This window comes from Melanaphis sacchari, unplaced genomic scaffold (genome assembly GCF_002803265.2).
Source record: "Melanaphis sacchari strain LSU unplaced genomic scaffold, SCAv2.0 Contig44_pilon_pilon, whole genome shotgun sequence".
NCBI lineage: Eukaryota > Metazoa > Arthropoda > Insecta > Hemiptera > Aphididae > Melanaphis > Melanaphis sacchari.
In genome coordinates, this window is record NW_020271295.1 from 2835902 (window position 1) to 3067440 (window position 231539).

At 23.9% G+C, this 231539-nt stretch overlaps 2 protein-coding genes across 2 annotated transcripts; both read right to left on the reverse strand.

Annotated features, from left to right (window-relative positions):
• Positions 1-12557: 12557 nt before the first annotated feature.
• LOC112597981 (tetraspanin-2A) lies at positions 12558-172399 on the reverse strand. The gene is made up of 5 exons (XM_025344264.1): positions 172292-172399; positions 88695-88892; positions 38241-38417; positions 22180-22365; positions 12558-12850 (listed from the first exon to the last, which is right to left on the reverse strand). The coding sequence occupies exons 1-5, from the start codon at positions 172397-172399 to the stop codon at positions 12776-12778; spliced, it is 744 nt and encodes a 247-aa protein (XP_025200049.1). The 3' UTR covers positions 12558-12775.
• A 32694-nt stretch (positions 172400-205093) lies between these two features.
• LOC112598053 lies at positions 205094-206784 on the reverse strand. Its single transcript, XM_025344379.1, has 6 exons — positions 206646-206784; positions 205976-206438; positions 205849-205905; positions 205609-205749; positions 205248-205399; positions 205094-205158 (listed from the first exon to the last, which is right to left on the reverse strand). The coding sequence occupies exons 1-6, from the start codon at positions 206782-206784 to the stop codon at positions 205094-205096; spliced, it is 1017 nt and encodes a 338-aa protein (XP_025200164.1).
• Between the last annotated feature and the right edge of the window lie 24755 nt (positions 206785-231539).

Sequence of the window (231539 nt, forward strand, 5' to 3'; positions counted from 1 at the left end):
CTGGGGGGTTAGAACACGGTATGTGGGATCTTATCAATAAATAAAACACGTTTGGTTTATAAATCTCTGTTCAAAATATATTTTTTGTTTGTACTTAACAAAATGTAGATGGTGGTAAACAATCCCGGTGTTGGTGAGTTCATGTTTTTTGGTGAGTTCGTGTTTATTGCTGGTCAGTCTCGAACTGCCCTTTCGATAAACGGTGCGTATTGGCCACAGGCCTCACAATCATTAACAATGTTTATCTCAGCATAAATATCCCACTATTGCCTACTACGGAATTGACACATACATAGGTGTCATGTAACAATAATATATATTATTGTTACAATACGTCATAATATATATTATTATTTATTATGTATATATTATTATTACGTCGTACGTATGCTTAATAATGATAAGATGTTTATCATAAAAAATACGAATTTCTACCTAGGCTATGAGTCATAGCCTTATAAATGTGGGTAGTGTCATGACATCCTGTTGCAGTTACTAAATGTTTGATAAATAGTACCATGTTCAAATTTATAAAATAACGATACAAATAAATGTTTGACAATTATTCTTTCTATACTCGTCTTCTCTTATTTTTCTTGTTCTTATATACGCACATACAGACATGACGCACGTATATACGCACGACTTGCGATTTCGCCTTTAGATTAACTCTTCTCGGCCTGACAACGTCCCGAAATTGCCCTGGCCCCGAACCATTAGTCTTCGTCCCTTGGACAAATCCAGTCACCGTCCAATTAAAAACTGATGGCAGGACAAGCGGGCACAGGATTTTGTGTGTGCGTCCATTCAACGAACAAACTACGAGCACTCAATTAAATGCACTGTCATGGGAAAAATAATGAACAAGGGATGTGATCGCGCCAAGGGGCTGCGATAACGGTGGCGGTGGGAAGGTAGGTGACAAACGAGATCGAGCCTTGTGACATGTACACTAATAACGATCCCTATTGTCAACAATTCTAATAGATCAATCGGTTATAGGTGTCTATAATATATTTTATAGAAATAGAGTTATAATAATATATTTGAACATTACTGTATAATATAGTAAGCACTGAACGTTTTAAACAAATTCAAAATATACATTAAAAAGAATATAATATATATATACATGCATATTATTATTTGATTATATTTACCAAATTGTACCAATTTGTTTGATGGATCAATATTTTCATTATTAATTTATCTCTATAGAAATAGTGCTCAAACCATAAAACATAAATATAAATTAAATAACTAATAGTATAATTTTATTCTCTTCACAAATCACGTACAATTTAAATTTATAATACATTTGATTGGTAAAATATAAAATAATACATAAGTTAAGAAAAGCAGGTACAGTTTTATAAAAATTAAATAGTTTCATTTTTCAAAAAATTTAATATTTTTTTTAGTTATTAGTGCTTAAATCTTTTTATTGTTTTATAAGAAATATGTATAAATATATTTTATTTTGTATAAAGTAACAATAAACTAAAAATTATCTATTATTGATTATAAGTAATAATATAATAATTAGTTATAATATACGATTCATTTTAGATTTAATGTAAAAAAAACTTTGTTTAATACATTTTCAATGTTAATTTATCGAATATTATTAATAATTCATTGATAGAAAATAATGAAAGGGATTTTATTTACTATATTATTATTACAATATATATGAACAATAGAGGATAAATAATTTATCACTTCAAAGTTTAAACTAACGAAACTAATTTAAACAATTAATTTTATACAACAAGAAAACTGAAATAAATACATTTCAAAGCACTATATGTTTATTGATAAATGGTTATTTACAATTTTATCCAACAACAATTATAGGTACAATTTATTTTAAACCTCTAAAATAGTTAAATATGATTATTAATAATTTATAAATTATTATATTGTAGTTATGTAATTACAATTTTAAATAATAAGAACTAGATATTCATTATAATTAAACAATATATTGAAGAATTATTTTTTTTTTATCTAAAATAATATCATATAATTTATACTTTCAATTGTACGTACACAAATTTCATTGTAAAATAATTTATACCTTTATAAATCTAGCATCTTTACTTATCAGATACGCGTTTAGCTTAGTTGATAACCGTGTTAGCTCGTATTACTACAATTTACTCAAGTGCATGTATTATTGACTTATTTTAAAATAAATATATAAATGTTCTATGATAAAAGACAATTAGATACCTGTAATTTTTTAAGTGGTAGTAATGCTTAAATATTAACTCTTAAAGAATTATATACACGTTTTAATTTATCTGATGATAGTAAAGAAAGGTCCTTTTGGCACGATGGATATCATTCTACGTTAAGGATAAATATTTGGAAGAGTGCCACATATTCCCAATGGTCTTTTTCATGTGATTTAATCTCTTTGTAAAGAACTGAATGAAAAGAAACAAATAACTTTTAATTTTAAACCACCAGTGACTGTAATTCTATAGTTAATTTTTAAATGTACGCTTTATCTATTGACCTATTCTACTTTTTATTCAGTTATCGAAACACAATGATTGTTGAATAGATAATAAACTAATTATGAAACAACTTAAGTTATAAACCTAGGTAGTATAAATAATAAATACCTTTGTTGAACATTTTTATGTTCAAAAACGAATATAAACACAATTATGTACCTATATATTATTTATACGTATTAAAAAATAAAACAAATACATATTATGCAACACTCTCTAAAAGCATAATTTGTACTAGGAGAGTTGAGTTGGGTTTATAAATTAGTTATAGATATTATTATGTCAAATTAATGTCAGAAAGAATTTAACATAAATAGAATAATTAATATGTTAATAAAATAAAAATAATTCAAACGAATATAAATATTTGTTCAAGTATTGCGAAAGTCTAGATTATACAGAAAACATTTAAAATCCTTAAGAGAAATAAAAATAATATTATACAGTTTTGATGATTATTTACTTATATAAGTTAAAAAAATAAACAAATAAATAAATACTTAATCAAAATATTTGTTATGTTACTCGTTTATAATTTTATATAACAGAAAATCAGTAAACATATTATTATAAATGATAACGTGTTAATGCTTTTTCTAAATTATAATAATCATCAACGTTGGAACATATTATTTTTATATAAAAGCATAATGAGTCTATCCTTATAAATGAATATTACTATAATTTTAGTTTATGCAATAAAATATATGATTAAATTGACATTTTATTTTGTAAGATAAAAAATAATTTTTAGACTTTTTGATTTAACTTAAAATTTTTTTCTTTAAGTTGGTTTATGTACTTAGTTAAAAAATAAAATAAATAATCTAATGGTATAATTAATTTAGTTTAGATTTAATTGTTTATTGTAATTCAAATTTAAATATATGATAATAATTATTTTTAAATATCAGTAATTTTAGTTGAATAACTGCATATTTAATAATAATATGACCTAGGTACTTAATAATTTCTTGAAATCTATAAAAAATAGTGAATCATTTAGATTCAATATTTTTTTCCAAGTTTTTTCCCTCATTTTATGAATTTTTCAAAATAATTTTTTAATTACTTTTAAGGCACTTACCTTGACTCTGTAAGAAATATTAAACAAAATATTAAATTAAACTTTTACAACTTATGTTATATACTCATTAATTATTTTTATCTACCTATTGATAATCAGCATATAAGCTTCACATTATACGTAGATATAGATAATTTATATTACAAATCTAAATATAAAAATATGGATTTAAGTTTTAGATTCTGAGTAGATCGATGAATTTTACAATGATGTGTATTATTTTCTGTTTTTCATTGCCTTTTAGAGCAGTAAAAATGCTTCGGTTTTTAATTTTGTAGGTAATTTCTTATAGAATATTGAATCTAGTTGGTTGTTTGGGGAAATATTCCAGTAATTTTAATAATAATAGTAAGGAGAAAAAAAACAAAATTGGTAATTTATACGCTAAATTAGTTTTTGACAAAATTGATTTCTTTATTTTGCTATATTTCTATATTTCAAGAAATGAATAACTGTAGAAATTCAAAATATTTAAAAATTTAATGTAAGATTCTTTAAAAGTTGTTTGTTAATAAAAATTAAAATAAATTATTATAAATAAAAAAAAATTGAATGTAAATGCATACAATTTTTTTAGAATTGTTTTAAGTTAGATTTTTAAAAAAATTTGTCAAAATCTTTATAATTAATTTATTATTTGATGGTTAAAAATTCATTAATATACAATCGCGGCGTTTGCACGCTGCGTTTACCTTGTATTTTCTATAGCGTCAGACGCTGTAGATTTTATTATTTTATCCAAATCTTTTAGTTTAATTTTGCAAAATTAAATCATAAACACTATGATCGTTGTATTTTCTGCACGTAGTTTTCACCTAAAAGTTCTAATTTTTGAAATTTTTAATATGAATAAAATTTTAATTTTAAACAATATTATTAATCATAATAATATTATTTGTGAATTGCTGCTTCGTAATGAAGAAGTTAAAAATGAGCTACTTATGAAATTAATTTCAAAAATTGATTATTTTCCATAAATGAAAACGAAAATTTGCTTTTTGACATATTGACGTTGGATATCTGGGCGCAACACTGATCTGGACAACGGACAAGGGACAATGGACGTTACATTAAACGCGACTTGGGAAACCAGTCACACACAAAAATAAATACATAATATTGGGTCTCGGCGTTAGACGTCGTTGTCTAGATGCTACTGGGAAACCGTACTTTAAATAAAATACCTTGTATTTCAAAGCGATAAAAAGTGTTTTGATGATTCTTTACTATGCACTACTTCAAATATTTATATTCTAGAACACTATTTTTTATCTAACTTTTTTAATGTTGGTTTTATGCTTAAACTATAATATTATATCTACTATAGTATATTTGTTTGTATTAATATATTTAACATGTGAAATGTGTAAATGTTAATATTTAATTATATTTAATTAAGTTTCTTTAAAGTATGATGGTTTCGTTAAATTTTTATGTGATTTTGACTCTAAGAATTCTATTTTATTATTAATAAATTATGAATCTCAATTGATGTGTTATAATTTATAATCGAACGTTGATAATTGTTTTTTGAATCTAATTAAAATATTGAGTATTATACTACAGAAATACTAGATACTAATCTTATAAATTATTTAAATGAAATTGACTAGTACCTTACAAATTGAATATTTTAATATTGTGTTAGTTTATCAAATTTTTACTGGGATTTACTTTGGCAATTTGTCTAATGTAATTCATAACTTACGGTTTCCTGTGTTTTTTCAACTTTATATTATTCAGGCATTTTGGTTATATTGTAAAAAATATCTCTAGAGATATATTATAACTAAAATATCTCTAGAGATATATTTTAACTATAATATATGTTTTTATATGTATTATGTGTTTATATATATGTTAAATTGTTAAAAGTTAAATTTTGGATAAATATTAACGTTGTTTAATCGGAATATCTGAATTTCTTGTCGTTTTTGCAGCATCATGTTTCTTTGATTTATCACTACTTATATGCTAATTTAGAACATTGAAATGCAATCATGTAAATTTTAAAACTAACTGAACGAAAAAATCAAAAAAAAAAAAAATAATAAATTTAAATTATACAAATAGGTACACAATAATATTTAAGCGTAGACGTATACCTGATTATTTTTACACGTATAATATAACTATCATTTTAAAATGGTGTTGGGTTTTTTTTTTATGTTATTTTGTATGACACGTCTTAGATTTAATAAATGAAATATAATTTTGAAAATGATCATTAATCTGAAAAAGGTGGATTTTAAAACGAAACGTGAGATTTGTAGATCACGTGCCCGGAAATCGCTGAATGGATCAGAGGTTGGTTCATTTCCGGTCATAAATCTTGATCTTGGTCAGTAATGTTTTATTCAGTTTTCGGGGTAAGTATCGCGCACAGTAAATGTATTGGAAACGCCATTTTATGTCTTTGTCGTCTGAAGATTTGATAACTATATGGTGTTATTTCCGGAAGTGATGCAACCAGCCATCGGTGTAGTCGGCTATGAAATTTAGTTACACAGTGTATGTAATAATTATTACTAGCATAAATAGTTCAAAGATCTATAAACTTTGTTTTGTATGAAAAATTAAACCTTAAAAATGCATAAATAAGCCCAGATTACAAAAGTCCAAGAGTAATTTTATGATAACAATTACCTATAATTATATTTTATGTAGTTTTTTCAATCTGTCCCTAAAAAAGTTGTATGGACAATTATTGTTTTTAATTTTACTGTGTTCTACTATAAAACATAACTATACGAGAAATAAATGTCGATAATATCAAAAGCAGTAATTATTTAAAAGTGAAAACTTACATATAAATTTCAAAACGTAAGTTATTTTTATCGTTTGTAAATAAAATAAGTTAAATAAGTTCAGTAATATATGGATTGTGAGTAAAACTTATCAGGGTGAAAAATAATATGAGCAGACTTCAGTTTTATCTTCGCAGATACGGCATAAAATACCTAAAATGTAAATACTTATTCGGCTTTGAGTAATATAAAATATTCTGTATGAAACACTGAGACTCAAATCAATAATAATTTTACATTTTTTATGTATTTTAAATTTTTTAAACAAAATATGTTATATTCAAATGCCTTATCTTTTTATAATATTTTTAATATTTTAAATATATATTTTTTTTTGTATCATACATATTATATGTGAATGTATGAAAATTTCTTTTTGCAGCAATTGAACTGAACTAAAAAAAAAAAAAATCAATCATTATTATAACTATTTACCTGGATATTAATAAACATTTATAAACTTCTTTGGTTCCATTTTTTCAAAAATATTTTATTTTATTATACAACTTTAATGTTTGGTAATTAGGGTTAAAAATATATAATTTTTAATTCCGGTAGTAGACTATTGTAATAATTGTTTTATAATGTAAATCATTAAACATCGTTGTTTGTGCAAATATTTGTAGTGCAGGTTGAATGAACAAAAATAATTGGCCTTGAAATTATTTACCCTTTACATGTCCATTGTATACATATATGTCTACGAGATTCTTAGCTTAATGTTTTTTTTAACGGTAGGGTAGGAAGTGGGCACAGAAGATCTTGTAACATTTCGAGTGGGTTTTGATGACGTAATTAATAACAAGATTTCGGGTATTTTTATCTGAAACGACACTAATTCCGAGGTCATTAAGCTTCGCAGTTTGGGGCTCCCTGGAGAGAGGTGGAGAGAGGAAACGTCTGCGTGTGGTCTCAAATCCCTAGCTTGGGATCAAAACGTGATTTTTCACCCTTGGCTGTGGAGAAAAGCGAGAAATGGCTGCTGCTGTACCCGTCACTGTTACAGCATAAGTTGCGGTAGAGGCGGCCTAGTCAACGGTGGGTAAAACGGTGATGGAATGGTGGTGGTGTGGGGTTTTCATTCCGTGGAAAGTCGGCGACTCGTGTAAATCATCCCTGTTGCCAGATTAACAAGAATTCGGGCGTCAATCTTTTTCGGTCACACAGCTGCTACAATTTCTCACGCAACTCTTACGGAAAATATATAAAATGTCCGGTTTTCAGGTTGACAATACTTCAATTAGATGTATGCGTACTAGTACTGCTATAGTGATTAATTTCGATACGAAAACCCCTATCTATAGCTTATCGGGGATAAGAAAATTTACTGATATATATTTAGGGAACATAAATACTCGCAACAACTGGTAGTTTATTATATTATACTTGTGTATTTTTGGTACCATTTGTTAATGGATTGACATTGAAATATAACATTTAATGTTCTATTAATGATATAAAAATTAATAAAACATTTTTTCAAGATTCATCGACACAAGACCTGTTTGATTAAAATAGCATATATTTTAAATATCAATGCAAAAATAATTTTAGACATGACTTATGATATCAATAAATTATAAACTTATGATATTAATAATACAATTAAATATTTCAAATACTATGTAGATACAAAAAAAAAAAAAATAAAAAGTTACAACATAGTAAATTTTAAATATATTTCATTAACATTAGTAGACACTGTTTTTTAAATTACTTCAAAATAAATAAAATCGTTTTTTTTTTTTTTGTTTAAATAAGTATCCAATTTCATTCAATTTTGGACTTATATGTCTAAGAAAAAATAACTGCAAATGTAATTTTAATATTTTTTTTAGATTTCTGTTAATTTAATTTAATAAACTAACCTCCAAAATAATTTATAAATTTTCATTGTTTAGAAAAATGTTGTCAAAGGTTAAACTTCAAACGCTTATAAAAAAATGTACGTTGTATATTTTTGAATTTATGTAAATTCAACTTTTAAGAAATTGTGTTTTCAATTTCAAAATATTTTTAGCAAACATACATTATTTTTTTAAACAATATTTAATATAAATAGTAAAAAAATCTATTAAATTATGCGAATTACAATGCTAATACCTACCCACGTATAAAATTATTTCATATTACAGTTGTCTATTATAGTATCATTAAATTCAAAAACCATTAGATGGCATGATAGAAAACAATTAATAAAATCAAATAAATATTTTGGTTTAGTATGATTTGAAAGAGTAAGTTATTTTGATACATTTTAAAGATTATATCAGTTTGTTTATAACATAAGATTGATACTATTCCATTATAATTAACATTTAATATAGTAACAAATAGTTATATAAAATGTATAGTATATGTTTATGTATTTCTACTTATACACTTTAAAATCATATTTTTTCTATGCCAAAAAAATATATTTTGTATTATATTATTTAAAAATAAATAGTAAAGGAAAGTAATAATGTTAATTTTAAAGCATTATTATGAAAAAATTTAAATAAAAGTGATAATTTTTTCAATTTATAAGTTTTTTTTCTCCAAACAGTATCTACCAACATTAATTCTATTACCTCCTAATTAGAGGTAATCTGATTTTAAAAGTTGAATATCACAATTTAAAAAAAAGTCAAGTTATTTTAAAAATAAATAATAATAAAATATATTATCATTATCCATATATTCAAGTTATATTGGAAAATATAATTTCGCTGATTATGGATTAAATTATATATCATGTAATTTTAACTAATAAATTTAACGGAACAATGTACAATATAAATCGCATTATTATTTCTGAACAAATTATAATAATACAGCATAGTTGAAATATGGTATATTTTAAATTAATAATAAATATAATATCATATATATATATATGTATATTTGTTTTTAATCAATAAATATTTGAAATGAAATAATAAAATAAAAAGTTGATGCAGTACCTAAGTATTGCAATAACTGGTGTCTGGTAGTATCATAAAAAAATAAGGAAAAATGAAAATCTATATAACATTATATGCAATATTTATTAGCAACATCATAATATTTTAACGAATTTATTAAATCTCATCAAATATATTATATTATTTTGTTTAAAAGGAAATGTAATATAAAAATATTTTATAAGAGCTAATATTTTCGTAAACAAAAATAAAGAATACATGAATATTTCTAAAATTGTTAATAAAATATATCAATTTAATAGTCATTTTTTTTTTTGCTAGTGAAATTCTATTACTATTTTTACTTCAATACTAAATAACATTTTAATTAATTGGATAAGAACTAACATGCATAATGTGTATTATAAACTTTTATAATACACGTTACTGGCTTAATTAAAAAATGTAGTAAAATTCACTGTTTGCATATTCAATGCATAATATCTTAGTTTCGTCTGAAAATATTTGAAAATAGTTTTTCAAAAATGGTAAACTTTTTTGGTCCATGCTTTGGGAAATTCGTAAAAATATACTCGTATTGCTGATATTGATATTTTTCTGTTGTAAAAATTTATAAAAACTTCTATTGTTATAAGTCATTCATGAGTTCATGACTCATGAGTTTGGTAGGTTGAATTATAATGAATATAAATGTAAAAAAGAGTTCCATATTTAAAATCAGAAAAAAATATACATATAATAAATTTAAAAAATATTCTTTATATTATTAAAAACAGGATTGATGTCTTAAGTATTTTCAAGGTCATATAAAGGTTTAAAAAGAATGATAATTTAAAATAAGAATAATTTTCAAATTTAAAGATATGTGTTTCAGTTTTAAAACTTAAACATATATTTGATTTTATACTTATAAATTATATCTAACATATATATATATATATATTTAAGACAGTGGTTCTCAATCTTTTTAGCACCACGACTCAAATTTTCCCCAAAAAATCTTTTACGACCCACATGGGCCACATGGTTTCACTTTTCAAAAAGCAATTAAATAAAATAAAAAAAAATTGTAAAGTTTTAAATTAAAAAAAAAAAAAAAATTAATAATTTAAAAAATATATAATAATAATGATATAAAATCATTTAAATTTTTTTAACAAAATTTGTTTATTATGTATTTTTATTAGGTTTAAATTATTATTTTTATTATTGTATAGGTTTATAATCAATATATTTTTACAAATGTACTTTTAATAATAACAATATTATACTATAATAATATATTTAATATTAATTTAACATACATTTCTTGGAATCTGTATAATTCAAAAAATTGTTTTTGACCCACCGAAAATTGACTGATGACCCATCAGTGAGTGACGATCCACAGTTTGAGAAACGCTAATTTAAAGTATTACTCAAGTATCATAATGACTTAATAAACACCTCATAGACTCACTTTGATTTATGTAGAAACTATAGTTTTTGAATTTACTATACAACAATAAGCAATAATATAAATGGAACAACAATCGTATAGATAATTTATTTAAATTATTAAATAATGGGTTATGAAAATACATTTTATTTACCATAACAAATTTTTATTAATATTAATTTGTCTAATTTTACAAAAAATGTGCTTAACAAATGTTGGATATAGTGTGATTAAGTTTTTATAAAGTAATTTATATTTTAAATTCCTATTTTTAATGAAATGTATATTATGTAGTTAGATATATGTAAAGCTTAATACATGAGTTTTTAGTTTATTTAATAATATTAAGAGATTTTTAGAAAAATATACGTTTATCAAAAATTATATCATCATATAATTGCGGTAATGTTTATGACGATTGAATAGATGATATTTCCTAATTGACAAATATGTCGATAATGTATATTGATATTCTAATGTATATATTATATGGACATCGAGCATAGGGGGAATATTTTTTATAGCGCAGTTGTTGATGCGAAGTGGCAGAAAATGTTTGAAAATGTTTTTTATGCAAATCAGAGTCGAAATGTAAGTAATTGCACATCGACAAGGGCCAGTAATCCCATGTTTTCCTTTTTAAGGATTAACTTAGAAATTTCGGTGCGTATTTTGGTAGCTTTTGGTTCTTGTAATAATATTTGTTTAAGTGCATTTAATAGTTTGTTCAGTTGACGCACACATAGCGCGTACGCGCACATACTCACCCTTTAACATATTAAAAAATTATTTGATATAATTAAAAAAACAATGAGGTATGTTAATCCACGTTGAAAATAATATCGTCGATCACAACTGAATAACATACTCACATAATGTGCATTGGTTGTCATATAATATATATGTATAATGTATTATCGTTGCTTTCCGTAAGGGTGTTGTAGGAATTCTCAACTGACAAAAAACACACCAATCACTAGCACACACACAAAATGGCATAGACGACAATATTGGACCGGAAATTAGTATTGTTTTTTCGTCTGAGATATTGGCTTTTCCAGAGGTGATCATGCGGAAATTTCGTTTTTGTAGGATTGCTTTTCGTGTGTTCGATTGGTCGATACTAGGCGGGCATCGGAATCCAGATGGTGACAATAATAGGGCCTTAAATACTCAGATGTTCGTGAAACAAAAGTGTGTACTACCACGATTTCATTTCGCAGAAACAAGTTCCAGCGTTTATCTGAGAGGGGTAAAAAAAGTAAACGTACGCGCATCGCGTCAAAGGTATCTGATGAACTTACAATTGTGTCACCGCCAGCCATGTGCCGATGCAATATACAGAGAGCACTTACAATAAAAAGGTGTGAGCCGTACCAAATCTGACAAATAAAAACATGTCTTTCTATGAATTATAAAAGTGCTTTATTTATAACACACGACTGTAGTAAGCCTGTATCCATAAATAGTTTCAGAGACTTATCGATGTAATAATACAATAAATCGCAAAATATATAGTATGCATAGTGTATACTAATTAAATACTCATACATTTTATTTAATGTAAGAATAATAAATACTAGCCTAATTATTTCGTCACAATGTAGTGATAGTATTACTTTTTTGCCAAATTTGCATATGGGTTATTTTTGTAAAATGTTAGAAATAAAATATTCGTATAAATTGACAAATATGCAGACGAACATTATGCTTAAAATATATTAGTTTAAAATTATATACTGCAATTTAAAAAAATATTGAACAAAAAATAAAAATATATCTAAAATACGAAAATAGAAAATAATTCAATTTATTTTTGCAATGTGTAAAGAAGTATTACATTCATTTTACAAAAAAGGTAGTAAAAATATTGATAATTAGTAGAAAATTGTGTTTGTTTTGAACATCTTATGAGATAGTTTTTTTTTTTACTGTAATCGCATAATTTCTATACGTGAAAAAAACAACTAATTATTGTTATTGTGCAAAAAGAAAAAAAAATAATTTTTTTATCATCGGTTGTAGTTGAATTTTTCTTCCTTTTCCAAAGCCTTGACTAAAATCAGACTCAGAACGGATATAAGCATCTGAAAAAAAATACAGGTGTTAACATTAGTAACACTAATTTATTTCTAAAAGTAAACAAAAACGAATATTAGGTACATATTATAAAATATTGAGTTTAGCGATATTAAAAATTGAGTACCATTAAAGGTTTTGATAATAATATTTTTAAAAAGATTTTAAAAATAAATTATTTATTTACAGTCTTATAACAACTGCTTGAAGTCAGCCATCCCGTATAACCTAACCTTGCATTTAAAAAAGTTGAATTTTATTCTATTTAATTTTTTCTTTTAACTTTGTAGATTACTTACACTGAACATTGTAACTTTAAATTGCTGCTTGGTCTATTGCAGTTAAGAATATTTAGACTTATATTCAAAAATATTATATTAGATTCTATGTTTTTTAATCCTTGAAGTAGAAATCGATATATTTTTTATTCTTACTATTGAATTTTGAATACATATTTTCTATATAACACTATTTTAGAGATTTTTATTCATTAGTTTAGTTTTTAGTTAAAATTAAATCTCATCACCTGGTTAAATTATGTGGCTAAATTATAATATAAAAATTTAATTTAATCAAATTTATGTTAACAAGTTAAATTTGTATTTTATTTAGTATAGAGGATGGTCCGATGGTGTATTTGATTGGTTATTTTAATATTATCCGTCAGACATTAAATAATCACGATAAATCACAAGGTAAGATTGTTTGATGAAAACATTTCGTAATCAAATAAACCGAATTGTCTTTGTTAATAGTTTCCAAGCTCGAATCTGCTAACTAATGAGATTTTTTTTTCATTAAAGAAAAAAAATATTTTTGTACAGAAATATTGGAATGGCGAGTCAGTGGCAGAAGAGGTGTATACAAGAAAAATAATTTTAATTATTTAAATTAGCATTGGAGAGAAAAATGGCAGATTTAACTTTTTACCTTCATCTCGTCTCTTGCGTTTTTGTTTCTTCTTATTTCTCATATACTCGTATATAGTTTTTTTTTTTTTTTTAGTTAATAGAAATAATATAATTTAAAAAATAACGAACGTTATAAATAGCTTTATCTTTAGTTTTTTATAAATTATGCAAATTTAAGCGAAACGAAATATTTATTTTATGAATTTAGTAATCTTTTTAACTTTTACACCTCCTTTCCCTCATTGTAAGTTTATTATTTTTAATTTATATTCTGTTTATTGTATTTATTTCGTATTAATTTTAATTTTTTTTTGTTATAGTGGAATTTGTTTGTTGTATACGAGAAGAAATAATTTTACAAACTATTTAACAGTTTTTTTTTTTTTTTAACGAATATACATTTATTTTATTATTTTATTTTTATATATGCATAATTTCTTAAATTAACACAAAATATTTCAAGAGTATTTAACGATATTATTTATTTATAGTTGCATCATTGAAATATTGTTTAATATTTATTGTTATCAACATTTTAATAATAAATATTTTTAATATTTAATTGAATTAAAAAATATATTTAAATTATTTATTGTTATTAGTTTTATTCTATTTTATTTTTTTTTATCAGATTTTAATTTTAATTTTAAGATTTTAGTATACAACATAGTTATCATAATACTACAATAAATAAAATTATATCAAAAATACCAATATAAAAATCAACAGTTTGAAATAAGGTAAATCGAAATTTTTGTCATCAAGAATTTTGTTTATGTACGTATAATTGTATAATAACATATTGTAATATAATATACATTTAAAATTCTATTATTATTATCATAGACATTACAGTGTTGAAATAATTTGCAGTTTATAATAATTAATCAGGAATATTTTATAAATATTTAAATAATGATAAAACAATATTATACTCGTATATAACTGTTTCATCGGGATTATAATTCAATAATTGTATATTTTTTTTTTGTATTGTCGTAATTATAAAGATTAAAATAATGTATACCTACTATAAAATTATATTGTTTTGCGTGGTCTATTATTAATTTATGATTTAAAAATAAATTAAAAAAAATATTTATGACAACTTAAAACACTTTAAATTTTGGTTATCTATTTAATAGATTTCTTTTGTACTTATTGACAATTGATATAATAAAATATAAATTATTAATTTTTATATTTAATGAGAACTTAAGGAATTATCAGCTAAATACAAATATTCCTACTCAAAGTAAAACAGAATTAACAAGTATTAAGAATGAAATATAATAAATAGTTATGTATTTCAAAATACTTATATTCATATCCAGAATCCTTATCACATAATAATACAATTATATTTCAAATAAATATAATATAATTAAATTTCTTTATCACTACTTAACCTAGTCATATAAACTACACCATTGTCAAATCTTCTGACCTTTTCTCCTATCACACCATTAATTCTTACTTTAAATGAAATTTTAATTGTTATAAAAAATTACTCAATTTTTAATCTAGGTATCGCAGACTAGGAAAAATTTAGTTTAATCATTAAAAATAACATCACACTTAACATCTCCCTAAAAACCTTACTTGATTTGGATAATGCGGTTCGATCTATCTTAACTATCATAAAAAATGCAGCACTCAATGCATCCCAAATAAGCCCTTCCACCACTTACTAACCAATATTTTTTTCCTCACACATACCCATCATAGATAAGCGTTGAGTTGCAGTAAATGGCAAAGAATACATTTGTCAAGTGATAGTAGAAACTTCAATAACCTCGTTAACTTTCAAGCGAATAATTCGGCTTTAGTAACAACTAAAAAACCTTATTCTATCAGCTAACTACACAGATTAGTTTAAAATATTACATCATTCTTGGAACAAAAAAATACGGTGTTTTTTTGTATTTTGCCCAAGCGTTTGATTGGGTATGGCATGAAGGGCTTATGTTCAAACTTTTTTTCTCATCCATTCCATTATTTCTCATCCTCAAATCATTACTATCAAATCAAAAATTTGCAGTAAGATGTGAAAAGACATTTCCAATTCATATTCTATAAAATTTAGCGTCCCTCAAGGCAGTATCCTTTCTTCGACTCTCTACAATATAAATACAGTAGACCTACCACAGTCAAACAACACTACCCTAGCTACTTTTTCCGATGATACAACCATAAATTCATCTAATTCCTCTAAGATTACCTAACTTAACTACAAAAATGGTTCATTTTATGGAAAATTAAAATCAACGAAGCAAATATCCACCCACATTACTTTTATCCTCAGTTTTAAAAATATTCTTTCTATTTACCTAAATGACCAAATAATCTTTATAGATAATTTTATTAAAAGCTTAAATCTTTTTTTCAACAAAATAGTAACCTGGAAAAACCATATTATATCCCTTAATCTCAGATTCCACAAATCAAGACCACTTCTCAAATCCAAAATCCCTCTTTTGAATAAAACACTAAATGTATAAACAAATATTACGCCTTGTAATGATGTATAACATCTAATGAAATCTAGGGAATTTTAAAAATTCAAACATAAATAAACTTCAAGCGTTTCAATTAATAACTTTTCGTGTCATCTCTAATTCTCCCTGGTACGTTAGCAATCGTACTTTATGTTATGACTTCTACACACCACCAATATCCATACTTGCTTCCTATCACTAAAATAAATTTTGTAAAAACTCTTTTAACCACACAAACTCCTTCATGTCTATATTTTCTTTTCGTACATTATCTGACGATCTTCTCCGTCATCGCATAATCTTTTAAATAATTAATAACAACTTACTTCTTCTAAGTTCATAAATTAGAATTAGTATCGATGGATTCTCTCTTTTCTAATGGTTTTCAAATCTTGTACAAACGTCAACTTATATAATTATTGTATTAATACAGTTTGTAAATATGTTTTACATTTAATGAAAATAAATATGAATATATAATTTAAATTTGAAAAGTAAATTGATTCAACGTCTAAATATAGAAAGAAAAATTTATTTTGAAATTTGTGTTGGTTTTATTATATTATATTAAAAAACTTTTAACTTATAATTTTCTGTTATATTTTTCAAAAAATAAAAAAAGTTTCTTATTTTTATAAATAATATAAAATTCTTATAAAAAAAAAATACCTAAAATAAGTATAATCAATAACTATATAATTTATATTATATATATATAGAAAATTTAAATCTATGTCTTTGTATAAAAAATTTATTTTTACATTTTTTTAATACACTATAATTTAATTATTTTTTAATCAATCAATTGATATACAAATAATTTAATAAGTTTAAAATTTCACTATAAACTGTAAATAAACAAAAGTATGTTTATAATTATTGCAATATTTTATGATATATCTGAGGTTTTTATTTTCCGTGATTGAAAATCCCATTTTTTTTTTTATTTAATAACAAAAGGTAAATAATAATTATATTTCATACAAATTTTTCAATTTGATATATTTTCAATTAATAAATAAATATTACTAATTCAAAATTATTATTTATAATTAATCAGTGATGTATTAAATAAATAAGCTAGTTAATATACTTTGTATATAGCTTTGACATTTTAATTCAAACTCACTAAACTGAGAGAATAAAATTAAAAATTATCTCTTGGATAAAAAAAAATAGATTATGTAAAATTTAATTAAAGTCAAAATGAAATTAAACGCTTTTATTAATGTATTTTCTAAATAAAAAATAATAAGTTTATATAGTTTATAATATATATTGTGTATAAAATTATTACTAATTTACAAAGGAATCACGTAGTTAAAGATGAAACGATAACTTGTTAGATTACTGGTAAAAGAGTTGAAAAGTCGGAGTGATCACAGGAAAAGAGTGCAGTATTTTATAGGTTCCTCGAAAAATTCCCATTTAAAAAAAAAAACAACGTAAACATTCTATGTGAAAATATCTCAATAATATTACAGATGGCGTGCCCCGTGCGGAGTATAAAATTTATTCTTCAGCTGCCGTCTTGTCATTTCTTTAATAACATTAATTTCCTTTCCGACTTTTTAAACATAAATCGTATAAAATGGAGACCAACTACGGTTATCGTAATCATAAGGATTCGATAAGCTGTGGAGTGATGGTCGGCAGTGGGAGAAAAAAACATTTACAGTTGTCGTAATGAAATATTATACACTACCCTGTACCTTGGCTACTACTACATACTATCCTTTCCAATACTTTTATATATAAAATGGATATAAATTATTTAGTTTGCTGGGTTGATGGGTACATACAGTGTAGTAGTAACAGTGGCAGTAGTATAGTGGTGATGGTGATAGTATAGTAGTTGTAGTATAGTAGAAGTGTCGGGTAAAAAGAAACATACCTATATACATATTATATATAAGTGAGACTTTTTTGCGCACCGTACAGACGTTTTTATTTAAAGCTATAAATTTTGGTACCTACGCAATGCGCAGTCGATTTTTTAAAAATACTTGAAACATTCAACGGACCGCAAATTATGGACTTAAATAATGATGGGCGGGTGCGTATATAGGGCATTGAATTCTGTGACCATTTGGAAGATATTTTTATATAGGAACTTGAAACAGGCGAGATGTGAATTTTTTCATGTTGATGGTAAATTTGCATAGAATAAACTATCTTCAGGAATAAAAGGTGGTTCTCGGGACAAGCATAGAAATACACAAGAGTCCATAAATAACTTACCATCCCCATATAGTTTGTCCCAATACAATATATCTTAAGTATAAAACAAAATATATATATATATATGTTTGAAATGTATGGTATAAAGATAAAAATAAAAATAATATTTAGTTAATGATTAACTATAAACATTTTTTAAAAATGATTAATAGGATTAATATATTTTTTAAATTTTAAATAATTACCAATCTTTATATGTAGTAATGTGACAAAGTTGACTTTGTTTTAAATTATTTTCTACCCTATAAGTATAGATCTTTGTAGTATTTACCTGAATTTACTATAGTAAAACTATGCCAAATAAATATGAAATAAAATAGGTTTAAAATGTTTCAATTGAAGTAAAGACATATAATATCAAGTCAAATGTTTTCAAAATGAGACGGTATTAAGATATTACAGCATATAAGCTAACATACAGCAAATTGCTAAGGCTAACCAGTTTTTGAAAGATAAAATAATAAGATGTAAAGATAAACGTATATTTTATATATACAGAAAAGTTTATTTTAGTTTAAATTTATCGTTTATCAGAACATTTTAAGTCTCTGGAATTTATTTCTAAATTTAGTTTACACAATTGTTGAGATAAAATTTTGTCAAATTAAGGTTCCTTGTAATTTTATTTTTATTTGAATTCAGTTTCTAATAGATTGAGATGCTTTTATATTAGCCAATACTATCCATCTGAAAGTTCTATCATAATACGCTTTACAAAAAATTAAATACATTGTTATAAAACTAATATATTTTAATTATGTGCTTGAATCATAAAATTTAGACTATAGTATATTTTACTGTGTTTTATAAGAACAAAATAACAGTAATCATTTCAAACTTAAGTTGTAGCAAAGGATACTAACATTTTTATTAAATTTTAATTGAATTAATAATAAGAAGGTTAACAATGGTAGTTAATTTTAGGTTTTGTAAAATGCACACAATTTAGTAGGTATAAAGTATACATTAGTTTTTATTATTATTCGGTCAAAAAATGTATATATAAATATTATATATAGTGTTTAAATGTACATGTTAGCTTTGTATAATATGTAACAGACTTTGTTTGTAAAATAAATATTTAAAATAATACTATACGATGTATATGATATTTGTGTACTTTCGAACTTTACCAATAGTTTGTTGTTTGAAAATATATATTTTATAAATGTAATCAAAATAATATATAAAAATGATAGTTTGAATTAAATAGAACAGAAATAGAAAAGTTTGTATAATATTAGTTTTTTCTGCTATTGAATTTCTAAAAAAAAAAAAATTCATATACATTAAAAGTGTTAAATTATATGAGAGATTGTATCGAATTTAATGGAATGTACATTTTTATTGGCGAATTTCGAATTCCTTTTTAGCATGTTTATCATACATTTATTATAGGTTGTTATTAATACGATATTCTTAATTAAATTTAAAATTTAAATTAATAAATAAACATGCCAAAATGTTTGGTAAATAATTTATGAAAAATGTGTATGATTATGTGTATATTGATTAATAAATTATTATTTATTTTTGATTACTTAGTTATTTTTATGATGAATAATTTATATTACGTGATTACTTGACTAATTAAAATTTAATGATCGATATTATTATACTTTTTAATCATCATAATATACTGTAAAATACTTTTAAACAAAATAAATAGGTACCTTTGTTGAATTGGTATTTTATATGATAATTTGACATTCATTTTGTTTGAAATATAATATTGGTACATACTTTATATTGAATTTCCATCTATATTAAAATTCTATATTATAAATCAAACCATGTTTTAAGTATTTCGGAAATTATATTGAAAGTGTATTATTTATTCGAACAAATAATTAGAAATTCGTATAAAAGAAAACAAATTAATATATATTTAACTTTTAAGTGTTAATAATATATACGCGCGTAGGTACGTTCGAGTGCGAATCAAATATTCCCGAGTTGACTGTTAAAATAATGAAAATCAATTTTTTGGTTTTACAATATTGTATTATCTCACTCAGTTAGGTTCTCTATTTTTTTCACCTTTTTTTTCTCACTCATATACCACTTCTGCTATACATATAATATATATTTTTGTTGGCACCTCGAACATCGTCTATTACTCGTATTTCGATTAAGAATTCGTCGAAAATACAAAGAACAACAGTATGGTACGTGTCATAAACAAAAATACAAATTTCGTCATGTACTTTGGTGATTATTGCTTTAACAAACACACACGGCCGTACCTCACGTATATGCATACGTCGAGATCGATTGACGGCGGTGAACCATATATTTTAACGTGGACCTGGGCATTTGAAGTTTTCATAAAAGGTTTGAGATGCTTTTGTGTATTATGGTATGTATATATAACGCATAGAAGTTCGGCGACGTTGCAAGCAAGTGTCCGTTGAATACATGAGCAATGGTGGTGTAAGGGGAGGTTGAATGACTTTTTTTGTTATTTTTTTCGATCTAAAAAGGTCATACTAGGGAAATGTCTTCAGAGAAGGTCTTAGAAGGTCAATTCGATGATGTTATACAAATTATGAGCAACTCATTTAACGCAAAATATGGTCATTATTATATGAAAAAATAACAAAAGCATAAACATTTATAGATGTTATCAAAGACCGGGTGAATCAAACTATGTAGACGCTAAAGGTAAATAATGTAAAATGCATGAATAAAATAATTTAATCAGCTGAGATAAATTTAAACTTCTAAAATTAAAACAGATAAACATTTTAAAATAATAATATAAAATAATTAACTTATTGGAGCGTGATCACAGAGCAATCTAAAATAATACTTTACGGGTCTATATAGTCTTAACAACAAATAAATGCTTTTTTTACTTAATAATAAGTAGGTAAGGAGTATAAACACATAAATCAGGTTTTTAATTATAGTTAGTATAGTTTTTCAATTTTTGTAGTTTTGAAAACTAATAATATTATCCAAATGAATATGATAAATTTTAAAATTAATAATTTTATCAGAAGAATATTATTTATGTATATAATAAATACTAAACTGGCTAATAATTTTCTATTTGGTAGCAAAGATAATGAACAAAAAGCAAATCATTAATATTCAGGAATGTTATTTAATGGCATTCCTCACTATAATATTATCTTATAGAAATAATAATGATAGAATTCCAAAATGTCTAGTCGTTCGTCATTGATCGTGATGTTTGATGTATCGATCTTAATGAGCATTTACAAACTATTTTATATCGTTTAAAGTTTTCATATAAGAGAACTATTTATAATATATTTGTATTAAATTGAACTAAAAAATATAAACGTTAGTACATACAAACCTATACTATTATATACTCATAATGATAAAGTTATAAACGTATAACCTTTAAATATCATAACATTAAATACCAAAATCAGAAATTAAAAAAAATAAATAAACTATATTATTTAAGAACCATTCTTCTGTTTTATATAATTTATCTTTATGAGTTCTTAGATCGAAAATACTGTGTATTGGAAATAGAAAAATTTATGTATTGTTGTGTTGTATGATCCATTCTCCTTGTATTTTGGCTTTTTAAATTTAAACAATTTAATAATATATTATACTTATTTGAGAAATGTTTATTTTTTCTTTTTCTTAAACATATATATTTAAATAGGTGGATTTTACATTATGTTTGAAATCGATAATTACCTCCAAAGCGGCTATCGATATTGCTATGTTGGTCGTCCACCGGGATTTGTCCTCCAAGAACCAAGTCACTTCATCAGCACAGCCATAAAAGAATGCATTCCCGGTTACCGTGTCTCTACATTCCGTAGGCAACGCTTTCCTCAGCGCCAAATAGTCATTGGGTCCGTCTGCTCCGCAACAACCAATCTAAAAACATATACATAATATTAATTATAATGGGTGTATGCTTACCATTTTTAAACGTATTACATAATATATATTTTTATTGTATATATCAAGTCGATAGATTTAGCAGAATCAACACTGTGGCGTTTAAAATTGGTAGGAAAGTAAATTCCAGAAAGTCGAGGAAAACTATTCGATGTATCAAAAATCCTTCGCTTTAGAGCTCATCATCTATCGAAAAAACGAGTTGATTGTACGTTTTCACATGGTGTTTATGGAAAATCAATGAATACACATATGGAAAAGACGCGGCCCCGGCAATAACCAGATATCATGCACTACGCGTGTAATACACACGACGGAGTGTTGACAACTCGAGCGTTACGAGTTTAAACACCCGTGTATTTCGATTCAAAATGACTCAATAATAGTAATTATGTGTATGTATGAGTAACTATGTGTTCTTTGTTCAATGGTTGTCTAATGCAAAAAAAACGTTACACAGATCACATGGCCCCGAAACTTTCTTTGCGCTTGTCCAATTCGCAAAACGTTTGATGTATATTTTAAATCGTCAAGTGCGAATAATGTGTTTTATTCTGAGTCTTTATCAACAATCGCAATGTTATCGCACGACTATGACACGTTTTGATGATGATGGACGGTTATTCAGATGCACCCACGTGAGTATGAAACACATTTCATTTTTACAATTTTATATTTTATAAAAATTAAACAGCTATAAAGAAATGGTGCTCCGGCTATCAATGACACTCAATTTATATTTTATCAATTAAATGATTACTTTATAGTGAAAAATGTAGAATAAATACTGTCGATACGGTATTCAATTAATATATATTAAACAGCCAACACTAAGTTATGTATTTATAAATAAAATGAATTATTTAGTATACTTAAGAAAACTCAAAACGATAAATCAGCATATTATTAAGTAAGTGTATTTTTAGAAAAAACATTTATAAAATAGCTGATGATACTTATGTAAAATTATAAGCACATAATTGTATTATTTAATCAAATATATTATTTTAAGTCATTTATACAATATTTATGTAAACATTTAAATACTTTAGGAAGTTAATAGTTATCACAATGTTGAATATATATAATATAACAGTAATTATAATTATTTTTATAAGCTTATGTCGTATATATAATGTATAAAATATAATATAATATATTATATTTTTAAAATTATTTTTTTTTATCCATTAATTTTGTATTTTACAAGATTTAAAATTAAATTAAGTAGTGTTACTTTAGTTGAGAATAAAAAAGTATAAAACAATGTTTACTTTTAATAAATAAGTTATAACATAAATAAATATTAGTATTAGTAAATGCAACTGAATTATTTACTTGAAATAATGTTTGAATAAGAAATGTTTTTACTTTTTTCCGTCGAGTATGTTTTCAAGAAATTTGAATTAGAGTATTTTCATGGGAAAAAAACTAAGTTATTTCGAATAAACGAAAACACATTAAATCATGTCAAGATGTACAACATTTCTGATGGATTAATTTACATTTAAATAAATCTCGTATAGTACTATTGCTTTAAATTGTTTAACTTTTTCGTAACCAAATAAATTGAAAATATGACACAAAAAAAAAAAAAAAAATTGAATTCTCTAGGGAAACAACCACTCAACTTCTTTGTACAGTTTTTTGTGTGTGTACAAGAACATATATCGTCGGTTACAGAGTAAGTGTATAAGAGCAAACATTGAAAGTCTTAAAAGATCAGATACTTCAAAAATGTATTTTCTGTAACGAGAAAGAAAAAAATCTTTTGAAATGTTCAGTTTTGCTTTGTATAATATTTTCATATTTCCAGTTTATACGATTAAAAGCGGTTGATTGTACTGAATGACAAAGAATAACTTACTGTTTTTATTAAAATTTTTTCATGATGAAAGTAAGTGTTTGATACGCTGAATTTCGTATACATCTATCGTAGTAACACGAAATATTACCGTCGATAATTATTAACAATTGTTTGCCTTTACTTTGTTTGATCAGAAATCTTAAAGTCTTAAACACATAAAATGTATCGATTAAGTCGCATGTCATTAGAATAAATTATAAATAATTGTGTTTCGTTGTGTTTATCTTCCTGGTGAGTTTACTCAACATAAATTCATTAAATGAATATTCTAAAGAACACAAATAAAGTGTTCATTTTTGTTGTTTACTTTAACTACAAATTGTGCACGTATTATGTTTAAGATTTTAAAGTTGATATAAAATCATAACATTTATTTATTGTCATATATCCAAATTTAGGTCAAAAAAATTAAGGCATTATTGTTGGTACGGAAAGACTCCCTTAAAATGTATGAACATTATTTATTATAGTATATAGAATTAACAGAAAAATAAATACTGCGTCATCAATTCTTTGTACATGAAATACTGTCATTTTAAAAACATCTAATATTAAATTAATGAGTATTAAAAGTTTCCTATTTTATTTGCATTTTAATTTAGTATTCAAACTCTCTTTGAAAAAAAAAAAGTCAATTCAGTAATAAATACTATATTTATTAGTGTATATTATGAGTTTAAATTAACTATAAAGCTATATTTTAAATAAAATAGATCAAGAACAAAACCGATTTATCTTGATTTATACATATGTCGAATTTCATTCACATTTTATCGTCGGTCCTTGGGGTGACATACATTTGAACTTTGCACACATTTCTTAACATGTTTTAAAAATATCGCACAAAACTTTAAGTTTGAGTACTATCATGGGTCCTTATTTTATCTATAACATTATGTATTTAAGATAAAAGTTTCTTTTCTTCAGAAGCAAATGGTAATTTTTTAATTCCCTTTGAAAGTTATTATTATTTCACTGTGGAAATGAATCAAAATAAATTCAGATAAATGTAGGTATTGACAATCATAAAACAATAGGAATCTGCCAAATAAAAACGAATGAGATTTATTTTCGTAATGGAATAAATTATAAAAATATATATCAAGTCAACAAACACGAAGTTCCCATATAATAATAGATTTACAATGTATAAAATAACAAAACAGTTGGGGGAATTCATTCTAATGTACATAGTAAATAGAATATCATCATTGAGTAAGTTAATGTAATGGATGTGATAAATTTGAATAAAATAAAAGTTTAAAAATTTTTGATTTGATAGTGGTCTGATCAAATATATTTGATAATAATTTTGAGGTATTTAATGTTTCATAAGTTCTTACTATTATATACTTACTTTTATATCAAATTACTTATTAACTTTAAAATAATGATTGTAATTTATTAACATAATTATTTTTATTTATCTGCATTGAATGTTATACTTTTGATCTACGTGTCACATAGGGGTATGATCTATCAGTTAACTATGAAACAGCGAAATCGGCTTCATCAATAAAAACAACCTACAATTGAATATTGAATAAAACTGATAAGGAGTAGGTATCTAATAATTTCTTATAGTAGTAATTCAGCAATTCTAAATGATTGTACATGTCTCCTTCACCCGTAATTGTGCACAATTTGGTAATCTTATATAAAGCCATACATTTTTATACCGTCAAATCGGTTTTCTACGTTATCAAAAATCGAAAATATGTATATTATATTGATCACGGTTACACAACCAAAAAGTGAATAAATTACAACGAATTACTCCAAACATCAAAAATGCAAATAAAATACAATAAGATAATTTTTATATCATATAATATTTTGTAGGTATTCTCATTAAGCTCAACAATGAAATATCTTATTTAAATTAAAAAGTGGTCTAAAAATCTGAAAATCAATGTCCAAAGACAATATTATGTATAATAAACCGTTCAATGAACAGCAAATTTTACATTTGTTTAGTAATTTACGAAGAATAAAACAGCTAAATAAACAGTATAAATACTCACAATAAGATTTACTATATTGTTATGTGTGTAAAATTACTGCAAGATTTATTTATATTTTTTTATTTGATATTTAACTTCCAATCATATGAACAAAAAAGAAAGTTTTTTTTTTACCATCTTGCCAACAATTTTCAATCACATTATATCAGCGTTTGACTGCTAGTAACAAATAATTAAACAATTTTTCAACTCTCCTTTGTCCATGTTTATTATTATAACAGCTCGTGCACAGTAAATACAATAAAACGAAAAAAGGCCACGTCATATATGTAATATATAATATATGCGTACACACATTTGTATAGTTATTGTATATGCAGTTTCAAAGTAATAAACTTTTGATATTAAAATGAAAATATAGTTTGTTGAAACTTTTATTAACACCATCGCTATGTATAATATAGATGAGAGGAAATAAAGAGTTCCTATTGTCAGCAATTAAATTTAAAGACAGAAAAGAGGTAAACCACTCGTTATGAACGAGCTGTATGTGTAATTAACATTCATACATGCATCTAGGTTACAAGTCTTGAAATTTACTCTAATATTCTAATTTCAAGCACACAAACTTTCAAAGAAGAATTTTTGTTGTTTAATTTCTTGGGTAAATACTGGCATGCAGTAGGTATGTACACATATCTTCACTTGGCCTTCACGGCAGAAGTGTCTTTAATAATAGGTACATATCTGATTATAATATATTATACAAATTTTTTATTAACAATATAGTGTCTATATCATTTTCATAATATAAGATAGGAAATTAAACTAAAAAAATATTTTAGGAGCGATGTATCATGGATATAAAAAAAAAAAAAAACTAACACGTTAAAATGATCATATTTCCAAACGGGACTGTTAAAATCATTATTTTTGTATAGTTCCAAGTATATAATTTAGTAGATTAAATGCGTTCGTCAATTTCAAATTTAATTTTATGTATTAGACACTTTATTCAATGTCAGTTTGGTTTAGTGCTCTCGATGTAAGTACGTATTATATTATATTATATTGTTATAGTACATAATAGTCCATTGGCCGAGCATGAACAGCGTTCGACCATTGTACACCGTTTCTGATGGTTAGCTATATATATATGCAAATTCACGCCAACTAGTAAATAATTTCTAGGTCGTTAAGCGACGATAGATAGTATAGCGTGGTTCAAAGTTTTCTATATATTTGTGTAAAGACTCCCGGGACGATTGGTTTTCGACTGTTCACTAAGGTAATTTAATCAACAAGCGTGGTTGGTGTTACGTCAAGCTTTCAAGTCGGTACAATGTCAATATAAATGTGTGTTATAGTTAATATCAGCCTTTTCCATTATTAATACTAATTATTAATAGTGTTTTTAATAATTTTAAAACAATAATATGGTATATGGGGGTAGATCCATCACCAGAACCTTTTTTTACGTTTAATGCATTATTGACTTATACTCAATATAATTTTATAAAATTACTCATATATTATTATATTGTAATAATCATGGACATAATATGTAAAATAGGACTATGAGGGCATAATTATAAGTTCCCTACTATATGTTTATCAAATAAATTATTTATCCCCCCCCCCCCCCCCCCCGAACAAAATTATAACTACGCTACTGATATAGGTTAACATGACCATAAAATAGGTCTCGTTTGACTTATCATTGTTTTTTATTACGTTTTTGGAACGAATTATTGCATGCACTTTAATCATACAATATTATCACAGTAAACGTTCAAAACATTATGTAATTTATAAGTATTTATTATTATTATATATATAATGTAAAATTGAATAGTAATAACTGAATATTTAAATTTGCAATTGTAAAGATAATTTTAGAACGTGAAAAATACAATATGAAAATACGGCTTACGAATTTAGATTCCTACTTTTTGTCTTAAAATTAATTATAATATAGCTGCAAAGACCGTTGTTTTTTCTAATCATTTATACTTAAGCTATTTCAAAATTATTAAAGTAATGGTATTGATAGTTAACTCCACAGAGTATCAAGGATATGTGATAAAACAGATTCTTTGTAAAAAAATAAAAAAAACAGTATAAAGGATCAAATTGATATTTGTATAGGTTTGTTTGAAAACTTTAAAAGTAGTTGTAAACAAACAATAAAATTCGAATCGTTGAAAGTCGACCACCGGTCATGTTAACTATGGCTGCCGTTAAAGCGGTCATAGCATATCGTATTAAATATTTTTTACAATATGCATGTATTTTTCGATCATTTTATATATTTTGTTTAATTTTAACATTTGTAATAAACTTAAAAGAGTCCAATAATATAAGAGATGATCATTTTGATGTATGTTTAACATTCATTATTACAAATCAACATCAACGTTTTTGAAAATATTTCTTTTAAATAGTTTTAAATTGTAAAACCAACATTTTATTGCTGTCTATTATTTTTTAGGTTCATTTTATTTTTTTGAAGAATAACATATTTTCAATTTCTCACTCCAAAGTCCAAAGTAGAATAATATTCTAAATATTTTAATTTTCTATCTATAAAAATTAAATTTTGACAAGTAGTTTATTAGTTACAACTGTTAAGAATATTTGAAGTTTAAATGAATTGAGTAGTGGACCAACACATAATAAACATATTGCGGGAAACCTTCTACCATCCCATTCAAATCATAAAAACTTAAAATACGTATATTTAATAAACAAACAGCTCTTGATTTTTAAAAATCAAAGTACTTCAAACACATTCTACTTAAAAATCCATGTTGTCATTAAAAAAAGTTAAAAAGTTAAAAAAATATTGATTAAAAATATCAGAAATAATTTATTTTATTTTTAGAAAAATGCAGTATTTTAATGAATTTAAATTAATTAAAAATAAATATTTGTTACTATTTGTTTATTTAATATTTTAATAATAAATTAGTTTAGTGATAGAAGTCGTCACGTGCACACGTGCCTCGCCGTTTTGTTATCTTTTTTTATTGTGTTACTATACTCAATGCTTTATGTAAAGTTAATTGTATACTAAAATAACCAAATATGTATCATCGATCTATTTTTACTATTTTCTCCTTCTAGGAAACCTGATTCTCCGTGTAAAATTTATGTTCACAAAATGTTAATTAATCCGGTAAGAAACATCAGTCACAGATTGTGCGGGGGCATGGCTTGCTGTCTTATCTGGTGGTTAACAGCGACCGTAAATAAAACATCATTATTATTAATAGATAACAACTTATTTGTTTTCTATGATAAATCTTTTGTCGGTAAAAGTAAATCAAAATTACTAACAATATATAAATTAAAAAAAAAAAATGATAATGTACTAGGTATAAAAAAATAAGCACTTATGTATTTATTTTACAAAAATATCATATATGTTATTTTATCTGACTCTAGTGTATCATTGAATAACATGAGATGTGCCTCAGGTTAGCTACTTCTGGTATAAGCCATAGGGTATATTATGTTTTTACATTGTTTGACTACGCTGTGAAAAAATTTTGGTTAAATGTACGCAGTATGTGTAGCAAGTAAAAATACATAACTGACTAACTATTATAATATTATATTGTGGAGTTGCAATTCAGTATACACTATACATTATCCTGCTGTAAAATAATAACAAATCAATGGTGTGAATATCAAATAGTTTTTATTGATTGAAAGATCTAACGACTTATGCTAATCTGTAAAATAGAATTTTAATACGTTTGTATAGATTTTTTTGCTGCAGATAATATTGTTGTAAACAAAAATTAAATAATGAAAAGTTAAATATATAAATATGATTTCCTGAGTTGTGCCTCTAATTTGGGTTAACATAATATTGTTTAATCGGTAAATTAGGGTTTGATGTGATTTTATTGAATCATTTGGAACTAGAATGAATGGTATAATAATATTGAATTTTTGTCAAATATTGAGAAGAGCTGTATTTCTCGGCTGCCTGTCACAAAATGATTGATTATAATATTTTTTATAACTCAGTCGAGTTCGTAATAGTTTGAGCTGTCGCCGAATGTGTACCTTATCGAGTTCGTATTGAGAATATTGTTCACCTATTTTTATCTACGATCAAATGTCTGTATGTGAACTTATATAAAATTAAATTTCACATTGATTTATCTATCATTATTATTTTACTTTGACAAAAAATGTAGACGCATATGCACACACATACACACACATGATGCGTTATATTTCTGAAGAGTTTTCATCTGCCGTCAAAATTAAAACGTTCGTGTGTACATGCGCGTTACTGACTACAGTGCACTAACATAGTGGTATAATCCACAGGGTAAAAGGGTGTATGCCGTTGACACAAGCCTGGCAAATGGTTATTTGCAGAAAGATTTCAAAGCGGCTTTTCACTAGGTGTATGTATACTTTTGTTTGTTTTCGATACTTTACATTTTTATTTATTTATTTCGTTTGATCATACTAGGAGAACGATGATCTTTGGCTGGAAGAGGTGGCCACGCAAAGTATTTAATGTGAAAAATGTCTGCACAGATGTATTGAGTATCATGTGGTCAGATGATATACGTATAATAAAAATATTTTTGATGAAACTTAAGCATATCTGTTCAAGTAGCACAATTCATGCGTGGTATAATTAAAAATAAAATAATGTACACCATCGAATTTAAGACATTATTATTTATTAATGCCAAGAATTTCAATAAATGAATACTTAAATAAAATTGATGCTTTATATGAATTTAAATTTCCTAACCTACCTTTATCAGTTCCTATTTTTTTTAAAGCAGTCGATATATTTATTTCTTCTTCATTTAAAATTATGTGATTATAGTTATTCATGTGTAGCTCAAATTATGAATCTAGTGTAAATTGCACGCCGTGCATGGAGTAAGTATTCTCTTTCTGTGAACATCCATTATCTGATAAAGTATCGATTCTTTGGAAATACTTGTTTTACATCAATTTAAGTTATTATAACTTGTAAAAATAAATTTTCGAAAAAATAAATATTATTTACCATATTTTCTATTGTTAAATTTTTTTAATTATTTGAATAGCAACATAATAACATTTTTAATTCTCTCCAAATATTTAAATATACAGAAATCATTAACACTTGAAATATAAAAAATAAATGATGTACACTTTTTTTAAAACAGATTTTCATTTTTTTTTTTTACAATAAATTTGAACATAATAATGTATATTAATGTATCTCTATTGAATTGAGTTGCAAAACGTTCAGTTGTCTATGGTAGCTATGTGTATTTTGTAGTATACACAATTTTATTTTTATTATATATTACTATATATTTTATTATCATATTGTGTATTCATTTTTCCTGAATTTTCTGGATACTCGATAACTGTAATTTACAAAGACCTTTTTTAAAGTGTTTTTCTTCTTTCTTTTCATTTTTTTTATTCTCCTGAATGGTTGAATCCGTTCTTTATTGTTCGTTTCTAACATATTATTTTACTAGAATTGTTTTTTTTTGGCATTCACTTTGAAACTGGTAGTAAACAGATATTAATATGTTACGGTTATAAATAACAATTCTAGGTGAAGTATTATAGTTCACTAGTATTATCCAATTTAATAAGATTTCTCTGATAACAATATTACGTTAATATAATATAAACATTGATTTTGTTATTTGTACATTAAGAAGAATATACGGTTATTTAAAAATTATAACTTTAAGAATGATTATCAATATTTTATGATATTATTTTTAATTTAGATGTAAAATATGTATAATATGATTGTTAGGCATAATCTTTATTTTTGGCAAATATCGTAATTATCATTAACAAAGTTGACAAATTGTTTTAAAGAATATTCTAATTAGTTTTTATGTAGATTCTCATGTATAATAAAAAAATATGGAAATCTTTTAAACATCTAATTATTTAAGTAAATTAATCCTTTTTGTATATGTCTTTCGATTTTAAATATCTTATGTTTATTGAACTTACAGTTCCAAAATGCCTAATATAGATATAAAAAAATAAAATAATTTTTCAGGAATGTTATATCTGATGAAATATTTAGTTTCATATATTTATATAGTATATAACAGGTTAAAACTGAGTTTAATTATATATAATCAAATTCTATGAATAACAATTTAAAATAATTTAAATTAATGTTCTATTAAATTTATTAAAATATCATACACAATTTATGCGACTTGTGAATAATATATGCGTTTGTTTAATTAAAAATAGGAAACAAATAAATGGGTTTAATATCAGTGTATGTAACATAGGTATATGTTATTGTTATTAAATACAATGAAATAATGTATAGTACCATTCTTGCGGTGTTTATGTCATACCATATTGTAGGTATCATAAATAGAACTGTTTCCGTGAAAAAAAGATTTAGATAAACGAGTAGGTAATTTTAAACTTTAAAACCAATTGGTGCATGAAAATATTTAAAATAAAATATAATCATACTTAATAATGCTTACTTGAACATGTTATAGACATCCGGATAGTTCATCAATATATTAGATGATAAACTTCAATAGATCTATGTCAACATCATCTACCACATTAACGACTAACAAATTCCAGATGACTATAATATGTATTTGGTATGCATAATTATTTGTTGCATATAATAAATCTATGTTTATGGTATTAATTTTAATGGTAAATTCTTCGAAACCATTTTATATATTAGTCACCTCAAGTTTATTTATAAATAAATTTATCAATAAATGTATATTATTTTTTGAACTGTATTTCTTGAAGTTCCTAGGTTACAGTTAATATTATAACTCAAATGACACAGAAATTATAACTATATTAGTTAAACAATTTTTTTAACATAACACGTATCCTAAATTGCTAAATTTCAGTATAGAACGTTGTTTATATCACAATTTTTCAAGGTATTTATATAATAAGATTATAAGTTGTATGAAGCATAATGGGATATTATATTAAATTTATGTCATTAATTGTGGTAAAATAAAATAAAATATCTATCTATTTTATTATATTTTATTTTTTTTAAATTGTTTTATTAAACATTAAATTCAAATATTTAAAATAAAAATGCATTAAAATTAATTTATCCCTTGAAGCTAAGCTTATGATAGTATAAAAAAGTTTTAAATGTCCTAAAATTAAAATTAACAATTTAAATTTTTGAATTATTTACATTTATAAAATTTTATAAAACTTATATTAAAAACTTAAAATAAAAGTCAACCTAACAACCAGTTCATAATAGAATCTTTGTTTATTTCACAATTAGACTTTTTATTAATATTAAGAATATGTATAATGTATATATTTTTAATCAAAGCCGTTAAAATTCAATGGATCTAAATAATTCAGAAACTTTTTTCCAAAAGTATTTTTTATATCTAGCTTGAACATCATAAATTCTATTTTCATGCATATTGGAATGTTTAAAACTATTATTTGTTTTTAGATTTATTTTGCATAAAAAATGTTTATATGGTAACCTAACCGGTATTATACTTTTAGATTTTCATAGTTAAAGACTGTGAAACCTTTTAGATCTTTTTTGCTTAGCAAACTTTTATTATTTAGTTTTGTTGTATATCAAGAAGTCATATTGCATTATTTTTACAACCTTCACATGTTATTAAGCTATAATTAATAAGTGGCCTATAGAATGCTTTGTATACACTGCACACAATTTCTCTAGATAAGTCATCTATACCTAAGTAAGTAGTTTTTTCATCAGCATTGTTAACATTGTCAGTGAACAGGAAACAAATTTTACTTTACTGGACATTTAAGATATTTTCGATTATACGGGAATATTCTCAAGTATATATTCGTATACAATATACATTTTCAAAGATACATTGCGATTGTACGTCATTGGTATAATAAGATGACACTTGATACCGTTTCCGGTTGAACAATTCGGCGTTGTAACAGCTGTATTTTAGGATTATGTATCATCGAAACGATCTGAACGTATCGAATACACAACGGAAATTGGTTTGTTTGACTTTGTTCTGTTTATGATGTCCGTAAAAGCTATGCTTTATCTTTAACGACTCTAACGCGTTTCTGAATGGTGGAAAAAATAAATTGACAAATCCGTTATGGTATATTTAGTAACTGGGTCTAATAGTAATAGTAATTACTAATTTATAATATTAATTAATATTGTCGTTAAAAATAATAAACACTTTACTACTGGTTTTAATATTTTTAAATTATTTTTGAGTATGGTTTATAGATAGTCATAAATACATTGATATTTTTGTTTGAATCGTTGATTAAATATTATTATTATTTGAAAAAATAAAGAAATTGCTCAATCAAAGCTTTGTCGTGTACGTTAATCAGTGTTGTTTTTAATTTATAACTGGCCGTAGAAGTGCTCCATGAAGGTTTTTGTATTTGATTGCGACTTGTCTATCAGCACATGCCGAAAGTGGAAGGGTATACTAACACTGTAGTTACGGTTTCAAAATCTATGTATAAATATTATACATTATCAACTCGCGTAAATAACTTCATTTCTAAACGTATCGAAACAATTTATCGCTTACACAAATATATAGTGATATATGGCACCAACTCAAACCATTTGACCACTCTGCTAATTGGAAAGTGCGTAAATGCCTTTGTAATTATACCTCAGATCCAATGATCAAAACTTTGGGTCGTCTTAATTCAACGACGAATAGCCCGATATTGGTTACACTAAAATAGCAAAGATTTAGTTTAATTTGAAAATAAATGATTTCATTCAAACAAGCAGATAAAAGAGGTAGCCTTTCCCTAACAGTTATGATAAATACATATTTAAAATATTTTTGCTCTTTATCATAAATATGATTAGTTAATGTTCAATATGAAATACGTGTATGTACATAATTATATTATGTAGGTACGCCATAACAGATACGTGTATGATGTTAACATTATTTTTTGTAAAATTGAATTATTTTGCTGCTAGTTGGTTTATTGTCTATGAAAAATATTGTTTGGCGTATGTTTATTGGATTAAGTTTTGATTTTGTTGACATTAAATACCTTGGTATAGTGTGCGATTTCACTCTATTTACGTCATATTTAATTGTTTTCAATACACACACAAACACACATTTTTTAAATGTTATCACCGTATGAAACAGGCGATCAGTAGCTTTCATTGATATTTCGCTGTTGTGTATTTTTGTTGGAGGGTGGGCTATGGATTCTTCGTTCTCTTAGGTTAGGTTACCCACTGTGTAGGGCGTGGTTTCATCCAGGCCACGTGCTTTTGTTTGTTTGGTGGATTAAAATTTAATGTTTTCAGTGGAAATTTGAAAATTAATAACATCTAGTCATATTACCCGTTATCGAAAATAATTAATAAAATAATTACGTCCTCGTTGTATTTCAACAAACGTGGTGTCGTATATATAACTATACACATACTCATATCATTAATATAACATATACAATATATATATACAGCAGATATTCGAGTTTATATGCGTTGTAACAATAGCGATAAATAGTGTATATTATAATTCTGCATGTATACGCTATGCCAATGATGACGAAATTAATTTTAATATTTTATTACATTCACGCTTGTGTAAAATACGTTTTATTTTCGAAAATTAGAATATTAGTGTTGGGTCGTGCATTTTCAACAATCAGACATTAATTCCACACTCCTAATTATGGCTAAAACTGTGTTTTTAAATTTTATATTTAAACTATAAATAGGTACATTTTATTTAAAAAAAAAAAAACTACTTTTCAATTGCAAGTAAAAACTGGTGTACGTACCATGTGTGATGCGTGTGATTATGAATTATTAGTTTAATCATTTGATTTTTCTATTAGATTTTAGCCAAAGGTTGATAATTTTTCAGAATTTGACTTATCGTAAGATCAACTTTTATATAATATTTATTTTATACATAACTGATAAAAGATCCATTAGCTAACTTGTCATATCGAGCTTATATCAGTTTATTCAAACTAATTAGTCTTTGTTATGTAACTATTATTTTTTACGTGTTCAACTTAATACGTCACGGAAATTAAATTTATTATAATAGAATAATTTGTAAATAGAGCTGAATCTATGTCAATAATATTCATTCTTAAAATACTTCATAATAAGCTTATGTGTATAAGGGGTTCGTTTATTATTTTTCCGGGTTTGCTTTAGTAAAGAATTAAAATAAATAATAATTTTTGGTATTTTCAAGATAATAATTAATAAAAACTATAATTTTAAATCCTAAACTTTTTATATCAAAAATATCCTGTTGTGGTGTAATTTTTTTTTTTTTTTTTTTTTGAAAAGTGAATTAACGTTTTAAAACATTTATCTGCCTATAGATGTAAAGAAAAAATGGTGGTTGTCAGTTAAAAAAAAAAAAAAAAAACAAAAAAAAAAACAAAAAACAAATTAGTATTACTATATTATGATATTTCTCAAATGGCATCATACACATCAAAGTATTTGAAAATTTGATTTTTAAATATATATTTTAAAAATTGAATGGATGATAAACATGTAAATATAATTTTTTCTTGAAATATCAATGATCTTAAAACTTCAATTTCTTTAATTTTTTTTTAATTTTTTTTTTTGATTGAAAATTGCTACTATATTGTATATGTAACAATTGAATAAAAATTATAATATAATAATAAGTTAACTTAACGGTTTTATTTTTTATTTTTTGTCAAAGTTTTAGCATAAAATTAAATTTATCGTTAACTTTAGAAAGGACTCGACTATAAAAAAAGTGTTAACAATATTTTATGATTAGCGATTATATAATAAGATTTTTTTCATTTATATTTTAAAACTGTTTTAAATATCAATATATTATTACAAATGTAGAAAAAAAATTGAGATAAAATACTTTCATACAAATTCCTTTGTCCTTTGTGTTAGAAAACATATAAATATAATATTCAACGAAAATAATTATTTTTCGTATGAGACAGGTATATTAATATCTGAATATTGTTCATTGTTTAGGGGTTTGAAGATACACTATATTTTATTATATATTTTTCTTTCATCGAATATAAAAAAGTTAAAATATATATTTTATTATTACAGTTACAAAAAGTATTGCATTGGATAATATATGGTAAGAAATAATGAACTTCTGACGTCATATTTTGACAATAGTACCGACTATAATATTAATCAATATTTAAAATTGTTGTATAAGACTCCGCCCGTCAATAAAGATAAATACATAAATATTCAAAAATAAATCATCACATAGCCAAAAACCATTCATAATGGAGTCCACTAGCAATAATATTATAAATGTATAAAAATAATAATACTAAAACCAATTATGATACTTGATAATTAATTATATACGTATGTAATATAAAATGTGTACTATATTGTGTCTATTTATAAATATGTCGCATACATATCGTATAATTGTACCTACGTTTCGCGTAATGGTCAAAGTTTATATCCATTTCGTGAAATGGAAAAATAATCTTATAGATATTGTAGCTTAGATAAAATGCGAATTTTTTAAATTGTGATAAAATGAATACAATATTTTGGACAAATACTGGATGGTTCTTTTAAATAAACAAGAATTATTATTTTAAAACTTATTAATTAAAAAAAAAAAAAATTGTTTTATTTTGACTGGAAAGTATGTAAAAAAATATTTTTTTAAACATAAATTCATTTTGATAAAATGAGATATGTTTAATAAAAGAATCGCTCTGTATATAATGTTACACATTTTTTACTAACGCTTATTAAATGGATTAAGAGAATATATAAAAATGCTACCCTAAGAAGTTCCAATAAAATCTAGATGTTTAACAATTTTTAGAACATTATATTATTATTATTATTGCAAATAGAATTTATAATTCTAATAAGAATAATAGAAATTATATTGATGTGTCATAGGTATATGTATTTAAATATCAATAACTTTAATATTTTAATCAAAATAAGAATGTATTATTCTTTTACTTACAGATTCTTGGATCATGTTGAGTGTAATGGTAGCGGATTCACTTTGCGATTGCATTATCAAGTTCATCATACTTTCTCTGATTGCTGATACTATTGCAGATCCTGTTGTGGTGTTTTCAAGTAATACAGCAGATCCCAATAACAGGACAAAGAACGAAAACAGATGTACGCCAGCGTTCTGAAAGAAAAATAAAAGCAAATTTCGTAGTTAATTATTGTATATAATATTTTGTATTATCCTACTATTATTCTTATAGACACATCAAAATTAACGAAAATATATCTGTCTATACTCTATATTATATTATGTAATATGCTCATAGTCATAAAAAATCTTTATCAGTACCTACATTTAAACATTGAACCCATACCAAACTTTGACACAGTCAAAAATGTAGGCCTAACCTTTGAAAAATGTTTGACATGGGAAATATACATCCATTTAACTAAATTAAAATTAAATAAACGATTTTACTTGTTCAAACCCATTCTAGATAAATTCTTCAAAATTTAAAAAATCAAAATACGCATTTGTAATTTTTTATTTAAACGTTAAATTCATGTATGGTATTAAACTCTGGATAAATTTAATTAAATTAAATGCAAAACCTAATTTGCTTATTATCTCACGCCAAAATGCCTTACTAGATTTTTTTTCAAGTCAACAAACTATTGCTTATAAATAAAACATACCTCATTGAATTAGACATGTATAGATTTTATAAAATTATTTTAATGAATAATATGTATTATCAATAATTCATGCGTACTTTAATTTTAATAATGTCTAATTGAATAAGAAACGATTTATCGTTTGTATAAGGCAAAATGTATTAAAATCACATTTTAGTTTATTATTTAAAAATAACATTGAAAATAATATTTTTTATTTGTTCTGTTTTTCGTTTGGGTGTGTAGCACGGCTTAACATATAGGTACGCAAACATGGTATAAGATATTCAAAGTAGCGTAATTATGTTATATTGACCATATAGTTTCAATTTGTTCAATTCGTGATAGAAATATTAAATAATAGGTATATACGTTAGTGTAATAATAATCTAATCGTCAATCAATATTTTAATTGGTTTTTCATTGTATTTATTGGCTCAATCGGGTCTATATAGATCTTTCAGGCTACTAAAAATCACTTAAATTATGATTATTTTCAATCGAATACTAGAATAGTATATCACAAAACACGCAAATAGATTAAAATAGTATAATATAGAGTGGGGACTATCATTTCCCCCTACCCATACTATTTGTATATTTTTCAATAATAAAATAACATTACTATTCATTTGAATAAAAAATATTGTTAGATTAATATGTTATATCTATTACAAATAAATCTATTATTTTTCCTCATATAAATAAAATTCCAAAAGATTTATCATTCATAATCAAATAATAAAATAAAACAAAGATATAATCAATTCATTTTTTTTACAATACATTTCAATAATTAAAATATTATTTTTTCCAACTATTTTAGTATATTATTGGCAGAGCATTTTACCGATAATAAAAAACAGGTAAGCGCTCCCGGGTCCCCACTCTATTTCAGTAATGTGTTTCGACCTATATTATGTATAATTTAAACAACGGAAATTCGTCGTCAGATGGTTGCACTTGGTGTCATCTCGCTATGGAGGTCGTGATCGATCGACACGGTTTTCGATACATTCAGATATCTTTGCACACGTCAGAACATATTAAGTTAATAACAGTTCAGGGTCGGTTTTAAGGAGAGAAGGCAACAGAAATTACAAGGAGTGTCATACTAGATAAAACTATTAAAAAAATAAATACATTTTTTACGCAAAGAGAAACATAATCATAAATACTATCGTAGAATTAATTTATTTTTACATTAATTAAACATCAATTTTCCATATTATATTTTATAATTTTTAATTAGTAAATATAAGTGCTATGAATAGTTGATTATTAAATAATGGTTTGATTGTTGTTGATATTAAAGGCTATTCAATCTATATGAACAATTATTATAACATTGTCAAGTTAGCACAGTATTTATTAGAAAATCAAACATACTATACTTGTACTTAAAGAGCCAATAATAAAAAAAATAATCCTAGAGCTATAAATGATAAAAATTGAATAAAGGTGAAAACATTTATCAATATAAAGAGAAGGGAGTTGGCGTGGTAAAATGAAAAGACAGACAGGAAGTGATCGAAATATCTTCAAAACATTCACACGATTTAGTAAATATAACTAATAGAAGAGGAGAAATTAAATCGAAACCTGTTTCCATGATAAAGTATAATGAATATATGTCTGATATTGGCAGACAGGATCAAATGCTTTCCTATTATCCTTTCGAAAGGAAAACGCTGTAGTGGTTCAAGAAACTAGGAATACATTTTATACAAATCTTACTACTTAATTCGTACTTATTGTATAGCAAAAATGTAAAAAAATATCATTTTATGATTATCTACTAAATATTATTTCGACTTTATTAAGTTCTGGGGAAAGTAATACTACTGAGGGAAAACTCACAAATTATAAAGCATCACTTTATTTAAAAAAGTACCTAAAAATAAAAACAATAAAATCATGTATAAGAGATGTAAACTATGCAGTTAAATAGGTTATTTTATTGTGCAATGTGTGAAGATGATCCAGGACTTTGTCTAAACTGTTTTGAAGAATTTCACAGAAATAAATAATTAACAATTTTATTATGTTTATTATTTTAATTTATATTTATACTTATTTGTAAATTAACAACTATAGTCTAATTTAATGAGTAATATTATTTTTATTTTTATTTAGTTTTATGAAAAATAAATGTTTACAAAAAAAAAAAGTTGAATTTTCATTTAAAATTGTTGTGTAACCACTGTATTGCAGTATAAATTGAAAACAACCAAAGTACTGATAATAATATTATTAAAAAACGTACGTATGATATATGAATAATGATATTTATTTATATAAAATTGTAGATTTTTTTTATTATTAACATGAATCGGGCGCGCAACACATAATTAACAGTATTAAGCGAGACTGGTTTTATGTTATGGTTACGCTCGTGCTAATGCAAAACACGATCGGCAGTGTACGTGTTAATTATCAATGTAACATGGGCATTAGACAAATAAATAATTTATATAAATAAGTCTACTTTTAACAACACTAAGATATGACTGTCAAGACTTCACAAAACTATATAGGTATATTATGTTGTTTGTTGAGTAATGATATTGACTAAGTTATAAATTGTAATATTATTCTAGTTGAATTTTTGCCATCTATAAGCAATATTTTTTAAATTTTTTTTTTACCAAGTTTTCGCGTTTTAAAATTGAATATAATCACAATAATTTGAGTTCCTAGTAAACCGATAATTGGAAAAATAATGTACAGTTTGTGAATCATGTTCAATAATCTAATATTATAAGATATAAATTACAATTAGGTTTATACATAATATTGAAACGTAAATATTAAATTCAATTTTATTATTTTATTATTTTTAATCCGAATACATGCTTATAACAATTATTAGAGATATTAAAATATTTAATAATAAATTAATGCAAATTATAACTAATAAATTTGTTTGTGTGAGTATAATTATGTGTTATAATTAATTTTTTTTAGGTAAATTAAACTTGTGCAGCACTTTAAAGAGTTTAAATAAAGTTTAAATTGAATTAATGGATGGAGAGCTATTATTTTTGTAAATTTAATTTCATTTTAATCATGATATTAAATTGTACATTAATAAGAATAAAAAATGAAGTACATTCATATTGTTTTAATTTTGGATAGTTTGATAAGTGTTTAAGCTCTTAAGGTTTATTTTTAGTTTTAATGGATTTTTCTGATCATTATTACAAACGACAAATTACGATATAAATTAAAGCGTTGAAGATGGTGTGCTTTATGAATTTGATACCCAGAAAGCAAGGACGTGAAATCTTAAATTACATCTTTATGACGAATAAAAATATTATATGAAATTACACTACAATTAGTTTTATATAATATATATGATTGGTTTTTAGTAAAAAATTATTAAAACTACTTAATTATTATTAATTGAGAAATAAATTACTAATTAAAATATAAATATTATATCATAAAAGACCTTTAAAATTAATATGGGCTAACAGACCATTTGCACGCAAAATCGTTTTTTAACGTTTATAATGCCACTAATTATCATTGAAAGCAAATTTGTAAAATCTATTATACAGTGACCTACTCATGATTAGGAGCACTCGACGTAACTATTATACAACTTTGTAATTTTTTTGTTTTGAAGTCATGATGGTCCTATAAAACATTTAAGGACATGATATAATAATTTTGGTTCAACATAATATTTAATTTAATTTAAGTTTATTTTTGTTTTCCATAGAATATGATAATAATAATAATAATAATAATAATAATTAACTTTGTAATGCGCGCATACATTTTCTGTTTGTTTTTTAATTATTGATACGTTATGTATATCGGAAATGAATAATATAGAGCGCCAAATGCTGACAGACTATTATTTCTTTATATTGTTATGTTTTAAATATTATTTATAATATTCATAAAACTTTATATTTTAAAAATTACGTAACGTGTTCTTGACCGACTGTTGTCAACGCAGTAGTCTTCTAATAGTTACAAAACATTTTTTTGTGTATCAGCCTATTTTTTTCCTTTTTGGTTTTTACATAATTTTATGACTGATCGAGTTTATTTTAAAATATATTTTTTTTTTTATGTACAATGAAGTATCTTTACTAAGAAGTCTCTTTATTTTGTACTATTTGTCATTATTTTATCTTATATTATTATCCATTATTTAAATGTATGGTTCCACGTAAATAATACATAGCTTAAATAAAAATTAAGTTTAAAAAAAAAATGGTCTTTAATTATCTTTTTTTTAGTAGTATCGACGCATTCAGCAGTTTTTATTTTTTTTCTCTTAGAAATCGTTTGGTTTATTCTACGAATTGTTATATTGGTTTAAGTGGTATATATTACTACTAAATAATTTACGTAAATCTGACATTTTTTTTTGATATATGTTTTAGCAGTCATAATTGGTTTTGCTATGTCTATCACAAAGCTAATAATCATATCAGTTGTCATCATAACATTTCAACTGTTAGTTTTATATTATTAGAAACGTATTTATAATTTGATACATAATAGATCGATGGAGTAATATTGACTTACAACTATTATTATATATATAAGATAAACTTAAATTTTAAGTTATAATATATTTTATAACCGTTACTTAATAATTGTGTTTATTAATGAAAAATAAATATAAAAGTATGAATATTCTGATTTATTATAATTTAATTTAATTAGTTGGTTTTGATAGGTTACCCTTCGAATTAATTTAAAAAATATTTTTTTATCGTGACTAGATTGTCGTGTATTTTAATATACCTAATATTAAAATATAAATTTTTCTATTAACATGCTAAAAGATATGTTTTGCTGAATATTAATTATATCAATTGTTCTGAGTTCTTTAAAATTTCTTATTATTTATTGTAAAGGTTGTGTGGTTGACGATGGTTCACAATCATTTTTGCATTTGTCGAACCGACTTGAACGGCTGACTGGGTGTCTTAAGATTGTTTCACACAAACGCACGCTGCAGTTCTTTGTAAAGTCAAGTTTTCTCAAACAACTTTTCATTCGTTTTTCTTTTTTCATCTCTTATTTGACGGCCTTTATATGAATACTGATGTTGGGGAGATTTATATGCTTGTCGGGCTTTACTTATACTTAATGCAAAGGCCTAATGCGCCGGCACCATTAAAAAAACGCGAGAGCGAGAAACAGAAATCTAAGGCTTGTCTTAAAAAAGTGTGGAAAAATCTAACAGTTGTGTGCACATTTGAAGACGAGTTTTATTTCAATCTCAGTAAATATCAGTGTGCAATGCCAATAGAAAAATCCAAGAAATCATGCTGCAATATAATTGAATGGAGATAGACTGCTGCTACCAGTCGTATGTACACATTGTGTTTTTGAAAAACTCTTATGAGATATGTTTTCTTATGGCCCCGAGCCCCATTTTTTTAGCTAAACAAACGAAAATAAATTAGCAACATCACAGCGTGTATGGTTTATACGTCAAATGCATACGACGTAATATTATATATAGTTTATATAGTGTATACAATATAAATAAAATATATTACACACATGTACATTATATATATATTATAAACAGTGACAAGTTGATTTCGATTTTCGTAATTTTTCAATGAAATTAAAAGTGGTAATACTCAGTGAACCTTTTCGATACGCTGCATAATTTTTCTACTTTGTATGATGTACATTTTTAAAACACTGTTTTAATTATTTTATATTTTTATTCAATGTCTAAAGATATCTAATATAAATTATATATACTTATAAATATATAATTAGTACGTTGACAACGTTATTTTATGTAGTCTGTTCGTATATTCACGAGATACGTATAAATTATAATGTCTTAGATGTTTTTAAACTTTGAAGATTTTTATTATTTACCTATATTACTGATTTAGTACAGTGAGATTATTTTGATTTAAAACTTAATTTAATACATAAATTAAGTATTATTTTATAATTTGTTTAAAATGTTTAAAATATAAATGGTATTTTACTATGTACTATAACGATTCGAAACAAACGAAGCACATTTTGAACGTATACTTGAATTGAAATACAACGAATGAAAAAATTTAATGTTTTTATTGAATTATTAGTTATAAGTAAAACAGTTAAAAGCAATAATAATTGTGTTAACAAATAAAAATTGTTGGAACGTTTATTTGCATTAAAAATTATTCCAGAATACGATTATGAACGTTTTCTTTTAAAATTAAGTAAGGGTCAAAACGGTTGCGTATTTTTAAAAAGGTAGGTTTTTTATATAAGTACCTATACCTATTGTTGATCATGACTGTTTGTGATCGTTCATGAGCGTAAAAATGTGTAACGTTTGATCGTTAAGTCCATTTCGTTATAAAAGTATGCTATAATGTAATGTATAATGGTTGAATTTTCAATTATTATATTTAAATACGATATTTAAAAAAAAATAAAAAAAAAATATCGTACAATATATTATGATAATTAGGTCAAAATAAATAAGGAGAAAACATATGTTGAATTTAATATTGTTAAGTTCTTGAAGTTTATTTCAATTGATTCATATGCATACATTTTTCAGTAGTTTTCGTACCACTAATATAAGGGTAAGTTATATTTTATATTGATTACAGCGATATTGACAAAGTTTTGTGTTAAATTCGACACTTTTTCTTTGTCGAATAATAGTAATTATAATATCATATAGTATTACTTGTAAACCTATTATATAAATATTACGTTGGTTGGTATACATATTATACAATATTTACATATTATATGTACAAATGTTTTAGATTTATGAGTCGTTGGACATCCGAAAGTTCACAAGTGTAATGTACTCGTAAAGAGAACGTTATTCGTATAATATTCTAAGTTATTATGTATTATTGTAATTACAATAATTTATTTATCGATTAAAAGTTTGCATATATTCATATTATTGTTATAGTATACAAATATAATAACAGTATATTATATTGTGTTATTATTTACGTGTAATTTTGAAGGTCTTACTCTTAATTGATATTATTAACCTTTACTGGCGTTATTGATTTAAGTTAAATTATCTAATAAAAATTGGTTAGTTTGGTGCACTGTTTATTATAAATTTATTTTTTATGACAAAATTTTTGTGTGAGCTATTACTAAAATTACGTTTATCAGTGGTGGAACATAGAAACTTTAAAATAAAGCATCATCATTTAATCATTGTTCATAGGTTTTCTGCTATATTCTTGGGAAAACACTATTTTTTTTTATATCAAAAATTGTATTTATAATTAACAAATATGATTGAAATAGACTTTCCCAAACACCACTTACTATCAATTTTGTTAGTTAAATAATATGTGAAATTTCTCATCAAGACGATGACTTAATTTATAGTTGGACTTGCAGACAATTTCATAAAATATGTAATATATGCCTAATAATACATTTATAAATTGTAAGCAAGCATATTGGCATTTGATAAATTCCTAGCATTTTAATATTTTGTTTTATTTTCTGTCTTATGCCAGTATTAATTTTCTATAGAAAATACAAATAATAAATATATCATAATAATAAACTATAATAATTTTTACGTTTCAAGATTATCAATCACACTACAAAGATTGATGTTTTAACTACACGATTATTATTACACTAATATATTAAGATAGGTTTTCCTCTTATTTCGATTATTCTATAGACATAGTGAATTTATAAAGATATTTTATGAATAATAAAACTGTAATAGCTCATAAATATCCTTGAAATTACAAACATGTTTGAATGAGTAAATATGGTAAGGTAGGTAAATAAATATTTTTATCGGTACAGTAAATTAACCATCTTTAGTTTAAATGTATGTAAATATTAATAATAGTAATACAAAATAATATACATTTTATCAATTTAGCTATATTTTTATTTTAGTATGACTGAAACTGAATAAATTTTATTTACACAAAATAGAAATTGGTAACGTATTCAAGAACACAATCATACAAGTCGATGCTTAATGTTTTCAGAAACAAAGGGGTATGAAAACGTATTAGACGATAATATTTTGATATTTGTAGTAAACTAACTTTGAAATCGGTGACGGGGTTGAGTTAGGGTCATTCAACAAAATCCGGCAAAAATAATGTTATGTTTTGAAAGAAAAAAACGAATAATACATGACGTCAAGGACGATTTTACTCGTAACCCTTTTTGCCTGCTTGAAGCACCCACTTGATACTTGAATGTTATCAGCATAGATACTTCACGAGTTCTTCACACACTGGCAAACTATATATATATATATTATGGAGAATGAATTATTTTTCGTGACATTATTCTAATCGACCAATTCGTTGAAAATGGTTTTTTCATGAAATTTCCTCTTTTAAAATAATTAATATTATTTTCACTTAAAGGTTTGATGTTAGAAATTATGCATTTTCTCAAAAATATTTACGTTTTATATTATTTTATAATGGGCCTTAACGAATTGTGATTTTTAACAATCTTGTTTATGTATACATTTTATATCGGAGTCTTCATTGGTAGTCATTATTTTAAAACGGTTAGTATAATTATCAGTAGTAGTGTGATTCAAAAAACGTGTTCAACTCCATTTTTTTTTTTTCAATAAAGAAGTAGTTACTAAAATTCTGATAATTGAATTTTTTTAAAATATATTGAAGACCATAATATTTTAAAATTCTTTAGATTTTTTGTATCCTATGGCGATACAGGCTCTGTTTTTAAATGAGAATTCTCATTTTTTACTGTAAATTATTTAGTGGATATATGTTTTTAAATATTTCAATGTACTTAATTTAAAATGTAAATGACTAGTTTCTAAATTACTGAAACGCTTAAACTAAGGGTAATTATAATCCTTAAAAATGATTGTACAAAATTTAAAATATATGTAATATTGGATTTAGTATTTAGTAGTGCTGTATTTTTGATACATAATATATCATAAAATTAAATAAAAATATTAAATCAAAATTTTTTTTGAATATACACACTTATATATATATATATATATATATATATATATTATTATTAAACAACAATTAATTTGGTCAAATTGTATAAATATCAGTTTGTTGTTCACTTTGCCTAATAGTAAACTTGTATTGTTTAATCGTGATTATTAAAGATGTCGGCTATATTTTATAAAATATGAAGCTTTTAAAAAGTTAAAGTAGTTGTAGCGTGGTTTTTATAGTAATTCTAAGTATAATTTTGAGTAAACTAACAAAAAATACAACTTAAACTATTTTACGTAAAAATCATACTTTTATTCCAGCAAGGTTACATAGGACAATGAATATCATAAGTAAAATATTAGTCATTAAAAAGTAAGCACTAGTAAAGTAAACAAATATCTTTAAAAGATCTCAATATAAAATTAATTAGATTAAATAAAAATTTTTTCAAATTTCTTACTAAATTGCATTATTTAACTAATTTTGAAACAATAATTCCTAAAATGTTAAATGTGAATTCGTCAGTGAAAAGAATATAATTATTTTTAGGTAAATAGAAGAAACTACTTTATGATATTTGGTTAAAAAGTGGATGTGGGTACGAAATGAAAAGTCATTTTGTAACGAAATAAGTTGCACCCTCGAAAGCGGTAGCAACTTAATACCGTAATAACAACTCAAACATTTTCTATTGCACTGATTATTCTTTGAGAGAAAAAACAATATTATTAATATTGTTTATTAAGTCACATACGCTGTGCATTTAAATCGATCGACGAAAAACACTCCAATCATGGTTATGAACAAGCATCGTGGTTTAGACCACGATGAACGCGTAAAATACATAATATGCACGACGGGACGTATTTTATCTTTCTAACTGTTTGACGCTCTCCTTTCGCTCTGTTTAATCGCAATAACTGCAGTGACGCGATCTTTGTAAGTACCATATCACGTGGGTGGCTAATGGAAATGCACCTTAATGAAATTGCTAAACAAAATTCTGATTTAACGTTCGGTCTATTATTGCTAACCCTTTTAGTTATATTTCACCTTTTTCCTGATTTATACAATATGATGAGTATAATATAGAGTAATGTGAGTTAATAATTTTTTAAAAAATGTTTAGTTAATCAACAAAAAATTTGTTTTTATTGACATAAGTGTATTATATTTTTGTTTAGTGAATTTGTCATGAACTCAATAATATTTTTACTATTATTACTATATTAATTAATTACCAGTTAATATAAATATTTTACTGTGCGTATGAAAACAATTATATTTAGTCGTTTCTTAATTTAATGTACGGCTACAAAATGTATACGAAATTTATGTAAAATTTGTTGAGCTTCTACTTCTAATCTTACCTATCAGTGTTTGGATCATATTATATTATTAAATACCATACAGGTAATTTGGGTAAATTGAAATTTAACTGTAACACTCTGATGCGTGTATGGGCGTTTAAAGTGGGTGTGGATACCAATAACATATAATACATTATAATATACTAAAAAAAAATACTAAATTAATTTGGGAGTGCTAATATGTGACTTGAAGGTGCTTAGCATTCCTTAAAATCCCCGGTTTTTCATTTCATATTCCCGCAGCAGATAATATCACTTCGTAGATCAACGTATTTACAGTTTTTTACTGTTAATGTTATAATTTCGTTTTAGAATAAAGTTGAATGAAATTTACTCAATTAAATCTGAGTATATATTAAAGTACAAAAAATAAAAAATACACATAAGAACCTGGCAATGTCATATTATCACATTTTACCAAAATAATTATCTTTGTAAAAGATTTTTTTAACGTGGCCATTGGGTTAAAAAAAATGCAAGTACATATAAACACACAACATATGAATATAAATAATAATATTTTTATTGTATTGTTTCACCGTTTACACAATTATTTATACATAATTGAAAAGTTGCTTAACTTTTTTTTGTTTTATTTTGTGTTAAATTAACACGATTTATATTGTTCATAAACACCAAGAACATATATTTTAATTTTGTAACGAACATTTTTTTTTTTTTTATATTTATATTAAATAGAATGAATAATAATATAATTTATTGTTACAATAGTGATAATAGGTTTTATATCATATTAGTATTATAAGCATTATAATAATAAACAAAATTAATGGATATACGAATATAGATAAATATAATATAGGTAATTTAATAGTTGCTTTAAAGGTTACTTTAAAGGTCGTATATTATTACATTAATATAGTATATTTAAAAAATATTGTCAGTAATATAAAGGCAAAATCAAAATCACCATTAAACTCTAAAAAAAAGTTGGTCGTGCAGTTACTCATTCATATTGTTTAATATGAAATGTATATAATATAACTTAAATTATTTTATTAAATAATTAGTATTTTATAAAAAATTACATTTGGTCAATTGACAAGTTACAATGACTTTTTTTTCAGAATATATGAAACAAAACTCTACATTATTTATATTCAATTGGGATTTATTTATGAACCTGTTAATGTATAAAATAAACTATCTCTACGTACATGCTTTTACAGTTTTTTATAAATAATTTAAAAATATCATGGATTATCATATCATGTATAATTGTCCAAAGTTTAACGTAGATGTTTTGTTATTTGTATAATTGAAGTAACATTCAAATGCGTTTTGGTCGATTTATATTTCCGTAGTTTGTTGTAACTGAACATTATATAAATGCGATTATTCACTGGTTTTCTATTATTTAGTCACTAAAATCAAAAACTTGGTTTGTTATTATTGTCATTATTACTGGATGCTTGTGGTATAAATATAATTAACTTGTTGTCAAACTACATTAAACGAAAGATCAAGCGTATTAGAAAACATACTTAAGCATTTTCATATTTTAAGATTACATGATGAAACGCTTATTTTATTTGAAAATAATTATGCTAATAAAATTTAATTCTCGTACGAACTCAATGTATTTAATTTATTCTACTTTTAGTTAATGCATTCCATAATACTAATAAAATAATATTGTGACTGATATGAAAAAGTAAACCTTATCTCCCAACAATCATACACGTATGACGTTATAACATACTCCATGTTTATAAGCATTATGCCGTTTGATTTACTGATTGGAAAATGAATGTGAAGAATATGATCGGAAAATAGAGAGATCTATGATAATATTAGATGCCGATAAGGTAAGATAGAATTATGTGTACTTAATTTAAAGTTCATAGAATTAAAATATTATTAATGCGACTTACGAATAATGAATCTGGAAAGTTACAACGATGATCACGTTCACAAATCAAGCAAAGTGCTATAAATTCTTGTTTACTCTCTTTCTCTATCTCTATCTCGCAGTCTCATACACTCTTCCTTGACCTAACCTGGTCTATGTTAAAAATAACGGGTGACCAGTCAAGCAACAAGTGACTATTGGTAGGTTTACGCGGAACATGTAACGTTAGTCGTTAATAACAAAAGTGTAGGTACTGATCGGATGTCATGAGTTTTAACGAAATGAAAATGCGATCGTGAATTCTTTATTATATTTAATCATATTGGTATACGAAAAATTATTTTGTAGTAAAAATAATTTTTTACATCATATAAACATTGTGGTTAGTTAATAATTTGATATATAATAACCAATTTTGCTAAATAATCATTAGCTCCATGACCTGAAGTAAAATACTTTCTATTAATATAAATTTACAGATGTCAACTATAACTCATTTTTTTTTATGTTTTAAAAATAATGCATCATGATTTTTGAAGTTTTACGAAGTTAACTTCTTTTTTAAGTTTAACTGATTAGTATTTATTAATTATAATAATATATAGCTATATCATGTTATATCAACATACATAACTCAACACATTTAATGGCATCTTTCTGTAAATTCCATAAACAGTAAAAATAGATTTATATTATATAAATATATGATATCTTAATATAAATCAAAAATATAATTTAATATATTAAAATTCATAATGATTTAATATACGTAATAGTTTTAAGTTCCATGAATAGTGTTTTTAAATTATAATAAATAATTAACACCGTAATTTACCGTTTAAATAAGTAATTTCGTCCTAATTTAAACTCAAAATTTTTATAATTATTTTTAGATACTTTTCAAATTTTATGGTTTCAGTAATAAATACTTGAGGAATCTTGTATTAAATTTTCAAAACTTAGATATTATAAAAAAAGAAAGTTTTTATGAATCTCTAACTTAAATAGTTTGTAGTTATCAAAGTTCTAACTTCAAATTCTTTTAAAAATAAATTATGCATTATACATTATAATATTTTTATACAAATATAAAAATAACTTATACGATTTTATACTATGTTGTCAAGAATTTTAACTCAGCAAATATTTTTGTTATTGGAATTCACGAAAAAAAAAAACTAAAAAAAATTGAAAATTGATCATACCTATTACCTATAAATAGCTTAAAAAGAGTTAAATATTTAATTTTATCAAATAATAAAAATAAAAATTTTAAAATTAGATAAAAATTTTATGTACTTACCGTTATTATTATTTTTTTAATTATTACAAAATATCAAAAATTATTTGAAAAGAAATAATTATTTTACGGATGAATATCGAATGTTGTAAAATATTAAGCTTGGAATACTCATAAAAAATTAATTTGGGTATCCGGTAGAATTTTTTTTTATGTCTACATTGAAAAACTTATGAAGAACTTAAAATGAAAATTTAAAATTTAATGTATAAAAAAAGTTTTTATGAATTTTTAACAAGAAAATTACGAAATACTTTGCTTAATTTTTATAATCTTCACGAATTTCATCAAAATTCTAATCTAAAATGGAGTATTGTGGCTTTATATTGTTGGTATTTTTTAATTGAAAATTTAAAAATGTAATAACTTAAGAGAGAATTTGTTGTAAATTTTCAAGTATTTCTTCTTAGAGAATTTAATTAATGTTTGTAGATTAAAAAAAAAAATAATAAAAAAAAAAATGAAAATGAAAATTCATTATAAAAATAGAAAATAAATGAAAAAATTTGATATGATTATTTTATCAAAATTTTGAGTTTATACCGTTATTTTTTTTAAGTTACACAAAAATACAAAATTAATTTTGTAGAAACTTGTATTCTTGCGTAAAAACTACAGTTTTTCCTTAATTTTTTTTTTTTAGTTTTTACGATTATATACAATTCTGTAATTTTTTTGATATCTCAACGTACTAACTAGAGCCCTTTTATACCAGAAACAACCCCCATTTTTAGTAATCAAAGTATTTTTATTATCCCAAGAGGTAACGATAAACAGGAAAAAAAATACAAACATCATTGAAAAATCAATAAATTCATCGCTCTGTATTGAATCTAAAAAGTATTTTGATTACAATATATTTTGTTTTTGAATAATGGTTAATGATGTATAATATCGTCTATGATAAACATTTACATTTTTGAGGTTGCTAATTGAAAACTTTACGTTGTGGTTGGATCTGACATGACTTGATTAAAAATAAAAAAAACTCAATAAGTTATAATTCGTATTTAAATTTATATTAACTGACGCGAATTAATGTAGAAATTCGATTAAGAGATGGAGCTTTGAAATAATAAATTAAGTTAGTTTTGGATAAAACAGTACTGAGTACAGCCTTAATGTTTCGCAAAAATAAATAATAATTAAATTAAATTGTTATTTCTATTAAATGCACGATTTTGTAATAAACAATTTCTAGTGTATTTAAATCACAATCAATTTATAAAATTCATGTAAATCAAACGTTTATTAAGTCAAATAAAATAATGTTATTAACATATCCTTAAATAAATATAAATTATTGGAAATCTTATTTAGTTGCATAGGTCGTATTGAGTTACATTATATTTAATATTTTTAGAAAAATGATCATTTAACAAAATATTTTGAATATAAAAAATAATGCATTGTAATTTAAAATGTGTTAACTACCTTGCTAAATTGCTTAGTCTATCAATTCAAAGCTATTTTAGTTGAACGTGTACATTTGTGTACAAATAAAAATATAAATATTCATCTTATATTTAATGGCTTATAAGTTATATATATAAATGTATACAGATCATCGATAGAAAATTGTTTTTTGATTAGGATTAATTATCATTCAACGGCTGGATGTACTTTTTGTGTGCCATGAACTTACCTTACCATAAATCAGTCTGAAAATTGGCTAACTGCCATGTAAATAAACATCAATATCAATTAGGCTGTAAACAGTGAAATCAAAAACTGCAGTGTTATATATAGTTAAATTTAAGTGATTGTTAACGATTAAGCAAATAATAATAATAATAATAATAATAAATTTGTGGTGAATCGGTGAGGTGGTTGTTTTCAAATTTGAAAGTAATGGTAATTAATTATCTTTTAGGAAGTATGCAATTATATTGTGTTTATAGGATTTATCCGAAAACGATGAAATTTTGGTGAAAAAATGGTGTTTGTACGTATTTCTTTAGATCGATATTATTTATTTTGCAGTTAAAACGTGTTAAATTTATAATCATTAACCATAAAGTATGTAGAAATATCCAAAAATTGTAGCATGACAAAGAAAGAAAAAAAACGAATAATTATAAAACAGAGATAACTTTACTATCTTAATTCTTAATTTTCATTATAGTTGAAGTCGAAATTGTTTCATTTTGATACAAATACGTTAAATTTGAAAACTTTCAAATAAAACCGTTTTAACTAGTCATAACTTTTCTAACATTCGCTCGGAATTCGATTTAATATTATTTATTAATATGATCAAGTTCTGTTGCTGTTTTTATCATACCTTGATCGATGAAATGGAAACTATTTTCTTTGATGTGACATTAATTTTTCATTTTATATTATTTTTTTTATTAATAATCCCAGATCACATTACATAAAATATTCGTACCTCTGTTCAGAATTTTTTTCCACTCAAACATAGCTAAAAAATCAAATATTTATAATATTCGTTGTTTGTTTAGTTTAATTAATCAATTTAAAACTAAATTGACTTATGCTGTATTTGTGATATTCAAATTTATATTTGAGATTTAATTTTTGACGGAAATTTACAATACAACAACTGTATAATAAATTAAGTATAAAATTGTATGTTATAATTCATATAAGTTATAACGATTCATTCAGTTACATATATTATACACTTATTGTTAATTTTATTCGGAAAATAAAAGTTATTGAATAGGATTTTGACTTTATGGACTCTACTTGAAATATTATCATTTTTATTAAAAAAGATTATTAAAATTACGTTTTTAAAATTTAGAATAGGAACGGTAAGCTTTTATATTAATGGATTTGTGAAAAACTTAGTCAATGTTACTGAAGATTTCATAATCAATATTTTATCCCTGTTAGCAATTCTATTTCATTACACCTCATGATAAAAATAAGTTTTCTAACCGTAATACGTAGATGCACGTATACACCAACTGTCACTGCAGTTGATTATTTCCTGAAAAGTCTTAGAGTTATATATGGAAATTTGAATTGTTAAATAACCAATTATATTTGCATTTATCTTTTAATTTCCGAGATAGTCTCTACCACTCACCCGACATACACCACAATCTGTTCGGGGACTGGAATTCTCTTTTTACATTTTAGGTGATGCTTTCACCAGCAGTGAAATTGTGTGGTGTTTTATTATGATGTTTATGTAAATCATGATTCGAATTTATTCAGGATACATTTGCTCGACCAGTGTTATCATAAATATATGTATACGTATATACAAAATAAAAGAATAATGGGAAATTAAAGTCGGTCGAGTGCCTGTACGAAGCCTCGCCTGAGGGTTGTACCGTACGTTATAACTACGTGTACAGCCGAACACAGAGACATAGCGAGACAACGATGACTAAGATATCTTGTCGTTTTCCTATTTATCATATTGTGCGTTGTTGACAAATACCGTCTAAAAGATAATAAATGCGCGAAATCTGATGTGCATATTTCCACCATCCACCGTGCGTTTATATTATAATATAACGTAATATCTACCCAATGTTTTTGTACTAACCGTAAATCACGTAACGGGTTTTGGTATAGGACTCGCGTTATTATAATAATAACGATAATAATAATGTAATATCAAATTTTCGACCAGTTTTAATTATGACAACGATGACGACGGCGGGACCTTCTTGGGGATCGCGGGATTTGCTAGCAACCGACCGACCGGAGCACATTCCACCGAATAAATAATCGTTTTGTGTATAATACGGCTCACGACACTATACCCTATACACACAAAGACAACGACGGCGATGACTATACATGGAGCGACAACGACCGTTATTAATTGTCAAAACAACAAATTATTATATTTATCGTTTTGGAATTTATTATAATAAATAGGTACTAGCCAGTAGTCATTAACGACATTAACCATACACGCGCATTTTATGGTTCATGAATTTCGGACCTATGAATATCTCGATGGTTACGATTGAATAGGGTATGTTCTCGAATAATTTATTAATCTTTTTATGTGTGATAACATTTTTTTTTTTTTTTATATAAATTTACATTAAAAGGATGTACATCAAATCAGGGATAGATTTAAAGAAAAAAACTTAGGGACTTGTGTCCAAAAAATTTCCGATTCAATGATTAAGGGTCGGGACAAACATTAGCTGTATGTCAGCTATGTATAATTTATGTTAAAATCTAAAAATTAAATCTACAAAATAGTTTTTTTTTTTTTTTTTAGGGTTTACTGAATAATCTAAATTCAGGATATAGTTAGGTCTAAAAGCTGTAAACAATTTATTACATTATATATTTAAAATAAATCTCGTATATTTAAAATTTAAATCGACTGTTTTATCTTAATAGTGTTTTTATTTTCAACTTATTTTATATCAAAAAACGCAGTTGTACTGTTTACTATTAACTATTATAGCGCACATTAAAAAAAATAAAAAATAAAAATACTTACACTTTTATAATATAGTTTAATGTTGGTTGAAGTTATAAACTAAACATCGATTAAAATAGATACATAATATAAAGTATTAATATTGTAGGTTAAAATAATTTATTAAGTAGTTATTGGTGGGTCAATACATATATAAACAATGCGTTTATTACAAAAAATAAAAACTAATTGTATGTTTTTTCATAATTTTTCAAAAAAATTACCATACATGTTTATGGTTGTGTGAAGGAATTACTGAGTTACGGAAAAATTAACGGTAGACAATAATATACAGTGGCGTATTTATTTTTATTTTTTTTTTTTTTTGGGGGGGTGTCTACGGTGTCTGGATACCCCCCCAACCAAAAAAAAAAATTCAATAAGTGCTTAATTTTGATACATTTTGTAAGGAATTTGTCAAACAATAATATATGATTCGTTATGAACTAATTTAATATTATATCAAGTCATAAACTAATTCGGAAAGAAAATAAATTTAGTTTCAAATAATGTACTTATTATCCTATTATATTTTTAATCATTGATGAAACTATTATTCTTATAGCACTACTGGTATCGAATATAACAAACAAAATATGTATATAGTAATAATTAGTAAATTATTGTGACCGATTATGGTAACAAATGTGTAATAATAATGTATAATAATTTTATATGATTATTATTCTATTACAGTAAACATACAATTTATATTTTTATCTAGCGGCTCCGTGTCTTCATGTGCCTGTGTTACTTGTTTTTCAGCGGAAATTTGTGTATATTTAGATATTAATTACAATGATGTTTTTTTTTTTTTAAATATATAAATACATTGGATCTTAAATATCTATATATATATATTTATTTTAAAACATATTATTATTTGTTTTTATATTTTAATTAAAATTATGTTTACAGTAGGTATTTTATACCTGTATGATTTAAATTACATAAAAATTTCTACTTTTAATTAAATAAATCAAAAATATTTTATTACAATATTTGATGAGTATATTATGAGCTTAGTGGTAGTAGATTTAAAACAGAGATATATTGCAACCAATTAACAAAAAGTTTATACTTATACCCCCCCCAAAAAAAAAAAAAAAAAAAAATTCAAAATACGCCACTGATAATATAGATACTGCAATTACGGACCATGTAATATTTATAGTATATTTTAGAACATAAAACATATAACATAGTTTACGAAGTGGTGACACATGTTCTGATTGGTTAATAATATAAGACAATGTGAAGTCAGTATAGATAGTGTGAAAATTGTATTATTTAATTAAATAATTTAGGTATGATCACTCGTTGCTCACTTCTTAGAAAAGTCGAAACTCCGAGATTGTACGAGTCTAACGCGAGAGTCCTCGTCTCATCGGAAGCTACCACCACCACAGTCGCTTCTCTTTGTCATTACTCATTAGGGATATCCGAGATGCTCAGAGGTAGGTCGTAACATCACTCACGGTCTCGTTTATCAGTATTTTAGAGTCTGGTCGTAACATCGTTCATCCAACATCTCGTATTTACACCAGGGCTTGCATTTAAAAAAAAAAAAAAAATGTTTATACCTTATTTACAATTAAAACGCTTTACAAATTTTGAGTTTATCGTTATTCAGAATTAAAATTTTTAATTTATTTTATAACTAATAACTATTAAATAATTGGAAATTAATTTTTGCTTTTAATGATATACCATATTATAATATAACATTTTGCTTTGTGTTTTGTATCGTGTTATTTAACTATCGTTTATCGTTTTTCATTATAATTACGTTTACAAATTTCAACCGTTTTTTGTCAAATATAACGTTAATATAACGTTTGCAAGCTCCGATTTCCACTTATTGTATTTTTGTATTCTAAGTTATAAAAATTTTCCTATACTCAATACATCAAGTATTTCATTCCTACGTCGATGTATAAATTGACGTTGTAAACGGGACGCAAGAATACTTATTATCGTTTCTATTTCTATTATGAACGTAAACCAAATATAGTATAATACTTCAAGCTTACACAAATAATAAATGTATAAATAAATGTACTTTTTACATAATTTATATTCATTTATGAAAATAATTTACATAAAAATAATTAAAATTATAATTTACATAATATTAATTTCATGTCAAATACAATTTAAGTTTATTTGTCGTTGCAATAGCGGCTGTGGTTTTTTATGATATATGTATAAATATAAACAATATTAATGTATTGATGATCGTATTATATTATAATATTATACAAAAACGCGTATAAAATATGTGAAGCTAGGATTGTATGTTTTGCGTAAAGCGCGATATGGCCACGTTTCAATACGTGCAAGGGATATTCGGCGAGTGCAGTCATTTTTATACGATAATAAAAATAGCGTGGGAATACAAGATGTTTTGGTGAGACTATATAATACGATGGCATATCCGTATGACGACGTTCTTTACAGAGAATAACTACACTACAGGGCCCAGGTTGATATGGACGGTTTTGATGTGGATCTACAAATCTAAAAACTATTCCTTACTTGTTGTTACAATTTATACAACAATTTGGACTCGCCATATATTTTTTTTGTTTTAAATGGTAAATATAATTACTCAAATTGCTATCATTCAACGAATCATACTGACTAAGGTTCGTTAAACTGATCATAGTAATTAAATTTTGGCAAATCAACCTGTTGAAAGAGAGTAGGGGTTAAACACTTCTTAAAACCACCACTACATAAAATATAATATTACAGGGCCACATCGATCCACGCCAAGTTGTAGAAATAAATTTCAAAACGCTTAAGTCATATAACATATAAGTCGCATGTAAATAATTGGTTAGATATGGTATGAAACATACTTAGACGCACGTTTAGATGATATGTATTCGTTTCGATTTATAACTTTTACTTGAACTTAATGCTCTAATACTTTCGAAATTATTTAATGCTTTACAAAACTACTATTACATAGCTATATAGCTCGCACCGGAATCGTTACCGTAAATCTTTATTACTGTGTTTAAACATTTAAATGCTTAAGTGCAACACTCAAAAAATTAATTTTAAATATAAACCGTTGGTAATAATAAGAGATTATTGTAATAATTCAGCCGTACACTACAACAAGTGGGATTTAAATGTTAGTTATTATTTTATTTTTCATTTTTGTTATAGATTAATATTAAATGCAGCTTCCGCTATTTCGTAAAACTATTTACCCATTTTACCTACATATAATTTACGCATGTCTCGTCTGGAGATAGTTTGCATGGGAAATGCAACGTCTATATATTTTCACGCAGGCAACGGGTGTAACGTGATTAAGCGAGAATAAATTATTATTATATCACTATTATAGTTATCTCGATCGTCAGCTGCATGGCATTGCACCTGGACCTTCATAATAATATGCTCGTGTGGTATTATTCCTTGTAAACCACTAGTTTAAACGACGCACTTTGTTTTGGACGAAATAAATCGTATTATTCAGGTGCTGCCTGAATAATGTAATACTCTGCACTTTCGTTGGCCGTGTTCGGAGCTTCCTCGTTGTTTTTTTCGTTGTAGTGTTCTCTGTCGACAAATTGAATTCGTCCATCCAAATAGCAGACGAGTTTGTCGATTTTTTTGTTTTTTTTTTTTTTTTTGTGGGTTTAACGGCCCCGCCACCATTACCACAAGGATATTTTCCACTTTGTTAACTGACAAAAATTCGGCGACCTGGAAACGCGCGGTTGATAGGAGAGGAAGATCTCGTTCAAGAGAAATCCAATGCACACGTATCGTTAAGCTTGCACAACAGATACCTAAAATGTTTCAATTGGTACGAGTAGCATACTATACTTGTTTACATATCACTATTTTAATATTCGTGGACATGTAGTTGTCGGTTAAGACAAAATAGATTATATCCCTCCACTGTGAATACTGGCCAAATTTTATAAACTCTCAAAAAGTATACGACGATTATGGACCTTGATAAATGATAGGATATATCATTGTATGTCATGTTGATGATGTTAAACAACCATGTCATACGTAATTAATATTAAAAATAAGTCTATATTCACGTTTATAGTATTATCATAGCTATAATTAATTTTTAACAAAATTTACCCAAAATATAAAAATAAATGTGTAATTTGCAGCGGAAATTTGAGTTTTTTTGTCAATTTTCAATCAAATTCAAATCAATATTTTTTTTCGATAATATGTTTACGTTTGAATAGTAAAATATGAGATATTGAGGTTTGAGAAGCTATAGTAGATATTATTACATTTTAGATTCTTATTTATTTCAATAATCCATTTAAACCGTTTTACAATACTTCAGTATTGACTTAAAAGTTACTTAAAAACAATAATATATAAAAAGATATATTATAGGTACATCAGTACATGTATTACAATAATTAATAATATAATAATAATTTTTTCTTGTATTCCAGATAAAATGACTGGTATTTAAAAATCTAGAAAATTTATAATTGTTGTTCGTGTCCACCGAGTCTCAATATCAACAAGGGTACTGACAAAATTATCAGGTACACAGATATTCATTTTAGTGTAGATTACACACTATTTTTAGTTACTTACGGTATCTGTGATGGTAAAAAATATATGTTTTTATTTTGGTGTAAATTACAAAATCTCATAATTATACCTATGTGTTTACGTCATATTATACGATTGTATATTGGATTTATGTAACTATCGATGTGTGAGCGGCAATTATTATAATTTTCGTTATTACGTTTAACAATGTCGACGATAATAATAGTAATATTAATAAAAAACAAAAACCAATAAATCCCGTGACCGTTCTATGCACATTCAATTTATTTTGCGCAGGGTGCAAATGTATTCCAGAGCTTTTCAATTTTTCAGTGTTCATTTAAATTAACATTTAATTCGTAGATTAATCGGTCGCATAGTATGGAATTGGTTCGTAGGGCTTACGAGATTGAAAAAAATCGATATGTTTATTGTTTAGTATACAGTATATAGTCTGCTTAACTTGAGTAATGACATTGTCTGTGTGTGATTCAATTTCAATAAAACGCGAAAAGAATTACAATACACAGATTACAGTAATGAAAGTAATCTTTTTAATTCAGATAACAGTTGTTCGCAAGTTTCGATCGTCTGGTCTTGAATTTCATATTATAAATATAGAGATGTATAAAAGAGAAAAATTGACTTGCACGCGGATTAATGTTGCTAGTTGTGCAATGAAAGAAAGAAAAAAAAAACAAACTTTATACGGTGTAAGAGAAGAAGAATAAAGAATTTCTATGTCACCGTTAAACTTTCTTGGGTATTATTCGCAAGGAAACCGCTACGCCGCCGCTGCCACCGCATTGTTTGTAGACAGGACGTCGTAAACATTATAACGGATTCGGCTTGAAAGCATTTGAGAAAATTAGATTTTTAGCAGACTTTATGGTATCGTGAGTGTATGTTTTGGAATAAATCGTACACGCTAGGCTTATGCATTTATGTGACTGAAGCCCTATTTTAGGGTACTATACGTACTGGGCTCTTATTATTGCGTGTATAGATTTTGAAACGACAGAGAATAATTAATTTACTTTTTGAAAACTGTTTCTATTATAATTTTGAGAGACTTTTACATCTGGGGTACGCGTGTATTTGTTTTTTTTTTCACTTATTTTATACATTTATATTTTTATATCCTTTTATATTATATTACATTTTATTATACGACTTATTAATTAATACTCATTACGTATACTAATATATATATAGTAGAATGTTGTATATTTTTATTTATTTATTAACCATGATAAGTATTCAATGTTAGACTTAAAAACAAATTCAAACAATCATTATTTTTAATTAACATTGTAAATAATATCTATTATAACAATTAATATCTATTACAACTAAAATTACTGGACAATTAAACACTAAGAAATATAACTACGTAAGTTACTTCTAATCATTAATATAGATCAGGTATCTTATTGTATGTTTTATCAATGCAAAAGTTTTAAATTGGGAGTGATCAGTAGATTTACGAGAATATAAAATATATTTATATACAATATTGGTAACAAAAAATTGTTGAAGTAAAAATTGTGTTAAAAAGATTGTATTTTAATCAAAATTATGTTATACGATATTAAATAATTTATTAAATATTTAAAATTGACAAAATAATATTTATGAAATTAAATGATAAAAATATTATGTTTAATTATAATGTAAGTTAAATTAATCCTGGGTTCCTATTATTTTTGAAAAATAATATTTTATCCTCTTTAATTCTTTTGCTAACTATACAATATAATTTTTATAAGCTATTTTGTATCTTTAAAAACACTGATGAGTAAATTAAATATACTATATAGTATGTTATAAATTTTTTGTTTAATGTCATTATAATTTTCAAGTGTAAATCTAAAAACTTATAAATTAATAGTTTTTTGTAATATAATTATTTTGTAATTGCTAATTAAAAATATGAGAATTTTGATACTTTATATCTTTTTATTGTCATAATTATAGCACATCACAGTATAAAAAATAAAATGATAATTTTTTTATCATATTATTATTATGTTAAAATATTAATAGTTTCATACCTATTTTCGTTTTTTTTTTTTTTTAAATAATAAGTAAAAATATAGTAAAAATTGACTCGTGCATACATATTAAGTATACAAAATTAATATCAACAATAATTTATTAATGATCTAGTTATAATGTTGATATATTTTAAGAAATAATATTTATTTACAAACGTTTAAATAATTTGATGAAAAAAGTGTATTATGTTCAGATTAGTTCAGTGAACTAGAACATATAGTGTAATATAATATATTAAGTCTGTAGACTGTATTATTTATAAAAACTAAGCAGTTCAAATGTTTCGTATTTAATTAAAGCTTTTGAATTAAATGTCCTTTATTTTTGTAGCCCTAAACTTCACAAAGTTTACATACATCGAAAATCGATATTGATATGAGTTCACAAGACCTACTGAATGTATTCGTTTCCTAGAAAGAAAGACGTGTTTATTTTGCCAAACTAAAGATTTATTGCATTCAAAAACTATCACAGGATTAGCTACCCTCGGACGGTTTGTTTATTTTTTTATCTTTTAACTTTATATAGGAATACTATCATAATAAACTGCTGTCCATTATTCAAGAACAACAAGTCCACGAGCTCCGTGGATAGAAATAATATTTTGACGCAGATATTATGCAAAAACGGTCAATGGCTTGAGTGAAAAAAAATTTCTTTGGGTTATTTTTCGACCCTCTTTATTACTATCGAAACCAGGTTTATTTTTTTCCTTTTACCACTTTTCCAATGATCTTCTGTAGCTGGCAGGCGTGATTTATTGGTTGCAAATCCAGGTGCAATAATACCCTTTCCGAGTTTTTATGGCTTCTTCATTATTGTTTTTTCACCCTACCATGAAATCTCCAGTGGCTTAAGTCTACGTTATTCGTCGACATCCTGTCGAACCACGAACGAAGACGTAAAGTTTAACTGGCAAGAAAATAATAAATAAATAATGTGAAAGTACTTTATATTACACGCGTAAACATTTTCAAAGGACCCTTTAAAAATTTATATTGGTTATTATATATCGTCTCATAGCTAAACTGTTATTGTTAATATTTGATGAATCATTTTGGAATTTTTTAATATTTTTAGAATACTAAACTTTTAATAACTCGTAATAAGATAAAACTATATTATAGGTGTTGATTTATTGGCATTCATTAATCAAATAAATGGTTTGTATAAAATTAATTGTAATATTTATAGGTGATATCAGAAAAGATTCCATTCATACATTTTATTTGCAATGAAATGAGAATGAAAGAACACTGAGAACTACAAATACTCGTAAATTACACGCACTATCATTGAATTAATGTGTTAACAAATGATTTTACTTCATTTTGGAATTTTCTACTGGAAGAATTATTGTGTTTTTAAATAATTAACGGAAAACCATGCAGTGAAGTGTAGTTTACTTTTCACGCGTAACCTTCCCAGGTCTAATGATGTAATATTTCGGGCTTGCAATTTGTCCAAAGACCTTAAATTTTGATGATCACCCCCGATTATATAAGATTTAATTAATGTTTTTGGCTACCCGCTATACGATCAGCTGTTCTACGTAGCTTACGATGTTCAGTTCAGAGAATTCTGTATATTGTGCGTATAGCCTTTACTCTAGTGAAGTGTGTAAAAACTAAAATCCATATCATTACTGTTATAATTTATATTGTTATTTGTAAAGAACCAACGAAGAATATAATTTTTAATAGACGGTTCCTATTAGAAATTCATGTTTTACGACGAGTTATTAAAAATTGGAAATGTAATGGTCAGTGGTATCTTAATTGTATTTAATTATAAATATAAGCCTAATTGATGGTTTTAAACTCGTCGTATTGAGTAAAATATTTGTTTTATGATTAGCTTACCAAAATTTGGTTGTAAAAATTTAATTATATCTACGAACACGATAACGCGACGAATAAATTATTAAACTAAAACAAACTTTTAGCTGTGTGGTTACATTCTGGTTACTGGTTATATATAGTGTTCTCTGTTGTTGACTTTATAATTTTATACCATCTATACGTAAGATAATTGATATTTGTATAGAATTTTTTTAATATCTTTATCTTACTTGATACTTAAAAAAAATTGAATGCAGTATATCAAGTTCTAATAGACAAATATTTTTAGCACTATTATTTAACGAGATCACTATAATATGTTATTATAATATAAAAAATATAAAACAAAATCATAATGTTAATTATCAATCAAAATATAATATAGGCTTTTTAACAAAAAAAAAAAAAAAAAATTGGAATAAAGAATGTAGATAAAATATTATTAATTTTACTTTAAAAAAAGTATAAAAAAATATAAACATATCTTACTTAATAAATTTAATTTAAAACTTTTTTGTTAATAATAAAGATATTTTTAAATGTTACTAGGGATCACGCCATATTTACAATACGTTGTATTTATTTTAAACTTGTTTATTTAAAATTACTTAAACACCTTAAATTGTTTATATATTATTATTTTTCTAAAAATAAACGTGAAAGAAAATAGTATTAATAATAACATTTTTGGTTATACGTATCAAATAATAAATTCTACACTAATTTATACACAAGTTAAAATTCAAAGTTTTTGATTCAAATAATAAAATTATCCCTAAATTATGGATAATATTGATTGGCATTAATAAAATATATTTTAATGCATTTATGTGAAACAAATTAAATTTTTTACAAATTAAGTGATTGTATATATAATTGTATTATGATTAAATTGAAACAGAAAATGTTTCGTGAAAAATAGAATATTACTACAATGATTTTATCATATTAATAACTGTATGGAATTTAAATCACATTATGATAATTATATTAACAGATTCCAGTATTAAAAACAAGTTATGACTCATGATATACATGTTTGTTTCATTATTATCAATGGGTGGTTGTTTAGATTATTTTTATTTTTATATTATACAGTAATATATGATCGAAAATAAACATAACTATTGAAAGTAAGAGTGGATGCGTTTGATATCGTCATATCGATTACCATTTGTGACAATTTTATGATTTCACAAAATGCTCATAGTAATATCGAAATAAAATTGTATTAAAGGATAAAATTAAGAAGCCATTTTGAATAAGATAACGAAATACCAATGATAGCGAGTTTATTATTATTATTTTTTTTTTTGTGTTATGATTATTATTGACATCTAATGACCATTGGCATTATGCTATTTTACGTCATACGATATTTCCATTTCCATAATTTCCTCCTCTTTTATACGATTGAAAATTACAAAACGATTATTACGACTAAGAATTGTGATGTTCTAATGGATTATTGATTTTCTTAGATAAAAAAAAATACATTTTGATTTTATAGTCAATTTTAGACGGAAATAGAAAATACCATTTTCATATTGTATTATGTTATTTATAACAACGTATTTTTTTTTTTTTTTTTAATGATCAAAATTTTATTTAAAAAAAAACCCTAACAATTTAATATTTTTAAAAATAATCAGTATTATTTTATTTTTAAGAATTAATTTGTACATATTATAAAGTATAATAAACTAGAGTATACAGGTATGTGTAAAATATAATCTACTAAACTATGATAAAATAATGCTTTATGCAGTCAAAATGTATTTACAGTAATAAAAATAAACAGTTTGTTATTCTTGGTTTATACATTAATATTTTACTTTTAATAATTTATATTTTGATATATTATTAAATTATTGATCTTATACCATTGATGTAAATAATTAAATTTTTACAGATAAAATTTGTGTAAATATGGAATAAATTTAATCATTTTATTTACATTTACTTTTTATAATTAAATTAGCTTTGAAAATATAAGTATTTAGTTTGCAATTATTAAATTGGATAGTAAATAACCTTTTTAAGGTTATTATCAAATGTAAAGTAAACTTATAAACATTGGTATAAATTGAATCGTCTCCAAATAGGCCATACAACGTTAACTCATAAGTTTCTAATGGCCAAAAGAATAACCTCCCTAATAGGGTTATATTAACAGTTAAACGTATAAAAACATAGTGATATAAATACATCTATTGCTTCAAAAATATAATGTCTTATCCAAAATTGATGAAATATTAGAACCGAACGCCGAAACGAATATGATAGACTTCATAAAAAAACTGACTTATCTATATTATAATATCGTTTAATAAATGTAGCAGCTGTATGTATTGCATGTATTTATTTAACTTAACTATGATTTCTATATAACTGTGGTTATTAACTTTATATATTTAACCAACTCTTTATTGTGTATTATAATTTAAAATCAAAATATGATAACCTTGTTGTTGTTATTTTTATCAGTTCAGTTCAATAATAGAAAAAAAAAATATTGGTATCAGTCGTTTGTATTTTTTTATGTTTTGATGAAATAATAATCATTATTTTTTTTTTAATTAGAATAGTTATAATAAATATAATTTAGGAATTAATTGAAATATTATATTATATAATTGATTTATGATAAGCTAATTGATTTTATTTAAATAAATCAATTCATATGTTCAATAAGTAAATAAATTATAAAGTTGAAAATACAATCAAAACAAATAATAAATTAACTGTTATAAATCATACTATTATGTATAGTTATGTAATATGATTATATATATAATTATTATGAATTAAATTACAATAATATATATTTTTGGCGAAAAATAGATCTAAATATGTAATGTTTTGTCTCATAAAATTTTAAAGTAGTATTTAAGTTAATTTATAGTCTAGATTTATTTAATTCAAATAAATTAATTTCTAATTTACTAAAATTAAATTTGATTTTTTATTTACATATAATTATGAACGTATTAAAATGTATTGTAAACTTTTTTTTATTTAAACATGTGATATAGTGTTTATTTTTTTTTTCTTGATTACTTGTATGGAACATGATTTTTTATCATATTATAACATTTTCATGTTCTTAGTAAGTAGTAATACTTGATATTTTTTTTATGTTAGTACTATTAAATAAAAATTTATTTTATATTAAAATTATATTTATTGTTTAATATATTTTTGTACCAATTTTTTAATAGAATATTAATAATATAATATGTTTATTAAATTCACAGTTTTTAATAAATAAATATATTGAAAAATTATTAAGTTTTTAAAACATTATGCCAATAAAAACATAAACATTTTATGTTGAGAATAACTAACTTAAAAATACTTATACTTCTATATAAAAAATTTTCTTTATTGATTTCAACATCTAAACATTTAACTAATTTATTATTTTGTGGATAAAATATTACGTAATACCTAGTATATGGTTATAATTTTTATTGTTTTATAGATAATTGTAATCTAAAATTTAATCATTTTTCCTATTATTGTTATTACTGTTCTAAATTCTCGTTAAATAATATTTTCAAAAATTAACTTATACTAATATTAATATATAGCACGCCTAATTTTAATACAAATTGTATCCATGTATAAAATATATACTCGTTAGGATAAAATTTAATAAAATATTAAAATTTAAAAGCTAACTATATTTTATAAAAAAAAAAAAAAAATATTTAAGTTACATATATACATTTTATACATTTTGATTAGTTGTTTTTTTTTATAAATAGTATTATAGGACTGAATAATTTCGTTTTAATTATTGATAATGATTTATGCGCTTTTTTTAAATGTAAAATATTTGTGAAGTTTTTTCATTGATTACATTTAACATGAGTACTGTTGAATTTTTATAGAGCTGAAAATAAATAGATGATTCTGAATTTGCTTTTTTTTTTTTTTTTGACAATCGAGCGCTAACTGTATAATAGCTATATAAATATATAAATATACTATATAAAGTATATATAATGTTTATATAGTGTATAAATATACTATCTAAATAACTAAAAGTATAACAAATAATATAATGTAGATACATTTAAGAACTGGGCACTCAAAATATGAAACAAATATAGTTTATATATTTATAATAATATACATTGGCTGTATACAAAATAACTTTAAAACTAAAACGAAGACGAAAAAATTGAAAAAAAAAAGTATGCAATTGACAGAATTTTATTAAATAATATTGAAAACCGATAATTGCACATCTAAAATATTAAGTTATATTTCGATATCGTTTGAAATATTATTATATACATCACTATGAAACAAAGTTTTTTCAAAACTTCACTACTCAACATGAGAATCATACAAATAGCAAATTTACAGTTTAAAGTAAAAAATATTACCTTAATGCTTTAGTTTTTTAAACTTTTTCAAATAAAATATTAGACACATGATATCTATACGTAACAGGATTATGTGATCGTGTAAAATTCACGGATTTGCAAATGCAAAAACATTGAATAATGTTTAATGACATACTGTTTTGAACGCATTCTTATGAATTAATAAATCAAGATAAAAATGTAGTAATTTTATATCCCTTGAAGATTGGACAGAAATAAAAAGTTTTAAATCATCGGCTAAGAAAAGTACTTTTAAAAGTTTATTGAAATATCGTTTATAAAAAACAAGAAAAGAATTGGAGACAAGTAAACAAATTGATGAACTCTTAAAGGAATAAAATTAATAAAATCTTTTATTTTTCTTTTAAACTATTATTTAATTATTTGAATATGAATCAATTATTAAGATACTATCATATTTTAGTTCCCACATAAAATAATAATATTCAGAATATAACCTTTCCACTAGTGTTTCTGTAGAAATTTATTAAATTATAGTCTGGATTTCGGTCGTTTATTTTTAGACAAGTAAAAATTTGGGTAATATTGTAACATTTTTTGGCAATTAATAACAATTATGTTATACTTATTGATGAATTAAAAAATCTAGAACGGCTTTGTTATTATTGTCTGAAATTTTTCTGAATTGATGTAAAATTTTTAAAATTTATTTCAATATTTTTCACGTAATAAATAGCTATCCTCAAAAATCTTGATAAGGTATATAAAAAAAACCATAACCCTTAAGCAACAATTATTTGTACAGATTTTCTTAATGCAATGTTAAAAAATGTCTTAACCCTTAAGATATTAGCCTCTATGTTTTAAATTATACTTAAAGTTTCCAAAATAATAACTTCAAAATAGAAATCACTTTGGATCTTCGACTATTTCAATGTTATCGAAAACCATTGTGTCAATCAGATCACCAAAAATGTGACCTCATTCGCACAATCATATTTTTTTTAAATTATCTCAATATACTAGTTTTAATTAAAAACAAATACATACTTATATGATATATAATAATGGTCATCTAAATCCATCAAACTATAACAAAATAAAATTAAATAAATAAACTAGCCTTTCCTCTCAAATTATCTAAAAAGTTCAAAGTTATTATCTTTAGACTATTTCCAATAGTTTTTTAATGGCCAAAGAAAACATCCACCGTTTGAAAGGTCTGTATTTCTAACAAAAGAATTTTTGCCAGTTTAAGTTTAAATGCCCTGGGCAGAGAAGAAGCTATGTTTCCGGAATCACTCGTTGCATTACTCAATTAGGACCTTAGCTCTATTTCCGACTTAATAAAATTCATTATTATTACCAACCTACTTAACAAGATAGAATTATTACCAACGTGTTATCTAGTAGTGTTTTTATTTTCGTTCATGTATCGTTTTAATTCTTAGCTATCAATAAATAATTTAATCTTATAATTAATATCACCTAATAGCCATCGTTTCTGTGAATTTATTTAAATACAAAAAAATGTATACAACTTTATAAGTTTTTATAGTATTTTTACTTTGTATTGCAGATTTTCAGTTAATCTCTTTTTAGTAATATATAGTGATCGTGTGAACTATTCTTAATTATCAATTATTTATTAGGTCGTTGACGTATATTTTATTAAAATATATAAATATATACCTATATGCATAAATATACTGTTTGCATAATAAGTAAATGATTTATGACTAATAAACATAAATCCAAATTACTACAAAATAAGTTTCATTGCCATATTTAGACTATAACGAACTTAAAAATATTATATTATGCACCATGTATAATTTCAAGATTTAGTTAATACAATAATTAATAGGTGTTTTCTAGTAAATTTGTTAGAGAATAATCTTAGTTGCTAAAGTTACTTTAAATTATATATTGAATTGTTTTAACTAATACATTTTAAGTACAGAATTGAAACTGTGAATATAACAGTATTTAAATTTTATTAAGGAATATGAATAAACTAGTATTTCACATATTATTAAACTAAAAACGTAAAATCTAAATTGTAGTAATAATCAATTTTTAAAAATTAAAAGAATATAAAAAACTATAATGCTAGAAAACAACATTATTTTACTGTATTCAGACTTCGGTAAAGTAGCTATATAATCTATCGCTTTTTTTAAATAACGAACTACGTCTTTTAAACAATAAATGATTATATAAATAAAAGTATTTTTAAATTTTTACTCATTTATTAATTAATTTTTTGGAATAAAATTATACATTTAAAAGACGAAAATACAAAAAGAAAGACAAAGTTTGAGCAACGTGAAAATTTTGAGATATACAATGAAATATTTATAAAAATATATCTGGAAATGAATGTGGTAGAATAGGTAAGTTTAAATATAATTCAATTTAAAAATGTTTAATAATTAATATTAAAAAGGTTGGAATATTACCATACAATATTTTAATAAAATTAAATATCATTTAAAAAATGAATAAAAAAAATATTTAAGACTAATCTGTGGCTGAGGCCAAGTTTTCATTGTGTGACGGAAAATTTTTTTTTCATTTCATTTTAGTTTTGTTTTTTTTCTTATAATTTTACATTTTTTTACTAATTGTCTATAGATAGTTAGTGCATTATTACTGAAATTTCAAATATAAACTTTAGTTTGTCTACTACATTTATGGTATACAATTATTTCAATTGATAAAAGTGCATAGTATTAAATACATTTTAGTTCTAGTGGTGAAGATTAAATAATATAATTATACAATTAACATTTTTAAATTTACTATCGATTTACTTATATTCATTACACACAGTAGTCTACTGTTGTCTACATCAATCGGATGATGGTTCTGATTAAATTATATAGATAGTATGATAGTATAAAAGTAATTCAATTTATGTAGTAAAATAATTTTATTCGATAAATTAAACTACAAAATGGGCAATAATCGAAATGAAGGAATAAAATATAAAGTAATAAGTAAACTTTTATTGAATTTACAAGTACACATGTCTAAAATATTATATTAATTAATAATATAATTGAAATATTTTAAATTAAAAAGTAATTTACCTATTCAAATAAAAAATAAAAATATTTATGTTTAGATTTTTATGACACTTTTTGTACATTAATTTTCTCAAAAAGTTACATACAGTTTATGGTCTTAAGGAAATGAAACGTTCACAAGGTAACGATATTTTAAACGGGTAATTTTTTTTTTTAGAATATTTTTATATCGTATAAAACGAAGGAACTTGTTAAAACTGAAAGTATATATAACCAGTGTCAAGGTTGGACCAATTATTATTGTTCACATGTTTTATAATAATTGTCTGAAAAGTCAGTTTTAATGATTATTATTATTCAATATTATTTTAAACGCTATTTAGATACCACACAATGACGTACACAATAGTTCCTTATAATGGTGGGGTGATGATGAAATTATATTAAAGCTATACACATATTATGTTTTATAAGAACATTTTCTTCCCACCTCCCAAACCCTTATGTGTAGTACTGCGTGTGCTGTTGGTAAAAAAAATTGAATAAACGAAATAATTGTGATATTATTTGTAAACTTCGCTTTATACTTTCAACATACTTACGCATTTATATATAATATATTTTGCTCCTCCACCCATAACATGCTAGTTATAATCAAATATTTAAGCTGATAAAAAGCTACCGATGTATTATTCAGAAGCCGTCTGCTCAAAGAAATAAAACATACGATCACGTACACCGTTGGCGATTTATATAAAGTGCATTCTCATATTTATACACCAATAACATTTTTCTCGGGGCTGTCTTGCACGTCCTAGACTGAAGATTTTGATTCACCTAGCTAAATGTAGAATGACTCATAAATGTATTGAAGAAGCAATATTTTTTGAAGAAAAAAAAAGATGATTAGATTTTAAAAATATTTTTAAAAACTAAGAGGTATGTATTATAGTACAATTACAAAAATATCATCAATGTTATAAACTAGTTCTAAAAGGAAGTGACAATATAGACATACTCGATGCTAAACGCTGTAAAATATTTTGAGATTCTGTCGCATTAAAAACTTTCATAGAATAATATAAAAAATTGAAAGTCAAAATTATGGATTTTATAACAGATTATGTTAATTATAAATATACAAATTATAAAATTAACAATACTCCAGTTCAATAGTAGATTTTTATTGAATTATCGACATTTTATCAGTGTATAATGATATATATTTTGTTGTCTAGGCATTCAACTAGGTGTAGAAAGAAAGATTTCTACATGAAATCTGCGTTCTCCCAGCCTCTTTATTTCTCACACTTAATTCCTTTTTAACCATTCACATATTTGCGGTCTGTTGTACAAACGATATTTCACATACACACTTTATTATAATAGATACTTCCCATGGTAGAATACTAGCTCCTACTTTCTAGAATATTTCACCCCGGATATATCTCACTCAAATGACACTTACATTGTTACTATTGCCGATGATACCATCTATAATCTCTCCATATCCAGACCCTAAAAAAATCCACAAAACTACTTCAGGACCATCTATTAAAGTTCTAAAGCCAGCTGCGCCTTTGGAGAATAAAAATAAATGAAACCAAATCTAGCGATTTAACCTTCATTTTACGCTCAATTAATAGCATTCCCTATCAATTAACAACAATGTAATCCCAAAACAAGACAATTTTAAATATATAAGATAAAAAATTCAATTGGATACACCACTTAAAAAATAAACTTAAGTACATCATACGTATTTTATTAGTATTATCAATAAAAACTAAAGTTCTGATATCTAAACAATTAATAAGACCAGATTTGACATACAGTATTCGAATTTGGAATCAGTTTTCATATCCATATCATTAATTTTTTTAATTTACTTATTGTTTAAACCAGGGGTCTCCAACCTTTTTTACGGAGAGTCAAACCTGAGATACGCTTTGGCATCGTGAGCTAAATTTTTTTTAAAGGAATAAAGAGGTAATGAAATTGAGAATAAAATGATATTTTTTGATTTTAGAAAAATTAATATTTTATTCGATTAACGATCGCCGCCTTAAACATGATAACGCAGATAACGTAATTAACGGGATAATCGACAACGATTAACAAAAAACCGTTTATTTTATTTTAAGGTTTTATTATTACTTAGAAATACTATTGATAAATAAATAGTATTTTCAAAACATCTGTTAACTTAACGGGCCAGTTTGAAAAGCTTGACGAACCGTAACCAACCCGTGGATCGAGGATAAGAGATCCCTGGTATAAACAATTATTGTATACACAGATTATAAATCTTCTTTACTAATTAAAAAAAAAAAAAAAGATGTATTAGGTAAATTTTTAATAAAAAATAATTGAACGTTAACACTAGGCCATATGATTGATTTTATAGTTTGGTTAAAAAAGTATTTGTATTTACACCTCGATTAAATATAATGTATATTTATTTTATTTTAAAATTGCATACATCGTGTAATTAATTATTGAGCTATAGATGATTTGAGAAAAGTAAAAATACACATATGGAATTGTTAAAAGATTTGGTCGATATTATAAATTTAAAACTACTAAAAAGTGTATTTTTATAGTCATATTTTAAGAAAATAAATGAAACAATATAATAATAAATTAATATTATTTTATAACATTGATAATAATATACTTTCTTTTTTTTTAAATATATTATATTATATTAGGTATTTAATAAGTTTATGTTTTGCTTACAGTCATAGTCACAAATTTCATATCAGTAATATCTGCAGGGTTATATTGTACATTATTATGGTATAACGTATTTATATTTACTTACTCGAGAAACCTCTCAAGACTTCCTAATTATATCCAGATGGTTCCCCACGAGATAGGTACAGTAATGCACAAAAAATTATGACACCCGTCAGAGCGAAAACCATACTTGTTTTTAAGACCATACTTTGATATTTAGATGCCTTTAACCCGTCAAAAATGTTATGGGTTGAGAGAAAAACATGGGCGTGCATAAAACCGTTGGCAGGGGTTGTTGTTTTTGTTCTGCTAAAACGTTTTAGCCCAACCGTGTAGATTACAGCGGATTTGCATATTTGTTAAGATGGTGTTTTAATGAATGAAAAGCGATGTGCGGTTGGGCAATCATCAGTCATTGCGGACAATTTTTATATGTTGATTTTAGAACAAAAATGCTAATGAAAGAAACATTTTTTATTTATTTATTTTATTCTACAAAATGTTAGTTGCTTTTATTTTGTTTTTTTAAGTCCCTTTTTCAGAAAATACGCCATTTAGATTGGTAATGAGGATAAAACCGACCTTTTGTTTGTATTAATAATATAATCCCTTAAACTGCCATGCATTATAATATAAACGAAAGCACGTGGTCAAAGAGATCTCCATTAAGATTTGGAGTAAGGGCAAGTGTGAAAATATAACATAGGGAACTTAAGCATGGCAAATGAGTATAAGGCTTTTGATCTAGGTATTTACAATACCTTGTTAAAACAAAGTCATTTCGAACCCAAAATCTCACCTCACTAACGTATTTTGAATTTAGGTGTTAAATTCGGTTTGATATAAATCCCCTTGATTTAAACTGAGATAAAAAAAATTAACGATACATTTTATTATATATTTATATGATATAATATTGCAGTTTTAACAAAGCATCGAAATATAAGTACATTTACTAAATTGAATTTTTTTTTTAATTCTTATAAGCAATGGGATGAGAAATGTTATATTACAATATTTTAAAAATATTAATATGTAATATTTAGTAGCTGGACAGGTAATTAAAAAAAACAGTTAAATATAAATTTAGTATTAAATTATAGTTAAAAAAATATTTTATTTGTATCTTTGACTTTTAAAATATTGCATTCATTTAGAAAATGAAACTATAAAATAAAATTCAAATACAAAGATTGTATTAAAATAAAAAAAACATATGAAAATATTAAATAGTATTTTTATATTTAAATTTATTTAATACCTATCTAGAAGTTTATACTATAATTTGTAGATTTATTATTATGTTATGTATGAATTGTATGAGCTGTATTATTATTTAGCTTAACAAATAAGATGCATAATTTTTTATTATTTTTTATAAATATACAAGTTTAATATAATTTAAATATATTGTAAAGGACTAAAATCCCCTTTTTGTCTGTTTAAATAGTAAATTATTGTAGTCGTTTCATTGCATCGTAAACTACAATTATTATCTGCATATACATTATGTTAACAACAAACCAATTACAAAACATTTTGAATTTAAAATTTTCTAAGTATATTTTTTATTATATCTAACAATTAAAATACATTATATAATATTATATACATTCTTTATTTATTGATGTGTCTTAATGGACGTTTTAAACCTTGTGATGTAGATTTATCAATTGACAAAAATAAACTTTATGAAACTTGTATTTAATTTTCAACATATTTCAGCTACATAGGTATGTTTTTGAACAATTTATTATATTTTAATGATAAACCTATAAATATAATAATAATATATAGTTGGTGCATGTTTTAAGGTCTATAAATGTCATATAAAGGAAATTTTCAACGATTCATACAATACAGTAATTCTTTTTAGATATGAACTACTTAGATTTTTATTTTTATAGAGATGTTAAATTTATTAAATATGAGTTGTGTTTGTATAGAATATGAGTAGTATATGAATGTATTCAAAAATTAAATATAAATGTTGACAAATTATTTTCATAACACTATAATAGATGGACATAAACATAACTTCGTGCCAAAATAATTGTTATTGAACAAAATACTAAAATTTCAAGTGAAAAATGGATTTGCATATTATAATTATAATATTTTCATAACCTATTGTTGTACGTTATATAAGTTACATAGTTTTGTTAAATGAGAAATTTGGTTTGTTTAATCAATGTTCCTTTAAATACTTTTTATGAGTTAAAATAATTAAGAATACTATTTTTTGTAAACAAAATTATGATTGGAAATTTTATTGTATTCAGTAGATCTAATAATAATTACTATTTAAATGATAATTATACTGATTTATAGTCAAATTATATTGAAAGAGTAAAAAAATAATTAAATGTAATATTTCCATTTTTGTCTTTTTATACTACCTATATATTCTTATGATTTAATTTGACTTTAATATGCATAAAAAAATCTATCATAAACTGTCTATTTTTATTTTTCTTATACTCAGTGGTAATGATAACAAAATTGTTTTTACTTTTTTATTTCTTTACATTAGACCATGCGTGATTGTCACCGATATTATTTATATTGTGTAAGTTGTTTCGTGAGACACTTATAATTTATAATTCCTTGGAAAAACACCGTTAACATTGATCTCAGCTGTTTGTTCTTAATTAGAGACCTTATTTAGAGCGGCCCAGCGAAGACGGTGGTGAGGTAGTACGCGTCCGTATTTCGAGCGGGGTTAAAACCTTAATTAATTTTCTCGCGGTAACCCTCGTTAAAATTAGTATGTAGGTACAGTTAACGAGTAAATACCACACTCGCGCGTCGAGTGTTTCCGAAAACACGAGACCAAGTGATGCGATGATGATGCACTGCAAACTGGAAAAAGTATTCTTAAACCGTGATGCGAACGTTTCGTCTACGTGCTAACACAGATGAAGTTCGTGGTTCATTTTTTACCTTGTAGGCATCGAATAACTAGTGAAACAACGAGGATATAATGGAACGGTGATGCGGTAGTGATCGTGACGGTGTAGATACCTTATTCTTGGCGTCAACGACTCGCGAAAAACTGGAAATTGGTTATATTATATTTCGCAGTACGGCGAGGACAGAGCTTGGTGCATTGAAAAAAAATAAAATATAATACATAAATAAACCGCGTAACATTGGCGTGAGGTACCCTCGGGCTAAAAGTCCATTAAAATAATTAAGAGACCGGCTTGAAAGAGCGAAGGAAAAAAATTAAATAAACGTTCAGGAGCATTATTTTATATACCTTCGCGTCATATAATAATAATGGGAGCCCTTTATAATAGTTTCCCGAATTTGGAGCGCGCGGGCTGGAGTCCAAGCAAACAAGAACACGCGGGACGTTTTAAGCGAAAACTTTTAAACTCTTTATTATTATTATTTTTTCTCGTGATGTAGAGCGTAGTAGTGCTCTCACTAGTCAGTATAATTTTAGATCAATACTTAAGATACCGACTTCTTAATGTAGTTCCTTGTAGGTTTCTATTATTTTTCCCGTTTATCGGAGCAGATTTTTAACTGTTGTGTGCATATATCAGACAAAATTATGTCAAAAACCACTTACGCAATATTTCATAACTAATATAGTTGCTACGTGAAAAGTGTAAGATAAAAATTAAAAAAAATAACAAAGACAAACACGCGGACATCGGTCAGTAATTCGTACTATACGGCTCAATACCTCGTCGGTACGGGCTCAGAATTTAAAATCGTAATTCAATAACTAAAAATAAACTATCATCAATGTTATTAAAACTCGACACCCTAAAGATTTAGCGAAGAAGATCGCTAGCTATCCGTCACCACTTCCGCCCTAGAACCCTCGTGCGTGTGCTCTCGTACGCACGTTCGAGCAAAGGCCGTCGGCGAATTACTATAGAATGTAATACGTACACACACATACACACACATACACACAAAAGTGTATAATATTATATATGAGCGGTGTTATAAATAAGATCACATGTTCACAAATGACGTGAATCATTGAGGTCTGAGTTATGTGCCGGGTGAGAAATTGAACTTCTGGCAATACGTTACTTCTGCCGCCGCTGCCATCATCGCGTGCACGGAGTGTTTCTAGCCTACGCGTTTATATTAAACTCCTACATTTTAACCCGTTCGTATGAGGTGTTGGTAGTGAGTGTAAATTGGCACGGCGGGGTACCAATAGGGGACCACAATATATCATAGGTGGAATTAGCTTCTCGGCGAACTAACACACAATATATCCACACACACACACACACACACACACACACACACACACACACGCACACGCGCAGCATAGCGACGACGGTTCTTCCGGTCTGTAGATGAAAACAATAGAATGCTTGTCGAATAAAAGTCGGTGGTATCGTGCAAAAAAAAAAAAAAATATTTCACAAAAAATAAATTTAAAATAATTTGTTTAAAAAAAAATTCTTCTCGGCCGTACCTATATGATACATTCAAAACTTTTTGTGAAGGCGATTGCGCTTGATATATTATATTACTTTATTAAAATGAACATGATTGTTCGATTAAGTAATTTTGTTTTCTAAACCTTTACGCGTTCTCTTTCTCTTGTTCATAATCCATTTATTAGTATTAATGATGCCATTGACTTCATTTTTTATGTTTTATTATCTATTTTTTTTTAATTTCATTTTTATTAACAATATATTTCTAACAAATTATTATATAATTATAAATTTAACTATTTTTATTGGCTATAATATTTGTCAACAACATTTATTAAAATTATTTTATAAGATCATTCATAAATTAGAAAATTGCCAATCTTATTTTATTTTGTAATACATGCGTAATACAATTGATTATTTTTTATAATTTACCATGAAAGAAAACACTTAAATTATTAACAATGCATATTTATTTGTTATGTGGATTACACAATAAGTAAAAGTACAAATAATGAAATTAATTACTAAAATCCACATCAGTATTTGCGCAAGTTCATATTTTTAACTTTTTTTAGCAAATTTAATTTGAATTTGTGCACCTACCTGTACAGTATATTCAAAATAATAGCATTATTATATTTAAATAATTTTCTGCTAAAAAGTGTAAATATTTCAGAGCTATTGTTTTATTAAATTTAAAAATATATTTATTCTATAAATTTTTAAAATTAATATTGGTTCTATCGTATGTATTACAAATCATTTTTAGTAATCATTGTTTTTGAATCTGAATTAATTATTGATGATATCAAAATTTAAAATAGTATATACTTCATATAGAACTTTGAACATTTACATAATACTTAATATAAATTATATAGCTATTTTATGCATAAATTAAAAATATGAACTAACAATTAAAAAATATAAGATCAAGAAAATTCTTAAATAATTAAGCAGAGAAATTGAATTAGTATTTAAATAAATATCACATACACTTAAATTCATTTTTATTATAATATTATTTTATCGAGAAAAATTTGTTGTACTTACAATAGCTACATTAAAATATAGTGTGCAACCTTAAATTTAGTACTTTCAATTAAAAATTACTAGTAAAATAATTTATTAAACCATAGTAATTAAATTCATTCATTAAAAATTGTTTTTGCCAGTTAATACAAATTCTATACTATTTATGCAAACAATAAAATAATGCACAAAAAGCGATAATTATATAAAACTATAAAAAAATAATATTAAATAAATTATATAGAATAGGTAATGGGTTTAATAATTTTGTATCCTTGGTTGAAATTTATATTAATTTTATTTTTTTATTTTTTGATTTTGAGCAGTGCAATAAATGTATTGATTTTACAATATGTTTTTTTTTTTTTTTTTTTAGCTGTTAGTTATCCCTGTTTGAAACAGTAAAAATGTTACAATTTTTAACTTTGCTGGTATTTTGTGGTAGGAAATTGGATGTAGTTCGTACTTAGGGGAGTAAAAGTAAAAAAAAAATCCCAGTAGTTTTTTCAATAATCAAGAAAAATGAAAATTAATTCATAAAATAGTTGAATTTTTACGTTAAATCAGTTTTCTTCAAAATGTATTTCTTTATTATGTTGTAGTGTTTAAACAAATAACTATAAAACTTAAAAATGTTACCAAGTATATATATTATTAATCCTTATAGATAATATTGTTTTAAAAGTATTTTGTCTATTTTGAGTTAATAGCAGTTAGAATTAATTATTAATTTATTATAGTGGTGTATTAACGTGGGGTTTACAAATAGACAACTGTCGTATTGCAGTTCATAGCCAATCTATATATATTTACAAATTTATATTTTGATTTTTTTTGCTGTTAAGCTAAACTCATATGTATCCATAATATACTAAACTACGATATATACGATTTAATTTTGTCTCAATTGCATATGTCTTACACATTTAACCATTAATTCATTAACCTTGACAATTTAGTACTCGGTTTCACATAAATAGTTTTTAATATAAATTATAAACAATATTTAAGTCCACGCATAATAAATTGTATATTGACCAGAATTTAAAATGTTCACAAATTTTGTCAAGATTGTAAAAATTACTAAACTATTTTTTGGTTGAAAATTTATAAATGTTTTTATATTCATACATTAGATTTAAAAATGTAATATAAGCTTGTTTATATTAAAAAATAAGTTTACCAAATTTTTAAATTAATTCTTTATGAGCGTTTAATTTAAATTTTTCCAAAATGCATATTTACCTGTTTTCCCTATTTTACTTCAAACGACTTTTGTAATTTGTTTATAATTCAAAAACAAATAACCTTAGGATACTTGAAATTTTTATCAAATGTTTATGTTGGCATATTTGCATTTTTTACACATAGTAAAGTTTTCTAAATATTTTGACTCTTAAGGTATTTTAATTTTTTTTTTTTTTTATTGTTTTTCTTTACACAACGATAAAAAGTTATTCGCGTGATCAAAATTTTTAAAAGTGTAATAGATCTCACATAAATAATAATTCTTATATATTATATATAGAAATATTAAAATCACATTAGCCAAACTTTTTTATGTGCATTTGCGGTTCAAATTTTTATAAAATTCATCAAACAACTTGAACATTTAGTACGAGGTTCTTTATGAATTATTTTTAATAGAAAAAAAAAAATGAAGCGTTATTTCACAAAAAAAAAAAAAAAAAAAATGTAGTAAACTTGAAGTTAAAGTATTAAAAATTTGTTAAAATTACAAAAATCGCCAAAATATTTTTTAGTAAAAGATTTATAAAATTTTAATTCATTATTGCTAATCTTCAAAAATGGAATACAATATTCATTATAAATATGAGTAATTTACACTGTAATTATCAAGAAATCTAAACAACATATTATAAACATAATTATTTTGTTTTAATTGAATTTTAAGTTTGAATTCGGACGAAATTATATATTTAAACGATGAATAACAATGTTTATTATTTCGTTACATATCGTTTAAAAACATTATTCATAGGAACTTCAAGTTAACTGAATACGAGTATATTATGAATTTTACTTAATGCAATGAAATTTTAAAAGGATGTAGATTAATATTAAAATAAAATATATTTCTAGTTTTTACCATGAACCTATATAGTATTGTTATATAATAAGGTAGAATAACTCAAAAGTTAATAGAAATAATATAATATGGTATAAATATTATGATCAAAATAATATTATCAGTAAAAAAATAATTCCTATCTTACCAATTGTAAAATATATTACTGTAGTAGCAATATTAGTATTTCATAAAATACATTTAGTAATATAGCAGCTGAAAGACGGTATTCGCTCAAAATCATTTACAATAATTTATCATTGCAAGAACTCGACATTAAATATACAGCAGAATGGACCCACTTACTAACTTTTTTTTAGTTAAATGACATATAATTAATTTTTTAAACATTATTAGATTTATTGGTGGCTAAAGTTTAAATAATATGATAATTTTAAAATATATAATTAATAATTAATAATAATAGTAATGAACACTTAAAACATATATTAATGGTATCATAATTTATATGAATAGGAAAAAACTGTGTCTCAATACCTATTGGGTTGTATGTTTCAAAAAAAAAATATATATAAATTAGATAATAAAATATTGTAATGTTAGATGTTCATCAAATATAATATTATTTTTATTTTTATGTAAAATGAATACATGCTATTTATTTGTTCCTGGAAAGAATACTTATGATCAGTTTGTGAATCATACTTAACTATTGGTTTGTACTTTAGAATATAACTCTTTTCGACAAGACTACGCTTTCAAGTATTTCGTGATAGTACTTCTGGATTGGAATAGCTCCCTTGAGTTGCTTTTCGATGTAGTATTACAAGTTACAAGGTTTTGATTTTATATAACACTCAGACATATACAATATTTCCCTGAGGTCTTGGATGTTTATATTAAAAGTAAATTTAACATAAATTCTGTTGATATTTGACATTTTATTTAAAGTTAAATAATATATTTTGAGTACATCACAATAGACCATGTAAGTTACAATGTCGTTCGTGGTTATAATGCAAAGCGGAACATTGAATTGCATATTAGAAAAAGAAAAAACTATTGTGATAGTCATAATAAATAATGCTAATGGAATTCACACTAAGTTTTAATTTAAAAATGGAAAAAACGTTATTATAATATGACTTAGGTATTTTAAATGTTGAAAATGATAATAAAGATTCGAAAATATCTTAGTATTTTATACAGATTTAAAATCATAAATATATATTTACATATAATTAATAAATAATGATTTATTTATTCGTATAGCAAGTAAATGGTATAACGTGGATAGTACCTATATACACATATTTTATTATAAAAACAGCTAATAAAAAGTTAAACTTAAACAACAAATATTATTAAAAATTAAAACTAAACTTAAGTTAATAAATTATGATTTATGAATAATAAACTTGGTACAGAATAAAAGTAATGACATATTATACCGTCATAACTCATAAGTTATAAAAATATATAAGGTGATTTACAAAGCATGCTTATCTACTTTTTTCGTCAACAATAATAATACAGTAATTGAAATTCTGATTTTTAGATTTTTTAAATTTATTTAAAGATTATATTATCAAATTATTAAGATTTTTTAACATATTTAAAAAATGTCTTGATGAAATAAACACTACAGTTTTCCACATAAAAATCCCCTTCCCATTTACTACTGAAAATAATTTAGTGGATAATTGCTTTGAAAATGTAATCGAAATTCAAACTAGTATTTTTTTTTGATTTGATAACTTTGGTTTGTTAACTATTTATATTAATGATAATAGATCTGTAATGAAATATTCGGAGAATTTAGAGATTTAAAAATTATTATGACATGTAACGATATACAAATTGCAGATTACGGCATTTCTATAAATCGTTACAAATATTAATCTATACAATTTTATAACTTTTTAAAAACTAATTAATAAATACTTGATTCAATATTATAAGTAGTTTATATTTTTGAAAAATTATTAAAATCGAGCACTATTATTATTATTACAAACATTTAAATAATTGAAAAATTTGTTCAAATTTTAAATTAGTTACTTATATGAAAACTCTTAAAAAATGATCACTCAAATGATTTATATAAAAACAGAAGTTATTATCTCTACAACATAATTTTCAAATAGAATAAATAAAAATCAATAATTTTTATTAACGGAATACGTAGAGGTAAGTATATTTACTACACTGTATAATTTTAGTTGTGAATTATTTGATAATAATTTTAATGAAATTGGTGTAAATCTACACTATACACTTGATAGAATATTGCACTGTATTATTTTCAAAAATATTACTTTGAATTTTAAGATGCAATTTACATTTAAAAATTATTTAAGGTATTATTTACTTTTCATAATGGATAATGTCAATCAGGAAAGGATCATGACGTAAATATTTTATACTTGGACTACAATGTCAATTAAAGTTATAATATAAACTACACTTTATTGTGTGTCATAGAGTTATAACTAAAATTTTACTTTTTAATTGATTAGTTAAATAATTATAAACAATAAGGCTATTAATAAATAATGGTTATAATCATAGGTAAGTATAGTAAATACATTTAAAAAGTGTATCAAAACAATACAAGTATGAATTAAGAAAAATGATTTGCTTTTGTACCTTAAAAATTGCATTTTTAAGACAACCATATCAAATAATTGATTCAATATTAACTAAAAATTAAACTGATTTTTGGTAGAATTACTTTTTCATTTACTAGTAGATAATAAAATTAGCCTATGGAATTACAAACTTTAAAATATTTTATTATTATTATTTAATTTACCTAATTACTTAAAATTTATGCTTATTATAAATTAGACTGTTTTACTAGCTATTATTTATTACTAAGTAAAAATCTTATTTCTTTTGATGTTGTTGTTTCTAAAATCATAACTAATACATTATTACAATATTATATGGTATAAAATTATTGATTTCCGTATAAAAATTAAAGTTAACTTAGCTTTATTATATATAATATTATGTTATTTTAAGTTAATAGTATAATGAATTTGTATTTACGTGAAATTAAAATTTTTAGATTTAAGTTTTAAGTCTATGTAATTTATAAATTTAAATAGATTTAAGGAAGTGGGGTTAAGATAATTTTACATTACATTAAGCGTAATAATGGTAATACATTTTGAAGATGAGATAAATTCTTTGTTTATTGCATTTTATTTTCGATGATAAAATATGATGTAAAAGAGTATGGAGAATAAGAAGATACACGAATGAAAAATGAAGTTTGATTTAATTCAATGACACTTAAAAATATATCATCAGCATTTGTTATCTTTATATTTTCGATGCATAATATGATAACATTTTATAACAGTAAACCTTAAATTAATATTAGTTATACGTATTTTATAAAAAAACGTGGATTTTCTTATTTAATTTTTTCAGTAAATAAAACGCAAACATTTTTGTAAAAAAAAAAGAAAAGAAAAACTAGTGTTGAAATAAAAATGAAAAATGAAAAATATACTTAAAATATCGTATGAAGTGTCCATTGCTTCAAATTAATTTTTACTAATTATGTTGTCAAATTATAAACGAAACTTAGACAATTATTTAAAAAGTTATCTAGTGTAGTTTGTTACATATCTGTACTGTGTTATATATTAATAAATGTGTAGAATTTTTAGCTCAAACAAAATAAAAATAATTATGAGCTTATTTATTGTTTTATTTGATACCTAAATTAGCCAAAAAGTGATTCAATAATTTATGAATGAGATTCGCTTTAATATTTAAGCGTTATATTTTTCAACAATTTTACATTTTTATGGAAATATAAATAATTTATTATACAAAAAAACTAATTTAATTTAATTGTAAAAGCTTGTAAAAATTGCGTTTTATTAATATTATATATTCACTATTACACATTTTCCAGAATTTAAATAAAAATGTTTTATTAAGTAGTTATGAAGTACTTATTTTTTTTGAGAAAAATCGTAATAATGTTCGTTTCTAACAATTTTTGTTCTCGAAATTTAAGTTTTATCAATATTGAGTCACATCCATCAAGAAAATTATATCATATTGTTATATTATTCGTTTAATTATTCAAATCACAATATGAACAGAAAAAATATGCACACGGATAATATATGTAGTGTTATTTAATTTCGTTTAAAACGGTATATTCTAAATTTCAATTTTCGAATTGATGAAATTGAATTTAATACAATTTTTTGAGAAAAAATGAAGTTTTTGACCGATTGGTTCTATTGAAAATCGTTTTAAGTATGTTTAATACCGGATATTTACGTACATACAGGCAGTATTATATATGAAACTGCTTCTTCTCATTACTCAGTCAGCCATCGTTACTATGATATTTTTATTTATTTTTTGTTTTTTAACAAAACGTTGTCCGATTTTTGTTTGGGAAAATTTATTGGTTGATGAAAGTTTTTGTTTAGTTGTGGTTTTTTTTTATTTTTCTCGGTCTAACCCTATTGACCAAGAAATATTCAACAAAAACCTTTAGACGGAAAATCAAAACCCACAGGCCTTCTGCACCGCAGCCCGCATTACTGGCAGAAAACCGTAATTCTTTATAATACCCGAGATTTCGGCGTCTCGTCCAACAAACCAGTCGTAAATCACCAAAGTTTAATCAAAATGAATAGGCCACCGGAAGTCGGAGAGCAAACAAAAGTGATCGCGTGTAGCGTTCGCGGGCTTTGGACGCGTCGTTGGAGGTACGCGCACTACGCTTTTTCTGCTACCACCGCCAACCTTTGATGGATTTCTACAGAAAACAGCATAACTCATGATTATCGCATCTGTGGATTTCGCCGTTTTTTCATCTTTTGTTTGCTCTCAATCTGATTTTATTTTAGCACGAACACTTGACCAGCTATAACATATATTTAGGTATGTAACGCCGTATCTAGAGACTAGGTTTAGGTATACATAAGTTATGTATTCAAGTATTATGCGTAAAATATATTTAGAAACGATTAATTTTATGTTGGAAAATTAAAAAAAATAAATATCTCTCGATTTATATGTGATGTGATGTTTTCATACTTCGTCTAAGTCATACCACCACTTCTGAGTTCAGTGGATAGTGTCTTATAAAATATTGTCTTACTAAGTTTACCTCTTGAAATACATTTCTGGATAGATATTTAATAATTCCTTGAATTTAATACTTTGTAAGTGAGTATATTGTATTTTATTTGAAAAGAAGTAACCATATTATTATTACCGACCTTATCAAAACCTTATTTGATCGATCGATTCCCTCTGCATATCCTTGATGGCTAAACTTGCAATGTTTGTTAAAGTTTGCACCAATATCATATTGTGGTCAAAGAGCAAAACTATATTTAAGTTACTAATATTTCTGGGCTTCTAGTTGCTTTAAATCTAACGTGATAACCGGTGATATATTTGGAAGGCACGGTAATATTTTTGTGGAGTGAACTATAAATATATTTAATCTATGAAAAATACCTTATATAGTTAAATGGTAAAATTAATACACTATATAATATTAATTTCACGATGTTCATAAATTTAATAATAATAGCAATCACATGTTTTTTGTAATAATATAGTTTAATATTTGTTGTTTTTTCTGATATTAAGTTAATTTCAACGCAATATAAACCTATTCAACTGATGATAATTTAACGTTACATTACTAATGATACACATCGATTGAATATCGCTAATAGACAATTAAGCTTTGTAAAGTACTACATATTATATACTTACTGCCATAAGTAGTTGGCTGAGTTCTTGATAGACGGCAAAACAAGATAAAAACGGAGCTATGATTACTACAATGGACGCAAATATCAACACGTACATTCCAAAATAAACTTGCCAAATTTCAAGAGCATCGATCCATTCTTGGAGTGTCGTGTCGAGCCTTGAGTACACCACATAGCCCCATAAAAATATTCCCATTATCTAAAAAAAATAAAAGTAAAAACAATGTAGGTACAATAAAAAAATTTTAACAAGTTAAATTTATAATAAATGTAATTATTGCTTGCCTTTATATTAAAACTTATTTTAACAAAAGCAACAGATACTTTAAATTTTTACGTTAATTAAAAAATAAAGTTATTTTATTAAATATTATTGTTTTTATACACTGGTGCATAATATTCTATAATTATAAGTAACAGCTATAACTTATAAGTTAGATATAATAACCGTTGATAATTGGTTTTAATGATATAACCAATCAATAAAGACCAATGGTTTCGAAAATGAATTTTATAGTATGTATATTGTATATACAGTGTGTATCATTTATGAATTACAAGATTAAATAAAATTAAATAAATGTTAATACTAATTGTTTTTTTATAATTTCTATGATATGTAAATATGTAATCGTGTTTTCAAATATTTAAATTATTAATTACGAAACAACAAAACTTTAGGATACATACAATTATCGTAACATTAAAAAATAAGGGAAGTAGATTACCACTCTGTTACACAATGTAAGTCAAGTAAATTTGTTATTGAATAGGTACTGTAATGAATGTGTTTTAAAAATGATAGTATTTTTTGTTTTTTTCTCTCAGACCCACACGCAACATAAAAAAAAAAAAAAAATATTCACGTACAATTTGATTAATTTTACAGAAAAGTTATTTATTAAAAAATTATATAATAAATAATTACTATGAGAATTTAACATATCAGTTTTATATTTTATTATTATTTAATCATGTATTTCATTTAAAAAAACAAAAAATAACTTTTTAAGACAATATTTAGAAAAATTGATATTTTATACACTTAAAAATATTATTCTCTATAATTTTTGTAATGAGTAATATTTTTCAAGGATTATTTGCAAACATAAAATAACCATTTTGTACAGATATGTTTTTCTAGATTAAGAAATAGAAAGAAAAAAAACAATAAGTTAATCTTCTTTATTTATAATTTTGGACTTCAAGATCACGTCGTTAAACAGATTTGTGTCCAAATTTCCTAATTTGAAACTACGTTTTGCTAACTCTTTCAAATCCGCCCCTAGTCACACTTTCTCTATGTTATCTTTGACTCTATCTTCCCAGCGTAGTCTTAGTTTTCCAAGTGGTCGTTTTTCTTGTAGTGTGTTCTTCTGTACTGTTTTAATGATCCTGTCTTTTGCTAAGAATGATCTGCCTACTTTAGCCTTTATTTGGTGATATCTTCTCTGATGTTTGGCTTTTAATATAGTTCTTGAATTTCCTTGTTTTTTACGTATTCTTCATTTACCTGTGGATTCGTTTTTACATGGTCTATAGATTTTTCTCAGTACTTTTCTTTCAAACACTAATAAAGCATTTTCATTTATTTTTCTAAGGTCCAAATTTTAGACATATATGTCACAACAGGTTTGATAAGTGTCTAATATATTTGAGACTTCAAGCTCCTAAAAATTAATCTGGATCTTAGTAACTTTGTCAGGACAAAATAATTTTTTTTTGCAAATAAACAATACGTAGTTAACATCTTATATTTTAATGTAATGAGAAATCATTGTAACGATGAAAAAAACGATTCAAAATTTAGACAGTTAAACTTAATAATTTTAAAGTGTTAACAAATGTTAATTTTTATTTTTTTAAAGTGCTGATAAATTTCTTGTATTTTAACTTCCTAAAAGTTCTTACTCTATTTAATTTGCTACAAGATAATTTTCTGTTGATATTAATGATCATAGCATTATTATTACTAACTATTTTGTATGTTTTCATACATAAAAAAAAAAATAAAAACAAAATAAATAAAACACGCTTCATTGTAAAATCAATATTTTTATTTCTACACTCAGAATCGATCTCTCAACAAATTAATAAGACAAATAAACAATTAATTGTTATTAAAGAGTTAATTAAAATATCTGTATTAATTGTTATGTTAATATTTATTTATGGTGAATCATATTATGATGTAGAATAAAAATTGTCATATTTATCGATAACGTTTTGTTAATAATGCATCACTGTAAGTATCTATTCTTTTCTGTGTTGTGAATTTCCCAAGCATCACAATATACGAGTATGTCGTTTTAACTGACTCCTCTACAGTATAATAACAGCATAGGTATATTATCATACACGGTAACAAAGACACCGTGCTCGTTTCATCACTATAGCAATGCAAACTTTAGACTTTTGTTTATTTATCGGGGTAGAAACGTCAGTAAAACAAGTCACACCGTACATCAAAAATAATAATATTCATGCGCACGAATTGTCATCACAAGTGTATTATTATATTGTTGGCGTTGTATGTACTATTTTGTATCCGAGTATGTTTCTTCGTTGGATCTGTCCAACGTAGACTCGTGTATAGATAACACGATATTGGTTTGTGACGCGGGTAATATTATATTCGTTATACAGATGTACTTTTTTTCGACAATTTAGTAAAAAATGTTTATGAAATCATTAAAAATAAAATTATTAACCTATCATTTCACAAAAAAGAGCAAATTTAATTTTTTTATTCCATCTTAGGGTAATACAATTTCCAAAATATTAATGAAAAGGAATATTGAATAAGTCAATTACCATTTATTTATCGTTGTTTTGATAAACTACGTCATATTTCATTAAGATATTCAAGTTTAAATACAATATATAGTGAATTATTATAAGTGAAACACTAAACAAAACAAACTTATTTAAATTATATATATATATATATGCCTGAATTATGCGTTTACGTTCAAAACAAAAAGAATTCCTATTGGAATGTTATAATGTACAACTATTTATGATAAAGAATTTAAATCATTAAATGAAAGTTGGAATGTTGTAATGTACAATTATTTATAATAAAGAATTTAAATCATTAAATTAAAATTAAATAGTTTTAAACTAATAAATTATAATAATTATTATGATGGATGTAAAATTGCACACATTGCACTTACAATGTATACACATATTAGTATTATTTATTTTATTATTTGATATATTATATATATATATATATAAATATATATACTTGAATTCAGTGTGTGGATAAAATACAAACAAAAAATTAAAGCTGAACTTTTAAAATAAAAATTCTTGTTGGTAGTAGTATTTTATAAAAATAATTACATATGTAATATTTAGATGTTGATATAAAATAATAAATTATGAATTGTTAATAAATTGAAGTTCATTGAAAACGTATAAAGTTAACAACTGCGTGGAGATTTTACCTAATCGGAGCTTATGCTTTAAAATAGTTGTAATTTTGTGATTATACCGCTATAATTACAGTTTTATACTTATATTCTATTCTATATCTATAATCATAAAATTAATAATAGTACAATGTATAACATAATATTTTAATGTTTCAAATTTGCTTCCTTGTCTTTCTAATATTTATTTTATTATGGATACAGTTGATTTATTAAAAAAAAAAAAATAATAATAATATAACTCATTATAATAAGAAAAAAATTATACAAAAATTACAATTTAATTTTCATATTCTTCGTACAATTCCGTAATTGGAAATTTCTACAGAAGTATCAATCAAGTCAACTTTAAATAATTACATCATTATACTCTATGATTCAATATAAAAAATTAAAAAAGTTTTTTTTTCTTAATTAAGTATCTTTATTTTGTCAATAATATATTTAAAACTTGTATATCTGTTAGTTTTTGTAAGAATCTAAGTAGTTTTAAATCGATTCATGCATGTCATTATTTTGATATTAAATTGTAAGAGTAACGTAACTATTTATTATCAATATGGTAATCGTAACTGGAAAATACATTTTATAAATACCAAACTAAAAATAATTCAAGTAGGTACCATTTTTAATTGTATCCAGATTTAGGTATATTCTGGTAGTTCATATTCTCAGAGAAGTTCAGATCTTATGTCTCCGGTCTTAATGTCCGTAAGAGAATAAGGAAAATACATATTAAATGGTCGTCAATAATGTGAAACAATGTTTGACATAAAACATAATAATATGTCTCTGTGAAAACCAACGTCTTACAGAGTTCATGCTTCATAATATAATATATAAGGGTTGGATTTTATCTGACAATTATGTTTATAAAAATATTGATTTAGGTTCAAATATACTTAAAAATGTGTCATATACAACGCCGCAATGATGACAAAACGGTCTTAAGGATTTTTGTCCATTGACATATAGCAATATTTATCGACAAGGGTATTTTTTTTCTTTTATGTCAATCGTATTTACTTCGTTGTGCACTTTTTGTATTAGGGTTTTGCTCACCGAAGCATTTTTAACGTCTCGCGCCGCCAGGCCAATTTTAGACTTGGGTTTAAAGAAAAAAAGTAAATGGTAAAGGTTTATATTATTATGTATTACATGAAAAAAAAAAAACTAACCATTATTATTGTTGTAAAAACTAGACAAATGCACGTCATAAATATCGCTATATTTTAGATGAAGAAATAATACAAAAACAAAAATACTACTCATAAACATAACTCCTAATAATTAAGTATATAAAAATAAATATTATATAGACTTAAAATAATAAACTGCTTTACTTTTTAAATTCTAAATTTTTGTTATAAAACAAATAATGTATATTAGATATTGCCATGTATATTTTTAAGATTTATATTTTAATTTTTTCACCTAGTAATGCCTAGTTTTTACCTGATACGTTTGGTATACAATAAATATTTTAAATGAATCGGTACATCAATAACTAATGATGATAATTTGTGAATTATCTTTAAAAATGTATAAAGCAGTTGTGTATAATAATTTAAGATACATTTAAAATATTAACAGCTCAAAAATGCATCCGTTATACGATTATACAAATTATTATATTACGTAATTTACACGAGATAGTATAGTTAAAATTTTAAAATTTAGTTTTCATATTAGTTCTTAATATCTAATGAATTATTTTTATCTACCCATTTTTATTTAAAGTTTAAGCTTTACTAAATATTAACCTTAATTATAACATTTTAAGAAGACATTACAGTATATATTGTATTATGTATGGTCCATTAAACATTAAAAATTTCCATTATCTTCTTCTCTTTCATATTAAATAAAAAATGTTTAATCAAATCTGTATAACCGAATATGCCATTTTGAAACAATTGAATTGAAAATCACATTCCATTTACCATGCGGAATTTAAATAAAAGCACAGAATTTGGACATGTTCAAATAAAATTAATTGGTTATACGATACTTATTAAAAATAAAATATTTCCGATTTCGTTTAAGAGTGCGTAATATTAACTACAATATTTATTTTCCCTATTTAGTGTACGGTTTTGTCACTTATAAAATACATAACTTTAATTAGCAGCTTCTTCCGTATGATAATTGTATATAAAATACATTAAAAAATTGTGATTGATGATCAGATATAAAACTTCTGTTATAAACTGTATTATAATTGACATAAACAGATCTTAAAATGAATGTAAATCCGTCGATATTATTTATAATATGTGATTGAAACTAAACTGATAGATTTTTTTTGGTCACCAAGCCCTCTAGATTTCTATAGTTAGGCCAATCAAAATAAGACTACAGTTCATCAATAATATAAATGCTAATTATTACCTGGTTACTGATTTGGTAAAAATAAAACAAAATGTATGATGCATCAACATGTATTAACACAGATAAACAATGTATATGTATACAACTGTAAAATACCATTATATTCTTAGGCCTTAGTAGATCAATCTTAATTACTCTTCGCGAATCACAAGTAAAGTAATCGCATGAAATACCTAGCTGGGGACGCGCTGAAAATTTGTTAAGCAGGTTTAACAACATAGAAACATTTGCGTGTTCAACTAAGTTCCAACAAAAACTCATTCATAGAGAAATTTTGTCAGACAGGAAAGGCAGTCTTTCAGTATGGTTGCGACAGTTTTCTGATGTGCTTTAAATCGCATGTTTGCACGCAGTGACTTTTTCATAACAATGTTATGAGACGTTTTAGATATCATCCTTCATCGTAATTTTCAATGGCTTAACATGATTAAAACCGCGTATTTGAAATTATTTTTTTTTTTTTTTTATGTAAGAATGTTTAAAACGTATACTTAACTGATGGAATGTATATGAAAAATAGCGTAAACTGATAAGTGAATTTATTTGAGGATAAATGTACTAAGTGTTTTAGCTCGAGCGAGATATTAAAAAATACTTCAGACGTATATTATTATTCATCAAGAGTAAGAGTAGTAGGACTATATCACATTACACGAAACCTGAGATTAAAAGTTATCAAAAACTATGGCCACTCAGTATCAATTATAATATAGTAATAGTTTTTTTTTTTTTTTTAGCTTGACGAAATAAATTCATTAAAACTTTTGAATTTTAATCATTTCAGATCTGAGTAAAGTTTTTTTTTTTTAGAGTTAACATTTTAAAGGGTGAAAAAAGAGAATTAAAGTTTTTTCGTTTCTCAACTAATTTGGTTAGACATCAAGCATTTATACGAGACTCGTGTTATTTAAAAAAAATAATCTTTTCACAAATATTAAGGTTTAGAAAATTAACCAATGTTAATTTGATTTTAGATTTTACAAATATTTAGTAAGTATTATATGATATAATACAAGTATAACCTCCCAAATCGTTGATCCATATATTAATGCAAAAATGAAAATGTGATGTATTAAATGTAGAAAAGTATTTATTCAACGTTAACTAAGATTGCAAAAGTACAATATGTTAGAATATGATGAGTGGTGTAATGGCTTAACTTCGAAATACTGATAAACAAGACCGTTAGTAGTATTATGATCTGTGTATCTGAATGAAAAAAACATCCTTAACTGTTTTCCGAGTTCTTGCATTGGTAACCTTTATATTATATAATCAGATCATAAAAAGTGGTGGTCGTGGGTGGCGACTTCTCTTACAAGAAGTCTTGTAAAATGATTTAATATGCTTGTCGACTAAATAAGTCCATAGAGTTTAGTATAGATGTTTATACTTAAATTGTTAAATTAAAATAATACAATGTTTAAGCTTTTGGTTCTAACCTCAATATGGCTATGTTATTAATTACTTGATAAAAATGTGTCTCCTAACCGTATAGTTTGTGTGTAATATCATTTGGTTAATGTATATATCATAATTTAAAAGGCTTGTAATAGATATCGAATTGTAATTGAAAACATTAAAAATAACTGTAATTCAGATTTATTATTATTGGTTTGAATATGTTTCCAAATAAAAATTGTTAAAATTTTACTTTCTTATTATCTTTTAAAATAAAATATTATAATAATTTATTAATTTTAAACTATTCCTACTTCATTTTAATTTTTGTACTATAGTACATTCATAATACAGCTAAATAATCCCATCTATTTAGCAGCCCTGAATAACCTAACAATTATAACTACTGTTAAAAGCTTCTTGTTGTTAATAAAAGTTTTACTTTAAAAGCTTTTTTAAAATTTTTTTTTTATAAACCACTATAAAACATTTCAATTTAATGGACTAATGTTTCTACAAACAATACATAAATGATACACTATTTCTTTTAAAATCTACACCAATCATAATGATTATTTTATATTATGATAATAATTCAAAATAAACAAATATTTTTCGATTCAAAAAGCATTAAAGTAAAAAAGAAATATAATGAATTTCACTAAAAAAATCTAGAATAAATAGTCATTATATTAATTTGTACTTTGTTAACTCAAAAAAGGATTCAATTTTATTATTAATGTACTTTTTTTTTCATAATGGTTATTTAAAATAAATCAACACAATATTTCAAATGCCTATATCAATAATATTGATTATAATAATTAAAAACTATATAAAAAATATTCTTAAAGCAAATAAATTTTGTTTAATTTTAAGAGGTCAAATCTTTATTGAAAAAAAAAGCTGTACATTAATAATGATAACATGAAAAAACATTAAATATTCGATTACTAATTATTATTATTTGATAAATGTTTGTGTATATTGGAATTTATTAGGGTGCATATTTTCATAGTGCTTAAAGTATAGAAAATATTTTTTTACAATGATTAATTATGTGGTAACAAAATTAAATAATAAATACTCCACAGATTATATAATAATTTATATTTATTTTATATTGTACATTTTTACTTTCGTTCCAAAAAAAAAAAGAAGATATTTTATATGAATATAAAACGACCAATGCAGTTTAAATTGATATCAAATTCTGAATTTTTTTTTCGTATAGATTCAGTTTAATAAACTTAATTTAAAAAATAACACACATATCTTTTTATTCCATCAAACTGAGATCATTATTGTTTTTAACAATTATCTATGACGGAAATTTCTCATAGTACATAAATCGTGACAACATTGTTTAGTTGTTTAAAAAAGGTTTAAAAACGCTACTCATCGTTGTTTTTATAATGCTGTATCAAAGTATAAAATAATACGTTCTGTGTGAAATTCGTATCTATTTTTTTTTTTAACTTCAGAGCAAATTGGATTAAGAAAAAAATAGGTAGTGATGAAACGTTGTTAAGTATAAAATCAAACTTGAAATAAAAAACTTATTTAAAAAGCGTACAAGTATTAGTGATCATCGAATTTTGGTAAAAAAAAAAAAAAAAAAACAAAACAAATAAATAAGAAATTATAGATGAGATATAATAGATCGACTTTAGGGTTCTAATATTTATTATTTTTTATTATTCAGATAGAAATTTTTACTTTTTTCTCAAATCTATACACCCGATGATTAAAAGCATAATATTCGATGTGCATATTCATTGTTCAGAGGAAATATGATCATCGTATAGATAATCGTTATGATGATTGATTATTTTATTAATATATTTGTTTATTATTATGTGCATCATTGTAAAGACGCACGTACAATGTCGATATAATGGTGTACCGGTGTACTGGAGTTATTTCGGTATGGATACTAACTAAGACGTTTGCTCGTACATTACGGGTTGATGCTAGCGCAATAAAGTTTGGTGTTCGTGTGGAGTGCGGGTTGCTGGTAAGGGAATTGGTCGGTGTGATAAGGTAAGGTAGGTGGGGATGAAATAAGATAAAATGCTATAATATTATGACCCTTTGCCACGGATATGACGGCGGAAGACGCGCTAGGCAACAGTCCCTCCGGCACTCACCTTTGATTGGAACTCAGCTAATTAACGGATTACGCCTTGGAGACGCGAAGGCCAAAGGCCGCGTTCAACCTTTAGAACAACAATAATAATAATAGTAATAATAACAACGAATAAATGGAAATGCACATACCTCTTATGATTTAATATACGCGTTTCCGTTATATTATTTTTGTTACAATTTACTGTACATGAAACGTTCCGTTTTTGATTGGATGATTAAAAACCATTGTTGTTTGATTTTATTGTGTTACTTATAATTTTGTACAATATGTTATCTGTGTTATCGTAAGTTATTATCAAAGAACGCACATTTTTTATTCCTTTTTTTTATCGATATTCAAAACCTCAGACAATATTGTAAACTAATAGAATATATTTTAATCATTTTCTGAAAAAAGAAAAATGTTTTTCTCATAGTTCGAAGAAACTGTCATTTGTTAATAAAAATGTATTCTAATAAAACCAAAAGATTTTTTTTAAATCATCATCATTTTTACCGTCATTTACGCATACGATTATAAAATTTTAAAATATTTCCTTGAAATCAATAATCATTAATATACTCGTATTTATAGTTCTAATGATAATAGCTGGAAAATTTTAATCCAATATTTTCAGTCACACTTTCAGAATTTTTATCGTTAACAAGAAATTACTTATACATTTTTTAAATATAATATATATATATTCATGTACATACCCATGTATATACTCATTTAGTCAATTAGTAAAATTATTCAAGTAAAAAATGATTTTTATGTATATGCACATTGACCGAAATCAATAATGTGTTTAGTTAAAATTGTATAATGTATTATGTTAAATATATGTTATGACATATTATGATATTTCTAATTTTGAGAAAATTAATTTTAAAAATATTTAAGACTTTTCAAACTCCGAATTATCGTAAATACATTTCAAGACTTGTAATTATTAATTAACTGTTTTTAACTAATTAGTTATCATAAATTAACTTGTATAATATGTATATTAAAATAAGCTTGGATTTGTTTTTATAACATAATAATTAATTAAAACGTTTGTTAACATTACAGATACCTAATTGTATTCTATAAACAAAATTATGTCTTTATTTAGTGGTCATGCACCTTATAATAACTTTATTAATTCTAAAATTATTTGTTTTAAAAATAACATAATTCAGTTTAACTTATTAAGGTATAAAAATATTTATATTAGTGTTTAATGCTATACATCAGTTGAATTTTGTCTATCAATATATTTCATTAATTTTAAAAGATTCAGCACCTACCCAAAGGTCAAATACCTTTAGAACTAAACTGGAAACTTAATACTCAAGTTTAAATAAAGATCGGAAATTTCAATTTGACACTTTATTATTGAAATTATTTCATATAGTACAAAAGGTTTTAGCAGATTTAAATTATTACGATGTTAATATTGTTTATATTTTGTTTATTATTAGGTAATATTAATTAAACTATGCTATTGTACCGTAGCATAAAACAGTTTTAAAAATTGATTTTATACCAATTCAAATATTTTTTTTTAAAACATAATATACTTTAGTGACTATATAAAATACAATAATAATATAGTATAAAAAATTTAATTATTGTGTTCGTTAATCAATAAATAAATTAAAGAATCGTACTTAAAAAAAAAAAAAAAACGCTTATTTATTAATAAAAAAATATTAGTTTTAGGTACCTATTTTTAGTAAACATCAGTCAAATTTGTCTAGTAATATTATTATATTATTAGATAAATACAAACATAGAATTTTTCAATTCTATTGTTCAGCTATGCGCTTAATGTAATAATCAAAAAAAAAGCATTCATATTTAACAACAAAAATAAAAACTATTTTTCTATTTGAATTGATACGCTTACAGTTTCATTCGATCAATACAAACTTAACATGCTTTAATCGTTCAATAAATTATTATTTTCATTGTATACGTTTTGTATCGAAGAATAGTGTTTAATATACGAAAAAAACTATATTCTCCATTAATCATCGCTCAAGTCTACCGTTTTGTTACATAGAAACGATGAACAGACGTTCATATTCAAAACTTCTAAGAAATTATGTTTTTTCTATCATGTAGTTTTAGACAATACATTTCAGTATTTTCCATTGAAAATCTAATGAGATAATTCAATAACATGCTTAAAAATGTTCGAGTCTCGCGGTTTATCATTCGGCCATAATAATTTTAAATTTTTTTATTCAGTATACTTATTTTTACTCCTCAGTAAACAGATACTTGAATAATATATATATAGGAATAGGAGTACTGAGTAGATACTATGTCTTATTGTGGTAATCAATTTTGAAAATGGTTAAAAAATGTATACATGTATATAATATATAGATATATCTGCGATTTTACATGAAATTCCTAATCATTAATATTTTATCAAATCAAAAACTGTTTTGTCTGTTTTTATTTGAATAATTTTTATCTGGATTTTATTTCTTACAACATTTTCACTTAAATAATAAAGAGAAAAAAACCCACAGACAATATAGCTCGATTTTATGTACTGTGTAGACCATAGAACGTTAAACTTTTGTGTACTACTATTTTATGTATATATTTTTTTTTATAAACTTCAAAAAGTATGGTAAAACGATGTATGGAAATGAGAAGTCAGCTTTTAAAAGTTTGGAAAGAAACTTTATACCGTATTGTCATCTATAGACCGTTCGTTGAGAACAAGAATTTTATTGTTTTTTTGATTTGAAGAGTTTATTCGAAATTATACGTGGGTATGATAGAATGATTATGTTAGTATTGTTATCAAAAAGTTTAAAATATATAAATACACTTAAATAAAAAAAAAGAAGAGTAAATTGAATAATTATGTGCTAATAAAATAATGATGTAAATGGACGTTTTAATTTATAGATGGTTAACATTTTATGACAACACACAATTAGTTTATTGACAGTTTACCTAATCATTAAAGCAATTGCGAAAAAATAGTCAGTTTGTATAAAGTAGGTTTTGTTAAAATATAATATTTATTTTATAATTTTTCGTTAAATAAATTATATTCGTTAATATCCTGTATTATGAAATAAATAAATGAGAAAATAACAAATAATAATAAATTAAATCCTGTATTTGAAAATCATATAATTTGTTATTAAATAATTAAATTTTTTAAAAATTAATTAATTATTTTCATACTAGTGATTTTTACGAATAAAATATTTATATAACTGATTCAACTTGGTATTGTCTGTTTGATAACAATATTTTTATATAACATAATGTTTTTGTTTATATAGTATGTATATTGGAATCGCCATTCCGTCATCACCGTTTAACTATTCAAAACATATTGAATTGTGTCTTGTTGTTGTTGACGACAGATTTACTATAGCATAAATGAGAAACATCGTGAGGTATTACTAAAATTATATAAATTAGAATAAATATTATCAATAAATTGATTATTAGTAATAAAGTTGCATTTTGATGTCCACGAATTAGGATTCATTTTATTCCTATTTTTTTTTTTTTTTAAGGACGTATTAAATATTAGAACTTAAATAAAGCTTTGGATTTTGTTTTTTTCTTATCTTAATGATGCTTTTTTTATAAACATCCACTCCTTAGTTTTATTTTCATGGATAGGTATTTTCAATTTTTGATTTTTTACAATGAATATATGATAAAATGTATATTAATGTTTTTACGTAAACATATTTTTAATTTAATACAAAATTTTTCATGTTCGTTCATATATTATTTAAACAATATTAATGTATATCAAGTTACATTTTTTTTTTTTTTTATAAACGTTAAAAAAAAGTTTTAGATAAAAATGCATACAGTTTTTAATTTTTATATCTAAAATTTAAAAACTCAATAAGATATTCGCTATAAATTTTATAGCTAAATAAAAAAAAAAAATAAATAAATAGCTTTCAACTAAATTTTTTTTTTTTTTTTGATTGATTGAAGTACAAACTTTCACGAATCTACACATTTAAATTTTTACTATACACAGATTTATTATTTAACGATCTTAAGTATGCATGATTATTAAGACATATTTATTTAATTATTTTAAAATATTTCACTATAACATAAACAATTAAGTATATCTATACTTTCTGCAATTTTTAAAATATCTAAACTAATATTAATTTGTTTATAGACATTTTTGATTTTAAAATTGTTTAAAAGTAATTTGCAAAATAAATATTTACTATGAAAATATTTAATAACTAACAAAGAAGTGCAATTTTTTTGTCAAAAATAATTAAATACACTGTATAGCTTATAGTATTAAAATTAATTACTGTAATGGAACTATAAGTTTATATAATGTATATTAAATTTATTTTAAAGTAAAACGTTACTTACTTAACAATTAATTTTTAAGTTTGTTTTGTTTTTTTTTTTCAATATTTTATTAATAAAAATAAATACAAATTTAATTTATATCTAATCTGTATTATTTAATTATGTATTGTATTTATTACGTTTATTAATATAATAATTAATAAACAGTTATAATAAATAATATAGAAAATATTATTAATACCAATATAAAATAATCATATCAATATAAGTAATAAAGGTAGACTGAGTTCTCTGTTTATGTTTTTAACAATTTTTCTAGTTTTAATTTTACACGTTTTATCCTATATTTGTAAACATACTTGTTCTAAGACACAAATATATATTTATAATAATATTATAATTTTATTCGTATACAATTATTCAAACATCAAATAAAAAAATCATTTTAAGTACAGAATTTTTATGTCATATCAAAGGTATGTTAAATAAAAATTTTTATAAATATTTTTTAATTAAAAAATATATATATTTTTTATTTGCAATTTAATGATGATAAATGAAATATTAACAAACTTAAAATATTTCTAAATATTTTTTTATTTAAATATAAAATAAAACAATTTTATTATAATAAGTAATAAGATATTATATCGCTATATTTGTTTTTATAAAAAAAAAGTTTTTGAAACAACATTTCAATTTTTAATGTTCAATTATTAAGGTTTACATAATTGCTATAAATGTATATATTATGTTATGAATAACAATTTTGTTATTTCAATTATGACTATAATTAATATGTGTCATTATGTATTATAAAAAAAATCTCAATGTAATTTTAACTGTAAAGTAATAAATAAACAAATTTGATTTTTTAGTATTTTGTATAGTTGTACGATTTGTTGAATAGTTATAATTATAAATAATAAGCGAAATTTTTTAATAATAAATAGTAAAAGTTACGTTTTGGTATTGCATTTATTAAATAAATAAAAACATAATTAATTGTAATTTTTATAATTATATATAAAATATTACTAATTATTAATTATAACTTTTTTTTTGCTTTAAATTTATCTATTTAATGACCATATAAATACACGTAAATATATCATTTATAAATGGTATACATTGAATTAATTGCATCTTAATTATTATACCTAGTTGCTTAATGCTTACTTAAATATTTAAAGTTTAAACCTGAATCATAAAATACGATGTCTAAAAAATGAACAAATAATATCAGTATATATGGATAGCGTATTATAATTAATAAAACCATGTGATCATGATTGTATTATTGTTATAATTCTTATTATTTTAATATGCTTGTTAGGTATCCTAATTTCAGTTTATATTATTAATTAAATATTCTAAATTTATGTATTTTTTTTTTTTTTTAATGTTTAAAAAAAGATGAAGTCACGATTTGAATTATAACTACTGTATCTGTATGAAATTTAATTCAAATGTTATTTATTCCTAAAATGAGAACCGTTTTTTAGGAAACATAGTCCAAAATATACATTTATAGAATTTTTCTAAAGATATAAACTTAAATTTAAATATTTTTAATTATTTTAAAATGTTTACACATATATTGTTAAATTTACTTAATATTTCAAAATAATTTTCAAGCACGCAAGTAGCTTTATTTTAATTTTTAGACATTACTTAAAATTTCTACTTTTACTTTTTCAAGCTTAATAATTTAACTTTTAGTCTATAATTTATACAAAAAAATCTCTCTTCTAGCACAGCTATAGAATTTTGAAGCGAATTATCTTGTAAGCATTTATTATATTTGTATTAAAATATTAAAATTTTAAATTTTAAATGATGGAATAATAAATTAAATATAATAATATTATATAACTATTTTTTAAGAACAGTGTAGCTAAAACGCCTATCCATTACGCCGTGTTACCTGAACTGTCGGGAACGTAGTTTTAATCATAATAATACATAGTGTTATATTGAAATACGTCAATGCAACAATTGTATAAATCGTAATTTTAATACATTACTCTAAAGATTAAAAAAATCTAAGAAAGGAAAGAATACAAAACGAACAATGTTATTATTTTCATGCATATTCATGCACGTACAGTAAAAACACCAAGAAAAATTTTCAACAAATTAATTTAACATAAAATAAGTTTAACTTAAAATAAATATTAAAAACATAAAATACAAATGACTATCAGAGTTTATTGGGTATTAGATAAAATTTTTTATCAATATCAAATACAAAAATTTCAGTTCATAATTTTTCATAATCTAAAAACTGATGATGTATTCTATTTACACTTTTATTATATAATATATAAATTATATACCTAATTAAACTATTCTTCAAAATATCTTTTTGAGGTCAATTACCTTATCAACTCAACAAAATTATTTTTTTGTTTCCCAGGGGTGTCATTCGGTGTTGGTATTATTGTGCAAAGAGTACTCACTATAAACTTCATTCAAGTTTGGTTAAGCTAATGTATACATCAATCCTATGTGAAGAAGATTGAATTTTCAAACTTAAATGTGTATTTATCCAAGATGTTTGTTTAATGAAACAATGTAAAGTCGAGCATATCATCATACCATGTGCAAATAACGAATTGGTGTGTTGTCACCTAATATTGAATGGACGATTTGTTGAGCCAGCTTTTTTTACCATTGGGCAATCAAATATGTAAATGTAAAGGAAAAATCATACCATGGTACTCATACAACCACGAAAGGGTGAACAAAATATTAATAAATATTCAAAGTAAATGCATTGAAGAAGAAACATACAAATAGAATTAACCGGTTGATAAAATACAGGAAAAGATTTTTTTTATATTATGATATTATATAATTTTCCGATTATAATTTATGACCATTAAAACATGAAAAAGTAGATTTAAATCCCTTTACGAAATAGGTAGACAGTTAATTTTTTTTTCTATAACTAATTTTTCAGAACGTATTTATAAAATAAAACTCATAATGCGTTTTTATTATTTATTTATTTATTCACTTTTTTTTTTTTTTGTTCAATAAGACTAGAATTACCTCTTTGTTGTAAAAATTCTAATATCCGTCATCAGATATTAAAACGTTTGGCTTTGAAAAAAAAAATAAAACAAACTATGAAAAGTAGAGCAATATTATATAGAATTTAAACAAAACATGTATTTTAAGTGAAAAATCATATAAAAAAATAATTTGAGGAATGCAAATGACTTTTTAATTGTTTTATTTAACACCAGAATTAGTTCGATTCTATCAACATAAAGTATATATTATGGTAGATTCGTTAGTATCATATTTATTTTTATGTAACTATAAAAGTATACTTTAATTAGATTTGTTAAAAAAAAAAAAAAGAAATCACGTGAGTCTGCTGAATTAGAAATTCTGGAAAAATTATGTTCACATTTAAATTTTACTATTTACTCTAACGATAATCAGCGGTAATTTTGAAGGCAGGTAAACGATAATTATTTTTATAAAAATTTAAAAAAAAACCTGATCAGAATTTAATTGTATAGTGGGAGACGTAATTTAAATTAAGTATAAACGCTAAAAATATAAAAATGTAAAAGTTTAAACTTTCATCAATTTATACTTATCAAGTGATATAGATTATAATGTAATAATTATTAAACTAGTAAAATTATTATATACAAATTGATTGGTATCTATAAAAAACATTATAAAGCAAACTATTCGCTTAAATTTAACTTATATATATATATTTTTTAAATAAATACAAACAAATGTAGTATATACTGCTATTGGTTATCAATATAACATTAAATTTTAAAAATTTGATATTTAAAACAAATCACGTTAAATTAGGGGATTTTCACGAAATATAATATAATAAAAAAATTATTTTTCTATATTTCTAAACATAATTGATTGTGTTATAAAAATAAATTAGTTATTATTTCTTATTTGTTACATTAGTTAGTTAATATTTTTATATCATAACTTATGAAATGTATTTAAAATTTTTATTTATTAGACACAAAAATTAATTTTATATCTACATAACATACAACACCATCTTTAATTAAATAATTTATATTTTAGTCATACTTCTAAATGAATTACTTCATAATTTTAATTGATGCTAATTAGAACTGTTGTGAAATTTATTGTGTAAACATTTTTTTATTTTCTCAAAAACCAAATAATATTTTAATTTCTATTGGTCTTCAGTTTGCAGAAATTTATTATTTATTTTTATATTTTATTTTATTGTATATGCTTCTGTTATAATATGTCATTTATTTCTTATTAATTTTAGTTGGCACAATTATCTATATAACACAATAGTGTAAATATGTATTAAACCAGCGGTTCCCAACCTTTTTAGTTTCGCGGACCATTAATTTTGTAAAAAAATATTCGAGGCCCATCCATAGCATACCTATACGTTTTCATAAAATTATAATATATAACATAACATGTTATATATTATATATATATATAGTTATTAGGAATAAAAAATTAAAAAAAATAAAAAAAAAAAAACTTAATTCAACTTTATCACTAGATAAACAATTTAATGTGATTTTTGACATTGCTTATTCTTCACGAGAAAGTCAATATCCGGATTAAGACTTGTTACTTGTACACTTATTGTACACTATAGTTAAAATTGATTAAATGTTATTATGATCAGAAATATAATAATATTATTTTAAATATATATAATGTTTAATAATATTATACTTATGGCTCGCGGCCCATGGGTTGGAAACCGCTGTATTAAACAAAATAATGTCAATTTACTATTTGTTTTAAAATTAGAAAGTAAAAAATAACAATAAAATTAAAAATATTGATAAATTATTCAGTAAATGTACAGAGTGGACCGTTATTTTTCCGTTTTCTTGTATTTTATTTATTTATAATATATTTTAATCTGTTTAATTCATAGATATAAACAAAATATAATTTATAAATCAAGCTGTTATCTATTGAGAAGATTATTTATTTTATTTTATTACATAAATTGAGAAGAACAAAATTATTTATTTAATTAATATTTTAATTTTACATAATAAAGAAATTTTAAATTCTAAATGTAGAAATAAATGTAAGTATTGATTTTATAGTATTATGTGTATTATTATTTTTTCGTATCTATAAATATGACGAACAGTTCAACAAAAGATTCAATTTTTAACACTTTGGAAATAGTTTGAATATGGAATTAGATCTAGTTTGTACTTTAGACAAGTAAAAATTCCCAGTATTTGGTATAATAATCGGAAAAATTAATCAGCAAATCAAAAAAGCAGAATTTTTTTTTTTGGATCCATTTTTGACAAAATGTGTTTCTTTTTTTATTATTTAAAGCGAATGACTGTAGGTATTTGACATGGTAACCAAATGTTTATATTTTAGTTTACCACTTTAATTTAAGAAATATTTTATATATTTTTTTTGAGTTAATTATAGGAGTGAGAATTTTCAATTTTTCTACAGATGTCGTTGATAAAAAATAATTTGATTAGTCTTTTTAAAGCTTAATAGAAAACCAGACATGGGTTTTTTTTTTATATTTACTTAAAATTATTAAAAACATGAAGGCTCAGTATTTTTTTATTTGAATATAAAATTTAAATTTTTAAAAAAGTCATAAAAATCACGAAAACTTTAAATTAAACTTATTTTGTAATTTGTAATGCGTATAGATAAGGTTTTAAAATGTAAAATTATGTTTTGCATATGTATTCACACTAGAATTAATAAATTGTAAAAATATGGTATTACAGTTGTTTTACTTTTTTTTTTTTTTATATAGATATTTGGACATTAATGATGACATACATTAAAATTGAATATTCACTACTTTATTATAATTCTAAAAAATATATCCATGAACAGTTTAAAGTTATACGTATATTCGTACTATACAATTTAATATACACTATCATATGTTATTATTTCATTATAATAAGGTCCATTTACACTATTTTATCGTATTTACAGTATGACTTTATTAACTCAAAAGTAAACAAAAATATATAATATTATATAAATATAAATTATTATAATAATTAAGTACTAGTAGTACAAGGAATACAATATTTTAGAAAAAGTATGAATATAAATTTATCGTGATATTATTAGAAAAATAAATTAATTTATAGCTAATATATTAAAATATACTTAGCGATATAGGCTGATAGGCTATCTCTTAATTTTTCGTATACAATGCTATATCATTGGGTTCCAATTGAACACTACAGCCATATTGACCCACTTAACAAGACGACACCTTGTGTACAGTAAAGCGATACCCACTTGCTCATATTTTTGAGAAATTGTGTTTTTGAAAGATAAAGTAAAATTATTTTTAAAATTACTTAAAATCTTATAATTTGAAGGTTAAAATTTATGTTGAACATATTAATTTAGTAAAAATAGCTATAGTTATCTTATTTGTTGTGAAAATGTTGAGCCAAAAACATTTTATTAAACAGAGTTTTTTCATACACAAATAAAAACATTAAACCTATTTTTATATTTAAAAAAATTAAAAAGTTTAACTTTTAAATTATTAATGTGTCCATCAGAGTATAAACTTTTTTAATACTCACAACGAAATGTGAAAGTTAATAAAAATCAGTCTTTAAGCTTTATGTTTTTTTTTATCTACTTATTATATTGTTGAAACTTTTATTTTAAATAATTACTACTCAATGATTTTATCGTAGCAGCAAATATTCGTATAATAACATAATGTTATCAACATAGTTTTGCATTTGATGAACAAGAAATGTACGTTAATGTTTTATTCCTTTAAGCAAGTTTTGACACTCTGTGAAGGTTTATCATATTGGGTTGCTCTTTGAATAGGAATCGATTATCATGCAATTTTGCGTAAAATTTATATTGTTCAGTATAACGAAAACGTTAAGATTGAATTAACATTTATTACATTTATGTGTTTCAGCGATTAATATTCGTGGAAAAAATGTTCATCAAAAAAACAAGTTTGATGAATTAAAATCAAATAGTCTGAATATGATAGGACAATATAATTTTTGATGAACAATTCATTTATTTAAAAATAAATATAACTTGATAACCGATAGTAATATTATAAAACGCTGCCATTGATTTAAATATAGTAAGTCTGATCGTTTTTGTTTTACATGTGTTTTATTTTTATATTCTTAGGCAGTTTAAGTTAAAAACATAATAATACAAATTGAGATCGATAACATAACTTTTAATTTTGAAATCATTTTAAATGTATTGTGCTATTTATCAAAGGTAGTTTTTGTTACCTAGTTTAATTAATTAATTTAAAAAATATTTTGTTAATACTCTTGCAATAATGTATTTATTTTATTTTCTAAATGTATCTCGACAAGCCAGTCAACAAAACGATTTTTTATAAATAACTGTTATTGTCTCATGTCACAACAATTTTTGTCTAGATAAAGAAAAATTTTCAAAATTATTAACACGATATAATATCAATCAATATTAGATCTCACCGAGACAGAGGATGTGCATCGTCACACATTGCAGATTACAAATAAAATTAATTTATGAGTTACTAGTAAGAAACTCAATACACGCTGTACACTGCAATAAGCGGGTACGTTGAATTTAATCTCAAATATATATATATCCGTTGTCAGGGGTGTGTACAACCAAATAATGTATCCTTGGTAAATGGTAATAATATTTAGACATGACAGTTTCGAGTAGTATATAGAGTATATTATATGATTTCGTTACCTAACATCGTTGTGTAGGTCATGTAATATATTCGGTCAATTTTGCGTGATGTTCCTCTGTCGCTTTCACCGAATAAAACATAACTCGTTCAACTAAAGTTTCGTTACCAGATATAATAATAATATTCGTGAGTGAGCGGACTACGTGTGTTTGAAATAAACTGGCTTAAAAATTAATACTTGAAAATAAAACTAGAGTATAACTTGGAAACCATACTTGTTAAGTGTTTTTTTTTTTGTATTTTGAATATATTTTAAAATAAGTTTAGGAAAACAATTGAAATGGGTTTTTATTTTGTGGTTTTAAATTATAAATTACTTTAATAAAGAGTCTTGTGTAGTTGTATAAAAAAATGTGTCTTTTGACTTCTTTGTTCAATAATAAAACAGAAAATAAAAATAAAAATAAAATTTAATTAACATATAAAAGTATTTATATATCTATAACAAAAAAATGTTTTATTGAAGAATGTTCATCCTGTAGCTTTTATAGGCAGATATATGTATGTATTTAGAAGTAGTTGAAAATATTTAAATTTTTAAATATCTATTTTAAATATGTTTCAAAAGCATTTTTAACAAGTATGAAAGTGGCTACACAAAAACGGTTGTTATTGTTTAAAAATTTCCCCTCCCCTGTCAAAAAATGAATCACTTTAGAGTCGTTTTAAACTTACTGATTAAAAATAATAGAATATGCATTTTTAAATTCTTATATTTTTGTTGTTAAGTTCATTTTAATTTCACCAATTTCACTATTATTATAAACATAATATAATAAATACCATAAATACCTATAATCACAAACTAGTGGCAGATATATAATATTTCAAAACGATAGAGACTGTTGTACGGTTTTATATTTTTTTGAAAAATTATAGAACGTTTGACTGGCATCAGCTATTTTAAGATCATATCTTCATTAAAGTATACAGAATGTTTTACTAGGCATGTTATTTTTTATTTAATAAATTAATTCTTTTAAATTTTAAGTTTTAAAATTTGTAAACAAATTCATAGAAAAAATATTTAAATAGTTAAATGAAAACCATTTTATTTTACTATAAATCGTTAAGTAAGTGATTATTTTATTTGAAATCGAAATACGAATAAAAATATTTTTCTAAATTATTAAACTTTATGTATTAATAAATATAATTAAAATTGTATGTGTATAGGTACATCAAAAGTTCAAAAATGTAAATAACAATTATTCTCCGTTAATGTTTTATTTTATTTTTTTTAAAACTCTATCATCACTTAATTGTACTTATAGTTTGTATAATAACTTAAATTATTATCAGATTAATAACACCATGGTATACACTAGGCCTAAGATTTTAGACCAGGAATTATAAAGTTCATTATTTTAAGTTAACAGTGATTAAATATTTCAAATAAACCTTTAGCGACGATGACTTTTAGACCTCAAATAGATAACTCTCATTGTACCATTGATTTTCCTAGTGCTTTTTAAGTTTGTTTTTTTAATAAGTATATTAATTATCGTGAATACAAAAGGAAAAAATATCGTAACTGAACTGTCATATTGGCATCCTAAACAAAATTCCAATTGGAGATTCGTAGTTCCAACAAGATGGTCAAGATTTTACTTCGAGAATAATAATGCTTAAATATTATAACATTTTTTTCTATATTTCGTGATCCGAGTAAAAGTTTACATTAGGAAATTTACAATATAATATAATATGTGTGAGTAGTGTAGTGTACTGTCCCCTCTAACATTAATCTATTAAAAATAACGCTTTCGTAAAGCTACGAGTTATTTGGAACCATTTACAAAACCTAACACCTTAGACAAAAGGAATTATCATATCAAAATCGTTGACAAGGCGACAACTAACTATTTAATTGAACTTGTTCACAAATCAAGAACCACGTAGTATTTTAGACGTCTTCCAATAATCATAATACGTTATAATCAAAATAATTGTCACGTAACCATTGGGAGAGCGTACCCGCATGTATGTGTATGTTATTCTAATTTTGGATAAAAGGTAGGAACTTAAATACGCTTTTACTTGTTTTAATACAAAAAAAAAAAAAAAATACTCAGTCTATTTTCATGTAACTATGATCGATTAAATTCATATGTTATATGTATTTAATAGAAGTTCAGCATGTGAAGAATGTTAAATTTAACGTTATGTAACCATATGTGGTAATATTATTATTTTGTATATTATTTTATTTTTCGTTTGTAGTTATTTTTTTTCTCTATTAAAAAATACCAATTAATCATCATGATAAACGTCCCAAGTGTAACAAATTGAAAGTATCTTAATATAGTCTAATACATGTATTATGTATATAAAATAATATATAAATAAGCAATTGACAATAGATTATTTTAAACTTAACATTATTTCTGCACTTTTGTGGAAGGCTTGTATTATTATTTAGAAATATTATTATACTAAATGTAATTTGATTTTAATTATACACATATATTTATTGGTGGTTTAACAAATAAAAACAAACTAATTCATAAATCTTTATTGTTATGATTAAAAGAATAAGATTACATTATAAACATAATATTTATATTTAATTAAATTATTATTAATTTATTCTGAATTTAAAATCAGTTGTTAAGAATCTATACTTATTCAACTATTAATTTTGAATAGAAGACTAGGTACTCAATTTGCACCACTTTGTGCCAACTATGTAAAAAATTATAAATATATTATTATTGTATTGAATGTTAATAATTATAACATAGATATGTTAAGATAAATAATTACTTGAAGTGCATAAATATCTGTTAAAATTGTTAAATATTTATGCATAATATTAAATGTGCATTGTGTATATCAACAAAAGTTTAATCACGTATTTACCTAAATTATCGTTGAACATCATTACAGATTATTATTTCCAACAATTACTCATCTAAAAACATTTTTTTTTTTTTTTAAATAATATTAATTTTATAATTGTGATTATTACACATTATTAAAAAAGGCCTTATACGTACTATATTTTTTATAAACACATATTTAGCGTTATAAAAAATAAAACGTAATCATTTTTTTGTTTACATGTATTAGTCTAAACTTGATCATTAGTTTACTATCCATGCTCTCACTCACTCATCTCGTTTTGATAGTCATAATATTATTGTTAACAAATAACTTTTTTACTATATAACTCATAATGCGGTATTCAATTTTGGAAAATATGAGTTATTTTACAAAATAATATACAAAAACAGAATTTGAAATTGTGTAAATCGTTTTAATTAATACTCCTCAAATATGCTTAAATAATATTTATTGAATAATCTGTGTTAACGTTTTAATCGTTAGTTTGATATTTTAAAATGAGACCTGGCAGTTATTTAGCTTATATTATGTAACTTTTTTACTGTAAAATTTTTAAATAATTTAGTAGACATAATAAAAAAAATTGTTATCAATTAAATTTTAATATATATGATTTTCTATAGTTTATACATTTTTTTTGATGATATCTCAGGATTTTATACTTGAATTAAATATAACTTATAACACTTAAACTCCTTAAAAAAGCAATACTCATTTTTTTTTTTTTTTATTACCCAAATAAATAGTAATTCATTTCGGTTCAGATAGGTTTTATGAATTTGCCTTAATAATATTATAGTAATAGTATAACTCAATTTTGCATTTATTTTTTGGTGGTAAGTTAGAATTTGTTATTACTTGTATTTATGGAGTTATAATTATTGATAAGAATAACTTTATAATAATTTAGAACTTTTCAATATTAATATATTTTAACACGTAGGTATAAACTATGTTTCGATTCATTTTTTTCTTAATTTACATATCAGTAATATTTTATGAAATAAAACACAAATATTTAAGAAATATACTTTACTCTGTATAGATATAAAATTAAGTTTTCTCAAACTACATCTTATCTTCATATTAACGTGTATTTTCTCAGTTATACCCTTACATCTGTTCTTGTTTTGAACATCCAAATATACAAAAGAACAGAAACTCAAAACTCAAAACCTGAATATATGATTCAAGTGCAAAGCTCTGCTTTTGCCATTTATTATGGACATTTTTTACTTAATAACGCTGGAATACATTTTCTGACAATTTTAGTTATGTGATAAACGTATATTAAATAGTATACAAAAATAAAATAAAACTAGTTCAAATACTAAAACTATAACCAATTACCTATAGTGATTTTAAAAGCGATCGTACTTTAGAATAATCAGACTTTGATCATTTATTTTTATTTTTTATTATTCAAAAGAAGAAAACTTTGTTTAGATCGCATTGGAATTCAATGTTTAAATTAACTTTGAATAGTTCCAGATATATAAGCGATTTTTGCATCTTATAGACTAATACAATCTACATAGTCTTTCAAATAAAAAAAAAGTTTGTGGAATCTGACTATTTCACGTAGAAGCGTGATAGTTTTCGGTGATACAAGTTTTTTTACTAAAAACGTATAAACTCCTACACCTTTAATGGTTTTAGTCTCTTTTGACCGATATTTGTTTTGTGCCAATTACATTAACAGAGTTAATTGAGAAAAAGGTCTGGTACAAAAAATAGTGCTTGTTATTAATGAAACGTGTTTACCCAATACAATATTTGGAAACACATTCAATTGATTATCACTGCTGTGAGTGGAATAGACATAAATGGTGATTTTACAAAAATAAGAAAAAATAATAATACAGACAGAAGTACATAGGTATAGAATCCCGTTATTTCAGACCTTTTTCAATCAACCCCTGAAATCAATTTAGTTATACACTACGTATGATGTAGTACACATGTCTCGTAGTTGCCTTTGATCGTCAATATTTTACCTTACCCGTAGTGCATACATGATTGCCGAAAGCATAGAGAAAGTATTATGGAAATAAGAGCTAATAGACTGCAAGATTGTGCACCTCAAGGGACTAAGAATCGATTTCACATACAATTAATTAGTACCGTATTATCGAACATATAATACTTATGCTTTCTGTTCTCATCTACATTATAGTGTATAATAATTATAATATAAGTCTATCATAATATTATGTATTTTATAATATAAGCTTCTCGGTAATGACTAAGGCTACGTATTGAGTTGAAATGCTTTTGAAGTGACATGATATGTATTTCTGCAAGTCAATAGTCACGGGTAAGAGTGACCATTGACCAACGATTCGGTTCATCACTGTTATAATACGAAATACCTCAACCGTATATTTATTTTCGTCTCTGCAAAGGATATTATATAGTAGTACAAGTTTACACACCACTCGGTAAACAACTTTTGTATAATGATATCATATAAGTCACTGTATAAAGGTCGTTTTATATTATGGAAATACTAATAAAATTCGTTTTTTATACTTTAATGATTGTAGTTCAATATTTTAATAAATATTGTAAGTCTTTATAATTTTAGGTTTTTTCCCAAAATAAATATGTTATAAGTATACTATCTATCCTGTCAATAATTTTAGAGTTTATTGCATAATATAAGTTTCTGTAACAATAAAACAAGTTTCAATTTTAAAGTGAATTTAATTATACTATAAAAAAAAAAAAAATAAAAATATTTTTTCAGTTGAGATATTATTATTTCTATTTAAATATATTTTTTATGTTTAAGAATTAATAATTATAATATAATATTATGATATTATATAATATATAGACATTTTAATATATAATATTGGTATATTAGTGTATAAACAAGTGGATTTTGTACCAACTGAGATGAAATGTTTAGTGTTATACATAAATTATATTTTTTAATAGATATTTTAACAAAATCTTAAGTTAAATATATATTTTTGTAAGTTTATATCCAAGAAAATAAAATATACTAAACATACATGTCACAAAAGACACTCAACAACTTCATTCACTCCACTTATTTTTTCTCAAATCAGACTTATCTCTGTATTATGAACATTTTGTACCACGATTTTCACATAAAAGTAATTTTCTCGAAAAGGATATCTTACAAATAACAAATAAACATAATATATTATATTTTATAATCAGCCGTCGATGTGATACATTCATAAGTTATTTAGTTATCTCCGTAAGCAATTCTACTTGGAGTTATTTATTATTACATTCACTTTTCAACAAATTAATAATAAAATATTATACTGATCTTGTGTTGCTAACTAAAAAATTAGTTACTTATAAAGTAAATTTATTTAGATTATTAACTTTTTAGGTTCAGTATTTTTCAACAATGTAAGTTCCATTTTTATCAGTTTATGACTTTGTTTACATTTTCCAATAAACTTGAACCAAAAACTAAATTTTTTTTTTTTATTTGCATTTTTAAATTAAAACGAATGACATTTAAACAAATATTTAAGTAAAATAATATAATTGATATGTAGTTTTCATTTTGATATGATATTATCGAAATATTTGTATGCAAAATTGACAAAAATTTCACACACATATGCTATGAAGAATATGCATAATGATTTTATAAATTACCAATTTTACATAACAATAATACTAGCGCATGTATAAAATGTAGTCTTAAATTTAATATAAAATACAAATTATAAATAATACCATTATTTATAATGATACAATACAAATTTAAAATAAAATGTATAGCTACATCACAAAACATAATTTTGAATTATTTTAAAAATAAATAAATTTAAATATCAGTAATTTATATTTATGTATATAGATAATAACAAATCGACACACATACCTAATTATATTGAATATAATTTTTGAATAATTAACTTGGCTCTTGACTCAGACTATGAATTTAGAATTAAATAATTTTTTTCCGAAATATTATGAATATTAGAAATAAATAATTCATTGACAAGATATAAAGATGAAATGTGAACATTTTCATTATCTAATAGCTTCAATAATTTAAAGTAACAGATTCATATGTAGTTTTTATATGAAAATTTAAGCGTATAATAGTTGATAAATTGATTAGTTAAAATTGTATTTAATTAAAATCGTATTGAATGAAAAAAAAAACTAAAAAAATAATGTGATGTACATAAAAAAAAAAATTCATATTTTTCCTGTGATATCCTATACAATTCTGATGAGATGGTTTAATCCTATAGAATACATCTCTACTTATCGGTATGAAATGTCATTTATTTATTGATGTTTATGACGCATCCAACCATTTTTTTTCTTCTAATATGTAAATTGAATCCTGTTGTTTATTTTCTGTTTTCACAATTCAAACATATCTATTTACATTTTACATATGTTACTATTCATTCTGGTTTGTAATATTTTTAAAAGCTTTCTTTTTTTATTACAATTATTTTATTTTCTATTTACTTATTATGATGGGTATAGTTTTTGTTCACGATTATCTAAAATCTATTTAGCAATATGTTTCAAATCACTTAAGTAATTTAGAATACCACTTAATTATTTTTAATGAACTCATCGTTAATATTTTATTTTATTACTTAATACCTAGTTTAGTCTGTTTTTTGTCAGATAATTTTTAGTTTTATACTATTTTTATATCATGTATAATATCTTTTTTGAAATATATAGATTTAAATTGATGTATTGAAATTCATATTTAAAAATGTATCAATAGCATACTATTACATTTTTCATCTTTGCAATATTCCCTTAAAATTAAACAATAATTTTATATTTGATTCTCTACATGTAAAAAATTGTTTGTTTATTATATGGTAAAATCTACACCATATTAAATTATAAATTATTGAAATTTTGTCATTATAAAGTACATTAGATTTATTGAAATATATACGTAATTCATAACATGTAGGTGTTATATGAGTAAGAAAAGACAAAATATGTTATACGTTTATCATTATTTATTTTCAATAAATTTTTAATTCATAAAATTGAAACTCAATTGTATCTAAATAATTATAAAATTTAATAATGTTTAAGTAATTAGTGAAATTAATCAGTTTTTAACAATATTATTGATTTTTTTTTTTTTTTACATTTTATAATTTACAAAATTAAATTTTAAGTTTATAAAACACACTTTGGATCATTTAAGCTTAGAAACGTAACGTTAAAAACCAAAAAGTGCTGAGATTTCTTTAAAATTATTGTTAAAACGATTTTATTCTTTTAGTATTTTTTCTCTAAGCTTAAATGAACTATCAAAAACAAAAAAAAAATAACTTATTTAAATTAGATATCACCAGTTTTAAAAATAATCTAGATACAGAATCCAGTATAAAACGTATTTATCTTTAATTTTATCTAGATAAATATTTATCCGTACAGACCTTCTATTTAATATGATTAATTATTTTATTCATATAAATTAATTTATGTATTATTTTTAAAAAAATGTAAATTTTGTATTTATTTTATTATAATTAAATGCACAAGCCACAAAGTACGATAATATAACTGATATTTGAAAACAAATAAGCATTTTTGTAAGTTATTTTTAATTTTCAAATATTAGTATGAGATAAAATATTAAGTGACTTTCACCGACCCTTAGTAATAATATAAAATATGTAATAAGTTCATAGGTAGCTAAATTAATGATAAATGAAAAAATGTTTTATCATGGTAAATTATTATTCGGTACAATGCAGGTGGTATCATTTACCATCAATAAGGTTTTCAAACTATCAAAGTGCTCTATTTTGAAATTAATATTTTTAATTCTCAAAACCTTGTTAATAGAAATTAAATTACTTTATTTTGAAACTTGAATAATATTTTCTTTTCAGTTATTAAAACCTAAAATATATTAATTTTGAATAAATATTACAAGTACAGTATAGATTGTATAATGTATATTATGTCCACTTTAGAATGTAATATGACATAATGAAGTATGAATGTGATTAAAACTAATAACTTTTCTGCAAGATTTTACGAGTTATATATGATGGCTATATTTGATAAAACTACAGTGACAAAATTCTGTCATAAAATTAATGGTTCTCTAGGCAATGTCCTTTTTGATTTAACTTATCACATCTCACTTAAGCAATACGATTACAATGTCAAGATTTTAAACAATTTTAATACACACGTATTATATGAAATAGTAATCACAACTAGAATTACATTTCTGGTTTGTTTGTCACTGCTGTTAATCATATTCTCATTTCTCTCCTTTAATGTAATTATAACTACAGCAAGTTCACCAAATTTACGGTTTAATTTGTACACTAAATTACGTAAGAAAGATTTAACGTCATGTGAAATACTGTTACCTAGATAATCTCAAACAAATTAAATTTTTAAATTTTAATTATTTAAGTTCGTAAAATTGAGAAACTATTGCTCAGCAAAAAATATAAATAAAAATACATTTATCTATAGCAAAAAAAAATTAAATTGTATTACAATTTTAAACTTATTATTAAAAGCAACCATTATTTGAACGATTCTATACAATTTTTCATGCAAAAGTTTGTGTTAATATTTACTACACGTAATGCTAAACATTTCAAAATATTTTGACTCCTAAAATTTAAATTTAATATTTTTTTTTCTTTATTATAGTAACTAATGGTGCAAAATAAGCATAATATAATATCAAGGGAATACATATATATATAATATATATTATATATATATATATATTATTTATTAAATATGCTACCAAGTTAATACTAAATGCATTATGTATATTTACATAGAAACGTGAATGTAAAAAATCATCCATTAATAACAATCGTTAGTTATTTTATTATTTTTATTTTTTTTTTTTTTAAAGGAGGGTTTATATGATCATGACACAATTTACGTATGAGTCTTCTTTTTATAAATGACGATAAAAAATTATTGACTCGTTAAAATATTCAATTAAGTAAGGTTTCTCAAAATTTTATCAATTATTACTTAAAAATAACATTTTTTTTTTTTTTTTTAAATCATTTTACATTAAAACTCTAACAATATTCTCAACAATTATTGTAATATGAAATTTATGAAAACTTCAAAAATATCTCTTTTTGAGTTATTTATTAATACAAAGAATATTTTGATTTTCTAAAAAATTTTTAAAATTATTTTCGATAAAAAAAAGTGTTGGAAATGTCAAAAACATAGAAAATTTAACACACGATTTCTTATCATTTTTCAAAGTTGTGAAGATTTTCAAAATATGCTAATTGATTTAAAGCTATTGTATATTTATGTTGTTCTTTTTATCTTGTTTATGGTAAGGTGGTATTAACTCAAAAGTTAATAATAATAAAATAATAAAGTATAAAAAAAATATTATTATAAGAATTAAATTCTAATAAGATAGCAAATACACTGTTTTTGTCAACAGTTAATAAGAAATCTTCTGCACTAATGATATTTAAATAAATTATTTTAATAAAAATATCAAAAAATATTTCAATGAAATATACTTTGTCGTATAGGGTGACAACGTCAATAGTCACAATCGTTTTTTTGTATGCAATGTTATATCATAAGTTTAACATCTGTCATTCATTGTAATAAATTTGTAGTGAACCATTCAACACATATTGTTCTATTTCTTTTTAATTTATTTAAAATGTTGTCATTATTATTCTTTTCCTAAAAACTGTTATTAATTTGTAATTGTAACGTTAATAAAGTATTTTATTATTATATTGAATGTTGTATATTTTGTAAGAAATTGTAATTTCATGAATTATGTTGTATAATTTATCGAACTAAATAAATAAATAAAAACTTTTTATGCTTGAATTGCTATATATTATTGATTTTTTATTTAGTTAAGATTTTGATCTTTTTAAACTGTGAAAACCATTTAAACAGAAAAAAAGAACTATGGTTTTTTTTTTTTTTTTTTTTATCATTAAATTTCAACTATAAAGGTACTTCGCAGTAGATAGTCATGTGTAATTTTCAGAATAAATTACTTTAAATACTTTTTAAATAACTTTTTTTAAAGTACTTCGAATACTATTTAGAGTATTTGTTTTAAGTAATGAAAACTATTTTTTATTAATAAAATCTTTTCCCCCTCATGTTTTTCTTGGAAATCATTACAATGATTTAAACATATTAAACTAACTTACGGTTATTGTAACTTTACTATAATATATTATTTATTTTTTTTTTTTTTTGGTTTGAGTTGTACCTATTTATTATTTTTTCTCACAAGTACTTAGGAGGAAATATTTTAAACTTACAATTACAATCAGATTGTGTATGTTTGATACGTGTAGCTGATGTTTGATATTTGTGTTTAAAATATTTTTTTACGTAATAATAAACCTATTTACTATTCAATGGAATAACTAGGTTTTAGCATTTTCATTAATTGTTCTACTGTAATCATATTATACAATATTGTAATTGATATTTAAATATGAAAAAACAAAAATTGAATATCAAATATTTTTGTTCTTCAGTATTAGTTATGTTTTTGAAATTTTAATACACATAGTTATCAGGTAATTAAGATACTACTCCTTAAAAGTATTTACCTATGTCTGTTTATAGGTCGATTTAATTATATACTTATTGTTATACATTAATTGTGTTTCAAAGTTTTCAAGAATAATGAAATGTTAAAAAAGTGGTTCAAGACTATTTAGATTATCGTCATCATCTATGCTACAGCTTTAAGAATATTATATGCTAGAATGGTTAACTAACGGTTAACAATGGAAATACAACGATGCGTTATGGTGTAAAACCGTTATTGTTTTTGAATTGTCAAAAAAATCCAGGAACTATATTATGAACATTGCACATACATATGTCTCTGTTTATTTTCGTCGTTGCTAGACAACGGTCAAAAATGATTTGGCCGAATGGCGTCTGATCGAATCAACGACCATTACGAAGATCGGTTACTGAAAACTGTCAATTAACCGGATTTTACTACAAAATTAACGCCATTCTTTGATGATAACTTGTTTGTGATAAAATCTCTAATGCATCATCTATTTTCTCACGCTAACCTGCACATATACATACAAGTACAAATATGTTTTACTTGAGATGGTGGTAGGTTTTTTTTCCCATCGTTTTTGCATTCTTGTTCTTCTGCATTCGCATTAAATCTCACGTATAAATCAGTGTCAGTACCCATTTTACAAATTTCAAAGGACCCAAAGTTAGAGTTAAAGTTTCTCGTATCGCGCTGTGGGGGCCCGAAATAAAGCGGACAACCGCCCGTATATATAGCTAGCTAGGTCGTGTTCGCCTGACAGATTCTTTTTCTTTTTTTTTCTCCTCAGTCGGATTTCTCTCCATATGTGGAAGTGTTTGTGTGTGTGTGTCACGTGACTCCCCGGGGCTGTAACCATTACAGTTTGTGTTCACCTCCATCTCCACCGGGCATGTCGTGCAGGAAATCGGCATCATTAATCGCGCAATGCCTTCAATTGATTCCGAGAGTCGAACAATAACAACGGGGTTTCGGTATAGTGGCAAAAAAAATATGTGTATATAGTGCATAAGTTCGGTATATAAGCGCGTATACGGCGTACATAAATATTGTGTCCCTTGTGCAGTAAACAACGCATTCTGATTTGAAAAATGGTTTTCATTTATTATTTTTATTTTTATTATTATTTGCTTGTTGTGTTTTGATTCTATGTAACAATCGTATTAGCTCATTTTTTTAAATCACGAAAAAAAAGAAATGTATTTGCAGGATAAACCCTAGCAACTTATTTTTGAAAAATTAAATATAATTAAAATACGCGAAACATAAACAAAAACAATATATTTTACGTGATTTATCATTTTACTTATAGTGAATTTTATTTAAAATATTTAAAGGTCTATGAGGTTTGATTGATAATCATTTTAAACAAAATATTTTACTATGATAATGTTTGAGTACTATTTTTTTAATTCTTTTTGACATAACAGACCATTTAAAAACTTTGCTTTTAACACCAAATTATTCTATATATCCCTATTATTGTACATAAGTTATAAGTCCCTATGATATTTTGATTCCATACCTTGTTTATCTTAACCCACACCTAGTCAACATTGTTTTTGGTGACTGTATGATCTTTTCCATACAATATTGTTTCAACTACTCATTTTACTTTCTCGTCCATACTTTAGTGTTAGAGTTATAGACTAGATAAGACATTTACTTCATACTTTTGTCTCAAAAATGTTTTGTTTGATATGTTTATTTATGTGTATACACCAGGTACAACACATAATATGATACCACCTTAGTTACGATGTACATGATACCATTTGTTTATTTTTTATTTTTCTAGTGAATAATTTTTATAAAATAAAGGTTGTGACATGGAAAAGTAACATAAACTACCAGTGTCTTATGATATATTGTAATTAATAGTATATATTTTAAGAGCAGTGTATAATATATTAATAACAGTTTAATATCAGACAGGAGAATACGAAAGAAATTATATTTTAATAAAATTAACAATAGACACATATTATAATACCTATAGAAATAAAATGTTAATAATCATATAATATATTTTATTTAACCGATAACCTGATAGTTGTCAGAAATAAGTGGAGCAAACGACGAGACTAATTTGGAATATACAAATTTAACAGGACAAATCATAGTTACCTACTATACATTTTGTTGAGTAATCAAAAATAATTATACATTTAAATTGAGACTTCGTGATGATACATAATGTATTTAGATTTATATTTATTTATAACACTATTTACAAATTTTAAACGAATTATTTTTAAGTATCAGATGATCTTAATTTACATAATATATTGTCATAACTATGTTCAAACAAAATATTACTATAAAATACTATTAAATTATTTATATGTTGTTTTACAAGTTATGTTTTGAATTTTTCTTTACAACATGTTTTTAATTTTAAAACCTAGTGAATTTTAATTTTTAATTGTGACATCAAGTAACAAGCGTTAATGCCAAATCCAATAAACTTAAAAAGTAAATTCCACTTGACCTGTACAAGAAAAAATACTATTCATACTTTAGTTTTAGAGTATTTACTTAAGAGTACTTGATATTTTTGAAGTCGCTTTCTTTTTCTTTTACCCTAAAAAAAACACGGCTTGTACATTCATTTTTAAGGTCTTATCTATATAAAAGAGATAAATAATTATATTAAAGTCAATGTACAATAACTATATATTTTTATCAGTGGTAATTATGATTCTTAAAGTTAGATATGAATTTCCTGAGACTTATTGCAAACACCCTTTAAATGAAAATAGAATCTTCTCGTATTTCCTGCTTATTGTCAGTGTTTAAATGAACTGTTATACTTTTTTTTTTTTTTTTAGATGGAAATCACTTAAGTATAAACGGTATGTAATTCATTTAATAAACATATTTATAAAATAAACTTGAACGATTTTGTTCCTTATAAATGAGTATAAAACATGTTTAAAATTAATTATTTCACCACCAATAAAAATATGCCTTCATATTCATATTAAACATGTTTTTAAAATTATTCATTATTTCATAAATAATAATGATTGCATAATATATAAATTTAAAATATATTTGTAAATTATAGTTTTATTTGTCATTATATTATAATCCTACTTAGTTGTATCTCATAAGAATCTAGGCTAACTAATTTAAACACAATAATTGAAAGTGAATTTTTCAGAATAATAATCTACAATAATTGTTTAAATTATATTAACAGTTAATAACTATTTATATATCAATTAACTAAAATCAAGTTTTTACAGTAAGTATATATTGAAACATCGAACTATCTTGAAAAAATGTATTTAAGACTGAGTATTAGGTACTAATGTAATTACTTAACATTTTAAAGACTAGAATGACAAGTCTAAAGTATTATGTGTATATATATATATATATACATATATATTAATTATACTTTTATATCTCGTTATCAACATCGTATTACTTACAAATAAAGAAAATCAACTTGTATTTATTAATATTATTATTTTGTAGTAGAAATACAATTTTTTTTTTAAATAAATGTTGGAGTCGAGTAACGAAAAGAATCTCTCGTCGTTTAGATGTTTTTTTTTTTTTTTTTATGACATTTACTTAACTGAATTTTCAATCAATTAACATTAAGTTACACTTAAACCAACTCAAAATTATATTAATTTTTTTTTTTTTTTTGATTATAAAACCATTCATTAAAGTCTACAAACTTGTAATTTCTTCTTGAGTTGTGTTGGTTTATCCTTCAAATACCGTTTTTACTTGTCGACTTTACCACAAAAATTGTTTGGCGTTCCCGGTAAGCTGTGGATTTTTCTGTTGAAATTATTAATAATTTTGCTTTTCACATTTAAAGTTTGTCAAAGTTTTCCTGAGTATTTAATAATAATATTAAAATATTTATAATTTATTAAAAAAAAAAAGTTTAAAATTTAAAATTTAACTACATTTTATATTTCTATAGTGTTTAATTTTTAAAATATTATAAACGTCATATAGATAGTTTTATCTTTACTAATTAAACAATTTATAGTTTCAATACTTTACATTTTAAGATGAAAATTTGTGACCAACATTTTAAATTGTGTTTTTAATCCTAGAATATTTTTCCCAGTGCTTTAAAAAGAATGGATAAGAACGATTTTCTCCAATAACACTTCTCCCATAAAATATTATTTCAAATATTAAAATTGTTCGATGTCATATCCATGTTTAATTAATTTGAACTTTTTTGCATCACAATAATAAATAAATAACATATAACAAAGATATCAAAACTTTTATTTATAATAGTATGTCGAAATTATGAAACTAAATGAATCAGATAAGTTGTGATATTGATACACATGAGTACTATAATAATATCCTTAAAACACCTATCTTTTGACTCTTAGACATCAGTAAGCAACAAGTGATTGTATTTACTGAAAAATGTGTATTGCATTGTGTTGTGTTCCTATTAAGGTAGCATTTTTTATTATTACTATTTTATATATTTATTACTAATAGTTAGAACTTTACTGTGAAATATTATAATATTTTAAATTGTGAAGTTATGTTTTTTAATAAACAAAAAAACATTAAGGAGACACAGTTTAAAATTGTCCTTAAAATCTTCAATTTAGTATTATATTAATTTGGAAAATTATTTACCATGTATGTAAAATTGACCATGATATAATCATACAGATTAAATAGATGTTATAAATATAATTTTAATATTGTAACCCTAAAAAAAAATTAGTAGTGACAACTTAACGTAACTTTCCTCTAATGGCTTTATTTCAGGTTGATAATGTAAGTGTTAACATAAATAATTTAGGTACCGAATTTTTGATATTGTATACTGTGTATTACCTATACTTGTTATAATTATACACAATTTCTTATAATAAAATTTTAGTTTTAATACAACTAGTTGTATTGGTTGTGTTATATGAGTATAACAAGCAAACATTTTTTTTTTTTTTGTGACCTGTTAAAAATATTTTTCTGTAATAAGTAAACTACAAATCTGTTCTTAGGAGTTACCTAAGGTTTATGTAACTCTATAAAAAACATACATGTAGTTTAATGATATATTTTTCTTTAATTTTAAATTAAATGAATAGATATAATGAAAACGTAAAAATATAGAATAAAATTATTTTATAGATTCTTCACATATTTGAATTTAGTATTTTAAAATTTTAGTTACAAACTGTTAAATTATTTTTAAATTTTAAGTTTTAAATTGTTGAAATTTAATTACAAATTCATAAACACTTAGTTGCATATGACTTAAGGCTTATTTTGATAACATTAAAAATTATAAATATTCCCTGAATTTTACTCAGTTTCACTTTAAAATGAGAACCACCTTGTGTTGTTTCGATTTGTTCGTCACTATTAGTAATATTTTTTCTTCAAACCAGCTGTTTGTTTATTTTGTTATTTACGTATTGGATCGACCTATAACGTTAACTGTATGAATTATTTATACCTATATACATTAATACACACGTATAATGTTATCAATACATTTATAATATAATGAATTTTACTATAGTAGTTTTCTAAATGATGATGATATGAAATTGCATAATTTATATATTATTATTGTGTCATGTAATATGTCGTTGATTTACAATTTGTATTTTCATGTAATCCGAACACAATAGGCTATTGCGGTTGGTTACTTTGTATATTTTAAACAACACTTCCAAATAATGTATTTAATCTAACCAAAAAATTAATTAATTATAATAACTTTAGACATAAAACCAATACACACATTGATATACTTTGTTTGTATATGCATTATTTTTAAGTATACAAACATGGGTTTTTAAATAAAAAATTACAGAAGCGCATTAACATGAATGGAAATAGAATCTCGTGGAGTAAAAAGAATTTAGTGACTGCAAATCATTCAGTGGAAATAGTCTAGTGGAAATTCTTCAAAGGGCCATCTCCTCCAGGCTTTTATACAAACAGTTAGGAAATTTATCTGATAATCAATGATGGTTTTCAATTGATGTAACGATAATTAGATTTTCATTTATTGTCGTCACTGATCATATATAAAATGTATTATTCTAACGTGGCCAGCAAAATTAAAATTGCAAAGCTTATAAGTCAGACTACTTCCAAATCTTTTTTTTTTTTTTTTATTGAAATAAAATGTATATATTTACAATCTGTATTTACATGTTATACAATAATTAAATTGGATAAGGTTTGATTGTTAGGAGGGGGAAAGTAACCCAATGATGGTACTTCGTGAGCCTCCAGATTTCATATAATATAAATTGTTATTATAGGATACAGTTAACAGTATTCATCTGATAATTAATGACTGACGTCAAAGGACTTATCACAATATGATTTATAGGAATGAATATGGTTACAAATCGTAATTTATTTAAGTAAATATAATCCATATATTTTTTTTTACTTTAACAAAAATATTACAGACGCTGAATTACTTTAATTCAAAATATGAAAATCACCTAAATTGAGTATTGTAATCATGTACCAACACTAATACACTATATTATATAATATGTATTGTTATAATTCATAAAAAAACGCTAGTTATTTATTTATCATAATTATTATTATAATATTATATTAATTGCATGTTCATAATTATTATTTGTAAAAAAAGTTCCATTCGAATTATTAGTATGGTATTATTCTAATACGAAAAATTAAAAAAAAATGATCATTACTGTTTTAGGAAATTTTATTATTTCAATAACGAAATTGATACAAATATAATTTACATAAAACTGTGCCGGGGAAATTCGCTGGGAATTTGCCAAATGACATAGCGTTGTACGAGAATTGTGTTTCTTTCTTTCCTTGTGGTACATAATATGCCATGTCCTATACCGCTGTCATCACAATTTGTCTCTTTTTCTTTTTTTCCCCGTGCGGTCTTTTGATTATTTTTCAAACTACAGATTAATGGCCTTCACGATTCTCTCGTTTTAAACCATTTTTCTATTGGCAACGTCTAGATATTACTTTGTTAGGACGTTTTATATATTATTGTATTATTTTTTCTTTACACATACAGTCGTAAATTATTCATTTGTATTTCTGAATTTTTATTTTGTGGTAAATCAAAAACATGATGTACATAATGTTTTTATATATTTTAACATACACTGCATAAAATATAAATAATAAAATTATGTAATTAATTTATATATATTTATATATATATATATATTCATAATATTAAATAGTACATAGTATGTTAAATAAATAAAAAATAAAAATAATTATAAATATAATTTAATGGAAAAATAACTGAAAAAAATTAACATTTATCATGCCTATAACTAGCCCAAAAGAGCCAAAATATTTTGAAAAAAGTATTTGAAAAAAAAACAATAGATTAAAATGTTCACTAATTTTTTATATTATTATTATTTATGATCAAATTTTAATCTACTGTTTTTTTTTTCAAATACAAAGAAATATCAAAAACTGTTAAATGAAAAATAATTAGCTGGTTTCAATTCACTACCAGAAACCACCCTTAAATTGATTATCAAAACATTTTATTTCTATTGTCCTAAAGGCTGAAAGGTAATGAGTAATGACTGTCAGAAAAAAAAAAACACATACATAATCATAAAATCGATCACCTCACTTAGAATCTAAAATAATTAATAGTAACTAATGGATGACGTCTAATAATAAACAGCACTTCCATATTTATCTAGTTTAGCACTATAACAAGAAAACTTAATATTGCATTATAATGTTAGGTACAAGGTTTATTCCTACGATAAACGACGATAAAACTTCGAACACTATAACTGTTTTAATTAAATGAAATTTTCACATAGTTGAACACAGCTATACTAGGAAATGAGTGTAGTCGACATTTCAGTTTCTGTATACAATATTTTTACAAAATACTAAAACGACGATTTTCATAAAATTGTTTTAATTAACACCAGGTAAACTAAGCGAAAAGTCGTTGCACGGAACTTATCATAATATAAAGGACGTACACGCTAAGTAGTATCGTTTGATATTATCTAGTCAGTAATTTAAGAATGACAAATAAATATTTACGAGTACCTACATTGAATCCACATAAGTATGATTACTTACAAGTAATTTTAAAGTCGTCATATGAATACTGGTACAAAGAGGTAAAATAACGTTGAAATTACTAACTGAAAATACGAATGCATTTATGTTTTTGTCATAAGAATGGTTTTCTAAAAGGTTTCCACTGTTTTACATCATACATTACAGAATCTTGAAAGTGTGTGGTTTTAACTTATAACCGTTATTACTATTATTATTATTGTTGTTTTTGTTTTTGTGAATTACACTTAAACATGTTTTCTTCTATGTTTAATAAAATAAAATGTGTAAAATATTATCTGCTTGGTGCCGTAGAGTTTAAAATGGTTAGGTACTGAATTTGCTGTTGCTTGTTAAAACGTGTATTGTTCTTTATTCGATTTTCAGGCTATTAAATATAATAATATTATTTAGGTAAGTTGTAACGTTTTCTGAAATTAATATTTACAACCAAGTATCATCTTAAGTCGTATTCAAACAATATTATTACATCCTTATAATTTCCGTTTTGTATATAATATTATTATAATTAAACCGACGTTTAATACAAATGTATGATATATAGATATTATATTAATTATTCATATAGCAGTTGAAATCTTCATATTCAAATTTAGTTTTAACATACGTATATATTTATATAAATAGTTTAACTTTTCGATAATTCAATAACACTCTACTGTTGATTAAATTTGTGGGAAAACATGTCAAGTCTGAAGGCCCTACACAACTATTCTATGGGCTACGTAAAATGTCTATTGCATTATTAAAATAATAATTTCTGTTGATTAATTAACGTTAAGGGTAAAATATTGAATATTTAACTGGAAAGTTGGTAGTATTTTGTAAGTTTTATCTTATGATCGTCACAAATATTTCAATGTTTGGGTCTTGTTCAAAGTATCATTTTATATTTTAAATACTGAGATTTAGTAGGTAATAGGTATACTATCTGTATTTCTTGTTTTTTGCAGTTTTGAACAAATAACCTTTTAAAAGATGTATGTTTTTATATATCATATATAATAAAAGACAATTCAAATATTTATTTCAAAGTTCATATTTTTGACTACCTTTAAATGACTGATTTATAGTTTATACATATTTTGCCCGTATAATATAATAATATGTTTAATATTCCATTTTAATCAAAATAATACATATATTAACTGAAAGATATGTATTTTTGATTAAATTTAAATATTATTTCGTGAAAACAAGTTTACTACCATGTTGTAAATTATATCTACCTAATTCTGCGTTTGAATATTAGATTAATATGCATGTATAAACATCAATCTATTTAAAATAAGGTTACGTGAGACCTTGCTCGCGTATATAGCTCAGTGCGTGTGGTTAAAAAATAATCCACTCAATTATTAATCGATTAATTAATAAATAAAACAAAACAAATTATTTTAAAAGTCATGTAATAATGTCATGATAGCAACCAACGAGTGTGTGAATTATTATTATCATTGTTATTAATATTATGATATTTTGCCGTACGTTAGAGCTATACGCTAAACTGATTTTTTAAACCTCTAGAGGTTTAACATATGTTCCAGTTATCTTCTAACTAGTATGAAAGATTACAGACACAGAAGTAAAAGTATGGTGTTGCTTACTATTTTTTTAATATATATATTTTGAGAGCACCCCAATCAATTATTTTTATCAGGACGGTACGTTATATTTAATTTATACTTTTTAAACATACATTAATTGTATTAATTTTTTTTTCTAAGATTTTAATGAATAAGATATTCATATTGAATAACTAACGGTATGGTAATAATATTATACTAACAATTGCACGATACGTGTATAGACTATTCCTATTTGTATTATATTATAAAATATAATTTACAAGCCGATTGACACGTTCATATACCTATAATACGTACAATGTACATGCATATTACATGCAATGATTGCTTATTAAAATATAAAGGTACCTACATGCAAATAGGTAGATTACCGTCTGAATTTCCACACGTATATAAAACCCTAGAATAACAATAACAATGATGATAATAATAATAATATATTATTATATTATTTTGTAAATGACCCACGTTACAAATGACCTGCCACCGATGCTTTGAAAATTAATTTTAATTAATACGAACACCCCGACGACTACTTACAGTAATAATAATGTTATTATTATCAGTGGACGATGCCCATACAATATAATGATATTATTGTATTATTAACGTTATGATTATTTATTATTATTGTTATTGTTACGAGAATTTCTAACTGCCATGATTTGAACTGTGCATAACACACTTGGATATTTTTATACTTCAATGAAATTTTATTTTAATGAAACATCGTGACTAAAAAATAATTTCGTCTCATTTAAATAATCTTTGTAAGACTGTTAAAAAAATGTTTTATAATAAATATAAATAAATAAATTATATTATAAATATAAACATGACACACAAATCACAAATTTATCATTTATTTTTTTTTTAAATCTAAAATATTATGTTTTTAAATTTCATTTCTGCTACAAATATTATTTATTAGATGATTATTATTATTTATTTATTTATTTTTTTAATTATTTATTTTATAAAACGACTTCATCAGTCTGTACCAGTATCTTATCGTTTACTTAGAAAATATAGATGTATCTAGTGCACTACTACATAATATTTTAAGAAGATAATGTTTCCCATGTGTAGACGTGTGGACATCACTCTCAGTAGCTCGGAATTGATTAGGTAAGCAATTGAAACAACAGTATAGAAATACGAAAAAGTATTTTTTGCACTATACAGAAGTTTAAACTGATAATTTCATGCGTCATGGCCAGTTATATGACCATTTCATCACTTTGTTCTTTATTATTATTATTAATTCAAAACTCAAAATCTTTATTTCCTTTGATTTATTTTATTGGTTTTTAAATGAGTATTCTATTTGATTCAGTTTTAATACAGATACAGATACTTTCTAATTCAGTGATATACTCGTAGATTAGTGTAAATTAATTTTAACACAACAATGATTCAATAGTAACGTAAGTAAATGTATTTCAAACACATACATCACAATACAAATAATAATAATTATATCAGGTGGGTGAGACTTGTGTATATAGAATAGTCTGGTTTATTATTACGTGCTATTCCGAGTAATAATTATTTAACGCAAAATCTTATTTAACTAAGTAAATATTAACCATTAAAATATATATTAAACGTAGATACATTGGTTACGCAATCTCGTTTATCAATTAGATAGAATCTGTTTCGCAGTATATTTTAAATATTTTGTAACATTATAGATACTTGTTACTATCTGTTTAAATGGGAAAAAATCATTCCGTGTTTTGCAGATATTAATTTTATTAATTAAATCAAGTTAATTTTCATCGAAATTTTACTTTTCTTTGATTAAATATCACGTGTACCGTTTTGTGTAAAGAAATTATACTTTTACGCAAGTATACGTTGTCTGAAAAACAACAAAGCATTGTTATATACATTATTTTGTGCGTATATACGCTTATAGATGAGAATTGATATTAAAGTGATTTAGATTTATCCAGGAAGGGAAGAATTTTTCTCCAGATTCCATCTTTAGGACAGTTTATAAATACCCTATAAAAATTCCAGATGTATACTATATGTATCTTAGATAATAACACTTATGATTAAAATGATTCGGCATCAACTATTATCAACTTATTCATTATTTAATTTCCTACTCATGCAGCTAATATAATTTTCAGAAAGTTATTATTTTCATACTATAAACTATAAGGCACATTAACATCGACATTACGACATCATAATATTAAACGACACTGTTCTAAAACTAGTTTGACAAATCGCTTTTAATAAAAGAGGTGATTTTATATAGTTAAAATAAAAATACTATTCACCCTTCTATCCCCTTAAAAAGAAAAAAAGAAAACAACTTGACAGATAAGTGACTTTCGATACTTTTGTCCGAATTTGCTTTATTAACCGCGTTCGTTTACATGTCGGTAACATACGCACACAATACACATTGTATATTATAATATTATTTATATATAAAAATATTCACTACGATTTTAAGCATATATGTACCGAGATAGCTTATATTGATTGGACAACGAGGAACGAGGAGTATATCTCTTGGGTTAACGAAACTACACTAAGATACGAGTCCCGAGTGCAGCAGTATAGGACCCGTTGGTGCAATATACGTTTTGCAATTTCTATTTCTTGTGTTTATATGGTTTTACAGCTACCGTTGAGTAAAACGACATAACATCAACGATATATTTATACCTACGTTTCTCCCATTCCAACGAACGAATGAGAAAGTTCAGGGAAGCGACGATTTCGTGCACCTATTTTTTCCCACATGGGTAGTTAAGTCTTACCACCACCACTACTTCTACTGTTATATAACATACAATGGAACTCCCTCCGCAGCTATACTTGTATAAAATGTAATTATTATTATTATTATTATTATTATTACTATTATTATTGCTGCAGCAATTTTATACATAATATAGGATATATATATGAAGAACTTGCCTCTACTCCTCAGCTCACGTTTTACCCCTAAGCAATCATCCTCTCATTTTTTAGACAGTGATTGTTGTTCTCCTGACGCCCACAAACAAGTATTTGTGACGTATCGTTTCATGAGCGTTCACTCACATGTTTATGTTCACGTGATGAGATAGTCGATTAGCAGTGACGTGAAGCATAAATGAAATAGCCAAGAACCGGGACTTGGGACGTTTATTTAGACGAAAACATATTGATATATTTTGTTGATAAACCAATGTTTTTATTGGTGTTCTGTACCAAATGAAAATACTTTCTTGTATCCATCAATTATTTCATCGGTTCTTTATTTTAGATTTTAGGCGAAGCTAAAAAATTGTGATTTTATATAATTTGTGTTTACCCTAAGATTACCCTAAGAAATCATTTTTACAGGTATAATTGTTACAATGTTGGGGTAAAATAAACTTAGTTTAAAATTGTTTTCGGATCTAGTAAATAATTATCATAATTAGTTCAAGAATACACGACTTTGTCTCGTTTGTGTTCTTTTTGACATTTACAAAGTAATATTTTGATATTCATTTTTTTATTGGGTTATCCTTTTCACATCTTGAGTATAGTAGAATATTAAGCGTAGACTATCAACGTAACTGACAATAAGAGCTTAATATTGGCTTGAAATATTGATAAAAAATGTTGAAATTATTTAAGAAATTAAAAGGAATATAAATATTGATTTTTAATTATATTAAAATTGAAAAAAAGTTCAAATTGTTTTATTTTTTTAATATAAGAATTAATTTAAAATTTAAAACATGATAGTTTCTAGAAAGTATAAAATATTGTTTTTTTTTTTTTTTTGTAAAATATAATTAATACCTATTTAGTTTTTTTAATTATGTTTTACAGTCACGCCCAGCATCTTATATTGGTTGAAATAAATATTAAAATCATACAAATGTATCAAATTATCTTAGAATTATTATTAAAAGTTATATAACAATTAAATAAATAATGTACAACAAAAAAAAAAAAAAAATGAATAAGTTATTTTAAATTTAAATCATAAAAACACAAATATTTTATTATCAGTCAATCGGTAAATTAAATTGGAATAAAAATCAAAAATTTTTATTTCAATTTCAAGCCATGCTGGCAATCACTGCATATGATTGCCAGTGTCAAACATATATTATAGCTATTATGCACACAAACTAGTTGACAACTCATTACTAATCATCACGTTTTAATAATGAAACATACACAGTCGTTGAGTGTCTACATAGGTTTAATGAGTATACATAGTTACAATAATATTAATCAAAAAATATTTTTTTAGAAAACAATCATAGTAATTTGTTTTCCACTGTTATAATGTGTGTGTTAGTTTTAAAGAGTATTTTGTGTAATTATTATTTTTAAGTATTTAGAATCCATATATTATTACATATAATATAATTAATGCAATTAAGTAATATAAAATAATACCAAATATAGCAGTATTTAAAACAACTTTGTATCACTGTGTTATCCATTTTCCTGTAAATGTTTCTATTTAGTTCGATAAAAACGGTCATGTATTGTGTTCAAATAAATTAATCTTGGTTATGCTCAAAAAATAAAAATAAACACAAAACGATATTACTTCACAGTCAATTTATATAATATTTTTGCATAGATAATTGAAATGACATTTTAAATTATAATATTTAGTAAAATCGATCGTTACGCACGTTTTACATATGGGTATAACGAATTGAAAATAACAGTTTTTAATTTTTTGATAGTGCAGATAATAATTATTATCATTCATGATGTTTTGATCAATTAAAAATGTAAATTCAATGAGCATTTAACGTTTATCATGAAGAAAAAATAGTTAAAGTAACCCCATTATATTGTGGTATTAATATATTATGATAATATAAATATAGTGTTTTTGACCTAAGTTTATTGTTCTTATGGCTATGTTCTTGTTTATTAACAGTTGGAATATTGTTATTATTAGCTATATTTTTAATTGTTTTATTATTAGTCATTAAATAACTGGTGAAAATAATTTCCCTTTACTATGTCTCATTTATATATTTTTTTTTTCATGAAAAAATATAAGAATAAAAAAATTTAGTTCATAGAAATACTCATTCAAATCTTGAATAAATTACTTCAACATTTTCGAAAAGACCATCAAATTTTTCAATTATAAGAGAAAATTATCGTCTAATAAACAGAGTTTGTGTCGCTACTCCTCAAGTAATATAAAAATATTAAGAATTGGAAAGTATAATTTTTTAAATAGAAAAAATTAAAAGAAAAAAATGGGGGTAAGTATGCCTAGTCAATCAATTTTTATATATTTGTGCTAACTACTCGTATGATACCACACCAAAAAATACAAGGAATATTGATAATATTACATAATAATCATTTCAGATTATTATTATTTTTTTTTTTACTACTATAATCTTTTCCTATATTAAAATAAAAATAAATACAATCGTATATAATAGTTGATTTAAAAATATTAACGGTGATAATACTATGAATTTTTACAAAGTTTATTTGAAATGTTTACACTAAGCGTTATGTATTATTAACATTTAACAAGGATTATACTCTGTTAGGGATTAATAATTTTGACTTTTCAAAAATATTCATCAAGAAACTATTTTATTAAAATAAACTGTTAAAAATTGTGAACTTCAAATTTATATTTTTGAAAACATGATTTTTATACGTTAATTATTCTTAAATTTATACGTTTAATTTAGTAGTAATTAATGTTATAAAAAACCGTTAAAAAACAAAAAGCTTTACACCTACATATTTCTTTCATAATATATTATGTTACGAAACATAAAAAAAGTGGATAGGCTTACATTTTTAAATATGTAATCAAGTATATATAGGATGTCAGTGATTTAATCAGAAGTTTTTCGTTCAATAAAATATGTACTTAAGAAGGTCTATAGAGAACAAGATGCAGAAAACCAGATTGGTTATATCACATACATAATATAATCGGTAAGTCGAAGCATTGGTTAAAAGGTCGTGACGTCAATGCAGACAGAAAACCCATTTCGTTTTCGGGACGTTCAGGCGCCAAAAAGGATTTGGGTCAACGTAAAATTTGTAGTGGGACGAGATAAGTAGGAGGAACTATATATAACATATCCTATTGATGTAAAAATGACCAAAGAATGGCCATATTTGTATTATGATATTTTATACGCTGCATTCCCCCTGGTTCTAGCCGTTATAGTTTCAACAAAGAACTGTTGACTATACAAAAGGCAAACATTTAACTAATCAAAAATAAAAACTTCTCAATACGTCATAAATTATGATATTGTACTAATATATCATATATAGCTTAGAAGTTTGTTATTTATTATTTTTTTTTTTTTTTATATATATATTTACATACATAAATAATATTTGTAGAAACCTAAAAAAATGAAAAAAATTGAATTCATATATTACTTGAATATTTTATTTCTATACCGGACTCAATTCAAATGGTATTATTTATTTATGTTCTTCTACATTAACTTTATTTTTAATTTTATAAAACTTTGCCATAAATCTTTTTTTATGAACATTTTTTTAATATTTACAAATATAAGTAGGTAACTTAATAATTTATACAAAGGAAATGGTGTTTATGTGTTCCCAGTGTTTTCATTGAAATATAATAAACAACATTATAGAAAACGTGATTATTACAACATGTTGAAAAATAAAAATAAAAATGAATGTAATTGTTTGTTTTTGTATAATAAATACTATACTGAAATAATTTATTTTAAAATTGACTATGTATGTGTTCTTTGTGCAAGAAGTAAAACAATAACATTTGTTTTCATTCTATTATCAGTTATTATTGATAACATTCAGACATTTGAATTATATATTTACTAAAAAAAAAAAATGCAAAATATATCTACATTATATTATTTTTACGTAATTTATTTGTTTTATTTGAAGCTGAATAATATTACCGTGGTTATTTGTAATTTTAATTTGAAAATATAAATAAATATCTACAAGATTTTACTCCGAAATTTTATTCTTTAATCGTTGAAAATAATTAATTAGGTAGATTGTTCGTTTATATGCAAGTTTATTTATATGTGTATATATAATAAAAAGATTGTTTAAGTTAAGTGTAAATTTGAGTTATTTTATGGTGTTTAGTATTTTTATTTTATGTTTGTAAGCTATGTAAAAGTAGATTTGAATCTAGTTCCAATCACTTTGCAAAGCCTTTGAATGGTATCGATAGCATATTTTTTTTCATTAATGACTTAGATACGAAGTGTCATACTTCATTCTTATCTAGCACACTGATCAGAACTTCCTGAAAAAAAACGTGTATGGCCAGATTGGGTTCAATTTGGGGAACACAATTAAGATCGGTTACGAATGATACGCTGAACTCGGCGTCACGTTGAGTGTGTGGTGGACCACGAGTGCTAGTTTTTGGTACCGTGAGCGGGTGGATAAGTGTAGTAACTGAGTCGGATATAGAGTAAAAGAGTGCAAGAGAGAAAACTATAGATCCAGAAAGAAAGAGAGATAGAAAAGGAGAAAAGAACTATTCAGTTCGGTCGTTACACAAAGCGCATCTTTTGAGAGACGTCTGAGGATTATTGTACAACTTTTCTTGCATTAGTTCTGGACATAACGGTGTCGTTATCTAGATTAAAAAGTTCTGCCGGCCATAAAGGCCGATAGGAGCTTTTATTTTCTTTTTCTTCTAGTTAGTGGCATCAGTAGCAGAGTGGTCGGATGGATGAGAAGAAACTACGGAGTGACTGGTAGTGGTATTCACGACGAAAATCGGTCTGTATAAAACTCATTAGAAGAGATTGTTAAAAGGGTTTATTCGTAAATATTTAGCGTGTGTTGTAGATAATTTAGTTAATATAAGCTTCTCTGTAGAACCATTTTCACTTTAAAATGAGTGGTCTTTAAAATGTATAGTTTTGATTTTGAATATTGCTTTGAACTCGATACCACTTAAATTATAATATCTTATATTAGTTATTCGTAACTACGTCAATTGTATTGTTTATATTATGACCAAACTCAACTAGTATAATGTTAATACGTTCAAAAAAACTAATTTTTGATAGTAAACTAAATCTATCATTTGATTATTATTTGAGTATTTTTAATAAATGATAATGATAATATTATATTCAAATGTCAGTCATTATCTTTAATTAAGCTATTTAAAATGGTATATTTCTATAGTTATAATTATTTTGTACCTCAGTTTATATTTAATGTAAAATGGAACATGATCAATATATGAAAATAAAAATATATTCCGTATAAAGCATCACGCTTAAGGTTGTGTGATTTGTTTTTTCAAAACATAATTTTAGTGTTTTATTCGAACAAAAAGTTTAAATTGAATTACACTTGATTTAGTCATAGTAATATTTATTTAATGCATTATTTTATTTATTACTAATTTAAACAAAATTATTGTTAAACAGATTAATATACTCGTACGGTTTGTATTTTTTTTTTTTTTTTTTTTGTTCACGTTGATTTTGACTAACGAAGTGAGTTTTTAAACTATTATATTATGCTTAAGTCGTTAATATCGTCGCTCTCAAAAATACGTCCAAGTATTAGCGTGTCAAAATCTTTTGGAAATGATTTCAAATACATAAAGTTACGTATATTATGTCACGTGGAGATTGTAAAATAATATTATTGTTATTATTATATAGGGCCAGCTGGTGTATGGTAATGTACGGCGGTGAACAATGTAAATTAATATGATTATAATATTGTCATTTATTTTCACACAGATCATTAATCTATTTGCAGATAATCATCGTCTGCAGAATGACTGATAAATTTGTCGCTGTTCTCTTATAATATGTGTGTGCTAAACCTAGTGAAAACAATATCTCCGTCAACCGGAAAAAAATACCAACACGCCTCTAATAATGCGTTTCTTTGGAGTGTTTTTGCCACACCGATATTTATTCACATAATATCATAGATGACAGATCAATAAAACTCTAGTTATACTACGTTTATGATATGGCCATACATCAATAACATTATAAATGTAATAGTATCCTGCATCGACATACATGCGTACAGGGAATAATGCATAAAGCTGGTTTATTTTTCACGGTACTTAGACACTCGCGCCGCTTTTGACGATTTTTTTTTTGTATTTTTGTTTTATCTTTATGCTTTATATTATCATATGTGCATTTACTGTGTGTATATATATGCGTCCTTACGCCGGTCAGGACGATTTATGTTAATACTTGGTAACGAGATCATTCTCGCGAAAAGGTTTTCGCACCATTTGATTGACCCCAAATTAAATAAATGTGCACACGCAAACACATATACATATATGTACTTTATAACCATCCCTTAGCACCGTATGGTAATTTTCACGTGCATAATAACGCGTGCGTCATGCACACCGACCGATGACGTAAATATGTGGCCTGATAAAGATGCATTTCACACGTGAGAAAGTGATACGTGTATTATATTGTTATGATATGCTCGTTGGCTGCCATTTCTTCGTCCATAAGTTTCAATTAAATTTTAATTTTTTTTTTTACTAGAAAATCATTCATATACGCTTAATTAGAATCTATGTATAGGCTATGTAATACATGTCATAAACTTTGTTACTTTATTCGAAATAAATAAATGGAATGTAGTATTATACAATTAATGCATTATCACATAATAATAAAATATAAAAACCAAATTATCAGTTTCATAAGCGATATTACTAAACAAAATTTAAATAAAATACGAGGACATATTAAATATTAATTGATTGAATTAGCAAATGGACCTTGTATAAAAATTAAATATAAGTTACTTATAATACTTATAAATAGTTTAATAACTTAAAAAAGTATTCACTGATATAATTACGAGCTTGGTAAAATTACTTTGTTGCACATGTTAATTCACCAATTAATTACAAAATATTATTTTAGGTTTGTAAATAATGATATGAGCAATTACATTATTTTTAAAGATAAATTGAATATAAATTTCTTGAATTCATAGTTAATCATAAACCTTACCATTAGTTATAATTGATTACTCTTCTACAGTATAAAATAAATAAAGTAAATAACAAATATAAACAACCAATGGTATTTTAATTTACTTGAATATTAAACTAAGTTTAAAATTAATTAAAAAAATATATTAACATTTCAAATTTATGGATTGATTAAATACTTAAAATTATCAAGGATCAATCTGCAATATATTTAAGAATACGCTTAGTTACTTGGAGAAAAATACTAACCTGGAAAAAACACATTAACTAAATTTAGGATACACAGGGATGCAAATGATATAATATATATCCTTTATTAAATTACAGTTCAATCCTGTAGATGAAATTGTCTTTACTGTTTTAAACGACAATAATAATATAACACCACCATTAACTTACCCATGGCTTCTGTAAGCTTTCTCTTCCAAACAAAAGTTACAAATTACAAATTTTTCAACTTAAATTTTCAAGAATATTATTCAAAGCCATTTTCAAATAATTTAAATAACTATGTAGACACAAGTTATTCGACTATTCGACTATTTTCGTATAAAAAATCATACGTGCAAAACTCCACTTTAATCAATTTAAGTATACAAATGTTAATGGCGGGTTATCGTGAAAAATTCAAACAAAAATAAAATACAAATAATTACTAAATTTACAGTTATAACACAATGTTACGTTAGCATGATATTGAATTAATTTATATAATAAATTACATATAATGCGATTGACTTTCTCATATCGATTAATTTATGAAATAAACAATATAATGGTTATATAATTTAATATCATTGTGAGTAAAAAACAATTCTACATCATACTAAGTTTTTTTTTTTTTTACATTTCCATACAGTAAAATAAATTATATTACATGGAAACCCCTAAATTATGAATACTATGGAATAATACTAATCCTGTAATTAAGTTTCAAACAATTTCAACAAAACTCAATGGATATTAACACGGAAAAGTAATAATAGTTTCACGAATTAAGCTTGGGTGAAGTTTTTATTATAATAATACTGCCGTGTTTATCATGAAAATTCCTAAGCGTCTTTCATACTCCTTGCTAGTTTAATCACATAACTTTTAACTGAGTATGCCACTAATAAGCCAAGGGAATCATAACGAATAATATACTTTAGGAGTGCAAAATGTATATTTTTACTAAAAGGTAATTAGTTTCCTAATGGGTGTTTGACACTAAAAAATTGAATCTATGTCTGAGAAAAGTTAATATTTATAAACATAGAGTTAGATTCTTATTTATTATAAGTATTATAAGTATTACAACACATCGCTTAAATAACTTTTCACTTTAATAAAAATTTAGATTTTTTAAAAATATCTACAGTTAAATATTTTGCCATTGATTTTTTATAAGTAAAACAGACGGCATTCTCATCTATATAAGTCTGGCCTATTTCCTTATAAAAACACATTAAAAAATCAGCTTTTTATCTGTGAAAATTTAAAATTGATTTTATTCTTCATTCAGTGCCTCATGGCGAAGTACTACATATAATGCCGTTATTAATATTTTTATGGTTTCAACTTAGAAGATGATGGTACATATTATTGAATTTTGTATTGAAGAACGAAAGGGTGTATAATACAAAATATGATCGTCAATATACCAAAACATTTTCGTAATGCACTTCAACGATTTCTATGGGGGTTTTTTTTTTTTTTTTTTTTGACAAAAGGAAACTTATTTTTAAAGATTTATATGGCATTATTTATTTATAATGTTGTACTTGTAATTTATCGTCTCAATGATTGGTTATTAATATCCTAATAAGTCCTAATCTTTATAATATTTATCTGACAATGGACTTGGCCATTCTATAAGATGTCGTTTAAGATAATAATACCACGTGTTGTTGCGATTTGTAAAATATAATTATAATTTCTCGTTAAAATATTTAAATGTTTTTTTTTTTTTTACTTTTTATAATGTTGTATAAGAGTCAATTTTAAAAAAAAAAAAATAAAAATTCTATTAAAACAAACACTGTGGAACAAATGGATGACTTTTGCAGTGATTTATATTAAAATTATTATGAATAATTCATAATTCTGGTTTGGTTAGGTTAGGTTCGGTTTTTTTCTATTATTTTCTTTCACATCTGTATCTCCATCATCTTCAGCTTATCTCCTTCATATTTTCCTATTGTCCACGTTTCACTACTATTAAGTATTTTACTAAAAATTTATGTTTTTATGAATTTTTTTCTTCAAATTACTTATATTTAGATTTTTATTAGTAAGAAATATCAATTTTTTCTCGAAAGCATGTTTTTCTAGTGTTATTTGTCTGCATATTTCTTTTGTAGATTTGTTATTATCTATATCAAGTTTTTTGTATAGCATAAGTCGTTTACTTGTGATATCTATTCATTGTTGAATATTTTATTTGCATTAGTCTTTACTTTATTTATAACCATAACTTTTGTTTATGGAGTTAATTTTTACTTTTTCTTTTCTAGAGACGATTAAAATACATGACGCATTATACTCAGTTATCCCTCTATGTCGACTAGAAGAGGTATATTATTTACAAAACGTGTAGAGTGAAACTGGTGCTCATTTATTGTTATTTCTCTAGAGTGGTCTACCATCTCATTTATTGTATGTTTAATAAACAAATTAAAAAAAAAAATATGGAAACAAAGGGTCAATTTTTCGAATTTTTGCTTCTCTTTTGATTCAGTTTATTTATATTTCAGTTGTAATACTGGTTGTCTTATGTTGTTACAAAACTCTTTGTCGTTGAAATGTTCAAAATTTTAATAACACAAATACAAAAAGTTAACGATAGGAAGAAAATCTCAAGAAAATTCATTAAATAAATAAGTTAAGAACTATGATTAAGAAAAAAAAGTGCTCTTTCAATTTTTATTTTTAGCTTTCATGTACAATTTTATAAACTATTTTTGTAGTGTATCTTCTACGACTAAAATCAGATTTACTAATAATAAAATAATACATCATAAATAATAGATAAATTATTAAAAAAATTAAAATTAATTTAGAAATATATAAAATATTATGAAAAAAGTACGTATTGTAGATTATTGTTTTAAAACTAGTTGATATTCTATTAACATTTCGAATAACGTAAAAATTATTGTTTTTTTTTTATATTTTAAAATATTAATATTTAAACGTAACAACTTGTAAAAATAAATTTATGATATGAAAATTATACATTAATAATAAGTTTTTACTATGTATAATTTTTTTTTAATTCTATAGTAATTTTAGAAAAAAAAAATATTGTATTTAGTTTCAAGTACGAAAATATCACGAGAAATAATAAAGTAAAGATAAGTTGTATTAAAACAATATTATGAATGATATGTTCTTTTGAGAATTCAATTTATAATACTACATTGAATTTATTTGTTATTCTTTTAATACACACTGATGCATATATATAAATACGTAGAGAGTAATAACCATAACTACTGCAATGTTAGTACAGAAGAAATTTGGTTGTGAAAAATGAAGTGAATCGTATTTAAAGCCCTTCTGGTTTTATAACTTCTGACGACGAGAATCCTGACGCCACCGATCAACTCGTCCTCGCTCGTACCATTTACTATCTGAATCTAACTTTTTGTTTTATCATTATAGTCATTTCTCGTTTTCGAGATATCATCTCTCTTTTGCACTAAAACCGAAAGTGAAACTTTTTTAAATGCCCACCCGTAATGCATATACATAATATAATAATAACCTGTGTAATAAAAGGTTCATAATGGATACTCAGGTTTTTTCTTTAAACGATAAATGGGCGGAATGAATAAAAACTGAAGCAGTTAAAGACGACAGGGGAGTATTTTCAGTATAGCACATAGCCGACGCAGTGTTTCAATTTCCTGTTGTTTTTATTATTATTATTATTATTAATATGATTATTATTATTGTTATTGGTCTCGTGAAATCCCAGAGAAATGTTTTTTTAGATCTTTTGAAAATTTTCATTCCGGACAATAAGATGACACGCTGACTTTATAAAGAAAAAAACTTTATTTTTATTCATTTTCTTAAGTATTGCTGAGCGACACACATTTACTAAACTACTGATTTAAAATTGTTTTGATAACGATTAAAGTATAAAATATTAGCAAGTTTGTTTTATTGTAGAAATTTAAATAGTAATTCATGTTAAAAATCTCAACTGAAATATTTGTAAAAATTAAATGAACAAATATTTTGTATTTGAGAAAAAAAACATAATTGTTTTTGATTTTATTTTCATCTACAATTATTTTTTTAATTTAAAAAATGTTTTATACAGGTAGCATTCAACACATTTTTATTTTAATCATCACAATTTCCTTCGTAACATCGTATTTTGGAAAAAAATATAATTAATAATTTTAAATTAATATTAGCATATATTTATTTCCAAAATTAATAATCATGAAAGGTACACTTATTTTCACTATATTTATATTTAATTAAGATGACCAATTTAACTACAAATTTCATGAAATAAATATATTAAATATATAATTAAAAGTATAATTTACACTCATATCGTTTTATCGTGTTTATAATTTTATATTTGAATAAATAACTTGTATTATACATTCGTGTAGACTGAATATATTGACCAACACAATTTTAGTCTAAGATTTCGTAGTTGTATGCTTAAGGTATATTAAACACATATATATGCTAATAGAGTGATCCACTAAGCATGGTTACATTCCTGTTTATCTTTTAATATTGTATTTATTCAAATTTAGTATTTTTTAGTATCCATAAGTACTTTTTGATCACATTTTCAGGTACAAAGATTTTATTAAATTTATGGATTGTATAACAGTGATGGCCATTTATTTTTTAAAACAATATAATCTTTTTCATAGACGATTGTTAAATAAATAAATTAATTTTACTTATACTTATATAACTAAATCGAAATTTAAAAGATTATTTGATGAGTTATTTAACCTGATAAACTTACTAATAACATAAATCCTTAATATTAAGTTTTAAATTTACTATTATAAAATTTATTTATCATACTGATAGAAATGTTATAAATTTATAAAAATATAGCGAGTAATCAAATGTAGATAAGCATATTTCGTATATTTTTATTTTCAATAAAAATATGAAAATAATTGTGTTTAAAAAAAAAATAAGTAAGAGAACCGTTTATTTGTCAATATACTTGGAGCCATGTGCAACCCTTCCCAGCTTAGTTTTTTTTTCAAGTACAAAACCTTTAACCGTACTTATGTAAGTTGTATCTTACGATTTTCAGATGGCTCTTAAGATTTTACACTTGACTTTAATACTCCTAATAAAAATAAATAATAACAAAAGCTTTTGGAGTTCTTACGATCTTTTAAAATCAATAAAAATGCTCAAATAAAAGATATATACAGTAATAAAATTTTTTCTAAATAAAAATGAATGAGTTTAAATAAATTTGATGTATTTATTTTTTTCTAATTACAATCATATTTTGAAATGACACAGATTTTATATTTGTAGTAATTTGTATAATGTGTATATTATCTCCTTAAACAGTATTAATTAATAACATACCATTTTTTACTCAATTTATTTTGAATTTTGTTTAAAATATCAATCGAAATAAAAATGAAAATAAATAATATATTTGTAATACTATATCTAGAAAAGTTTTTATTATTTTTGGAATATTAATAATATAGACACATTCATCATATTGTGATATTTACGTTAACTAAAAACATTACTGATGTTTTGTGTAGACATCATTGCTATATATATATATATAATACAATATTACTATTACTAATAGTAATATTATATGCTAATCACACTGTAGTCACATATATCTCTCGAATATTATTTTTGGGATAAAAGGTATTACGTATAATTGGAATTAATTTCATCGTGACATATATAATAGTTATGATATGTGTAAATGTATCTATATCTACCGACCTACCTTCATATCTGTGTGAGTGAATCATAATACGAAACGCATAGGAGGTCTATATGTTTTTAATACGCACAATTTCCAGGTTTTATGCAACACACACTCGGTGAAAAGTTGAACCTTAATTTTCCCCAGACCTTAGCTCCCGTCTGCCTTACCAAGCGATGTGGCTGGTTTTGTTGTGCACAGTTTTCCTTCTACTTTTTTTTAGGGGGAGAGGAGGGCATGCATATGGGTAGGAGACATCGTAATGAAGTCGAAAACATCGCCAACGTTATGCAAAATAACACGGCAGTCTAATATTAATGCTCAGCAACATGTGCTCGTAACAACAACTGCGTGTATACGAGCTGGATATAAAGATAGGAGCCTTTTGGGAATCGTAAAACTTTACCACCCTCATTGTTGAATACTGGCGACGGTGCATATGTAAATATTATGTATAGGTGGTGGTAGGTCTGGACGATGGAGAGTTGAGGGTTTGAGACATACTCCGAATAAAAATATTAAAATGCGATATTATTCTTTATATAATAATTATTACGACTAAAAAAACGGTAGATATATTATTTTAGGAGCGAGATTAGATTAAAACATTATATTTAAAACAAATTAACGTACATAATATTTAAACATAATTTGTATGTTGAGCGTGGCCATTCCCACTGCCTTTTTAACACAATGTATTTTATAATAGAAATAATATTGGTTAAAATAAAAATGTATATATCAACTCAACTTAAAAAAGTATTAGTAAAAATAATCTTAAAATTTAATTATTTTTAATTAAATAAATACCTATTTGAAACTAAAGATTTGAACTGCTGTTTAAGTAAAATACAGTTAATTTTGAAAATTAGAATTATGCCAAAAGCATACATAATTAATTTAAAAAGAATTATTTTGAATAATCATAAAATAATAAAATTACTATAATACATTTTAAAATTCTTCAATTTGGATAATTTTACCCAATTTAGCCTTTATTTATAAAGTAGATTATAAATTAACTTTTAATTATAAGAACTATTACAAAGACTAAAAGAAGAAAATGTTAATATATTTATAGGTACACAACGTTATAATGCATATTAAAATGTATTAATTATGTTCAATGTATTAATATTGTTTAAACCAATATAAATTATTTATAATCATTACATCTCATATTATATTTTGATTTTTACTAAACATTTATACACTTAAATAATTATTGACTAATGTTTTTAGTAGTTGTAGATAAAAAATTGTTTCATAAAAAACATTCAAAGATAACAATAATAACATTGGCAAAAGTATTTTCGAAGTTATAATAATATAATCTATTATAGTTAAAACAACTCTATGATAAAAATGTCTTAAAATAAAACGATCTCTTGAACATTAAATTATATTGAATACACCATAATAGTAAGTATCAACTGCTTTTATACATTAAGATAATCTTGAAATAGAACCAAAGAAGATCTAATAAATCATGTTTGATAATTTTTTTGTAAGAAAAAAGTACAGAATTAAAACTTTTTATTAATTAAACTGTACTATAAATAGAAATAATTTTAATTCGTTATAAATATTATACACATTATATAAATAATATATAGTTAAAATAATATTCCCTATTTATTTGTAATTAGTTATTGCTATGATCATTTAAGCAAATTTTCCACATAAGAGAAGGAATAGCGTTTAAATATTCAATGATCTTGTGGACTGGTTGTTTTTAAGGAAAATGTTACAAAAAAACTAAATAAACATAATTGGAAGAGAAAATTGTATAGTAATACAATTAAAGCATACATATACATAAAAAAAAATGGCGTTCCCATTTTGGTGTCATTTTATTAGCGTAATTATTGATCAAAACAATACTTTGATATGGGAAATATGAAAGATGAAAACAATAAATTAAATTAGTAAAAATTTAATTTTAATATTAAAATATTTGGCCTACTGTTCAAAACTTTTCGGTTAATTATCAGGAACTATTTTAATTTATTATAATTTCCTTTAAGAAACTTAATTTAGTTTTACAGCGGAGTTGTTCTATACACAATCAACTTTATTTTATAAGTAGGTATACATAAAATCAATTCATGGAACTTATGGTTTATTTATTATATATATTACAGTATAACTAATAGCATATTTAATAAATTTTTAAAATTTGATATATTAATATTTCAAAATATTGATGAAAGGTGAAATGATGGGAGAGCTAGAGTAGCCATTTTATACTTCGACAATTTATAATGCATAAATGCGCAATACACTTTATCATAATCCATAATATATAAAAATATAATCGTTTAAGAATCATTTTATGAATACATCACGTTATTAAAACATAAATTCTCCAATAACTAGAATAGTTAGACGTTTAAAAAGTCTAGATCTATAAATAGTTTTACTATTTATTAAAAAAAAAAAAAAAAATAATGCTAAAACTAAAGATATATTCAACTAATTGATATAAGAAATTTTTTTCTTGAGATGTTTATTCAGTAGACATTTATTATGATAATTTAAAAAAAATTTGATAACATAAATATTTGTCAAATAATAAAATATGTATAACATCGCATTAACTAGTTACTACTATATTACATTTAGTAAAGTATAACTGAATTTTTTCGTGTTGTCTGACTTATTCAATAAAGTTTAATGGAAAAATGATAAACTAAGTAAGCAATATTAATTGGTTCATACATATTTATATAGATACATTATAATAGTTAGCACTAAAATTTCACTGCATAACGTTGGTCTCCTACTTTTTCTTAATAAACTTTTAATAAAATGTGTTTTATAAAATACGCAATTTTTGAAATGAGTGGGATTTTTTTATTTGAAGATTGTTATTAGTTTTTAATTATTTTTGTCATCTATTATCACTCCCATTAGAAGGTAATTGATTTTTATTGAATTTAATTGTCATGCAGTGATTTTGTAACTATTAGCATATGATACTCATACTGAAAACCTATTGCAAGAACAGTGAGTGATCAGCTGTGACTATCCATAAATTTTACAAGACTTTTAGATGTGTGGATGTTCCTACTACATCAAAAATTCTGAGGTAAGTACGGAAGTTTGAACAAACTGGTTTAATCAAAACACAAAAAATCCAGATCGAAATTGAGCATTCAAACATTGCGGTAGTATAAGGGAGTGTAAAAATGAACCCTGAAAATGACAGCCTGCAGAAACAGTGAAGATGGAAATATGGTGGATATAATTTTTTATCAATAAATCAAAAATGTATTTTAAATTTAATAAGATAAAAAGTTTGAATTTATTGATGATTTTGGCTGATTTCTTTCATGTTTAAAAACGCGCATTTTATGAAACAGTCTATACTTTTTACAAAAAAAATTGTTTTCTCAAAATTATATAAAAATAATATTGTCAAATACATTTTAATTCTCTGAAATATTGATTGTCTTACGTTAATAGAATTATTCTGAATACTTATTAGTTATTACTATTGCTCGGATATAAATGTTTTTTTTTTCAAAAAATACATTATTTATTATATAAATTTAAATTATTATTTAAAAAAAGTATAATTTAAAAAATTAAAAATAAGAAAATAATTAAATCAAATTTATTGTGCAATGTACATTTTACAATAAAAAAATCTTTAATGTTTTGAATCTTAAACGATCATTGGTTGTCTGCCAACAAATTTTTATATACTGAAAATACCTCGTCTAATTTAAAACCAGATTACCTGATGTCAAGTTCAAAATGAAAATAATTTATATTACGTAGTACTATATATAGTGCTTATGTTTAAATAAAATCAACTTTTAAACAAAATACAAGAAATAGGTCAAAATTGTCCTAAAAATTAAAAAATGTATTAAAATCGTCAAAAAATGCCCCAAAAATATTTTGTGATTAAAACACGGAATATTTAAAATACATTTATAGCTTGAAAATCATCGTGTAATACATTCAAAAAAAAAAAAAAAATGCAAATGCATTGAAAAAATGCAAAAATAATAATTTTCAAATGTTCACTATCATTTCAATATACATATTTAGACAATCTTGTTTATTTTTTAAAAAAAATTGGACTAATGGATACCGCTCTGTTGTTTAATAGGTGTAAATTAAGTGACTATAATGAGTGTATTAAATTTGAGTTGAATGATATACCTATTATTGTAAACAATAAATTATTTTGAGCAGAGACGGTCAATCAGTCTATATCAATTTAAAGTATATTATGTACAATTCATACTATTATGTTTATTTTTATTGCTATTAAAATAATTTATTATTCTATTCTAAAAATATTTTATTTATTATATTATTATTTGTATTAAAATATAACGAATGATATATATTTGTATCATTTTATATTATTAATATTAAATTTTCAGTTAATACTTCTTATAGAACACAAATATGTATAAGTTCATTATATAAATAGATATTATATTAAAACTAATCTACATATTATCATAAAAATGTCATTGTATACAATTAATTAAATTTTAAATTTTAAATTTAAATAATAAAAGTTCATAATAATATACATTATATATAAAACTTTCAAGTTTCCACGAATAATGTTTTTAAATTATTACAAAAAAATGAACATAGTTATTCATAATTTTATCAACTCAAAATGTCTAATCAAAAAAAAATTTAGCTTTTATAATTCTTTAGATATTTATTTTGTTTCAGTATAAAATACTTATAAGAAAATTTTTTTTGACTTTTCAAACCTTAGCTATAACAATTACACTTTTTTTTTAATTTTCAACTATAAAACAATTTTTAAATTTTCGTGATCATGACAAATAATGCTAAGATTTTAACTTCAAATGCATATTAAGTATTGTGCTGATTTCAAATTTGTTATAAATATCTATAAAAATATTATATAAACATTGTGATATCTTGTGTTAGAAAATCATAGAATAAAATAAAAATATTTAAAATGTTTACCATATCATATAATAGTTAGTTATAAATTTATCATATAAAAATTAAGTGAACATTTTAAGCATTCACTGTTATTTGTTTTCGAATAACATAAAAAAATAAAAATTATTGTGCCATGTACTAAATATTGTAAAAAATTTAGATTTTTCTTCTTATTATTTATTTATTTTATTTTTTATTTTTGAAAATTACTGATAATTTATAATTTTAAACTTTATAAAGTACAAACCATATCCATATTTTTTTATCCAAAACCATTTTTCAAAACATTTTTTTAACTAATTATCGTGTGTACTGACTAAAAGTAAATAAACAAAATAAAACACACAACATTATAAAATCAATACATTTATGGCTCCTCTCAAAAAAAGTTTTAGTTTTAGACAATTTACCTAATGTAAAAATTAGTAATCATAAAAAAAAAAACATTCTCATATTATACGGAATTGTATGCAAAAATAAAAATTTTTCTGGTTTATTGCACATAATATTATAATCGTTTTTTTAGTATATATATATATATATATATATGTTTGTAATATGTTTGTAGCAAATATCTACATATAATGGTTCTAATTTCAATAAAATGTTCAGTCTTTTAATGTTATGTCGTTAACATTTTATTCAATACGTAGTAAAACACAACAAAGCTTTTTTAAGCTACTATAGTCCTGTAGGTATTTGTTTACAGCTTCAGTGTTTTATATAGTAATGGAGTTAGGTATTTGCTAAGTATTTGGTATCATTAAATAATGATATACTTTTAATCGTAAAGTGTGTTGTAAATATTCGCTATGCAGTGTTAACGGACCTGGACACTAAAATTTTAATAATGAACTCCAGTTCGAGGTGTGGTGGAAACTTAAAGTACCCATCTTCGTTCCGATTGACGAATTTGTTAGTTAACTTAAATACCTATTATCCTTAATACTGTAATCTAATTTCAAAACATTTAAATAACAAAACAACCTTACCGCTACAAACTTCGTAATAGTATCATCCAAAATTTACGCTACAAGAGTTTCCCACGTAAATTAAGCAAATGCGATGATGATAATCTTCTATAGAATTTGAATAATATTAATTAAATATAAATATTTTATTGTTTTCAATACATATCAAGATCATGAACTCGTGAAAGATTTATCATTAAAGAGCTAATAGCTCAACAGTTAAAATGAATAAATAAGACATTTAATACTCAGTATAATAAATTCAAATCAAACTAATTTTCTTTTAGTAAATATGCTTACTCGTTTGTTCATATGAAATAAAATATAACATTATTATTTATAATATAATCATTATTATCATAATTTTTAATAGAAAATAACTGAAATGTTTGTTTTAAATTTAAAATATACTATGACGTATACCCTTTTAGTAAGGAAAAAGTACATTTGAATTAATATCTCATAAATTATAATATTATTACTCTTTTGGAATTTATTTTATTTTAATTTTACAATAACACATCATACGTATTTATTTGTGTTTTTGAACTATTGGTTACAGTAAATATAACTACTAGAAATTAATTAATCATCGAATTCAACTCCGAAAAAATGTCAGTTTAATTAATGCTATTTAAAGTTATTTTGTGATTCAAACATGTGTTAAATACAACTAACTCTATTAATAATATGAAATCAAATAAAACATAAATTAAATTGTAAAATTATTTTAAATAAAACTATGTAAATTATAATAAATAATATACCATGATAAATAAAATTTTTGACAAATGTATAGATGAATAAAAAATAAAAATTATATAGGTATATTTATAAATTAAATAATATATTACATGTTCCTACTAAAATGACGTGTTTAAGTGAGATAACTTGACATGTTCGTATCATACATCAAGTTCATAATATTTTGATAATGATCTTAGACGTTTTGTCTAAAATATGCATATAAATTGTTTAGTGAAATGGAATTAACTTGTCGGACCGTTCCAGACACTAGAACCATTATGTATTTTAACGGATCTTGATGGTTGTAAAACACGGTTGACATCCAAACTAATATCATAGAGTTAAAGTTCGAAATAAACAGTATATATCTATTACCATCATGTACATAAATATTTTATAGGAGTACATCGTTTACATGAAATTACAGTTATCTTTATCAATATAAAAATGCATAAGTTTTATTTTGTTGACTTTTAAACTTCAAAATATGAGAAACTAAAACAATAAAATAATTTTCAAAATCTAGATACTAAGTAATCATTTAAACTTATTATGTGTATATTCATTAATCAATACATATTATTAAAAATAATTCAAAATCTAAATTTTCATGTTTTTCGCACAACATTACAATTTAATGAAAATAATGTTATATTCACGAAGATTACTTATTTAGTCGATGTAATCAACAAAAATTATTATTTAGTTACAAGTGCAAAGTATACACTTATATACACTCATGTATACTCATATACACTTATATGCTTATAACTTGAAACAGTGCGGTCCGGTTGGACGACTGTTCCGGGAAACAAAAGGCTTGAGATACGGTATCACGTGTGATTCTCCTCTATTCCTCTTATGTAAAATATAATATGTTTATACAAAATAATGGGAAAGCGAGCGTCGCGAGCGCGTCGACCTGGCTATTTAAGCGGGCCGAAACTGGGCGAAAAGCTCGAATGCGACCGTCGTTCGGTCCTTTAATGACATGATGAAATGATAATTGTCGAGTCAATATACACGTTTTGGGGTGGAGTCGATCACCGGCAGCGCGTGGCTGTAATGCGGCTAATACTCGATGAATCGTGTTTTGGGCGGCAGTACTTGAAAAAATAGCATCGTGGGAGATTATAGGACAAGGCGCTGTGACGCATCGATTCCTTGATCCGGTACGTTCGGCGTTCCTAGCTGGTACTCAGACGTGCTGTAACGACACTATTCACCGCGACCGGGTTTGCTCGGGTCGTTTGTTCTCCGTGTATCGGTCGAGCACCTTTAATGTGCGTAGAGTGGCGTAGGTCTCACGATTCGCCTTTTCTATTTGTTCTTCGGGTGGAATATCTCGGTACGCTGAGACCCGAGTCCACAGGTGCTGGTGCCAGAATTACTTGCTTCGAGTTGTCGGCCTGGTCGAAGAATGATCTCGTGGGTAGTCTGAATCTAGCTGGGTATTGAAATGTTGAATATTGCAAGAAGACAACATCATGAACGGCAAATGTGCCCGGTGTATATGTATATAATATTATCCGTACCGACTAGTAAACCATGAATGTACTGTTGTGCGTGTCCGTGCTTACTGTGGTACAAATTTTGTCACTGTGAAGTGAAAACACTTTTAGACTTACGGTTATGGAGAGGGTGTTATCATCTTCGCATTGACCCCCCCCCCCCCACTTATTCATGACCGTACTTTATTAGTGTGTGTGAAAGATGGGTGACCTTTAAAATTGCTTATAAACTTTTCCAATGCGGTTTTCTTTGTATGCGTTGCTGTGACTGGTGGTCTTTAAAAGGACCGTTTTATGTCGTGGTTGTTTGTACCGTAACAAACTAATTATAAACTATTACAGATTTTTAGATATTCATACATAGTTTAATTCAAACCGATCAAAGATAATCCAATTGTTAACTATTGTATTGTGTGTAAACTATAAAGTATACAAAACATTAAGCTTATTATTGTTATTATATGTTTTAGTAAACTTTCGTCGTTTTACCTGCAAACGTACACTTTGTAAGTATAGATTATAATTAAAAGAGCTTTTTTCTCATGAGTTTCATTTTATCTAAGAATAATCTACCATTTTTTTACACCTCTATGAGTTTATTTAAAAGTTTATAAACAAAAAAAGGAACTTCAAGATTCTCGATTAATTGGAAATGTTGTGTTTAAACCTTTTCATTATGTGTTACTGTATAAAAGTAATAGTTTTATATTTTGTGAGATTGATTTTAAAAGAAAAAAAAAATGTTTTTGTTTTGACTTCGAAGTAAATTTTCATGTTTATGTGTCAGTTTTTTTTAATAAATCTCTCATTTGAAATATGGAAATAATTAAACGTTAAAATGTTGATTTTATTGTTAATTTTTTTTTGTTTAATTTCTGATCTTCAGTTCGCCATTAGTTCTCGATACGTTTAATAAAAAATTTTCAAAAATTTAATTAAAGCCTTGGTTAATTTTTCTCCTGCGGTGTGTCTAATATTTAAATTTTTGTTTTTATTATTATCTTTCATAAAAGGACATTAGATAATATTCAGTAGTTTTTAGAGTTTTTTAGCAACATAGACACTATATATATTATATATACACGTATATAGCGTAAAAAAAAAATGAACCCATATAATATTAGTAATATTATATTACTGTATTTTTCAGATGGATTAAATTTAATGAGAAATTTTAGTTATTTTTTTTAGAGACAGTCACGCGACCTCTGACTTTAGCACGTAAGCAGTTAATTTTCATATTGAACAAAACCATTAAAATTATTACCTTGTTGAAAATAAAGTTTTTTTTTATATATTTTCAGGTAATATATTTAAAAATACATTATTTGTGAATAGGTTGGTGTTTTATAAACGACTTCCGTTAATCTATATTATATATTATGTATATAAATATATTATTATAGGCTATAACTATATTATGAATAGAATTATGTGTTGATTAAAAAAAAATCAATTTCACGTACTTAACACGCTTTTTATTATCAATTATTGATGAAAATAAAAATTATATATTTAGATTGTTATTTAACAACTATTGATCACTGTGAAATCTTCTATTAAGCCTTTGCCTATCGATTGCATGTGTCAATCATAGCTATTAAACAAAATAAGTATATTGCTTCACATATTGCAACTATTTACTAATTATTTTAGTAAATATTAACTACCATTTACTACTCAATCTAACCTATAACCTGTTAATTTTACTTACTTTTCGTACCGGATAACACAGATAAATAGGCTTTCATTTTATCTACTTAGAAATGATAATGATTGCATTCCGTAGGTTAGGGAAGTATTGTACATTGTTTGTTTAATTTTTTTCAGTTTGATATTAATTAACAAATATTTATTCTTTGTAAATTAGCTTATTATTATAGTATAGACGCACTCATTTTTTTAAATTTTTTTGGTTTAATATTTTGGTTACCGACTTTTACCTGGATTTGTGAGAAATAGCCTAAGCTATGTAAATTAATATACTTAATTAAATCAGTATTTTGCAGTGAACTAATAGTTTTTATATCTATTATTCTAATTTCGTATATGATAAAAAGGTCTGTACCATATTTTACAATGTAAGATATTTGAGCCTCATAATATAGCGTAGCTTTTACTAGATAAACAATAACAATAAATCTGAGAGATGTTGACAGGCAATTTCCGTTAAAATACTTGAAAGCACATTGCTTAATGATAATTTAGCAATGAAATACATCGAACAGTGGTATCCGGTAGATAGTTTATGAAATAGCTTTTCTGTGTTACAACTTGGCCAAAGACTGTAATGAAAATAGTAAAATAATAATAAATCGGTATTTTAAGTTTATTTATTTTATAAAACAAATCTAAGTTTTATGAGAAGTTACGTAGATCATATTATATTTAGATATTTAAAATACGGGTTCGACAAGAAATTTAATTTTATACCTAGCGAATGTATTTCAATATAACATGTATGAATACACGGCGTCTCGGATAGGTAATTTGGCTACACCACATAGTGGAGTATCGATTTTTTTTATTAAATACCTATTATTAAAATATTATAGGCACGATATTATCAGAAATAGAATAAAGGAACATAAAATTGACATTAGAAATATTATATGAGAAAAAGTGAAAGAGAATCATATTTACACATTTACACATGTTTATCTACAAGGCTACAAACGATGTGCACATTTTCATTTAGTGTTTCTTATTAGCCGTTCGTGTGTATGACGCGTGTCTCTTTTAGGTCGTATTAACCTTATACTTGGTTTATTGTTATTTCAACATTAAATATGGCTCGTTAAGACCTTTCAAAAAAAAAATTAACGATTTGTGACGATACGATATTATATTCTTAGAACGAAACATAGCAACCATTATAATATTATATTGTATATAATTATTAAGGTTTATCCACTCGTTGGTATCTACCACGTATTTAAACACCAAACAAATGTATACACCTATATTGTATTATACATATAATGCTTATCGTAGTATAGTTTCTAACACAAGTGCATAATATAAATGGAAAGTAAATAATTTTCACTCCCTGTCTTTTTATCTTATCACTCTCTCTCTCTCTCTCTCACACACTCTATCTCTCTCTTTCGCTCTGTATTTATCGGTGACTCGCACCGCGCTGACACGGTTTGTAATAATTTTACGTTTTACCAAAACACGTTTTTCGTTTGATATTTCTACCGATAAGGTTCTATCTCTCTTTCACTCACTCTGTTTATCACCGAGTAAACCAGCCGATGTGCGCGTGTGAAAGATAATATTCCTACGAATGAATCGCGTGCAAAGACCATAATAATAATAATATACGATATCTTTAATATGCCCACTAAAAATTTAATGGTCTATGTGCCCTTTTCGTTCTGACCAGGACGTTTTTTTTCCAATGTTTGTTTTTTCTACCTTCGTTTACTAAGGAGTGGAGTCCACGTTTCCTGACACCCTGTCTTGTGGAGGCCGTTAGTTCTATTGGGTCTAATGGGTTATTAATTTACAATTATTTTGTACTCGACGTGAATACAAACTTATCGTACACTACTGCCTTTTAAGATGGTTTTATTTAATCTGATCGAACGGCTTATTTTTTTTAAAGTAAAAAAAAATATATATATATATAATATATATATACATTTATACTATTATAGAAGAGGATTAGATTGTGAGAAAATCCACTCAGTCACTAGATAATGTACAGAAAAAGAGAGGTATAAAAATAGAGTTTCTATTCGAAGAAAAAATGTATTGACGTTAAAACAACAAAAACAAAAACACTCGCTAAGCGCACTCTGAATAAACCATGATGGTCTTTAACTTGTATTTAACATTTATATAATTTTTATTTTATTTTTTACCCGTAAAATATTTTTCGTCTTAAGTCGTCTCTCTACTGTATATTACTTAAATTAATTTTTTAATACTTATTATTCTAAAATTATACATGATTTTAACACAGATCGTGACTGCTCAGATAGTTGTTTGTTTTGTTGTCTGTTAAAAATTAGTGTGTAAAAAGTTAGTACAAAACATACGAGTAGATACTAAATGCAAGATTAAATAAATAATAAATATCAAATTTTATCGAAGTATTAGTATTGATTGTATTCTGTCACTCTTAATTTTTGGTGATTGTCGTTACGGACTTGATTACTCGTAAAACGTTACCAAAAAAAGTCATCGGCTTAGCCACTGGTTTATACGTACGCAGACAACTTGTTCGGTCTACTATTCTACCTCTTCTGTAATTATTTATAGTAGAGAAGTCAATCGAACACGTTTGTATTAGGAAGTGACACTTGATAGGAATTAGCTTTGGTAAGTTTATACTTAGATATAATATTATATAGGTTCTATAGAATAAAAATATTTACAAAAATTAGACGTGTACCTATAAGCTATAATATCGTTTAAATTAAACATTTACTTTTAAATTTTTGTATATTTGAATTAATAACTTGTGGTAAAATATGTTTATCATTTTAAATATTATTTATTAATTATTCAAATATATCCAAACATTTATTTCCAATAATAAATGTTTAATTATATTTTATACTATAATTAAGAATTAAACTATGAAATATTTCAATTATCTCGTTGAATAATATGATATTATTAAAACAATATTAATTACAAAATAAAATACAATTTTAGATATACCTATAGTTCATACTACTCTTAGCAACTTTTTTCATAGGCAATAGTATTACTACCCCAGGAAGAAGGGAGTTATAATTACGATTTTCAGTTAGGTACTTCCGGTCATTTATAAATATGTAGGTGTTCTACGAATTATATAAGCTTAAATTTACTTTCGGTTTTAAATCTTAATAAGAATCAAAATTAAATATTTACAGAATAGTTAACTTTAAAAAAATAGTTTATTATATAAATACTATAATAATAACAATATGTTCATCTTAAATACGATAATAAATTTTATAAAGTTAATTAACTATTATGAAGAGTAAGCAACAATTTATTACTTGATTTTAAAGTACCTTCTGCAACTGATTTTTTAGATTACATAGAACTAAGAATTTCAATTCACCTAAACCATATTCTAACTTATATAAGCCAGAATTATGAAATATTGTGGCTCCCCAGTTTGAAATTTTAATGAGGCTATAAACAAGAATAAAAACTTTAATATTTTAATAATATATACCCACCTATTAAAGTTAAATTAACTATGAATCAAGTAAAAAAAAACTGCATTATAACTTCTTCCTTAAATTAAATTTTAAAAATTCTGCTACTCTTTTGTTTTTATTCATATTTAAAAAAAAAATATTTTTAGATTTTAAAAATATATATGTTTTATATTTAATTATTTAATTTTTATTCAACCAAGTTTTTAAAATAATTTTTTCACTTAAATATTTTTACTTAAGATAGTTAAATATATTTTAAAAGCAAAGTATAAATTGAGATGTATGCAAAAATATTTGTTATATAAATTATACATAAAAATAATTTAAAATAAGTATAGTGTATAAAAAAAAAATACTAGTTAGCAATAAAATAAGTTACAATTAGTTTTTTTTTTTTTTTTTAATTTAACACTACTTTTTAATTAAATTTATATTTAGTTAATTAGAGTATTTAAATTTCTTCTTCTTTAACAAAAAATAAATAAATAAATAATAATAATAATAATTATAATAAAACATTTAGTCTTTGCACTAACAGTATTTTGTATAACTTGAATAATTTTTTTTTAAATAATAGTAGTTTTATCGAAATATAAGTGGATTTTAATTAAAATTAAGGTGTTGGTGGATTTTTTAAAAGATAATAAACAGTTTAATATATTGGAAATTAACTTATAATATTTTTATAAAAGTTATAAAAAAGTTAAAATGTGTTATATTTTCTTATACCAAGTAAAAATACGAGTATATTAAAGAAAGAAATCCCCCCCCCCACAAAAAAAAATTAAAAATATTTTTTGTTTTTAATATGCTTACGATATTTTAGAATAAATATATATTATATGGTTTGCATATTTTGACAAATGTATATGCTTCTCACAAACTAAAAATATATATTTAACTATTCTATTTTTCAATCAAAAGGAAAGATTTTCTTTTGAAGTATCTAAAGGTTGGGAAAGAAGGATTTATTTTGCAACATGAAATACCCTAAAGATGACTTTTTTTTTCTATATACCTACAAAAACCTAAGAAAAACTTAATTTAAACATGCTAGCTCGTTATAGATTTGGAGTGAATCTTTTAAAAAATGATGCGTATACAAGAAACAAAGATGTCCGGTTTAAAATTATTTTTATTTTTTTATCAAATCCTGAGTATATGATGTTTTTGTGAATTGTATATTAATTTAAATCAAATTAGATACACATTTATTTTATTTATTTTCAATTGTGTTTGTTAGACCATTTACTGTTTATTGGGTATCAAATCATTTTTTGTAAATTGTATTTTATTATTTTCAATTTAGCTGACTCACCAAATGGTTCAGTCATTAATTGTTTACCAGTTGTATAATAATTTGGTTGTACATTTTATCTTTATATAATTTAAAATTGATTCATAAATCAATAATATTTTTTTTTCCTTGAGGATTCACAATATTTTCCACAAACTAAACATAATAATAATTTAATAAACAAATAAAAATGTAATCAGGAATTATTATCTAAAAATCAACATGAAAGTTACTTGAACCGTTAACATTAAAATATTTTTGCCAACTTCAAAATAAAATTCAGTAAATATTATTTAATTCAAAATAAATATAAAAATTTGAACATAATTTCAAAGATCAAAGAATTATTTTTAAATATTATTAAAAGAGTACACGTTGACGATTAACCGTAGAAAAAAACTTTTGACATAATTTCAATTTTATTGAAGAGGTTTCCCCATCACAGTTGTTATGAAAGTAAGTTAATATCAAAAAGCAAATGTGTTTTTGTCACATTGTACATTAGTAAATTTTATAATAATGTACACATTAAATGTATGTAAATAAATTGTTGTTGAAATTATATAATTTTTTTTAGGGGGAAATATCATTCACTAAACCGTTTTCTACTTTTTGTTACAATATGTTTAAAATATAAATGTATACATTACAATATCAAACAATAATAATAATATACATTATTCATGCTGTAAAATGGTAATTAACTATATTATTATCTTTATACTCGTTACATTGAATTGGTTCTTTGCAGTGAGTTTACCTGAAAATTCCTATTAGTTGACGTGCCGACTTTAAAATAACCCACCTTTATACACGCTCTGAAGTGTACCCACGTGCCCATTTTGTGTAATACAATTTACCTAAAATTCAACACTTAGTGACAATACCTTAGCAGATAGTAGACTAAACGATGTTTCTAAAATGCACTGTATATAAAATCAAGATTTTTTTCTTTTAAATAAAACATCATTCCATTCTAAGTGCTGCTCGGCCTTTATAAATAATTCAGAATTTCAATAACCGTTATATTGTTATTGTTTGACTTTGGCAGATTTGAATTAAAATGTAATTATTTTATAGATATTTTAGTATTTAATAGACAATGTTTTTTTTATTCATTGTATTTTTATATTTTTTTTTTCAAGGCTGTTACAATAATTTAAGTATGATGTAATATATATCATATAAATGCCTTCGTTTATTAATATATGTATATATCGCTATGATAATTTAATACACGTGTTGTTTTATAAAGCAATAAAATATTTTTAGTTTTACTTTTTTAGTATCTTTTTTAGGGCGAAAGACTCATTATAAAAAAAAAAGAATATGTAATAAAACACTTACAATAAAAATGTTAATCATGATTATGGCTTTTGACGTAGACGAATCATTACGCTGAGGTAACATGCCCAGTAGGGCATATATTTCAAACGATATCTTGCCACGTTCGTTTACAGCTCAGTGAAACACATTCGAAAATGAAATTAAAATACAATTGTTGTGGATTGTGTTGTATTTAAAAGACGATTGAATTATATTTTGTACAGTCGAAAGTCCTGTTATCGATCGAAAAGTCCATAAAATCGTTACAAATTCAAGTAAAACGAGTCAAATAAATTTCTCAAAATGATAAGTTGTTCAAAAAAAAAAAAAAAAAGGCGTTCCAAATATATTTTCTGATACACACTCGTTGCGTGAAATTTTCGTTTAACTTTATTGGTACCTATATGTTATATTATTATATGTGTGAATGTCGTGTATATAATATGTGTACAGATAGTTTAGTTAGATAAAGTTTTTTTCCTTCAGCACAATACAATATCACATGTCAATAATTGCTTCACTGGTCAACATAATATTATATACGTATATGACTATGTCCTAGGTGCCAAACATGCGGAGTTGTTTGATCTTATATTTGGCGAATAGGGGTCGATCGTGCAGTCAACATTTTAAGCGGGGACGAGAGGGATGTTTCGCACAAAAGTTGTGGCTATAAATCACGATTCAGTATAAGACCCGGGTAAAAAGTAAAATATTTCAATGTAAGATGTATGAAGTAGTAAGACAGCAAGGGTAAAGAATATCAAACTAGAAACGTGTTTCTATTGTGTCCCCAAATGGATTTATTATAACGCCAAACGATTTATATGAGTTTGTTTATACTATCTACCTATACTTATTATTATAGATAAATGGCTTATGACTTTTTTATGTTTATTTTTCTCTTAGTTGTGCTCATTGCAGTCTAAGTCCCTAATTCGATGAGCATCAATATGCAAACGACGTGGATGTTCAATTTGGGTCTATTATCTTTTGAAGAGTAAACAATAATAATAATAAAAAAAAATAAAAATTAATAAATTAATTAATGAGTTAAAAAAAATGAATATTAAGTTACATAACGATTAAGTTTATTTTTAAATTAACTTTTACACAAACTTAATTATTTTTTCCATGGTATATAAGTATAGTTACCAATCAATTAATTGATTTTTCATAGTTGTGCTAATTTAATTGTATTCCTTATATACTCTTAAAACAAATAGATTTAAAATATGTTAATATAAATAATAAAAAAAATAAAAAATGGCCAAGTATATAAATAACTGTTTTGATATACAAATTTAATAATTCACTGTAATTATTGCATTCAACTTAAATTTAATAATAAATTATCATTACATGAAAAAAAAAAACTATTCTGAACTAAATTTTCAACCTTTGTTACTGAGTAAAATTTAAGATAATATACGAGGTAATATACATAACACCTAACGTAAGACACGTGTTAATTTAGTAAATATTTCTTTTATATAATTTTAAGTCGTTAAAAAACAATTATTTTTAAAAATAATTACATTTTTAATGTATTTTTTATCGTAATAATGGTTCAACTACCTTACTCACATTTAAGGCAAATAGTTTATTAGTTTATATACATTTAAAATATATATGAGTGGATTAGTAGACAAATGTTTTGTGAAATATAATCCACTTCATTCATCTAAATTTTAAATTCTTATAACTCATAAAATACTTGTACAAAATTAAATTTTATTAATCGAATTATTCTGAAACATTTATTTTTTTTCAAATAAATAATAAATGTTGTCATCAAAAAAAATAAAAATAAAATAGTACAATAACTACAAATTAATAAAACATATAATCTTCTAGAAATATTCCATATTGTAACAACTCAAAATGATATAAAAAAATATTCGCAAAAGTTATAAGAATTTTTGAAAAATATGAGTGTCTTATATTAAATGGAAAAATCAATTATATAATTATACATTTATATTATTATAATAGTAGTTCAATGTATAATTATTATCTATTAATAATATTTTTAGTTGATTTTTTTTTTTTTGATAAAACATTGTATTATAATATAGTATATAATTTTATGAACCAATACTAATTTGCCGCTAAATAGTTTAAAAAGGTTCGTTGTATAAATATAAAAAATAGCTTAAAGTAATATATAATATTTTTTTAAATATTATTAGATACTAATATACTTAAAATATTTTAGTTTTTGTAGATGTAAGATTGGGTTAAAATAACACTTGAAATTGGAAAGTCATAATGGCATAAGCATTTTTTAATCATAACAACAGACATTAAAAATAATGAAAACTGTTTGAAATGTAATGCGAAAGAATACCACGACGAATGCACAGATTATAAGTGAGGGGAAGACCGGGTCGAAAGGTCTGACTAACAACGCAATTCCAGAACACTCCAATTATTATTGTGTAAAATTTATAGGTGATATGGCTGATACAATATAGGAATATTCCAACTATTGCACCACTGATCACTACATAAACTGTCTGACGAGCTATAGAAATTATGTATATTTTACCTGAAAAGCATAAGTCTGCTCTTTTGGGTCTTACTACTATGCAGGTAAAAGACTGGGATAAGAATCAGACATTAGTACAGCCTTTTATATGCGTCTTATCGGTGAACACGTGACAATGGTCCCGTGTTCTGTCACAGAATTGAATAAATAGGTGCCGTGTTCTATAACGAAATTGAATCAGTGTAATAGCCAAAAGTTATGAATATCACTTCAATACTTTTAAAAAGATAAATAATAATACGATAAGTTTAAACAGGTGCGTAAAAATAAAATATAAGAAATACAGCGTGAACCAGGTTTACATAAATATGTTTTTAATTTTATAAAACAACTCAAATCATTATACTTCATTTAAGTATATAATTTTGTCTGAACTTACACTTAAAATTACCATAAGTAAATCGTACTTATATATATTTTTTAGATTTTTGAAATTCAGTAAGCACCATTTATGAGAAACCTTATTTTACATTTTCAAATCTTAGATATAATCATCAAATAGCTTAACCATTTTTAACTGTAAAGTTATTTTCAGATGTTTCATAGCTATGACAAATTTTGTCAAAATTTAAATTTTAAACATTTAAAAAAATGTTGTGATTATTATTTTTGATATTCATAATAAATATTTATATATCGATAATATTTTTATTTCTTTATAGAGACCACTTATAAGAAATCTTATAATAAAATAATAAATACAACCAATTATCTAATATCTATCGAAAAGCACCTCAAAACTGAAAATAAAAATATAAAACGAATTGTAACTACTCAAAAATGTTAACTGACAGAAAAATGAAAATAAAAAAAAGATATACATCATTGTTAATTAAATATATTCATCATTCCACTCAGAGTATAAAATTAATTTTTATATGTATTCTATTTTCTATATATATATATCTGTTTTAGTTAACACAACATTATTATTATTTTTTATACGTTTTACATACTCATAGATTATAAGTATTTACTTGAATAAAATATACCTGTTATTATTTTTTTTTTTTTTTTAAATTAAATTAAGTATTTTTTTATTATTATCATTTGAATTGGTATTGTTTAAAGTAATTTTAACTTAAAATTTTTATTAAAATGTTCTATTTTAACTTAACTTAATGACTTAAAAAAAATTAGATTTCTTACACTTGGTGATTTGTTATGGATAAAATATTGTTCAATTTAATTTTTCTTTTACGTCATAGGTACAAGTTATGAATTTAATAAGCATTAATCATTATTTTCAAATTTTAATACCTGAAATTAACGTTTTTTTTTTAATTATAGCTTTGTGTTTAATCTACATAAAATAGTATTATATCCTATATTATTATGTGTTCCGTTCGATGAATTTTTAAAGTTGTTTAAACTAATTATGTCAAATGCACTTATTAAAATATATATTCAATTTGCCTAAAAGCAAATATATATTATTACTGTTATTATAATGATATATTTATAATATATCGCATATAATATTTAAAACAGTTAAACTTTAAAATTGATTATTTTTAGTTATATTAATAGATTTTTAATAATTATAAGAGGTCCTAGAACCATGTTATATTCATGTTTATAAGTATTTAATTTAAAAACGTTTCAAGTGAACCTCATTAAGTATGATTAGTTCAAATTGTTTATAAGAAAATTTAAACGTTTCTACATATTAATTGATAAATTCTAAAGAAGATTTGAAACTAAAATACACACACACACATACACACATACACACACACATATATATATATATATATATTACTTCAACAACTTATGTTAATTAAAAATTTATTTATATCTTAATTTTTAAAATAATTAAAGTATTAATCAAAAACATAGAAATATATGTTTTTAAAATGGATATTAATTTAAATAATAAAAATGTTATTTAAAGCTAATTAAATGTAAATACTTAAGTTTTGTTTGATATTTTAAAGATAATATTTATAAAGATTGATTCATCAACCATGCTCACCCCCATTTTTCTTTAAATATCTTCAATATACTTATTTAAAAACTAATAATTAGAATTTTTAAATATACTTAAAGACCATTTTTTCAAATACTTGAGTTATTTTGTATTACTTAATGAGTGTTCTAGAGAGATAAAAATGTATGTTTTTCAAATAACAATCTACCTTTTCCAGGTACTATAAGTTATGCAATTTATTTAAAAATATCGATGTACAAAAACAAAATTAAACGAGTATTTTTTGAGTTATATAACTTAATGTACTTAGAATACTAGATCGAATAAAATAACTTTGAACAATATATTGGAAGCTGTAGAAATTTATATTAATTTAACGTTTTTTTAAATGTGTAAAAATGGTCCAAGTATATAAATTCTAGATCCAAAATCACATCTATTTTAAATAATATTTTCAAAATAATTTTAAATTATCATTAATAGTAGTATACGCAATTAAATAACTGAAAACAACTATACTTTCAAATTTTAAATTAGTAGAGGGTAATTTTTTCAAAAAAAAATGTGTATTTAATAATTTACATTTTACACATAATAGCTTTCTTTGAAAAATAAATGTTTGCATTGTTATATACTTCTTAAATAATAAAAAATAACTCAAGAATTTTAAAATATAGTTTCTATAGGTATATTAAAAAAATCCGATAAACAGATTTTAAACAAATGCTTTGAAAACATTTGAAGGAAAAAAGAGGTGACCATGAATTATGATTTTCTGGACCAATCTATATAATTTATATATAGTAAAAAATAAAATAAGAACATTAAAATGGTTAAACATAATTTTATTATATGTTAAAACATAAGTCAGACTTTTAAAACTTTAAAATACCAAAAAAAACTTAAGTCTATACATTTTACAAACGTTAAACTGCATTTCATATTAAACTAAAGCTTCCAAATATCGGATACTCGCGAGATCGCAGAAATTTTGTCCACTATTTGAAGGTGTCAGCCAGTTATTTAGCGGAGATAAGTAAATAAAAATGAACAATGTAAAAATACGTAAAAAAAAAAATGCTAAAAATATATATATTTACATTATTTGTAAATATGAATATACTTATATATGATATTTATTTGAACCAAAGTAAATTATCGTATGAGATAGTCTTTTTTACGATGAATAAGATAATCTTTAATAGTATAACAATGTATAAAGAAGGAAAAATGTATAATATAATAATAAACACTATACATAAAGAATAATTAAAGTAAAAATTATCAAAATACGTATAGTCATAAAAGTGTCCACTATTTTGTTTTTCTATACCCTGTCCCGCGAGAAATCATGCCGCACGAAAACGTAAACTAGTCGGCTTTGAGCATACCCCGCTAAATACTTGTGAAATTTGGATGCATGTAGAGATACTACGGCTCAGATGATCGAACGATTTTATTCTACATGCGCAAATTTGGAATGATCTCTCGTGGGACAGACTATACTCGTATAGATAAACAATGAAAATATTCCAGTTTCTGAAAAAATGTCTACTATTTAGAGGTATCCGTTCAGAAAGGTTCATTATATTCATAATAATTATTAGTTTTAAAAATAAATTGTTATTTTTTTTAATGAATATTTAAATGAATTTAAAATTAAGATATAAATACATTTTTATTAAAACATGTTGTCAATATAATATGAACACATAAATATTTTTTTTGTTTTGAATCTTTTTTAAAATTTAGCAATTATTATAATGTAGGAACTTTTAAAGTCACTTATAAATAATGTGTTTTAATAATTTATGTCCATCGCATACATTTTAACAAAATAAAAAATGAAATGTTCAATGCTTATAATTATTTTAAAACAAACATTAGTGAATAATTTAGTATGACCTTGTAACAATATAGTTACTATTTATTTTATTTTTTAATTGTTAAAACGTTTGTCTTTAAGTACTCATTTATATTCAGTTCACATAAGGCCTCTACACATAATAATAATATGGTAGTATTATATTATTTCTATTATACAAAAATATAATTTTAACAACAAATTAAAATTTAAAAAATGTTATCATAGAAATCATATAACTTTTTGTATTAAATACACGTTATAAAAACTTTCATTTTCTGTTTCTGGCTATGTTCAATATTATTGTAAGATGATAAACAATTATCTAGTTAATTAGGTATGATTTTATAATATTGATAAATTAATTTCAGATCTGGCATTGTAATAATATGTTTTTATTACATAATTAAACGTATTATACACAGTTTATTAAATTGCACTTTTTATCATACGAACATAAATTCACCACATTTAAGCAATATATTCATAAGTGTAAGAGTGGTGAGATTTTTTTTTTTTTTTGGAAGGGGGGCTGTAGCCTTGGATGTAAACGTGAACCGACTTGTGGAGGGTTTCATCTGCATTTGGGGGGGGGTTAATCCTCCTAAGCCCCCCTTAATTATACCTATGAATATATTTAATGTAATAATATAATAATATAATAATATAACATTAGGTTTATCAAGAAAGATTTTGAAACTACATCTACTCATAAAAAACATTGGATGTTTACTGATCAGACATAATATTATATGTATATTGAAAATAAAAATATCAAGAATATTAATTGAGGTGGTCGAAATTTTCAATCACAACATAATAATATGTAATTTTAGTGCTTGGGTTTGTGGAAGATAAGCCACGTGTTACAGACAATATTGAAACCGGGTTCATTAAATTTGTAAATCATGCCACCATTCTTCCAATTTATACATCCATAATACTCATATTATAATACTTGTCTATGATCCCATCACTAATAGTGCACTCAGAAAGCCTGCAGTGATATTATATAGTCCAATGGTCGTATTTATATCCACGTCTATATTATTATACTCATCACGCAGACAGATACAACGTAGGATACGAACACAGTTATTCCACGAACCACATTGAATATTGAACGCGCGTTAGAATCGGAGAATAATATAATATAATATCATTATAATACTGAATCACTATGTTATTATTTCGTAATGCCATTTGCATTTGTCCGTCATCATCATCAGAGTATTATAGGTGCTGTTGTATAGTTAATCTTAATCAAAGTCATTTGCCTTAAACCCATGCGATCGAATGTTATTGTTTTACAGCTGGGGTACAATTACGGTTCAAGCCAACGGCCTATGTTATATAAATAATTAAATATTCATTCTAAGTTTGATTTTATGTTATGAGCCGAAAAATAAGCTGGTTATCACATATTTATATGTGTATGTTTTTTTAAAAATTATATTCTATTTTCCACCGCCTTTTGAAGCAATAAAAACATTTCGATCTTCAAAATTGAAGACAATTGGTAGCAAATAATATTTAGTTGGTACTTAAACATTTTCATGGTATTCAAAAAATATTATTTTTGAGGACTTCAAACTCATATTTATGTATAATTCTAATTTAATATACACGATAAAATGTTCAAATTAATAAGAATAATTATTAGATATTGCATACTTATAAATTGAATCTGTTTATTCCAATTCACGGTATGTAGTTTGATATTTTTCAAAATGTATGTAGTATCAATTATTTATGTTATAAACAAACTAAAATTATAATTATTTTATCAAATAATTGGTGTAAGTGTTTAGTTTTTTTACGATAACTTAGGTACATAATTATATGTCTACGTTATAATATAATTTTTCCTCTTGTTATACTATTAATAAAACTTCCTGCAAAATTTAAAGCTACCTAAAATCAATGAACTAGAAAAATTCAATTTAAAACTATGGTGATAACATAAATTTCTAATCAATATAATTTATGCTTAACGTATAATTTTTTATTAATTAACAATAAAAGAAATATTGTGTTAATAATTTTATAACTATGACTAGGACGTTCTTGATTTCTTTAACTTGAAGGAAATTTTAACAATTTAGTTCAATGAAATATTTAAATCGGGAAGTCAATTAAAAATTTTGAATAATGCCAAACAGTTTACAGAAAGATAGGTTAACCAATTGCAAGTATACAGTTATAACTATAAATATCTACGGATGTACACAATGGGAAGAACTACACAATAATAGTGTTATATTTTAAACTTGATATAAAGTATTTAAACTTATATTTATAAATCTAAACCTTTAATATATTTAAAATAATTCAAAATAATCTTGAGTGAAATTAAATTATCACCATGTATATTTATTAATTATAAAAAAAAATTCACGTGGAGTACACTAGTTTTGATTTTTGAATTCGGTAATAAAGTCATGGTTTAAACTTTTTTTTCTTTCAAAATAGTGAATGAAATTAACGTTTATTTTTTTTTTCTTATCAGTGAAAAAATAGTCTTAAACTTTTAAATTTTCTTTTTAAAAGAACCAAGTTAGAATCATAACTCACAACTCATAATAATACCTAGTGTGTTGGTCACACTTAATTACTTAGTTTACGCACTGTCTCGTTCAAAATTAAATCGCATAATTATATACCATTGGTCAGTAAAAATTTTATTTTATTAACCGGTAACTACTCAAAATTAAAATATTATAGTACGTAAAAAATTATTTTTCTGTTAGTGAAACAATGGAAAAAATATATAATGGTGCACTTACCCAGATCACGACACTTAAACAAAATATTGTGTACTTCAATAAGTTGATGTGTTTCTCTAATTTAGCTGCGGCTTTGGCTAAAGCGTTCTGGGCACTCACCACAGCCATCGTTTCGTCTTCACTGGTGTGCACGCCGTCGATTTTAGAAAAATGTATTTTCGTTTTTTTTTTATTTCTTCGTCAACTACAACCGTCGTCGGTACGCGAAAAAAATAAACTACTCTGCGTAGAAATCCACCATAGTATACCAACAAGTGGCTAGATAAGAGTAAACCATGGGAATGTTATTTACACTACGTAGCCGCGCCTAACTCTACATTCAGATAACGAAAACAGTTATCTTTTCACGACAAAATACCATATTGTTATATTCACCTACAAGTAATTATAATAAAAATATATTGTGACTAATTTTTCATTATTTAGTGTCATCTATGTGCTTTGCAACACGTAATAGTATCAACTTCGATTATGACTATATTATAACGAAATTATTTGCTTTGTTTAAAGGGAATATAATGTACTATAATAACTATCATTCATAAATTATATTAGATATTCGAATTATAAGAAAAATATAGTATTTAACTGGCTGTGTCACAAATTAGTGACTTGAACACAAACTATACAAGCTGATTATTTTATTGAACAATACTCATTATTTAATCATTTCAAAACCTTTAATATTTTTCATTAATTTTTTTTAAGTTTTTACTTTTTAAACAATAACATACATTTATAAATTTATATTCTAAAGTAAAGTATTTTTCAGAGTATTTCAATATATAATTGCTCATTGAAATAAATTATGAGTTATTAATATTTAAACTTAAAATAAATAATAATATAAATATTCAATAGACTTGACTTAGTAATCAAGGTTTGATATAATCTCCGTTTTTTAAACTTTTTTCGTATGCATTGATTTAGAATTTAACACGTCATCCTTTATAATTACTTACTCAATGATGTGATAGCTATACTTGAAACGTATTACTTTGGAAAGTGACTTATGTTGTTTATTTTTTTAAATGAATAATATATGTTTATATGTATTTAACAATACATATACATATCTGAAATTCATTGCTAAAAATATAAACAATGAACATCATAAAGTTTTTTCACTTTGATATAGGTAATAATATAACAGATAGCTTAACTTTTAAATACATGTAAAAGGGAACTCTCCAAATGTTTAAGAAAATTAATGTATTATCTATAAGTATAATTTTATTTTTATGATAAAATGTACATAATTTAATATGGCAAAGTAAAACATCATTTTATTCTTAATTGTATTAGGTTTTTGAGACAGTGGTGAATTCTTAACGTAATTTCAAATGCGCTCAATCGTTTGACCAAAAAGATGAAATGTGCTCAATCTTATGATAGCTGTTTTATTATTATACATATATTATTTTTAACACTATACGTTTCTAGGATCTCAGGATAGAGTAATAACAAAAGTAGTCATATGAAAACAAATGTTGTGGTAGTAAAAAATACCTTGTTATTTTCATCACTTACAACTACTATACTCCAATCAAATGGCACTTCCATTTTCTGCATATTTAATTATTTGCATTAAACTATCTAACGGATTTAGTATATTAAATTATTTATAAAGAAATTGACATAGTTATATACTAAATTCATCGAGTTACTCTATATTTTACTGTCAAGTCAAAAGTAATTATTATACTTATAGTTAATAAAAAATTCTAATTTGTTATTATATGATGAAAAATAAGCAAATTTTACCCGTTGATACTACTAATACTAGGTATTTTTTTTTTATTAAATAATTTATTTTTTGATAAATATCTGTTTCAATAATCTATCGTTTTGTAATTAAAAACGATTTGACATTTTATTAAAGTTCTGTATAGTGAACGGGAACTATAATAATAAAATTAACTTAGCCTACTTCACCTAATTCGTCATCTATTATGTAACTTATTCAATGATAACATTAGTAAATTATGTATAATGTTAAGTGTACTGTGTATATTCTGTACATATAGTGATGTCATTCACATACTATATAATCATATAATCTTGTTAATAATGATACTAATATACTAAAATGAAATACTATCAATTTAAGCCATCATCTTGATATTTATGTTTTAGTAATTACTAAAATTACAATTTTTTTCTTATCAATTTTTCAATTTTATGTTCACAACAAATAACATGACAAAACTATTTAAGTAAAAAAAAAAAAAAAAAAAAATCATGCATTGTTAGATAACTTTATTTTCATAAATCATTATTCCGATTTTCAATGATATTTTGGAGTATCAGTTCTCATTATTGTGCATATTAAAAGTTTTTCAAACAGTTTGGACTTAATAAGTAATTAACTTTAAAGTATTTTTAGTCAGATAGGTACTCCTAATATTTAGTTTTCAAGTGGAAATGTTCAAGTTAAATAAATGTATTATCAACGATAATCCATCGATACAATATTAAGAAATTCTGGATTTAAAAAATGCGGAAATATGATCAATCATTTTATTGAATAGGTTATAATATATTCTAATAATTGAAAATCTCTATAAATAATTAGTTGACAACAAGTATTATTATAGATTGGAAATAAGTGGAGCAAGCATCCAGTTCATTTAATACGTCACCACAATCGTTCTACGGACTGATTAAATGCCAACTCGATAGTTGAGGAATAGTTTTCTGGACATTATATTGTTCTTCCAACATACGACATTATATAATAGGGCGTATTATCTGAAACGGTGAAATACCGAACTTGTACAATGCAAGTCGGAGGGCAGAGCAATAAATAAAAACACTGTACGTTAGAAAAAGCCAGTAAAAATTTATGAGCGCTCATTTTCAGTCGTGTAACGTTAACTCGATAGACCCCAATGGTCCAGACGCCGCCGCTATTGCCGCCACCGCCACCACCATCGACCTGAAACCCACGAGAAACATGATTTATTTATTTATTTATTACTGGAAATACGTCATAAAATGTTGCGATGGCGTTGGTTAAATACGCGCATGACGTTACAGTGAAACGATAATATTATTATAATGTGTACCAGTTATTATTGTCTAATGTGTTCACAAATAGAATCTACGTGCCATTATAATAGATCTACGATGATTTCATTCAATTGTGCATTCAATTCGACATGCAATTTCCAAACCGTTGATAATATGACCATGTGAATAAATTCCAGACACCTACCCACGTCTCACGCATATTATAATAACGTATTTAGTTAGGGCATTGAATTGAATACATTAAAAACTTTAACAAGGTACAATATAAAATTAACTAAAAAATCATTATAAATGTATTAAAACCTCAAGAAATCACAGATATACTATAATAATAGTATACTATAGGATAATAATTTAAAAAAAAATAAAAATCTACAAATTTAAAAAAAATTGAAAACTAAGATACAATTAATTAAATGCAATGACGTCCGCATAAAACATATCAAATATTTATAAATTGAAAATTAAACAATATAATACATGTAATGTGTGTAAAAAGTTTTATTTGTAAAAAATTATTAAAAATATCGAAAAATAAAAAAAAAATACATCAATAGTTTAATATTTGATTCAAACTTCTTGCTAAGGAAACACATTTTTCTATAAATCCACAGCCCTAATAATAATCATCGGTCATTTGTATTAATATTTAATATCGCAGACTTCAAACATTTTTTCCAAAGCCATGCCGTGAAGAATGATTATATTTTAATAAAATAATTTATCTTACTTCAAAGGAAAAATATTTGAACACTTTCAAAATAATATTGTAAACCGGTAGAACGATACGTTCATTTTGTGTTTGAAAATTAAGTAGTACGTATTTATTGTTTCATTCTTATTATTCCATAAGGTTATCTGTTTACAGAGGCATATATTATATTGTTTTATGACAAGTATATTGCCACTAGTTACTTGCATAGGTGAAGAACTGTATATAATATATAAAAATATATATATTTATCATATTGGTTACAACCTTATAGTATAATATAATCATAATGAGTGATAAATATTATATTGTCGTTGAATAGTTCAACATTGAAATTATATTATATTTATACCGACAAAAGTGGCTGTATACAATATAAAATATAGATTATTTAGTTTATTTTTTAATATGTTGATCTATAAATTAGTTATTTTAACTTAATTTAATATTTATAAAGAGCATTTTTACTATTTTATGAATATATTATCTTCAATACAATTTTGCAAAAATGCAATTTTCGAAAATGTCAAAAAGAGACAATTATTTCAAATTTAAACCAAACTATCCAAAATTCTAGTATATTACTCTCAAAATAATAGTTCTCCCTTTATTTTTTATGACTATACATAATATTCTGATTTATAATGTCATATAAACGATATATTTTACTTGGTACTTTTTTATAAATAAAATTTAAATAACAAATTTATACAAAATAAAAATCATTTGGTTGGACTCAAAATTCAAAGTTTAAATTTTAGACGTCTCCGGAACTAAACTTGCAAACTTACCAATCATTTTTAAAAAAGATTAAGCATAAACAAAAGACACAGGTATATAATCAAAATTTTAAATATATAATTTTCTCGTTTGCTGCGAATCACAAAACTTATAAATGATATCATTTAATTCCGAAATATTTAAAATATTATTTAATGATATACATTCTTTTACAACTACATGCAGTCTGGAGGTTAGGTTAGGTTCACAATTCAACCAAATTTGAATAATTTTAAAATTTGATCAGCCGTTTTGTATACTTATGACTAGAGAAAGGACTTTTACGCATTAAAATTTTTTTTTTCTAGTTTTATTATCATAATATGCTTAATAGTACACAATATTTCTCAAAACGTTCATGATGAAATAATCATAATTCTAATTACTTACTTTTGATATTTGACATTTTCGTGTTTATAAAACATATTTTTGATTATAAGATCGTATTTTAAGATTTAAGTACATATTTTGATAGTTAATTGAAAATTAAATACTATTCATGAATCAAGATTAGCAATTATATTAAACTGTGAATTTATAATAAAATACGATACATAGACTAATTATTATCTTAATGGTTAGTAAATTGATTAGATTAGATATTATGCATTGGTTGTATTATTGTTTTTTTTTTTCACATACAGGTACACAGGAAATTAAATAAAGTAAAATAATTAAGACAAATTAAAATGAATAAAATATTTAAAAAATAATGTAATTTGTTAGTTTTATACAGATATATCACGTTATAAACACAACCTGTAAGTCAAAGTAAATGATTTAATAATTTTTAAAATTGTTAAGATTTTTCAAAAATTTAAAATTGAGATTTATGCATGTGTAATAATAATTTATAGGTATGTATTGGTTATATTATTTAACATGTTAGGTTATATATTACCTTCGATAAAATAAAATATATTATAATTAACATTTCATTTTAAATAATGTTAAAATTCACACTGTACAACTAGGTGTCTTTTTTAATATAGTTAGCGTTTTAACAAAATTCTTTCATATTTTCATAATTGATATTCATCTATCACTGATAAACACGTTTTATTGTTACTACCATCAGTGGCGTATTTAGGTTTTTGTTATGGGGGGAGGGGATTTGACTTTATAAATGAAGATACCAATGAGAATATTGTACAATATATTATAATATTTTAATTCTTGCAAATTTAATCAATTATTGATAAAAAAAAAAAATTATAATAATAATAATTTTTTAAATAATATGATGACTATAATTATTTGTGTCTATACTATATGAGGGGGATTTATCCCCTTGATTACCCCCGTAAATACGTCACTGGCTACCAAATAAAATGTTTATATCTACTTAAATAATTTGATACCATGTTTTTGAATAGTTTTCATCAAAAAACGAAAAATAAACAATATTATTAAAGTAGGTATATATAAATATATATTTCTTTTAATAATGTAAACGTTATTTTTAATAATGATCTTAATTGTTGACAATTTGAATTTTAAATATTTAATATAATGATTCAATAAAATACATAAATTTCAAGTTATATTGTGTTAAATTTCAGTTTTATAAAACATTATTATCGAACAGATTCATAGATCAGTCAGCCTGTAACTATTTAACAATTTAATAATTAATCCAACACATAGTTTGAAAACACAACCGTTGTATTTTTATATTACATATAATTAATAAGTAGTTGATTATGCTAAAAAAAAACATTAATTTTTTAAAATAATGTAGTGCAGTATATTTGTGTATGGTATATCTGTCTGAATTGAACTGAATGTTCTAAATATTAGTGTTGAATTATATGGATAAATTCTGATAAATTATGTATTTAATTGAGCACTATCCAACAAGAATTACATTTTCAATTGAAAAATATTAGCTTTCAGCAAATGAACAATCGATTATTTATAGAGATAAAACATTACTACTTCAAAGTCTTAATTTTTATTAAAGTTTAATGAAAAATTAAAAATCTGTAAGCAAGTATAATCAATTTTATTACTGTTATTAATTTTTTTTTTTTTTTTTATATTATTATTTTGTAATATATAATATTATATATGTGTATATACGTATTCATTTTAAGTGCAATAATAAAAATAAATATCATGAGGTACATAATTGCTATTATTAAAAATAACAAACCATTACAACATTTGATATTTATGAAATTTTAAGAACCATATAATATACTGAATATACAAATTCAAATAGAATATTATAGTAATTGATAAAACTCAAGTCTAATTTATTTATTTATTTAATTAACAGTTTATATTAAACTAATACAAATATTTATCATTATATAGTATTATATACGAGTTTATATAGTATTAACTACAATTTAAACATAATTATATATAATACAAAGTTATTTTAAAAACCAATCAACTTAAAAAGATTTTTTTCTTGAAGTCTTATCTGTTGAAAATATAAGTCAGATATCTCGTTGGTTTTTAGCCAAACAATAACGGTAATAGAATTCTAAACGATTCATACTATATCCTAAGAATACAATAAGAATATATTCAATTTTCTGAATTCCTACTTCATTTGTTTTTTTCTTGATTTGAAACCTAAAGTATAAAAGTTCTTGTTTTGTAGCCCATCAGCCATTAATTAAAATACAATTTTTTTTTTCATATTCTTTATGATTTTTTCATCAAATCATGCATAATTTATACTTAAAAATGTTTTTATTTTACTGTTAACAAAAATCAAATATTTTTATGATGTTTACTAGCAATTTTAATCGTACAAAAATTCATCGTATATCATTAATTTGTAAAAGTATTTTATTTAATAACAGATTTTGAAACCAAAATCTACAATAGCTGTTGTAAACCAGATATTATAGAAGTTTATAATAGGTATAGAATATAATAACAAACAAGTATTCAATAAAATTTATTTAACGCTGAATAATAATCACTGAACATTGATAATATAATTATTGCTCGATAGTATTATTGTTTCGTTTTATTTATCTAAATTTAACTTATATCTTAGATAAATCATAAACTATGCATTTCTTATGGTAATTCAATTTTAATGTGATTCTTGTGATTAAATTACTTAAATAAAATATAAAAGTAAACATATAATTACATTTCTGTTAGAAATAATTGATATGTTTAAGAAAAAATCTTTAAGGTTAAGTTAAATTAATAATATTTTAAATATACTAATAAATAAATTTAAGTTTGATACACTATTTATTTGCCATAACATTAAAATATTATTAATAAAAATAATATTTTAAAATAAAATTCATAATTTTTGATACCTATTTTCTACGCAACTAATCATATAAAACATAATTTACAATATTAATCATATCCTTCTGTAATATATTCTGAATGTATGAGTAAAATATAGGCGTAATTAAAAGAAACCGTTTATAAATTACATGGCTACATATTGCTTAAAACTTAATACTTCTATTATGATAACTAATATGTAATAACAATTTAATCCTACAAGACATCAAATATCAAAATGTAAGTTAAATGCTTATTAAATGTGACTTAGATACATGTATTATATTGTTAAAAATCATTTTTTTTCTTTTTTAACAAACTGCGAGAATTAGTTTGGATGGAAAAGTTACTTTATTTTAAATTTTCATATTCAATCTCAAATCTTTAACACCCTTTAAGAATATAATCTTATTAATACATTTTTTTCTACTTATATTATTGACGGTAACTAATTATAAAATTTTCAGAGGTTAAAAATACACGTGACAATAATTTTGTGATTCTATTTGGATCATACTTGTCATAATATAAACCTCATCAATTTTTACTGTTTATTTTGTCAATATTTTAAAATAGTTAGGTACGAATGCTACTATAGTGAAGCGTTATTTTCTTTTAATATCAATATACCCATCATCTGTTGACGTATTATTATTATTTTTTTCCTTGGGGTTTTTGTTTTTGTTTTTTTTTTTTTTTTTTAGTTGTCTAAGTAATTTGAAAACGGTGTAAAATGACGATAATAAATATGAAAACATGTCGCTTTATTCGCGTTAAACCAAACAAAAGATACAACACCTTTTTTCCCATAAAAACGACACACGCAAACAAATATTTAAAATATTCATAAAATACCACTCGTCGGAAAACTACGTATGTATAAATTTATATGTATATATATATATATATATATAATCATATATTATTATTATAATAATATGTATGGTTATTTTCTCTCTTTCTTTTTCTCTGTGTTTATATAACTGTATCTGTCTCTTTTTTTTATTATCCAGTTATCCAGGAACAAAAACCCTTTGTTTTTCGTGGTTGTCCTTCAGCTTACTTATACTATCCATTTTATGTAAAATTTGTTAACAATTATAATATGTGTCAAATGGTTAAATTAATCAATTAATATTTTTTTAAATGACCTCACATGCCCTAATTTTTATATGTACTTACACATTTTTATTCGAAATAATTTCTTAACTATGACTTATGTGGGTACGGTTATAAAAGGACCGCATTGGCAGCCAATGCTAAAACTACTCAAATATACGAGTTCAACATACGAGTAACATTATTATATTATAAAATACGAGCACACAACTATGCATAACGCGTAATCATATTAGGCGTATGCATTACTACAAAGCAATAATTATAAGTTATATCGAATTGCTGTATTGTATTCTACGTATAAGTACTATGAATATATATACTATTATACCATAACTTGGTAATTACAAGTTAGAATATGACTTATGTTTGTTACGACTATTGTTTGTAAATGCCATTTTATTTTTAAAAATTCAATTGTCCAATACAGTTTTTCATAATGTAGCTATAATCAAAGTTATTTTATTATTGTCCACATTTAATTTTTTATTGAATTTAAATGCAATTAGTTATTGAAGTTTTAACTGCAGTATACAACTAACAGCTTAAAACTTGGGTGTTATGTAAAACTTGATAACTAAACAAAACATAAAGCGATAACAAATTTACAGAAGTGAATACTTATCGTAGTTATACACTTATATATCTATTTAAGCAACTGAATACTGGAGCGCATATATACCAACGTTTTTTGTTCGTTACTAAAATACAAGTTGTATTTTAAGTATATATATTTTTTTAACCATTGAAAAAACTTTAAAAATTTAAGCTTTAATGAATTGATCGAATTTTACTTGTGGAGTTATCTCGTTTGAAAATTTATTAAAAAAAAAAAAACTTTTTTTATTTCAATGTCATTTTTATCTTGAATTTCTGCAATAACTCAAAACAAATGTTTTTTTAAGTTAAGATATCGCTAACCAAAAGTTTCAAAAACTATCATTTGGTTTTCATCTGATAATTTGTTACGTTTGTAAATCTATGAAGGTTGTTCGTATGATAAGAGCTGTTGGTTCCATCAAGTTTGCTCTTCAAATATATATATATCACATTTAAAATATATAGTTTTAGCCATAAAATTGTTCTGACACTGTAATTTAGGAGTTTACAAGAGCGGTTTCAAACATATTATAATAATGAGACCCATAGGTGTAACCCTTGTCACTGACACTAAAATACACGTCTGAAATTGGTTAGTTATGTCCGTACGGGTGCCCACATATGTATTTATTACATTATCGTAAGTTCTTACGCTATTATAAAGCTGTAGTGATCACTAAAAATCTCAATTTTTCAATATGTGCAAAAACAGTTTTTTTAGCTAATTTTTAAGTTTTCAAGAGTTTATAAAAATTATGAGATATATATGTTACGAGCAAAGCAGACTATCGGGCAAGGTTTACATTGCCCAGGCATTATGGCACTGCCCGATTATGAAGGCAATGTAGGCAAAATTATACTTTGCCCAAGCTGTATAAAATTGCTTAGTCTGAGTTTGGCAATGCAAACCAATTCCCTTAAATTATTAAATTTACAACTGACTCTTTTCTTACAGTAGTTATTTTATTCATTCTATTATCTATTGTTTCTTCAATCAGTGTTTCATCAACTTCACAATGATTTCCAGTATTCATAGATGTTATAGCCGCTTCTAAATCTTTCTCAGTTTTTAATCTATTAACTATAGATATTGGATGTACAATCATAATGTAAAATCATTGTTTAATCCAATTTTTACACTACATCTAAACATTTCTTCTATATTCTCATACAAATTACTTTATAAGATATAAATATAAAAGTGCATATATAACTCCAAAAATGTAATACGTACTAAATTGACATGGTACCTATTCTCCTCACTATATCTACTCTTTCTTAACTTTTTAACATATTTAAAAGAAAAATATATTCAAATGGATAATTTTGTTTATAGCTAAAGTTACAATTCTCAATTGAGTACGTGCAAAGTAACTTGGACCGGTCAAAGTTTGACCCTGCATGGGAAAAAATAGTATTTTTAATTTATTGCCCAAAAACACTGGGCAAAGTATATATTGATCAGGCAATTTAAAACATTACCCAATATATATATATATATACATATTGTTAAAAAAAAAAAAATATTTCAAATTGTAAGTTCATAATTTTTACATGATTTTTACATCTATGTATTTACACCTATGAATCACTAACTCGGTAAACATTTATTATTCACAGATTATTTGTAATTAGAATTTATTTCGTTAATAAAGAATTATTATTATTATGTATATGTATATATAATATATATATATATATATGTATATTATGTTATATTATATTATGCTTGTACCTAAACAGTACATATTTATCTAAAAAGAAACATTTTTAACTTGAAAACTCCAGAATGATAATTTATGGAAGAGTCTTATCAACTGGAATCAATAAATTCTTAGTTAATTGATAAAAATTTAAAGATATATATAAAATATTTCCCGTGTATTATTGAACGGTATTAATGCAATACAGTAGTGAAACACGTTAACATGTCAAAACGCCATTGCTGTAATTTAATAATTATTTAAAATTTATAATAATATTTAATATGTTGATGGGAAATCTAAATAAAAGGCATTTTTGATGTGCATAGCTAACACGAAAAAGCAATAACACCATTGTTTCTCTGATCATTATAATAACTGACATGTTAATTTATTGATGAAAATCGAGGTTTGGTCAATAATACTATATTGTTCTTTTCGACATTTAATTTCGATAAAGGATTTATCGATGATCAAATCTCTAACTATGAATAAAGAATAATAATTATACATTAAATTTGAAAATGTAATTATTTAAAAAAAAAAAATTTCTTTTTAAATGCACATAAATATATTTTAATGTATATATATCTATATATATATATATATATATATATATATATTTACTATATTATCTAAATATTACACGATTTTAATTAAATTGTTGATTATTAAAATTAAATTATTTACACATTATTTTATAAAATAATATTCCATTTATATAACTGAAAATTGTTCATGTTTCATATTTCAAATGATTTTATGAAATTAAAGTTTATTTTGAAAACAATAGCTGAAAAATTAACTTAAAAAAATATTTTGAATTATTGTCAATGGAAGTCACCTTTTATCATGTTTACATTCCAGTTGCTTATAATTAATTAATTTACCTATTCTATTATGTATACAAATTATAAATTTTCTATACTTATCAAATAAAATAAATAAAACACTATGAAATTATTAATCAATAATAATCAGTTTTTCACAATTTTATTATTTTACTTGATGGAGCGTTTTAAATAGTGTTTTAGATTTGGTCTTAACATAATAATATAATATAATACATGTAATGCACTGTACTAATAATTAAAAACTATTAAATTTACGACTACAACACGTTTGGGCATTTTATCCCAAATTTCGTCACGTTTGGACACTATTTTATTCTGATATTACAACACGTTTGAGCACTATAGTTTTTAGACACTCATATAGCGTGTAGTAAGTATATACGTATATAGATGTATAAAACATAAATATATACTGTATAATTGTATATATCTTTAATTGAGCACGACGGTAGTGGCCGTTTCACATGGACGCGTATCGTATACGACATATCATACACGCGCGTTTTTAGTTTACATTGATTAAGTTCATACGCACCATATCGGCGAGCAGAACGCACGACCCTCGGAGTGGCGCGTATGAACTTAATCAATGTAAACTAAAAACGTCATATTTTTATCAATTATATACAATCCACATATTACAAAACAATTATTACCTGCCTTTAATTTATTGTTTTTTAAATTCGATATCAACTGATAAATATGATGAAATGTGGACATTAATTAAAGAACTTTGTAAGAAATTAATTAACAAAGAAATACAAATTAATAAAATATATTTGGATTTTGAAAAAAGTGCACATATTGCAATCGAAGAATCGTTTCCAGATGTACAAATTATTGCATGCCAATTTCATTTGGGTCAAAGCTGGTATCGTAAAATCCAATCAAATAATTAATTACTTAATCGGTATAAAAATAATACAGAAATAGGGTTATGGCTAAAATATTTTCTTGGTCTAGCATTCTTACCACCTGAACAAGTTGATGATGGTTTTGTTGAGCTCATTTCTATAACTCATACAGATAACCATACGTTTATTGATTATATTTTAGAAAATTATATTAATAAAGGGTCTCAATTTCCACCTAATATTTGGGCAGAAGTTCCCATAAATAATACAAGAACAACCAACGGACCCGAAGCTTTCCATAAACATTTCAATGCACAATTTTACCATCCGAATCCAAACATACACCATATAGTAGATGTTCTAACTAACATTCAGGCAGAAATTGCATTAAAAATAAATAGTATAAAAAAAAAATCAATTCAATTACACCAGAAAAGAGGCTGAACTTAAAAGGAAATTTTTGATTGATAATTGGAATGCTTATGACAAAGGAGACATAAAACTAATTGAATATTTAAAAATTATGGGAATTTGTTATCAAGGAAATAAAATATAAATATTATAATTACATAATATATTATTTTTTTTTTCTATAAAAAAATACTAAAACGTGTTACCTTCATTATTTTGATTAATATACGATTACTATTTTTATTTAACACGAATATAGATAACTTACGTATTTTATCACTTTTTGTAGCTATATTATTATTTATTTTATTTGTACTTATTTTATTTAAATTTTTTTATAAAACTTGTTACCTATATTATTTTGATATATATGAATATATAAAATATTATACATGTATGTACATATTTTATATACTTAATCAAAAGTATATACATTTTACATTTAAGTGCCCAAACGTGGTATCTTTTTAGGGATATAGAGTGCCCAAACGTATGGATTTTGAAAACTAAACAGGTAAAAATGCCCAAACGTGCTGCACCGAAATTTACTTGTTATACATATTACTATTGTAAACCCATTATTTGTAAAATAATTTATATGATTACATAATACATTTATTTATATAATTTTATTACCCATAAACTTTGGACTGTTTATAAATATAAAAACGTTTATACCGTATACAATATACATATTATTAACAAATGTGACATGAGTGTTATGTAACACCAAAATTGTAAAGGAATTAAAATCTCTTTACTGACTTAATGTAAACGATTAGCTTTTAAAGTTCTATAATAATACGCTCACATTATCTTATAGTTAAGTAAAGTTTACAAAAAAAAAAAAAAAAAAAATGAAATAAAAATGTACTTGTATATTTTTACGTTTTAAAGATTAAAATGATAGAACTATACAACAATTAATCACAGATTTACTACTTACACTGTAGGTGTAAATTTTTTTAGCACCTTATTAATAAAACATTATTATATACCTAATAATTCTAATACCCTTATGGCTTATATAGATTAAAATGTATTAATTTATTTTCAGTTATTTTTTTAGGTTATCTCACAAAGTTTCAAAATTTATAAATAATTGTATTGACTTTTAAACCTGAAAGAAGCTATTTAATCAATATTTTAATTTTTTTATCAATTACCTGCATAAAATTACCTCGAAAGACAATTAATTATATATATTGTTCTTAATTTTTTTAAAGAAATTTTTATAAATATAGCTTATGATAAATTTGAATATTATTGAATAAACTGAAATTCATATTAAATGTTCAGGTTTATGCAATATAAAATTATAAATCCTACACAATAAAAACAAACATTTTATTTATTTTGACCTATCATTAGAAGATTAAAAAAAAAAAAAAATGTTATAATATCAGAAAATTGTATTTATTTAAGACAATTGGGAAGGAAGTTTTTTTTTTAGTTTTTTAAATTAAATTTTCGGCTTAAGCATTGATTCTTCGGAAATTGTATTATTTTTTTTTTCTAAATTTTAAATTAAACAGTTTTCAGATACTATTTGATCTACATAATACCATACACAAAAATTGACAAGCCTGTCTTTGACATCTTCATTACCGTTGTTGCTGACTGACAAGACTTTGTTCTATAAATATTTCTAGTTCATTGTGGTTAGCAAAAATGACTACATTTTTGATATCTGAAAACTTTTCAAAAACTTAAAATAGACGGAGAGTGAAAAAAACATACCAAAGTCAACAAAAGGTTATTGAGTTTATCATTATTCATTTATATCGTACCATGTTATTAATATGACTTAATCTAGGAACTTTTAAAATTTGAAATTTTGTGATCGTGAGTATGAAATTTTCCATCTGAAAGTTGTGATTCTGTTTTGGTTTGTTACTCTCTCTCTTATTTTTATCTTCTAAATTAAGTAAACATTTTTATTTCATCTTTTTCGTAATTTTTAATTTTTAATTTTATTTGTAAGTGCATTTATATTATATACTCCACCTTGATAATTAATATTAATAACGTGAATTTCATTACGGACGTCGGCCTTGCCTCTCTTTCGTAGAATCTCTCCCGTAGTCCGAACAAGAATTAATCATTAAACTAGCCAAAACCAAAAGGGTTGTTTGGTAAAGGAGTATATATATATGAATATAATATTGCTAGATGTAATGAAATCAAGGTTTGAATACGCAGACAAATTGTCAAAAAAAAAAAAAAGTTGTTATAACGTGATAAAAGAATAAAGGGATGGAATATGTTTTTACCGAATTATCAAGTTGTATAACCAGGATCTCGATTTGAAATTAATATATTCTGAAGTATACGTAAAGATGTGACCCAATCGGTATGTTGACATTTTTATATTATTGACAAATACGAATGTCACTAACTTATATATATATATATATTCTAAAGGGTTAAATTGCTTATTTCCATTAGTCAGTTATAGACGAACAAACATTTTTTTTTCCAATAAAACATTAAAACAAAGTGTCATTTCTTTTTTAGATTCCATCAATCATTAAATTTTTAGGAAAAATAAAATCGATTTAGAACAAATACCTGTGATTAGCTCAAAACTGTCATAATTTTATGCTTTTTAAAAATATTATTTAATGTACATTTTATAATATTATATATATTATTCAAACTTTAATTAACAACTCATTTTGATACTTAAAATATTGAGTTCAAAGTAATTTGAATAATATAAATTATGAACAAAAAAATTATTGAATTTATATACTCTATTATTACATACAAATTTTGAAGTATATTTATTCCTTTTTGAAATGAGAAAATATTTTAGATGGTGGATTGCAATCGTTGGTCACAAAATGTTATTAGGGGTCATTGGGGTCATCAATAATTATTGGTAAATAATAATAAATAATAATTTTGTTTACTATGTAAAACGTAATTTTTTTTTTTTACTATCGATGGCTATGTGCTGATTTTGGCAAAATAATGTCATATAACTATATGATACCATTTATCAGATATCAGGTAGAATTCAAAGACTCAATTATGTAATAAATAAAATAAAGTGAAAACATTTTTCTATGTTTAATAATTATGCATTGGTTTTGTGATTGGAAATAATATCAGACCCCAGAATTATTTTACCAGGTCAGGTTAAATCAGATACGGTAAATTTGTATGATTTGCCATTGAATTAGTTATCCACTATTCCTGTATAACCGATAACAGATTATGATCTGCTGGAAAAAATTTAAATGAATTATTACAGCCTGACTCTACTGTAGAGGATATAAAAGATATTAGATATTAAATATAGCAAAAGAAGGTTCAAGGTAACGAATTAAATACATTTGAAACTTTGAGGCAGGAAGACAGTTGATGGTGATAAAGATGACATTTTTAAGTACTTCAATTATTGCGAGGTATTCAGCCGTGTATGAAGATAAATTATATAGTATGTTATTAGAAAAAAAAAGTTGAGCTTCAGTTGTGAAATTAAAACTCAGTTGATAAATGGTCAATAGAGATTAGAATAAAAAATTGGGATAATTTAAAAAATATACTTTTGGCATAATAGGGAATATATTACTATACTAAATATTTAATAACCAATATATTTACTATATAGTGTTAAGTACCGTAAAATGAAAAATGTTGTTTAGTATTAAAACGTAAATCGAAAAAAAAATATTTGTATTCTAAATTTGCAAGTCAAATTAACCGTACTATATAAGGCTGTCTGTATTTCGCATATGATGCGCATACGCGCTTCGTATTAATTATTTTAATTCGTTGTATATTTTGTACAGTCATACATAAATGTGTAATTAAGTACGATTTAAGATCATCGTTGTTCAAAATTTTAAAGTTCTATACTCATCTGCTGTACAATAATAAAATATTACGCACGACTATGTCATTATGAACTCCTCGTACGTGTATTGTTCTTTTAGAAACAATGTAACTTTAATCCCAGTTTCCCATTGTTGCTGTATTTTAATGGGTTTAATATGCGTTATGAAAAACTGTCATTTCGTCGGTATCATTTTAAATTAGATACTGGAGTATAATACATAATGTTTCCGTAGTTTTATTTTCACCGAAACAAATAATTTTACGGATAGGATGAAATTTAAATGTATTAATTATTATTGCAAAGCAAACAATTATTAATTATTTATTTTGTATACGTTTTTAAATAACACAATATCAGTATGCGCCTAATTAAAGCATTATGCCAATAAATAATATCATGAAAAAAAATTACTATCACTGTTTTTTTTTTTTTTTTGTTGTTGTTAAAGAAGTAAGATTAAAATAAATATAATATTTTTTTAATGTAAGTATTCTATTCCTTATTTAATAGACTGCTAACAACCAAAAATTTTACGGTTATCTGTAGTAATTTTATTTAGTTATGGTTGTATCTGTAAATTACAAGTTATTATAATTTATTTTACTTTATAAAAATATTATAAAATAAGTAGCCGAAGTCAATTTACAGTATAATTTTATATTAACGTGTATTTATTTTTAGCATCCGACATTACAATACAGAAACACATAATGACTTTATAAGTCATTAATATACTCTTTGTTTATGTATTACATGGGAATGAATCGGGTCTTAAGGATTTAACCTTATAATTCAAGGTATATAACTTTAAATATAATATATGGTATAATAAATTTTTACTACTGTACTTAGCACGATTTCAAAAATTATCGGATTAAGTAAAATTTATAATTAATAAAAGTATTTATCTTTTTAATAAAGAAAAATGTGTGTCTTATCCTAAACATATTACACAGATATTAAATAAATTTGTTTTACTTCAATTGATTGACACTTTTTTTTCAACAAAAAACTTTCATGTATGATCCAATAAGAGTTTAGTAAGTCATTTTCATTCACATGTTAGTTTACTGTTAGAACTTTGTTTTATTTTTTTTTTTTGTTAAAGGAAATAATGTTGTTTTCCGTTTAAGTATACAGTTTTTAAAATTTTAAACTTCAATTTTTGTTAAAAAATGTAAACATAATATCTATATTTTTAAAATATTGGAAAAATAACTTTGAATTACTTTTTCAAGATTTTACTAAAAAAATTGAAAATTTTTTAACGTTTTAATTTTTTAACTACATAATAAAGTATACATTTTCGTAGTTTTTATGCATTTTGTGAACATTTTAACTCAATTGCTTATGTAAAAAAATTATTTATGTAATTTCGGTATTTTTAAATTGCTATGACTAATGTAAGGAACATTGTATTACATTTTTAAGGTTCTTATCAAGAAAAAAAAACTAAAAATACTAGAAAATTAAACCTGTAGGTTAATTTTGGATATGATAACACAAATATTAAGTTGAAAAAATATTATATCATTATGCGGTTTTTTATCAAACTAAAGTATCAAAAGTGACCGCAGGTGGTGTCAGCGGGGCATGGCCCCCGCTATTTTAAATAATATTAAGTATTAATTGTTTTATTACCTACTTGCATGGCTTAAATATTTAAATCATGATTACTCGTAAGTATTTTAAGTTGTAAAAAGAAGAGTACGTTAATTGCAGTAATTTAGATTACATTTTAAATGATGTTGTTTTGTTTACATCAATTATAAGTAAGCATTAAATTATTTTTAACAGTAGTCTTATAATTTTGACTTTGCCTCCCCCCCCTGGTTTATATTTCTACGGGTGCCCTTGTTAAGTTTAATATAAAAATATTTAGAAACTCAGGATACTGTTTTTTGTTCGACGTCACATGCATCGCCAGAAATGCATAATAACAACATTAAAAAAAAAAAAAGTCTTACAATATTGCAATGTATATTATTAAAAATTATAAAAGCTTATAATATGTCCATATAAAAAGTTGCTACCCAGGGAGATTTTTGCCCTATCACCTTTTAACTCATAATTGTCTCTGGACCTATTTATAGCACTTATACACTATGAAAGATAACTCAACACACTATTATGTATATTATTCGAACTTTGATTTTAAAAATTCTTAATTTTATTCAATCTAGAATATTCTTTTTGACTTTGCAGATGATTTAATGATCACAAGGTTTCATTTGAATTTTATAAACTTTTAAAAACAATTATCACGTTAAAAATTTGAATAATACAAAATATATAAATTAACAACTTGTGTCTTATCTTAATGTATCAAAAAAAACCTATAAAAATCATAAATTAGCTAGTAAACACATAGATTTTTATAGATATATTTTGTACAACTATCATCTTGCTGCACAATACTTAAGAACTAATACACTTTCAAAAAGTAATATGAAAATGATTAAATTCTCTATAAAACTGTTTCTGGTTACGAACATGACTTATTTTAAGATTGGCCATCGAAAAATATTGTGGTCGCCTATTGCAAGTATAGTATAGCTACACATATTTTATGGATGATGCATTACTAAATCACAGTATAAATTTGGTGACCGCAGTCTAAATTGCGGTTTATACAATGAGCGTAAACACGGAGAAGGGTACTTATTATAAATTCAGGTTCAATTAAAACTTATGATAAAATCTATGTATATGTTTTAGTTATAACTTCTTTCCCCAAACAATTCCCTTAAAAAATTAAACCAGCCTTTTACCCAATAATGAATTAGATACTTCCAATACATATCGTATTGCTTATATGGTATACACATGATCCATGGCAAGTTACTTTGGTTTAAGGACTCAGAAAAATATGCATTTTCTCTATGTTCGTAGGACCATTCGATTCACGATAGTTTTGCGTTCTTATTACGACTAGATTTAAATAAAAGTAAGATACGTTGTCTACGTTGAAGTCGTTGAGATGTGGCTCACTACGTTTTTATTATATAAATGTAATATTTATTATATATTTTTCTTAAACTTTGCAAACTTAAAATTATGTGTTATCATTGCATTGGTCAGTCATTATCCGTTAATATAATTAAGATGTAGTATACAATAAAAATTCAGGACGGTATATTTAATATTTAAACATACAATGAGCGATTTGGTACTGGAATCTGAAAGATATGGATAAGGCTTAGAACAAATTATAAAAACTTATTTTTAACAAGCTTTAAATAATTTTTAACGATAAAAAAATATTATCTATTAATATTTGGATTGCTAATATATTCACTAATATAGAAGTAAGCAACATAATTTTAGCACAAAAAAGTTAGGTTAGGTTAAGTCATTTATATGATAAGAGTATCTAAAATATTTTTACCAAATTAAATGAAAATACAATTTGATTGGATCCCTATTTAGAAGTCTTATACTATATTATAATAATATAATCATGACGCCATCGTTGTCTGTCATTTTTGAAAGCTTAGTTGCTATTTGTGTGCATTGACAAAAAAAAAAAAGTTAATATATATGAACCCCCAGGGAGGAAAGCAGTTATCTCGTCTGGATGGGGGGTCGTGTTACTAGAGTGGTACCCGAGGCCAAAAAGCTATATTCTTTGGGATAGCATGCACGAAATCATCGCGCATATTATATATAAATATGCGTACAGATAGTGAAAGAAAGAGATACTAAAAAGGAGGAGGATAGAGAAAGATAGAGAGAGAGATTTCTCAACGTGGTAGAGCCCCTAATGGTTGAATCGCGTAAACGTATTATAATACAAACCATCCGCTACAATTTAAACGATGCGACGAATAGCTGATGGTAAACGTCACCGCAAAGTCATTAAACTTATAACTTATAACATATTATTATGTAATATTATATTACGAGAGAATTTTATTACATGAACATCTCCTGAGAGTAACAAGCGCGAATTTTGTTGCAATGTAATACTAAAACGCCATTACAATTTTTTACTTCTGCGCATGCGTGCACGAAAAAAACATTGATAAATTATTATTATATTATAAATACCTAAATAATATTAATTCATGAGGCAATATATTTTCACGCAGATTTTTTGATTAGCAAAATCGTTTAGTCATGAAAACAATTGAACACGCAATAATATTACAAATTATAAGAAACAATATAGAATTTGGCTTAAGTATATTATATTTAGAAATATAAATTTGAAATGTTTTTCTGATGATGATAAATTTACAAACAGTTTATTATCTAATTCATAATGAGTAATTTTTATTTTACCAAAAATATAGCTGTAATGCTATTTTTTTTTGGTTTTTTGTGTTCTTTATGGATAATTAATAAATATAGTAATAAAATTGTGTTAAAATAACATAATTTTAATGAAAAAAAAAGTTATTTACTACTTTAAATACATAAGATTGAATAAAATAGATAAATTTATTATATTTATAAAATAAATTTAATTTTTAAAAATATATTTATTTTGATTGAGTAATTAATAAAGTTTAAATTTTAATAAATACATTTTTTATTAGAACTGTATTAGTATTAATTACCATATAACTTTGCATAGTTTAATAAACAACTATATTGTTTCAACTATTAATAAAATAATAAATTCATTAATAGAAAAAAAATTAATTTAAAACTTAATTGAATTATAAAGCAATTTATACTAAAAGATTTTACAAGTCTATATGGTTAATTAAGGGTTGCATAAAACTTCAAAATCCTAATACTATTATGGTACTGGACGTATAGGATTATATTATATTAGTTATAGAATTAAACATTGATATTGAAAAAAACTTCTACCAAATAATAATTAATTAACTTTTGAATGTAGCAAACTAAAAAAGAATCACCTGTATTGTCATAATGTTTTTTAAAAATAAATTACTTTTTTAGCTCTTTATTCAACTTTTTAACGAAAGAAAACTACTGATGATCTATTAAAATAATTGATCCTATATATTATATTTCTCGTTTTTAAAATTGATCAAAAGTTTTGCAAATTACGTAATTTTGTCATTCCATTTCTCTAAACATATTTATTTTTATAGATACATTAAATTAGACACGAAAATATCACTTGTATTTATAAATACTAATAGATTAGATTTTGTAAACAATAATAAAACCTTAGTTAGCAAACCAGACGTATTTTCTGGTGTTTCAAAACTGAAAATTGTTGTTGATTACACGTTGAAAAAGTTTATCTGTACTTTATATAACGTTAACAATCAACTACGTATTTATTATTTTTCAAAATAAAGTATGGTTTTCGATGTAATTCTATTTAGCAAAATTTCAGAAAGTTTTCGTTCTTCAATTCTAGATTATATGGTATTACGTATAACTATTTTTCAAAGGAATACAAATTATACTTTATTTTTAAACTTATGACTGCTCATCTTGGTACGAGTATAAAAATCGTGTTCTCAATTATTAGCAGACGTACTTACAAGTTTTAAATGTATTATATTTGTTCATACTTTAAAATTAATTTTATTAAATATTTTTTATTATACTACTTTTAACATTTAAAATAATTTTCAGGACTTATGAAAATGGTTTTGTTTATTATTTGAAAAAATAAATAAATCCAACATGATTATAATAGAACAATTCAATGTTTTTAAGAAAAATGAATAATTTACGAGCAAAAACACTATGGTTTGAACCAAACATTTAAATAAAAGGTCTTATCAATATGGTAAAATATAAAAAATATACAAACATATAATAATTACATGATAATTTTTTTGATAGTTTTTTTTTTTTTTTATCATAATATAACTATACCATTGTTTTTCAATATAAATCTTTTTTTTTTTTTTTATTGGGCTTGTTTTTGTTTCTATAGTTTGTTTTAGTATTCATTTAACTGAATAGTACAGTAATAAACATTATTTTTTAAAACGTTTTCCTAATTCACATTTACACATGCGTTATCAAAATCATAATATTATCTTGATAACTAACTAACGATAATATCGAAAAAACAATACGCTTACACGATTGATTTCCATGCTCTTCGAACTAAACTTTGTATGTATTTGAGTGCAGAAAAAATTAAATGAAAGGAGTGGAGAAAGAGCGTGATTCAGTGTGAGACAGACGGATAGGGTGTGAAAGAAAGAGAAATTACATCCGACACGGGTGAATTTTCTCGAGATGAAATATGAACAGAAATAAGGACAAGAACCCTTGACTTTTATATTGTACTCTAGGGGTGCCAAGTATAGAGATGGTATATGAAATATACAAGTGTATATGGAGTGATGAATGCAAAAGTAATTTTAAATGATAGGGAATATTTTATTTTATTTTTTTGAGACGATATTGAAAAAAAACCTTTTGATCGGTCTCGCACAAAAGTTTTGTTTGCTGTATGTGATCGGTGTGATTTTTCGTTTATTAACGTGACACCATGCGGTGGCATGTTTTAGATTAATCTTTTGAGACTATTTATGTTCTTCGCATTAGTTTGAAACTTTTTTCCCGTTTTAAAAATTACCGTTTATACATTATACTTCATTATCGTATTTGTTTAAAAGTTAACGTTCAAGATTCGAGTTGGATGGGTACTTACTTAATTATATATTATAATAGTATGATTTGAAAAAAGTATAAATATATTTGATTGATCGTAGTTGTCAAAATAAATTAGTATCTTAAATGTATACTGAACGGTACTTCGTCTGAAGTATTAATTGGAGTGATGCAATGTAGTGAATGCATAATCAGTGTATTGTCTATAATCCAAACTCATGCTACTATATCATGTCGTATACTCTTGTTTCTTATATTTAATACGTAGTCACATAGGTAAAACGATATTGATAACATTTTCCTTACAGAATGAATGAATTTAATGCTGTTTACATGATATATAATAAATTTGGCTAAACATTTTTTAGTGTGGTTCATAAAACTATCACCTTCGATAGTAAACTTAGTTGTTAAAAAAAAAAAAAAAAAAAAAAAATGACTGTGGATATCAGAATCGTATAATCTTGAATATATAATTATATGTCTGCGTCCACACTCGTTGTTCAAAGCTACTCATCGGTGGTAAGAGAATCAGCGATGTATAATTTACCCATGTTTGTAAACATTTAATATTATTATATAGTTTAAAGTATATAAAGGTTTAAATGTAAAATTTGTATTAAACTAAGTCTTAAAATATCGACCACGTGCCGTTCTTAATTGTCTATGCATATTTCATATGTAATGAAAAATAATAAGAAGAAAAACGTGAAATATAAAATAGAAAAATAGAAAATGAAAGGGTGAATTAGCTGACGGTATCGATGTAAAAAAGCGTGTTTCATTAAATAAATATTACATTTAACGTGACTAACTGGCGTAGTGATTAGTACTTTAGTAGCATATACCCTATGACGAGATACCTTCCCTTCGCAATCGATATAATATTATATTGCTAATAAAACTCGTTATCAATAATATTGTGCTACGCTAAACGTTCTTTTGATTGACTTCTGCTTTCAACAATACGTATTGATATATTATTTTATTATCTATTCTCAATTTTTATACGACAAACTACAATATTTTGTGACTGTCAAACTTAACCAATCATTAAATTACAAAGCAAGAGTTTTCATAGTTTCTTGTAAAGTAATATTTTTTTAAATTTTTGTCAGACTTTTATAAATATGTATAAAATTTAAGAAAAAACAAATAAAATTAAGGCTTATAATTTTACAGTAGGATATTGTTAGCATTCACAAAAAAATTTAATTCGTCCACGTTCACGTTTGCAATTTTTTTCAAATTAACATAACTACGTTCACATAAAAGCATAAAATTTGTTATTAAAGTTGTTTTAAGTTTTGTATGTTTGGAAATCACATAATATTGTTATTAATAGAATTTTTAGTCTTAATCTTGTTAAATTACCTTTAATATTTGTTATTATTATATTTCCTTAATTAATACATTAAACGTTATTTTTGTTAACACTAAATTCCAACGATAGGCATACGGAAGTAAACAGTAGTAAAATGTTGAAGTGCTCGTATTTCCTTGAACCTTGAATTATTGTTGTAGAAATCTTAGCAATTCCTACATATCAACTTATTCTTATTATAAATATATATATATATATATATGTTACGTATTCAACTGTAAAAATCTAGCCTATTATGATTAAAAAAAAAAAAATAAAAACAAAACAAAAAATCGTTTGGTTATACATAATATGTGATTTTACACTGCCATAGAGTAAATATCTGCACTAAATGTGTTCAATTTTAATCTAATAATAAATCATTGCGTACAAAAAACGATTCTAAGTAGAAATCTCCATATAAATTTATAATTAACTAAAAATTCAAAAGTCTGTGCGAGTGAATCAGAGTTCCGACTCGGTGACATTTAAAATTGCTTAGTGCCAACTACGGTTAAGCATGTATAATTATTCTGTCTTACAACCATATCCGACATTTAAATTATTATAATTGGTTTTTCAGGTCATGTCTCGTTTAAATCAAATTTATAATATTGCATAGAAGTTAACGACGAAAACACATTCATGAGTTAATAATTCTCTATTATTTATCACGAAAATCGTGTAGTCTTCTATAAGTATGATGGTTCTCTATATTATATTTGTTTGTAAAGTACTTAAGGATATAAAAGATATTACATTTTATTTAGTCACTAGCAATATTTTATGTGTAAGCATATTAAATTTCAAATCTTAAAAATAAAATATAATTAAACTATTTTGGATTGATCAGCTTATTACTATGAAATTATAAAAGAGTTTACAAACTTATAAGACGTGATTTAAAAACAATGCAAATTCTACGATACACTACCATTATTATTGAAAAAAAAAATAATAATAATTATCCGCACTTTATAATAATTTACAATTACTAAGTTCCCTATTGCTTGTTTGCGTGTTGTGTAGATATGGTAAGTAGTAACTGTAATTATTAACAGACGTATAAAAACGAATTTCGTGTTTTATACATACGACGACGTTCGATTACAATGCAAAATATAAAAATATTACAAACACGATTTAAAACTATGGTAAGTAATTATATAAAAAGTAAAATTCCATAAAGGAAAAAAAATAAAAATCATATAAAATATTATAATTATTAAGAGTAAATACAATAGTGTAAAAATAATGTATTTATATTATATAATGATACTAACTTTCCAAAATGTGATTATTTTTAGAATTGGCAACTTATTCGTTATCAAAAATTCATTCAATTGTTTATATTTAGCATAGTTTTTGATTATTGATAATGTATGTATGATTATGTAATATAACTATAAGGGTGAGAATAATATTTGTAACCTTTCTTTAACATAATAGTGTTCAACATTGTTATATTCTTAGTTGTATTCTAAATTAAATAAAAAGTAAAATATTGTTAGCTGACACAATTTTTGTGTATTAAGTTAGTATATAATAAATTAATATGCAATTCGAATTTAAAAAAGAGATCCAATCACAGTGATCTATGGCATTCGTGACGTATAATATGTTACCCTTGATATTGGAGATCTATAAAATGCAACGCAATTAAATTAAATAGAAACATCATTAAATTTATATGTATAAGATATTAAGTTAAATATATTTTCTTACATATTTTATTATACTTTAAATGTAAATTAAAATAACATTTATGTAATATTTTATGACGTTTTCAAGTTTTTAGTCAAGAAGTATTAGTTGACTAAAAATAATTATATAACAAATATAAAAGCTATAAAGAGATATAAATGGACGAAAACAGATTATTTGGCGGTAAAGTAATCGTTTGATGCAATAACTATAGCACAAAACAGTAATAAATTGTAAATATATTAATTTTATTATACGTTAAAAGTAATCAGTGTATATGAAAATGATATATTATAACAAAATTATATTTTAAATATTAAACTTAATTTATACATTTAAGATTTAAAGTTTATAATATCATTATATCAACATTAAATAAAAATCATGTTACTTTTAATCCTCAAATTGATTTAATACTTCATATTACATTACTTTTAAACAAAATATTTTTACAAAAAAATACACTTTTTATAAACTAAGTTAGTTGATGTCTATTTTGTTTATGAGTATTATTAATTATAATAAATATTGTTTGTGTATTTTTAACACTCTGTGATATCCATTTTTAATAATTTTTTTTTATTATTATTACTATATTACAATTTTGTTTTATTATAACGATTTTCTATGGTATGAATACTTTGTTAAATTAAATATTGAATTAGTAATACAATTTTTCAGTATTGACCTTTTAGTTTTTTCATGGAAATATTTGAACAGTGCAGTTATATGAAAAAAATGTTTGTAAAACAGGTGAAGTGTACAATATAATAAAAATAAATAATAAATTGATCACATTATAATACTGTGAAGGCTGGGTTCTGCTAACCCTACTATTACTATTTCAGAGAAATATTATAACATTCCTTCTCCAATAAAAATTTAAAAATTAATACGAAATGACCCTTTTGAATCTATTTTTCCGTAAATAATAATATTATGTGCAATATAATAATACTTCACACAGAACTTTAAATTCTAAAGTTATTATTATTTTTATTTTTTTGCACAATAAGTTATTTTTGTATTTTATAAAATGCATTCATCAGTAATATTAAAATGCAAATATAGTGAATAACATAATTTTTTTTATTTATTTACCTTTTTCCCCTTTACTTAGATTTTAGATTGTCTTTAGGTTTTAATTTTTTCTTAAAAATAATAAATTTTCCTATAATCGCTACTGGATTTTATTGTAGTGTTATTATCTTATTTGTAATTAGGATTTTATACATATAATTTTAGATCCTAAATTCAAAATTTTTACAAAACTTGATATTTTTATTGAAATTAAAAAAAAAATATTCCTTGTGTGACTCAAAACTTTTTTTCACATCCTATACAATTGAGGTAAGAGAAATAATACAATTTTCAAAATAGACTAATAAAGCTATTTTACTCTATAATATTATTAATACCGTTATAAGGCACGTAGTGTTAGTTTAAAAGTTAATAATAATTGGTAATATTATATTATGAAATTATATCATTAAAGTCATCATATGATAAGATGCTAAATATATGTCCTGTTATTTTTAATTTTTTTCATATTTTTTTAAGATAAAGGAATTAAATCAAACTATAATAGAACTAACAATTTTTCTTAAAAATAGTCTTACAGATAGTCATCATTCAAAATTATTTCGTATCTTAAAAAATAATGTTACAAGTCTATGATACACATTACACATATTGTATGAAAATTCCTATAACAAATATTATAAGATGAAGCGACACCATTTTTTGTACACTTAATACATCATGTATTTATTCCCACGATGATTCATGAACTTACCAAGTTAGGATGTTACAATAATATCACCTTATATTGAATTAAAATTTAACACATTCATTTATAGTGACCAATTTTATGATAATGTACACACACAGAGTACTATATAGGTATACAGTAATCAGTGAGCAAAATAACTTTCATTTTTTTTTTTTTTTTTTTTTTTTTTTTTAATAATTTTTAGAGTTAGGCACTGAGAAGTAGATAAAAAAAAAGCGAGTACATAAATTAACTACGAAGAACCATTTTTCAATAGTAAAATCCTTGTGATGCACTTTCACACTTATATTTAGTATAAAGTAATAATAGTTCATATTGTGAAAGTTTACATTACATAGTTTTACTTTAGTTAAAGTTATAATATTTATTTAGAAATTTGGAGAAGTTTTTTTTTTTTTTTTTAGCCTTTTATAAAGGACCATAGTTGTGTATACTATAAAGTTTTCTAATATAATAAACAGAAATAGAGTTGTCAAAATTTAACTTTTCATCAATGGACCTTGTTGTTTGATACTTAAAAAATATCCTGTCATAATTTTGTAGTCGGTCAAAAAGAAATTGCATTGTATTTATAATCCTGATAAGTTTGTGGTTAATGATTTATATTTTTGATGTAATATGCACAATTATATTATATAACATATATATAATATATATATATATATATATATATTATACTCTATGATTTATTTTGTAACTTTAAAAATGTATAAGTTGGTACATATTTTTATAATTACAGTGATTCAAAAAAAAAAAAAAAGTATCTGATATATATTTTTGTCTTACCGCGAACTTAATAAATACATATTTAATCATATAATATTAAAAATAATAAATACATTTTGACTTGTGATTAAAATTTATATTGATTATCTCTTTAATTATTTGTTCATGGCGTTTAAAATACATTACTTGAAAAAACGTAAGGTATTCCCAAGTATAATACCAAACCGAAATATGTTTTAATTTTACAATTGACATAATCAGTACGTTATATTCGACATCATAATATTATATGTGTGAGTGAATAACACATAATAATTTAAGTATCGTAAATTGCTAGTTCAGTGCACGCAGAATACAAAAAAGTAACGTAATATATTAAATTAACTAATGTTATTAAATAAGTGGATTTATACACTACTTATTTCGGTGTACCAAATCTTTATTAGTAGACCATTAGCTAGTGATATACAAAGTAGTTTTAATTATATTATAAAACAAAATTCTGTAAGAATAAAACATGCATTAACAAAATTACCCACGAAATAAATTAGTTTTCAATTTTTTATTTATTTTAGTTTCAATGATAGTAACATTGTTTTTATAATATTTAATATCAGCTATCATTCAGATTAAATAATTAGCTCCCTTTTTAATTTTAGTGTTTTTATATTTCGTTTACTCGTTCTTATTTATCTAACGATTAGAATACTACTAAGGAACTTGTACTTATTGTGAGAGTATTCGGTTTTCGAAAATAATGATTTCCATCCAAAGCGGATTTTATTTAAAATAAATTAGCATTCACTGAGGGTTGCGATATCTCATTTTTTTAATTTAATTTTTACGAGAGAAATTAAGATGTATATTTATTCAATATTTTATTATGTTCTTCAATTTATGAAACTGATGAAATCTATGCCTACTTTGTACTAAAAACAACAAGAAGTAATAAAAAAAAAAATCCTAACACTGAGTAAAAAAATATGATAAATTATATAATTAGATTGATAACTCCTATAAAATTTGGAAAAACAATATTGAGATAAAAAAAATAGTAGACTATTCAATTATTATATCTAAATAATTGTTTTATCTGATTAATAGATCATGATGTACCTTTAATACTAAGATTCGACATTTTTTCTATAATATAACAATCAATTTTTCATTCAGTATAGTATAACTTACAAATAATTTGTAATATTAACTATATAAAAAATGTTTGATTATTGTTTTTTTGTTTATAATGATCTCGATTATTACAATTACATAAAATATAAAAACTCAAAAATATTAACTTCCAATAAAATTACACAATGTAAATAAGAGTTTCAATAAAAATATAATTCACGTAAATATATTCGTTTAGTTTAAATCAAATATTTGATAAAATTATATGAAATCCGTATTTATGTAGAACATTTCAATATTAAAAAAAAAAGTATATTTATATTAATGCTCAATAAATCTGTTTTTCAACGTGTTGAACTGATTTTATAATAGGAAAAAATACGAAATTAATTAAAACAAATTTATTCAGCTGAAAACTTTAATAACACTAATAATAGATAATTTAGTTCGCTATTTATAAATGATAACATCGAATAAGTATTCTACATGGCTAAAAGCGTTAAAAGAAACATTGAAGTGTCATGATCAAAAACAACTACGTCAAGCAACTAGCTATGACTTAACCACTCAATATCTGTATATCTCTTCAACAAATACCCTCCAGTTGTCATCGAATTCACTTATTATGACAGCTGGGTTGGACAATAAACTTCAGTTCATGGTTTATCATAAAAAAGCAAGGTTTTAGTGTTATGTACTGTTCAATGATGCTGTCCGAATATTCCGTTGTAGCAACTTCTTAAACAGTTTACAATAATTATATTTCACAACACTATAGAAAAAGAAACGAACAAACAATGTAGAAGGTAATAATTATTTATTTATAAATAATTATTGTTATAGATTCTAAGCGGAGCGTTAAATTTATTTGTTTTATAGTGGTATGTGCATGTGTATATGTTTTTTGTGTATGTGTACACGAAAAGTATTCAATTTCAACTTTTGTTGGGTGATTTTGAATACAAAATTGGATCTCATTTGTACTTCATAAAAGTCAAAATTAAAAATTTCTAATATTTTTTTTTTTTATAATCAGAAAAAAAGTTATTAGGGAAACCAGATACACAAATTAAATATTTAGTAAATTTTATTTTGTTGCCTTGGTGTAACTTGAGAAAAAATAATCCTAAATACTAAACTTGTTGTTATTTTCTCTAAATATTTAAATTTTTTGTGTCTATTTACGATCAAATTTTCAAAATATTTTAAATTTTTCTGAGATATTTACAAGCATGAAAAAGTTTCCATTTCTCAACTAAAACTTATCGAATATCTATAGTCACAATATATTTTTTTTAAGTTTTTAAAGTAAGATATTTGTGAAAATGTATAAAAATGCAAAAATTAGTAAAGTGTTTAATAATTAGAAATTCATGAAAAATTGTCTTTTTTATGTATTTTAAGTTCTAATTTGGATGACATTACTTATTTAACGATAAATAAAAATAATAATTATTTTTTTATAATTTTAAGAAAAAAAATTATTCGTAGAAATTTGGAAACTTTATGTTTATCGTGTTATTATACATTGTATGATATGCAACAAAATGTTTCATTTATTTTAAGATATTTATCTGATTATACTATAAATATATTATTACTGTTTTACTCTTCCACGGCATTTAAAAGAAAGATTTTATTACATTATTGGTTATATAAGTTATGTTATAAATATATATTATTATAATTATTAAAAATAAATAATATAATAAATGCAATAATTCCAGAAAAAAATATTACAACCTTATGTAATAATTAAAGTAAAATAATTTTTTTTAATAGGTATATTATAAAATATACTTTTTGATGTAGACTAACAAACCTTTCCCTCTCTGAATTGTTTTTTATATACAATAATATATTATTGAATTAAAATATAATACATCCATAATAGTGACTCACTTAAAGCCTAATGTATAGCAAAATGGTACCAATCCACCAACTTTTTAAATTTTTAAATTTATATTTTGAATAGAACATGTTCCAATGGTTTATGAGTTTAAAATAAAATAAATGTAAATTAAAAATTAAAAAACAATTATAAGTATTATTAGTATATAAACAATTTTTAGATGTTTAGAATTGCATCAAATATGAAGGAGTTTAACAAATTTTTAATAGATTTAATAGACTTACACTAAAATTTTGAGTGCCAAAATAAAAATGAAAAAAAAACATTTAACCGTGCCCATGATGTAATGATAATTGTACAGGATACTGTGATTGTTCACCAATTGTATTTATTAGGTAATTAACTGTTTATTAGATTTACTTCAATAGTAAATTTTAACGGTTAAATATATAATATCAAAGGTAATACTATGAGTCATAATATTATAAAATTAACTTACTCGGTTTTTGCAATCCTCTTCTTCAATTTTTGCACATTCTGCATCCATGTATTTAGCTGCAAGATAAATTCGTATTCATAAGACTTAAAATTAGCTATGTATTTATTAAATATTTATAAAATAATATATTATTTAGAGTTTATACTATTTTCTTCAGCACAGTCCATTTTTCTAACAATTCCTTCTAATAATACAGGATTTATTAACAAACGGAAATTATGTGGGTACAGTTTATCGAACGACCTAATCATTTCTTCGTCTATGTCTAATTGTGTTCTTTCATGTTCATGAATAAACCTGCAAACCAAAAATATAATTTATAATGTTACGTGCGATGTGAAAATACGTCATCTTACTCACATTGCAAGACTTATAAATCAGTATTTTTAATTAACGTATTTTTTTTTCATATCACTCACTATTTATTCACTAATGTTTTTTAATTGTTGTTAAAGTTATACTTAAAAATTGAGAAAAAATATTATTAAAAAATAAATTATGATTACCAATCGATACACAAATCAGAACCAGGTATGGTATCACCTGTTAATAAACTTTTTTCGTTCCACTTGAAGTTTGTTGTTAAATTAAACATTTCTTGATATGTATCAAGTATTTTGCAAACATTCCTTTTATCTTCAAGTTTCCTGTAGGTTAATATATTTTATAATATAATTGTATAATAAATATTTAGGTAATTGGTTTTCTTTTTTTCTTTTTTTTTTTAATATTTGTTGTTTATTTACCTCCCTATAATGCTCAAAGATGAAAATTTTTTAATCAGCGACGAACCTGTCTTATTTCTGTGAATTTATAAATAACAATAATTAGTTATTATTGATCATTTAACCAAATTTAATGGTTATGTTATACTTAGAAATGATTTTGGGAGGTGCAACGTGAATTCCAGCCAAAGATCTTTCCCAGTCCAATGGGATTGCTTGGACAGCATCATCAGGTGGAATTGATAACGAGTTGTGTTTGAAAAACCACTCATATAGTGGTTCGTCAGACTGAGCATAATAACACTGGAGGCCTGCATTCGGTATTTTCTGATAGGCCGCAAACTGACATTTATCGTGCGACACGGCGGTTACAATTGGTGGGTTTAGGACCATAGGCTGACAAGACGGATCGCTATTGTAAAAAATGTTCCTGACGTTTAAGATCCATTCGCCTTCCAGCGGTTCGATGACGGCTGGTGGGTATTCGTTGAAAGGGCAAACTGGAAATGGATGATTTAGTCCCATGACAAGTAACTTGACGTAGTCGTATTTGACCGTGGTGTTTGAATGTTTTCTCAATGCTTTTAGCCAACTTGAATATTTTGACTTAGCTATCGATAAAGTATTAAAAAGACAAGGGTTATAATATTACATGATTAATATCAAAAATAATAATATTAATAATTTTGAAAAACTATCATTTGTATAAAGTCATCACATTTTATTAGACTATATTAACTATATTTTGAAGCTCTTATAGTTTACTAAATTTAAACTAGTTTAGTTAAAAATAATTATTTATTTTTCGTTTCACTTACCATCTGTGTCATCTTTTCTGAGTATTACTAACTTAACTATTCGAGCATAAAATTCAAACATGTCAGCTAAATTGAAGTTTTCCTTTGATGCTGGACTGTCGTTTTTTATCGAATTACTTTTTTTAATAATTTTTGACATTTTAAAAGTTAATTATGTGTGTAAGTTCAAATTATTAAAATATAGTTTTTCATAAATTTTAGAATAAAATTAAATTTGATTACTATTTGTGAATAATTTCAATCATTAACAACACCTGTTACCTTGGTGATTCATCATACCATAGGCAATTAAATATTATTTTAAAAATGGAATATTTACCGCAATGTTTTTTATTTTTTTTTTTTTTTGCTTACATTTTAGTTTTGTTGAAAAACTTAGAATCATTTTTAATTATGAATACATTTTATTGAATGACAGATATACATAGTTGGTTGAATAGTAAATAAATTGTGTTTGTTTTTCATCTTATTGTGTACATTTTCTCATTCAGAAAATTGAAATGTCGCTAAAAAATAAATATCAAACCTCACCAAACTTGCAGTGTTCATTTAGCATAAATCTTTTACAAATTTATATTATATAGAATTATTTAAATCATTTTAAATGTAAACGTGGAACGCATGAAATTAAAAATAAACAAACATCCAATGACAATCTAATTTTGCTGTTTTTAATGTTTACTTTTGTATTTTGGTGGGTATATCAAGCCAAATAAATGTAAATGAACCCCTTTTTTGTATTTGAATGGTTACGTGTCGTTAAAAGTATATAGGTACATACAATTTTATTTTATGGCCATATATATATATATATTTATATAATTTTCAAATCCAAAAATATCTGTCTTCTAAAATATAAATAAATTATTTTTAATTTATTTTTGATAATCCATACTCCATGACACATAAGCTTAAGTCATAAGTAAAAAAAAATTGCTTTTTTTAGTTTACTGAATTACAAATGTATCTTTCATGTCAAAAACAATTTTTTTAATTATAACCTATAAGTATAATTATTCTATCTAACGCTTCTAAGTATTCGTAAACATCGTTTAAATAAAACAAAATGAAACGTTCTATTTCATAATATATTTTATTATTTTGTACGTGGTTATTTTTTAAAACATGTACCCTCGAAAGTTCAAATATTTCTTTAAAAATACTAATCAGACTCAAATAAAGTAAGAAAAGAATAATTATTAATATTTAAAAAATGTTTAACCGTTGGGATTCATAAATGTTTACAAATACAATTAGTGCACAAATGTATTATACATGTTTTGTAATATGGATTATTGTATATTATCTTACCAGAAATAGATAACTACTATAGGTTTATAAACAGTTTGAAAACGAGTAAATCATTGGTATTACCTAAAATTGTATTTATTGATATCTAGTATAAAAAACTTGCTTCAAACTATTTAATAAATAAAAGTATGTAAAGATTTTAAATATGAACTCAGTGTAAAATAATTTTTTAATGGAAATTTCACTTAATTTATACAGCTTATACTAGAATTATAATAACTTAATAGTATGTATGTGATTTATGAAATTTATACACGAAACAAACAAATTAAATTATAATTATCAATTAATATATTATATGCGACAAAAAAATAATAATTAACACGAAAAAAAATATTATTTAATTTATTTGTCGACATGAGTTATATGTTCATGGATAATAATATGGTTTATCATATTTGGATATACTATTTACTATTTAGGTTAAAAATAAAATAAATAAATGATAAAAAATATGTTTTAAACATAATATTAATTACAGTAAAAACAAATAAATAAATTGGTATAAAACCATATCAATTAATTGTGTTCATCTTAGAACAATATTATATTAGATACGTTAAGTAAAATAAAATTATTATATTAAATATTATTATACGTTTAGAACTGTTTGTAAACGTATATAATATTATTATATCAAGAATATTAAAACTTTAAACGAATTGAAATATTTGTTAAATTGTATGTATTAGGTAATATGTTAAATATAAAATAAACCATTTTAAAATTTGAGGGTCAAGGTAGCTCTTGGTGAGTTTTTAGAAATGTTATATGTCTTTAATGCTTAGAATAATATAGTTATGCATAATATACAGAACTATTGAATAATAGTGCTAATAATACCATGGATAATACACAATACATGAAGAAAACAATTCACAAAAATTGCGGTTTTGACTTAACCTCCGATTTCAGATCAGGTTTAGTTAATGCTTATTGCCTGACAGAAAAGTACGCCTGAGTTAAGTATATATGTGGCCAGATGAAAAAGTATGTACTCATATATAGACTAGTAAGGTGTGAAATAATTTGATTACAACTATAGGACAATTATACAATCTAAATCGACCGATAGAAATATGAGTCTCTTCCCATATAATGTAGTAGTCTTGTTTTTAAAATTTAAATGAAAATTACACAATTAAATTATCAATAATATGACGTTAAATTTTAGATTCTGTGATTTAAACGATAATCATTTGTTTAAATAATAACGCGTATTGTATTTTTTTTTTCTGATTTAATATTATAAACGAGATAGTTTTCCCTCTTTGGGTTATTTAATCAAATTGTATGGGAAATACTATAGTACGAATCGTAATGTCGGTTTCAATTTTATCCTTAAATCGTATTATGTCATGAATTATTTATAATACAACTCTTAAACAAAAACTAAATAATACCTATTAAAAATACAATTGGAATTTGTGCAGTTTCATAAAATATATAGGTATCTCAACTGAAAAATTTATAATATTTTTAAGCAAAGGAATTTAAAAATATACATTTCTCTTAAATTATGTATAAAATAAAAAATAAGCAGAAATAATAATTTAAAAAATTATATTCTGTAAATCTATAAAATAAAAATTGATTCTATTATCTGAATTAAAAATGTTTTTTAATATATATTTATTGTATAATAAATCTCTAAAATGTTCCATTTATAAATAATTTATTAAATTTATATCATTATAAGAAATGTACTAAGTAAAAACAAATATTTTTATATATATTATTAAACTATGATCAAATTAGTTTAATAAACGTTTTATTTAGACTCTGCCAGTTTTTGGGGATTTATTAGGAAAAAATGTTTTAAAAAAATGAAAAACTGAAAAATATTTCAGAATAATATGTAAGGGTTATTCTAGATTAAACTGTTTCAATGATACAGTTATACAGTATGATTTTAACAATGCATTTAAGTAAAAATAATAAACGTACTAGAGGTAAAAACCAATTATCTGGTTAATAAATATATTTTTATTTACTGAACTTGGTCAGGCTGTTATTAGTGTTCGTGTTGATTAAATATTTTATAAAATTGCGATAAAACCAATTTCAAGAACGACCATAGTCCATAAGAAGTGCAAATAAATATGTTTACCGTTCCAAAGACTAACATACTATAGAAAACTACAGTGTGATAAACAGTTTATTTGTCAGTAGTTCTGCAATTTTTTCCGGGATAATTTTAAGATAATATGCTATACTTCTTAATTCTTATACATGTAATTAATTAATTTTATTTAAATAAATTTACCCACAATAAATGAAAAAAAGGAACTATATATTTAACAGAACAAAAATTAATTTATTCGATATGTTAGTTTTTGAATATTATTTTATTTATTTATTTTTTTTTTTTAATAGTTCTTCCATATTTTAATATTTAATTTGTATAACTAATTCATGACTGGAGACAATTTTTTTTTTTTTTTATTTAAACCAATTAGTATTTATTTATGTTATTAAAAAGTAATATTTCATGTTTTTAATTTATTTCGTTAGTTATATTAAATAATTTGCGTCTGATTACCTATTTAAATAATTATGTAAACAAAAAAAAGTTTTTTATTATATAATAAAACCAACTGGATTAGGTATATAAAATAGATATATAGTATATATAATATATATGCTATAATATCTTATATATTAGGTATAATATATACTGTTAAGATTTATCCATAAAACATTTTTACAGGAAACTATTTCTTAAAACATATTTTTATCAACGATAATTCACTGTATAAAAAATGAGTTTTTAATCAAAAATAAGTATTTAGTCCAAAATTTGGCCTAATCAAAGTAATTCAACTAGCTGTAAAAAAATATACAAAATACATGTGAGTTATAACAGTACACTTATTTATAATATACTTAAAACATAATTACAATTTTGTGAGAAAAATCTGCTTTTGTTTAATGAAAAATACTGAAATTTAGTTGTAAATACCTATAGTTTAAAGAACTGTTTTCTTCAATGCAATTTTAGAATGATTGAAAATTGAAAATTAATTTTTTAATAGAATCATTGAACTTTGCCTTAGTCAGTATTCGTATAAGAATTATTCGATTAAATTACTAAAAACAATGAAAATATGCAAAAACTATAACATTTCTAGCATATTTATATAACACATCAGTGCACTTAGAAATGTATCAAATTTCACTTTAAGTGTTTAGTTTATTATTTTTATCAATATTATTAAAATATACAACACTTATGATATTCTCCAAAACATATTTAAATACAATCACATTAAGGGATGTTGATTTAGTTTTTAAAATAAGTCAGAAATGGATAGCTTATAGTTTTCTAAATCTGAAAATTTGAATATTATAGTTTTGTTATTAATGCAGTGAAATTGTACTAAGATTTAAATATTAAACACAATGATAATGAACATGCGTGAAAATTAATTATGATTATTCGTGGTTTTTTATAGTTTCATATTCTTAAAAAATTATTCTAAAAATATATGTGTATTAATATAATTGAGTTTATAGTTCAATTTTTTAAAACATACACGCTTTTAACAATATTATGCAATTTGCTTACACCAAATCATAAATTGCTACACGCAGAATATTGTATTTATTTAAGTTCATATAACAGGGAACAAAGCCTCAAAGGAAGCGGCACAACCAAGCAATAATATACAGTTTCTGGATATCGTAACATAATATTATGATATCAAAAATTTCAAATAAAATGGCAAACACACTGGTTGAAACAACGGACCAAACTTAGTGAAATAAAAAACACAATTCTAAGCTAGCATAACCCGAATCTCAGCAGAAGAGAAAACATCCTGATCAACCGTCTCCGAATAAGCCACACAAAGTTGATTCAAAGGTTTCTAATGACCAAAGAGAAACCCATTCAATATACAGCCTGGGGGGTTACTGTTAGAGTAAAGCATATAATAACAGAGTGCTGTCAGTACTCCGATGAACTCAGAAAATACAACATTCTACCCAACATGAGCAAAGCATTAGGGCTAGACATTGGAAACATATCAAATATGTTAGTCTTCCTAAGAAAAAGCGACTTATTTAACAGTATTTAAACCTACTGTTAATGATAGCTTTAATATTTCTGTTTATAGTAATTATATTTAAATAACACCATATAATTATTATAAATTTAGCTCAAGTACCTAACCACTAATTATGTAACATAAACAAAAACTTATAACCTTTGCTGTTGATGGTTTTTTTTTTTTTAATTCAATAAAAAAAAGAAGAAAATTATAGATATTGATACTACAACTAATATTGCTTCAACTGTAGATATTGTTTATTTTAAAACTATAGAGTATGATTAAATTAAAAATAAGATTTGTTATTTATATAAAAAATCATTATGATAAAAATATTAAATATTTGATTAATGATTAGTATTCAATCAAACTCAAACTCTTATTAGTAACATACGTCTCTTAAAAATTAAGAATTTAATAAAAAAATAAAATAATTTAACGTTTATATATATTTTTATTTATTTATTTTTTTTTTTTTTTTTTTGTATGAAACGCATATGTTTTCATAATGTGAATTTACTAAGTATCATAACAAGTTGTAGGTGTTATTATTTCGAGACCCGAATAAATAATCATTTAGAAAATTCTTCTATGCGTGATAATTGCATACATCACATAAATATAACACTACAAAAATCACTTCCAAGTTCAAACACGAACGATGATGTCGTCTTTTCTTATCAACGAATATCCGAGCGTATTTTTTAGGGATTCAACAATGTATAGGTGACTGACATTTATTACGTCACTTAAAAATAATAGCATGACCAATCTAAACAAATTCAAATTAACGTTTTATATATCAATGGATTCGTATTTTAAGATAGTAAGGCTAATAGCATAAATATTTGAAAATGAAAGGAAGAACTTGTAATCATTTATTATCAATACCAATCTCTGATATTTAATCCTATAAACTATAAATATAACAGTAGTAAGACACACCTTATAAATATTTAATAAAAATTCATATTCAGTAAAACCTGTCTAAAAATAAAATATTTTCATATTTTTTCTACTTTTCAGAATTATTTTATACTAACTTGCTTTCAAAAACTCTAGTAACAAAATAGTTTTTTGTATATCCAGAAAAGTTCTTAAAACTGAGATCAGTCTTGAAGGTTTGTCTTAAGTGTCAATACATTTTGATAACAGACGACTAGAGGAACGGGACTCTGTAATTATTATAACCATATTGAAAAAACTTTTTTTGCTCGATCTACCGAGTCGTGGCTGCTAAAATGGGACAAAATTAAAGAAAAAATGTTCTCCATCGCTCCAAAAAGCAAGGAATTAAAAGAAAGACCAAAATAAGCGAGCATTTTACAGTACGTTAAACGCAGCGTTTGCAGTTCGAGTGTGTGCTTACCAATCTTTTTTTTCTCTCGGCCTTTGCACGAGCTACCAGATCGTCTTCTCGGTGGTTTTTTCCATATTTCTCCCTCACTTCATCCACACACATCAAAAATGGCTCGTACTCACCATCCCATTGTCATATCGTACAATTCACTCCCATAAACGACTTCGACCGACTGGAAAACTATCGTGTTCGTAGGCATGTACACATACACCACATGCATTAAATACAAACACGCAAAACCGGCCCGTGACATATGTGATCGGAGATGTCGTGCAACCGTGCATGAGGTATATTTTTTCCCTTATTTTTTTTCTATTGCATGTAATAATAATATATCACAGAGTCATATTACTAATACATATAATATACAGAGTGATCCAACAAACATGCAAATCCATTTTCCTCCTTCAATATCATAGCCATAAAATATCATATAATTTGATTTTTATAATTTTTAATAATCGTATTTTTAAATACTAGAGATTTTTTGTTCTACTTAAAGAATATTTTGTCAAACTAACATACTTTAGTATTCAAATGAAATTCTCTTTTTTTCTCGTATAAATTATTTAGTTCCTAAATTATTTATTTTTTTAATATAACTGCATTAAAATCAAAATTTCAAAAATTAATTTTCGAGTTATTATTTTTCTTTTTTTTTTTTTTAATGACTGTAATAGATATATGTTAATATAATTGAAATGTATTTAGGTTATCATAATGGTTTGAACATTTTAATAATTATTACTAAATTTTATCAAAATTTATAATTTATAAAAATGGTCAAACTACAAAGAATGCTTGATCTATTATTCTGTATATTTTTTATTTTATTACAACATCTTAAAAACTAAAATACTAAGCTGTTAAACTAAATTTATATTGGATTATGATGCTCCTTAAGTAGTAAAAAAAAAAAAGAAATAAGAATTGTAAAATATATTTAAAATTCTGAAAATTTAAGTTAAAATAAAAGTATAGAAAAATAAGTTAAAGGCTAGATTATGCTTGGTGAATCATCATGTTATATAATGTTTAAATATATATAAATATTTATTCCTATGAACGACCGTACACGTTCTTTTATAATGGTGGATGTTCTTTACATTATTTTATAATAATATAATACGAGCATACGCGTGGTTTTATCAACGCAGTAAAAAAAAGCAAATGCAATAATGAAAAAACTAAAATCCTTTGCACCAAAAGCAATATTCTGGTAACACGTTTTCCGAAAAACATTTTTTATTTTTGTAGTATTTGTTTTGTTTTTTTCCAAATCATAAACGCCGTCCATTGGTTTTTACGCGATCGTCTCGCGTGCTTTTATTTTACGTCGCGAAGGCGTTCCTAAAGTATCCAAACTTGTGCGTGTGTATTATTATTATTATATGACGTAAAAGAAAAATACTGTCCCGCTCAACTGTACGACATTATTGTGTGGGGTGAATTTTTTTGTAACATGCCCTGAGACACGTCTCGGAAAACCTTTGTTACATTCTTTTTTTTTTAAACTAACGTGTCTATTGCATCATTCTAAAAATATATTTTTTAGGGTATTATGATCATAAAAATACGTCTTGAATACAACTTGCACTGCACTTGGGCTTGGTAATAAAGTATTAATGTTTTTTTATTTGTAAAATTTTAATTTTTGGTTTAAATATTCCCATAGAAAAATATAATAACATATTATTTAAAAAAATAAAATAGAAGAATTGTCTCAAGATTATATCTCGTTCATAAATGTATTTTATTTAATTGTAACGTAGTATTGTGTTAATTGAAGACTAGATCCACATTTAATATATAATATTTTATTGTTATAAAAATATAGTCAATATAGTGATGACAAGTGTCTAAAATAGTATTTTTATTTTAGATATAATAGCACAATAACGAATAACCACTTACAAAGTAACTCATTTTTATAAATGAATGAGAGTTTGAGAATACAAACGCATATTTTGATAAAACTATTACAATTATTAAACTATTTTGATTAAAATCTAGGCAAGTACCGACTTATCAAAAAAAAAATTTAGTCTACGTTCGACGAGTAAGTAACAATTGTTTAACATAAATACCTACAGAATAAAATAGACTAGTAGAAAATAAAAAAAAAAAGTAATACAATTGAGTTCTTAAACCACACTTTAAATAATGATTTTTAAATAAAATTTTTTGAAAATAAAATAATATATTGTCTCAATCGAATCATTTTTTGATTGATTGACGTGCAAAACAATAGATATTTAATCAGAAGTAAATGCAAATCTTTAATATTATTGGAAAGTTTTTATTCTGGAATAATATTATCATTTCCGATAAAATAAAACATTAGGTAGATACCTATTTATAAATTCTGGAGATAGAAAACGGCCACCAGATCCCAGAGAAAAGTTTGATCACGAGTGACTGAAAATAGCATGATAATACCACGGTGGTGGTCACTACTTTGGCTCTATATATTCTTTATTTGCCGGGTTTACGTTGTAAAGCCCTGCCACGAATTACCGTGCGTGTCCGGTCGTGGTCGACGATAATGCCGGTACGTGCGTTCGGTGAATTGCACGTACACAGCGTAAAATCATAAATGATTGGGACTCACGAAAAACGAGCTGGTAGGTGAAACATGAAAATTACAAAAACAAATAAAAAAAAGTAAGGAAAAAAATATAAAGGTTATGAAACTCGGGACCGTGATCTGTAGTTTCCGGATTTGTTTAGTGCAAATGGACTGTCGAGAGAGCAACCAACTTGCAAGACCTTTGGGGCTGAAAGTAATGAAGTCCCCAGATGATATAACCTCGTGTGTCTAGTGTGCAAATATTATATATATATATATATATATATAAAGACACTGTGGTTTAATGGAACTCTTCATTCGTCTATCCGCATCCTTGTTCCGCTGATCCCTCATTCACGTTGTCGTTTGTTTTTTGAGGTCATCAGGATGGCGGAAAGGATAAAACGTCACTCAGCTCGTTTTAGGTTTCTCAACTTTTATGATGGTGGAAACTTGACAGCCTATCGAGGAAACCAGAGCTGCTTCTTATATTCAACTATTTCCTTTACTGTCAACGTATTCATTGTTTCCTATACTTTTGTCTAAAGTTAGTTCCGCAGCTAAACTCTAATACAAATTACAATAACTCGTTGTCAAAATATTTTGGTTGTCAATTGTTTCTAAAATCCATTCTTTTTTTTTTTATATACGAATATAATATAATAATATAAATATATGCTTTGACATCATTTAAGATTTTGAGTAAAGAGATAAATTAATTAGTAATTAGTTTTAAAATGATAAATATGTTTTTTTTTTTTTTTTTTTTTATGCAAATTAACTTTATAAATTGAAATCAATATTTACATTTACGGACAATGTAGGTGATAATAATAAATAATATAAAAATTATATATGTATGTATATTGTATAACTATATAACATCTAAGTGCATTGACCTGCATCGAATAGACAGTTTTATAAAGTGTTTAAGAAAATTAATTTTACCATGTGATTAAAATTTGTATTAACCATCTCTTTAATTAGTTGCTTATGTCGTCTAAATGCGTTAACTGAAAACGTAAGGCGTTCCCGAGCATACAATTTAAGCGCAGTAAGCTTTAATTTTACGACTGACGTAACTGATGCCCTACATTCAACATAGTTAGTATATTATTGGAGTGGATAGCGACAGTGAAAAAAGAACATTTTAAATATATAAATATATATATATATGTGTGTGTAAAAACATAATATATTTATTTAAATATCGTAAATTACTAGATCGGCACAAAATACAAAATAGAACCTCGATATAAGTTCACACATTTTTTTTTTTTTATTAAAGGAAAATATAAGTGTCGGTAATTAAACGACGCCGGTGTTTAGATATCCTAAGATATTATTAACATTAGTCAATTAGCCTAAAATATTTTAATAAATTATTATTTCTAAAGAATCTTTATATTTAATATAATATTATATAGATGGCGATTTAAACACATATTTACTTGTACAAAATTTTAATTTGAAAAAAAAAAATCAAAAATATAGTTTTAATATTCTGTATTATATATTATTATGTAGTAAGAGTAATAATTTTAATTATTCATGATCTCTATACAAATTATATAGTTATTTACTTCCATTTATGATGATATAGATCAGAGGTTTCCAAATGTTTTATGACATGACCCATTTTGGAAATTATCTTAATTTTAATGACCCATAATAATATTAATGACCTTTTTTTTAATTATTTAGAAAAGAGTAACACATGTTAAAAAAAATGTATTATTTAAAAATATAACGCAACCTACTAAAAATATGATTGAGACCCATAGTTTGTAAGCCTTTGATATTAGGTTATTTATCTGATCAATGATTTTTATTTTGATTTACAATAGAGAAACTACAGATACAATAAATAGTTATCTTTACTTTTAAGTGCATGGTGTATATAAAAGGATATATTCAAAAATAATGATATTTATACGTATTTACCTATACGGCATTAAGAAAATAACCAGAACTAATTCCATTCGTAATTTTTATCTTTGTAAGAAAACTCTCTAGGGTAATATATGTATTTATTGCAAATAGAAATCACTTATAAGATATATCAATATATTTTGTTCATTCAGTTAAACTAAATCTAATAATATTAATATGACTACAATCTCTTGAATAACACCTGCAAGATAGTCATTGTAACAGAGTTATTCAATAATTCTAATGGCGCTAATCCACTCGATTCGTTTGTTCGTCATTCTGTATGCTGGAATAATTATAGCATCAAGTTAAATTAACAATTCTGTCTTGCGTAAGGCGTCACCGTGAGATAAGCGACAATTAATTATACTATTTATTTGCAGGAGAAACCATGTAATTATGTATTCATTCAAAAACGAGGGGTCCTAACAAGACCTCTAGCGAGATGCGGCGTGGGGGGTTGAGACATTTTATCGGGGCTTAAAAGTTCAACTCGGCCGCCACGCCCATGACCTGTTTGATTTATTAAAGGAAATTGCCGTATCGCCTTTACCGTTGTCATTATTATTATTGTTACTATTATTATTGTGCGTGTGAATATCATAATACAAACTTTGCATACACCTATGGTGCCTATGGTTTACTGCTGAACAAACATTTAAATTTACGGCATGCTGGAACAACGTTTAGTGGGTAATTGCTGAATTTAGTAGCTTTAAGTTACTATATATATATTGTATAATTTATATGAATTTGGTAGAATTTCGATAATATGTAAAGTATAAAATATGTTGACACATTTGTATTCAAAAGGTACTAAAATATTAAAAATATTAAAAGTTCCTACTTACTATAATAGAGTAATCAATGTACAAAAAAAGGAACAAGATTTTAATGTAACACAATGTTTAGAAAAATTCAAGCTTAGCATTATAAATTATAAATCGCAAATATTACTATAATAGTTAGGATAAATAGATTCAATTAGTTTGTAACATATTAAATAAACATTTACAATTATTCGTTTAATCAATAAAGTAGTATTGAATGATAAAAAAATAAAAAATAAAAAAAATCAACAACATAATATTATATTTGTATAAACTAAACAATATTTCAATTTATTATTTGTTTAATGTATACTATTTAAAATAAATTATTGATTTTGTTTTTTTGCTGACAAATTATGTGTGTTATCTAATTCTTTATGGTTTAGGTAGTGATGATTGAAAATTTTATGATATACTATTTTTTCTTCAATTATAATATTGATAAGGTTTGTAAAGTGACTTATTTTCTGTAAATATTCAAATAAACATGTATAGTTCAATTGATTGAATAATTTTTTTTTTTTTATATAAATATAAATATCTAAAACAAAATTAAAAGTCAATACGAAAGAAATTGTACTTTAAAAATATATTAATGTGTACACTATGTTCGAAATATAATGTATAGTTAAATTAATGACCATAAAATGAATACAATTCGAGCTAAGTATTCATAAATGGTTTAAACCGTCCAAATTAAATTGTAAAAAAAATAATGACGAATTACTACAAAAAGGGTAAAATTGTATAATATGTCATATTATATTTACAATGTAATTTGAACAAAAACGTACATCGAACATTATATTGTACATAATACATACACATACATAGGTAGTATATATATATATATAAAAAAAATGATTGAATGAAAATTAATTAAAATATACTTACCTATACGCTATACTCGATAAATAACAAAATATGGTTTGAAATATTGAGAGTTAATATAATATACATAATATCAAACAAATATACAGATTCAAATATTGTTGTTTGAAGTGTTATCGCGTGGCTATATGTGATTCAAACATTGGAAAAACTATTCTTGATATTGTTCATTGAAATTAAAAATGTGCATATAGAAAAATATTATTTTATATTTATAATTAAAAGACAATTTATTTTACAATATTTATAGACTTTGTAAATCATAAATATAACTGTTTGATTTTTTTTTTTTTAATTTAAATTGAAAATGTAATAATAAAAAATATAATTACATATTATGTGTTTGTTTTGAGTTTAACCCAGTAAAAATAATCGATCACTTTATTTAAATTAAAAGCTTCAAAAATTCTACAATTCAATATTCAACAAAATGTGTTAATATATTATTGTCATATTTTTTTAGGGGTCAGAGTTGGAGAGCTTATCTAGACATTAAGACAATCCTGTTTCACAGCCTGTTCTCCAATTGTCTCATCTACTGCCAAAATCTTCCAATTTGGTTAATATGTTTCCGTATTAAAAATGTAAAAGTTAAAATAGAATTTATCATAATTAAATAGACGTTAATTGAGTATAATTACTAAGAACTTACAAAGAAGAGATATTTATTACAGCTTAATGAGTTAGTAAGCTAACAGATCAATTTTACTATATATCTAATAATATACGGTAATATTTTCATTCGAGTATTACCTACAATATGATTAATAAATAGCATAAATGAATTCAATATGTCATCAAAATTATAAAAATTAAAAACGGATATATTTTTTTTTACATTATAATAATGTTAGTTTACTAAAAATTGTACTACATTTTTTATATATCACTGTATTTTTGTTAATAATAACAATAGGTTATTCAATCAAATGGTAAGCATAATTAAGATAAATAATTTAAATTATGTGGTAATGCGTATTATTCGTTATTATGTTATTATATTTACAGCTTAAAAGCTTTAATCTGTAGACAACGTATACAATTAGAAACGGACGATTTCTATATTAAGGGTTAAGTAGTGGTGACACATGTGTGTGAAATTAGGATAATATTAGATTACCTTAACCCTAGTACCCGTCTAATGGTTTTACTATAGTTCGCAAACTATTGTAAACAGACAAAATTGTAGAATAACACAATACAATAAAGCTTATCCTTTGGATCAATTTCAAAACCAATATACCTATACCTATGAAATGTTCACATTTTAGATTACGGGTACCTATATGAAAAATATTAGAATACCTAATTAAAATAACTATAATAATTACAATTAGTTATTATTGATTGTAACTAAATTAGTAATCTATGTGGTTTAAATATTAACTTAAAATGGATTTGAAAAGTTAACTGTGTAAGCCACTGAAAGCTACTGATTTTATTTTTTTAGTTAAAGATCAAAAAATTAATATTATTATTATTTTTATGCTGAACCATATCAAGAATTCTATTTGATGATATTATGCAAATTATTTTGGCACAAGTTGAGTGTATAAACATATGTATTTATTTAAAAATTAATATTTTGATCCATACACTACCAAGTACTAACTAAATATAACTTTACAGGAGATACTTGAATGTATTTTTAAGTATATATTTATGCATTTTTTATTTTTAAATTTGTATATTTAATAATATTTTATGTTGTTAGAACTCATAATATTTATTTTTCAAGAAATTTAAATTTACTCATTATTAGTATTTATTGTCATTGATTTTACCTATAATAATTCAAAACGGTAAAAATAATTTACTGTAATGGCTTGTAATTAAATTAAATTAAAATAATTTAATGTTTATTTCAATACTGAAATTGAACTATATTTTTAACTTAATTAAAGAATCTATTATTAAAAATAGCTTAGTACATTGTTGAAATTGATTTAAAATCAATTTTCATCATCTCAAATTTATCCTTAAGTATATTTTTTTTTATTTAGAAAATATACAATCTATGCCCTTGGCATAATAAGAATATGTGTAATGGTAGATTTGACATGAATAGGGGGTGAGGGAAGAAACCATCCAGTGATCGCACTCCTTTTGATTATTTATACATAGTTATTATATATATATATTTTTTTTTAATTATTAAGTAGATCTCTACACCAGTTTCTTTCTAGACGCCGTGGTGGGTTACCTGGAATCGTGTGAGTGGTTAGGCCAGATATAAGAGGATTTGGATGGGAAGGTAGTCTATGAAAGAAACGTTTATAGAACGTTTTAGATTCTTCGTGTATAGTTTTAATTTTTAAGTCGGAGTGGAGAGTATAATTTGAAACATAATGTGGGGCATTGGTGATGGAGCGAAGGATTTTGTTTTGAGTGGTTTGTATTTTATTTAAATTAGATTTCTTGGCATTGCCCCAGAGTTGGATGCCATATATCCACATGGCCTTCATTAAGGATTTGTAAATTAGCAGTTTGATATTTAGTTTGGCATGTTTATTATTTGATAATGTTTTAAGTAGCCGATGACGCGCATTTAGAGTGAGTTTTTTTTCTTTTACATGCAGTGCCCAAGTGAGGCGCCTATCAATAGTTAGCCCTAGGTCCTTAACCGATTTTGATGAAGGGATAGGTATATTAGCTAATGAAATCTCAGGACTGGGGCAAGTCGAAGGGTGAAGGTAGTGTGTATCGATTTTGTTTGATTAACTTTGACTCTCCATTTTTTAAGCATATTTAAAATTTAAATTTAAATAAGTTTATTATTAAATTTAAAAAAAAATTGTCAGGTAGATTATATTTGGTGAGCCATCTAATAAATGTTTATAACATACATATATATATACTGAATCGATATTTCCATTAAGCCAATCCATTTGTTTTTATAATGTTGACGCACTATTCATGAGTGTTAGTAGTGAGGATCTCGATCTGGATAATTTATTTATTATTGTAATAGTATAATATCCAACACTAATACGGCTGAACGGCTGTGTGGCTCGTCGTTGTCATACGTGCAATAAATTCTTTATTCTTATTTTAATTTTATGGTTTTCTTACTTACTGTTTCTTACCAAAAAAAATATTTTATAAAATATATGTATTTTTGTCATGATATTCTATTTACTAATATTAGTCCTATTTTCTTGCGGAATGCCGTATTATATAACAAGTAAACACGCTGTCTTCCTCTAGCAGATCTCTTGGTTATCTCTATAGAGTAATATTTATTATTAATATTACTATCGTTATTATTATCATGACTCACGACACACGAATACATTGTAAATTGTAGCGGTTTGTGGGTAAGCACAATCGTGCGTGTCGGTGTCGGTTCTAGAAGTTTGGTATTTTTAATTGGCGCCGGCTGGAAACTTTCGACTACGAGTTTTTCGTCACCAGAAATTGTTCCCAGGTTGTACATATTTTATTTTAATCGATCGTGGCGACCAAGGTAGTGGTAAATGGTAGTGCATAATAAATTGCTATGCTAGATAACATGTACATTGACCCGCATAATATTTTATATTAAATATTATACTGCATAACCATTGCCATTTTATTAACTCGGATTCAATCCAAATGACATGATACGGCTAATTTAAATTTTAAACCTTTACCGCTCATTTCTATGACGTATTAGACATATTATAGCTATGTAATAGGTATACTTTAATCGGATTAGATAACCAAAAAGAAATACACGTTACAGAACATGTTGTCTTGACATTATCTTAAACAATATTGCAGAATACTTTAAATTAGATTATTATAGATACACTTTATACAGGATGTTTCTCAATGAACTGGCAATTACAATAATTTTTGTTCTATAGAATATTTTTTTTTTATTTATTTTTTTTTTTTTAATTGTCAATTATCGTCTGCGCCACATTTAAAATGTTTTTTGATTGTTTTTTAACATTTTATATGCGAAATTAAAAATTAAAAAAATGTTCCATTTGATATTTAAAAAAATCAAGATAGCTATTTTATAAATCCGATTTTCAGAAAAATTTGGAGTTAAAAAATTTTACTAAGGTTGAGTCAATTATATTATAAACAATTTTTAAAGTTTGCTTAAATTCAAATTTATTTCTTGTTTATCAGTGTTAATGTAATTATCGATTATCAATTATCCAGAAAATCTATTTAAAATAATATAAAATTGTATAAACTTCGAAAAATCATACTAAAATATAAATAACTGAACATTTTTCATTTTTTTTTTTTGTGGGCATGATTTAAAAATCATATCAAAAAAAATAACTATTTAAATTTTTTTAAATACCAAATAGAAAAGTTTTTAATTTTTTAATTTTATTTACAGAATTTAAAAAAAAAAATAAAAAAATCAATTTAAATGTAGCATAGATGAAAATTAATAATTAAAAAAGAAAAAAAATTGAATATGTTCAATAGAACAAAAGTTAATACTATTATTGTTAGTTTACTGTGAAACACTCTGTATATTATTTACTGAATTTAATATTCATTCAGATATAATTTAAATTAGTTTATTCCCTCGTTAACAATTTAAGAAATAATTTGTTTTTTCCGGGAATATTATTAAAAATACTAATTTAAATTGGTTATTACTTATAAAGGACATATCATGAACCAGCCAAAGAAATTGTCTGACTTCGGACTCATCAGTTACCTGGTCGAACACTTATACATAAATTGTATTTATATTTATTTTATTTAATTAATCTAGTTTAAGAAAACTGTAAATGAAGTAAAATAATTAATTTGGAAAATGGTTGGAATGTTTTTGGGTTTTACCTTATTTTTTACCTAAAGAAGTAAATATCGAATTGAAGTTGACTTATGAAAATTACACATCTAACTTAACTTCTTCTTTCATTTGATTAGAGATTAATAATCACATCGGTACATTAATATAGTACCATGTATTAAAGATACATTGAATATTTTTGAGCGAGCTGTAAGGTTTCAATATTATTTTAATTCTGGGGCAAGTTAATTGACAAAATTAAATTTATCTTGTATACTTTTCGATGAGACTATAAATAATACATTTAGTTAAAACATAATGTTGTATATTTATGAATTAAAATTAAAGATTTCAAGACAATAATACAATTTGTATTATTATCAATAGTATATTTGACTAGCAACTAAGTTCAATTATTTTTAACTTAATTTATTTCCATTTCATAAACTTCATACTTTATAAATGATTTACTGTGTAATGCAATTTATCACTTTAATAAAAAACTTTTATTTTTACATAATATAATTTTATTTTTCATATATTTTCTACTTAAAAAAAAAAAAAAATAAATAAATGCCATGTTCAACACACATTTATGATACAGTAAAATATTTTACAATTTACAATGAAATATATTCTATTTTATGTAAAATAAATTACAAATACATAGTTATTCTATTACGTTTTTTCTTAAGTCAGTCAATAATTATCATGTTTCTAAATTGGATGAATAATTAACTGTTGAAAATAATTGTTCATAGAATATAAAATAGTATACCTACTAATAATTTGCATTTCAGACGATAGACTTAAGTGTAGACTCGAACAAAATAAAAGTATTTTGTCATTAACTTTATTTTAAAATAATGTTGTCATCTTTAAGATCAGCAAACTTAGTTATTACATAAAATTCATAGAGTTATATATATATATACAATACGTGCGCAAAAATGTATTGAGGTAATTTTAATAAAGAAAAAGGTTCAAGCCTGAATAATTTAAAATTTAAAAATTTAATTTTCTATTGTATCACCATATCTTAAAGTACTCAATAAAATACGTTGACTCTTATTGTCTACTGGCCACACGTAAAACCGTTTTATCGTGCAAATACATATAGAATCAAAAAGTACAAAACAAACAAATCCAATATAAATACTTTGAAAAATGTAATAAGAATGTATCTGCTGTATTTGTAAAATGTGAATATAATATATTTTAATATACTTGTTATGTGTGCTTATTAAAAAAAAAACCCTATTGCATTAATCGTATTTCTTTATCGTTTATATTTCTCGTTGCTACAGTCAAATATACACGAAACTTAAGTAAGGTTTAGGATAACTCTCAATATATTTTTACCCTAACATACATCTTATACATTTATCAATGTATTATTATGCTTACCACACATACACACACACAAGTTCACACGATGCCAATTTTTTCAAACCTTTAGTGATTTGTTGACTTGAACTTGATAACTATACATTGTGCATCATCTATGTTACATACCTTCGTGGCTGGGCTAATTACATATACAGTAACAAAGTTCAACAAGTTTAAAATTGAACTCGTAAGAAAAATAAAGTGATTTAAAATTTAATTAAACGTTTTCGCTGTGATAAAAAAAAAAAAAAAAAAAAATGCTTAATTTAATTAATACTACTACATTGTTTTTGGACTTTGCCACTGTATCTGTATCATATTAATACATATCATATCTGTATCATATATTATATATTCGTATATATGTTACCAACTATATCTAAGCAGTTGAATTATTTTGAGTCCTCAAAAATTATAATACTGTAATCAAAATAAGAAAATATTAATTTACTATACTGTACAGTTTGATTCACTAAGCATATTTTCATTTTTCATTTAAAAATTTAATTATTAAAAATTTTTTTTAGACAATTTTTCAGTATACTTAAACACTGTATTTTCTAATTTTAAATTATTTGTACTACATACAAAGCAGAATGGAGATACAAACGTATGTATTTTAAATGATAACCCCACTTTATTTTTGAAAATTATTAAATAGATAATTAAATTTCAAATTTGGATGCACTAAATTTAAAATTAAAAAAAAAATATATACTTACGTAACTTTTCATAAAATTGTTTACACTAAGGATAAAATTAATTAAAAAATAATTATACAAAAAATTTAAAACAGATTAAAATAGATTTGGATCTAGTGTATTTTTATATTTGGAGCATTTTTTCAAATTCTAAATTTTGATAGATTTATACAATTTAAAATCGTCATACAAAATGAACATCTTGAGGTTTAATGGTCTAGATGTATTACAAAAAAATATTTTATCATTTATGTTGTTATTACTCACTACGTATTTCATTTAAATAATGTATTTCACAACTTACGGACTAGAACTAGTGTCTTATTGAAACAATATAGACTTAAAATGTCTGCACATAATACGTTAGGTAGATTATTGACTATTTTACAGTGAACTTTATTTTACAAGTATACTGCATATTTGAAGAGTAACCGCTAATAAATATTATGCTTGATCCACATACAATAATAATTAAAAATATTGTATACATTACGCATGTTGTGTATTATATATAATATATTATATATTATAATATTATGTTGACGTTGGATTAAACTATAATCTTTGATTTATTATTTTCATTATTAAAGTATATAATATAGTAAGGATATGGCTAGTTATATTTAAGTTAATAATAGTTGTACATTTTAAGCTATAAAACATCTAACTTTTTAAATATGAATTTAATAATATTATCCGTGCGTACTCTGCTCTGCTAACAATATTGGTATTGTGTATCATAGTAAACAATTTAACATAATATTTAAATCTAATTTTCGATTATTTAAGAAAAACTTAATGTTCACTTTTTTATTTTTTCAAAGAAATAGTTAGTCGACACAATTACCATAATGGTACAATTATTCATATTAATTGAATTAATATTATATAATAATACTTTGTTATTACTGATAAAAATGTATCATACATATTTTATTTTAATACTTTGTTAAAAATATATTTGTCTAATTTATAAGAAAATGAATTATTAAATTACGATTATGGTGTACAAAAATATTTATACTTGTATTAAACTAGAGTTATAACTTAAATTTTCATAAATATCATCAAAAAATGGTTAAACGTAGTGAACAAAATCAAAATGTTCTTATTTATCAAAACATATTATACATTTTAAAAGTAGTTTTTTTTTTTGTACTTAATACACGGAGATAGTGGAGTATTTTTATTGAGAATTTATTTATTTTCAGTTTAAATTTTTTTTTTTTTTTTTTAATTTAAATTACTGAAAGTCGAGTTATCTATCCACGTTTCTATCAAATTTCGTTATAAATTTATTTTTCTATCCTCTATGGTTTTATCATAATGCGTGTGTATAAATATTAAAAAGTATTATTGCGTTATATTGATATATTATTATTCGATTTGGTTCGTAATAATTCTATAACTTATTATACTAATTCTTTATAAATGAAAACATGTAAAAATAAATTAAATTATTTTTGAAAATGCTGTCATTATATAATAAGTGTTTTATATTACATTTTATTTTACTATACATTTAAACACTCTTATATATTTTTTGTTCATAAATAATATTTCAAATATTTTTTTAGTTGCTAATATAAAAATAATCAATAATGGTAAACGCTCGTAAAAATAATATCATAAAAAAAAAAATTATCTGAATCATTAAATTATTTTACATTTTTATACTTTTGGAAAAACTTACTTAAAAAATAAATAAATATTGAAACATTAAAATACAATGATTGTTTATAATTTATTATATTTATTTTTTAGAATAAATTATACAATATTTTGATCTAAGGTATCTATATGTATTGTTATTGACTATATACTACGCCGGGTTACTATCTAAATATACAAATTTAATAATTATTATTACTTGAAAAATGCATATATTATAAATAGATATGTATTTTAAAAATGTTCTTCTTTAGTATTAATATTATAATTAAATATATTAAAGTAAAGTTATTAATTAAATAGTAAAATGTAAAAATAAAATATTATTTTATCAATACACTAATTTAAAAATAAAAATATCAGTTTATTTAATTTTTCATTCAATTTTAGACTTAATTTTCTACTTACAAAAAACAAATTTTAATTGTATATAAAGGAAATAAATTTGATTTGGTTGTTTTAATTAAAACTCTAAATTTATTAACTGAAAATTGAATTTTATTGTTTATAAAAATGAATATAAATATTAAACCGAACCTAGAAAAACTTTCATAGTCAAAATATTTCTATAAAAATTTAAAAGAAAGTTTTTTTAATATTTAAAGATTGAAAAAAAAATAGTTTCAACATGTAAGAATACCGAATAGTGAATATTATCTATACATATTTTAAATTGTATTTTTATACAAGAAATAAATAAAAAAAAACAAGTTCACGATATAAAAATAATATATGTCATTTAATTTTTCTAAATTTACATTTTTCGTTTCACAGCAATTTAATAAAATATAACACGCATGTGGCAGTACTATTTAGTCATTAAATTATGTAAACACACACATACACACTTCTTTTTGTGTTATTCAAAATATATAGTACATGAATTACTCAAATCGTTTTTTTTTTTTTTTTTTTTTAGGTCATAACGTATATTCTAATCAAATTGATTTTAACAATCAAAAAAAATGTTAGAACGTTTAATAACTGAATAAGAAATGTGTTAAATATTTTTTACAGTGAGTTCATACTTTTAAATTATTTTAATCATATTTTTAATAGGTAATAAAATGAAATAAAAATAGAAAGTAAATAGAGCGAAAATACTTAAATATCACATAAATATCTGAAAGTATAAAATATGAGATGTTACAAACTATGCATTTAAGTTTTTGTTACAATATTAGTGAATAACTATTTTTATGCTCAAAGATAATATTTTATTTTTAATATAAAAATAAAATATTTATATACATTTAAATATTTTTAAGATGTTCTATAGCCAAAAAAGTTTAATAATTTAAATACAATGAATATATAAATTAATTCAATTTTAAATTATAGTTATTATTGTAAGAAACTTTCTAAAACGAATCGATTTCTTTTACTTTTGGTGTAATTTTATGTACATTATATTTTATACAAAAATAATTATAATTTTCTCAAACAACATTCTTATTTTATAAGGTCACGAAAAAGATTATATTTAACTTATCAATTATGTCAGACAAACCTGCACATTTTAGGTAGGTATTCATAATTATACGCATCCTGAGTTATTGTATATTATTGTAATTCACTAGTCACTTTAATAGAGTATTACGTCCCAAAGGTATATATCAGTTTGCGGCCAGCTGTATTCGCTGTATACGCCACACGAGACGTTCGCCCAATAGTTTCGTGGTGACTTGATATATGAGTTGTGCGGGCGCTAATAAATTTTATTTATATACAAGCACACATATGCGAATCAACAAAGTTCAAGGCTTTCCGGAAATCAGTATCGGTGGAAGATAAAATAAAATTATAGTGATCGTTCACTGTGAAATGATTCGAATAACGCGTAACGATGACTCCACGGGGCGGCCACAGAAAATCAAGTTGCGCGTTTCTTTATAACAATATCGCATTGGCCCTATCGCATGACCCACAGGCGGTCACGAACAGAGTTTAAGATATTCATTGCTCCAGTTGTTTGTCGGGTATGCAGATCTTGAAATAACACCCATCATTTTATAAAATATTACTGATTGACATTAATCGTAGTATTATGTAGATATATATATATCACATTATTTTATGTTATTATTTATCATACTATCACCATGACATAATAGCTACCGGTATTGCGCGAGAAACTGAGATCAAGGTCACGAAGGTTTTGCTGATAATCACGACGCGCCGGAGGAGTAAGTACACGTTCATATATTGACTCCGTTCAAGGATTTATTCTACTGCGAAGAAATCAAAATCGAAAGCGAATCGAACTGAGTTATTCGTGTCAACTGTTTTAGAACATATTACACATAAATCATATTGCAAACTATACCTAAGTAATTATTATATAAAAATTAGAAAAAAAAATGTTGCAAATGAATATTCATTTGATATTGATATTGTGTTCTTCGTTAATTTGCATGATAAAATTATTTCAGAGAACAAGTAAAAGTCGAAGTCAAAATATAAGAACAATATTATTATAATAACGTTTCAATTAAACTGTACAAATATTTTATTACTAAATAATATTTAACTCTTACAAAAAATAAAAATAAAAATAGTTACATAGTATAAAAATAAACATATCAATACAATATATATTATAAAACATAATTACACTTAAATATTATTTATGATTTAAACAGAATTCTCTAAGCGCTGTAACAATAATAGTCTAATGCTACTCAAAATTGTTTTTTGACCTCTTCGTATTTGGCACCAACCTCTATTTTAGGAAATTATTTTCTATTGAGAAAAAGCAATTAATCATGACGGACGTCCAGATTTGTTATTTAACACCGAAAAACAGCAAGAGCCAGAAGCAAAGTGAATGAAGCAGATGAGAAAAGATACGCCGTAAACTTTTGGCTGACTTTCAAATTGTGATTTCGGTTAGATGATATAAGTGAACAAGTGAGTGTATAGACAATGCACAATAGAAAATCGTTTATGACGTGCTGTAATAATAATAATTGTAGTTGGTATATATATATATATATATACAAGTAGTAATATTATATAATCATATTTGGTATCTACACCAAATGCGCGAAAAATCACTAGAAATGATTGTCGGAAGATTTGAACCGTGATGATTTTATAATTAAAAACGGAATTAAAAATCCGGGAGATGGTTGTTGACGTGCAATGACAAGTCGAGAGCCTTTCTTAGATTTTTTTTATCACATAAGTGTCCGTCACGCAAATGGTATGGAAAGAACGCCCCAAAGATAAGAAAAAGAGGTAAGAAGATAAAAGAAAAAACAATTGTAACAAAACTACAAACGAAACTAAATACCTCATCTACATACTAAAATATGACGTGTATTAAGAGTCGGTCGCATCCCCATACTGTTACAATAATTATACAATATATAAAAGTTAAAATTATAATTAAATATTATTTACAACGCGATACATATAATAATAATAATAATAATA

Bases quoted from the DNA above. Each gene is read 5' to 3' on its own strand.
- LOC112597981 (XM_025344264.1), bottom strand. From the start codon at position 172,399: ATGGCTGTGGTGAGTGCCCAGAACGCTTTAGCCAAAGCCGCAGCTAAA. The intron at 38,418-88,694 runs GTAAGTATATAA...TTTTTCTTTCAG, and splicing joins TCAGCCAACTACTTATGGCA to AACGCTGGCGTACATCTGTT. The intron at 12,851-22,179 runs GTAATTATCGAT...ATTTTTTTTCAG, and splicing joins TATCGATAGCCGCTTTGGAG to ATGCTTATATCCGTTCTGAG.
- LOC112598053 (XM_025344379.1), bottom strand. From the start codon at position 206,784: ATGTCAAAAATTATTAAAAAAAGTAATTCGATAAAAAACGACAGTCCA. The intron at 205,906-205,975 runs GTATAACATAAC...ATAAATTCACAG, and splicing joins CCTCCCAAAATCATTTCTAA to AAATAAGACAGGTTCGTCGC. The intron at 205,750-205,848 runs GTAAATAAACAA...ATTAACCTACAG, and splicing joins TCTTTGAGCATTATAGGGAG to GAAACTTGAAGATAAAAGGA.